Raw genomic sequence first — 246,096 nt, 5'->3', positions numbered from 1 at the left:
ATGTTTAACTATTTTTCTTCGGTAATTTGGAGTCAGGGTCCCTCCCAGTTCTTCGCTGTCACCGGAATTATTCCGTTCAACCCTCCCAAGGCTCCTGCCAAGAAGGCCTAGGAAGTAGAATCGCCTTCATTTTCAGGATGAGGAAGCTGAGGTTTAGGGTTTAAAATAATTTTTCTGAGGTCAGTGGCAAGTGGCATAGTGGAAATAGAATGTGGGTCTCCTGCGTGTATCTATAGCAAGTGGCGTCCTCACTGCATGGCCTGCAGAAATCCCACCCGACACAGCCGGGCCGGGTTGGCCTTCCTAGATAGAAAGATGGTGCCATTAAAATCAAACAGAGGGTACCATGACTAATAGATACCATAGGTACCATGATAGGGGTCTGGAAGACCCCAAGTAAGCACTTGGCACTTAGTTTAGACACTTTTTGCCTAAAAAGTCCAGCCGGTCTACTAGCTGAGTGCCTGACCTTCTGTAACTTACCGGGAAGAAGGGCTGTGCTTCCCAGGCAGGTCCCAGGGAAGTGCTTGCAAAGCAGAAGGAAAGCTCCAGACTCTTCTGCCCTAGCCTATGATAAATAATTTCTGAGCCCATCTTGTCTGGGTTGTCTGCCCTTCTCAGGCTTGTTCACAGATAAACCTCTCTCCGACTTTGCGTTCTGGTGCAACTGAGAGCTCTGGGGCGAATGGCTCTCCAGCTTTTCTGACAGCTCCTCTTCTCCCAGTCCTGAACCCCCCACCTGTTAAAAGGCATTGGCTCATCTGTGAATTTCCCTAACTACTTCTTCAGATTCTGAAACCTGAGAGTGAAATTTCAGACTAACACCCAGCCACCCCAACAACTCGCTAGAGCTTGCCTTCTGTCCCAACTTCCCTGTGCTATCCACAACTCATACATTAAGCTCTGCAGATTAGTGCATTCTAAACACAGGAAACAACGAAGCCATTAGACCTCTTCCCATATTCTCGAATAGCCTAATGTGCCTCTGAATATAACACAACTTTGGAAATGTATTCTGCGCCAGCATCATGCCAGGATGGGGAAGAGGAAGGAAGTCAAGGCTTCCCTTTAAGAAAAGGTTTTTCTTAGAAAGCAGTGCACCCCTCTCCCCTAGGTTACTGAAGTCTGGTTCATCCTGTTGGAAATTTTAAATTTGGTTAAAATGACCTGTGTTTGCTGGAGTAAAACTCAAGTGGTTTCTGAATTGTACTAAAAACTTCACTAACCTTTGTTAGTGGGGAACTTTTGGTTGGTCCAACTAGGCCATAAAACCTATTTCCTATTGCATCCTCTTCAGGAACCAGGGCTATTCAGAGATGAAACACTGTCTGTGTGTGTGTGTGTGAGAGAGAGAGAGAGAGACAGACAGACAGACAGACAGAGTCTCTCTTCAATGCCAATGCTGGGGTGCAGTGACTTGAACACAGTTCACTTCAGTCTCAACGTCCTGGGCTCAAGCAATCGTCCTGCCTCAGTTTTTTGAGTAGCTGGAACTACAGATATAAGCTGCTACACCCTGCTAATTTTTTCATTTTAGTTTTTGTAGACTGGGGTCTCCTGTTACCCAAGAGGGTCTTGAACTCCTGGGCTCAAGCAGTCCTCCTGCCTTGGCCTCCCAAAGTGTTGGGATTACAGATATGAGCCATTGTGCCTAGCCCAAACCACTTTCAAACTCAATCGAATTTGCAGTTTGAGACTTTAGCTCATGCCCAGAATTCATGGGTGTCATAAAACACAACACTTAATTAGCACATCACAAACTGTCACTTCATTTTTTCTATTACCCTTAGCATTTGTACCCAGGTTGACTTCATTCAGTCATCTGTTGGGGAGCTTCATGGTTCTTGGAGTCAGGCAGACCTGGGTTTGAGTCCCATCTGGGATACTTTCTACTGTGCAACTTTAGAAAATCAGTGAACCTGTTTCCTCATCTGGAAAATGGGGTTAATAATACATACTCCATGGGAGTCTTGCAAGGATTAAATGGTATATGTTGGGTACTTTGAAGAAGAGTTATTATTACACAGGCAGTCAATAAATGATATTTAAATACAGATAACCCTTCCTCAAAAGAACACCTTAACACAAGAGATCTTGATGGATCATTGTTATCAAATGAATATAAAATTAAATCTAAACAGGACTGATAATGCTTCTAAATAGTACCTCTGCTTATGGTGAAGATGATTCCTAGAGTGTATGTTAGGGTCTTCCCAAGTTGGTGTAGGGAGGGGAACAAAGAAGAAATCAATTTACCCCAAATACAAGGTATAGCTTGTCATGCAATAAGGATGACATTCCAAGTGACATTTATTTCAAATGGCTGAATATGCTATATTGTTTTGCATTAAGCCACTCAATATGTGGCCCCGAATCTCTCATGATTAAATCTGAGCAAAGATATAAGATACAAAAGTTATTATTAAGGATGTCCATTTGAAGTAGAAAACCAGGGCAAAACATTTTTAAGTGCAAAAACTTACTTTAAAAATATGTCACAAGTCTATCAGGAGCTGGAATGGAAACAACTCCTTTAAATGGGAGCTTGGAGAAAATGTCATTTTTATGAAGCATAATCACTAAGTAAGCTATAGTACTTTTCCATATAGCTTATGATATTCTTACATAAAACAATTTAAGCTTGATCTGTGGCTGATAATGAAGGTTGCTGGAAGTCACTAGAGTAATTAAAATAATTATCTAACTTTGGAGCGTCTGCATATCCTCTCAGTGTTTATTTTCATTTAATCTCTCTAATTATTTGTGTAGCAAAGTGAGCATTGCTTCATCTGTACTAATGAAGCCTTAGATTGCTGGCATCAGCCATTGCATTTCAGCATTCAGTTGTTGTTCTCAAATAAACAAAGGTAAAAAAAATCCCATTTGGGGAGTTAACAAAAAACATATCATATAATCAGTAAACATTTACATTTTGCCTTGATGAGTAATATACAACTGTAACTTCAGCAGCAGAAAGATTACAGTATGGTTGGTGCACTGTACAGAACTGATCCCATTTGACATTTGAGCCTGGGGTTCTGCTAGCGTGACTAAATCAATCTTCAAGTAAGCATTTGGGGACATCTTTGATATTCTTAGTCAAGTAGGAAAAGGGTTGTTTAAAAACTATACAAAATTAAGTATTTATAAATATATAATATTGTAGTTATGCAAATTAGGTTTTGAAGAGAATCAGAACTCTTAGTAATAATGTAATGTGAAAGTATTGATAATCAATGTCCACGTGCATGTGAACATAAATACCTTCTATTAAAATATCAGACACAATTATGTGAAAGAATGATATCAAAATAAATCTAATAGCCCCAAATTCTAGGGATACATGACAGTTTCATTGATAACTGTCAGAAAAATGACATCTAAACTACAAATTAAATGGCTCATTTGTTTTTTTTATGCATCTGGATCCTCTACAAATATCACTTTTTGCCTAGAATTGTTCTAAATTATAATATTTCCTTAGCATTTTAGACATTTGCAGCTATTATGTACAAAATGTGACATTAGAGGTAGTTCAGTAAAATCCCATTTTTATAGGATGGGTTAGGAACAAGGTTTTTCAGTAAAAGTGATCTTCTAGAAAAGTAGAAATTGGCAATTTACCTTAACAATTCCATTGAAAACTAATTCCATTCAGTGTGAATAAGAGCTGATGATATAACATACCAGTGTTCCCTCCTTTCCTTTTATTAATGGATTAGAATGCACAAAAACCCAATAAAATGTGCATAAAGACATACTGGCATTCTTTCTTTTTTCCCCTCACTATCTTAAAAATTGGCATTTACATTAAAATAGTAATTTGTTAGACATGAATTTTATTGTAAAACTACATAACCTACCTTTCCGGTTGTTATGAAAATCAAAGTAGATAACATAGATGAATGTAGTTTTAGACACTGTAGTTTATAACTGTAAGGGAATCTCCCTCTATCTTACAGGAGGGGGATGCAAAACAACATTGGCCATGGGTTGTAATTGTCGAAACTAGGAAAGGAAGATCTGGGGTTCCTTATATTATTGGGCCTATTTTTGCATATGTTTTAACATTTCCATGATAAAAAATTAAAATATGTAAAATAGGTTATGTTCTACCACTTGTTTGCCAAGATAATACTGCTTCCAACTGCTCTTGTTTTAAGAACTACATCAAGGGCCTGATTTGTGCAAAATATTGGTTGAATGTGTCCCCTCAAAATTCATCCATCAAAGTCCTAATCCCCAGTACCTCAGAATGTGACCTTATTTGGAAACAGGGTCATTGCAGATGTAAGCAGCTGAGGTGAGTTAATACTGGAGTAGGGTAGAGCCCTAATTCAATGTGAATGGTGTTCTTATTAAAAGGGGATGTTTAGACACAGGGGCTTGAACACAGGGAGAACACCATATGAAGATTGGAGCTATATTGCCACCAGTCAAGGAATGCCAAAGCTTTCCAAAAAACCACCAGAAGCTAGGAGAGGGACATGGAACAGATACTTCCCTGGTGCATTTGAAGTGAGTGTAGTCCTGCTGACAACTTAATTTTTGAACCTTAGGCCTCCAGAATAGTGAGACATAAATTTCTGCTGTTTAAGCCACCCAGTTTGTGGAACTTTCTTACAGCAACTGTAGCAAACTAATACAGATAGGAAGTGATGGTGGTAGTGCAATTATAATCTGATAGGAAATCATGCATAATGACAGGATGAAACCAACAGGTGTGTGTGTGCATGCACATGCGCAGGAACAAAGGAATAGGTGAAGAGCACTCAGTACAGAACTCATCAGCTGCCTCAAGGCTTCAAAGTGAAACATTGATTGGTGGGATTTCAAATCCAGACTCTATGGTATGATTGATGGTAAGCAGTACTTGAGAGGCCTAGGCAGACAAGAGGCCTAGGAGGAGACTAAAGAGAAGGCTTAGTAAGTGAATACTGTCTTCCATAACTGACATAACTTTCTGCCACGGGAAAACCTCCTGTGCCAGTAAATACTAGTTGAATCATCTAACTCCACTCTATGGCTTTTTTTTTTTTTTTTTTTTTTTTTTTTTGAGACGGAGTCTGGCTCTGTCACCCAGGCTGGAGTGCAGTGGCGCGATCTCGGCTCACTGCAAGCTCCGCCTCCCGGGTTTACGCCATTCTCCTGGCTCAGCCTCCCGAGTAGCTGGGACTACAGGCGCCCGCCACCTCGCCCGGCTAGTTTTTTGTATTTTTTAGTAGAGACGGGGTTTCACCGTGTTAGCCAGGATGGTCTCGATCTCCTGACCTCGTGATCCGCCCGTCTCGGCCTCCCAAAGTGCTGGGATTACAGGCTTGAGCCACCGCGCCCGGCCCACTCTATGGCTTTTAAAGCCAATGTAGTGCCATTTGGGGTTTTGCCCAGATGTGTCACCCCCAACAGATTGGTGCTGGCTACCATAGGCCATATTGGTGGCCGTGGGCTCAGTCATCTCTGCAGCCAGATCAGAAACTGCTGTCACTGTGCCTTTCCTCCACAAGAAGATAGTAGAAGCATTTATAGTCACTTGCTCATGAAGTAATTTTACTATTTTAGATGAAATTTAAAAATTAATGCAGCTTTTCATCACATCTATCTGTAATTCACTTAAGGATATATCTTAATCAAGGACGCAACCCCTGGGGAGGGTGTGATGGCTTACATCTGTAATTCCAGCACTTTGGGAGGCCAAAGTGGGAGTATCTCTTGAGGCCAGGAGTTTGACACCAGCCTAGGCAAATAGGAAGACCCTCTCTCTACAAAACAAAACAAAACAAAAAACTAGCTGGGTGTGTTGGGGCATGCCTGTAGTCTCAGCTACCTGAGGGGCTGAGACAGGAGGATCACTTGAGCCCAGGAGTTTGAGTCTATACTGAACTATGATGGCACCACTGCACTTTAGCCTGGGTGACAGAGACCCTGTCTCAAAACAATTTTTCTATATGAAGATTGGTGAGGGTACAAATTTTAAAAATAAGCTTTAGCAAAAGCAGGGTCTGCATCTAAACTATCTATGTTTACTTAAATAAAGATATTCTTTCCAAATGGCTGTTGGTTTAGTTGGATGCCTTTTCTTGGATATATTGAGGACAAATATTGGGAGCAAACAATATGAATATGGGGAGTGGGTACAAGATAAAGGCCATAGAAAGTTCCAGTTACTGACTAGCTCTTGGGCAAGTCTCAGGTCTCTGGTCCTCAGTTTTCTTGTATGTAAAATGAATGAGTTTAGGTGGTTTCTTGGTAAAGTCCATAGGAAATATACTTTGAATATTTTTCCAGTTCTGTTTATGGGTTTGCATGACACTATTAATATCATATTGTGTTACCAAATCTTATAACCAGTTGCATATTATCTAGTAGCTGTAGACGTAATTAAAGATTTGTGTATCTTCATAAACAAGAAAGTATCTCCTGTCCACTCTCTCAAAAGTAAATCTAGTTCTTGTAGGTAAACACATGTTATATGAGCAACCTACCTCCAAAATATAATAAAATAATAGAACATTGTCAATATTTGAAGTTTATTTTTTCTAAATGTGGTAGTTCAGTGGCTTGAAATTTTTTATTATTATTTTCATAACAGATGCATTTATGAGCCTGCAGGTAGACCACTGAAATGACTACATTTATTAGTTTCTGCTTCTTGAGTGCCAAGTTAAGTATGACTTGGCTCAGGCATATATTTGGTGTTCTGTGTGAAATATAAATCTCTTAAAGTTAAGAGGGGGATTGTTCCTTTATTCCTCTATCAGTTTATAGTCCCTGCCTAAGAATTTAACCACAAAAAGAGAAGGGTGGGATGCTTAATTTTATGTGTCAGCTTGACTGGGTTAAGGGATGCCCAGAAAAGGAGCCCATTAAGAAAGTTTGGTTCTGAAGCAGAAATAGCACAAGGGCTGAAAAATTGAGTCCATTATTTTTCAAGAAAAGTTCTTGGAATTCTACTCAAATAAAATGCAATTAAGCTAGCAAAATCATCATTCCCAAACTATAGTATAATTGCTAATAGTCACATTATAGCTAACCAAAAACAAAAGCCCTCAAATTTCAGATGAAATTCATAGTCTAATATAATGTCCAGCAGCTAGGTCTCAGGGTGTCACTCTATATGGTCTGGTAGGCCTTGATTACTTAGAAAGTGGTAGTGATAAAACAGAAACCTAAGTGTGCAAACACTGTCCACCTGGCATAGTTATTACAGTCTTTAGAAGTTACTTGAAATCTAGGTCAGTCTTGTCAAGAGAGTGGCAACATGGTAGCTGGGGAAAAGAGTTGCACTGAAATCAGGAGACCTGAGTCCATATCTTAGGTAACCACTCACTGGTTACCTATCTGAACTTGTTTCTTCACCTGTCAAATAAATATAATGCTCCTATAACTAAGAGACACTGTATATGAATGATCATGAACCAGGGTCTGTTCAATGCACTAAACATACTTTAAAATACAATAACCCTGAAAAGTAGGTAGAGTAAGAAACTTTTCTAAGGTCACACAGCCAGTGAAATATAAGAGACAGAATTTAATCCACTCCTATTTCTTTATTCCAAAGTCAGCATTCTTGCAACTATAACTGTCTTCCACAAATGTGAAAGAGTCGAATACATAATAGATCTGTAAACATAAGTGACTTCAGCATTTAAAGTTGTTGTAATTAAATGAGTTGATACATATACAATCCTTAGAACAATAATGTATTAGTGCATTGTCATGCTGCTATGAGGAAATACATGAGACCGGGTAATTTATAAAGGAAAGAGGTTTAATTGACTCACATTTATGCATGGCTGGGCAGGCCTCAGGAAATTTAACAATCAGGACAGGACGGGAAGCAAACACGTCCTTCTTCACATGGTGGCAGGAGAGAGAAGTGCAGAGTGAAGCAGGGAAAAGTGCCTTATAAAACCATCAGATCTTGTGAGAACTCACTCACTATCATGAGAACAGCATGGGGGAACTGCCCCCATGATCTAGTCATCTCCCGTGAGGTCCCTCCCCCAACTCATGGGGATTACAATTCAGATTACAATTCAAGATGAGATTTTGGGTGGGGACACAGCCAAACTCTATCAAATAATATAGTAAGTATTCAGTAAGCTTTGGCTGCTGCTATTATTATTATTATTATTATTGTGTAGGATCCACTTTTGGCCTCTGAATATGCAGTGAATCAGTGACAATCAGAATAGGACTGATTGCTTGCATTTTTAAAAATTAGTAATCAAGTGGTCATTGTAATGTAAAAGTATAAATTAGTGGCAATGAGGCCTGGATTTGGGGTAAGAAGATCAAGGTCCCATTTCTGGCCCCTCCTATTTTGTCTCTCATAACAATAAGAACTTGTGGGGGTGGTTCATAGAGTTAACTTCTACAGTGTTTGAGTGAAATTCTATCTACAATAGGCATAGCTCTGTAAAAGTGTTAGTCAGTATTTAGAGAAGGTAATCTTTACTGAGGCTAAGGATTTATTGGTACTCCATGTTTCCTCTTTGTTGCTGCCAGCATCAGACTTGCTGTAATTGGAGAAGAAAGGGGTATTTACTGGACCATCTGTAATTGATGTACTGTGGGATACAAACTGTGGGTTCAAAGGAATGGCTTTCTTTTTTCTTTCTTTTTAACAAGGGCAATTGACTCTCAAGAGGGGACAAAGTCTCTAATAATATAAATTTTTAGAAAATTAATTTAGTGAATTATTTGATATACATGGCGTTCTTCAAATAATGCTTGCACTTGCTAAGGGCTACTTGTGTTAGCTGGTATTATTACTGGTATTTTTAGAGAAATTGACTAGGAGTGGCAAACTGTACTAGCCAGCTCTGCCTACTTGAAAGGGTTGTTACGAGGCTCATACTTGTTAATGTACAGACAAAGGGTCGCTCCTTGACCAAACTTTAGACAGGCTCCTCTGAGCCCTCTTTTCAACTAGGCCTCATCCTTGGACCCTATTCTCAAGTCTGCCTCACCCAGTTTAGCAAGAATCTTGCTAAATCACTTGAGAGAGAATTTCTCCCATATCTGATCACTCCCAATATCTCATCAAATTCCTCATTCCCCGCCTTAGATATCTGATGGCCTTGGCTTGCCTTCTGCAATAATCTTAGGTCGGTTTAGTAAGAATCCTTCTACCCTTGATGTTTCCTCTTCATAATTTTTCATCCACTGACTTCCTGCCCTGTTCCATAGCTGTAAATCCTCACTTTTCCATGCTGTATTTGGCATTGAGCCCAGTTCTTTATAGATGTCTCTCTTCCCCTATTGCAATAGTTTCTAAATAATATCTGTTTTTACCATTTTAACTATTGTCCAGCTCTAGTTCTTTTTTGACAGCAAGCAACCTTACATTTTTGACACAAGTAATACAAACTATACCTTTTTTTTTTTACAGTTTCACAGTTACAGACAAAGATATTTGCGTTATATGACAGGAGGCTGAATGGCAGAAATACAGTTGGGGATGGTGATAGGGCAAAAGGTTAAGAGAGAAGGAATGAGATGCTTTAATTTTATGTGTCAAGTTGACTGGGTTAAGGGATGCCCAGATAACTGGTAAAACATTATTTCTGGATGTGTCTTCAAGAGTATTTCTGGAAAAGATTAGATTTGAATCAGTACAGCGAGGAAAGAAGATCTGCCCTCACCAATATGGACAGACATTATCCAATCCATTGAGGGTCCAAACAGAGCAAAAAGGTAGAGAAAGGGTAAATTCTCTCTCTTGCTTTCTCTGTTTGAGCTAGGACATCCATTTCCCCCTGCCCTTGGACATCCTGGTTCTAGGACCTTTGGACTCTAGGATTTATGCAATGCTTCCCATCCTCCAATTCCCCCAACCAGGCCTTTGACCTCAGACTGGGTGTTACGCCATCAGCTCCCCTAGTTCTCAGGCCTTCAGACTCAGAAAGAATTATACCACCTGCTTTCCTGGTTCTCCAGCTTGCAGATGGCATATCTTGGGACTTCATGGCCTCCATTATAATATAAGCCAATTCCCATAATAAATCTCTTCTCTCTCTCTTTCTCCATCCATCCATCCATCCTAATGGTTCTTTGTCTCTGGAGAACCTCACCTAATACAAGGAACTAAAGCTTTGCTGTCCAGTAGGGTAGCCAGTAGTCAGCCACACGTGGTTGTTGATCACTTGCAATGTTGTAACTAGTTTAAACTGTGATGTGCTATAAGTGTGAAATGCAGGCAGGATTTTAAAGTCTTATATAAAGACTCTAAAATACCTCATTGTTAATTTTATATTGATATATTGAAATAATATTTTGGATGTATTGGAGTAAATAAAATGTATTATTAAAATTAATTTTACCTGTGTCTTTACTTTTCAATCTGACTACTAGAAAATGTAAAATTCACACATGGCTTGCATTGTAGTGCTGTATTAGTCCATTTTCACACTGTTATAAAGAACTGCCCCAGACTGGGAAATTTATAAAGGAGAGGTTTAATTGACTCACATTTCAGCATGACTAGGGAGGCCTCAAGAAACTTACAATTATGGTGGAAGGCAAACGGTAAGCAAGGCCCCTTCTTCACAAGGCAGCAGGAAGAAGAATGAATGTGGAAGGAACTACCAAACACTTACAAAACCATCAGATCTCATGAGAACTCACTCACTATCACGAGAACAGCATGGGGAAATGGCCCCCATGATTCAATTACCTCCACTTGGTCTCTCCTTTGACACCTGGGGATTATGGGGCTTACAATTCAAGATGAGATTTTGGGGATACAGCCAAACCATATCAACTGCTATTGGACAGCACTGGGATAGAGAAATGAAGTAGAAATGGAGCATGAAGGGATGTTAGGGAAAGAGACTATAGTCACAGACACTCATGGATGTAAATGGACCCACAGGACATCACACAGAACTTTGCCTTGAGGACTGCATGACTGTGCTGCTTTTTATACCCAGAGTAAAGCTATAAATAAAAATGCTCTCATGGCATTTGCTCAGCCTGCTGGGAGCCAGATGAAATGAAATGAAGTGATATTGTCACATCTGGCCCATAGTTCACAACTTCCTAGTAATTCCAGATTAACAATTAGAAATTGATTGCCTTGTTAAACTTTCCACCCCCCCATGCCACTTTGAGGACACCGTGAATGAATTATACCTACTCAAAATAGACACTTTCGCATAAGGACCCTCTATGATTCTGTTTTCCTGTCCCCAACCCATCACAGTGATGGCACATTAGTGTGCCCACCTATGTGCCTTTAGTAGGCACTACATAAATGTCTTGTGAATGAATGAATGAATATTTGGAAACATTCAAATAATTAACTCAACCACCATATAGAATATTCTATAAGTATTACAAATAAAAGTCTAAAGGCTAAGCCCATGAATGACCCAACTTCACAGGCACGGGCTGACAGATTGCTGCTGCCTTGGTTCTCAGGCTTCACAAAAGTGGAGATCTATTTGTTGAAGTGGATAGGACCTTCCTTGACAGACCCAAGCACACACCGGAGGCCAATCTCTGTTGCCAGGGTGAAGTTTTGCCAGTATTAAGCCAGGTACCATAAAAGCCTGACTCCTGCCTGCCTTTCAGATTCCCAAGGGAAGGACACACACACAGGAAACAAAAGCAGGACAAAACACATAAGTATTAAAACCTGGGTAACCGCTGATATTCCAGAGCTGGGCTCTAACAAATAGCTAGATTACAATTTTTGAAAAGGGGCCCTCACCTGAATCATGTAAAGCAGGGACCTTGAGGAGAAGCGTAGCTTAAGGGAGAGGCAGGGAGTAAAGGAGACTAAGCCGGCTGCATTCCAAGAAAGTCCTGTGCACACTTACCCATGTGGCTGCCTGGCCCTGAAGGGAGAGCGAGGAGCTGGCTTGCTGGACCAGAAGCCAGCTCCCACCAGGCCAGATGCCCCTCTGAAAGCTGGAAGCAGGATGAAAAGAGCAGAGGAGGCAGAGTCTCTGTGGGACTAGTAATCGTATTCCCAACGATGTGTTGGTCTCTGACCAATCAGACCAGCAACCGCTCCTCCAGAATAGGCAGAACTAAGAAGGGAAGGCCCAGAGTGGAGCGGGTATAGACGAATTGTCTGAAATGTCCCTATGTTTTTGGATGGGCCTGAGGCAAAACACAGCAAAAGAGATGTTGTATGTCTCCCCTGATGCACTCAGTAAAAGGGTCTGGATCAAGGCCTGGGTGTTAGGAGCCAGGACTCTGAAAGACAACTCCACTCAAGACTTTATTAGGGTCCCCTGTTACCTAATCACTCATCTCAAATGGATTTCTTTTTTTCCCCCCTAGTTTCATTTCTTCTTGTATTTCCTTTTGCCCTGATCTCCACTTCTTTTTACTTGTTTCATTATAAATGTACTCTGATATACATCAGAATCTGTCACAGCTTCATAATGGAGGCCGATTATTTATAATTTTTTCTATTTCTAATAAAAACAGCTATTATTTATTCCATAGTTACTATGTGTCAGTCCTTTAATGTGCTAAGCCCTTCAAATGTGTTATATCATTGAATCCTCACAACAGTATGGCCAGGTTGTCACTTCATTTTACAGATTAAGAAACTAAGGCTAGAGAGATCATTTAACTAATGAGTGGTGGAGCCACAATATAAGCACAGGCCTACCTAAATCTTGCACACATTTTTAAGCTCTAGCTGTTTGGCCTCACTTAATGTGCCTGTATCTCTCCAGTTTAAATTTCCTGCTTCCGATCTGTCTTAGTCTGTTTTGTGTTGCTATAAAGGAATACCTGAGGCTAATTGATAAGGAAAAGAGGTTTATTTAGTTGGTGGTTCTGTAGGCTGTATAAGAAGTAGTGTACTGGCATCTTCTCAGCTTCTGGGATGGCTTCTGTGCTGCATCACGTCATGGCAGAGAAGATCAGATGGGAAGCAGGCATGTGTCAAGAGGTACTAAACCCAAGGGATGTCCTGGCTTTGTAACAACCTATTCTCTCCGGAACTAATTCCTATCTCCAAGAACCGATCCAGTCTTTCAAGAGCCAGAACCCACTCACAACAACCCCTTTATGAGGCATCTGCCCTCCATGACAAAAACACCTCCCACTAGGCCCTACCTCCCAATACCACCACACTGGAGATTAAATTTCAACACGAGATTAGGTGGAGACAAATGAACCAATCCAAACCATTGTACTGTCTTTTACTTATTTTTTTTAAAGTTTATTTTTTTGATTTTCTTTCCTTTTATTTGTTCTCAATACCTTGTTTTATTCTTCTGTTAAATTTATCCCCTCCCCTTATTATCTTATTTAAAAATTTTCCTCCCTATTCTCATACCCTTCAGTTTTTAAGTAGCCTTTAATGGTCAGTCATATAAATACAAATGTGGTGACAGTGGTAGAGTTGTACCACCCTCTTCCCCTAATTCTGGCAGTAGCTCTCTCATTCTACTGATGGCGGTGGTTCTCAAACTTGAGCACATATCAGAATCACCTGGCTGGAGGGCTTGCTAAAATGCAGAAACTGGGCCCTACCTCCAGGGTTTCTCATTCGGCCAGTCTGGGTAGGGCCTGGGAGTTTGGATTTCTAACCAATTTCCACTGATGCTGATGCCGCTAGTCCAGAGACCACAGTTCCAGAAGCATTGTTCTATGGCATTCCTACCACATTCAAAGTAGGTTCTCCAAAATGCCTCCACTAACTCTCAGGAGACCCAGAGATATAAATCTCCATCTGGATGGGTTTTTGTTCTCAGGGAACTATGATAGTTCCTAAAAGTCACCTGGATTCTATATTTTAAAACCTCAGTGCCTGATACCTAGTCACTGAAGTTTGGGCAAATTGTGTTAATAATGTCATCAGCCAGAATGCAAGGTCACGTGGCCAAGTGAGAGGTCATTCCTCCACGCACAGCCTCTAGTCTGTACTTGGTAACTAATCACGTGATTTTGAGTCCGGATAGATTTGGAAGATGGGTTTGGATGGCCAGTTCAAGTACTACAGAGGTGTTCCTGACTCCTAGCATCATTTTAACAGTGGCCTGATTCCAGATTGGTCACATCCTTCAGTGACAGGGTTGTAATAGATGATCTTGGTATGTGGCTTCCTCAGTTTCTTCTCCTCATGAAGGTCAAGGAGAAATTGGCTTGAATGAGTGTTAAATCTGCGTAACTGGCTCAGTTCTACCTGGCTGGGAGCTTTTCTTAACTAACCAGAACTTAGACTTGGTCCCTCAGACCTTCTTAGAACAGTAGGGTATAAAGCAAAGAAAAGGCAAGCCTAACACTTGTGCCTGGGCCTTTCCCAGGAAAATCAATGAAACATTGGGAACTGGTCTTCTGCAATCGTTTGTCAGCCTCTGGAAGGTGATTAGAGCACCTAAAATCTCCTCAAGACCCGAGACCAAATCTCTAATGTAGACATTTTTCTTCCAGTAGGTAGGTGGTTCCCTTCACAAGACCCTCCCTCCCTATCATGGGCTCCGTCTGGCTGCCTGCTGTTTAACCTGATTGTTTAAACCTCCCACTCAGCCTCAGAAAGTCCCATCAATTCTGATTGAAGAACTGTTCACATGTGTTCATTGTCCTACCCCATTTCATTTTCCCTGTAATTCTCAATAATCACTATTTGCTAGCTCAAGAGCCAGCAATATTATTCAATAGCTCATGGACTTCCCTGTTATTGTGATATTAGAAGGAGCACAGGCCACAAAACTGTCCTCACTGTGACTCCAATTGCAAATCTGGGGGTCCAAGACAGTCCCTGGGTTCAAAAACTTGGTAGAAGGACTCACAGAACTCATTGAAAGCTGTTGACATGGCTTGGCTGTGTCCCCACCTAAATCTCATCTTGAATTCCCACTTGTTGTGGGAGGGACCTGGTGGGAGGTAATTGAATCATGGGGGCTGGTCTTTTCATGTGTTGTTCTCATGATTGTTAATAAGTCACACAAGATCTTATGGTTTTAAAAAGAAGAGTTCTCCTGCATAACCTCATTTTTTTGCCTGCTGCCATCCATGTAAGATGTGACTTGCTGCTCCTTGCCTTCTGCCATGATTGTGAGGCCTCCCCAGCAATGTGGAACTCTAAGTCCATTAAACCTTTTTCTTTTGTAAATTGCCCAGTCTTGGGTATGTCTTTATCAGCAGCATGAGAATGGACTAATACAACTGTTATAGTCACTGTTCATTATTAGAACTAATGGATACGAACAAAATCAACCAAAACAATAAGCTCATAGAACAGAGTTCAGAAAAGTTTCAAACATGTAGCTTACAATTGTCTTTACCCTGTGAAGGCATGACAGTGTTATTTTGCCAGTGTTGCTCTGTGGCAATACACAGGGAGTACTGCCACCCAGGGAAGCTCAGCCAAGCCTGGCTGACCACTCACATGGCTGACCTCAGTCTCCAGCCCCTTGAGAGGTCAAGCTGATACCATCCAAAAAGCCCCTGCCTACATCACGTTGTTGTAGTGACTCAAATCCCCCATATAAACAAAAACACTTTTAAAAATCAGGAAGGACATTCCAGGGCTTTAGAGATTACTTATAGGGGCCAAGGGTAAAAGCTAGACCCTCTTTGGACAAGGCAAAAATCCTTACTACACAGTTACCAATGATTTAATCTTGGTCATGGTATGCCACTAAAAGCAACAGGCATTTGGAGTGGCAAGTCACAAGGTTGGAATTCCAATTCATCCCATCCCAGTTTCCCTAAGAAGAAGCCAAGTCTACCTTAATCTAGGCTCTGAACTTAACCAGCAACTTAAAGTACTGCACTTCATATAACTTCTCAAGGAGTATAAATTCAAACTTCCTATGAGTCAAAAGTTCTTCTGAGAGATGGGATGTTTATGAAGTATAGCCAGATAGATGTGGAGTTCATATGTGCCATAAGGCAAGTTAGGCCACCTCTGGAGGCATTGCCTGGGCCAGGGTCTGATAAAAGCATGCATCTGTTTCAGTCACATAAGTACATGTATTATAAAATATATGTGAAGAGATAGTCCCTACTATTTTGTTATTAATCTTCAGGATCTGTGCAACTAGACATTGTCAGCTACTTAGAACAAATGAACACTCTTATGTGTTATGTACAATAGAAAATGAACTCAACATCATGTCACCGGAAGTGCTGTTACCACAACCTGCTCACTTGGGAAGATGCATCACAGACTGAGGTTCTGACTAATTGGAACACCAGGGAATTCAACCAATTGGAACTCCACATGCTCCATTTACTCCCTGGTCATCACACATATGCCAGTCTCAGAATTCAGTAACTAAAGGACAGTGGTAATTAATTTAGCACTACATAAGCAATAAGGGTCAACTAAAAAGATGAATTGCTGGTGGTTATGACAACTAAGAAAAAAAAGTTTATATGCATCCCTAAAACCAATACTTGGGAGAGAACATGATAAGCGCAAAATATACTAAGTTTTTTTCTTTTTTTTTTAAAAAAGCCCACATTTGGAAGACTGAAAATTCCTCACATAGGGCTCAAAGCCTCACTGACTTGTAAAACATTAAAAAAAAAAAAAAAGGATGTGGGATCCATTCCAATATGGCTGAATAGGAATGGCTCTGGTCTGCAGCTCCCAGCATGATCAATGCTGAAGATGGATTTCTGCATTTCCAACTAAAGTACCTGGTTCATCTCAGTGGGACTGGTTGGACAGTGGGTGCAGCCCACGGAGGGCAAACCGAAGCAGGGTAGGGCATTGCCTCACCTGGGAAGTGCAAGGGGTCGGGGGATTTCACTTTCCTAGCCAAGGAAAGCCATGAGTGACTGCACCTGGAAAAATGGGACATTCTAGCCCAAATACTGCACTTTCCCCACAGTCTTAGCAACTGGCAGACCAGGAGATTCTCTCCCATGCCTGGCTCAGTGGGTCCCATGCCCACAGAGCCTTGCTCACTGCTAGTGCAGCAGTCTGAGATCGACCTGCAAGGCAGCAGCCTGGCAGGGGAAGGGGCATCTGCCATTGCTGAGGCTTGAGTAGGCAATAAAGTGGCCGAGAAGCTTGAACTGGGTGGAGCCCATCACAGCTCAGCAAGGCCTACTGCCTCTATAGACTCCACCTCTGTGGGCAGGGCATAGCTGAACAAAAGGCAGCAGAAACTTCTGCAGACTGACAGGTCTGAAGAGAGCAGTGGTTCTCCCAGCATGGCGTTTGAGCTCTAAGAATGGAAAGATTGCCTCCTCAAGTGGTCCCTGACCCCTGTGTAGCCTAACTGGGAGACACCCCCTAGTAGGGGCCAACAGATACCTCATACAGGTGGGTGACCCCCTGAGACGAGGCTTCCAGAGGAAGGACCAGGCAGCAACATTTGCTGTTTTGCAACATTTGCTGTTCTGCAGTCTCCACTGGTGATACCCAGGCAAACAGGGTCTGGAGTGGACCTCTAGCAAACTCCAACAGACCTGCAGTGGAGAGACCTGATGGTTAGAAGGAAAACTAACAAACAGAAAGGAATAGCATCAACATCAACAAAAAGGACATCCACACCAAAACACCATCTGTAGGTCACCAACATCAAAGACCAAAGGTAGGTAAAACCACAAAGATGGGGAGAAACCAGAGCAGAAAGGCTGAAAATTTTAAAAACTAGAGCACCTCTTCTCTTCCAAAGGATCGCATCTCCTTGCCAGCAACAGAACAAAGCTGGACAGAGAATGATTTTGATGAGTTGACAGAACTAGGCTTCAGAAGGTAGGTAATAACAAACTTCTCTGAGCTACAGGAGCAAGTTCTAACCCACTGCAAGGAAGTTAAAAACCTTGAACAAAGGTTAGATGAATGGCTAACTAGAATAAACAGTGTAGAGAAGACCTTAAATGAACTGATGGAGCTGAAAACCATGACATGAGAACTTTGTGACGCATGCACAAGCTTCAATAGCTGATTTGATCAAGTGGAAGGAAGGATATCAGTGATTGAAGATCAAATTAATGAAATAAAGTGAGAAGACAAGTTTAGAGAAAAAAGAGCAGAAAGAAATGAAAAAAAACCTACAAGAAATATGAGACTATGTGAAAAGACCAAATCAACGTTTGATTGGTGTACCTGAAAGGGATGGGGAGAATGGAATCAAGTTGGAAAATACTCTTCAGGATATTATTCAGGACAACTTCCCCAATGTAGTAAGGCAGGCCAACATTCAAATTCAGGAAATATAGAGAACACCACAAAGATACTCCTCGAGAAGAGCAATCCCAAGACACATAATTGTCAGTTTCACCAAGGTTGAAATGAGGGAAAAAATGTTAAGGGCCACCAGAGAGAAAGCTCAGGTTACCCACAAAGGGAAGCCCATCAGACTAACAGCGGATCTCTCAGCAGAAACCTTACAAGCCAAAAGTTCATATGGAACCAAAAAAGAGCCCGCATAGCCAAGACAATCCTAAGACAAAAGAACAAAGCTGGAGGCGTCACGCTACCTGACTTCAAACTGTACTACAAGGCTACAGTAACCAAAACAGCATGGTACTGGTAACAAAACAGATACATAGACCAATGGAACAGAACAGAGGCCTCAGAAATAACACCACACATCTACAACCATCTGATCTTTGACAAACCTGAGAAAAACAAAAAATGGGGAAAGGATTCCCTATTTCATAAATGGTGCTGGGAAAACTGGCTAGCCATATGTGGAAAGCTAAAACTGGATCCCTTCCTTACACCTTATACAAAAATTAATTCAAGATGGATTAAAGATTTAAATGTTACACTATAAAAACCCCAGAAGAAAACCTACGCAATACCATTCAGGAGGTAGTCATGGGCAGGGACTTCATGATTAAAACACCAAAAGCAATGGCAACAATAGCCAAAATTGACAAATGGGATCTAATTGAACTAAAAAGCTTCTGCATGGCAAAAGAAACTACCATCAGTGTGAACAGGCAACCTACAGAATGGGAGAAAATTTTTGCAATCTACCCATCTGACAAAGGGCTGATATCCAGCATCTACAAAGAACTTAAATTTATAAGAAAAAAACAAATAACTTCATCAAAAAGTGGGTAAACGATATGAACAGACTCTTCTCAAAAGAAGACATTCATGCAGCCAACAGACAAACGAAAAAATGCTCATGATCACTGGTCATCAGATAAATGCAAATCAAAACCATGAAGACATACCATCTCATGGCAATTAGAATGGCGATCATTAAAAAGTCAGGAAACAACCGATACTGGAGAGGATGTGGAGAAATAGGAACACTTTTACACTGTTGGTGGGAGTGTAAATTAGTTCAACCATTGTGGAAGACAGTGTGGCGATTCCTTAAGGATCTAGAACTAGAAATACCATTTGACCCAGCGATCCCGTCACTGAGTATATACCCAAAGGATTATAAATCTTTCTACTATAAAGACACATGCACACATATGTTTACTGTGGCACTATTCACAAGAGTAAACACTTGGAACCAACCCAAATGTCCACCAATGATAGACAGGATTAAGAAAATGTGGCACATATACACCATGGAATACCATGCAGCCAGAAAAAAGGATGAGTTCATATTCTTTGCAGGGACATGGATGAAGCTGGAAACCATCATTCTCAGCAAAATAGCACAAGAATAGAAAACCAAACAGCGCATGTTCTCACTCCTAGGTGGGAACTGAACAATGAGATCACTTGGACACAGAGCGGGAAACATCACACACTGGGGCTCTTTGGGGGCTGGGGGGCTGGGGCAGGGATAGCATTAGGAGAAATACTTAATGTAAATGACGAGTCGATGGCTGCAGCAAACCAACATGGCACATGTATACCTGTGTAACAAACCTGCACGTTGTGCACAGGTACCCTAGAACTTAAAGTATAATTAAAAAATAATAAGGATATGATTAGGGTAAAATTTTCAAATAGCAATAAAGAGTAGGAAGTAAAAGTTTCCTGTTGTATTACTCTTTTTCTGCCTCCCTTAGCCCGCAGTACCACCCCTCTGTAATAATCACTATTAATGGTGTCTTTGAGCTATGTCTAAGAGTGCATCTTCTGCCTACCACAACCTATCTTTGCAGCAGGACAGAGCATCAAAGAGACATAAATGTGAACTGCATTTATGCTTCCTTCCGGTATTTGTTCTGGCCACTTGCCCTTTGCCCTGATGCAATCAGCCTCCCTATAGAGTCATTATAAGGTGAGACCCAGGAAACCAAGACCATGTTGTTGTACAAATATAGTTGAGAACCTTGTTCATTATTTCATGGCATTTTCTCAATGAAAACCTATAAAAGAAATTTGTCTGTAGTCTCTCAGAACTGGGAATGGCTGAGCATCTCCAGATTTGTTTTACTCTTAGGGACTATTGCAGTTGCTATGGTTACATAATATAATAAATTATCCTAAAACTTAGTGCATAAAATGATTATATATTTTGCTCATTACTTGTGCAGGTCAGGAATTCCAACAGGAAACTGTGGGTTGGCCTGTTCTGGCTCCACAACGTCTGGTGTCTCTACTGGAAGATTCAAAGGCTGGAGGAAGGAATCTTCAATATGTTCTTTCCCTCATGTGTTTGATGCTGGCTTTGCTGAGCCCTTAGCTGGGGCTGTCAGCTGGAACACTCACATGTGGCTTCTCCATGTGTTCCAGGATCCTCACACGTAGTGGCTGGATTCCAAGCATGAGAACCTCCAGAGAGGAGAGGAGAGGAGAGGAGACGAGAGGAGGGGAGGGGAGGGGAAGGAATTAGAAGCTGTATCATCTTTTATGGCCTGGCTGTGGAGGAGAGGAGAGGAGAGGAGAGGAGGGGAGGGGAGGGGAGGGGAGGGGAAGGGAAGGGAAGGGAGGGGAGGGGAGAAGAGGGGAACTAATTAGAAGCTGTATCATCTTTTATGGTCTGGCTGTGGAGGAGAGGAGAGGAGGGGAGGGGAGGGGAGGGGAAGGGAGAGAAGGGGAACTAATTAGAAGCTGTATCATCTTTTATGGCCTAGCTGTGGATATCACATAATATCACTTCTATTGCTTTCTACTTGTCGAGGCAACCCAAGTCATTTCCTAGGTTCAAGAGGAAGGGAAATAGATTCTACCTCTTGATTGGGAGTAGCAAGATTCTGGAGGAGCATGAGGGACTGAAAATATTGCTGTGTCCATTTTTGGGAAATATGATTGGCCACAGGACTCTCTGACACATCATCCACTCTATATACTAACTACTTAGAAGCACTACAGGCAAACGTATGGCCTGCTCAACTGACAGTATGAGACTTCATGCCGTGTATTGCATACACAAACCTCACTCTGGCTTCATATTACTTTCCTTTGTTTATTTTCTCTGCTTCATTTTCCCCATCAATTTCTACCTTATCTTGCAATATTTTATGCATCTTTCAAAATCACTATAAATAATTTTCAGGAAAAATTCAGATATAAATGAACAAAAATGGAACCACAGAAAAAAATTTTGTCTGAGTACCAAATTAATTTCAACAAGAAGAACAATAACATGACATTCAGGAATGAAATCTCTACAAATACCCTCTCATAATCAAATCTTAATCTTGTCCAAATTTATGTTCACTTAGAATGGAAACCAGAAGAGTAATTCATCTTTTCAAGTCAATTTTTTGATCCCTACAATGACATAGTTTTGACCTATCATACTGGAAAATATACTAAATAAGTTAATTCACTTCATAATTATGTAGTTTGGAAATATGAATCTCAAATATTTCTGCTATACTTATTTCGTCTATGTAAAATGTTTTGTATTGGGCCATTTAAAAATAATATACTTTTTTTCTGAAGAAATAGGCAAGAATTTATTAAGATTCTTGGTTTAACTTTTTACAAAAAAGATAATACTATTTAATTTCTCATTGAAACAATTTTGTAGTCTTCCAGTCTTTTTCACTAAAGATGATATATTATATAATTCTTTGATGTAATAATTAACATTTTATTTGACACACCTATATTAGAGATTCCTTATCTATGAAGAGCCATGAGTTTTATTAAATATGCCATCTACCATATCAGATTTATTATAATCAAATTTCATTTTGTTTTATTTGTTTACTGCAGTACTTCTGGGCTGCAAAACCAATTTAGTCCTCTGTATATAAATGTATTATTTCATGAGAAAGTAGCTACTATGACTATTAAACACAAAATTTACCATAATACAGACTGCAATTGCCAATTTAACCACACCTAAATGAAGAAGCTAAAATGTCATTGTTCTGTAAAAGGGATTAATTTAACAGCTTTGTGATTTTTTTCTCAGGGACATTCACCAAGGTAACTAAAAATTCACAGAAATGAAATTCTGCAATTGGTAAGTTAATGTTCTTTAAAACTATGAATATATATATATGAAACATTGAGTCTTTCGTGGCCTTACTATAAGACTTACAATTAATTATTTAAGATTTTGCTGATATTTTGGGGTAAGTTTTAAGACCATTGGTTAAGTCTTTTACAAAAACAGAATGGCAATCACATGGTTATCTAATAAACATCATGACATATTAGGTCGCTGTTCTCTTGACAAACTGCTACAATTTGAATGTTTGTGTACCTCCAATATTCATGTTGAAACTTAATAATCCCCATTGTGGTGATATTCAGAGGTGGGGACTTTTGGGAAGTGGTTAAGTCATGAGAGCTCCAATCTCATGAATAGGATCAAAGTCCTGATAAAAGAGGCTTCAGAGAGCATCTGGCTTTTCCATCTTTTCTGCCATGTAAGGACACAGAGTTCATCCCTTTTTGCCTTCTTCCGCCACGTGAAGATGCAGCAAAAAGCTGCCATCTTGGAAGCAGAGAGCAGTCCTCACCAGACTCCAAATCTGCCAGTGCCTTGTTCTTGGACTTCCTAGCCTCCAGAACTGTGAGAAACACATTTTTGTTCTTTATAAATTACTTAGTCTCAGACACTTTATTAAAGCAGCACAAATAGACTAAGACACACACCTTTCATTTTCCTCCCTTGTTAAGAGTTTGCTTCTGCTGCCTTGAAATGCCTTCCTCCATCTCCACCCTGGCCCCACTGTTGGAGTCCTATCCAAATTTCAACATCAAGATCTGACATCAACAATTGCAAAATCCTTTCTACTTTCTCCAAGGTGGAATCTCTCCTTAACTTTGCACTTTGCTGATAGTATTCATTAGCATATCTTGCCTTAGCGTTTTATGTGTATTTCTCATTATCCTACAGCTTCCTTCCAACTTTCTCCTATTCTATGAGGTCTTAGTGGGAAGAGTTAAAGAAAAGAAAATTCATACCACTCGTTAAAGATGTTGAGGCCGACTTTATTCAAGTGGCAGACTTTATTCACTTTATTTAGTGATCCCTATACCACAAGGTATAGGGACCACTGCAATGGGGTCGGTCTTGCAGTAGGAGAGGAAGCTTGAACTGAATTCTGAATACAGCATGGGCAAGTGAAAATTTATAGCCAAGGAGCAGGGTGGGGGGTCAATGGATTTAAAATTAATAAAAGGATATATAAGGGGTAGAAGGGATTCTGGTTAAACTGACCTAACAGGATTCTTGATGAAGACAGGCCAGGGTAATCAGATATCACCCAGGGAATGATGGAGGATGAAGAACCCAATCAAGTATCAAAGATGATCAGATATTTAGCATGGAGGGTTCTTGATAAACTGACTTAGCAGGGTTCTTTGCCAAAACTAAATTTGATAAGGAAGTGCACAGACGGGCCTAGGAGAAGGTTCAGAAACCTGGCTAAAGCTTGGTCAAACAAAGAATCTTTGTTAGAAGTGGCATATCTTGTGCATTTTTGCCTTCCCCACAGTACCTAGGACAGGGATATGCACATAGAAGATGCTAAAAAATGTTAACTGAAGTGAATTATAAAGCAAGGTGTGAGTATGAAGCTGACTTAATATGTAACCCAGACCATTATGAGATGATAATTATTATATTCTGTGAGACCACTCTTACTTGCTGGATATGTGTATGTGATGTTGGCTCTGGTTTGTAAATATTTTTCTTTCTTCTGTCATATTGAACTGAATTTGCTCCATTATAATGTAATACCTTACATCTCAATAGCAATTCCTCTCCCCTCCCTCACAATATAGAAAAAAGCAAAAATTGACTCAGTATAACCAGACATGTTTGACAGGCACTCTTCAACCTAGAGAGAATAAATACTTCACAATATTCTCCCATCCAACATAATTCACATTCTCCTTCAATTTTCTAAACAAATTACCAAGGATTTTATTTCAATTGAAAAGAAAACTTATAATGGAAGCCATTTCACCATCACGTCAACCACAAAAATTCTCAAACCTGAACTAGACTCACACAATTTGTGGTCTAGCAGAACTTAGATACTATGTCTTAATTTCCTAATTTTTCAGAGGAGGAAACTGAGGCCTAGGGAGATTTAGAGGATTGTTGAAGGTCACCCTGCTCATTAATGGCAGAGCTTGTGGAACTCAACTCCCCTACCTTCTATAGTAATTCTCATTCCATTGAATCTAGAATCTACCTTTTACTTCTCCTGGAGTATAAATGATCCAAATGAAGTTTGAGTACAAATCTGATCACTGGCTTTTCATGAAGATTTCTGCTGTATGTCAATTCATGTCGTTTCTTTAGTGTCTTATCCCATTTATTCCATTGTCCTTAAATACCTGATTCAAAGATAGTATAACATGTGTTTTCAGTTTTTTAGATGTGAAAGGTTTCCAAAATCTCCGTGTTTCAGACATGGTAAAATGTATAAGTGTATTAGTCCATTTTCACACTGCTATAAAGAAGTACCTGAGACTGGGTAATTTATGAAGAAAAGCAGTTTAAGTGACTCACAGTTCTGCAGGCTATATAGGAAGCATGGCTGGGACACCTCAGGAAACTTACAACCATGGCGGAAGGCAAAGGGGAAGCAAGCATTTCTTCACATGGAGGAGCACGAGAGACAGCCAAGGGGGAAGTGCCCCACAACTTTAAACAACTGAAACTAGTGAGAACTTCCTCACTATCACAAGAACAGCAAGGGGGAAATTCACCCCCATGATCCAATCACCTCCCAGCAGACACCTCCCCCAACACTGGAGATTATAATTCAGCATGAGATTTGGGTGGAGACATGGAGGCAAACCATATCAATAAGTAATAAACTCTTATTGAGTTTTACTTGCACTTGCCTTGAGACTTTGTCTCAACACAACAAACACACACACACAGACTGAACCTAAGATTTTTTTCCTCTAAGTCTAAGTGAGGATCACAACACCTGCATCTTATGAAAGACCAATATCCATTATTCGGCCATCAACACCCTCTTTTTTGATATAGGTGATCACAATTTGAGGGCAAATGCAGAAACTCTGCAGTAGCAAGTTCAGTCTAGGTGAAGTACTCTCTTCATTTCTGAATGTCTTCTGTTATGATTTACAAAGTACCTGGTATATATTCCAAAGCCATTATATGACAGATAGCATTTAGGTTGCATTTTAAGCCTTATAACAGTCATACTTATTTGTTATCTTTAAATGCTCTCATCTGGTCCACAGCAGTGATGACCTTAGGGAGTGAATAGAGAAAGTGTTGCCCAAAGACTGCACTTCTGCTTTCAATGACTGCCATTCTACTCCCCTTGTTCTCTGGCTTCTTTGACTACATACATTTCCTCCCTCCTATTGCCTTGCACCATTTAGGTTCGCAAGTGAATTTTAGACTGTCTGCCAGAATCTAACCTGTTACTTTCTTAGGAAACCCCTTCTGGTATCCACACCAGGGCCTTGCCCCAGCCTCCAGAGCCCCTGATCCTTCTTATCAGGTAAGGAAATCTAAACATTTATGATATTCTTAGTAAAACTAAAAATTAAGTAAGCTGATTTGCCCACATGGATATTATTTTTTAAAATTATTTTCACTTTGTGCTAGCTAGAATTCTGCTGGCTAGGTTTTTTTGTGGGGGGAGGGGCCTCTTTCTAGACTATATGGAAAACAGATAAAATATAATGGACAATGAGGATATTTCAGTGACAGACTGATATGGTTTGGCTGTGTCCCCACCCAAATCTCTTCTTGAATTTTAGCTCCCACAACTCCCATGTATTGTGGGAGGGACCTGGTGGGAGGTAATTAAACCATGGGGGTGGTTCTTTCCCGTGCTATTCTTGTGATAGCGAATAAGTCTCCTGAGATCTGATAGTTTTATTTTATTTTTTGAGATGGAGTTTCTCTCTTGTCACCCAGGCTGGAGTGCAGTGGCACGATCTCAGCTCACTGCAACCTCTGCCTCTCAGGTTCAAGTGATTCTCCTGCCTTCGCCTCCCAAGTAGCTGGGATTACAAGCATGTGCCACTACACCCAGCTAAATGTGTATTTTTAGCAGATGGGGTTTCACCATATTGACCAGGCTGGTCTTGAACTCCTGACCTCATGTGATCCACCCGCCTTGGCCTCCCAAAGTGCTGGGATTATAGGTGTGAGCCACCATGCCCAGTCAATCTGATGGCTTTATAAAGGGGAGTTTCCCTGCATAAGCTCTCTTCTCTTGCCTGTCACCATGTGAGACATGCCTTTCACCTTCCACTATGATTGTGAGGCCTCCCCAGCCATGGGGAACTGTGAATCCATTAAACGTCTTTCTTTTGTAAATTGCCTAGTCTAGGATTTGTCTTTATCAGCAGTGTGAAAACAGACTAACACACAGACTAAGGGTCAACGGTATCTGGGGACAAAGTAATGTGATTATGCCTCTTCCCTTTGCAGTCTAGTTGGCCAAGACTAGTAGCTTTGTGGATCTGCACAGAATGGCTTCTGGAGATACTGCCCACTTCACTCTACCTCTGGCATTTTATGATCTGTAAAGGTTGTTGGAAAATTGTTTGGTTTTCCTGTTGGAATTTTGGTTTTAGGTAATATTAATAGGCTCTTACTCCCTTGAGCACAATGGCTCTTTTGATTTTCTGTGAAATGAAGAATTACACAGTAAATGCTTGGCAGCTAAAAGGATTAAAGACAAAAATAATAGTTTATACTGGTAAAGAATTCTATATCATGCATTGTTGTGTTAACCTCACTCCAGGTCTCAGCTTAACTTTCCTACATCTATTAATCTATGTCTCAGATTTCTAACCTATTTTAAACTAATTCTATCTGGTTGTATTGCTTGAATTTTTTAAGCATCAAATCATTTCTTGTACAAGGTAGGTTATGCAAAAATACATTTCAGAAAGTAGCACTATAATATATTTTGACACTTGAGAACCATAAGAAGTACTTTAAAGAAGAAATAAGCGTATGGTAAAAGTTTGACTAATCTTAATTTGGTAAAGAGGCAATTCTGGATAAGCAAACTGTATGTTCAAGTCACAGTTAATCAGAAGGCAATTATGGTTTAACTATTGTTAAGAATTTTCCAGAAGTTTATTGCTGCTGTTATACCCTAGTGAGTAGAATATACTGAATATACTTGATTTTTTTCTTAGGAGACTAAGGCTCTCACATGGCTAAGGAATAACATTGTGAACATCAATTTGGATTGGAACGTAATTGGAGATATAAAGGGTTTTTAGAGATGAGTTTAAATTTACATTGACCCAGGACAGATTTTTAAGGTGATTAAAAAAGTTAAATCTCTCAGTTTGTTTTTCAGTCATTCATTTTCCTCATTGGGGCTTATAGCAAACAAAATCCTCCTAATCACTTCCTCACAAAAAAATACAAATATTTTATTAAATATTTATCCTTGGGGTCACTTTGCTGATTTATTTAATTAATTAGTTTGATTGAGACGCTATTATTTACAGCTTTGGGGCTGTGGCAGTACAATTAGGGATGAGATCATTATTTCCTAAAGTGGAAAGAAAACTTGGAACAACTCACTCATATTCAATTTGTCTTTGAAAATTCAGTAAAATACTGTTTGGGAATTTTTAAATTAAGCAAATCAGATATTTTAGGAGAAATAATACATTACAATTGTGTGAAAGAGGATTAAAAAAAAGAATATTGTTTGCCAATGTATGGGATAATTAGGGTCTAGTGAGAATATTTAACCCCCAGGAGAGAAAGAAATTTCAACCAAATGACTGGATGGAGACAGAAAAGTCATGCCCCATCTATCTGGAGATTGGATATCTGGCATTTTTAATGATTCCTTGGACAGCTACATACTCAAAATAAGAGGAGTCCTCTTTGGGTAGTGAGGAAATCCTGTAGGATGAAATTGGAACCTGCCTTAGGGTACACCTTGAATTATGTAAAACTTGATTTAACAAGTTTACTTATTTGGTTTCTCTGGTGATCTTTGGTACTTCCTAGGTTTCAGAAGGCAGGGAATTAGATGTAATGAGGGAGAGAGAGAGATAGAGACAGAGTACAGATAGAGAGAGACTGATGGACATGAATGCATGTGTTGTATTGAGTGTGCACTCATGAGTGTGGGCATGTGAGGAGGATGTGGTATTGGGAGGTTTTGTTGAGAAGCCAGTATATTGGGAAATGACAGCCTTTGGAACAGAGAAAATTGCAAAATCCTCAATTACATAAATATAGGCAGTTAGGAAAATTCATTTACTTATTTTATTAGCACTGAAGGTCATTACTGAGAATCAAAATACAATATACCAAAATCAAGGCCGATATTGATAACATAAGACACTAAATAAAAGTTAAATCATCATACTCCCTTTAAAAAGTCAGAGAAATACATTTTAGACAGATTTCTTTGTAGAATAAGGGTGTCTGTATGTGCCCGTGTGTGTGCTTAATTTTTATCACCTTAGGTACAATCTTTGTTTTCCTGAAATTTTATTTCCTCCACTATAACATTCCTAATGATAATAAATACACAGGATTTATGTATTTGCCAAGATAAATGATACATATCTTGTAGGGGTATTTTTTTTCCTGCCTTTATGGAAAAGATAAGTAGACTACATCTAAGGCAAGGTCTTTAAAAAGAATGTTTACTATTGTTTTAATGTTTAAGGAAGAAAAAAATGCAGGAAAAAATATGCCTTAGTATTCTATAAATTCTAGTTAACTACCTTTGAATATGTCTGTGTTTGCAACAAATCATATCCAACCATGCCAAAAGCTTTTTTCCTCAGCTTCCCTCCAAAAGGTGTTACAATGTTTATGTCATGCATAGACAGTAAACCAAGTAATCACTAAAAACTCACTGATGCCTGGCACAATTTTATCTTTTATTTTAAACATTTGCCTTGAATTGAAGAAATTGATGTCATCTCTGGAGAACATTTCTTTTCACTCATTTCCAGGTGTGCCATTTGAAGGGCCTCCATGGGGATTAACAGCATAGACTTGAGTTGGGCTGGTGAGTAATGCACATTTAATCAGACTGCACTCTGTACCCCAAAGCCTCTGCCTTTGTTAAAGTTCTCTGTTCTGCCTGATAAACACGTTATGCCCTACTTCCTTCTATAAAAGCTAATCCTCTACTAAATCTGTTTGATATCTTCCTTTACATAATGAAATATCAGTGATGGCAGAGGAAAGAAAGGGTTCTCCCTCTTTCTTTACCTATTGAAAACAACCTGAGGATGAAGGTATGGTGGCAACTCAGAAAGGCTAACGGTGGGAAGGACGGAAGTTAGCAGTGTCTGCTCATATATAGGGCATGGTTTTTGACCGTTTGCATTTTTCTTATGATGAACATTATTCAGATCACTAGGAATTGCTTTAGGTTTTCCTTTTAGCTAATTCAGTTAAAAGGGTATAAATAATGTTTTATGAGCCATATAAGATAAATGGAAACCAAGAAAGGATTGCTGTGAAAAGAATAAATGAAATCTAAATATATATATATATTTAGATATATATATATATATATATATGGTTGGATATGATTTGTTGCAAACACAGACATATTCAAAGGTAGTTAACTAGAATTTATAGAATGCTAAGACATATTTTTCATGCAAATCTAACTATATATATATATATAGTGTGTATATATATATACACACACATACACCAAAGTCCCCATGAATATGGCATTTCTGAAATATGAGGTATGATTGCAAAGTCATCTAATTCATTAAAAATATATAGTGTCAGAATTCATACCTCCTGATATGGTTTGGCTCTGTGTCCCCACCCAAATGTCATCTCAAAGTGCAATCCCCATGTGGTGAGGGAGGTACCCCGATTCATGGAGGTGGTTTCCCCCACGCCGTTTGCATGATAGGGAGGAAGTTCTCGTGAGATCTGATGATTTTTTTTTTTTTTTTTTTTTTTTGAGACGGAGTCTCGCTCTGTCGCCCAGGCTGGAGTGCAGTGGCCAGATCTCAGCTCACTGCAAGCTCCGCCTCCCGGGTTCCCGCCATTCTCCTGCCTCAGCCTCCCGAGTAGCTGGGACCACAGGCGCCGCCACCTCGCCCGGCTAATTTTTTGTGTTTTTAGTAGAGACGGGGTTTCGCCGTGTTAGCCAGGATGGTCTCGATCTCCTGACCTTGTGATCCGCCCGTCTCGGCCTCCCAAAGTGCTGGGATTACAGGCTTGAGCCACCGCGCCCGGCCGAGATCTGATGATTTTAAAAGTGGCAGTTTCCTCTGTTCACTCTTTCTCTCTCCTGCCGTCTTGTGAAGAAGGTGCTTGCTTCTCCTTCACCTCCCACCATGATTGTAAGTTTCCTGAGGCCTTCTCAGCCATGTGGAACTGTGAGTTATTAAATCTCTTTTCTTTATATTACCCAATTTCAGGTATTCTTTATAGCAGTGTGAAAAGAGACTAATACAGAAGGTAGGGTACCAGCAGTGGGGCACTGCTATGAAAATAACCTGAAAATGGGTAAGTGACTTTGGAACTGGGTAATAGGCAGAGGTTGGAACAGTTTGGAAGGCTCGGAAGATGACAGGAAGATGTGGGAAACTTTGGAACTTCCTAGAGACTTGCAGAATGGTTTTGTCCAAAATGCCAATAGTGGTATGGACAATGAAGTCCAGGCTGAGGTGTTCTCAGATGGAGATGAGGAACTTATTGGCAGTGGAGCTAAGGTCACTCTTGCTATGCTTTAGCAAAGAGACTGGTGGCATTTTGTCCCTGCCCTAGAGATCTGTGGAACTTTGAACTTGAGCGGTATGATTTAGAGTATCTGGCAGAAGAAATTTCTAAGCAGCAAAGCATTTAAGATGTGACCTGACTTTTTCTGAAAGTATACAGTTGTATGCATTCACAAAGAGATGGTATGAAACTGGAACTTATGTTTAAAAGGGAAGCAGAGTATGAAACTTTGACAAATTTGCGTTCTGACCATGTGGTAGAAAAGACAAACCCATTTTCTGGGGAGAAATTCAAGCCAGCTAAAGAAATCTGCAGAAGTAACAAGGAGCCAAATGTTAATCATCAAAACAATGGAGAAAATGTCTCCAGGGCATTTTAGAGAGCTTCAGGGCAGTGCCTTCCATCACCGGCCCTGAGGCCTAGGAGGGAAAAATGATTTCATGGGCTGGGCCTAGGCCACTCCCTCCACACCTTGGACATAGTGCCCTGCTTCCCAGCTGCTTCAGCTCCAGAGGTGGCTAAAAGGGGCCAAGGTACAGCTTGGGCCATTGCTTCAGAGAGTGCAAGCCCCAGGACTTGGCAGTGTCCATGTGGTGTTGGGTGTGCAAAAAACAAGAGTTGAGGTTTGGGAACCTCCACCTTGATTTCAGAGGATGTATGGAAACACTTAGAGTCCAGGCAGCAGTCTGCTGCAGGGGTGGAGCTCTCATGGAGAATCTCTACTAGGGTAATGCAGAGGGGAAATATGCGGTTGGAGCCCCCATACAGAGTGCCCACTGGGGCACTGCCTAGCCAAGCTGTGAGAAGAGGGCTACCGTCCTCCAGACCCCAGAATGGTAGATCCACCAACAGCTTGCACTGTGTGCCTAGAAAAGCTGCAAGTACTCACCGCGAGCCAGTGAAAGCAGCTGTGGGGGTGTGCCCTGCATAGTCACAGGGGTGGAACTGCTCAAGGACTTGGGAGCCCACTTCTTGTATCAGCTTGCCCTGGAAGTGAGACATGGAGTCAAAGGAGATTATTTTGAGGCTTTAAGATTTTATGAGGGACTTGCCAGGTTTTGGACTTGCATGAGACCTGTCGCCCCTTTGTTTTGGCCAATTTCTCCCATTTGGAATGGGAATATTTACCCAATGCCTATAACCCCATTGTATATTGGAAATAGCTAACTTGTTTTTTTATTTTACAGGCTCCTAGGTGGAAGGGATTTGCCTTGTCTCAGATGAGACTTTGGACTTGGACTTTTGGGTTAATGCTGTAATGAGTTAAGACTTTGGGGGACTGTTGTGAAGACATGATTGTGTTTTGGAATGTGAGAAGGACATGAGATTTGGGAGGCGCAGGGGTGGAATGATATGGTTTGACTTTGTGTCTCCACCCAAATCTCATCTTGAATTGATCCTCACATGTTGAGGGAGGGACCTAGTGGGAGCTGATTGGATCACGCGGGTGGTTTCCTCCATGCTGTTCTCATGATAGTGAGGGAGTTCTCACGAGATCTGATGGTTTTGAAAGCAGCAGTTTCCCCTGTGCTTGCTCTCTCTCTCTCCTGCTGCCTTAGAAGGTGTTTGATCCTCCTTTGCCTTCCACTATGATTGTAAGTTTCCTGAGGCATCCCCAGCCATGTGGAATGGTGAGTCAATTAAACTTCTTTTCCTTACAAATTGCCCAGTCTCAGGTATTCTTTATAACAGTGTGAAAATGGACTAATACACCTCCAAAATGAACTTGGTTACTTCCAGAGTGTGGCAATATGGTTAAAAGAATACTGACTTTTAAACCCAAATGAGTTAAGCCATTTTGCTTGCTTCATTACTCACTACCAAACTACCATACCTTCCTGGGCCTCGTTTGCTCAATTACTGTATTAAATGGTAGTAATAATGCCTATTTCTCAGAGGAGCATGAGGGCTAAATGAAAATGCACTAACTTGCACTGTCTTGTATTCAACAAATATTAGGACCCTATACTCCTTCCACATAAGAATAGAATGGCTCGGCTGGGCACGGTGGCTCACGCCTGTAATCCCAGCACTTTGGGAGGCCGAGGCGGGTGGATCATGAGGTCAGGAGATCAAGGCCATTCTGGCTAACATGGTGAAACCCCGTCTCTACTAAAACTACAAAAAATTAGCCAGGCATGGTGGCAGGTGCCGGTAGTCCCAGCTACTTGGGAGGCTGAGGCAGGAGAATGGCGTGAACTCAGGAGGCGGAAGTTGCAGTGAGCTGAGATTGCGCCATTGCCCTCCAGCCTGGTGACAGAGTCAGACTCCATCTCCAAAAAAAAAAAAAAAAAACAAAAAACAATGGCTGAAATGGCTGAAAATACTGGATGATGAGAGCAAGAGACTGAGGATTCTGTATGAGAGAATTTTTTCTAACTCTCAAGGGGCTACATCACATTTATTTCAATTAAATAATGATATTGAACACTTAGCACTTGCCGAGTACACTCCTCTTGAATATCAAATTTTTATTTTTAAAGGTGGAATTGAATTTTAGTTATTTCTGAGAGTACTCAAAGTCAATTCTTGCGCATATAGTTAATAATCAAACTTGGGCAAATCTTTTTTAGTAAGTAAAATTTTTTTTTTAGTCACACACATGCACACACAAGTATATATGCACCGTCTGACCACAATGAGACAAATTTGTTTGCCTTTCAAATTTTTTCTAAAGGCATTTCCAAAAATATTCTGAGCGTCAGCAGCATGACCTATCCTCTCCATGATGCCTACTTTGAAGGGTCTAACATTCAATTGCATACATACAATTTTTTTGTGGAGAAAAAATCAATCTTATGCCTCCTGTTACACCTATAGCTTACCTTTGTTACCAAAACACCAGGGGTTTGGTCTAGGAGTGCTCACAACACAGAAAGCCAATCACTGACTCAACAAGTATTGCCAGGGAAGAAGGCTTTAATAAGGTGCTGCTGCTGAGGAGATGGAGATCAGTCTCAAATCCATCTCCCTGACTGACTAAAATTGGGGTTTGTCTAGCAGGGAAGAAAGTAACCATGTGTGGGAAAACAGGAATTAGAGCAGGGTAAGAAGGGAAGATGGTCAAGAGGAGGCAGGTGGTTGCTTAGGCAATTATGGGTGAGGGGTCTGGCATCTCAGATGCAGTGATCTGGTGAGTTTCAGTTCCTTGATATTATCTGGAAAGGCTGATGGTTGGTTTTCTGAGAAAGGAATTCAAATAAGACAATTGTACCTTTCTCAAGTTTTAAGACTGGGAGGATCAATTTTTATGTTTATTCAGAAAAACCATATACATCAAAACCATTAGGCTGGTTTTACCTTGAAGATAACTTTGAGTTCACATTTATGATGCCACAGATGACTCAAGGGCCACAGTCACTGTAATGTGGGCTTGTCATAGCTAGTTAGCCTTCATTTTTGAAATCACATTACAGTTGAAAAATTGGGGATGATGTTATAATATAGTATAAATAAGAAATGAATTAATCTTTCTGCTTTGACATAAAAGTGAGAGATCAAATTGTATCAGAATTTTATTTCATTTTTCCTGTGGCTGCCGTATTTCTATGTAAGAAGAGAGTCATTAAGTCCAGTGAACTCTCAAGGAGAGGGGAATTAAGCTCTACTGCTTGAAGGGAAAAGTATACAAATTTTTTAAATGTATTTTTAATTACTACAGGTAGTGGCAGTGGGGTCAGGAGCTGGCCAACTTTTTCTTAGTTCCCTAATGGAAAGTTGAGGGTGGATCTCTGTGTTTCTGTAACCTGAAATTCCAAGGTCATAGGTGGACTGGTGGTGGTATTTCTAGAGACTGGCCTACAGAGTCGAGGATGAACTCCTGTATTCTTCATATTGCTCAAGCTGGCCTCAAATTCCTGGCCTCAAGGGTTCCTCCTCCCTCAGCCTCCTGAGCAGCTGGGACAACAAGCATGGGCCACCCACTGCACCTAGCACTGTTTTATTTTTGAGAAGGGTTACTAAGAAAGAATTTGAATGAGAAAGAAGCAGCTCACATAGCTCTAGGCTGTCCACTGATGTTATAAAGTGCTTTCATTTCCAGAGACACACCTTCTTGCATTCTCTCTGAATGCTCCTTTTAAAATATTATACCATTGCCCTCCACAGTCTAGCTGCTAATTTCTACCCTTAAACACAAAATTGCCAGTTAATCAAGTTAAATCCTTGGTCACAGAGAAGCTGCTTTATCTTAGTGTTTGACTGAAAATATATCTGCATTTCAATAATACAGCATGTCACATTGAATAAAAATAGCACTTTTAAAAATGCCTTCTTCAAAGTAGTAGGTTGTCTAGCAGTCTAGTTTTTAGCAGTGAAACTTAGGATGACTTACTTGGCAGTGGCTTCCGGAGAGCAGTTTCTTAGTGGGTTAAACGAAGATAAGAATATCTTCCTGACCTATCTCAAAAGTTTAATATGGGGCTCATAATAGATAATAAATGAGTTAAATATAAAATGCTACGAAATTTGCAAATGGTGAGTTGGAAATAGCTTTAGATGTCCAAACTCTCCATTTTAAACATAGAAAGTGACACCCAGAAAAGTGTCAAGAAAAACAGGGACAAGTGCCAGGAATTTCCTGAACTGGCTGCATTGATGAATGCCAACACAACTTTCATATTTTCACTTTTCCAGCTGGAAGTAGCTGAGAGACATGAAGAACCAGTAATTATGTGAGTCTTCCTAGTTCATACACAGATATTCTACAAAGTTATTATTGTTAAATTCACTTACAAAAAATAGAATAGTCTTTAATTAAAAAATAAAGCCCATAATAAAATAATATTGCCATAGTTTTCTTACCTTTAGTGTCTTCATGCAATACCTGCAGTGTTCTTTGATTCATTTTTTGAGCCCATCCTTGAAATTTCTTTTTAATTCTCATTGTACTTCTTAAACCATTATGTTGCTTTAACCATAGCAACATGGCCTGGTGGAATGTAGACATTGTTACCTTCTCTTGATATATAACATTTTCTAATACAGATTTCATAGATTTGGAATAGTTGAACTTTTCTGCTAAGTTACATCTTTACCTTGACTCTACTCCTTAGTTTTGGTTGCTCATTCCTGAGAGTACTTCAGTTATGTAACATTTTTCTCTGACATGGAAATCAGCAAACAGGCATGCTATGGCCAAAGGTAAAGCATCACAATAATGAAGAAGCTTACGTAAAGGGAAAATTGATGAATGCAGCAGCATGTATTTGTGATGAAATCAAAGGCACATTCAAGGCTGCCTAGCAATCTAACCTGATTAACTGTTTTCCAAATCCTAATATAGTACAAAGTAATTGACAATGACAGGGATTGGGGGGAAGTCAGATGCAAAATTGAGTATATCACTGTCAGATGGTTAACAAAACAAATTGCCCAATGTCTTCTAAGTTTCTATATTTCTAGAACTTGTTTCTGAAACCAAACTTATTTTCACAGACAATAGAACAGTTTAGTGTCTAGACAGTGGGAAAACATTAACTAAGTTGTTAATAAGAGCAGATAAAACATCATCTTTTTTTGCCATCTGTAAAGATGCAAGGCCTGTTTTCTGTTATTTTGTACACTACACCTTCTAAGTCAGATCCCAAACTCACAGATTATTCTGGGATTGTATGAAATCCCTACCTTTTATTTATTTAAATAAAATGATATTGAAGTTAGTGAATACAATAGCTAATAAAAGCTAGTATTTATTAGGTGCCATGGATATAAGACATTCTTTTTATTTTGTTATAATTTCTAATTCTCATAACACATGTATTCAGTAGGAATTGTTGTCTCCATTTTATGAGAAAACTGAAGTCCACAGTTGTTGAGTACTTTGCCTAAAGTCACATAAGTAGTGAGGATTCTGGCTCAGACTAGTCGGACCCTAAATCCCATGCTATTTCCCCTCTTCTATGACTCCTTTTTATTCTTTTTAACCTCCATAGATTTGTGAGGAGATAGCACAGCATGCAACATTTAAAAACTTTTTTTCCCAATATTATACCAATACAGTCATAAAATTAACACAGCAGTATAAAGCCAGTGAATTTCATTATTTACAGCAGAGGCAGTAAAGAGAAGGTGGGATTTAGATTCAAATGACCTGGCCCTGCCATCTATCAGCCATGAAGCTTTAGCCAAATCACTTAATTCCACTGAACTTCACTTTTGGTAATCTTTAAAAATAGTGTGTTATCAAAGGGTTTTGTGGCCATTAAATGAAGTACTATTAACCAAGGAGTTTTTGCAAATTTTTATTAAGAAGAAGACTATTTAGTGAGTCTGTTTGTGAGAGTGAATTATCAATAAGATTGATTATGTCATTTGGGAGGTTCAGAGATGTTTCTGGCTAAGACCAAATGAGATGGCTGAATACTCACGGTCATAATGTACCCTTCTGTTTTCACTCTCAAGACAGAGATACACTATTGTTCTTTCTAACATCTTTAGCAATTTTATTAGTGTCTCCTGTAGAGTCCAGTAATCGTTCACTGAGGGAAAGGGAATCAAACAACGAAGTTATGCTTGTTGCTGCCCAAATCAACAGGAAGAGCCTGGTTACATGCTGAGACATCACGCAAACCACTGCTGTGAAGAGGAGTGGACTGGGGCTGCACAGGTGGCAGAAGAGAGGCCCTGGAGAGACACTTAGAATCAAGACTTGGAGACTGCTGGCAAGATGGCTGAATAGGAACAGCTCTGGTCTGCAGGTCCCAGCTAGATCGACGCAGAAGGTTTGTGATTTCTGCATTTCCAACTAAGGTACCCAATTCATCTCACTGGGACTGGTTGGACAGCGGGTGCAGCCCATGGAGGGTGAGCCGAAGTAGGGTGGGGCATTGCTTCACCTGGGAAGCGCAAAGGGTGGGGGAATTTTCTCCCCTACCTAAGGGAAGCCATGAGGGACTGAGCCTGAGGAACTCCAGCACAGATACTGCGCTTATCCCACAGTCTTCACAACCCACAAACCGGGAGATTCCCCGCAGTGCCTACCCCACCAGGTCCCTGAGTTTCAGGCACAAAACTGGGTTGCCATTTGGGCAGACACCAAACTAGCTGCAGGAATTCTTTTTTTCCATACCCAGTGGTGCTTGGATCACCAGCGAGACAGAACTGTTCACTCCCCTGGAAAGGGGTGTTGAAGCCAGGGAGCCAAGTGGTCTGGCTCGGCAGGTCCCACTCCCATGGAGCCCAGCAAACTAAAATCCACTGGCTTGAAATTCTTGCTGCCAGCACAGCCGCAGTCTGAGACTGATCTGGGATGCTCGAGGTTGGTCGGGGAAGGGATGTCCACCACTGTTGAGGCTTGAGTAGGCAGTTTTAGGCTCACGGTGTAAACAAAGCAGCCAGGAAGTTCAAACTGGGCGGAGCCCACTACAGCTCGGCAAGGCTGATTTGGTCAGACTGCAGGACTTCTCTTCTCTGAGCAGGGCATCTCTGAAAAAAAGGCAGCAGCCCCAGTCAGGGACTTATAGATAAAACCCCCATCTCCCTGGGACAGAGCACCTGGGGAAAGGGGAGGCTGTGGGTGCAGCTTCAGCAGACTCAAACATCCCTGCCTGACAGCTCTGAGAGAGCAGTGGACCTCCCAGCACAGCGTTTGAGCTCTGCTAAGGGTCAGACTGCCTCATCAAGTGGGCCCCTGACCCCCGTGTATCCTGACTGGGAGACACCTCGCAGTAGGGGCCGACAGACACCTCATACAGTTCTGGCTGGCATCTGGAAGGTGCTCCTCTGGGACGAAGCTTCCAGAGGAAAGATTAGGCAGCAGTCTTTGCTGTTCTGCAGCCTCCACTGGTGATACCCAGGCAAACAGGGTCGGGAGTGGACCTCCAGCAAACTCCAGCAGACTGGCAGCAGAGGGAACTGACTGTCGGATGGAAAACTAACAAACAGAAAGGAATAGCACGTCCACTCAAAGACCCCATCCGAAGGTCACCAACATCAAAGAGCAAAGGTAGATTAATCCACAAAGATGGGGAGAAACCAGAGCAAAAAGGCTGAAAATTCCAAAAACCAGAATGAGTTTGATGGATTGACAGAAATAGGCTTCAGAAGGTCGGTAATAACAAAATTCTCCAAGCTAAAGGAGCATGTTCTAACCCAATACAAGGAAGCAAAGAACTTTGAAAAAAGGTTAGATGAATTGCTAACTAGAATAACCAGTGTAGAGAAGAACATAAATGACCTGATGGAGCTGAAAAACACAGCATGAGAACTTTGTGAAGCATACACAAGTTTCAATAGCCAAATCAATCAAGTGAAAGAAAGGATATCAGTGATTGAAGATCAACTTAATGAAATAAAGAGAGAAGACAAGATTAGAGAAAAAGGAATAAAAAGGAATGAACAAAGCCTCCAAGAAATATGGGACTATGTGAAAAGACCAAATCTACATTTGATTGGTGTACCTGAAAGTGATGAGGAGAATGGAACCAAGTTGGAAAACACTCTTCAGGATATTATCCAGGAGAACTTCCTCAACCTAGCAAAACAGGCCAACATTCAAATTCAGGAAATACAGAAAACACCACAAAAATACTCCTTGAGAAGAGCAACTCCAAAACACATAATTGTCAGATTCATCAAGGTTTAAATGAAGGAAAAAATATTAAGGGCAACCAGAGAGAAAGCTCAGGTTACCCACAAAGGGAAGCCCATCAGACTAACAGTGGATCTCTCTGCAGAAACCTTACAAGCCAGAAGAGAGTGGGGGCCAATATTCAACATTCTTAAAGCAAAGAATTTTCAACCCAGAATTTCATATCCAGCCAAACTAGGCTTCATAAGCAAAGGAGAAATAAAATCCTTTACAGACAAGCAAATGCTGAGAGATTTTGTCACTACCAGTCCTGCCTTACAAGAGCTCCTGAAGGAAGCACTAAACATGGAAAGGAACAACTGGTACCAACCATTGCAAAAACATACCAAATTGTAAAGAATATCGACACTATGAAGAAACTGCATCAACTAATGGGCAAAACAAAAACAACCAGCTAGCTTCATAATGACAGGATTAAATTAACATATAACAATATTAACCTTAAATGTAAATGGGCTAAATGCCCCAATTAAAAGACACAGACTGACAAATTGGATAAAGAGTCAAGACCCATCACTGTGCTGTACTCAGGAGACCCGTCTCATGTGCAAAGACACATATAGGCTCAAAATAAAGGGATGGAGGAAAATTTACCAAGCAAATGGAAAGAAAAAAAAAAAAAAAAAAAAAAAAAGAGCAGGAGTTGTAATCCTAATCTCTGGTAAAAGCAGACTTTAAACCAACAAAGATCAAAAGGGACAAAGAAGGACATTACATAATGGTAAAGGGATCAATGCAGCAAGAAGAGCTATCTTAAATATATATGCACCCAATACAGGGGCACCCAGATCCATAAAGCAAGTTCTTAGAGACCTGCAAAGAGACTTAGATTCCTACACAATAATAGTGGGAGACTTTAACACCCCACTGTCAATATTAGACAGATCAATGAAACAGAAAATTAACAAGGATATTCAGGACTTGAACTCAGCTCTGGGCCAAGCAGACCTAATAGACATCTACAGAACTTTCCACCCCAAATCAACAGAATATACATTCTTTTCAGCACCTCATCATACTTATTCTAAAGTTGACCACATAATTGGAAGTAAAAAATTCCTCAGCAATTACAAAATAATGGAAATTTTAACAAAGAGTCCCTCAGACCACGGTGCAATCTAATTAGAACTCAGGATTAAGAAACTGCACGACTACATGGAAACTGAACAATCTGCTCCTGAATGACCACTGGGTAAATAACAAAATGAAGGCTGAAATAAAGATGTTCTTTGAAACCAATGAGGACAAAGATACAACATACCGGAATCTCTGGGATACATTTAAAGCACTGTGTAGAGGGAAATTTATAGCACTAAATGCCCACAAGAGAAAGCAGGAAAGACCTAAAATTGACACTCTAACATCACAATTAAAAGAACTAGAGAAGCAACAGCATACAAATTCAAAATCTAGCAGAAGACAAGAAATAACTAAGATCAGAGCAGAACTGAAGAGGATAGAGACACAAAAAACCCTTAAAAAAATCAATGAATTCAGGAGCTGGTTTTTTTAAAAGATCAACAGAATGGATAGACCACTAGCCAGACTAATAAAGAGGAAAGGAGAGAAGAATCAAATAGGTGCAATAAAAAATGATATAGGGGATGCCACCACTGATCCCACAGAAATACAAACTACCATCAGAGAATACTATAAACCCTTCTATGCAAATAAACTAGACAATTTAGAAGAAATGAATAAATTCCTGGACACATACATCCTCCCAAGTCTAAACCAGAAGGAAGTCGAATCCCTGCATAAATCAATAAAAAGTTCTGAAACTGAGGCAGTAATTAATAGCCTACCAACCAAAAAAAGTCCAGGACCAGACGGATGCACAGACAAATACTACCAGAGGTACAAAGAAGAGCTGGTACCATTACTTCTGAAACTACTCCAATCAATAGAAAAAAGAGGGAATCCTCCCTAACTCATTTTATGAGGCCAGCATCATCCTGATACCAAAACCTGGCAGAGACACAACAAAAAAAGAAAACTTCTGGCCAATATCTCTGATGAGTATCGATGCAAAAATTCTTAATAAAATACTGGCAAACCAAATCCAGCAGCACATCAAAAAGCTTATCCACCATGATCAAGTCAGCTTTATATCTGGGATGCAAGGCTGATTCAACATATGCAAATTGATAAATGTAATCCATCACATAAACAGAACCAATGACAAAAACCACATGATTATCTCAATAGATGCAGAAAAGGCCTTCAACAAAATTCAACACCCCTTCATGCTAAAAGTTCTCAATAAACTAGGCATTGATGGAATATATCTCAAAATGATAAGAGCTATTTATGACAAACCCACAGCCAATATCATACTGAATGCATAAAAACTGGAAGCATTCCCTTTGAAAACTGGCACAAGACAAGGATGCCCTCTCTCACCACTCCTATTCAACATAGTGTTGGAAGTTCTGGCCAGGGCAGTCAGGCAAGAGAAATAAATAAAGGGTATTCAAATAGAAAGAGAGGAAGTCAAATTGTCTCTCTTTGCAGATGATATGATTATATATTTAGAAAACCCCATCATCTCAGCCCCAAATCTACTTAAGCTGGTAAGCAACTTCAGCAAAGTCTCAGATACAAAATCAATGTGCAAAAATCACAAGCGTTTCTATCCACCAAGAACAGACAAACAGAGAGCCAAATCATGAGTCAGCTCCCATTCACAATTACTACCAAGAGAATAAAATACCTAGGAATCCAACTTACAAGGGATATGAAGGACCTCTTCAGGGAGAACTACAAATAACTGCTCAAGGAAATAAGAGAGGACACAAACAAATGGAAAAACATTCCATGCTCATGGATAGGAAGAATCAATATCGTGAAAATGGCCATAATACCCAAAGTAATTTATAGATTCAATGCTGTCCCCATCAAGTTACCACTGACTTTCTTCACAGAATTGGAAAAAACTACTTTAAACTTCATATGGAGCCAAAAAAGAGACCGCATAGCCAAGACAATCCTAAGCCAAAGGAACAAAGCTGGAGTCATCACACTACCTGACTTCAAACTATACTACAAGGCTGCAGTAATCACAACAGTATGTTACTGGTACCAAAACAGCATAGTACTGGTACCAAAACAGATATATAGACCAATGTAACAGAACAGAAGCCTCGGAAATAGCACCACACATCTACAACCATCTGATCATTGACAAAAGTGACACAAGCAAGCAATGGCAAAAAGATTCCCTATTTAATAAATGGTGTTGGCGAAGCTGGCTAACCATATGCAGAAAAGTGAAACTGGACCCCTTCCTTACACCTTATACAAAAATCAACTCAAGATGGATCAAAGACTTAAATGTAAAACCTACGATCATAAAAATCCTAGAAGAGAACCTGGGCAATGCCATTCAGGACATAGGCATGGGCAAAGACTTCATGTCTAAAACACCAAAAGCAATGGCAACAAAAGCCAAAATTGACAAATGGGATCTAATTAAACTAAAGAGCACAGCAAAAGAAACTATCATCAGAGTGAACAGGCAACCTACAGAATGGGAGAATATTTTCTGCAATCTATTCATCCAACAAATGGGCTAACATCCAGAATCTACAGAGAACTTAAACAAATATACAAGAAAAAAACAACCCCATCGAAAAGTGGGCAAAAGATATGAACAGACACTTCTCAAAAGAAGACAGTTATGCAGCCAACAGACATACGAAAAAATGCTCATCATCACTGGTCATTAGAGAAATGCAAATCAAACCACAATGAGATACCATGTCATGCCAGTTAGAATGGCAATCATTAAAAAGCCAGGAAACAACAGATCCTGGAGAGGATGTGGAGAAATAGGAATGCTTTTACATTATTAGTGGGAGTGTAAATTAGTTCAAACATGGTAGAAGACAGTGTGGCAATTCCTCAAAGATCTAGAACTAGAAATACCATTTAACCCAGCAATCCCCTTTGTGGGTATATACCCAAAGGATTATAAATCATTCTACTATAAAGACACGTGCACACATGTGTTTATTACGGCACTATTCACAATAGCAAAGACTTGGAACCAACCCAAATGTCCATCAATAATAGACTGGATAAAGAAACTGTGGCAAATATACACCATGGAATACTATGCAGCCATAAAAAAGGATGAGTTCATGTCATTTGCAGGGACATGGATGAAGCTGGAAACCATCATTCTCTGCAAACTATCATAAGAACGGAAAACCAAACACTGCATTTTCTCATTCATAAGTGGGAGTTGAATAATGAGAACACATGGACGTAAGAGATGGGAACATCACACACTGGGTTCTGTCATGGGGTGGGGGGGCTAGGGGAGGGATAACATTAGGAGAAATACCTAATGTAGGTGACGGGTTGATGGGTGCAGCAAACCACCATGCCAGCAAACCACTATGTGACAAAACTGCACCTTCTGCACATGTTCCCCAGAACTTAAAGTATTAAAAAAAAAAAAAAAAAAAAAGAGAGAATCAAGGCTTGACCAACATGACAATGTTGCTCATTGACGGAATGCTGGACAGCCCAGCAGGTAACATAAATGAAGATGTGCTTCTGGGGTCAAGGCAGCTGGAAGAACATGAATTCAGAGGGGACCTTGCAAAAGTTCCTAAATAACCAACCAGCCCAAAGCAAGGTCTTCTAGGTGCCCATAATGGAGTATCATGCTCAAACAATAGCTTTCTGACAGCAATTTATTCATACTCTCATCTGTTTTATCATTTTCAAAGACTGTTTTGGGGATGAAGAATAAAAAAATTAGGTGGTATGATCAAAGCCTTTTTTTTAAAAAATAAATTTTATTGCATATTTAAGGTACACAGCATGATGTTATGGGACACATATAGATATTAAAAAGTTTACTACAGTGAAGCAAATTAACACATCCATAATAACACATATTTACTTCTTTTTTTTTTGCTTTTGTAGCAAGAGCAGCTGAAATCTACTCATTTAGCATGACTCCCATACGGTTCTTATCACCTATCATTTTCACATGGTATATTAGATCTTTAGACCTGTTTATCCTTCATACTTGCTATTTGTATCCTCTAATCTATGTTTCTCCATTTCCCCTTCCCCTCACCTTTGGTAAATACTGTTTTGTTATCTATCTCTGTATATTTGTTTTTTTAAAAAAATATTCCACATGTAAGTGAGATCATGCAATATTTTTCTTTCTGTATCTGGCTTGTTTCACTCAGCAGAATGTCCTCCAGGCTCATCCATGCTGTGGTAAATGGCAAGATCTTGTTTCTTTATAGGGTTGAATAATATTCCATTGCATATATGTGGCATAGTTTCTTTATCCACTCATCTGTAGATGGACACTTAAGTTTTTTCCATATCTTGGATATTGCGAATAATGCTGCAATAAACATGGGAGTGCTGATGTTTTTTGGAAGTTTGTTGTTTCATTTCCTTTGGGTATATGCCAGAAGAGGAATTGCTGAGACATATGGTAGTTCCATTTTTAACTTTTTGGGGAACCTCCATACTGTTTTCCATAATGGCTGTACCAGTCTCCCTTCCCACTAACAGTGTGCAAGTACCTTTTCTCTATAACCTTGCCAACATTTATCTTTTGACTTTTTGATAATTGCCATCCTGAGGGGTGTGAAGTGGTTTATTATAGAGATTTTGAGTTGCATTTCCCTCATGATTAATAATGTTGAACACCTTTCCATATACCAGTTGGTCATTTTTAAGTTTTTTAAAAAGAAATGTTTATTCAGGTATTTTGCCCATTTTAAATTGGGTGTTTTTCCACTATTGAGTTGTATGGATTCTTTACAAATTTTGGATACTAACTTCTTATCAGATATATGGTTTGCAAATATATTTTCCCAAACCATAGGCTGCATTTCATTTTGTTGATTGTTTCCTTTGCTATGCAGAAGCTTTTAGTTTGATATAATCCCATTTATTTATTTTTGCTTTTTGGCCTAAGGTTTTGGAGTGATAGCCACAAAATCATTGCCAAGACTGATGTTCAGATTTCTACCTATATTCTCTTATAGAAGTTTTATAGTTTCAGGTCTTTTATTTAGGTATTTTATCTACTTTGAGTTGATTTTTAGGTATGGTGTAAGATAAGGGTTCAATTTCATTCTTTTGCATTGTGGAAATTCAGTTTTCCTAGCCCCAATTAATGAAAAGACTATCCTTTCTGCATTGTACTGTCATTGAACCCTTGGCAAAAAATTAGTTGATCATATGTGTTTGGATTTATTACTGGGCTCTCAATTTTGTTCCACTGGCCTATATGTCTGTTTTTAATGCCAGTACCATATTGTTTTGGTTACTGTAGCTTTGCAATATGATTTTAAATCAGAAAATGTGAGGCCTTCAACTTTATTTTTCTTTCTCAGATTTTTTTTTGACTATTTGGGATCTTTATGGGTGTACATTGTCTTAGTCTGTTTTGTGTGGCTTTAATAGAATACTACAGACTGGGTAATTTATAGGGAACAAAAATTTATTTCTTACAGTTATGGAGGCTGGAAAGCCCAAAGTCAAGAGGCCTCCAGCTGGCAAGGGCCTTCTTGCTGTGTCATCCCATGGGAGGAAGGTGGAAAAGCAAGAGAACACTTGTGAGAGAGAGCAAGAAGGGCCCAAACTCACATTTATAGCAAAGCCACTCTACAGATAACTAACTCACTCTCAAAATAATAACATTAATTAATTCATGAGGGCAGAGTCCTTGTAACCTAATCACTTCTTATTAGGTCCAACTTCCTAACACTGTTGCATTGGGGATTAAGTTTCCAACACATTAACTCCAGGGAACATATTCAAACCATAGCGCATATTAATTTTAGTTTTTTTTCTATTTCGAGGAAGAATGCCATTGGGATTTTAATATAGATTTCACTTAATCTGTATATTGCTTTGGGTAGTATGAACATTTAAAAAATACCAATTCTTCCAATCTGTAAGCATTGATGTATTTTTGGATCTTCTTCAATTTTTTTCATGAATGTTTTATAGTTTTCAGTGTATAGATCTTTCACCTCTTTGGTTAAGTTTCTTCCTAGATATTTTATTTTTTTGATGCTAACATAAAAGGGATTTTTTTCCTTGATGTCTTTTTCAGTTATGTCATTATTTGTGTATAAAAATATTATGGATCTTTGTATGGATCTTTAATTAGTTCATATAGGTTTTTTTTGGAATTTTTTTTTAATGGATAGGATTGTGTCACCTGTCACTTGAGATAATTTTGGTTCTTCCTTTCCAATTTGGATGCTTTTTCTTTTTCTTGTCTGATTTCTCTTGCTAGTACTTCAAGTACCATGTTGAATAGAAGTGTCTTGTACCAAATCTTAGTGAAAAAGCTTTCTATTTTCTCCCATTGATTACAATGTGAGTTTTTCGTAGATGGCCTTTATTATGTTCAAAATCTTTCCTTTTATACCTAAACTCTTGAGAGTTTTTATCAAGAAAGAATTTGTGGACTTTGTTGAATGCTTCTTCCATGTTAATTGAGATGACCATGTAGATTTATCTTTCATTTGGTAAATGTGATGTATCACATTGGTTGATTTGCATATCTTAAACCAGACTCACATGCCAGAGATAAATCCCACTTGGCCATTGATATGGTTTGGCTGTGTCCTCACCCAAAACCTCATCTTGAATTGTAATCCCCATAATCCCAATAATCCCCATGTGTCAATTGCAGGACCAGGTGGAGGTAATTGGTAGTTTCCCCCATCCTGTTCTTGTGATAGTGAGTGAGTCTCAGATGATCTGATGGTTTGATAAGCATCTGGTATTTTCCTTGCTTGCACTCATTCTGTCCTGCCACCCTGTGGAGAAGGTGCCTGCTTCTCCTTTGCCTTCTACCATAATTGTAAGTTTCCTGAGGCCTCCACAGCCAATTAAGCCTCTTTCCTTTATAAATTATCTAGTCTCAGGATTTCTTCACATCAATGTGAGAACGAACTAATACAGCCATTATGTATAATCTCTTTGATGTGTTGTTGGATTCAGTTTGCCAATATTTTATTGAGGATTTTTGCATCAATGTTAATCAGAGAAATTGGCCTGTAGTTTTCTTTTCTGGTGAAATCTGTATCTGGCTTAAGTAGCAAGGTAATACTGGCCTCCTAAATTGTGGTTGGAAGTATTCCCTCTAGTTATATTTTTGGGAAGGATATTGTTGGTATTAATTCTTTTGTGAATGCTTGCTAGAATTTAGCTGTGAAGCCATTTGGTCTTAGGCTTCTCTTTACTGGGAGATTTTTGATTACTTCTTCAATTTCTTTTACTTGCTTTTAGTCTGTTCAGGCTTTCTTTTTCTTCTTGGTTCAATCTTGGTAGATTATATTTTCTAGGAATTTATCCAATTCCTTTGGGTTAACCAAATTATTGGAATAAAATTGTTCATAATAGTCACTATGATTATTTTTTATTTTTGAGGCATCTGCTGTAATTTATTTTCATTTTTGATTTTATTTGTTTGAGTATTCTTTCTTATTTTCTTACACTAGCTAAGAGTTTTTCAGTTTTTTAAATTTTTTTCAAAAACTAACTCAGTTTTACTTATTGTTTCTGTGATTATTTTGTTCTCTGATTTATTTCTGTCCTAGTTTTTATTACTTCCTTCTTTCTGCTAATTTTTGATTTAGTTTTTTAAAAGCTGTTTGAGATGTAATAGTAGACAAATTTGTTTGAAATCATTCTTCTTTTATATGTAGGCATTTATTGCTGTAAACTTACCTCTTAGAACCGCTTTTGCTGCATCCCATAGATTTTGGTACACTGTGTTTCCATTATTATTTGTATCAAAATATTTTAAATTTTCCCTTTTGATCTCTTTGACCAATTGGTAGTTCTGACCATGTTATTTATTGTCCGCATATTTGTAAATTTTCCAAGATTCTTCCTGTTATTGTTTTCTAGTTTTACACCACTATAGTCCAAAATGATGCTAGGTATGATTTCAATCTTCTTAAATTTGTTGACTTATTTTTTTTGCTTAACATATAGCATATCCTAGAGAATGTTTCATGTGCACTGGTGCAAAATGTGGATTCTGCTGTTGTTGGATGGCAAGTTTTGTATATGTCTGGTATGTCCATTTGGTCAAAAGTGCAAATTAAGTACAGTATTTTCTTATTAATTTTCCGTCTGGTTGATCTACCCATTGTTAAAAATGGGGCACTGAAGTCCCCTATTATTATTGCATTGCTAGTTATCTGTCTCTCCCTTCATGTTCATTAATATTTGCTTTGTGTATTTAGATGCTCCGATGTTGGATGCATATAAATTTCCAGTGATTCTCTTCTCCTGGTTGACTCCTTCATCATGTAATAATGACCTTGTTTGTCTCTTGTGACAGTTTTTACTTGAAGTTTATTTTATGAGTGTAGCCACTTCTACTCTCTTCTGGTTATCATTTGCATGAAATGTCTTCTTCCACTCTTTTACTTTCAGCCTATGTGTTTCCTTAAAGTTAACTTTCCTCTTCTAAGTAGCATATAGTTGGATCTTATTTTTATAAAATCTATGTAGCCAGTCTGTGTCTTTTGACTGGAGAATTTAGTTCATTTACATTCAAGGTTATTACTAGTAGGTAAAGAATTACTATTGCCATTTTGTTATTTTTCTTTTTTTTTTTTTTTTTTTTGAGACAGAGTCTGGCTCTGTTGCCCAGGCTGGAGTGCAGTGGCCGGATCTCAGCTCACTGCAAGCTCCACCTCCCAGGTTCACGCCATTCTCCTGCCTCAGCCTCCCGAGTAGCTGGGACTACAGGCGCCTGCCACCTCGCCTGGCTAGTTTTTCTTTTGTATTTTTTAGTAGAGACAGGGTTTCACCGTGTTAGCCAGGATGGTCTCGATCTCCTGACCTAGTGATCTGCCCATCTCGGCCTCCCAAAGTGCTGGGATTACAGGTGTGAGCCACCACGCCCAGCCTTTTTTTTTTTTTTTTTTTTTAAAGTTCCTTTGTTTCTTTATTCTTTCCTTGTTTACCTTCGTGATTTGAATTTTTTTTGGTAATGCTAAGCTTTGATTCCTTTGTCTTTAGTTTTTGTATATTTGCTGTAGTGTTTTTCTGTTTTGTGGTTATTATGAGGCTTACCTAAAACACCTTATTGTTATAATCTACTATTTTAAGCTGATGAAAACTTAACTTCTGTTGCATTCAAAAACTGGAATTTTACCCTCCACCCTATTTATATTTTTGATGTCATAATTTATATCTCTTTATATTCTGTAGTCTTTAACAACTTATTGTAGCTTTAGTTATTTGTGAACATTTTTATGTTGCATGAAATGCAACATAAATTATATGTTACATAAATTATTATGTTGCATAAAATGCAACATAAATTATATGCAACATAATTTATACTAGAGATATGTATGATTTACACACCACAGTTACAGGATTGGAGTTCTTCCACTAAGCCTAGATCTATTGCTCCAGGGCACATCCCAGCAGCTTAGGCCCATGAGGCTGGGATGTAGCTGTGGTTCTGACCCTGGGGGGCAAGCTATACCACTGGCATGGCTCTGGGGAAGAAGGCATGCTCTGGAGGCTCAGGCCCCAAGAATCAGGGCATAGTTGCAATTTGGGACTCACAACCAATAGGGCACTTTGGCAGCTTGGGACCCAAGGGATGAGGTAGCACACAGAGTCACAGAATTGTGACTTTGGACCCTGAGATAGTGGGATATGGCAGTAGCCCAGGCTCTGTGAGGCCAGGGGCAGCAGCAGTAAGGACCCAGAAATGGCAAGATGCTGCTGTGGCTTTGTCCCAGAAGATGGGTAGGAGTGTAATGATTCTACTGCCTGGAGATTGGGGTGCCTCGGTAGCTTGGCCTGAGTCAGGGCTAGTTCAGTTCCAGGTAGGCAGGGAACTGTGATGGCTTGGCCTGGAAGGCAGGGTGATCCAGCTCAGTCAAGGCTCTGATTCCCCAGGATGCAAGGCACTGTATCTACTCAGTCCCAGAAATTTCAGCTACCAGGTTCAGTGGAGCCTCTGCATCCCTGATGGTAGAGTGCAGGATGAGCTGGGGTGCTGGGAGGTGCAACTGCTCTCTTGTGCAGAAGACCTGAGGTCCCTGTGGGGTGGGCTACTGCATCTGCTCTGGGGCCAGGGTCACGACTCTTCCCGTGTTCAGGAGGCCACAGGACTGGATGCTGCCTCAGCTGTGGCTCTGGGGGTGTGACTGCTCTGAGAGTTCAAAGTTCTGGATCTCTGGCTGCGGGGTATCACTTCAGTTTGGCCCTCGGGAGAGGGAATATCAGCAACTGAGAAGGCGGGATGAAGCGGCTTTGTGGTAGCTTGGTCCTGGGGGTTGGATGTAGCAGCAACTCTGCTCAGAGATACTGGGCTCCTGGGTAGATGTGGGGCAGGGGTGGCTGAGCGTCTTGGGATGGAGGTATACAATGGCTACTCACCCTGGAGCAGAGCTCACTCTAGCATTGGCTTCTGTTCCACAGTGGTGCAGAGAAGCAGCAGTACAGGCTAGTGGGGGCACACAGTATAGGCTCCTTCTCTAAGGTTAGCTCAGCATACTGACTCCAGGGAACTGTCTCAGCTGGGCTCAGAACCTGTGAGGACTGTAGGAGTCTCCAGCAGCGAAGACTGCAGGTAGCCGAGATGGTGATGGGGGCGCTGGGATCCTCTTGCTCACCTTTTCCCTGCAGGGAAAAGTCCCTCCTGGTTCCAAGCTCATCTCAACTGTGGGGATGGGGTGGTGGAGGAAGGTATTTTCTTCCATTCTCTGTGTGGCCATCTTGGGTTTCTGTGCTCTATAGGATTCCTGCTGGATTTTTGCTATTCCCTAATGCTCTCTTTTAGCTATTTTAGTCAAAATGTAGTTATTTATTCATTGTTTTGTTCTGTTTTTTTGTGTGTGGAAGAGTGCTAGGAGCTTCTAGTTGGCCATCTTGCTGATGTCCTAATTTGTATGTCCTAATTCCATAAAGACTCTAAAGTCTTTATGGAATTCCAAATTTTTATGAATCCAAAGACAGCGTAAACATAAAACAGGTTTATTTCAACTATAGACACAAAGCACACATTTTTGTTGTGCATTCCTTGACTAAGGCCTTTAACCATAAGCTAGGTGTACCAGACTAGATCACTACTGACAGTCCCTCACCTTCCTAAACTGCGCTTAGTGACAGCTGCTGACAAACCTGAGGAATAGGGAAACCAACGATTACACAGCCCCAAAGAAACATGGTATACAACCGAACCTCCACAATTTCACCATCTTTTTCTTCTCCTTCTATCTATCTGTCTGTCTGTCTCTGTCCCCTTCTCTTTCTTTCTCTGTTTTACACACACACACACACACACACACACACAAACACACACACACACACACACACACACACACACACACTTCCTCCTCCCTCCCGTTCTTTGCTGATGTGTGTGGGAGGGGGGCTGAATCAGGAGCAGGGAGGCTGGTCCCTGGCGTGGCCTTTTTCTGGGCCACCTCTTGCTGCCCCCCAGGTGCTCAGTTCTCTTCTCCGGTGCCTTGTTCAATCCCCTTTGCTCTTTCTTCTTCATTTTTTTTTTCCTGATGTGTAAACATCCTGGGAAATTTGCATATTTGGCTGTAGTCGGGAGATCTTGGACAGGGTTTAGTGACTGTGTTGGAACCATTTGCTTTTCTCTCACTAATCCCATGGACAGGAGATGGGGGAGTGAGGGCGGATGGAATCTCACCACTGCCCCCTGAGAGGGAGTAACTGAATCAATAGCACTGTCGCTGTTTCCATCTGTCAGGGTGACATGCCAACTGGCTAATGCTGAATTATTGATACTCCTTCCCAAAGAGAGTTAACCAAACAATTCAAAATCAGTGAAAAGGGGGTGGTCAATTGCAAATGAGGTTAAGTCCATTTTATCACAAGGACAGGAAGCTGACGGCTGCCTCCAAGCCAAATCTGCTTGATTTCTGTTATCGCTGAGAGAGGTCTTCAGGGCCAGAAAGGGAAAGAACACGATAGAACAACAAAATTAGCTTTTTCACAAAAGAGGATTCAGATCACTTTCCAAATGAGCCATATTTACTAGCTAGCTCCCCTATCCCTCCAGCAGTAGAACTGGTATAGAAATAACCAGAAGGGAAGTTCTTTCACAGTAAAAATAAAATAAAATAAAGTAAAATAAAATAAAATAAAATAAAATAAAAAAGCCAAGGTTTCCTTGAAAAACTGGATTCCTCCATGAATTTGACCTTCCATCTCGACAGAAAGGTGATTGCTGGAAACACAAAAGCTCACTGGCTAAGTTCCTACTCTGATGTCTCTACTGGGTGTTAGGATCCGTAGAGCAATTAATGAACCTGAGATATGACAACCCACTGATTTTACTGAGCAGTGTCTTGGGAGATCACAAAGCATTCTCTTATGTATTCAGTGTCATAAATTCTACCCTTTAGGGAGCACATTAATTGTTATGCACTGAGTAAACAGCTGCTTTATATTGTACACAGAGGTGCCAGGAGGTGCTTGCCCTGAAATTGTGTATGCCCCAGGCTGCCAGGTGTAATAAATAAATGGGCAAGTTGTGAATTTCCATTCATTTGGATGGACTTTTTATTAAAGTGCCTGCCAAGACACTTGCACAGACCAGAATGTTTAAAGAATTAATGTTCATAGATTTTAAACATTCCACAGCATTTCACCTGTCTACAGTTTTCAATCTTTCTCCAAGCCCAGTGAACTGTTACAAACACAGGTCTGTAGCACCATCTAGTGGACAGGAAGCGGGGGTAGTGTGCAGACAACTGACTATAAAATTTGAAAGCCAAATTTCGGGTATGGCCCAACCTTCTTGTTCATGGTAGGGTATCCCAGTCATATTCTGAGCAGAATGAAACATGAGTTGGATGGCAGGAACGGGTGCTACAATTTGGCTGAGCCATCCATTATTGGGGAGGAAGATGGGGTGGAGGCTGCAACCAGATGGAGCAGTGCATTGATCTATGCACTTTGATCAGTGGAGAAATCAGTTATTAATCAACAAAGAACTATTGATTTCCCAGCACAGTTGCAGCCAGAAAACAGTGTATCAGCTGTTACTATTAACAACCAGTGTGTTGGGAAGTTAACCACTAGCAACTCTGCCCTTGGCTTCAGTAAACAGATCATTAAATGATGGGAAGAACCTGAACTCTCCAGAGGGATGGCTAGAGGAGACTGAGGAATTTTAAACAAAACATGAAACTGATTTGCATTTTGTAGTTCCAAATGGAGCTAGTCATTAGACTCCTTTTAGACAAAAATAATGTGAAAACTGTATATTTATACTATGTGCGTTCTTTGGCTTAACTAAAAATTGAGTTATTGGGACCAAGAAAAAATCAATAATCAACAAATATTATCAACAGTCTACCTCGTACCAGGCACTCTTCTAGGGGAAACAGACATTAAATCCTTGCCTTTGTATTAATATTTAGTAGTTGGCGTCATGTGACATAGACATTATGGTGCTGCCACTAAGTCGAACCAAAGTTTCTCTAATTTTGTATAAACACACTTTAGAGTTACACTAAAATATCATTATGGCATGAGATCTATTTCTCAAAAGAGAAACAATAACCAAATGTATTCAGTTTAGCCATTAACTTTTTTCTCTTATTTCACTTTAATGGGATTAACCTTATTGATAATGCTAAATATTTACCTGGACCTTCAACAAGGGGTGTGTGTGTGTGTGTGTGTGTGTGTGTGTGTGTGTGTGTGAGAGAGAGAGAGAGAGAGAGAGAGAGAGAGAGAAATTGTCCTATAACCAACCTGGAAGCAATTTCAGATGAATGACTATAAAGTCCTTCAGGCACCTGGACTAAGGCTGGTTCCTAAAAGCTTGCTCCGCAGGGTCCATCGTCAAAGGAGGAAAAACTAGTGTTGGAGGCTGCCTGCCATGCTAGATTGATTACTGGGATTTCACGCTCTGTTCTGTGGGTACAAGAACCATCCAACTCTGGAAAGGGTTGATATCTGTGGAGAATCTGGCAAGTTAGGGAAGTGACATGAGGAAAAACTATAGTTTAAAAAATTATAATGTTATGGATAGTACTGTAAAAAGCCAGGAGTGTGATAATGTTTTTCAATTTTAGGTAAAAAATTTATTTAAAAAATTTCCCACCTTTAGTGAGATATAGTTGACAAATAAAACTTGCATATATTTACAATGTACAATGTAATGTTCTGAAATATGTATATGTTGTGAAATGATTAATCAAGCTAATTAACATATATATTATCTCACAGAGTTATTTTTTGTGGTGAGAACATTTAAGATAATCTCTCTTAGCAGTTTTCAAGCATATAATATTTTTAAAACTGTATGTTATTATTTATAGTCACCATGCTGTACAATAGATCTCCAGAATTTATTCATCCCAATTGAAATTTTATATTCTTTGACCAATGTCTCCCCATCACAGCCCCTTCCCCAACTTGTTTATTTCTTATTTGATTTGCAAAGTGACTGATAGACTTCTATGTTTCGGACATTGAAATAACTAAGATGGGTAAGACAAGCTTCCTGCATATGAGATACTTCTTCTCAAGTAATGGAGAAGAAACTTGGGTAATTACCATTAGTATGAAGAGAAATAGCTGATAAATAGTCTTTAGAGCCGTAGTTCTCAAACTCACACATACATTAGAATCACCTGGAGGGTGTGTTAAACTACTGATTGCTGTGCCCACGCCCAGAGGTTTGGCTTCAGTAGGTCTTCGGTGGGTTCTCAGAATTTGCATTTCTGACAGGCTCCAGGTGATACTGATACTGTTTGTCTACCACTATTTTAGAGGGAGGTGGTGGTGGGTAGGGAAGGCTTCAAGGAGGAGTGACATCTCTGCTAGGACTGGTAATAAATATTAAGAGTTTGGTAATGGAGAGGGGACATGAGCATGCCAGGCAAAGAACAGCGTGAGAAGATACATCAGGGAATGAGTGAGTCATGCAGGGACACTAAAGTTCCAGACACACAGGGAAGAGCAGGGAGATGAGGCCCACGTTGCAGACCAGGGCAGTTCTCAAGGGCCTTGAGTGCTGGGTTAAGAGTCAGGACACTGCCCCATAAACAATATGGAACCATTAGAGGTTTTTCAGAAGAGTGACATGATCAGATTTGTTTCCTAGACAGAAAATTGTCTTCCATTTGAAGAGAGGAGAACCAGAGGCAGGAAAAGCAATTAGGAAGCTGTTTCAATGGTCGAGGTGATAGACATTAGGGGCTTTAACTGAGACCATGGAGGTATGAATGAACATGTAGAAACAAATGAGAAAGAGATTTAGGAGGTAGGATCAATTGTAATTAGGGACAGAGAAAGAAGAACTGAGGTCCATGATGTAATGCTGGGATGCCTGAGTGGGAAGTCTTAGTATAAGTTGAGATACTATAAAATAAAAAGTCATTTTTGGAGGAAAATGGTTAATTTGATTTTGGAAAGAATAAGCTTGAAGTGTTGTTAAAAAAAAAGAAAAGAAAAGAAAAATGGGGACTGGTTGGCAGCACCTGTGTTAAGCCAGGATGGAACTAACGAATTGATGAGGGAATGAAAGTTTATATTCATCCTTTAAATGTTAAACCATGAAAAGATGGACTCACATTTTTTTTCTTATTATTTCAACATAGCCAATTGAAATTGGGAGTTCATGTAATCAGGGCTACATAAAAAATTATTCTATCCACTACTCATACACATCCTATGTATAATGTGCTTAAAACACGATTACAGGAATGAAACAAGGACGCTTGAAATAGCAAGATTAGACTTTAAGTACATATTAAGTGAGTGATGTGGATGAGCGAGATTATTTCCAGTTAAAACATTCAGAGAAAGCTTCAACGTCTTCTTTCCCTTCTTTGTTACCTACCTCTTTTCTCTGACACTCATCAATCAGGTATCTTTACCCCCTTGTTCATGCCCTTTGGCTAGCAGAAGGGCTGAGCAGAATATATCATAGAAACATAATGAAGATGTGTTAAGAGGCACAGGAGATTCTCAATGGCAGGGAGTTAGAGGGCAGGTCAGAGACAGCAGTGTATCTCAATTTTAACGTGCACGGAATCACCTGGAAATCTAGTTAAAATGCAGATTCTGATTTGCTAGTGGGGCCTGAGATTCTGCATTTCGATCAAGCTCTCAAGTGATGCCTCCGTGCTGCTAGTCTGTGGACCATACGGAGTAGCAAGGTGCTCGGGCAATTTTGGCCCACATGGTTGAAACTATTGGCTGTGGAGTTAGACAGATTCGAGACAGAACCTTGCCCCTGTCAGTTATTAGGTGGGTAACCTTGGGCAGGTTATTAAACCTCAATCTAAGTTTTATCTTCTGTAATAATAATACCTTACTTATGGAGTTGATAACGTCAATGTTCTTTCTGACACCCATGGTATCCTTGAAGGATGACTTTTATGCTCCGAAGAGATTTTCAGGGGCTATCTTTGTCTTAAAAATTAATATTCAATTTAAATAAAGTTACAAATTCAAAAGTTTAAGAGCTCAGTCAAGCAGATGCCAGTGTTTGAGTCTTAGCTCTCCTTACTGTGACTTTGGGCCAGGGACTTATCCTAGTATACATCAACTCACTTAACCTTCACCACAACTCTGTAGAGGTGCCTTTATTACTTCCAGCTGAGGTCTCAGTTGCCACTGCTGTAAACTGGGAATACTAATGGAGTAGTTGTGAGGAACAAATGAGTTAATGTGTAAAAAGCATTTATAAAAGGCTTGGCACATAAAAAGCTTTATGTTCAACTCACAAATCTTAGCTTTCTGTTTATAAATCTAGCAAATTTTAACAATTATTTTTAAAGTAACATTTACAACTGAATTAATTTTTCTTACATACCTTAAATTGTATTTCTACAGTTGGTGTTCTTTATTTTCTTCAAGAAATCCAGTTGTCTGAAAAGCAGATCATATAAAGAACTTAACCCTTATAAATATGAAACTTTAAACTTACAATATGGGGAGCTTAAAGTAGTGACACAGCAATGGGAGTGACAGATATGGTCCGCTCTGGGGTACAGACAGTAAAGGGGTACGTGATCTGTAGAGAATTTAAAAACAATAATAAAATCAATTAAGTGTTGTTGGTCTGCCTTTTATTATCATCATGTACTGACATACTATCCATAACAGTGACAAAATACTCCTCATACTGGAATGGACCACTTCTATAGTCTGCGCCTCTTGGTACACCCAGGGTAATCTTAAATGCTCTTTAATGTTCCAACACTGCTTAAAATGTTGGCCAAATTCTCTTTTACTTTTACATTAAAAATAACAATCTAAGGCCAAGCATAGTGGCTTGTGTCTGTAATCTCAGTGCTTTGGGAGAGGCCAAGGTGGGAGGAATGCCTGAGGCCAAGAGTGTAGACCAGCCTGAGCAACATAGCAAGAGCCCCCCACAGCTACTCAGGTGGCTGAGGTGAGAAGGTTACTTTGAGCCCGGGAGTTTGAAGCTGCAGTGAGCTATGACTGTGCCACTGCACTACAGCCTGAGTGACAGAGCAAGATCCTCTCTTTAAACAACAACAACAACAACAACAACAATAACACAACAAATGCAAAACAAATCCAAGTTGTCTCTAGGCTTATCTATAATTACTCTAACATGTCTTTAAATATTATCAGTAATTAAAATCAAATATTCACTAATGTTTTCCCCTAAACATAGCTTAACATATTAATACTATAGGTTTGATTTATATGACCATCTATACCTTTAATTGTAAATTTTTCCAGAGGTTTGCAATGTTAACTCAGTAACGGAACACCTGTCATAGAAGCAGAACAGTGTCATGTGTTAAGAGAATAGATTATTGGAGCAGACTGCCTGGTTTTGAAGATTAGCCCCACCACTTGCTAGCAGTGTAGCCCTTAGCTGGTTATATAACCACTCAGTGTCTCAATTTTCTCATGAGGGCATATAATAACAAGTAGCTACCTTATAAGATGACTAAATAAATTATGATACCAAACTACTTAGCATATGTTAGAAATTGATTGAACACATCAATTTTGATTCCATTTTATTGGTATGTTTGCCTATTTTTGGACTAATGTCATGCTATCTGGATTATGGTACCTTTATATGAAGTCTTGAATTCAAATCAGGTAACACGAGTTCTCCAATATTCTTTTTAAAGGTTGTTTTAGCTATCCTTTACTAGTGAAACTTTCTGGGCCTGAAACTTACTTTGTGGGGAGGTCTTAAATTTTAAATTCAATTTATTTTACAAATATAGGCTGTTCATTAAATTATTATGTAATAAATTTTGGTGATTTTTTAGCATAAAGTTATTTATAACTTTAATCTCCTTATCATTTAAAAATATGTTGTTTCTGTCTCTTCATACTATTCCAGAAAAGTGAAGAGGAGGGAATACTTTCAAACTTATTTTACAAAGTCAGCAATACCTTGATTCCAAAACCAGACAAAGACACAACAATAAAAGAGAGTTACAGGCCAATATCCTTGATTAACATAGATACAAAAATTCTCAATAAGATACTAGGAAACCGAATTCCATAGTACATGGAGAAGATCATTCAATATGATCAGGTGAGATTCATCCCAGTGATACAAGAAAGGTTTAACATACACAAAATCAATACATGTGATACACTACATTAGTGGAAAGATAAAAACCATGGTCATCTCAATAAATACTTTAAAAGCATTTGATGAAATTAGACATCTTTTCATGATAAAAACTCTGAACAAACTAGGTATAGAAGGTATGTATGTCAACATAATAAAGGTCATATATGACAAACCTACAGCTAACATCATACTAAATGGAGAAAAGTTGAAAGATTTTCCTCTAAGATCTGGAGCAAGACAAGAACACCCACTTTTACTACTTTTATTCAATATAGTACTGGAAATCCTAGCCAGAGCAACTGAGCAAGAGAAAGACATTAGAAGGAAGTAAAAGTATCCCTATTTGCAGACAACATGATCTTATGTAGAGAAAACCCTAAAGACTTCATAAAAAAGCTGTTAGAATTAATGAATGAATTCAGTAAAGTTGCAAGATATAGAATCAACATACACAAATCAGTAGCATTTCTTTTTTTTGGTTTTTATTATTTTATTTTATTTTTATTTTTTATTTATTATTATTATACTTTAAGTTCTAGGGTACATGTGCATAACGTGCAGGTTTGTTACATATGTATACTTGTGCCATGTTGGTGTGCTGCATCCATCAACTCGTCAGCACCCATCAACTCGTCATTTACATCAGGTATAACTCCCAATGCAATCCCTTCCCCCTCCCCCCTCCCCATGATAGGCCCCGGTGTGTGATGTTCCCCTTCCCGAGTCCAAGTGATCTCATTGTTCAGTTCCCACCTATGAGTGAGAACATGCGGTGTTTGGTTTTCTGTTCTTGTGATAGTTTGCTAAGAATGATGGTTTCCAGCTGCATCCATGTCCCTACAAAGGACACAAACTCATCCTTTTTGATGGCTGCATAGTATTCCATGGTGTATATGTGCCACATTTTCTTAATCCAGTCTGTCACTGATGGACATTTGGGTTGATTCCAAGTCTTTGCTATTGTGAATAGTGCCGCAATCAGTAGCATTTCTATGTGCCAGTTTTGAACTACCTAAAAAAGAAATCAAGAAAATGATTTCATTTACAACAGCTACAAAACAGGTACCTCAGAATAAACTTAACCAGGGAAGTGAAAGAGTTCTATGTTGAAAACTATAAAACACCAATGAAAGAAACTGAAGAGAAAACAAGTAAGTGGAAAGATATCCCATGTCCATGGACTGGAAGAATTAATATTGTTAAAATGCCCATATTACTGAAAGTGATCTACAGGTTAATGCAATCACTATCAAAATACCAATGAAATTCTTCACAGAAATAGAAAAAGTGATCCTAAAATTTGTATAGAATTGCAAAAGACACCAAACAGCCTAAGCTGTCCTAAGCAAAAAGAACAAAGCTGGAGGCATCACACTAACCTGATTTCAAAATATACCACAGAGCTATAGTAACCAAACCAGCATAGCATTGGCATAAAATCAGACATATAGACCAATGAAACAGAATACAGAACCCAGAAACAAATTTATGCACCTACAGCCAGCTGATCTTTGACAGAGATGCCAGGAGCACACACTGGGGAAAGGACAGTCTCTTCAATAATGGTGCTGGGAAAATTGGATATTCATATGCAGAAGAATGAGACTAGACCCCTACCTCTCACCATATCAAAACATCAACTCAAAATGAATTGTTGACTTCATATAAAACCCAAAATTCATGAAACTACTGGAAGAAAACAGAAAAAATACTTCATGACATTGGGCTGGGCAAGGATTTAAAAAATAAGACTGAAAAAGCATGGGGTGCAGTGTACACTGCTAGGGTGATGGGTGCACTAAAATCTCAGAAATCACACCTAAAGAACTTATCCCTGTAATCAAACACCACCTGTTCCCCAAAAACTATTGAAATAAAAAAGCACAAGCAACAAAAGCAAAAATGGACAAATAAATTACACAAAACTGAAAAGCTTCTGCACAGCAAAGAAAACAATCAACAGACTGAAGGGACAACCTATAGAATGGGAGGAAACATTTGCAAACAATATATTTGTCAAGGAGTTTATATCTAGAATATTTAAGGAATGCAACTCAATAAGGCAAATAATCTGATTAAAAATGGGCAAAAGACTTTGATAAACATTTCTCAAAACAAGATATACAAATGGTTAATAGGTACATAAAAATATACTCAACATTACTAAAAATCAGGCAAATACAAATCGAAGCCACAATAAGATACCACCTCACTCCAGTTAGAATGGCTACTATAAAAAGACAAAAACATGTTGGCAAGGATGTGGATAAAAAGGAACACACACTGTTGCCACCAACACTAGTATTGTAAACTAGTACAGACATTATGGAAACAGTATGTAGGTTCTTCAAAAAATTAAAAAGAGAACTACCATATGATCCACCAATCCCACTACTGGATATATATCCAAAGGAAATGAAATCAGTATGTTGAAGAGATGTCTGCACTCCAATGTTCACTGCAACACTATAATAGCCAAGATATGGAATCAATCTAAGTGTGCTTCAGTTAATGAATGCATAAAGAAAACGTGAGATAAACACACACACACACACACACACATGCACACACACACACTGGAAGAGTCTTCAGTGATAAAAAAAGAATGAGATTCCATCATTTGCAACAAAAGGATGAACCAGGGAAATGTCATGTTAAGTGAAATAAACCAGACACAGAAAGTTAAATACTGCATGATCTTACTCATATGTGGAATCTTAAAACTAATGTTGATATCATAGAAGCAGAGAGTAGAACAGTGGTTACCAGAGACTGGGGAAGAGTAGGGAGAGGGGAGAAAGAAGGGAGAATGGGAAGAGATTGGTTAATAGGTGTAAAATACAATTAGATAGGAGGAATTAGTTCTTGTGTTCGATTGCACAGTAGGTGACTACAGTTAACTGTAAAGTATTGAATACTAAAAATTAGCTAGACAAGAAGCTTTTGAATGTTTCCACTACAAATAAATGATAAATACAGGGGGTGACAGATACTAATTACTCTGGTTGGATAATTATAAAACATATATATGTACTGAAACATCAAATTGTACCCCAAATATATGTACAATTACCATGAGTCAATTAAAAATATGTTGTTTCTGTAGATAGGCCTCACCTTTCATTCTGGGTATTGTATTTTGTATTATCATACTGGATAATTTGTATTTTCTTTCTTTTTTTCTTCATTGACCTTGCTAAACATATATAAATTTTGTTAACCTTTCAAAATAACTAAATTTTTGCTTTGTTAATTTTCTCTATTACTTGTCTATTTTCTATTTGATGAGTTAATGCCTGTTTTATCTTTATTATTTTCTTCTTTCTATTTGCTTTGGTTTTAATGTGCTTTCTTTTGTTTTTCTACATTCTGAAGGTAGAAGTTTAGATCTTGACATTTAGACATTTTGTGTTTAATAGAAGCAAATGAAGCTATAAATTTCCCTCTAAGCACTGCCTTAGCTGCATCCCACACACTTTTATATACGATTTTCATTTTTACTCAGTTCAAAATATTTTCTAATTTATCTCATGATTTCTTTTATCTATGGTTTATTTCACAGTGTGTCATTTAATTTCTTGTGATTTTTCTTTCCATGGGCTCTTTTCCCCCTCTGGAAACCTTCCTATACCCCTCTGCCTATTGCACTTTCAGTTTCTTTCACATTTATTTAAGCAGAGAAGGACTAGGCTGAAGCTTTGAGGATAATTCTAAAGCTGATTATTCATCTTAGTTGAAGAATTTTTGACTGAGAAGTTGCTGTGTGCTCAACACTGTGATGTATTTAATCAATAGCTTCTGGGACTAGCCTCACAGCTGGAGGTGGAAGGGATGTTTCTGCTATCTTTAGTGTAAAGCATTTCTAAAACTCTAAGGCTTCAGGCACTTGAATCATGCTCTAGGAAAGAATTTCTGTGGTTCAAATTGTTGAGATACTACTTTCCAACACTTTAAAAATGTTATGGTGATACATATTCTAATGTTCCTAATGTTTTGAGGGACTTAGGCTTTACCTTCCTGCCCACAATGGGGAGAAATTCTGATACGCGTTTAAGATGAAATGGAGTCCCCGAGGATCCACTGTGACTGGTTACACTAGAGAGGTGAGCTTCTGGAGGTAGTGCCAGGTTGTGTGCCCAGGGAAAGGGGCCATAGAATAAGTTATTCAACCTGCCTATCATCTGGACCATTTGATAAAGTCCAGGAAACATTATTTAAGGGTGGGAACCTATGGTGGTAAAGGTCTGGAGGACTTGTCTAGAGGATTCTCCAATAAATATCTCCAATCAATATTCCAGCAGGATAAAAGCAGAATCTGGCTGAATAGGAGTATGTGGGTTATTTCCATCATCTCTCCTTCTAACATGACTAATATAGAGCAACTTACCAAGCACTTGGAATAACAGCTAATAATAGTAGCTAACATTTATTGAGCACTTTCTATGAATCAGGCACTATACTCAATCTTTCATGTCTTATTTAAATCACACAAAGCTGCTAAGCTAGATATTATTATCACTAGCCCCTTTACACTTAACGAACTAAGTGAATTAACCCAGGTCACTTACAAGGACATTTTCTTCATACATGTTTGCACCCAATACAGCTTATGAAAAATATGGAGTCTTTCCTTTCCATCCCAGGCATCTGGGCACTTTCTATAATAGAGCCAACTTTGTTTTTGGGGCAACTGGAAGTCAAACATATTTTGGAAAGTTCTCAATAGAATAGGCATCACAATGACTGAAATATTTTCTTCCAATTGTGTGGTCTCGATTATATGGCAAAGCAAATGATGCAGAAAAACCCAGGACATTTTTGACAAGCTTCACATTGACAATGGGAGCAAGCAGCACTTCCAAATCCCATTTGTTTCTCCACTGAATACTAATCCCAGGGTTTATCAGTTTGAATGTATTCCCTGAAGAATAACTCCAGACTTAAGAATTCATTCTTAATTCTTTAGGGGAAATTTCCATATCCCACATTAATAATCATAAGAATTCAGTAGCAATGTCACCAGGAGTGCTCAGAGGACTGCTCTATTCTCCACAAAGAGACAGTTTGATAATAAACTGATACACAGAACCTTGAAAAATCAAAATTTACAGCATAATACCTGTCATTCAGACATATTTTCAATGTGATGGCTCTAATAATTTTCCTTCTAAGCATTTATTACATTAAATAGACCAAAAAAAAAAAAAAAAACCAAACACTGAGGAGAGAGAACCAGCTATGCTCATCCAGATTTTCTCGTTTACTAGTAAACTCCTGGGTGCAGGGCTGGCTTTGTGGATGTGCATTTGCACTGGGCCTATGCTCAGAAGGGCCCTGCACTTGCTTCAATGCCCAGCTGCCATCCTCATGAAATTGTTAACAATTTTATCTGTGAACTTGTTTTTGTTTTTGGAAATTATGTCTGATGGAACAACGAAGCATGTGAGTGAGCAGAGATATGCACAATAAGCATACCCACCATTCCTCAGTATCTGTTTTCATGCACTGTTTGTGAGGCCCCGTGACTATAGGATTCTGGTAGACCCACAAGACATGAGAATTTTTGTTTTCTCAAAGGAATACGAGATATGGCTAACTGGAAACGACCACAGCCCCAAAAGTCATGTTTTTCATTTAAACCAGAACTTGCTTAAAGTACAAAAAGAAGACAATGACATTCTAAGACATACACGAATGGCCAAGGAACCCAATCATATCCTTTTTCATTCATGTCACTTCTCTGCATTAGCCAACCACTTACATAAAATTCATGACATAAAGGAAGAGAAAGACAGGGCAACCCACAGTTCCTTTTCCTTTCAGTTATTTATTCAGAACTGTGGGTAGAATGTATGCATATTGAGAAGTAAAATAAAACAGTTGAGTTTGTGTGGAATTTTCACTGGTCTGATAAGAACAAAATACATATGCATGTATGAACTACAAAATATAAATTGTGTAATTTCAGTGATTTTGCATATGAGCTAAATGATTTTATATTTGCATTTAAAACTAACAGCACATAAAGATGAATAGTAAAACTTATGCTAATGATTTTAAGTTTAAATTTTCTTTGCTTAGAATGACACTACATAGCAAATATAAAACACCATGAAGAGTTGAGAGACTGCAGGAGGAACATGTCTTATGTTTTATAGTACCTTTAATGACACATTTTCTCTTCTTTTTTGAACAAGGGGCTTTGCATTTGTATTTTGCACTAGGCCTCACAAATTACGTAGCTGACTCAGCTTAGAGAGTCATATCTCTGCAGCCTTTGAGCAATGCCCCTATTCTGCTCCTTCACCTTCCTTTCCAGCTGGCCATTCCAGTTTTCTCCACCTGCTTGTCCCCAGCTATCTGTAGGTGGAGATAAGCCTCCGCCTTATCCTGGAAGCATATGAAAGCTTACAATGAAGACAAAGTATTGCCTTGGTATCAAGAACTTGTCTTACACATTTGTCTATACACTGTCTTAATTACTCTAGTCTAACTAGTTTAGTTCCATGGTAAGTCTTCATATTTTGTGGAACCAATTTCTCCACCTTATTCTTTTTTTTAGGGATTTGTTATTCTATATAACTCGAGAGCTTGTCAAATCTTAAAAAAATTATGTTTGGATTTTGATTGGAATTGTAGTTAGCCTATAAATCATTTGGGGAAAAATTGGCATCTTTAAGACACTGAATCTTGGCATCCAATAACACATATGTGTGTGTACATATGTTTTTTTCTTTGTTGCTTTAAAATAAAATTTTAGAATTTTCTTTATAATGGGCTTTCACATATTTAGACTTCTCTGCAGGTAATTTATGTTTTTGTTGCTATTGAAAATAGCATCTTTAGAAAACATTTCTAACTAATTGTGACTGGTGAATAGAAAAGTAATTGACTTCTTTAAAATTTTTTTTTCTGTAGGTTATTGGGGTACAGGTGGTGTTTGCTCAAATAAGTAAGTTCTTTAGTGGTGATTTGTGAGATTTTGGTACACCCATCACCCGAGCAGTGTACACTGCACCCTATTTATAGTCTTTTATCCCATGCTCTCTTCTCACCCTTCCCCACAAGTCCCCAAAGTCCAGTGTATCCTTCTTATGCCTTTGCATCCTCATAGTGTAGCTCCCACATATCAGTGAGAACACACGATGTTTGGTTCTCCATTCCTGAGTTACTTCACTTAGAATAATAGGCTCCAATCTCATCCAGGTTGCTGTGAATGCTGTTAATTCATTCGTTTTTATGGCTGAGTAGTATTCCATCATATATATATGTGTGTGTGTGTGTATATATATATATATATATATATATATATATATATATATATCTCAGTTTCTTTATCCACTTGTTGATTGATGGGCATTTGGGTTGGTTCCACAATTTTGCAATTGTGAATGGTGCTGCTATAAACATGCATGTGCAAGCATCTTTTTCGTATAATGACTTCTTCTCGTCTGGGTAGATACCCAGTAGTGGGATTGCTGGATCAAATGGTAGTTCTACTTTTAGCTCTTTAAGGAATCTCCACCCATTTTCCATAATGGCTGTACTAGTTTACATTTCCACCAGCAGTGTAGAAGTGTTCTCTGATCACTGCATCCATGCCAACATCTACTGTTTTTTTTTGATTTTTTGGTTATGGCCATTCTTGCAGGAGTAAGGTGATATCACACTGTGGTTCTGATTTACATTTCCTTGATCATTAGTGATGTTGAGCAGTTTTTCATGTTTGTTGGCCATTTGTATATCTTCTTTTGATAATTGTCTATTCATGTCCTTAGCCCACTTTTTGGTAGGATTGTTTGTTTTTATCTTGCTGATTTGTTTGAGTTTGTTGTAGATTCTGGATATTAGTCCTTTGTCAGATGTATAGATTGTGAAGATTTTCTCCCACTCTGTGGGTTGTGTGTTTACTCTGCAAACTGTTCCTTTTGCTGTGCAAAAGCTCTTTAGTTTAACTAAGTACCAGCTCTTTATCTTTGTTTTTATTGCATTGCTTTTGAGTTCTTAGTCATGAAATCCTTGCTGAAGCCAATGTCTAGAAGAGTTTTTCCAATGTTATCTTCCAGAAATTTTATAGTTTCAGACTTAGATTTAAGTCCTTAATCCATCTTGGATTGATTTTTGTATAAGGTGAGAGATGAGGATCCGGTTTCATTCTCCTACATGTGGATAGGCAATTATCCCAGCACCACTTGTTGAAAAGGGTGTTCTTTCCCCACTTTATGTTTTTGTTTGCTTTGTTGAAGATCAGTTGGCTGTAAGTATTTGGGTTTACTTCTGGGTTCTCTATTCTGTTCCATTGGTCTATGTGCCTATATTTATACCAGAACCACGCTGTTTTGGCGACTATGGCCTTATAGTATAGTTTGAAATCAGGCAGTGCAATGCCTCCAGATTTGTTCTTTTTGCTTAGTCTTGCTTTGGCTATGCAGGCTCTTTTATTGTTCCATATGAATTTTAGAATTCTTTTTTCTAATTCTGTGAATAATGATGGTTGTATTTTGTTGGGGATTGCGTTGAATTTATAGATTGCTTTTGGCAGTATGGTCATTTCCATAATATCGATTCTACCCATCCAAGATCATGGGATGTGTTTGCATTTGTTTGTGTCATCTAAGATTTCTTTTTTCTTTTCTTTTCTTTCTTTTTTTTTTTTTTTTTTGAGATGGAGTCTCACTCTGTCTCCCAGGCTGGAGTGCAGTGGTGCAATCTTGGCTCACTGCAAGCTCTGCCTACCAGGTTCATGCCATTCTCCTGCCTCAGCCTCCTGAGTAGCTAGGACTACAGGCACCCACCACCATACCTGGCTAATTTTTTTGCATTTTTAGTAGAGATGGGGTTTCACCGTGTTAGCCAGGATGATCTTGATCTCCTGACCTTGTGATCTGCCTGCCTTGGCCTCCCAAAGTGCTGGGATTACATGTGATTTCTTTCAGCAGCGTTTTGTAGTTTTCCTTGTAGAGGTCTTTTGCATCTTTGGTAAGGTATATTCCTAAGTATTTTATTTTATTTTTTTTTGCAGCTGTTATAAAAGGCGTTGAGTTCTTGATTTAATTTTCCACTCAGTCGCTGTTGGTATATAGGAGACCTACTGATTTGTGTACATTAACCTTGTATCCGGAAACTGCTGAATTCTTTTATCAGTTCTAGAAGCTTTCTGGAGGAGTCTTTTGGGGTTTCAAGGTAAACAATCATATGGTCAGCAGACAGTGACAGTTTAAATTTCTCTTTACTGATTTAGATGCCCTTTATTTCTTTCTCTTGTCTGATTGCTCTGGCTAGGACTTCCAGTACTATGTTGAAGAGAAGTGGTGAGAGCAGGCATCCTTATCTTGTTCCAGTTCTAGGAGGGAATGTTTTCAATTTTTCCCCATTCAGTATTATGTTGGTTGTTGTTTTGTCACAGATGGCTTTTATTACATTGAGGTATGCCCCTTGTATGCTGATTTTTCTGAGAGTTTTAATTATAAAGTCGTGCTAGATTTTGTCAAATGCTTTTTCTGCATCTATTGAGATGATAATATGATCTTTGTTTTTAATTCTGTTTATGTGGTGTATCACATTTATTGACCTGTGTATGTTAAACCATCCCTGCATCCCTGGTATAAAACCCACTTCATCATGGTGATTATCTTTTTGATTTGTTGTTCAATTCTGTTAGCTAGTATTTTGTTAAGGATTTTTGCATCTACGTTCATCAAGGATATCGGTCTTTAGTTTTCTTTTTTGGTTATGTCCTTTCTGGTTTTGGTAATAGGGTGATGCTAGCTTCATGGAGTGAATTAGGGAGGGTTCCCTCTTTCTTTATCTTGTGGAATAGTGTCAATAGGATTGGTACCAATTCTTCTTTGAATGTCTGGTAGAAGTTTGCTGTGAATCCATCTGGTCCTGGACTTTTTTTGTTGGTAAGTTTAAAATGACCATTTCAATCTCACTGCTTGTTATTGGTCTGTTCAGGGTATCTAATTATTCCTGATTTATGCTAGGAGGGTTTTATTTTTCCAGGAATTTATCCATCTCTCCTAGGTTTTCAAGTTTATGTGTGTAAATGTGTTCACTGTAGCCTTGAATGATCTTTTGTATTTCAGTGGTGTCAGTTGTAATGTCTCCCATTTCATTTCTTATTGAGGTTATTTGGATTTTATCTCTTCTCTTTTTGGGTAATATTGCTAATGGTCTATCAATTTTATTTGTCTTTTCAAAGAACCAGCTTTTTATTTAATTTATCTTTTGTATTTTTTTGTTTTAATTTCATTTAGTTCTGTTCTGATCTTGGTTATTTCCTTTCTTCTGCTGGGTTTGTATTTGGTTTTGTTCTTGTTTCTCTAGTTCCTTGAGATGTGACCTTAGAATATCAGTTTGTGCTCTTTCAGTCTTTTTGATGTAGGTGTTTAGGGACGTGAACTTTCCTCTTAGCATCACCTTTGTTGTATCCCAGAGGTTTTGATAGGTTGTGTCACTATTGTTGTTCAGTTCAAAGAATTTTTAATTTCCATCTTGATTTTGTTTTTGACCCAATGATCATTCAGAAACAGTTTAGTTAATTTCCATGTGTTTGCATGGTTTTGAAGGTTCCTTTTAGAGTCGATTTCCAGTTTTATTCCACTGTGATCTGAGAGAGTGCTTGATATAATTTCAGTTTTCTTAAATTTATTGAGGCTCATTTTGTGGCCTATCATATGGTTTATCTTGGAGAAAATTCCATGTGCTATTGAATAGAATGTGTATTCTGCAGTTGTTGGATGGAATGTTCTGTATATATCTGTTAAGTCCATTTGTTCCAAGGTATAGTTTAAATCCATTGTTTCTTTGTTTACGTTCTGCTTGATGATCTGTCTAGTGCTGTCAGTGGAGTATTGAAGTCCCCCACTATTATGGTGTTGCTGTCTATCTCATTTCTTAGGTCTATTAGTAATTGTTTTATAAATTTGGGAGCTCTAGTGTTAGGTGCATATATGTTTAGGATTGTGATATTTTCCTGTTGGACAAGGCCTTTTACCATTATATAACATCCCTCTTTGTCTCTTTTAACTGCTGTTGCTTTAAAGTTTGTTTTGTCTGATATAAGAATAGCTACCCCTGCTAGCTTTTGGTGTCCATTTGCATGAAATGCCTTTTTCCACCCCTTTACTGTCAGTTTATGTAAGTCCTTATGTCTAGGTCTCTAGCAGGGCCAGGGAAGTGTTCCTCGATTATTCCTTCAAATGTGTTTTCCAAACTATAACATTTCTCTTCTTCCCCAGGAACACTGATTATTCTTAGGTTTTGTCGTTTAACATAATCTCAGACTTCTTGGAGGCTTTGTTCATATTTTCTTATTCTTTTTTCTTTGTCTTTGTTGTATTGGGTTAATTCAAAGACCTTGTCTTTGAGCTCTGAGTTTCTTTCTTCCACTTGTTCAGTTCTATTGCTGAGACTTTCCAGAGCATTTTGCATTTCTATAAGTGTGTCCAAAGTTTCCTGAAGTTTTGACTGTTTTTTCTTATACTACCTCTTTCCTTGAATATTTCTCCCTTGAATATTTCTCCTCTTTTTTATACTATCTCTTTCCTTGAATATTTCTCCCTTGACTTCTTATATTATTTTGTGGATTTTGTTGCATTGGGCTTTGCCTTTCTCTGGTGCCTCCCTGATTAGCTTAATAACTAACCTCCTGAATTATTTTTCAGGTAAATCAGGGATTTCTTCTTGGGTTGGATCCATTTCTGGTGAGCTAGTGTGATTTTTTGGGGGTGTTAAAGAGCCTTGTTTTGTCATATTACCAGAGTTGGTTTTCTGGTTTCTTCTCATTTAGATAGGCTCTGTCAGAGGGAAGACCTAGGGCTCAAGGCTGTTGTTAAGATTCTTTTGTCCAATGTGTTGTTTCCTTGATGTAGCACTATCCCACTTTTCCTAGGGATGTGGCTTCCTGAGAGCTAAGCTGTAGCAATTCTTTCTCTTCTAGGTCTAGCCATCCAGCAAGTCTACCAGGCTCTGGGCTGGTACCTGGGGTTGTTTGCACAAGTCCTGTGATGTGAACCGTCTGCTGGTCTCTCAGCCGTGGATACCAGCACCTGTTCCATTGGAGGTGGCAGGGGGATGAAATGGACTCTGTGAGGGTTCTTAGTGTTGGTGGTTTAATGCTCTATTTTTGTGCTGGTTGGCCTCCTGCCAGGAGGTGGCGCTTTCCAGAGCATTAGTATGGAGAGGAGCCGGTGGTGGCCAGAGCCCTAGAACTCCCAAGAGTATATGCCCTTTGTCTTCAGCTACGAGGGTGGGTAGGGAAGGCCCATCAGGTTGGGGCAGGGCTAGGTGTGTCTGAGCCCAGACTCTCCTTGGGTGGGTCCTGCGGCTGCTGTGAGGGATGGGGATGAGATTCCCAGGTCAATGGAGTTGTGTACCTAGGAGGATTATGGCTGCTTTTGCTGAGTCATGCAGGTTGTCAGGAAGTGGGGGAAAGCAGGCAGTCACAGGCCTCACCCAGCTCCCATGCAAACTGAAGAGCTGGTCTTACTCCCATGGTGCCACCCACAACAGCCCAAGTCTGTTTCTAGGCAGTGGGAAAGCAGGGCTGAGAACTTGCCCCAGGCAACCTGCCTCCCAGCTGCAAAAGAAAAGGGCTTTAGTTCTTCCCCTGCCTGTGGAATCTGCATGCCAGATTCGTTCCCTTCCTCTGAGTTCTGGCGGGAGGCTTCTCACCAGTTCAAATTGTTACAGAGTTCAGCTGGAGACTTCCTTCTCCCTGTGACGTTTTCCCTGCACCTCTGGCTGCCCTCCCGAAGGATCCCTGTGGTTCCATGCAGGAATGGCCTCCTCAGAGACCCAGCAAACTCCCAGGGCCTTTCCCACTCCTTCCTCTATCCCTTTGTTTCACTCGGCTCTCTAAATTGACTCAGCATCAGGTAAAGTCGGAATCTTCTCCTGTAAATTAGACCTTTGGTTTCCCCAGTTGGGGGTGGGTGTTCAGGGCAGAGGAACTCCCTTTCCCACTTCAGGAGTTTGGTCCTGTATGAGCAGTCCGCTTCCTTCAAAGGGTCTGTGGGTGCTCTCTGGATTCCTGATTTATTCCTGCAGTTGTTCTGGAGCTAAAATTCATGATGCAAGCCTCTGCATGCTGCTCTGTCCATCAGAGTAGGAGCTGCAATCTAGTTCTGCCTCCTGTCTGCCATGATGATGCCTTGCAGTTGACTTCTTAATAGTGGTTTAGTACCAGGAAAGAGTGCTACATTCTTCTATGTAGAGAATTGTACCATTTTCGAATAATGACAGAATTGTTTCTTCCTTTACAATTCTAATATCTCTAGTAAATGTTGGAAAAAAATGGTGATAGTGGCCATCCTTATCTTGTTCTCAGTCATAAAGAGAATTCTTTCAACATTCCAGGACAAATTTTCCTTTGTGCTAAGTAGGGTCTAGTTAAGTTTCTACCACTCTCTCATATAAACCTTTCTGTTATTCCATACAAAGGATTGTTGAATTCACCCTCAGAGAGTGCCACTTAATTTTAGAGAACTGCTCCATTCAGCATCTTCTAGCACCCATCTTGAGCTTTACCACATGTGACTGCTTTTCCTTTAATACTAAAGTTTGGGATAATATACACCTCTTAGTTTCATTAAAGATAGAGTTGACATTTATGTCTCTCATACTCCTTAATTACTTTTCTTTTTGAGAGAGAGTCTGGCTCTGTCACTCAAGCTGGAGTGCAGTGGTGTGATCTTGGCTCATTGCAACCTCTGCCTTCCAGGTTCAAATGATTCTTGTGCCTCACCCTCCTGAGTAGCTGTGATTACAGGTGCGCACCACTGTGCATGGCTAATTTTTGTATTTTTAGTAGAGATGGGGTTTTGCCATGTTGGCCAGGCTGGTCTTGAACTCCTGACCTCAAGTGATCCACCCACCTTGGCCTCCCAAAGTGCTGGGATTATAGGCGTGAGTCACCATGCCTGGCCTCCTTATTGCTTTTCAATTATATTTGAGAGAAGGGAAAACTGCTATCTCTACTTGGCCATTTAAAAACTTTCCTAGGTGCCTCTTGCTTTGTCATTGGGATGGTCTAATCTTGGGACTATATCCTACTCCATCCCACCTTCTAGGCTTATCTTCATTGTTCTGGGTCAGGAAATCATATTCCCAGCCTCTTTCCACCTGGGTTGCTGACACTGACTGCTGGCTGGGGCTATGAAGAATGCCTCTGGGTATTAATCAGTGATGATGGATAAAACCTTGCCCTTTAGAAGAAAAGAAAATGTGTCAGTACTTTTAGTCATTCTCAAGAAACCTAATTAGATACTATAATATTCTTAGGAGATTTGAAAGCTCTGTATTTTTATATCTAGCAGTAGAAGAGCTTGCAGCTTTTTCCTGGAGAAATATTCAATCAGTTTTCAACTCCTAGCTCACTTCGTCTAGAGATTCACCACTCCAGTAATTTCCTGCACTCAGTATCACATCCTAGTTGCAAAACTCATAATGGGCTCTCTAGGATTTTCTTATGTGAATGCATATCAATGATTTCCTAAACTGGGATGAACACTATCAAGACCACATTTATATTTCTTCTATATGTAGCCACATTCTAACTATTTAAAAAAATTTTTTTTAAATTTATTTATTATTATTATACTTTAAGTTGTAGGGTACCTGTGCGTAACGTGCAGGTTTGTTACATATGTATACTTGTGCCATGTTGGTGTGCTGCACCCATCAACTCGTCATTTACATCAGGTATAACTCCCAATGCAATCCCTCCCCCCTCCCCCCTCCCCATGATAGGCCCCGGTGTGTGATGTTCCCCTTCCTGAGTCCAAGTGATCTCATTGTTCAGTTCCCACCTATGAGTGAGAACATGCGGTGTTTGGTTTTCTGTTCTTGTGATAGTTTGCTAAGAATGATGGTTTCCAGCTGCATCCATGTCCCTACAAAGGACACAAACTCATCCTTTTTGATGGCTGCATAGTATTCCATGGTGTATATGTGCCACATTTTCTTAATCCAATCTGTCACTGATGGACATTTGGGTTGATTCCAAGTCTTTGCTACTGTGAATAGTGCTGCAATAAACATATGTGTGCATGTGTCTTTATAGCAGCATAATTTATAATCCTTTGGGTATATACCCAGTAATGGGATGGCTGGGTCATATGGTACATCTAGTTCTAGATCTTTGAGGAATCGCCATACTGTTTTCCATAATGGTTGAACTAGTTTACAATCCCACCAACAGTGTAAAAGTGTTCCTATTTCTCCACATCCTCTCCAGCACCTGTTGTTTCCTGACTTTTTAATGATCGCCATTCTAACTGGTGTGAGATGGTATCTCATTGTGTTTTGATTTGCATTTCTCTGATGGCCAGTGATGATGAGCATTTTTTCAAGTGTCTGTTGGCTGTATGAATGTCTTGTTTTGAGAAATGTCTGTTCATATCCTTTGCCCACTTTTTGATGGGGTTGTTTGTTTTTTTCTTGTAAATTTGTTTGAGTTCTTTGTAGGTTCTGGATGTCAGCCCTTTGTCAGATGAGTAGATTGCAAAAATTTTCTCCCATTCTGTAGGTTGCCTGTTCACTCTGATGGTAGTTTCTTTTGCTGTGCAGAAGCTCTTTAGTTTAATGAGATCCCATTTGTCAATTTTGGCTTTTGCTGCCGTTGCTTTTGGTGTTTTAGACATGAAGTCTTTGCCCATGCCTATGTCCTGAATGGTACTACCTAGGTTTTCCTCTAGGATTTTTATGGTATTAGGTCTAACATTTAAGTCTCTAATCCATCTTGAATTAATTTTCGTATAAGGAGTAAGGAAAGGATCCAGTTTCAGCTTTCTACTTATGGCTAGCCAAATTTCCCAGCACCATTTATTAAATAGGGAATCCTTTCCCCATTTCTTGTTTCTCTCAGGTTTGTCAAAGATCAGATGGCTGTAGATGTGTGGTATTATTTCTGAGGACTCTGTTCTGTTCCATTGGTCTATATCTCTGTTTTGGTACCAGTAGCATGCTGTTTTGGTTACTGTAGCCTTGTAGTATAGTTTGAAGTCAGGTAGCGTGATGCCTCCAGCTTTGTTCTTTTGGCTTAGGATTGTCTTGGAGATGCGGGCTCTTTTTTGGTTCCATATGAACTTTAAAGCAGTTTTTTCCAATTCTGTGAAGAAACTCATTGGTAGCTTGATGGGGATGGCATTGAATCTATAAATTACCTTGGGCAGTATGGCCATTTTCACGATATTGATTCTTCCTATCCATGAGCATGGTATGTTCTTCCATTTGTTTGTGTCCTCTTTGATTTCACTGAGCAGTGGTTTGTAGTTCTCCTTGAAGAGGTCCTTTACATCCCTTGTAAGTTGGATTCCTAGGTATTTTATTCTCTTTGAAGCAATTGTGAATGGAAGTTCATTCCTGATTTGGCTCTCTGTTTGTCTGTTACTGGTGTATAAGAATGCTTGTGATTTTTGCACATTAATTTTGTATCCTGAGACTTTGCTGAAGTTGCTTATCAGCTTAAGGAGATTTTGGGCTGAGACAATGGGGTTTTCTAAATATACAATCATGTCATCTGCAAAGAGGGACAATTTGACTTCTTCTTTTCCTAACTGAATACCCTTGATTTCTTTCTCTTGCCTAATTGCCCTAGCCAGAACTTCCAACACTATGTTGAATAGGAGTGGTGAGAGAGGGCATCCCTGTCTTGTGCCAGTTTTCAAAGGGAATTTTTCCAGTGTTTGGCCATTCAGTATGATATTGGCTGTGGGTTTGTCATAAATAGCTCTTATTATTTTGAGGTACGTTCTATCAATACCGAATTTATTGAGCGTTTTTAGCATGAAGGGCTGTTGAATTTTGTCAAAAGCCTTTTCTGCATCTATTGAGATAATCATGTGGTTCTTGTCTTTGGTTCTGTTTATATGCTGGATTATGTTTATTGATTTGCGAATGTTGAACCAGCCTTGCATCCCAGGGATGAAGCCCACATGATCATGGTGGATAAGCTTTTTGATGTGTTGCTGAATCCGGTTTGCCAGTATTTTATTGAAGATTTTTGCATCGATGTTCATCAGGGATATTGGTCTAAAATTCTCTTTTTTTGTTGTGTCTCTGCCAGGCTTTGGTATCAGGATGATGTTGGCCTCATAAAATGAGTTCTGGAGGATTCCCTCTTCTTCTATTGATTGGAATAGTTTCAGAAAGAATGGTACCAACTCCTCCTTGTACCTCTGGTAGAATTCAGCTGTGACTCCATCTGGTCCTGGACTTTTTTTGGTTGGTAGGCTATTAATTATTGCCTCAATTTCAGAGCCTGCTATTGGTCTATTCAGGGATTCAACTTCTTCCTGGTTTAGTCTTGGAAGAGTGTAAGTATCCAGGAAATTATCCATTTCTTCTAGATTTTCCAGTTTATTTGCGTAGAGGTGTTTATAGTATTCTCTGATGGTAGTTTGTATTTCTGTGGGGTCGGTGGTGATATCCCCTTTATCATTTTTTATTGCGTCGATTTGATTCTTCTCTCTTTTCTTCTTTATTAGTCTTGCTAGCGGTCTGTCAATTTTGTTGATCTTTTCAAAAAACCAACTCCTGGATTCATTGATTTTTTGGAGGGTTTTTTGTGTCTCTATCTCCTTCAGTTCTGCTCTGATCTTAGTTATTTCTTGCCTTCTGCTAGCTTTTGAATGTGTTTGCTCTTGCTTCTCTAGTTCTTTTAATTGCGATGTTAGAGTGTCAATTTTAGATCTTTCCTGCTTTCTCTTGTGGGCATTTAGTGCTATAAATTTCCCTCTACACACTGCTTTAAATGTGTCCCAGAGATTCTGGTATGTTGTATCTTTGTTCTCATTGGTTTCAAAGAACATCTTTATTTCTGCCTTCATTTCATTATGTGCCCAGTAGTCATTCAGGAGCAGGTTGTTCAGTTTCCATGTAGTTGAGTGGTTTTGATTGAGTTTCTTAGTCCTGAGTTCTAGTTTGATTGCACTGTGGTCTGAGAGACAGTTTGTTATAATTTCTGTTCTTGTACATTTGCTGAGGAGTGCTTTACTTCCAATTACGTGGTCGATTTTGGAGTAAGTATGATGTGGTGCAGAGAAGAATGTGTATTTTGTTGATTTGGGGTGGAGAGTTCTATAGATGTCTATTAGGTCTGCTTGCTGCAGAGATGAGTTCAATTCCTGGATATCCTTGTTAACTTTCTGTCTCGTTGATCTGTCTAATGTTGACAGTGGAGTGTTGAAGTCTCCCATTATTAATGTTTGGGAGTCTAAGTCTCTTTGTAAGTCTCTAAGGACTTGCTTTATGAATCTGGGTGCTCCTGTATTGGGTGCATATATATTTAGGATAGTTAGCTCTTCCTGTTGAATTGATCCCTTTACCATTATGTAATGGCCTTCTTTGTCTCTTTTGATCTTTGATGGTTTAAAGTCTGTTTTATCAGAGACTAGTATTGCAACCCCCGCTTTTTTTTGTTCTCCATTTGCTTGGTAAATCTTCCTCCATCCCTTTATTTTGAGCCTATGTATGTCTCTGTGTGTGAGATGGGTCTCCTGAATACAGGAGACTGATGGGTCTTGACTCTTTATCCAGTTTGCCAGTCTGTGTCTTTTAATTGGAGCATTTAGTCCATTTACATTTAAGGTTAATATTGTTATGTGTGAACTTGATCCTGCCATTATGATATTATCTGGTTATTTTGCTCGTTAGTTGATGCAGTTTCTTCCTAGCCTCGATGGTCTTTACATTTTGGCATGTTTTTGCAATGGCTGGTACCGGTTGTTCCTTTCCATGTTTAGTGCTTCCTTCAGGGTCTCTTGTAAGGCAGGCCTAGTGGTGACAAAATCTCTAAGCATTTGCTTATCTGTAAAGGATTTTATTTCTCCTTCACTTATGAAACTTAGTTTGGCTGGATATGAAATTCTGGGTTTAAAATTCTTTTCTCTAAGAATGTTGAATATTGGCCCCCACTCTCTTCTGGCTTGGAGAGTTTCTGCCGAGAGATCCGCTGTTAGTCTGATGGGCTTCCCTTTGTGGGTAACCCGACCTTTCTCTCTGGCTGCCCTTAAGATTTTTTCCTTCATTTCAACTTTGGTGAATCTGGCAATTATGTGTCTTGGAGTTGCTCTTCTCGAGGAGTATCTTTGTGGCGTTCTCTGTATTTCCTGGATTTGAATGTTGGCCTGCCCTACTAGGTTGGGGAAGTTCTCCTGGATGATATCCTGAAGAGTGTTTTCCAACTTGGTTCCATTTTCCCCCTCACTTTCAGGCACCCCAATCAGACGTAGATTTGGTCTTTTTACATAATCCCATACTTCTTGCAGGCTTTGTTCATTTCTTTTTCTTCTTTTTTCTTTTGGTTTCTCTTCTCGCTTCATTTCATTCATTTGATCCTCAATCGCAGATACTCTTTCTTCCAGTTGATCGAGTCGGTTACTGAAGCTTGTGCATTTGTCACGTATTTCTCGTGTCATGGTTTTCATCTCTTTCATTTCGTTTATGACCTTCTCTGCATTAATTACTCTAGCCATCAATTCTTCCACTTTTTTTTCAAGATTTTTAGTTTCTTTGCGCTGGGTACGTAATTCCTCCTTTAGCTCTGAGAAATTTGATGGACTGAAGCCTTCTTCTCTCATCTCGTCAAAGTCATTCTCCGTCCAGCTTTGATCCGTTGCTGGCGATGAGCTGCGCTCCTTTGCCGGGGGAGATGCGCTCTTATTTTTTGAATTTCCAGCTTTTCTGCCCTGCTTTTTCCCCATCTTTGTGGTTTTATCTGCCTCTGGTCTTTGATGATGGTGATGTACTGATGGGGTTTTGGTGTAGGTGTCCTTCCTGTTTGATAGTTTTCCTTCTAACAGTCAGGACCCTCAGCTGTAGGTCTGTTGGAGATTGCTTGAGGTCCACTCCAGACCCTGTTTGCCTGGGTATCAGCAGCAGAGGCTGCAGAAGATAGAATATTTCTGAACAGCGAGTGTACCTGTCTGATTCTTGCTTTGGAAGCTTCCTCTCAGGGGTGTACTCCACCCTGTGAGGTGTGGGGTGTCAGACTGCCCCTAGTGGGGGATGTCTCCCAGTTAGGCTACTCAGGGGTCAGGGACCCACTTGAGCAGGGAGTCTGTCCCTTCTCAGATCTCAACCTCCGTGTTGGGAGATCCACTGCTCTCTTCAAAGCTGTCAGACAGAGTCGTTTGCGTCTGCAGAGGTTTGGGCTGTGTTTGTTATTGTTTACTGTGCCCTGTCCCCAGAGGTGGAGTCTACAGAGACAGGCAGGTTTCCTTGAGCTGTTGTGAGCTCCAACCAGTTCGAGCTTCCCAGCAGCTTTGTTTACCTACTTAAGCCTCAGCAATGGCGGGCGCCCCTCCCCCAGCCTCGCTGCTGCCTTGCCGGTAGATCACAGACTGCTGTGCTAGCAATGAGGGAGGCTCCGTGGGTGTGGGACCCTCCCGGCCAGGTGTGAGATATGATCTCCTGGTGTGCCTGTTTGCTTAAAGCGCAGTATTGGGGTGGGAGTTACCCGATTTTCCAGGTGTTGTGTGTCTCAGTTCCCCTGGCTAGGAAAAGGGCTTCCCTTCCCCCTTGCGCTTCCCAGGTGAGGCAATGCCTTGCCCTGCTTCAGCTCTCGCTGGTCAGGCTGCAGCAGCTGACCAGCACCAATCGTCCGGCACTCCCCAGTGAGATGAACCCAGTACCTCAGTTGAAAATGCAGAAATCACCGGTCTTCTGTGTCGCTCGCGCTGGGAGTTGGAGACTGGAGCTGTTCCTATTCGGCCATCTTCTTAAAATTTTTTTAAACGAAGTGTTGCTCAGCTGTAGCTGTCAGCTCAGTGCTGTGGGCAGGACACTGACCATGCTGACAAGGCCTGTTTATATACACACATACCTCAAAGACTGACCTTTCCTTTCTGTGCATTTGTTGTGTCATGTTTGAGAGGAGAACGAGAGGGAAAAGAACACAGGATATGTCTCTCATGCTGATGAGTGGTGTAATGTAGTGCTGATGAGCATAGGCTTTGGGTCAGATTGCCTGGATTCAAGCCCTGACATTGGCACCTACTAAAGGTGTGATTTTGAGCAACTTCTTAATTGCTGCATGCCTTGGTTTCTTCTGTAAAAAGAGGATGAAGATGACAATAATAGACCTCATAAGGTTTTTTCAAGGAGTAAAGCAGATAATATATATAAAGTGTCTGGCAAATAGTAGTTACTATATACACATTGTTAATGTTATGTTGGTTTGAATCCCATCTTCTTAATGAAATGCTAATGAGGAGAGTCCAGTTTTAATACAGAGACTCAAGAGGAGGATGAATGTGTGAGAGAAGTTTGCAGGTGCCATCACACAGCTGTAAGCTAGGGCATCTCACTCGGCTGACCCGTTGCACACAGGGGCCGCAGTTAGAATTCGTCTCTCTCTGCCAGCCTGCCTCTGAAGGCTCAGGAAACCACTACATCAATTAAAAATGTGGCTGCTTCTGCAGCTGCTCCTGTGATTGCTATAGCTCTTGCCATTTACAAAGCACTTTCATACATTTTTCTCTTTGCCTTTTTATTTCTTTACTTGTTTATTTTTAATTTTTGTGGGTACATAGTACATGTATATATTTATGGCATACATGAGATGTTTTGATCCAGCAATGCAATGTGAAATAAGCACATCATGGAGAATGGGGTATTCATCTCCTCAAGAATTTATCCTTTGAGTTATAATCCAGTTATACTCTTAGTTATTTGAAATGTATAATTAAGTTTTATTGACTATAGTCACTCTATTGTGTTATTGAATTGTAGGTTTTATTCATTCTATCTTTTTTGTACTCATTAACCCTTCCCACCTCCTCTCTATCCCCCCACTACCCTTCCCCACCTTTGGTAACCATCCTTCTACTCTCTATGTCCATGAGTTCAATTGTTTGATTTTTAGATCCCATAAATAAGTGAGAACATGTGAAGCTTGTCTTCTGTGCCTGGCTTATTTCACTTAACATAATGAGTGAGTGATGTAGTTGCATTGCACAGAGAGTCCGGTGATTTGGTTCACAGGTAGCCTAGGAAACTACACTTGTTAGGGACTAGGGATGAAGAAAAGAGACAATGTCATTGTTCCCATGGAGTTCACAGACTAGTGTGAGAAATGAACAAGTAAATAATTCAACTCCACGCAATGTGATGAGACGGTTACATTCATCTGGAGAACATGCCTGGTCTCAATCCTGTCTCTTGTATGTTGTCGCTTGTACGTAGTTGGATACGAATTCACATATTTGTCTTTCATACAATCTCTAGGAGATTTGTCTAATTCTGTGCTTATGAAGGTCCTGTATTAGACTAGTGCAGATTTAAATTATATAAAATCCCTATAAACTTAACACAGGCCTGTATGTGCTACATGTGAAAGTTTGCACCTTTATATATGTCCTTTCTTTTTCTTTACCTACCGTGAACAGTATGAAGTATTTCCTCACAGTCATCTCATGTGATAAATACGTGACCATATGTTTGATCAGTGACTTACGACTTATTGAGTGCTTTTGCTTACTTGTATTACTTGATTCTCATAATACTTTGGAGAGGTAGGTAGAAGAATTATTACCCGTTTTACAGAGATGAGACCAAAGTTTAGGGAAGTTTTGGCTTGAATATTATCACCCTGGTCAGTGGCAGAATGGGAAGTAACCCTCATCCTCTGACTCCCAGTCCATGGTACTGCACAAACAAATAAATCAGCACACTTAGGGCAACGCTGAAGAGACTGGGAAATGCCTAATCTGGACAGGGCTTCTGCAACATAAACAGGGGAATCCAGTCATCTCCTCTTAGCAGTATTGATCAATGACCTGTTCTGCCTAGTCCTGGAAGCTGTGTTTTGAATATTAATGATGACGAGCAAACAAATTACAGGGCAGAGAGCAGCGAATACACCCGGCCCGTTAGGCATGAGTAAATTGACCACTTCTAAAAACTGTTTATAGGCCTCAGAGGGAAACATACACATGGATAAAAGGAGACCAGATTCAGCAGCTTAAAACCTTAGAAATCCATCAGGAAAACTTACCTCAACAGAGACTGTAGCTTCTGTCAGAAAGAGATTAAATCTTAGTGTTTGCTTCTATCATTTTCTTAGCAGTTGTGAATTCTCTTTCATAAAGTAATAATTATTATTTGTGTGTATTTTCCAGAAAGGAAGAAATTCTTTCCTTGCTCTGTATGATCATTTTTTATCTGGACATCTTGGACATTCATGAGCACTAGAGATAGTTAAAGCAAGGTTCAGTGAATCGATTAGCAACACACAGTTCCCTAATGGATAGATTAGTTTGGGTAGTTAAAGATATTGTCCCAGAGTAAATGTCCATATAGCAGCAAAAGCCCTATTTGAATATTCACATTACTGGCTGGGCCATTGGAAATCAAGAGTGCATGATTCACTGGCTTTGAGGGTGGCTTCATAGTGTATAAAGTAGCTTTGTGAAAATCAATAGAGTGACTACAATTACCAAGTGCATTACTTCAAAGATATTAAGAGCCATAAATCAAACATGTCAGCTGAGGAATAATGATGATGTTATGTACAAACAAGAACCTGTGATATCAGCTCAGGAAGTGTCCAGAATCCTATTCTACGACTCCTGAAGAACTGAAAATAAGTGGTTGCTCTTTGTTTTTAGAATCATCCTTAAATCAGTTTGTCACAAGTCTTACAAAGCAAAACATACAATTTTGTAATCACTGACAGACAGTTGGAAGGGAGAAGAAATCCAATCATGCTGAAAGATTTGGCTGGAATTGTCTCCACTCAACTAGCAGAGATTGGCTTGGCCAGGACTGCATTTGTCAATGCTCTGCACTCCCGTGCAGCACAATAGAGCTGAGGATGTTCCAGAACTGCTAAACACCAAAGTGCCCAGCATGCTAATTAATTTGAACTTTAGAACATTAGAGTTGGGGAATCTGCAGAAAACATCTCCTGGACTGGCTCACATGATGCTGGCAACTCTTTTACAAGCCCAAGTGATTCCCGCATGTTTAGGCACATGAATCCTTCTCTCCCAAAGTAGCCCATTCCATTCTGAGGCCAGTTTTGACTGGTAGATCAGTTTCATTTGAGCCACATGGCATCGTCTCAAGGACTGGAAGATTGCCTTCCTATAGGCAGCACCCAAATCTTCTCCAAGGTAAACGTGGTTAGTTTCTCCAGCTATTCCTTATCTTTCATTTTATTCCAGCCCCTTGCTTTTCTGTTTAGGCTTCACCAGACATGCTGCAGTATCCATTCCCTTCCTGAATGGTGGTGCACACACATGGAATATCGTGGCCAGCCTGACCAGTGCATGGAATGGGGGACCAACACCTTCCTCATTCCTGATATTTCATTTTCTATGAATAATGAACACCTCTAGCTCCTAAACACTACAGATGATTTGTATTGATGAAATATACTAATTTATTCATGCACTATTTACTGAGCACTCACTATATGTCAGGTGCTGTGCTAGGTGCTGGGGATATATACATCTGCCTACAGGGATCCTATAGTGTCACAGGAAAGAGTACTATACATATGAAGAAATAGAAAATAGCATGAAAAAGGCCATGGCAGAGAAAAGTGTAGGGTGCTGTAGTCCGAAGAGGGTACCTAAAGCAGCCAGGGGTTGTGGTGGTGCTGGCGGTACTGGAGGAAGACTTGGAGGCTGGGTGGAGGCCTCTGGGAAGATGTGGAGCTGGGCCTGGCTCCTAAAGGGTGATAGGAGTAAGCCAGGGGAGGTTGGGGAGAACATTCCAGGCAGGGAGATTAGTAAGTGCCAAGATTCAGGGGCAAGAGAGAAAAATGAATACCTGTGGGACCTCAAGCATTTTAGTGTTACTGGTGGGGAGTGCTAAGAGATGAAAGAAGTGACTTAAGAGGAATATAATGGAGTCATGCAAGGGGTTTGGATTTTATTCTTAGCACAATGGGAAATCACTAGAGACTCTTTCTATTCTAAGCAGGTGTGAAAAGCCTCTAGAGAGGCCAAAATGGAAAGCTCCCAGACCCCTGTGCTGGCACAGCAGGGAACACAAATCCCAGAACCTGCACATTGGACCTGGTGACATGGCTTCCCGAGGAGCTTCCTCACACAACTTTAAGTGGTAATATAAATTGTTTTGGGTGCTGACCTCATTGGACACAGGAAAGGCAACCAGCCCATGGTTATTTGGTCCTCTGGCCCTCTTCCCTCCACATGAGTGGTTGACACCACAAAACTTCTGGTATACCTCCATGAGTGAAAAGGAAGGACGTAGGAATGTGCCCATGACATCCAATTGGCATTGCATATATCTCTTGCACTCTTGTTTGGATGCATCAAAGTAAAAACAACTTCAAACTCAATCTAAGTCCTCATTCATGCCCATCTATGACCCTGGACTTGACTCAATAGTGTGGCCTAATCCAGAAGAAAAGTGACAGATCTGATTTCCTGGATTAGAGATTGAATTTACAGTGGTGTCTATCTATGAGAGTGTGTGATATGATTCAGCAGCAATTGGTGGCCCAGGTGTGGCAGGGAAGAAAGTCAACACTTTTCTGGTCAGGGAGCAGAGGAACACCAGGGAGGCAAGGAGGCTGAGAATACTCATGACTGTGCTTGGCATAAAAAAATGGCTCCCTAAAAATATGTTCACTTCCTAATTCCTGAAACTTGTGACTATTACTTATATAGCAAAGGAATAAATGTTACTTTGTTTGGCAAAAGGTATGATTAAGTTAAGGAACTTAAAAGGAGATGCTTATCCTGGATTATCCAGGAGGGCTGTAAGGTTCATCACATGTATGCTTATAAGAGGGAGGCTTATACCCATGGGCAGAAGAGAAGGGGATGTGATGATGGTATATTAGTCTGTTCTTGCGCTGCTATAAAGAAATGCCTGAGGGGCCAGGTGTGGTGGCTCGTGCCTGTAATCCCAGCACTTTGAGAGACTGAGGGGGGCAAATCACTTGAGCCCAGTAGTTCAAGACCAGCCTGGACAACACGGTGAGACCCTGTCTCTGCAAAAAATATATATATATTAGCTGGGTGTGGTGGTGCATGCCTGTGGTCTCAGCCACTATGGGGGCTGAAGTGAGAGGATCATGTGAGTCTGGGAGGCCGAGGTTGCAGTGAGTCAAGATTGTGCCACTGCACTCCAGCTTGGGTGACAAAGTAAGACTTTGTCTCAAAGAAAATAAAAAAGGAAAGAAATACTGGAGAATGGGCAATTTCTAAAGAAAAGAAGTTTAATTGGCTTATGGTTCCACAGGCTGTATAGGAAGCACGATGCTGGTATCTGCTTGGCTTCTGGGGAGGCCACAGGAAACTTACAATCGTGCAGGAGGGCGACGGGGAAGCAACACATCACATGGCTGGAGTAGCAGCAAGAGATAGTAGGTGAGAGGTGCCACAGACTTTTAAACAATCAGATTTCATGAGAACTCACTCTCACAAGAACAGCACCAAGGCGATGTTGCTAAACCATTCGTGAGAAACCATTTCCATGATCTAGTCACCTCCCACCAGGCCCCACCTCCAACATTGGGGATTACAATTCAACATGAGATTTGGGCAGGGACACGGATCCAAACTGTAGCAGATGGAGATGGAGATCAGAGTGATATGGCTATAAGTCAAGGAAGTCTTGGAACCTATCTGTTCCATGCCTGTCTCCTCTGGAAACTATTTAGGAGAGAGCCATGGAAGAGATTCTCTCCCACGGCCTCTGGAGAGAGTGTGGCCCTGCTGACATCTTGATTTCTGACTTCTGCCTCCAGAATTGTGAGAGAAGCAGCGTGCAGTGGTTCATGCTTGTAATCCCAGCACTTTGGGAGGCCAAAGTTGAAGGATCACTTGAGTTCAGGAGTTTGAGACCAGTCTGGGCAACACAGAGAGACCCCATCTCTACTACAAATAAGAAAAATTAGCTGAGTGTGGCGGCATACACCTGTATTCTCAGCTACTTGGGAGGCTGAGGTAGGAGGATCGCTTGAGCTCAGGAGGTCGAGGTTACAGTGAGCCATGATCATGCCACTGCAACAGAGCAAGACCCTGTCTCAAAAAATAAATAAATAAATAAATAAATAAATAAATAAAAGAACTGTGAGATAATCAATTTCAGTTAAGTTACCAGGTTTGCAGTAATTTGTTGCAGCAGCCACAAGAAACTGATACAGTGAGAGAGTTGGTAAAGGGTGGGTCATAGGACCAGGGTTAGATAGGGAAAAGCATGGATAAGGAAGCATTGCTGTAATAGAGGAATTGGAGGTATTTATGTGGTACTGGGAATAAGAGGGAAAAGAACGAGAAATTCTCTTGAAAATTCTATGGATGGAGAGATGGTTGTGGTTAGAAAGAGTTTGAAATTCAGAGTGGAGCCATACTGCACAGTGGTGATACCCCATGTGGCTCTCTTAACTAAGCATGCTCTGAAGTGGAGCTGAGGAGAGGGAGGAACTGAGAAACTAGGATCTGGGTGGGTCATCCACATGAACATTGCAACCACCCAGGATAATGGCAGCACTTGTAGCAAGGGGAAAGATTGTGAATCAGCTGCCAAAGTCCTCAAGGAATCGGGAGGAAGTGAAGGAAGATAAAGCAGCGGGTGCGGGGTGGGTGGGGGTGGTCTTAAAGGGAGGATGGAGAGGGTTCAGGATGGTAGAGCCAGAAAGCAGGAGCCTGAAAGGAACCTGCATAAAATTTTATTCAAAACGGATGAATCATGGTTGGGAGAAACACTGGAGCAAAAAAAAAAATCCCCACCCTATCATCTGAACCCAAGGCACATGCGATGTTGGCAAGTGAGCAGCTTGTACTCAAGGAATCTCCTGGGGCAGGGTGATTACTTCCTTGGGAAAAATCCAGGCACTTCCTGAAAAATCCAGGAAATAAAGAGCACTTTCATTAAGTGATTGAGGATGGAGGAGTATTGGTTAACATGTAATGTGATATACAAGTTAATGTAATGCACAGCAGCACTTAAAAACTCTGACCAGCTCATGTTAAGCTTGATGATGTAGTGATAACACTGCAGTTTCTGGATGTCGCATGTGTGCCCAGGTGGTAGGAGTGCTGCAGCATGGCTACTATTATCCGGCTCCTGGGCTTCCTGGAGAAAGATGAGCTGTATGGCTCCCTCAGTGATTTTAGTAATGGGCTAATTGTAGTTAGATTGTAAATATTAAATTTTAGAAACCTTCAATAACTGATTTACCAAGTTACTGTTAAGTAATTTTAGGGGTATATAAAAATGAAGGTCTGTGGAATTGCTTGTCAGTTTCTTGTCTGTTAGAATTAAAGCAAGGACCTGCAGTAGGGAAACAATTTGAAGACTCTCAGGAGGTCTTTTGTAATTCACAAGAATTCTCCAGACTGATATTCTCTCATTAATTTTCATTCTGTTGCTTTGCCAGTTAATGAGTTACAAGTCACAAAATTGTATTTTGCCTATTCCTCATTTCTCCATCTTGTCCACAAATATGTCATGAGAGATTTGGTTAAGGTTTCCCTAGGCACTGCCGGCTTAAGCCAATGTATTAGTAACAACTAATATTTATTAAGCACTTTACACAGATAATTCTCAATTAATCTTCTGAACGCCCCTATTAGGAAGGTAGTTTGACTATCTCCATCTTATGGATGAATAAAACTTGTGCACATCAGAACTAATAAGCAGAGGAGCAGGGATTCAGTCCCAGGCAGAAGGACTCCAGAAACCTGTAGCCCATGCTGCTGAATAGCTAAGTTAATAGCTGATAGTTAAGTTAACAGGTTTGTCCACAAATCTAAGGGAGTAAAAATGAGTCTGTGGGTCTTCACAACACTGACAGAAAAAAAGGCGCTCTGTTCTCTTAAGCTCAAGGGCACCCAATTTGAGCTTCATGAGCCAGTGCTGATTGCTCCATTGTCTGCAGCTTGGCTCAGCAGCTGCATAGCTCCCTGGGCTGTGGTGGCTCCTGCAGTCTCTGCCTGTGCTTTTTCTCTCCCTGCAGTGTGGTTGGCATCCTGATCCTTGTGTGCCCCAAGGCCAGGGCACTGGTACTGACACCCCCATTCTGCAAGACTCCTGTAGCACCTCCTCTGAGCTGGGAGTGGGGCACCCTCCTGGGTTCACATGGTCTCTTCTTCACAGAGGGAGTTGCTGTTATGTTCCTTTCCTCCAGGGCTAAGGTTTGTCTTGCCTTCCCTGCCACTTCCACTTCTAGTTGCCAGCAGAGGTGTCAGAGTCCTGGTATTGGGAAGTGGTTGACTCGCGGGTTGGTAAAAAGAATTTACCAAGAGCAGAATCGGCTTGAAAAGGAAAGTTACTAGAAAGGAAGAATGCTGCAAGAGGGTGCAGTAGAGTGCTTCTACAAGAGGACTGAATACACCGCAGTGGATTTTTCCTTAGTGGTATTTATGGACCTTAAGGCAGGAGCTTAGGGTTGTAAAATGAGTTTCAGCCTGACATTCCAGAGATGTATAGAAATTTTAGTTACTTTTAATAAAAGTTGAAAGAGGCCTGGAACCACATGCCGACTTTAGAAACTAGGCAAGTTTAATTACTTCTAAATTCCAAGATAAGGAGTTTTGTCTCCAGATGATCTGTCTGATGGTCACCAGGTGGTCTTGGCTCGCCTTACTAGTGTCCCTTTTGTCCCTGACTTTCTCAGTTTCTATTTCTCTTTGCTCTTTACCCCACACTTAGATTCATCCGTCCTCTCTCTGGGGACCCTTGTAATTATACAGATACAAGATTTGTTCTATATATTCTTTCCTTATCAGTCTAGTAACCTAATTTGCACCAGACATATGGCCAACCAGTTTACACTTATTCTTATTATGACTCCGTACTACTTCCTAGCCATTCGGACTTCCTTTCCTAAGCCTTCCCAAATCATTTATTTACAGTTTATAGGATAAATGGCTGCAGTTTATAGGATTTCCAGTTTTGACAAAATTAAATCAATATTTACCTATTTTCAGGCCTCCAGCCAGGGTGTGAATCAAGGACTTCACCTGCAGGTGTTGCCCACTTTCTGGGATGTCATTCATTAAGGTCCAAGACTTAACCCTCTCTAGAGAAGGTAGTGTTACAGGTAGTTAGGCATGAATGGGGCAGGAGAGGGCTCTCTCCCTCACCCACTAGAAATATCAGGCGGTGGTTGGGCAATTATTGCATTGCCTCTCTACAAATGATAATTCAGCAGCACCAGGGAGAGGCCATTTCCTGATGGTCTACGTCTGTTAACCTCAAAATGTTAATTGAATGCAGTCCCAGGGAGAAGCAACTTCCTGGGCATCCTGTTAAGAGACAAAAATGGTGAAGTATAATCTTCTGGGGGCACACTCCACTGAAAAAGGGAAGAAAGCTTCAGATGGGGATACGTATAGCTCCCTAAACACATGGCGTGTGCTCAATTCCAGAGGGTAAAGAAAACACTGGGCATGCAGAAAGCCCACCTTAGAGAAAGAAATGTGAACCCCCCACATTTGAGACAGGTCTCAGTGAATTTAGAGTTTATTTTGGCAAGGTTGAGGACGCATGCCCGTGACAGCCTCAGGAGGTCCTGATGACATGTGCCCACGGTGGTCAGCACACAGTTTGGTTTTATCCATTTTAGGGGGGCGTGAGACATCAATCAACATATGTAAGATGAATATTGGTTCCTTCTGGAAAGACGGGACAATTTGAAGTGGGAAGGGGGCTTCCAGGTTGTAGGTAGATAAGAGACAAATAGTTGCATTATTTTGAGTTTCTGATTAGCCTCTTCAGAGGAGACAATCAGATATGCATTTATCTCAGTGAGCAGAGGGTGACTTTGAATAGAATGGGAGGCAGATGTGTCCGAAGCAATTCCCAGCTTGACATTTCTCTTTAGCTTAGTGATCTGGGGAGCCCAAGATATTTTCCTTTCACAGAGGTGAGCTTATAGAAGTCCTAGGATTATGGCTAAATGGGACACTTGACCTTCTCTCTTTAACTTTCATGTGCCTGCATGGGCCAAGTGCACCTTCCTGTTTTTCATATTCTAAGGCCTTTTACAATCAACTCAATCCTGCTCTGAAACTTGCCTTGGTCTCTTTTTCTGCTTTATGCCTTTCAGTCAAATTCTTTCTCCTGAGGAGGCAAGGGCTGAAATTGCTGTGGCCCCAAACAGATGCGCTGCCAATAACTTGGGGTAACTCAGATCTCTTCCACTGGTAGGAGTAGAAGTTATTTGACAATCTTCTCACCTACCCCAAGTTCCCAATCCATCTTAACAATGTGTATTCTCTCCTTGTTGGGTCTGAAGACCATTCTTCTTGACAGATTAGACTACAGTAGAATGAGCGTGGAGAGCTAGGAGTCTGATAATCCAGCAGCACTACTTTCGCACTTGAGACAGATCATTTGCACGTAACCCCTGGAGGCTACCTAAATTAATTATTTTAGTTTTCAGCTGAGGTAATTTATAATACAGAACTATTATCCAGTTTTCCTGGTCCCTAGTCTGCATACTTGTCATTTTTAAATTGTGTTTTGCTAACATGTTCTCAAACTGAATAAATGTAGATCAACCACATTAGATATATTTGGTACTTGAGATCTTTAAAGTGTTTTCTAGTTCTTTTGTATTTAAAAAGCTTTTTTGGGGATACTATATTAGCTATACCAGGGAACGTGGTCCCATTGTTTGAGCTTATAAGGTAAATTGATGGGCTAGCCCTTACTTTGGTCTGAATGTTTGTCCTCCATATTCATGTGTTAAAATCATAACCCCCCAAGCTGATGGTATTGAAAGGTGGAGTGTGTTGGGAGGTGACTAGGTCATGAGGGCAGCGTCCACTTGAATAGGATCAGTGCCCTTAAAAAAGAGGCCCAAGAGAGCTAGTGAAACCACATGAAGACACCGGGAAAGGCAGCAGCTATGAGAAAGTGAGACCTCACCAGACACTGGATCTGACAGCACCTTCATCTTGGACTTCTCAGCCTCCAGAACTGTTGTTTATAATATAAATTTCTGTTGTTTATAAGCCATCCAGACTGTAGTATTTTATTACAGCAGCCCCAAAAGACTAATATGAACCCCTAAACTCCATTCTTTACAATTCAGCTTGAAATTAAAAACATAGATACATACAGATATAATATTGTCTTAGTTTATTCTAAAATCATGTACCTTAAAAACGGGGTCATCCACAAAACACTCATATAAGCAGATGGGAGTGGCAACGGCTCTTCAGTTGGTGTGCCTTGGGATTGATATAAAACATGAATAGCACTGTGGGAGGCTAAGGCAGGAGGACTGCTTGAGCAAATAAGAACATTGTCAAATCTACCTTTTCTTTGCGATTAATGGGTGAAAGTTCCATTATAGCAATTCTTATTCATCAATATTTATTGGCTCTTCAAATAATGTAAGAGAATAATTGATTAGATTTAAACATAAGCTAAAGATGATTTGACTTTGGATTGCTGTGGCAGACGGAATTTTAATATGGTCCCTATGATCTCCAGCTCTGGGTGTTACTCCTGTGATTATGTTACCTTACCTGGCAGAAAGGATTTTTCAGATGCAATTCAGGGTACCAGCCAGTTGACCTTAAGATAGATTATCTGTGTGGGCCTGACCTAATCCCATGAGCTCTTTAAAAGCAGAAACTTTCCTCTGGCAGGCTGCAGAAGAGGAAGTCAGAGAGATTTGAAGGATGAAAGGAATTTGGTGTGAGGATATTCTCTGTTGATGAGATGGAGGGAGTCACGTGGCTGGCGAGGACCTGAGAGCAGCCTCTAGGGGCTGACAACCAGCAAGACAATGAGGAACTCAGTCCTGCAACCACAATGAAATGAATCCTGCCGATGACCTGAGGGAGCTGAGAAGAGATCTTTGGCTAGTCATGGCTGTAGATGAGAACATGGATAGCTGACATCCTTTTTTTTTTTTTTTTTTTTTTTTTTTTTTTTTTTTTTAGACAGGGTTTTGTTCTATTACCCAGGTTGGAGTGCAGTGGCACAATCATGGCTCACTGTAAGCTCTGGTCTCTCAAACTCAAGCCATCTTCCTGCCTCAACGTGCAGAGTAGCTGAGACCATAGGTGTGCGCCACCACACCCAGCTAATTTTTTAGTTTTAGTAGAGATGAGGTCTCACTAGGTTGCCCAGGCTGGTCTTGAACTCCTGGGCTCAAGCAATCTTTCCACCTTGGCCTCCCACATTGCTGGGATTACAGGCATGAGCCACCACCTCCAGCCTAGCAGGCGTCTTGATTTCAGCCTTATGAGACCCTGAGCAGGGGACCCAGCTAAAATGTGCCAGACCATTGACCCCTGGAAATAGTGAGATCATAAATTTGTGTTGTTGTAAGTTACTAAGTTTGTGGTTAAGTTGTGTGTTGTAAGTTACTAAGTTTGGTACCTATCAATAGGAAATGAACACAATAGTGTTCTAGGATTTTCCCTAAAATTAATTGAGTTTTGCTTTAGTTCTCTGAGCCCACTAGATAGATAAGGTGTCCTTAAAGTGTGATTCAGTGACTGTAGAAAGCGAACTTGGGATTTGAAGTTGAGGTGAAAAACCTGTAACAAACTCTGTCACTGTTGGAAGAGGACAGTGATTATCTGCATAGCAGATAATGTCAACTGGACATTGGAATCTGGACTCTACCACCTTGCTACTTGTGGGGACATTGGTTAAGTTACTTAAGTACTCTTCAAAAGTGGGTTACAAATTTTTACCTTGTATACTTGGTGTGCAGTTTTAGTGAAATGCCAAGTGCTTAGCATAGTGCTTGATACAATTCATATCTAATAAATAGTTACAATTGTTATTGTTTTAATATAAAATGGAAAGGCTGTGAGGATGTTAAAGGACAACTGACACTAAAAAGGAGAAAAAAAGCAAAGCATGTACAGAGGAAAATGCATCTAAATGTAAGCTTTTGCTGTGGGTCACACAGCCATCACAGGTATTCAGCAGCTGGATTTTATTCACAGGAAAGCCTTCGCAAAGCCTGCTGTTATAGCAAGTGGCCTTTTTTTTTTTTTTGGTAGTGAAATAGATTGCATCCCCAGGTTGTGTGTCAGTCACCCAAGGCCTATTCAGAATCTGTTCCTGTTTGAAATTTAATGCTCTGTCTATCTCCCTGAACTCGAGGCCACTCAAGAGTGAAGCTGGAACTCCACATGATCAAAAAGTGGAGTGCATAGAAGAAAAGGAAAATGAGTCACATGATGTGTCTTTCAAACCTGATTTCTCTGGCAGTCCTTCAGGGCTGGGAAGAATGAATGCTCAATTTTGCAAGGCTTTGGGTGTCCTCACTAACAGTGAAAACAGTCTATATATTTATATGGGACTTCAGAAATGCAAAACGAAGGAGAAGAAACAAAGACTTGTTTACTTATAAATTTTCTTGCCCTAAATTTAATCGGCCCAATATATTCTACCGTGTGAAACATTAAAACAGGTAAAAACATGGTAAGTTAAATCCATTAATACTTTATGTGTATGTATTTCTAAATATAATTTGGTTATGAAATAGAGAGGTTTGAATGAGATTTAGTAAGTTTAGTGTTAAATTTCAAATATAGTGTGTAGTGTGTGTGTGTGTGTGTGTGTGTGTGTGTGTGTGTGCTTTTCCTAAAAACTCTTTATGGTGTTCAATTATCCTTTTCTGGTCTTCAGAGACATTCACTTTGCTTCAAGGGTATCTATACTATGGGGCATATCCACAGGGATATTAAGTCTTTTTTTTCCTCTAACATCAACAAACCTAGAAAACTGTAACTGTAAAATTTTCATCTTATACAAGATATTTTATTACTTGGTGTTCTCTTTAAATAACAAACTAACAAAAGACATTAAGAACTGAGTAACCCTCAAGGTCTAGTTCTTTTTTATCTCTCCATATTTTTTTCTTATTTATTTATTTCAACTTTCATTTTAGATTCAGTGGGTACATGTGCAGGTGTGTTACCTGAATATATTGCGTGGTCCTGAGGTTTGAGGTATGAATGATCCCGTCACCCAGGTGCTGAGCAGAGTACCCAGTAGTTACTTTTTGAACCCTCTCTTCCACCCCAAGTAGTCCCCAGTGTCTACTGTTGGCATCTTTATGAAGGTCTAGTTCTTATCTTATTATTTTTGTATCTTCCCATGGCATCATCTAGGGTCAGACACATGGTTGTGGCCAATAAATATTTGTGGAAGGCGTAACATATTTTAGATTCTATTCCCTGAGAAGCAGACTGGCCTGGTGGTGGAAGAACTGGACGGAGTGTCAAAGCCTGACTGCCACCATCATGTAGCCTTGGCAGAGTCACTTTCCCTCTGGGCTGTTGTTTTCTTGTGTGAAAAACAAGATGGTTGATCTGTTCCCTTTCAGCTCTGACATACACGATTCTAACAAAGCAAGGAGAATTCACGGAGGTGGGACAACAATGCTTTCTATGAATATGCGAGAGGATAAGTAGCTATACAACAAGACAGGCTTTGGGTGTGTTTGTGTGTAGAGAGTGCTTTCAGTCGGATTCTCAACATTTTTGACAAATTCTGCTTCAGAGATGTCAGAGATTTATTGAAAGCAATCCATTTTTAAATGTCCCTTTTATTCTTGAAAGGGCAATCTATTGTCCATCAGCAATCACTTTACAGGCTGTGGCATATAGGGCACCTATATTTCCATAAGTGTGTGTGTGTGTGTTTGCATGTGTTCTATCTCTATTAGTGTTGTTAAAATGATCGCTGAGGGAATAATTGCAATCAAACTTCTACGGCAATAATTCATTCACAGAGCATGACTTTTGTGTTTTGTGTCTGAAAAGGAGTGATGTGGGAGAGTGGAAAGGACTCCTATTTCCAGCTACTTTTGTCCTTAGGTATAAAGCATAACAGGTTTCAAGAACAAAGGAGAAATGTGAAGGGTGAGAGTAAAAGGAATGACTCTTTGAAAACTAATGGCAAGTGATAAAAATAAGTTACTAAAAGACAGAGCATCTTTTGAAACAGAGCAAGCTTTGATTCTGACAGCGCTGGCTCTTGCTAGAAAAGCCACAGAGAAATGAGAACCTTGACTATTTCAGCCCTCAGACACCTACCCCAGAAAATCCTGCTGGAACCAATTACCAGGCATTTTAGAAACTTCTGCTATAGGCTCTGCCAAAGATGCCATCTGCTTAGACATACCTATGTAACACTGACCTATTGGTTTTCTGACCTGCACAGGTTCTGGTAGGAGGCAGCTGCCTAATATAGTCTACTTGCCCCATGCCCTGAGTTTGTCTTGCAGTGAGATGGTTTAGATAGCTAATGGGATAGACAGACTGCAGTGCATCCTGCAAATGAGGTCACGCAGGCTGCCAGCCCTCCAGTCTCTCTTGGGTAATGAGCCGCTGGGAAATGCATTGAATGGATCCACCTTTAAGGAAGACACAAACAAATACATCATTTATTTACCACGGTGGCTTATACCTGACCATGGAGAAAAGCTATCAAAATGAAATATTATAAAACATGATTCTGTGAAACAGAACTGCAATTTTCATGTTATTTGGAATCAGATCACTGGAAAGACAGCTTAAGTTGCTTCTTAGACAAATGGTCTGAATGCAAAAGGGATTTAGACTCTTGGACGCTCCAATCTCAGATCCTTCCTCCACTGCACACATTGATGATTTTAGAGCTTTGTGTTTGCTGAGGAAGATGAGAATGACTCCTTTGAGAAATTCTGAAGCAGGGAAGAGTGGTGAAAAGTACTTTGGGGAAGGAAGCAGGAGACTTGGGTGGGCCTCCTGATCTAGTCACAGCCCAGTTATCTACAGTCAGTTTCTTAACCTCTGTGCATCTCAGAATACTTATTTCCAAAACAAAGGTGGGAGTACATTTTCTGTCCACCTCATAGAGTTTTGAAAATTGAAAAGATATATATAAAAGTCTTTGAACATTCTTTCCTACAGCACTTTAAAGTACAAGGCAAGCATGGAATATTGTTAATACTATAAAGTCATTTGGGTATTTTACATTTTTGTATTGCTCAGTGAAAGATTCTTCCTAGAAATAATATCTAGACTCTAATATCAGCACTCAGAGAGAAAGTGTTGGCATTAATGAAAACTCCGATGAAACAAAGCCATTTAGTTCTTACTCCAAACTTTCAGATGGCTGAGGCTCATGCTCTCTTGAGCACCTGTGTGGGGCATTCACTGTATTCAGTGCTGCTCAGGGGACATTTAATGCTTTTCCTTCAAATGTCCGCATTTTGGACATTGACTTTGGAAACATAGCTGGCAAGCGTTCTATTAAATCCCAGCCAGTAAGTTAATAGAAACATACTCTAGGCTTTTTAGGATTTCCTGGTATTATAATAATTGTCCTTTATTTGCAGTCTGATCTCATAAAGCATATTTTCTTTTTCAAAACTACCCACCCAGTTTCCAAAACCTAATCTGGAGTGTCACAAATGTGCATTTCAAATAGAGATTTTTGGAGGGAGTAGGATAAAATATGTAGTATTATATCTTAACACATTTTTAAGCCATGAAACATTTGCAAAATGCTTAGATCCCTGTGAACTAAATTAAATTTTCCCATGTGCTTAATTCACGAACTAAATGTAGAAATTCTGACTTGGAACACTGAGTGAAATAAAAGTACCAGGCTTGGTTTGAGAACATTAACACTTGAGTGATAGAAAACAAAAACTACAACTGTTTCAGAAGAACTGCATCATCTTTGAAGATAATTTTCTTGAAACCAGGATTTTAATTTTTCTTACCAATAATTGAAAATGTCTTACCTTATGACAATAGAAAATAAGCATATGTAATTTCAAAGCCACGTGCTTGAACATATGAGAAAAAAAGTTGTTTGTGTTTTATTACAGATTCTTAGGTTGGGTGTAATCAACATTTGTTTTATTGACACTTTAGAAGTTTAATTGCTTGCTATAGTCACTCTCCAAAGAATAAGCAATTGACTCTCTGTATTATTAAGATAGCTAAGCTACACCCCAGCTTTGTCATCTTTTCTTGCCAATATGCTTAATAACATTTCTCCCGAAAGGAACATTTGCATACTCTTGGTGTGTAAAATACAGGAATTGGCTTATAAAGCTATAATTGAGGGAAAATATTGCTTTGCCCACCTCCTTTGGAAGGCCCCCATTTGAATGTAAGTTGCATTATTCTCCAGAATTATCCCCCAATCGCCCTCTGTGCCATCTGGAAAGTAGGAAGCCCTGCTTTCCAATATGTGCACTGATGAATGTCGATTCTTGGAAATTATCAGAGTCTCAGATAATTACAGGAGTCCTCTCTTGGCCCCTTTGTTCATTTGAAAAGCAGAGCTTAGTGGTAACTTCCAGGGCCCAAGTGGCTCCCAACATCTCACAGGCACACGCTCCCTAGCGCTAGGCCACACCAAAGAAGGACAAAGTCGCCCATAGAGGCGTAAAATGAGAAATCAGAGTATGATTTCTCATTTTACAAGTTTATAGGTTATGTATTAGTAAGATCTTCTTACTAATAAGATCTTCTTACTAATAAGATCTTCTTTTAGGTCTCCTGTTAATGTTTAGGCCACCTACATATTTAAGAAGATAAGAGATCTAGGTTTAGAACCACAGAGCTGGAGGGAAGCTTGGAGATTATGAAGTCCAACACCTTATTTTAAACAAGGTAACCGAGGCCCAAATAAATTAGATGGCTGCTCAAGGCCACAGAGAAGACATCTAGCGTGGGCTCTTTTTTTGTTTTCTCCATATAGTTAACATTTCCTATCTTGGGGACCTGATTCACAAGATTCCACAAAAGAGGGAGGATATTCTATTTAAAACCCATCAGCGAGCCAAACAACCTCCCAACCTAGCTGAAACTCCTTGTTTATGTGTGAATGGGAGCATAATACGTGTGTTTCCACGGTTTTCTTTCTGCTTACAGAGACTGGAGGTGGGAATATGGGGAGGAAGTGACTATGCCTCAGAATTTTTTTTTTTTTTTTTTTTTTTGAGACAGGATCTTGCTCTGTCACTGAGGCTGGAGTGCAATGGTGCGATCTCGGCTCACTGTGGCCTCTGCCTCCTGGGTTCAAGTGATTCTCCTGCCTCAGCCTCCCAAGTAGCTGAGACCACAGGCCTGTGGTACCATGCCCGGCTCCTTTTTGTATTTTTAGTGGAGACGAGGTTTCATCATGTTGGCCAGGCTGGTCTCGAACTTCTGACCTCAAGTGATCCACCCACCTTGGTCTCCCAAAATGCTGGGATTACAGGCATGAGTCACTGCACCTGGCCTGCCTCAGAATTTGTATGTGCATCATCAGCATCATGTAGGGCATGAAATTCTCTACCAAGAGCCTTTATTATAACTTGAGGATCAATGAACAATATGTAAGTATAGATAACCAGCAGGTTAAGTTTCCAAATGATTTTGAGATCCTGTTTTGCAACTTCTATTTATAGCTTCCGTTCATGTATTAGAACATTGCTATACCATTCCTAACACTGCTATACAGCTTTGCATTTATATAGCTCAACTGGATCTTATTACTTACTCTTCATAAATAGGAACTCATAATTGGCAACAGATTAGCACTTATGGTAACTATAGCAATAATTCAATAAAATCAGTAGAAAATATGCATCTATACATTTTAAAAGGTGAAAGTAAGAGTTGGTGTTCAAATCACCTATTATGCTGTCATTGTAATGTCACTGTTTTCCATGTTTGCACATCTTGGGTTGCGCCCTGGAACAAAACAAAATAACCCAGAATTTGTTTCTTTGGAGTGTATTCTTTTTTCGCTCTCTTTGTACCTCAAATGATCAGAAAATAACCAATCGACCTTTCTCAGGGAATAACTTTTTAAAGATGTGTTAGTGTCCCATAGAAGTACCATGATGCTAACAACCTACCCTTCTTTTACACCTCTCTTTCGCATACAAATAATGTAACATTATGTAAGTTGCTTTGAATACTGGTGCTTATTTTCCAAGTGCATCTAGTTCCTGTAAGCCGGCACCAGCTCATTTATTTTGTAGCCTTTCTTTTTCTAATGCTAACAATAAGACTAATAATAAATTTGAATAATAAAATATTTTGGAAGACCCCAGAGAAATCACTTTAGACTGGAGTAAAGGTAACTGCTTAATTGCTAGTCTTAAAATAAGGTCCCTACTGTGGCTAAATTGTGAATAAACAGATTGCATACGTACCTTGGTTTTCAAAAATCAGCTTTAATTAGTTTTTTTTTTTTTTTGCAAAAACTATAATACTCTGACCAACTTCCTAAGAAATTATGTTGTTGGGTTAAAGACACATACATATCCAGTTAGAAAGTCTTGCAATAGGTATTTTAAAAAAATACACTATATATGCAAAACCATTCTAATTGCCATGAACACTTTTGTGAATACCACTAAGAACTTTCATTATTGAAGTGCCTCGACAGATTCATATTTATAAATAATTCATATACTCTCTCCCTCTCTCTCTGTTCATGTGTGCATGTGCCCGTTTGTGTGTGTGTATACATGTATACAACATTTTTTTTTCTATTGCAGGAGCCTATATGGAGAGGATAATTTGATCTGATATATTCTTATTGCACAGTGATTAATTTATGAAGAAATCAGTAAACCAAAAATAGTCTGTCTTGAACAGCTGTCTGAACAGATGGAAGAAATATGAGAGAATGCTATGCTGGTGCTTGTGGGGCTGAAGGGAAGGAGAAAGAATAGGGAAGAGAGATAGTCCCACCTTGGAAGAAATTTATATCTTTTTCTAGTAGGCATTCTGCGATTCTCTCCTTACTGCCTCCTGTTTCCCCAAAGCAAACAACTGTTTTAACCCCTCTTTCCTCTCTTCTTGGATTAGAATGTTTATTATGATAAAGCTGTATTTTTCAACTGTAGGTATAAAAGCACATCACAGTAATTTAAAGCTATATAAGACATGCTTATTTAAGACTTAGAAAGAAGGTTTTGGGTGCTGGTTGCTCCCTTATCTTCATAGTTTCTTTGTCTTCATTTAAAGAAGAAATGTTGTTTCATGCTCTAGAGATGTCAGTGAAGGGGATGAGGTGGTGATACTGTGTATAAGGCATTATTGTACATTTCCAGCTTCTTGGTGAAATTGACTATGACAGGGTTGAAATTCTCAGGATGCTTAGAATTTCATCTGACATAGACTTAATCCACAAGATGAAAACAAAGGTGGCTTCTGGGTGGAAAGGAAGTGAAGATGAACGATAAATCACATTTAGGTTCAATAATTATGATGGAGAATAAATTCACTTGCAAGGTTTGGATTTATCTAAACTACTTGAAAATTTTGACCATCAGCTATTAGAAAGTACTATAGCTAGTCAGTTCCCCCAGTTTTGGATCTTAACCTTTCATATGACAATGTATTGTGATAAGTGGGATTTGCAAGAAATGTGCTTCTACGTCTGGCTTATTGTATATTCGTTACTTTTAAATAATTGGTGAAATGTACTTCTACCCCTCAATTGAAACACAGTAAATATATTCCACATTTGAAATGGAAGGGCTCACACAAGTTCTAAGAAAACAAATCCTGGATCATTTCTAAAAGGTGATAACAACAACATTATGTGATCATTATAGTCATTTGTAAATATAAGTATGATAAATGCAACAGCAGCCTGCCTGAACTTAGGACTCTTGGATTTTATTAATGAGGCAAGTGGTTCACTGCAGCACTTAGAAGAATGTAGGCTCTGCTTGGTTGTGACCTCTTAATTGATTGGCAAACCTAAACAAAGTTAATCTACATAATATCTTCTTACATAATTATTTCATTTTATTTTATTTTTGAGATGGAATTTCATTCTGTGGTCCAGGCTGGAGTGCAGTGGCATGATCTTGGCTCACTGCAACCTCTGCCTGCCTGGTTCAAGCGATTCTTCTGCCTCAGCCTCCCGAGTAACTAGGATTACAGGCATGCACCACTACACTTGGCTAATTTTTGTAGTTTTAGTAGAGACAGGGTTTCACCATGATGACCAGGCTGGTCTTGAACTCCTGACCTCAGGTGATCCACCCGCCTCAGCCTCCCAAAGTGTGGGATTACAGGTGTGAGCCACCGCTCCCGGCTTTTTACATAATAATTTTAAAACCACTTACTTGCTTCTCATATTAAGTCACTGATTATTGACTTCAACATATAACAGGATGTGGAATCATTTAAATGATTTTCCATTAGGTATCATTAGCAACATATGGAGTGCTTGAATTCATCCAGAAACATTATTCTCTAAAGAGGATCTTGATGCCATAGCTGCCAGAGTACACTTCCAAATGATATTCAGACTTGTTTTTTTGCGATGTGTTTGTCACTTTATCTATTCACATGAGTGCATCATTTTTCTTTGTATTACTGTAGTAATTTCATGTACTAGTTTGGCTCAAGCTTTGTTGTAACTAGCATGTAATAATATAACTTACAGAACATTATAACACAGTAAAAATTGTAGACATTGCACTTGAGAATCATTAAAATGAATGGAAAGTATGAGTCTAGATTTTGTGTATTTTGGAAGGCCCTAGAAAGAAAAGTGTTCTATTTTTTTCATAGTCAGAAAGCCAAATCAATTCCTAACCTACACATTAGAATCTGCAGTGCTAAAACTCCGGAATACTGACGGTGCTGAGAACAAGGACCACAGCATGTATTCACAGATGAGAATGGGGAGGCTGAGTGTCTTGTCCTCAAGCAAGTGGATACTTTCTGTCCCCCTGGGTCCAAAATATGAAGTTGTCCTCGGTCTTGTTTTAGGTTATTCCATTCAATCTCTGTGTGCTGAGGCAAGTGGATGAAAAGATGATGGGTTAAGTCCTTGCTTGGAATCATCACTATTCTTGTACTTCCATTCCAAACTTGAGCAATGAGGACCTCACGAGAATGGAAGAAGCCATATTGCATTGGGAAAATTAAATGGTTTTACTTTAATGGGATGTTACAACTGCAAATTGTATTGTTTTATTCAGTTGGCAAATGCTTTGCGCACTGTGAAAACAAGAAGGGTGTATAGACACCTTAATTAGAACCGTGTATCCCTTCATTACTGAAGGTCATGCCAGCTCTCAGCTCTGGGTTGGCCTTAGACCCTGCTCTGCCACAGGAAGTGCTTACTGTGGCTCCGAGGCGAGGCTCTTCTGAGTGCTCTGTGCCAATTCAGTCCTCACAGCAGTCTTAGGAGGATGTGCTGCTGTGATCCCTGTTACACATACGGGAAAACTGAGGCACACAGGAGTAATGTCCTTGCCAAAAGCCACGTTGCTAGCAAGAATTGAAGCCAGGTTTGGACCCAGGCTGTCAGGCTCCAGAGTTCAGATTCTTAATTCCTTACTACACTGTGCAGTCTCTCATGTAACTTAACAGTTAGTCCCATAAGATTAAAACAAACAATAAAGGCTTTCCACGTGAAACATGAGAGAGAATTGATGTCAAATCCACTCCGATACTAAAATTGTAAGGTTAATAAGAAGCATTTAGAATGGTACAGAATCTTCTGAGAAATGCCACAGTCCCTGTCCCCAGTCACATTCTCTACAGATGACCCTCTCCTGTTCCTGTGATGGCCCCCAGACATGGTCTTTTCAGATACTCAGTGTGTCCAACTTAAATCTCCAACCTTTCATCTTAAAACAGTTCTCATCATGAAGAAATAGGCAGTGGTTTCTAAGGGGCTTCGTGTTCCAGCTCCAGTTACATTTTTAATTTTAATTAAAAAAATTCAAGTGGTAATTCAAGTAGGCCAAAAAGCAAAAGCTTTGGAACAATATGTGTCTTTTTTCTCCTCCTATTTTTGCCCCTCTGCCAAGTTCACATCCTCTCTTGCCCAATCACTGGGGTTAGTTGCAATATATTTTCTTTCAGAGCTTTTTATGCACATCCAAGCAACTGATTGATTGTTACTGTATGTCAATTTTAAAAATAAAAAGTAGCAAATAAAAAGACTACTACATTTTGCTTTTTTCACTTACAGTAAATATTGAGTAGTTCTTTCCATGTTAGTATACATAAACTTTCCTTCTTAAAATTATACTATGTATCTCGTTTGTTTGTTTGTAGAGACATCACCCAGGCTGGAGTGCAGTGGTGCAATCATAACTTCCTGTGACCTCAAACTCCAGGGCTCAAGTGAGCTTCCACCTCAGCCTCCTGAGTAGTTGAAATTACAGGCCTTAGCCAGCATGTCTGGGTAAAAATTATATCATCTGTCTCTCTGTCTAGCTATACATTCATACAGCTTCCCAGTATTCTATTGTATGGAAATACAGTACCTTAATTTCTTTATTTGACATTTGCATTGCTTCTAACTTTTGTGTTACAAATAATAGTGAATGAATAATCTTGCACATCTATCATTTTGAAGGTGTACAAATACATCTGTAGGATAAATTCCAAAAGTGAAGTTGCTGGGTCAAACACATATGCATTTTAAGTTTTGACAGATATTGCCAAATTGATACTGCATAGGACCAAAAGTATCTTTTTTCTGTTTTTTTCCTGCCCATTTTTTGCTCATGGCTGAGGTCCCTATTACAAAAGACAGATTAACAAGAGAAAAGCGTACAAATTCATTTAATAAGTTTCAGGAGATACCAGAGCTTTCATAAAGATATGAAGACCCAAAGAAGGTAGACCTGAGTATCTTTATGCTAGGCTTGATGAAGAATGAACAGTTGTGGAGAAATATGATAAGGTAAAAAATAATATGATCTATTGATAATAAAGTGGGGAAATGTAGAAAGGCCTTTCCGTTCCTTTGTCTTTGGAGAAAAGGATGTTTCTTTCCTGTGGGTAGAGGGATGGCACCTCTCATATGAGGGTCTTGTGACCTGCTTTAGGGGAGAGGGGTGGGGGAAAGGTCAGAGTGACCTCCCTGCATCTGCTGTTTTATCAAACTCATTCAGCTTAAAATATTCAACACCAAGATGGCATATTTTGGGATGGCATGTCCAGAAAATTATTACTCTTCATGGAGAATGTACAAATTTGCATGTCCATTCACCTCTGATGCATGAGTGACTGTTTCCCCACCTCTCACCATACAGGGTATATTACTAAACATTTATGTTTTTGCCAGTATCTTAAATAAAAATTGATATATCAATTTAGGTTGCTCATCTTTTCGGGTTAACAGCTATTTGCATTTCCTTTTTTGTGAACAGTCTGTTCAGATTTGTTGCTTATTTTTCCATTAGATTGATTTTTTTTTCTCTTCTCAGTTTGTGGGAACTCTTTGTATGTTAGCAAGATTAGCTTTGTGTATTATATAAGTGGCAAATACTTTTCTCAATGTGTTTGTCTTTGGACTTTGCTTACTATTATTTTGCTACATAATACAGATATGTTATTTCTGTATGTGTAAAATTAATCAATCTTTTATTTCATGGCACTATGGACTTATTTTAATGTAAAGCTTAAAAATGTGTAAAAAAGTACCTGTGCAGAATACACATAAAAATCATGGAGCTTAACCTGCTTCAATACATGATATATTTTCCCCAAAGAAATTGATTTCTGCACAGTGTGTGACTTGAAACTGCCAAGAAGGTTAATGCCCTAGGCCCTGGCTACAAAGTAGAATTTAAGCCTGTGGAGTTATATAGCTGCAGGATATTCATCATGGATTTTTTGGAAGGTGCCCCCTTTTCCCTGGGAGCCACTCTGCATTCTGGCTAAGCTGTCAGCCAAATGTTCATTTTGGGGAGCAAGAATTGTAGGAGAAAAAAATAATAGGCATCTTTGAGAGGAATCTGCCAGCAGAAATTGAATTGTATTTTCTTTAACCTTTGTGAGAGATTTCAAGTAGACAAGTTTTATTATTGAGAATCCGGGATTTCTCTCCAGATAATAATAACAAGTATAAAAAATACTTTACACACATTTAAAATTTAATTCTCACAATAACTTTATGAGGTAAGTTCATTAGAATCTTCATTCTGTAAACAATATGAGACTTGGAAATGTTCAGTAATTTACCCAAGGTCATACAGCTAGCGAGGAACAAAGTTGAGAGTAAAAATCAAATCTCATCTCATTCCTAAAACCATGCTCTAAACGACAATCTTAGCTACCTCTTTAGTTATAAAAGGTCCAGCCTAGTTTTGCAAGACCCAGTTGCTTTCAACTGGGCACATCATTTAGCTTTGAGAAGAAAGCATAAATATTACTGGATCCTCCAGTGATAACAAAATTCCCTGAGGTTTCTTTTTTTTTCTTCACTGGTTTTCAAATAGTAATAAAAATAGTTGCTGTGGAAGAATCATATCCAAATCTCAGTCACTGTGAGCTGCTTGAGATCAGCTGCATCTTTATTCATCTTTGTGTCCCAACACCTAGCGCAATGCCTGGCATATGTAGCCAATAATGCCTGCAGAATGCATATATAAAAGAATAAATCCTCTCCTTATTACCTTCCTACTTTTCTAACTGACTTGGTTTTTAATTTTATTTGCCACCAGGAAATACATTTACATATTTCAAAATTCAAGGCACAAAGGGGGATGCAGTGAAAAGTCCAGCCCCCGCCCCGCTGCTTCTTCTAGCTACCCAGATCTTGTCTCCTTAGGTAATCATATTATTGGTTTCTTGTGTATTCTTCGAACATATTTAAGCAAAAATCAATATATATTCCATTAAACACAATTTAGTTATTTAAAAACACATATACATTTATTAAAAAGTTGCAAAGCTTGTTAATAAAAATATGAATCATGTTGAGAAGTAAAAAGGGAAAGAAAACTCTAGTATTGAAACAATCCATTGGGAACATTTTAGGAGTATTTTCTTCCATCTCATGGAATTACGAGGTACCCTTTGATTACTCTTTTCACTGCTGTTCCCTAACTCGAAGTCAAACTTAGATGTTAACAAGGAATGACTAAACATCACACCCCAGCAAGGTTTCAACCGGGTTGCTTTTAAATTTGGCCACTGCAGGAGAGGGAGCATCTTCTGGTGAGATGCAGGGCAACTAGGAAACAGTGACTTCTAGGGCCTGAAGAGAACACAGATGACACTGCTAAGGATTTTGCAGCAGACATCTTGAGTGGCTCTTTTTGCAGAATCTATTAGCATCTGCAGATATTAAGTCTGGAGGAGGTAAATTGAAGCAGTTTGATGCAGATACTGAGAACACCATATAGTTAGCCTGTCAGTTTTCCATATCATGTATGTATGTATGTATGTATGCATGTATGTATTTATTTATTCGTATAGAGACAAGGTTTCACTCTATTGCCTAGGCTGGACTTGAGCTCCTGGGCTCAAATGATCCTTCCGCCTCAGCCTCCTGAGTAGCTGGGACTGCAGGCACAGGCCAACATACCTAGCTTAGCTTGTCAGTTTTGATAAAAGAAAATTCTGAGTCTAGGCAGAAGTGCATTTGTCAGTGGGGATACATGCTGGTGTGGAATGGAGAGGTGGGTCAGGGGTGAAGTTTGCACAATGACAGAAGCAGAGAATGTGGACAAAAATGGCATCTTTGACTTGTTTTTTTTTCAAGCTAAGGGATACTTTGAGCTATGGGCTTTAGTAGTACTCTAACAAAGAGATTGGTACTTTACACTCTACGTAAATATGTTGGAGTACTAGGTGCAATTACTGCGTGTGTGTCTGTATTTTGTGAATGTGTGTGTCTGTGTATATTTATATCCCTACATACAGACTTTTTAGTACACTTAATATTTTCCTTTACAAATAAGGTTCAAGAAATTCTCAACTCATAATTTTGTTTTAAAGATCTGGATTAAAAACCCATTCATATGTGGTTCAGAAAAGGGTCTGATCATGGGAATTTAAACACAATTGTGGCAGCGTGGGCCCAAAGTGGACAGAGCAGGTAAGCACTATCCCGTATAAATTGGTGACTGAAGACAGTAGAGCACTGTCTGGGAGTGACACAAACCACACAGGCATTTATTCTCCAAGGTTTTGTCTGGTAAGTTTTCTTTCTTAACTTTCAGCTTCAATGAATTGAGACTAATATGTTCAGCAAAAGGAGTTAAGACATTCTCCTTATTGGAAGTCAAGTGTAGAAAATACCCATGAAGTAAATTCACAAGAAGACTGTTACAGAGTAATTGCTTTCAATCTCCTAACCCTTACCCTGCTCCCCTTGGTGCCTCTGTCTGCCACATTAACTCATTAGCAAAGTGGTAAAGGCTGGGACGCCAGGACCTTACAAAGGCCCCAGCACACTGAAAGTGCATGATAAATATTTGTTGAGTGAACATTTTATACATTTGCATTTTTAAAGAAATAGGACAGTGAAGATGAAATACAGTCATCTCTCCAGTGACCTGACATAAATAATGGTCTTTCTAGTTCGTCGTCACCACCCTTCATTACTGGTCCTTTGGTCCTTTGAAATGCTGTCTTTTGGGGCTTCTGGCTTACCATTTTCAATTACTTCAAACTGTTCTAATTACCTCTGGCAGATTAGTATTTATAAGGAATAGATTTAATCACATTACCACCTGCATAAAAAGGTACTGTTTACCTTGGCATTCAAGTCTTCTCTGTCTCCATTGGTTCCGTTTTCCCACGGTATGCCAGATTCATATATTATAGTGGAATTAGGCTGGACATCTCTCCATTTCTCAAGTACATCTCACACTTTCCTACATCCATACCTGCTGCTCTTTGTACATGCCTAGTGAAATGCCATAGTCTCTACCATATGAAATCTATCAACCTGTTTATGATATCTCTCATCATGACTATCACTCTCCCCATCATGTGATCTCTTCCTCTTCTGCCTGATATTACAACTTCTTATATACTCATTTCATTCTTCCATGCTTTCTTTAAATTGTTACTTTTATTTTAAATTAATGCATAATAATTATACATATTTATGGGGTAAAATGTGATGTTTCAATACATGTACACATTGTATAATAATCAAATCAGGGTAATTAGCATATCCATCACCTCAAACATTTATCATTTCTTCATAGTGGGAACATTAAATACTCTCTTCTAGCTATTTTGAGATCTACAATCCTTTTTGTTGGCTATAGTCATCCTACTGTATAAGAGGACACCAGAACTTATTTCTTGTATCTAATTATAACTTTGTACCAGCTGACCAACTTGTCCTCATTCCGTTCTCCCCACTACCCTCCCCAGTCTCTGGTAACCATTGTTTGCTACATCTATAAGATCAACATTTTTAGATTCTGTATATGAATGAATTCTGTATATGAATATGTGGTACATTCTTTCTGTGTCTGGCTTATATCACTTAACATAAAGTCCTCCAGGTTCATCTATTTTGTCATAAATGACAGGATTTCATTCTTTTTTTATGGCTGAATAATATTCCATTCTTTTTTATGGCTGAATAGTATTCCATTGTGTATATATACCCCATTTTCTTGTTCTATTTATCCAATCTAAATTGGATATTTAGATTGATTCCATATCTTGGCTATTATGAATAGTGCAGCAATATACACATGAGAGTGCAAATATCTTCTTGATGTAGTGATTTATATACTCAGTAGTGGGATTGCTGAATCGTATGGTAGTTCTATTTAAAAACTTTTAAGGACTCTCCATACTGTTTTCCAGTATGCTGTACTAATTTATATCCCCATCAATAATGTGTAAAAGTTTCCTTTTTTCCCTGTATCCTCTCCAACACTGGTTATCTTTTGTCTCCTTGATAATATCTATTTTAACTGAAGCGAGGTGATATATCATTGTGGTTTTTACTTGCATTTCCCTGATTATTAGTGATGGTTAGCATTTTTCTATATATCTGTCAGCCATTAATATATCTTTTGAGAATTTTCTATTACAATCTTTTGCCCATTTTTGATCAGATTATTTATTTATTCGCTGATGAGTTGTTGGAGCTCCAACTCAGTCTTTTGTCAGATGAATAGTTTACAAATATTTCCTCCTTTTCTGAGTTTTTTCTTCACTTTGTTGATTATTTTCTTCGCTGTGTAGAACATTTTAGTTTGATGTAATCTCATTTGTCTATTTTTGCTTTAGTTGCCTGTGCTTTTAAGGTCTTGTTAAAAAAAGTTCTTGCCTAATTCAATGTTATGAAGCATTTCCCCTACATTTACTTGAAATAATTTCATAATTTCAGGTCTTACACTTAAGTCTTTCATCTATTTTGCTCTGATTTTTGTATATGGTGAAAGATAAGGGTCCAGATTTATTCTTCTGTATGTGGACATCCAATTTTCCCATTACCATTTACTGAAGAGACTATTCTTTCTCCAAGGTGTGTTCTTGGCATCTTTGTCAATTAGTTGGCTGTAGATGCATGGACATATTTCTGAGCTCTCTATTCTCTTCCATTGGTGTATGTGTCCATTTTTATGCCAACACTATGCTCTTTTGGATACTGCAACTATCCAGTATGTTTTGAAGTCTAGAAGTGTCACACTTCTAGCTTTGTTTTTGTTTTTTGTTTTGCTCAAAATTGTCTTGGCTATTTGGCATCTTTTGTCATTTCATAGAAATTTTAGGATGGTTTTGTCTATTTTTGTGAAGAATGTTATTGGTATTTTGACAGAGATTGCATTAAATCTGTAGAATACTTTGGGTCGAATGGACATTTTAACAATATTAGTTCTTCTAATTTATGAACAGGGAATACCTGTCTACTTATTGTGTCCTCTTTAATTTCTTTCATCAATGTTTTATAGATTTCAGTATAGAGATCTTTCTCCTCCTTGGTTAAATTTATTCCTAGGTTTATAATTTTTTTGGTAGCTCTTGTAAATGGAATTGTTTTCTAGATTTATTTTTCAGATAATTTACTATTAACATGTAGAAACACTACTGACTTTTGTATACTGATTTCTTATCCTGTAGCTTTACTGAATTTGGGTAAAAACTAGTTCTAACAGCTTTTTGGTGGAGTCTTTAGGGTTTTATTTGTATATAAGATTATGTCATCTGCAAACAGGAATAATTTGACTTCCTCCTTTCTGTTTCTTTCTCTTATCTAATTGCTCTGTCCAGGTTTTCTAATACTTGGTTAAATATAAGCAGTGAAAGTAGTCATTCTTATCTTGTTCCACATCTTAGAGGAAAAGCTTTCAATTCTCCCCCCCTTAGTATGCTGGTAGGTATGTGTTTGTCATATGTGGCTTTTGTTATGTTGAATGTATTAGTCAATTCTCATACTGTATAAAGAAATATCTGAGACTGGGTGATTTTTGAAGAAAAGAAGTTTAATTGGCTCACACTTCTGCAGGCTGAATAGGACATATAGCAGCTTCTACTTCTTGGGAGGCCTCGAGAAACCTAAAATTATGGCAGAAGATGAAGGGGAAGCAGGCACATCTTATGTGGTGGAGCAGAAGCAAGAACTAGGGGCTGGGAAGAGGTGCTACACACTTTTAAACAGCCAGATTTCATGAGAACTCTGTCAGAAGACAGCACCAAGGGGATGGTTCTAAATTATTCCTTAGGGATCCACCCCCATGATCCAATCACCTCTGACCAGGCCCCAACTCCAACACTGGCTATTGCAATTCAACATGAGATTTGGATGGGGACACAGATCCAAACAATATCATTGAGGTATGTACCTTGTATATCAAATTTGTTAAAGGTTGTTTATTTTGCATGGATGTGAAATTTTGTCAAATGCATTTCCTATGTCTGTTGAAATTATCATATGTTTTTGTTCTTCTTTCTGTTAATATGACAAATCACATTTATTGATTTGTGTGTGCTAAACCATCCCTGCATCCCTGTGATGACTCTCACTTGATCATAATTAATGATCTTTTAAATGTACGGTTGAATTTGGTTTGCTAGTATTTTGTTGAGGAATTTGCATCTATGTTCATCAAAGATATTGGCCTGTAGTTCTCTTTTTTGTTGTGTCCTTCTGTGGTTTTGGTATTAGGAAATACTGGCCTCATAGAATGAATATTAACTTTCCTTCAATTTTTTGTGAATACTTTGAGAAGTATTGGAATTTGTTTTTCTTTAAATGTTTGGTAGAATTCAGCAGTAAAGCCATCAGGTTCTGAGGTAGTGTTTTTTGTTTTTTGTTTTTGTTTTTCTTGTATTTTTTTTTTTAGAGATAAATTTCATTACTGATATTTCCTCACTTGTTATTGGCCTGTTCAGACTTTCTTTTTCTTCATAAGTCAATCTTAGTAGATTGTATGTGTCCAGGAATTTATTTTTTTCTGGACTATCAAATTTTGACATAATTATTCATAATTGTCTCATATGAGCCTTTGTATTTCTCTCGTATCGGTTGTTATGTCTCTTTTCTCATCTCTGGTTTTGAGTATTCTCTCTCTTGTCTTAGTTTAATAAGATTTGTTTGTTTTGTGTATCTTTTCAAAAAACCAACTTTTCATTTCATTGGTCTTTTGCATTGTTTCTGTAGTCTTTATTTCATTTATTTCTGCTCTGATTTTTATTATATCTTTCCTTCTACCAATTTTGGGTTTAGTTTGTCCTTATTTTTTTTAGTCTGTTGAGGAGCAATGTTAGGTTATTAGAAATCTTTCTATTTCTGAGGTAGCCATTTGTTACTATGAACTCCTAGAACTGCTTCTGTTGAATTCCATAGGTCTTGGTATGTTGTGTTTCCATTCTTGTTTCTCTCCAGAAATTTTTAAATTTTCCTTGTAATTTTTTCATTGACCCATTGGTTATTCAAATTTCCATGTATTTTTAAAATTTCTAAAGTTCTTTTTGTTATTGATTTCTAGCTTTACACCATTGAGTTCAGAAAAGATACTTGATATAATCTCTATCTTCTTAAATTTGTTAAGATTTGTTTTGTTGTCCCACATATGCTCTATCCTGGAGAGTGTTCCATGCGCAGTTGAGAAGAATGTGTGTTCTGCAGCTGTTAAATGGAATATTCGGTAAATGTCTGTTAGGTCTGTTTGGTCTAGTGTGCAGTTTAGGTATGATGTTTCTTTGCTGATTTTCTGTTTAAATGATTTGTCCATTGTTAAGAGTGTCTCTCCACTCTTGAATTACTGGACTATAGGGACTGAGCTTTGCTCATATTTCTGTCTTCTACTACAGTTATCTCCAACTTCCTTGGGGATAAGAATAATGTGGAGCCCTTGTTACCTGGAAATTCTGATTCAGGAATTTAGATTGGACCTCAGTTTTTTTTTAAACAAATGTTCTGGGTAATTCTGAATATTCTAAAAGATGGGAAAAAACTCCACAGCGCACAGCAGAGTACCTTACACATATGAGTGCTCAATAAATACAGTTCACTGTGCAAGAATCAGCAGTGGGGCAGAGGAGCCAGTAGCCATGTATGTATTTTAAAAACATACATTTATACTTGATTTTGAACACCCAACAATATTGTAGGAATAGTTTAATGAGACCCTCAAAAAATTATAATTTTGATGTGGGCACAATGATTCAATTTTGGGCAAACAATCTTTTTACTGTGCAGGATAAGGGCACAGTCATAGAAAAGTGAGTATATACAATGCATCTTATTTTAAATTTTTAATCATTAAGAAATATTCAAAGAAAATTGTGTTGTTTCCTTGTATGATTAACAGTAGCAATGGAAATAAACAAATTGTCCACTTTCTAAAGAGAATTTTTGAGTTCTCATCATTAGCCCATGGTATATCTAACTACTCTATTTAATATGTGTAGCTTGAAAAGCAGAAGCAATTTTACCATCCAAAATATGACTTCATGCTATGTAGGAAAGAAGTGAAGAAAGTTGAGAAAGAAGACCCATTGGACACATTTTCATTTAGCTTTGATCCTTCAGATTTCTCTTCATTCTTTGCACAGCCACCTGACCTTTTCTTTTCTTCAGATATATTTTCTTTACAGCAGGAGTCTGCACATTGCCTTCTGTTCTTCTGTGCTTTCGCTTCCACTTGCCCCTACCAACTGCTCAGGTTTACCCTGTAATTCAATTCAAATTATTGTAACTGTTGACATGTTATTTTTTTGTTCGTTTGGGATGACCTTTCACACCAGTTTCCTTTCTAGGTTATGGGAAGACTTTAGATTTGTTACCTATTATCTTTGTGGTCCAAACATCTTGACCAAGGTACCAGGTCATGTGGCTTAGAACAGCCCCTACCTATGAATGAAGTGACCAAGGGCCATTGTCCTCAGTGAAAATCAGTGGGTGGGAACAATTAGAATGGTATAGAGGTGAGGCTCATGCTGAAGCTTGGCTACTCTGGGATTTCTTTCTACTGTATTTCATTCTTTCTTTAATTATAAATGATAATTCAGAGGTCATTTTCTTGGCATATATGTTTTTCTATTATATATATGTACATGTATATACACATATGTATATACATGTAACCTACTATTACATATTTTTTTTTCCTGAAACTCCATATAAATACTTTAAGTACTTACAATTATTAACTGAAAATAATGTTAAGTAAATAATAATTTATCAGGCCCATGTGTACATAGAGACAAGCAGAGCTAACATCTAAGAAGTATTCTAAATTTTGTTGTTGCTTTTCTTTTCCTTATTCCTTCCGGATCTTACCCCATTATTGGCAAGACCCTCTCACATTATTGTTTGCAAGTCTAAAGCACAAGAATTAGTGGAGTGTCAGTAAATGCATTTGAGCTAAGTGCTTCAGAGAAGAGATGATTATGAGACAAGGAAGGTAGAAGCATGAGACTATTAGTTGGCAACAGCAGCTTGGCTGTGGTGGTAAAGGGATCACATCCTCTGCCAACCTCCATCTTCTAGAAATCTGGTTGCACCTGGCCTAAACCCAATTCTGCAGACTTTGTGAGGCCTGCCTGAGAGCCTCCTCAGGGTTTTGGCTTAGCTTCTTGTGATTCTCTGTTAAGCCTTTTCACTCCTACAGCATCTACAGAAGCAGCCTCAGGCTTGGCCACGCTAGTCTGGTACAAAGATAAGTCATTTTTTCAGGTTTTTTGTTTTTCTTTTTTGAGACGGAGTCTCGCTCTGTCACCCAGGCTGGAGTGTGGTGGCGTGATCTCGGCTCACTGCAGCCTCCGCCTCCTGGGTTCAAGCAATTCTTTGCCTCAGCCTTCCGAGTAGCTGGGATTACAGGCGCCCACCACCATGCCTGGCTAATTTTTTGTATTTTTTTTTAGTAAGGACAGGGTTTCACCATCTTGACCAGGCTGGTCTTGAACTCCTGACCTCATGATTCACCCTCCTTGGCCTCCCAAAGTGCTGTGATTACAGGTGTGGGCCACCGCGCCCGGCCTCAGTTGTTTTTTGAAGAAATTCTCAGCAGAGACATTTTCTCTGATTTACAAAATTGTGTAACTTTTAGTAACTCTTCTGAGAATTTTGCAGCCTATTAATGGGGGTTGAATCAGAGCGTATTCAGCTCTTCATCGTCTCCCTGACTCTCTCCTTCCCTCCTGACTTTGGTGCACTGAGACCTTTCTCCCCTGGTCTTACATGTGCTCTTCACATCTCTTAGTCTGTTTGTGCTGCTGTAACAGAACACGTGAGACTGGGTAATTTATAATAAGCAGAAATTTATTTTCTCACAGTTCTGGAGGCTGGGAAATCTCAGAGGGGTCTTCTTGCTGTTTCGTTCCATGGCAGAAGGCAGAAGGACAAGAAAGGATGAGAGAGAAATGGGCCCAACTCATCCTTTTATGAGGAACTTACTCCCATAGTAACAGACCCACTCCCATGATAATGACATTAATCCCATTCATCCATATAATCCACTCCCATCGGGGCAGAGCCCTCACGGCCTAATTGCCTCTTAAAAGTCCCAGTTCTTAACATGGTTACAATGGCAATTACATTTCAACATGAGTTTGGGAGGAGACAAACATTTAAACCATACCATTGCATTTGGGGTCTATCAGAGTGTCTCCTGGAATAAATGGATGGTTTCACATTAGAGGTGGGATTTGAGATAAGTTTCAACCTTCAATGATTAATCAAATTTTCTCTTCCTACCAAGTCATTTTTAATTGATATTAAATGATGGCATGAGCAAATGTTTTACAGGAATGAGACAATGTAAAAGAATATTGAAGTTAGAGTAAAATGAGCAAATGAGAACAGGCAAGCTTCAGCGACTCAAACTATTAAGTTAAATATATAGTTATGAAAAAAGATCGATATTAAGCATATTGGGATGAAGGGATGTATTTTTTTCACATCATTTTATCATTCTTTCAATTAATTTCTCATACTAACTTTGCTCCTTTCTCATCTTTTCAATCTCTACCAAACTTCTTTCCTCATTTCCTTTTTGAAATTGGGAGGTTTCTTGCCTAGATAACAATCTAAATTTGGTAAATCAAATAATTTCCATATTGTAATATAGTAAACTTTTTATATTTTTGGGATGATAGTGAATGAATACAAACTTTGAAATGGTGCTCTTATAATTCAGGTATTTAGGAAGATTTTTTTTTCTAGAACTGTAAGTTGAACAGAACTGGTAACAGATGGCTCAGCATCAGTGAAAGGTATTAAATGCTTCTTTAATTGGTATTAAATACCTCCTTGTTCTGCAGGAAGCAGAGGAGAAAGAAGATTCACAAACACTGAGATGACTTGATTATTTGAGCATAGCCGTGGTGCATTTTTGTTTATCAAGATAGCATATGTTATTCTCATCATTAAATGTCCACTAAATTGTGTTGAAACCTGAAAGAAGATTAGAAGCGAAAACCTGGGAGTGTGTAGAAAATACACATGCGTGGAAAAACCGACTCAGCTTGGTTTTCTGGTCCTAGCTCTGCCACAGCTGGGGTGACCTTTGCTAAAACAGTAAACTAGTCTCTGGGTGCTCAGGGTTTTACATCTGTAAGTTGGTAAAATCCCTGCCTCCCTATCTCAGGGGGGCAAATAAGAACTTGGGATGGTCAAATACTATGAATTCTTTAGCAGATAAAATATATGTTTTCCCTTAAAATATGACCATTGTGGGTAAACACAGTTCTGAAAAGTTGTAATAGAATGGCAAATTCAGTAGCATCAGTAGCACAAACAGCACAAATAATTCTGTTGCTACAATATAATACGGAAGGACATAGACTTTGGGTTTTAGTCATAAAATGTTCAAAATGACTTTATGGCCATGGATCTGAGATAAAACAAAAATTTTATTTTATTTTACAAATTTCCATATGCAACACTGAAACACAAAAATTTTATAAATAAAATATACCAGACTTTCAGATTGTTGGTGTTAGTTTTTCTCTTTGGCTTACTTTTCAGTTATTTCCTTACTCAATATTTCCTTTTCAGTATGTCATTTTCCTAGGCTACAAGCTCTCAAGGTCTTCTTTTTCCCCTTCAGGGAAAAAGTTCCTATAGGATCTAAGGGCAATTGACAATGAGGGATTACAGATTCGATGGTTGGAAATAAACTAGGATTTGTTTCTTATAGCCTTGGTAAAACCAAAATCTCAGATTAAATATAGTGTCACTATTATAATTGTACTAAAAGGTCTAGTAGATTTTTTATACCCTCTGAGTATCCAAATAAAGCCAGAATTTAAAAAAATCAGATATAATATGTTTTCTGGGAGGAAATTCTCAACAAAGACATTTCCATTTAAGTATAATTAACATTAATTTGTGGAAAAGTAAATGGCAAAATGATTAATTTATTTTTATTGACTGTATTTCGACTCTTTAAAAATGATTACTAAGACATAGAATTTGCTTTTATTAAAGAAGAATAGATGTAATCTGTCTTTATTATTTAAAACTGTGCTTGATAGTGCATCGGGAAATAAACAATATGTCATTGACCAGATGCTGGCAGCAAAACAGTATTTCTTCAAGTCTACAAATATTAAACCACAGATTTGAAAATGCTCTGGAAAATTATTTTCTCATAAAAATCATGCAAAGGAATAAATTAGCATCTTATTTAAATGCAAACCAAAGAGTTTTAATAACACCTGCCAAGGTGCAGGATTTCAAAGGGAAGCGTGACTTAGGGTTTATTATTTTGTTCCGTAGAAACCCATCTTGAGTTGCTATCTATCACAATTCAATTGGACACATTCTTTCAATTGAATCAAGTAAAATAGGAGGTACATAGGATTGTCTATAAGACCTACTCAAAAGCAGTTAAATAATTCTTTTTTAGATCGTATAGGAAGATAATGAAATGTTCTCACCAAAATAAAAATGAACAATTGGGCTGTAGCCCAACTTTGGTCCTTTGTTATCTAACTCTTTAGAATGAGGATAATGTACGCTCTGCAGAGCCCTTCAGTTTCTATATAAGTATACATAAAAAATACGCCATCAAATCGCAGAACAACAGATGAAGTAGGGTGTAGAAAAACTTTAAGCCAAAATCATTAAGCCCAAATTGCCTTATATTTACATGAGTATACCAATTATTTATTAAGTGAGTATTTTGTTTAGATTCTAGTTCTAAAAAGCTGAGACAAACGGGGCTTAATATAGCAATTGTGAGACATGGAATTTAGGACATTCAGGTGCATTTATTTTTTCTGATGATTATTTTTACTGAAGTTTAAAAATGTAAATAAATATGAGCAAGACTCTTCATAAATAAAGTACACCAGGAACACATTATCTCTTACAGAAGATAAAACATTTGCCTGCAGCACTGTCATAAACTCAAGAAATACCAGAAAATCACTTTGCCATTTCTGCAACGTACTTGTAAGGAACATACACATATCCTCTTTATGTGAGATCTCACCTGATATAATAACTACTTATCATTTGTGTTTCTATGATACTTGCTTGAGAAGCCACAGACTAAATGTGTTTTAGCATTCATAGGTAGAATTTCTCAGAATCATCGGAAGAATAAGAATAGGATACTAAAGCTTAAAGAAGTCTTAGGGATTATCTAGGGCAACACTCTTCTCCCCTATTCTTGTTCCTCAGATATTCTTTTTTTTTTTTTTAATGATCACACTGAGGATCAAATGGATTAAAGAGATTAAGTGACTTTCTCAAGATTATAGAGGTTGTCAGAGCAGAGCTGAAACTAGAACCAAGGTCTTTTCATTCTTTTTGTTACAACTCTCTGCTTCAGTAATGTAGGTCAAGAGTACAGGGCAGTACTCTCAGCAGATTTTCTGCGTGACTTGTCCATGTTCATTTATACCATTCCCCAGAGAGTGCAAAGCCATTTCTAGAGAAGTTGCATTTTCTTTTTACACAGAGTGCAGTTCAGATGTCAGAAGTCATGTGAGATCATCTTGGAGTGAGTCAGCTCTGCAGACCTCCAAAGCCTTACTCCTTTCTTCTCTCCTTAATTGGTGCTTCTCTCACTACTTGTAGAAAGGAATAGTTATTACTATTATTGTTATTTTTTAAAAAATTTCCAATGTTCTTGCCACATGCATGAGTTCTACAACACTTGAGCCCATCTATATCTGTTTAGGGAGAGGAGGCTCTGCCTCATGCACTTGGATATTGCAACAGTATCAACTTGCTATAAAAATCTAAATATTTATCTCAATTTCAATATTTTATGAGTTGGTGAAAGGTAACAAATTGCTTGCACACCAACCCTGGACCATGAACCATACTTTGAGTAGTGCAGGTTTAAGAAACCCACTTGTGAATAAGATGCCTCCAAGTAACACAGCAGAAATCCCAACATTTTCTGTTCCCCTCAGTTCCTCTCTAACCTACCCCTCAACCCCCACCATGCTAGTGAATGACATTAATTTCTCCCTGAAAAAAGAAGGAGTTGTAGAGACCTGCTCCCTCTTTCCTCTCCCTAACCCTGTGTTATCTGGATAAACTATATAAACCTCCTTCCTCAGCTTCAAAGAAGAAAATGTCCTTCTTTAGGTCCAGTTTAGTAGGATGGTTAAGAGCACTTTCTCTGGAGCCAGGCTGCCTAGACTTAAGTCCTGAATTTTAACTTACGAGCAAGAAAATTCAGCTAATAATCTGCTTTAGATTCTTCATCTTTAAAGGACTTAAAATAGCATTCTGTGTGTAGTAAGTAATTGATAAATGTTAGCTATTATAATTATCCAAGACTAACCTTGCCATTTAAGCTATGGGGCTGCTACCCTCTGTATTCCTCAGGGATCCATTGCCACTAATAATACCTCTTATCCCTGGTAACTTCTTGCTATGGCTATGATCTTATGCTGCTTATATTTATATTTAATGATTCCTCGTCTTTTAAAGCTACCCTTCTAGAAAAGAGAATCTAGACTTCGTGCCTGTATTCTCACTTACTCTTTTTTTTCTCCTACTCATTTACTTATATAATTTGGTGGGTTAAGAGAGTTCCAGTGTAACTGTAAGGGAACTTGCTGGCACCTACACTAGATTAGGAGGGCAAGGAAGACTCCCTGGAGGAAGTGACATATAAGTCAAGGATGAGTGGGAGTTAGCCAGGCTAAGAAGTAGTCTTCCAGGTTGATGAAACAGTATGCAGCCTTTGAATGACTGAAAGTCAATTCAGTGCAGTTAAGAAGATATGGAGGAAACTGTGAGTGGAGAAGCCAAAGAATGTAAGAGATGGGACTAGAAAGGCAGGTAGGAGTCTGTATGACAAATTATGACAAAAATTGTACTTTAACCTGAGGATGCTAGGAAGACAGATACTGGGAGTGCCAGCACAAATGTCCATTTAAAAAAGATCACCCTTGTTCAAGAAGGAGTGCTATGGAAAGTTTTGAAGTCAGTGAGATAATCCAATTTCCCTTTTAGAAAGACCCCTGGATTAGAATGAGCAAAGGAGAGTATAAAAGTATAGGGACCCAGGAGGACATTGATAGGTTTTATGGGAAAGTGTCAAGATATTATTAGTAAGATTGTGGTTCTAGAAGATCAGTGTTCTAGAAGGAGGGGTAAAGGTCAGGAATTGGGGAGCCAGAGGAGGCTGGGGATCAAGATGAGATTGCAGCTAAAAACAGACCTACCATATGATCCAGCAATCCCACTGCTGAGTATATATCCAAAAGAAAGGATATCAATATATTGAAGAGATATCTGCACTCCCAGGTTTGTTGCATCACTGTTCATAAAAGGTGAGATTGGAAAGCAACTTAAGTATCCATCAACAGATGATGGATAAAGAATATTTGGTACATATACACAATGGGGTACTACTCAGTCATAAAAATAATGTGATCTTGTTGTTTGCAGCAACATGGATAGAAGTAGAGATCATTATGTTAAGTGAAATGAGCCAGGCAGAGAAAGACAAACATCACAAGTGAGATTTAAAAATCAAACCAATTGAACTCATGGAAATAGAGAGTTAGAAAGATGGTTATCCGAGACTGGGAATGGTAGTGGGAGGGTAGGGTTGGGGGAAAGTGGGGATGGCTAATGTGTACAAAAAAGCCCAGAGAGAATGAATAAGACCTACTATCTGATAGCACAACAGGGTGACCATAGACAATAATAACTTAATTTTACTTTCTGAAATAATGAAAAGAGTATAATTGGATTGTTTGTAACACAAAGGATAAATGCTTTAGGGGATGGGTACTCCATTGTCCATGATGTGATTATTATGCATTGCATACATGCCTGTATCAAAACATCTCATGTGCCCCACAATTATATAAGCCTACTATGTACCGACAAAAATTAAAAATAAATATACTTATTTTCCAATTAAAATAAAGATGAGATTGCAGATTTCTGGTAGTACTGCCATGTCCTCAGAGCATGGCATTTGCCAGCATTCTAGCCAGCTACTGAAACTGGATGTTGGCTTCAAGATACTGATTTTACCATCTGAGGAGCTCCCAGTTCTGCTGTTCAGGGTAGCCTAGGAGAAGTCAGGGAAGACCCTGGAGGAAGACCCTAACTCCAGAAAGGTTGCAACTCCAGAGCCTTATGGGGTGGAGCCTCACGGTGACCCCTCTGGGATGGGGATGGGGGATCATTTGTGATAAATTCTCAACAGCTTCACTATAATGGAGAGGTGCACACCATTGATATCTTCAGCCCCACTCTAAAGGTTATTGGGGTCATTTCTTTTTTTACTTCCTGCAAAGTCAAAGAGATATAACTGACCCACTGTGTGAGGAGTGCTCTGATAGGTTTTTAGAGTGATTAGATACCTAACTAGCTTCGTATAACCAAAGATGAATATCAGAGCTACAAATACCTTTTGGAAAAGAAGAAGATGATGTGTGAGTAGGAAAAGCAGAATTAATGAATTGGGTTCAGAAAGTGAATCTGATTCAGGAACTGGAGGAAGTGAAAATAAGCTAAAAAAATGTCAGGACATTTTGAGAAGTTCAGGTAGAAACTGAAAAGATGAACCCAGAGGAAAACAAATATGGGAAATTTAAACCATAACAGTTGGAACCGGATGCTGGGCTGCAGAATGAAGAAAACCAGCTGCCTTAGGCACAGATCTTGCTAAACATGCTCAAGAAAACTAACATTTTTAGTGAGAAGTTTGGCTTATGGCATGATAGCCTCTTGGGCATCACCAGTATCTTCAGCCCCAGTGACCCAGTGGGCTGGAAGGAGATTAATGGTATGTGGAGGCAGACAGCTTTGGTGCTCAGATCCTGTCCAATAATATGGGACTGACATTTCTGGGGCATTGACTTGTTCCCTGTGGAAATCAATCCTATTTTTGAAGTCTTTGATGGGAACTGCCCCGAACTACTATGGAGACTCAAAACTTTTCTTGGATGTACATTTTAGTGTATAATGGAGGCTTTCCTGGATGAGTTTGAGAAAGATGAACTTGGTCATTGTCTACCCTACACAATCAATGAGGACAGAGGAATGACTGATAAGCAAAGAAGAAGAGATGGGTCCTATTCCGAAAGAACCCTGTTAAGATCATTTGTTGCTTTTAATTGCTTCTTATATCCCTGATCTCTTATTGGAATCATTCTCATAGTTCCCAAAAAACATCTTTTTGTATTTTATTTAGTGCAGATCTGCTGATGACAAGTTTTTTGTTTTTGTTTTTCTGAAAACATCAAATATTTTTCTAGTACATAGTATTACAGGTTTGCCATTATTTATTTTTAGCATTTAAATACATTATTTCATTTCCTTTAGACTTCCATTTCCAGTTCTAATATTAAATACTAAACTTTCAGTCTGTTTGTGGCTTTTTTTTTTTTTGAAGATAATCAGTCCTTTCCCTCAGCCACTCGTTAGTATTTTTTCTCTTTGTCTTGCAGTTTTATTATGATGTAGTGAAAATTCTTTTTTGCTTGTCCTGCTCAGAGTTTGTAGTACTTCTTGAGTCTCTGGCTTCATGTTTTTAATCACTTTTAGAACATTCTCTTAGTCATCAACTTTTCAGATACTGCTTTTTACCTACTGTGTCTTCTCTACTAATAGGATTCTATTTACATGCATACTAGAACTTCTTACTATATCCTTTATGTCTCTTCCCTCTTTTCTGTATCTTTCATCTTTTTTGAGTTTCCATGGTTTATTCTGAATAATTTCTTCTTTTTCAGTTCACTATTTTCTCAACTATTTAATCTGCTAAATTTATTCATTGAAATCTTTATTTTGGTTTTTATATTTTGCAGGTTAGAATTCCCATTTTGTTCTTTGTTTTATAGTTTACAGTACTCCAAAAATTTCTTACTTTTGCCTTTTATCCCCTTCAACCTAAAAGTTTAGTTAGTTTAAAGCCTGTGTTTGATAACAAAAATACATGGAGCCTCTGTGGTATAAACAATGTCTCCCTTTTTTTGAAGTGTTTATATCATGTTGCTTAATTATCTTATGTACCTTGTTATTTAAAAAAGTTTTTTAATTAAAAAATTTATTGAAGTAAAATATTCAAGTAGAAAAGTGCACATATAAGTGTATAGCATGATAAATTTCCATGAGTTAAATCTATGTAGCCTTCATTTATATCAAGAAACATATCATTACCAATATCCCAAAAAGCCCTCTTTAAACCTTTCTAGAAACTATCTCTTCCTTCTCTCCCCTTCTGCCTATCCAATGATAACCATTATTCTGTCATCCACATGCTATAGATGAGTTTTTGTTTGGTTTTGGGGCTTTGTTTTAGTGAAATAATAAAGTATGTATTTTTATGTGTTTTGCTTTTTCTCATTTAACATTATCTTTGTGAGCATCATTCATACCACTTCATGTAGTAGCTGTGGTTTGTTCATTCCCACTACTATGTTGTATTCCATTATGTGACTCCTTCACAGTTTATTTAGCATTATCTTGTTTATAGTTTTCAATTTGGTACTTTAACATTCAGGGAGGTTAACATTCTTATACACACCTTTTGGTGAACATGCCTAGTTATTTTTGATTGAATGCTAGTCACTATTTTAGCAAAAACTGTGAGAAAATTTGACACTTAGGGTGACGTTATCTTTCACTAGAGAAAACTGACATATTCTTCTCCCTAGAACAACCTCAACCTAAGACTGTGATGGTTTTAAGCAGAGTTGCAGTTGCTGTAAGGATCTATGTTTGGTTCACTTTTGTTCTGAGGGTAGCAGCCTTTGTAGGGGGGGTCTTAACTCAAAGCTAGCTCCACCCACACACACTTCAACCCTTGTCCCCCATCTTCTCAATGACTGGAAAAGCTCTACTCAGGCTCTTAACTTCTTGGTCCCACATCTCTAGAAGCGGCAAGTGCCCCTAGGAGAAAAGTGGTTCCATATATTGACCTTACTTCTCTGAGATCTGTCTTCCCCAACATACTCACCCAATGATACTTCACTATCTTGTTTATGCTTTGATGCCATCAAGAAGAGTTTTAGTATACTTTGTTCAGCTTTTCTAGTTGTGTTCATCAGAAGAGTGGGTCTAAATTTCTGGTCACTCCATTGACTCTGCAGTCTATTTGTTTCTTTTTCTCTACCCAAACTGCTCTTGCCAAGGTTACTAATAATCTTTCATCTTTATTTTTATAGTAGACAGTTTTAAGTCCTTGCCTGATTTGATCTCTTGTGTGCCTAATCCCATAGATCTCTCCTCCATTCTAAACCTTTTTTTTTTTTGCCTTTCATTCCTCAGCATTTTGATTGCCAGCTCCTTCTCTAGCTACCTTATCTGAACTTTCTCTTTAAATGCCTACCCTTAAATAGTTTGCTGTTTAAAATCTCAACCTTATATACTTTCTGTGGATGAGTCATGTTTATGACTTCAACTGCCACCCATATGCTGATGTCTTCAAGATCCTTATTCTTGAACTTGAGAGGATTGTTTCTTCCTACTTCTTATATATCTCCACTGAATGCCCTATGGAATTTCGAACTAAACATGTCTGAAATAGAACTGGTCATTTCCTCCAACGTTTCTAATTATATTATTCATTTCAGGAAATGGCTCCACTATCTCCTTAGTTGTATAAACTTGGGAGTCATCTTAAACTCCTTTTTTCTTCTCATTTCCCTTAGTCAGTCAGGCTCCAATTCTATAGAATCTAGTCCTAAATATACACACTACTTTATATTTTAAAAATACTTGGGCTCAAATATCTGTTTGACTCTAAGAGTCAGAAAACAATAAAACAAATGAGAAGATACTTGGGAGCTATTTAGCTTTTAAGTTTGGGACTTTGTGAGAGTTCTATACACATGGATGGCTCACATGATACTAAATCTCTCAGAATGCTGCTCTCTAACCTCTAGTCAAAGGATGGGACACTTCCTGTGTCCTCCTTCCCACATATTCTATTCAAATAATATCCATCTCTTAGTCATACGTTATTATTACTGTCCACCCCACTTGAGTCAGTGACTCAATGCTGTGTATATTTAAAGCATGAAGATAGCAATTTATACAAACCTTGTAGGTCCATGTGTAGAAAGTAGCCTGTATATTGATGAAGTCTCCTCCTGTTTTTCTTTTTCCTTTCCTAAGTTCTTGTATTGTTTGTACCACAGAATTCAGCATAAATTACATGTTGCTATATTTTGCTCTCTAATTGTTTGCAATGCATTAACTCTGTATCCATAACTTGACAGTTAGCTTCCTGGGAGCAAGCCTGGTGTTTCCCACTCCTTTGTGTTCCTTGGTGCCTAGCATGGGGCTGGGCTGCAGCAGATGCCTGATAACCATTTGTTGTTTGACAGAATTAGCTAGAGTGAGATAACTTAAACTCATTCAAAACCTTTGGGACTGTTCATTCTGATTCGTAAAAGAAGAAACAAACTCCTGCTCAAATGGAAATTGCCTTCTCTGCTGTTCTAAATAAGTACCAAAAAACAAGTATTATGTAGTTTTTGTCTTTGGGAATTTGTAAATGGTGATAGAGGACAATCACACGTGAGAATAATTACTGCTGTAAAATCAGTGACTTCCAGTATATTCATGCTTATAAAGTGTCTCACAGCTTCCAATTGCTTTCATATTCATTACAAAAGTGGTTATGTCCAGGGTGACATCATCAGTCAAACATGTAGGGACATGATTACTTCTAAAAGTTTTTTTAGGGTCTAGATGCGATATATAATATACACTGTTGATTACCACAATGTGAAAGAAATGAAACATCCACTAGAAATGGATTCTTTAAAGGGACTCCTATGAGGGGAATAACACATTGTGTGGATTTGTGTTAGGCCCATGGGCCACCTGGTGCCAAGGGAAAAATTCTGGACCAGGAATCAGAACTCCCAGGTCACATTTCACTTCTACCACCTGCTATTATGATTTTGAGTAAATCACTTACTATGGCTGCATATTAGTTTTCTCCTCAATAGAACAGGACTATAAATACCATCCCTGGCAAATTCATAACCGTATATCATCTAGTATAACACACATAAAAGAATTTCAAAATGAGGTAAGCACTGTAGCAATGCAAAGGAGTCATTATTGGGAGGCTGTGAATCAGCAGCAGAATCATGCTTGCGAGGAAGAACCCTGCAGCCAAGTGGCTGGCTGTCAACTCCAACTCTGCTACTTACCAGCTGGGCAACCCTAGGCAACCCTCTCATTTCCTCATCTGTAAAATGGGGTTCTAATGACAGTACCTACCTCACAGAATTGTTGTGAAGATGAAGTAAGTTAGTACATATAAAGCATTCATATTACCTGACACAGAGTGAGAGCTACATTGTCATTAGCTATTATTATTCTTGCTGATTGTATGCATGATCTAGAAAACAGACAGTTTGAGATGTTCTTAGTGTGTTGAAAAACCCTTGGCAAAGAAACAAAATAATCTATTTAAGCAATTTGTTTTCTAATCTATAGGTTACATTTTTTTGATTTAGGCAAAGTTCCTGTCCTCATGAACTTATATTAATAGGATGGGAAGAGACAATTAGTAACCAAATAAGTAAATCCACTTATTTGTTTAGTTAGGAAATGACTAAAATTTTGGAAGGTGCTATGAATTTGGAAGCTGCTATGAATGTAATAGTGTGTTGAGGCTGCTGTAGTCATGCGGTCAGGGAAGGCTGCTTTGAAGATGAGATGCTCATACTAAGATCAGCTGGAAAGAGCTTGTCATTATAAGAGTGTGGGAAGAGAACGCTGAGGCAAAATCTTGGAGAGGGTCAGACATGCAGACTTGGGAACAGAGACGAGACATGTCAGAGATGTAGCATTAGTGAGAGAAGGCATTTTACAAGGCTGGGGGGTGGTTAGTTCACATGAGGCTTTTAGGCCATGGCAGTGAGTTAGATTACATTCTATAAATTCCAAGAAACGATTGAAGTGTTTTGTTCAGGAAAGGGATCAAAGAAAGCAATATAGAATGTTTAATTTTATATGCCAAAGACCTTTTTCAGAATTAAAAGCAAGTTTAAATGAGGAACAATGGTTTTGTAATACATTATTTTGCTCAATTAGCAGATATGGATGGCTTTAGACTAGTTTCCAAAATAAACTTAACTGATTGAGATTAGGATGTTTATTTTTTATTTTTTTGGCAGATCCAGTGCTGGCTGAGAGATTAGGATGTTAGCTAGCAGTAATATTTCAGACTGGCATGCAAGGTTAAGAGGACATTTTGCTTTGGGGATCAACACCTTTTATATCCATATTATTGCTCTAGGCCGAGATCACCATATTGTTTCTGTGATCACAGGAAAACATTTGATTTCACTGTCAGTTCCACCCTCTCCAGGGTGATTGTGTGGCCTCCAGGGAAGAGTAATAACTTCTTATTTATCAGACTTCTAAGGGAAGGATTGCTTTTGGTTGTGAATATCAGAAGCCAGACTAATATAGCCTTAAGCACATATGGATTTATTTACTTATTTTTTGCTTCATTCAGCATAGTTCAGAGTAGGCAAGTGGTTCAGAGGTTCAAGTTATAACAAAGTCAACCTCTCTGGAATTCTCTTGGTCTACCCCTCATGGTCCCTGGATGGCTGCTGCAGTGTCTATCAACGCATGTAGAATTCAGGCATGAAGAAAAGAATTGTATATGCATCAGGAAATCAGAGACTTTCCAGACAGTCACAGAACTCTTCTGTTCATACCTCATTGGCTTGAACTGTGTCACAGAGCTGTATGTATTTTTTTCATCAGCAAGGTAGTCTGAGAAGATGGATTTTTTTTTTTACCACCTGTAGTCAAAGAAGAAAAGGAAAATAAGGTTGAAATGGATTTGTTTGAGCCACCCTATGTTACTTTTTCGTGGCAGATTTCTTTTGGAACTTTAGTTCCCCCTCACAGTGACAAGAACTACAGCAGATAGCAAATGGCTGCAAACTCTTGGCATGAGAAATTACACCTACGAATGGCTATCTTGGGAGAGCTAAATAAATTTCCCAGCTGACTGTGAAATCCGAAAGTGAAGGTAAACATCTGTATCAGATAGTAAATAAAATTTTAGGACTGACTAACTTCCATAATTGATCCCAGATTTTGGCGATTAGCGTCACACATATAGCCATCTATTTAAATGATCTTTGTACTTGAGAGGGCGAGATACTTGGCTTCACTTAGCTGTATAATAAAGCATCCTGACGCATAAGCACAGTTGCTTCTGAGTGAGTCGTGCTCTTTGGCTAAAGCTCAGCTCGTGTATTTTCATGCAACTTTAGAGTATTGTCCCTGTGATTTATTCTTGAATGGAAAAGGGGATGCAGACTCTCAGATTTTATAGTATCTGAAAATGCCTTTATAGGGGAAAAGAAAAGCAGTTAAGTGGCCGGAAGAACTATAACAATAGTAAATCCTAGACAATGTCTTCATAGAACAATGAAAGTGATTTGTCAGGAAGCTGATAAACTGAATTAATTTTTAAAAATCAGACTTGATTAGTCAGTGAGTGCAGAAAAAGCGTATATTTGAGGAGTTACATGAACTCTACCACTTCCTGTGCCCTCTTGGCAAGTTTCCTCAAGTGTAAAACAAGGAAAATAACAGGGAATGGGGAGCTGTAATGGACATTTGCATTTGGCAACATAGCAGCCAAATATCCTTTGGATTCTGTGAGATTCCCGAGATAGGTGGGAGATACGGCCTCTTTACCCTAGCAAATGGAAAAATATGTCTTCCTTTCATCTTGTGGAAGCAAGCTGGGAGCTGCCTAGAACTCCAGGCAGCAAATAGATTTTGCTGAAAACCACCTCTAATTGCTTCCTAAGGTCACAAACAGTTCTTTAGGGAGAGGCCTAAAGAGGCAGCTGGCCGTGATGTTTGGAGGGGTTGAGGCATAGTCTAGAGTGGACTTGTGTTGGTGTCCACTGTCCAGTGCTGGCTATCTAAGGAGATGGTTTTGGTGGCAGGGTTTTGGCTATGCCTTTCCCAACTTTTTCCTATTTGATGCTGGTTCTCTGGGCTTCCTATAGATTTTCCAAAATTCCCACTTACTGTCTTAGTACCAGAGTGAGTTTCTGGTGTTTGTAACAGGGAGCTTTGCAGGGACAGGATGGGAGTAGTGGACATGGAGAGGCACCAGCCATATCCTCCTTCAAGGAAGGACTTGTGGCTCTGCTGCCTGTTCTTTTTCAGGGTTTGCCTCAGCAGCAGAGAGATACTTGTGCTGGATGGTTGCCAAATCTCAACTTCATTTTATACTATGCCCTGTTCATATACCCTTAAGTATTTAAAAATTCATCCCTTTGGGATGTTCATTTTTACAAGCATTTAGAAATGCAGCTTGGGAATCTTTACTCTCTCCATTAAAAGGCTCCTTCGGGGTGTGCCTCGATTGGCTGGGTTAACTAGTGGCAACAAATAGTGATTCTTTAGAGCAGTTTTAACTGCTAGAAAGCTCATCCTTGCTGCATGTAAAGCTGTTATTTCTTCAGGCAATAACTAGCACAGTTCTTGAAAGTATCAAATACGATATTATGTCCCCCTCTAGAGTAGCCCTTGCTAGTGAGAATATATCCTGTTTATTTTTACTAAATTTGGATGAAAACTAATTTTTGTGCATTTTTGATATTCAATACGTATTTGATGATTACTTCAATCTCAATGTTATGGGAGAAGGGAAAGTAGCATTACTGAGTGCCTCCAATACACCTGGACTGTGCCAGGCATTTTCATAACTCTTCCCTTAATCCTCTCAGCAACTCTGAAACTTCTGTAGCACTATCTTCACTTTATAGAAAAGGGACTCTATAAATTTGAGATTCAGATTATCTACAAGTCTGAGCTACAGATTATTTAAAAAAACAAAATTAGCTCAAGGTCACCCAGCTGAGACATAGTGGCAAAGGGATGCCACACAGTCTTGTCTAATTCTAAGACTCATGTATTTTTATTCATCTGATCATTAAATATTCAATGATTGCCTAATCCATAGTGGGAATAGGGGAAAATAATGAGTAAGTGTCTCTTTCCTGAAAGAGCTTATTGACTAGAAGAGGAGAGAGACTCAAAACCATATATATATATATATATATATATAGAGAGAGAGAGAGAGAGAGAGAGAGAGAGAGAGAGAGAGAGGATAGATAGATAGATACAGATGCAGGCGCACACACACACACACACACACACAATACAGGAGTGATTGTGCTACTTGGTGGAAATCTACCCTGGTATTCTGGGAAGTCTCCACCCAAATCCACTAAATTGGGCCCCAGACCCATGATACAGAGGTGTTGTAATACAAGTGAGCAATGATACATATCTGTAGTAATACAGGTGGGTAATGATACAGGTGTGGAATGTACAGATGTGTAGTGATATAGGTATGAAAAGATATAGATGCATAGTGATACATATATGGAATGGTACAGATGTGTAGTGATATAGGTGTATAGTGATACATATGTGGAATGTACAGATGTGTAGTGATACAGGTGTGGAATGATACAGATGTGTAGTAATACAGGTGTGGGATGTCACAGATGTGTAGTGATACAGATATGGAATGATACAGATATGTAGTAATACAAGTGTGGGATGATACAGATGTGTAGCGATACAGGCGTGGGATGATACAGATGTGTAGTGATACAGGTGTGGAATTATACCGATATGTAGTGATACAGGTGTAGAATGGTACAGATGTGTAATGATACAGGCGTAGAAGATAGAGATGTGTAAGGGTACATATTTTAAACGTTTTACTTTTGTCAGAAGTGAATGGAGCTAATTGGCGCAACTATTACTTCTTTATGAAGAATAAAACTGGGCCCCTATGTAGTTTATATATCTTCAACAAAGAGAGAGAATTATACAGTGCCTTGAGAGTCTTTGTACAAAGTTTCTTGTAGGTGGAGAATTTTGCTAAAATTTGATATTAATGGATAGATAGAAAAATAGATAAGGGAGAAGTTTACTCATTAATTTTCCAAAAGACAATCTCTCTTCTGATCAAGGTGCATGAGAGACAGTCACTGGGTTGTGCTTGCAGAGGCTATAAGCCAAGTGTTTCTGTCTTGTCCCAGTGCTGGAGCCCAAGGTCTTTGGGAAGGTCAAGGACTCCAACCTTCAGACAATGTGTGCCAGTGTGTATGGGTCATGGTTAACATTTTAATTATAGGGGAAACAAAAACTAACACTTAAGTGAGCTCTGGTCACTTGGTGCCTTGTGTTTTCGTTTTTATTTTGATGTTATAAGGAATGCTGGCCTTGCCTTGATTTAGCAGATTGTGAAACAGAAGCCACAAAACTTTTCTGAGCACGAGTTCTTCCATCCTGTTCTGTTAATCTCACATAGTTGTTGAGACTATCAATGGAAAGGCCTTACGTGAGGGAGTTTGGAGTTTTGTGTACTAGCAAGTGGGAGTTTTGTGTACTAGCAAGTGTTACACAAATGAAGGCCAGATTTATAGTACCTGTAGAGAAGATCTCTGTGTGTGGAAAGGAGTAAGAGCAGGGAAGTAAATCATGAAGGAAACTCACAGAGGAGCAAGTAGAGAATTCATCTCCCCCTGTGCAGGGCTGAGTGGAAAGGGCCCGTGGTCACTTCTGTTGCATATTCCTCCTTTTGGTCAGGGGAGGCAGATGCATGAAGCTAGATGTGAGTCCGGATTTATAGCTTATCTAATTTTGTTTTTATGGCTGATGCTCTAACAAATCCAGACTCAGGAAGTAAATCCTACTCATCACTCAGGACTCTGATCAGCTACACACATCAAGCCATGATATTATTTTTTTGCCATTTCCCCATAATTTAAAAAATATCACTTTGTATTGACACACCCTTTGGTATATTTCTATTCTCTCTCTGTAGGTTTAAGTATATTTCAAAATGTCTATTTCAAAGCAGGGATGTAAAACTATTCTTTAGGTAGATGGTGAGGCTTTCTTGAATGGCTGTGGTCCGTATGCTGCTGTTTTCTCTTGAATAAAAATAGAGCAAAAAATGGGTCATCTTAGTTCAGATTTTGCTTTTGGTACATTTCTGAAGTCTCTCTATGAAAAAAAAAATCACCAATTCATAGCTGAAACGGGCCTCAAAGATCATGTAATTAAATGGCCTCATTTTACAGATGAAGTGGCCCATAAATGTGAAATGATTTGTTTCAGTAATTACCGGCTGGGACAGAACTAGAGCCCAAGTGATACGGGAGAGGGGCAGGGAAGTGCTGGGTAGAGAAGGGCTGGGTCCCTGGCAAAGGCTCCACCCTTGGGCCTGTGCCCACGGACCTAAGTGAGGACAAGCACTCCTGTTTCATGATCCGATTTTTCCAGTACACTAGGGCAAGAACCCCGGGATACAGAAAGCCTGCTGTCCTTGAGATAAGGCAAAGGGTCTAATTGAGCTGTTTAACACAAGCCACTTACAGACAGCAAAGCTGAAAGAGCACACTGTAACACACACCCACTGGGGCTTTGGGACCTGGAAACACTCAACCCTAGATGCTGCCATGGGGTCGGAGCCCAAAACCACCCCCCATGACCTGCCCATCTGCATGCTTCCCCTAGGGGTTTGAGCAGTAGAGCACCAAAGAAGCGAGCCATACCACCATCGCACAGCCGGTGAGGGGAATGAGGGAAAACACCTCTCATTTCACAAGGTTTGCTTGCTCTGAACTCAGTGCTTTCTGGATCACACTGTGATTGACTTAGGAAGAGGGCCCAAGCATCTCTTTCTAGGTCACATCTGTTTCTACCTTAGAATATAATTTTCCCTCCCTGTGTAGCAGTGAGAAAGAGAAGAAATTCTTCAAAGCTTAATAGAAACTGATATTCCTTCTGCCAGAGATGTTTTTTAACATGTATAGATTTATGATTCTATGCTTGTTTCTGAATTTAAAATCAGCTTATTTAAATAAGGTATACTTGTTATTTTTACCTGTAGTCCTTCCATAAATTTTCTTTGCAATCATATTTTTATTTGGTATGGACATTTCTTTCTTTCTTTTTTTTCTTCAAAAGATATCACTAACATTGCTTATTTTTCTTAGTCTCCTACGACCTCATCCCAGTGTTTGGTAGCTTTATTTTTTTAAGTGCTCTTTCTTCTCCTGAATAACATTTCCTCCAGAGTCAGATTTTCTGATCGTTTACCTTGGGTTTTCTTTTTAATGTTGATGCTCATGTTGATGCCAGAAGAACCTCTTCACTTACGTATCACACTTGCTTTGTGACAGTAGGTGAGTTTTACCATAGGCTGGACATTGCTCTGGGTACACTGTGCATACATGGATCACGAGGTAGGGCAGGGTGTGTCTGCTGATAAGCACTAGCTGGTAGGAAGCTAGCTGAACTTCCAATCCCACACCTTAAGCCTTAAGCTTTCCCAGATGGTTAATTCAGTTTCTTTAGAAATCATCCCTGTATCTTGACTAGGAGTAAAATGCCCTACTGTGCTTAGTGCTGGGGTAGCGACGAGAGATAAAGGGTGAGGATTAGGGCAGGGAATCTGAAGTGCACTGTCATTCTCGTAAAGACTTCCAGTGAACTCACCCTCACCCCATTTCCATTCCATCTCTTGCCCTGTTTTGCAGCAATAGAGAACTAATACATATTCAAAAGCTTCTATGTGATCTAGAAGCAAATTAAAGAGTTGTGAGTGATAGAGTGAGTAACTGAGATGTAAAAAAAACTTCAGGCTAGTTTAGAGTGTAGTTACTAGGTAGGACCCTAACTACAATCATGAAACATGAGATTTGCAGGTATAGGCCAAGGAATAAGTAGATTTGGATTGTTGAAAAGCAGAAAAGTTTCCTACTGTTGAAGACAGGAAAGTTTCAAATCATTATAAATGGAAACGTGAAGATGAGAGCATGATAACTTATTACACAGAGGCCTGGGTTAAATAAAAATTAGATTGGGGTCAAAAAAATATTACATGGCCATACTGAAAAGCATAGCCTTAATCTCTGGAGCTGTACGAAACATAGGGCTCACTTAGTCAGAACCTTTTTTTGCACAGAGAGAAAGATGAGACATAAAGAGGTTAGTGATGTGAACCTTTAAGCCATATCTTAATCCCACCAAGCCCATTATACTGTAAATGTAGACAGCCTGGAATCATTTTACAACATCTCTGCTCTGGTCTTCCTCATTACACATTTGATTCATTTCCAAGGACGAAAGTGTAAATGTGCTTTCAGGATGCTGACTGTTCAATAATTTATGTAAGGCTGTAAACACATTTCAGCACATTTAGGAAACAGATTTTTCTTATTTTTTTTTTTCTATAGTGCAGTCTCTAAACAATTTCTGGTCATTTCAAATCCCTTGTAAGCAATGGTGGTGTCATTTCCATCTTTTATGACATTCAGAAAATCTATCCTAAAATGTACTTCTTACCATGTTATCATGTTCTAAGAATTACCTTTCCACCATTTTTGTCCATATTGCAAATTCTGCCAAAATGATTTCCTTTTGCTAGCCAGAGATCTTAATATCATCATTTCTTTTATAAAATATTAGGTCATTCACCAGTACTAATGTCATCTATCTCCTCTTTGTCAGGTTTACGCATCTCTTATATACATAGCTCTTTGATATCTTAAATACTTCCTGCCACCATTTCCTTATTTTAAACTATGTCTCTGTAATACCTGGGATATGGCACATTTTTTCTTTTAGAGAGATACCTCACATAAGTCAATCTTAATATGTACTTCTAGCAATGGTTAATATAATAGACATTGCATTTCAGAGTTTCCTTTTCTCCTCTTAACTCAGCTTGACTTTTCTTTTTTGCATTTGCCTGTAGATACACTCCTGGTATCTAGTTTCTATTTTTTTGGTATTTCTACTTTTTATGCCATTAATAAAATAAAGTCAATATAATTATTTCCTAGATTAATCACAGGATTTTAAGGCTAGGGGAACCATCAAGGTAACACATCAGAAGCTTTTATTTCATTCATAATATCTATCAAATATTTATACCAACTGTGTTTAAACAGTCATCTCTCAAGTTTGTTTCTGAGATAGGGAGATATCTCATGCAACTTAATTTTTAGAAGATTTTTCCTCACACTGGGCCAAATCTGGTACCAAATTTCCTGCTTGCTTTTTCCTCCCTTCCTTTCCTTGATATTTAACAACCAAGGATACTATTTGCATGTTTCCTTTTTCTTTCCATTCATGTAAAGGGCTCCTTTATCATTAAAAAAATTCATCTCTTTTAGTGGGTATGTTTTTAAATTTGCATCATTAAACATTATAACATGTTATTTTTCTAACTAATTAAGGATGTTATAAAACCAACATCATATAAAACACACACAATTTAAGTCTTCTATTTCTTAAAAAAAAAAAGTGATTGTATGGTGAGAATGAACTAAGGTTTGTGACAGAAGGACAGAAGAGCCTCACAGAAATGGCTTATTTCCTAGACATTGTGCAGCAGTCCCCTTATCCTTGGGGGACATGTTTCAAGGTTCCCAGTGGATGCCTGAAACCAAGAATAGAACCAAACTTGATTATAGTCAACTGAAACATGTTTCTGTTTGTACCTCCCACCTATAGATTTAGTGCCTTTTCCATCTTAACTAAGCACTGAGCATACACTGTGGTCGCAGCTTTTCTGTTTCAGTTGAGCTGCAAAACTAGCATAAAAGTCATATTCCGTCTTCACAATTTCACAGATAGAGGGTTTGTCCTTACCATAGATCTTAGCAACCTTAGAAGACATTTTATTTTCTTAAGTCAAGAACTTTCACCTTTTCACTTAAAGGAAGCACTTTATGGCTTGCATGTAGCATATCTGAATTGCCGGCACACTCCTCTGGATCTCTGGGGCCATCATTAAGTAAAATCATGGTTCCTTGAACACAAACACTTGATACCTTGGCAGTTGATCTGATAACTGAGTCAGATACTATGTGATAACAGGCAAGGAGAATGTACCACGTGGATGCACTGGACCAAGGGATGATCCACCTCCTGGTGGAATGGAGCAGGATAGAGTGAGATTTCGTCACACTACTCAGAACGGCACACAATTTCAACTTATGCATTATTTCTGGAATTTTCCACTTAGTATTTTCAAATAGTGGTTGACTGCAGGTAACTGAAGTTGCACAAAGTGAAACCACAGATAAGGGGAGACTACAGTATTAGTTTTTATTGCTGACATAACAAATTACCACAAACGTAGTGACTTAAGCAACAAAAATGTATTACCTTACGGTTCTGTAGGTCAGAAGGCCATGGCGGGTCTCAGTGGACTAAAATAAAGGTGTAAGCAGGGTTGTGTCCTTTCCATAGTCCCGGGATAGGATCTGTTTTCTTGCCCTTTCCAGCTTCTGGAGTCTGCCTCCATTCCTTGGCTGGTGTCCTTTCTTCCCTCCATCTTCAAAGCAGTGTGGCATGTGAAGCCCTTCTCACGTGGTGTTACTCCGACCTCCCTTGTGCTTCCCTTCTATATTTTTAAGGACCTTTGTTATTAGAATTCCCCACCTGGATAATTCCAGGCTAATCTTCCTATCTCAACTTTAATCACACCTGCAAAGTCCCTTTTGCCAAGTAACCTATTTACATATTCTGGGGATTAGGACATGGATATCTTTGGGGCCATTCTTCTGCCTATTACAGACATTATATCTGCAAGTTTGGGGGTTGCCACCCATAGACTTAGAGTGTCTCATGCTGCTTGTTGAACCAGTAGCTATTGTATGCTTACTGTTTAAAAAACGATTCTGTTAAATATTTTGAGAGCTGTAAAGAGAAATTGAGATTACGTTATGTAAGCCATCTCCATCTGGTACAGATCTGGTACACCTTCTCCAGTGTCTTCAATAATGCTGCAATAATAATGTTTTCTCCGTCTCTCTCCTGCACTGCTTGGCCCTCCACTTTTGAACTTGGATGAAGCACCACACTGTAGTGAATGAGATCTAGCAGTCACCAGGGAGCTGAATAGAATCTGAGCACTCACAGATGGGGCTGATTCATGCAACCTCAAATGCAGGAAGTTAGTCTCCAATGGGGTAAACCTTGCTCAAAGGGAAGAGGGAGATGGCAGTTGGCTATTAGTTCCCCTTCTTTTGTCTGTCATGTGGACTACTGTAAGGTGCCCTTCCTCCTTACAACATTCTGGAGAAGTTCTGCTGCTGAGTGAACACACCTGCTGAGCAACTTCTGCGTTTCTCCATGGCTAGTTGTGAAGCAATAGCTAACACAGTAACACTTTGCATTACATTTTCCTTTGCTTCCCTTTCCTTTATCCTCACTGCCCTGGGCTTGCACTTCCCAAATAAGTTGTTAGCAATTTAATCTTTGCCTTAAGCTTTGTTTTCTAGAAGACCAGAGCTAAGACACCATCTAATCAGGCCTTCTCCAAATATCAGGGAATAAATGAGACAAATGTTTCTAAACTCATAAATGCTTTTGCTGTTAAAAACCCTTAAAATGTTGGTGGTTAGTGTTAAACATAAACTATAAGAGATAGAGACACACAATGAGGAAAGGTTTTAAAAGAAACACTATAAGCTTACCTTCTTGTTCACGGTTTTTGGTGTTGCTCTTGTGTTAAGCTTCATCTGTTAAAGATGGGAGATTGCTCTGTGGAAAGTGAGGAAACTACTGGTCAGGGAGAATTAACCAGTGTACGATACACCAAAATTTGGACTTTTTGCCTAGTATTAAATAAACAGCTTTCATAAGGGCTTCCTTACATAACCTGCCCCAGTATCTAGTACATATATATGCCTCATTTTACTAGTTGGCCATCAGCTCATATTTACAGTCTCCTTACAACTAGGTTGTAAGGGCTTGTGGGCAGGTTCTCTTTTAGCCTTTTTGATTTTCCCACAGGGTCCAGCAGAGAGAGTGCCTTTTATACAGTAAGCACTTGATAATGGTTTATTTACTATTGGAAATGGCTGGCAAAGATTATATACAGTAAATACTAAATCTAACTGAGAAATCCTTAGTATTTTTTCTGTTTCTACAGTCACCAGAGAATGCAGTCAACACTACAAAGATATTCTCTGCACCTGATGTTGACATATTCCTATTTAGTTCTGAAGGTCTCCTGGACATGACCAAATGGGGGATCATTGCATATAACTTCATATCCAGATGAATATTCTGGTGCATGTTTAGGAGTACCTGCACCTAGTGGAGAACAAGAGCAGAAGAGCCATATGGGTTGCCTGAGGGACGGTGGATATCCTTTGTCCTGTCTTACATTATACAAATCCTTCCAGAGGACTTACTCCTTTAGCTTTACAAAAATCGGCCCCCTTGTGCAAAGAACCAAGGAGGATATGTATTTGCCATTTTTATTTCTCAGAAATAGCAATTCAAATTATATTAATCTTAGGTGATATTTACCTTGGTTAAAGTATGCATTTTAATGCAGACAATTTTCTTCTAGGCAAAGTGGGATTGATACATAGTTTTAAAAATAGTTGGATCAGCCTATGGTGCACATCAAGCTATAAAAATAGAAGCCAGGTCTATGCTTGACAGATTCCAAAGATAGTCTTTGGTATGATTAGCTAATATGATACTGCAGATCTCTTAAATATTAATGAACCACTAATGCCAATTTGAGAAACTGCACAAAGAACATGGGAGCCTTTTAATATTATCGCCCAGGCAGAAGTAAGATTTACATTTGGGATTTTTGCAACAATTAGATAAATAATTATGAATAAGCATATGTTAACATACATCTAATTTACAGTATCTAGCATTGTATGTATGCCGCAAGAAGAAAGATAGATGATTCTTACAAATCCAGTTCCTTTCCCTGAACTTGTTCCTTGGTCAATAGATGGGAAATGCATCTATCTATACTATGAGGCATCCACCAACGTCTATGGATCAAGTGACCAGTGGTGAAACCACTCACTCTCTGCATTGAAACAGAAATATCCCCCTAAACCATGTGGCAGTATAATTTATTCAGATTATAATGTGTATTCACTGTTGATGAAGAGTCAGAAAGAATGAGATTTATGTATGATTGATGTTCATTTCATTTCTCCCTTACTACCACCTTCGTACATACATCAGAGTTGTTTGTAGGCCTACATGAGATATTTAAAGACATCTTCTCATTGATTTTGAAGAAGTCAAAATTATTCAAGTTTCTGCTAGGAGTCCCTGAGGAGGGATAGAAAGGAGCAAGGCCACAAGGTAGGTCAGGTGCTTTCTAAGCAGCTCTGCTATCTGCTCCATCATAACATCATTCTGTATTATAATGTCATATTTATTTGTCTCAGTTTCCCATTGGACTAAAATTGCTCAATTGTTGAATAAATGAATAAATATTGATAGAGATTCTTCCTGCAAGAATTTTTAGTTTCAAAAACTTGTTTGTTTTCATTATGATAACATAGAAAAAGGAAAATTACATGAGCTTTTGTTGCCAATGTTCAGAAGTGGTAGGTAGATATATTGAGAACTTTCAGGAAAAGGGAAATATTCATCTAAAAATATTTATGTGGTAGCACTGCGAGTGAGTCCCTATAGCAAATAAAATATTAAAATTTAGTTGGGGACTTACTTTGGTTCATGTGCCCTGCTATACAACATTTGACTGGCTCTGAACACATTGGAGTACTCCCATGGACAAATGGGATCATGTCAAGTTAAAAAGCTTCTGCACAGTGAGGGGAACAGTCAACGAAATGAAGTGACACCCACAAAATAGGAGAACGTGTTTGCAAACTAGCCATCTGACACGGGATTAGTAACCAGAATATATAAGGATCTCAGACAACCCTATAGGAAAACATCTAACAATTCAATTAAAAACTGGGCAAAAGATCTGAATAGACATTTCTCAAAAGAAGACATACAAATAGCAAACAGGTATACGAAAAGGTGCTCAACACCATTGATCATCAGAGAATGCAAATCAAAGCTACAGTGAGATATCATCTCACCCCAGTCAAAATGGCTTTTATCCAAAACACAGGCTATGACGAACGTTGGTGAGAATGTAGAGAAAAGGGAATCCTTGTACACTGTTGGTGGGAATTAGCACAACCACGATGAAGACCAGTTCGGAGATTCCTCAAAAAACTAAAAATAGAGCTACCATATGATCCAGCAATTCCACTGCTGGGTATATACCCAAAAGAAAGGAAGTCAGTATATCAGAGATATCTGCACTCCTAAGTTTATTGCAGAACTATTCACAGTAGCCAAGATTTGGAAGCAACCTAAGTATCCATGAGTGGATAGATGAACAGATAACATGGATAAAGAAAAAGTGGTACATATACACAACACAGTACTATTCAGCCATTAAAAAGGAATGGGATCCTGTCATTTGCAGCAACATGGATGAACTGGAGGCCATTAAGTGGAATAAAACAGGCATAGAAACACAAATTTCTCACGTTCTTACTTATTTGTGGGAGATAAAAATTAAAACAATTGAACTCATGGAGATAGAGAGTAGAAGGATGGTTACCAGAAGCTGGGAAGGGTAGTAGGGGTGGGATATGGGGAAAAATGGGGATGGTAAAGGGGTACAAAAATAGTTAGAAAAAATGAATAAGATTTAATATTTGATAGCATAACAGGAGAACTATAGTTAAAAATAATTTAATTGTACATTAAAAATAACTAAGAGTATAATTGGGTTGTTTGTAACATAAATAATAAATGCCTGAGGTGATGTATGTGCCATTTGCCCTGATGTGATTATGACACACTTCAAGCCTATATCAAAATATCTCATGTAACCCATAAATATATACAACTACTATGTATTCACAAAAATTAAAAATTCAAAAAGGATACTTCCAATATTTTACTTACTTTTTCCTGATTATAAATATAACATTTACCAGTTTAAAGAAAGTTAAAATATATGAAAATGTATCAAAAAATCATCATAATCTCACCATGAGATAATTATGTTTATTTTCTGTTCCTTTAGATTTTTTCAGTGTTATATATGAGCATATGTGTGTATGCACACACGTATATATTTTTTAATTGGTGATTTTTAAAATTTCAATCGTTTTTGGGGGTACAGGTGGGTATTTGGTTACACGGATAAGTTCTTTTGTGGTGATTTCTGACATTTTAGTGCACCTGCCACCTGAGCAGCGTACACTGTAGCCAATATGTACTCTTTTACCCCTCCTCTCCTCCCAACCATCCCCTCAGAGTCCCCAAAGTCTGCTATATCATTCTTATGCCTTTATGCCCTCATAGCTTAGTTCCCGCTTATAAGTGAGAACATATAATATTTGGCTTTCCATTCCTGAGTTACTTCATTTAGAATAATGGCCTGCAGCTTCATCCAAGTTGCTGTAAAAGACATTATTTCATTCCTTTGTATGGCTGAGTAGTATTCCATGGTGTGTAAATGCCACACTTTCTTTATCCACTCCTTGGTTTGTGAGCACTTCGGTTGGTTCCACATCTTTGCAATTGTGAATTGTGCTGCTACAAACATGCATGTGCCTGTGTCTTTTTCATATAACGATTTCTTTTCCTTTGGGTAGATACCCAGTAGTGGGATTCCTGGATCAAATTGTAGTTGTACTTTTAGTTCTTTAAGGAATTTCCGTACTGTTTTCCATAGTGTTTGTACTAATTTACATTTCCACCAGCAATGTAAAAGTGTTCGCTTTTTACCACATCTATGCCAACATCTATTGTTTTTTGACTCTTTATCTATGGCCATTCTTGCAGGAGTAATGTGGTATCTCATTGTGGTTTTAATTTTCATGTCCTTGATGATTAGTGATGTTAAGCATTTTTTCATGTGTTTCTTGGCTGTTTGTGTATCTTCTGTGGAGAAATTTCTACTCATGTCCCTTGCCCACTTTTTGATGGGGTTGTTTTTTTCTGATGCTGATTCGTTTGAGTTCCTTGTAGATTCTGGACCCTAGTCCTTTGTTGGATGCATAGTTTGGGAATATTTTCTCCCATTCTGTGGGTTGTCTGTTTACTCTGCTGATTATTATTATTATTTACTCCGCAGAGGTTTTTTAGTTTAATTAGATCCAATTAATTTTTGTTTTTGTTGCATTTGCTTTTGGGGTCTCAGTAGTTAATTCATTGCCTAAGCCAATGTCCAGAAGAGTTTTTCTGATGTTAGCTTCTAAGATTTTTATGATTTTAGGTCTTAGATTTAAGTCCTTGATCCATCTTGAGTTGATTTTTTGTATAAGGTCAGGGATGCGGACCCAGTTTTATTCTTTTATATGTGGCTTGCCACAGCACCATTTATTGAATAGGGTGTCCTTTTCCCACTTTATCTTTTGTATGCTTTGTTGAAATCAGTTGGCTATAAGTATTTGGCTTTATTTCTAATTCTCTGTTCTGTTCCATTGGCCTATGTGCCTATTTTTATATCAGCACCATGCCATACTATATGGTATTAGTACTATAGCTTTGTAGTATAATTGAAGTTGGGTAATATGATGGTACTCACTGCCTGATTTTACAGTGCTAGGTAACTGTAGTCTTGTAGTATAATTTCAAGTTGGGTAATGTGAGAAGATACTTGATATAATTTCGATTTTCTTAAATTTATTGAGACTTGTTTTGTGGCCTATCATATGGTCTATCTTGGAGAATATAGTACTAGGTAACAATAGCCTCATAGTATAATTTGAAGTTGGGTAAGGTGGTGCTTCCAGATTTGTTCTTTTTGCTTAGTATTGTTTGGCTATGTGGGCTCTTTTTTGATTCCATATGAATTTTAGGATTTTTTTTCTAGCTCTGTGAAGAATGATGATAGTATTTTGATGAGAATTGCATTAAATCTGTAGATTGCTTTGACAGTATGGTCATTTTTACAATATTGATTCTTCTCATTCATAAGCATGGAATGTATTTGTGTAGTTTCGAGAGTTCCTTTTGGGGGTGACTTCCAGTTTTATTCTACTGTTGTCTGAGAAGATACTTGATATAATTTTGATTTTCTTAAATTTATTAGACTTGTTTTGTGGCCTATCATATGGTCTATCTTGGAGAATGTTCTATGTGCTGACAAGAAGAATGTATATTCTGTACTGGTTGGGAAGAATGTTCTATAAATATGTGTTAAGTCCATTTGTTTTAGGGTACAGTTTAAGTCCATTGGTTCTTTGTTGACTTTCTGTCTTGATGATCACTACAGTGCTGTTAAATGAGTATTGAAGTCTCCTACTATTATTGTGTTGCTGTCTATATCATTTCTTAGGTCTAGTAGTAATTGTTTTATAAATCTGGGAGCTCCAGTGTTAGGTGCATATACATTTAGGATTATAACATCTTCTTGTTGGACTAATTCTTTCAACATCATATAATGTCCTTCTTTATCTTTTTGTTTTTTAATTCTTATTGCTTTAAAGTCTGTTTTGTCTGATATAAGGATAGCTACTCTTAATCACTTTTGGTTTCCATTTCCTTGGAGTACACTTTTCACTCTTTGCCTTAAATTTATGTGAGTCCTTATGTATTAGGGCAGTCTCTTGAAGACAGCAGGTATTTTGTTGGTGGCTTTTATCCATTCTGCCATTCTGTATCTTTTAAGTGGAGCATTTAAGCCATTAACATGCAATGTTAATGTTGAGATGTGGGGTGCCATTATATTCATCATATTAGTTGTTACCTATATATATATATATATTTTAATTGTATTATTGTTTTATAGTCCCTGTGAGATTTATGCTTTAAGGAGGCTTTATTTCAGTGCATATTGAGCTTTTGTTTCAAGATTTAGAACTCCTTTAGCTTTTCTTTCAGTTCTAGTTTGGTAGTGTCAATCAATTCCTTCAGCCTTTTTTTGTCTGAAAAAGACTTTATCTCTTTTTCATTTGTGAAGTTTAGTTTTGCTGGATACAAAATTCTTGGCTGACAGTTAGTTCATTTAAGGAAACTAAAGATAGGACCCCAGTCCCTTCTGGCTTGTAAGGTTTCTGCTGAGAAATCTGCTGTTAGTCTGATGAGTTTTCCTTTAAAAGTTACCTGATTCTTTTGTCTCATAGCTCTTAAAATTATTTCCTTCGTGCGGACTTTACATAGCCTGATGACTATGTGCCTTGGTGATAATCTTTTTGCAATGAATTTCCCAGGAGCTCTTTGTACTTCTTGTATTTGAATATCTAGATATCTAGCAAGGCCAGGGATATTTTCCTCAATTATTTCCTCAAATAAGTTTTCCAAACCTTTAGATTTCTCTTTTCCCTCAGGAACACCAATTATCCTTAGGTTTGGTCATTTTACATAATCCCATATTTCTTGGAAACTTTGTTCATTTCTTTTTTTTTCTTTATATCTTTTTCAGATTGGGTTAATTCAATAGTCTTGTTTTTGAACTCTGAAATTATTTCTTCTACTTGTTCTAGCATATTGTTGAAAGTTTCCACTGCATTCCCTAAGTGTGTCTTTCATTTCCAGAAGTTCTGATTGGTTTTTGTTTATGATATGTATCTCTCTGGAAAAGTTTTCATTCATATTCTGGATTAAAAAAATGTCTTTATGTTGTTTTTCACCTTTCTCTGGTATCTCTTTGAGTAGCTTGATAATCACCCTTCTGAATTCTTTATCTGGTATTTCAAAGATTTCATCTCAGTTTGGATCCATTGCTGGGGAGCTAGTGTGATCTTTTGGGGGTGTTATAGAACCCTGTTTTGTCATATTACCAGTATTACTTTTCTGGTTTCTCCATTTGGATAGACTATTTCTTCAAAATGTTCTTGAATTTATTTTTGATTTGACTGTGTTTAAGTTTTTTTCCCTCTTAAGGATCTGACTTTAATGTTAATAGTTTATTATAGCTGAATTTGATTATTGGTGCTTGTAGGGGTGAAGACTCTGTATGAGTTCCTTAGTTATAAAGAATCTTTGTGTGCTGGCTTTCCCAGATGCTGGTGGTAGTAGTTGTGCATTTGGTGTGTGGACAAGTTTACTGTCTCCTATAGGGTTGGAATAACAGGGATCTATTGAAGCTTATCTCATTCTCATGTGGTGTACGCTTTATTTATTTATTCAGTTTTCCCCCAGTATTTTATTTACTGAGTAGATGGTTAAGGCTTTAGGCCAGTAGGGAGGTATCCCTAGTTTGGCACCAGCTGTAGCTAAAGCAGTTGGGTAGATGTAATACCCAATGGTGGGCAGAGGTCCCAGCCTTGATGAAGATGGCTGGGGAAACTCTCAATTAGATGTGCTGATGATTTATCAGAGTGAGGGGTGGAAGCCACCTCAAATCTCCTGCCAGGCCAGCAAGAAAGCTATCTACCTCTGTGCTTTACTCCTGTCCCAGTGTTCTGGCTATTCAGACCAGACAGGCATATCTTTTCATCTGTAGGAATGTCGATGTTGTAAGTAGGGAGGAACTGTGATTCTGCCTCTTGTGCAAGCCTGAATCTGGAGAGTACTCCTCCTGTGGGGCTTCAGTCATCCTGAATTATTCTAAGAAGGTCGTCTATAGGTGCGTCCATGCTATATTCCCATGGGAGAAGCCCCAGCTGCATCTGCAGTGATGTATTGGGGAAACAAGGACCCTTTATCCAAGACCCTTCGTGATCACAGAGGCTGTCTACCTGTTGGAGTCTAGGTGAAGACTTTCTCTACTGCACCCAACACTGCAATTGCATCTCTGCTGTAAGAAACTTCCCACCAGCAGAAAGATCTAGGACTCAGGGCCTGCTGTTCAGATTGTTTTGTTTCACGGGGTGTTGCCTTAATGTGGTGATTTCTCCCTTCCTCTACAAGGGAGACTTCCTGAGAGCCAGACTGTAGTGTCTGTTATTGCTCTTCTGGGTCTAGCTACCCAGTGGAGCTACCAGACTCTGGGCTGGTGCTGAGGAATGTCTGCAAGGGATCCAGTGAGGGACCTGACTTCAAGTCACCCATCACACACATATTTTTACTAAAGTATCGTTTTACTTTACATATTGCTTTCTGACCTACTTTTTTTCTCTTAACCTATTGTGATCATCTTTCCTTGTGAATAAATAAGGCTTTTGCACACCATAATTTGCAATGATTGAATAGACATGGATGTATAGCATACCCCAATTATTATAAATGTATGACTTCATACACATCTTAAATATCTTTGTATATTTGTCTAAATACTGTCTTTAAATAATTATAAAGAATATATAAATAGTAACAATTAAAATATTAACATTATTTAGTAATTAAAATAATAAAAATTATCTTAAAATATATTTGCATATGTGGCCTTTTGCTCATAAGGATATATGCTCTGTTTTGATATATATTGCTACATAGAAAAACTGGGCCAATGTATACTCATCCCCTTCATGGATTATATAAACTTACCCACTTCCTTGCATCATTAACTGTGTTTTTTTTTTTGCATCTTTTCCAATGGATAAGTAAAAAATTGTAACTCTTGGTTTAATTATTTGCATTTTTTAACTTACTTGTGAAGTTGAACTTCTTTCCTCAAGTTTTTTGGCCACTTATATTCCTCTTATTTTGTGAATTGTCATTGTGTGTCCTATGACCTAAGCCTCTTAAACTTATTATTATTTTATTAAATTGTGAAATATGTTACAAATATGAAAGAATGGATCAAAATGTAAATATGATTTAAAAGTTACTATAAAGTGAACACACATGTAATGACAACATGGTTTGAAGAAATAGGACTCTGCCAGTTCCTAGGGGCTCCCTGTTCCCCTCCTGATGTTGCAACTCCTCTCCTCCCAGAAGTAACCCAGGAGTAACTGCTAACATGACTTTCATGATCATCACTATCTTGCTCTTTTTTATGGTGGTACCACTTCTGTGGACATTCCCAAACAAAAGAGGCATGTTTGCCTGCTTTTGAACTGTAGATGGGTGAAATACAACCTCATACTTTCTCTTCTGGCTAGCTTGTTCTGCTCAATATTGTATCTTGGTTCATTGGTGGAAAGCCTGTGAAGGACAAAAGGGAGACCTCTTTAACAGGTTTGAGTACTCCTCATTGGCTTAGCAAAGCCTTCCTTGGAACTGCAGTCTCTGATTCTTTCTACTCCATCCTTCCTCCCTGCTCGTTATAAGGTCTGACCTGCATCATGATCTGAAGGCTCTTCCTACCAGTATTAATTTCCCAGGGAAGCTGTAACAAGTTACCACGCAGTTGGTGACTTCAAACAACAGAAATGTATTCCCTGGCAGTTTTGGAGGCCAGTTTAAATCAAGGTGTCAGCAAAGCTGTGCTTCCTCCAGAGGCTCGATGGGAGAATCTTCCCTTACCACATCCAGCTTCTGGTGGCTCCAAGAATTCCTTGGCTTGTACCACTCCAGTCTCTGCCCCTATCTTCACGCGGCCTTCTCCTGTTTCTCTCTCCCAAAACTTTCTCTGCCTTTCTGTTATAAGTCATTATTATTGGATTTAGGGCTCATCTGGATAATGTTGGATGATGTCATCTGAAGATCCCTAACTTTATTACTTCTGCAAAGACTCTTTTTTTCTCAAATATGGCCACATTCCCAGGTTCTGGGATATGGACTTATTTTTTTGGTGGCCATTAGTCAAGCGACCACTCGATCACCTTCTCTGGATCTCCCACTTTATTCTTCACATGTGGGGCCCCCAATAAATGTGTTGCATGTCTAATCCTATCTTAGCACCTGCTTCTTGAAGGACTTGAACCAACCACAAATCATTGAGCTAAAAAGCTAGTCCTGCCATTAAGAATGCCACTGCCTGTGTGGTTCCTCTGAGACATAGCCTCAGCTTGTGATGCAGGTCAGAGCCCTGTGAAGAAGAGGAAGCCCTGGATTGGGTAGCAAGAATCGCACACAGAGCAGCAGTTCTGGGAAAGATCTGGCCAGGCCAGCAGGGAATCCTTGAGCCCATTAGAAGAGTGCTGAGTCTGACAGGCAGAGCCTGCTGTAGTTCACCTACTATGCTCCACCATTAGCAGGGAGAAGCAGGCTGAGGCATGTGGACCCAGGCAGGAGTGTGGCAGCCCCTGGGGCTGTCAACTCACTGTGCTCTTTGCTGCAGCACATCTGAGAAGCTCCTTTTCATGGCCAGTACCATCCACCCCTTGTACTGAACAGATATACTTTTTCCACCCAGGTTTGGGAATAGAACCTCGATGATTCAGTGGGTCTGTCTTTCTGAGGAGAAACTTAAAAGAGGCAATGCTATTGTCTGAATGTTCATATGTTGAAACCTAACCTCCAGTGTGGTATTAGGGGGTGGAGCCTTTGGCAGGGCAAAGCCCTCATGACCCAATCACCTCCTAAAGGCCTCATCTCCTAATGGGATTAGTGTCCTTATAAAAGAAGCCTGAGAGAGCTGCCTTGCCCCTTCCACCACTGAGAACACAGCTAGAAGTCGCCATCTATGAATCAAGAAATGGGTCTTCACCAGATACTGAATCTGCTGAGATCTTGACTTTGGCCTTCTCAGTTTCCAGAACTGTGAGAAATAAATTTTAAGTCACTCAGTTGATTTTGTTTGTTTGTTTGTTTGTTGCTTTTTGTTATAGCAGCCCAAGCAGACTAAGACAGGCAGGTTACTCTCTTAAGAACAAACTAAGTCCCTGTCACTGTAGTTGGTCTCAGGGCCACATGTGTTCCTCTTCCTCCCCCTCCTCCACTCTCTACTCTAAATTCCCATCACCCTCAGCTGTCACCTCAGCAGGTGGTGGTGGTTTGCCTTTGGAAGGTGTGATTCAAACCTTCATTGCTGCAGGGTCGAAACCCTCGGTAATCACACCCTTGCTCTGGGGCTGTTGCGCATGTGCATCCATAGTACAGTGGAGTGGGGAGAAGTGCCCTTCTGTTCCTAAACCCAGGTGTTCTTCCTGTGGGGAGAGTGCCATTTGGAACTTTCTAATTTAATGTGTACACTGTATCATAAAGGATGGCACCCTACCTTTCAGAGTGCTGTCTCTGAGCTGGCACTTCAGCGTTGCCCTCCCAAAGCCATTCCCAACCTCTACGAGGCTGGCTCCTTCTGCACGGACACTGTGGGACATAACCAGTGGTCAGGGCACAACTTCCATATCTCGTGGTGAGGGAAGTGATAGAGTGTGCAGTAGCCTCCATTTACTCTTTTTCCAGATCCATTTTCTCTTCTGTGCCTTGCTCTATTTCCCAGAAGGTGAAGCCTTTGGGATAGCATCAGTAGGTTGGATTCAGGCAATGGGGGTGAGGCAGGTGGCTGGGAGGAAGAACCATGAAATTGAAGGGAAGGTGGATAAAAAGTTTCAGATTTTTTTCTTCTGCCAGTCTTCCCTGCTTTGGTCCAACAGTTACACACAGCTGTGCCCCTCCATGTGCTTTCGTAGCTACCATTCTCACTAGACTCCAGATTCACTCTTTCCTCGGGGTGGTAATAGCTTCCCTCCACATCTCCCTTAAGCTTGCCCCGGTTAGATACTAGTCTGTGTGGATCTCAAGCCTACAGATTAGGCCCCAGATAGTGGTGCTGGATGAGGTTTTGAGGACAGGTGAAGGAAAACCATACAGGGGGTAGGTTTCCAGCCCTGGGAGGGTGAATGCCAGCCCTTCCAGGATAGAAGGGGTCCCTGGTAGCCAACTTGCCACCAAGTGGTCAGTTGGTCTCTTTGAGGAAGAAACCATATTGTGGGCTCAATATTGGTCTCTCTTCCTAGCAGGTTAGACATGCAGAGGCAGCAATAGCCAGATTGGCTTTAGTAAGTAGAAGTCTATGCTGTTGGGTCCACATCTTTCTACCAGTTTGACCACTGTGACCTCTCCATTCATGCCATTCTGGAGTGGATGATGAAAAAGGCTGGCTAATGGCAGCTAGCTGGATCTGTTCGCTTTCTGGGTTATTTCCCACCGCTGCTGTGGTGGATGATCTCTAGTGGGTGTTAACGTGTGACACAAAGTCTTCACACTTTGTGCCCACTGCCATATGGCCCTCCCTGTGTCTCTTCCCCAGGCCACCTTGTCTGGGGAATGGAGCAAATAAGGTCCTTTTGGATTAGCAAATGTAGTATCCTTGTATTATACAAAGTTGAATAGTTCATGAAACTATTACAAATATAACATAGGTTGTAAGTTTGAATAAAGTTGTGATTACTTAAGATTTAGAAACCTTATATTATTTATTCTTTGAAAGCAATGTGAACCTTACGTCAAAGGAAAAGTGATGCCAAAAGAGAGAGGAAAAGAGATTGAGAGGGTTTTCCTGGGTGATTACTAACCCTGAGTCCTCATTCTAGCCAGATACTGCCAACACAGGCACAGAAGTGAACAAGACAAGCCAGCGAATAGAACCATGAAAGGTGTGTGAAGCCAGGGATGATATGACCTGGATTGGAGGCAAAGAGCTCTCAGTAGTACCTGCCAAATGAAAGCAAGAAGGATTAGCCTACTGTTTTAAAATTTTCTCTTCCCACCAGCTAGAATGGGAGCCTTCTGGGCTTTTGGAGAAAGAACGCTTCTGGTTTGAGGAATGTGCTATAAGGGACCCTGCTAAGGGCCTTAAGAAAAGGCGCTGATGGAGCAAACAGCCTGCTTACAGTTGAGATTTGAATTTCAAATGCGGGAACTTCTGAAAGAAAAACAGTCTCAGTGCAACATAAATTGCTTCCAAACACTCAAAAACACAGCAGAAAGGGCAACAGAAAACCACATGAGGCAAAATAATTTTGATAAACTGTTATGAAATCTGTTTTCTTTTTCTGCACCCCTCTCCTCCCAACCCCCAAGTAACCAGAAGCAGCAGAAAATTAATTGAAACTGTGCAGGAAGTTCCAAGAAACTCTGAGGTGGGAGGTATATTTGAAAACTAGGTGCTCTGACTGAATCAACAGTCTCCTTTAGGGAAATATCCCCCAGAGAGAAGGAGAAATTCCTGACTGAGTGTGAAGACAGCCAGTCCATTTGTATATATTTAACTTGTAAAGATGGAAGCTGTGTGTACTGTTAGCCAGCTTTTAGGCCACTCCTGAAGGCCCGATAAGGTGCATGCATAGCAATTAATCGTCATGTGCTTTGTCATCAAGTAATCTGTGATAGATTTCAGACGTCTCAACTGAAAGAAACTTCATTTTCTGCCTGGAGAAGGAACTTGTGAAAGCATCCACCACTGTGTGGCAGGGGTGTGAGAGGTGCCAGCTATTTATACAGCACGTGCCCAGAAACCATCTGAAGGTTAGTTCTTTTCACAGAAAGGAAAATACAAATTTGTGAACCGTATCCGAAGGCCGAGTAAGATGACTTGGAGGTCAGGTTTCAGAATGAATTTGTACTATACAGGCAGATCGCTATTTTTCCATGCCCGTTCGTGTGTGTGTGTGTGCGCGCGCGCGTGTGTGTGCGTGTGAGTGTAATGTGTCCCTACTGGTGACCCAGTCAAGGAGCAAATGTTGAATTCCTGCATTTCAGGTTGCGGACACATTATTCTACCAGTGGGAAATAAGGCTCTCGCAGTCCTATTATGGGAAGCCAAATTGCTTCATCCCCAGAAGCCAGAAGCTTTCACCAGCTAGCAGTGGGGAGCCCACACAAAGCTGTAATTTGCAATCTGAATCTAATTTCAAACCTCATCTAAAAAAAAGAAAATTAATATATCTAAGAAACTCCCTACCTGCTAGCTAGCTTCCTCCCAAATTCCTTAGAATTTATCAGTAATTGATTTCTTGAAGAAAATTAGTCAGTTTATTCATTGTCTCAAATATTCTTTTATTTTGTATATACTAACTATGGTTAAAGCGGGTGAAGACCTACCTATTAAGAAATGATTCATCACATTATCCAAAGGAAGGAGTATCTTTAGAATATTACCAGCTTAAGAAAACAGCTTTATCTTCTAATAAAAGTGAAAAATTTACGTGAATTCAGCCTTAAAATAGGAAAGCGCTCTACTCAATGAGATTGAATTTAGGGGCTGTCACTCCCAAAGGTGGAGAGAAAGATGTGCAGGAGAAAGGTCACACACATCTAAGTTTGGCTCTGCACCCACAGCCGCCCCTTTCTAAAGCCAAATTAATGAGCGGGCTAGTGTCTCCAGTTTCCTGACCATAACAAGCTTGCGGTGGAGGGAAGAAACAGAGCAAGGGAAATTCATTACTGAGAAATGTCCTCCCATCACTTGAAACGTGAGCCGTAACCAAGAAAAAGTAAGGATATTATTAGACAAGCACACACACCACCCTGCAGTCATGAAAGCTGGAAAAGAAGGTACAGGGTTAGCCTTCTCAAAAGAAAGTTGCAAACAATACCAAAATACTTTCTCTTCAACACCTCCACTTTCTATTTGATTTCTGGAGCTCTTAACAAATGATGAGAATTGGCTGAGTTGTGTTTTTCCTGCCTCTTGCTTCTTCCTCTGCTGAAAGTAAAAGCTAAAAATGCTGAGAAATGATTACAAGTTGGACAGAAGGGAAAGAATTCAGTCTGGGTAATTTGCCAGCTGTTAGTTCTGGATAACACAAAGCCTGAAGGACACTTACCATGGTGGAGGTTTCGTGGGGCATGAAGCTTATATAATTTCAGGGGCTCTCTTTAAGAAGAGGAAGACCCATTTATGAAATCAATATTAGGTACGAAAGTATACAGTTATTCTGAATGAGAAATCACAAGGAAACACACATACTAAAAAGCTGAGAAATAACTCTTCATCCGGGATTTGTCATTTCTCATCTCAATTAGTGCGCTAATTCTTTCCTGTTTTTTGTTTTGTTTTGTTTTTGTTTTTGTTTTAAGACAGAGTGTCGCTCTGTCGCCCAGGCTGGAGTGCAGTGGTGCGATCTCAGCTCACTGCAAGCTCTGCCTCCTGGGGTTCAAGTGATTCTCCTGCCTCAGCCTCCTTAGTAGCTGGGATTACAGGCATGCACCACCATGCCTGGCTAATTTTTGTGTTTTTAGTAGAGACGGGATATCATCATGTTGGCCAGGCTGGTCTCGAACTCCTGACCTTAGGTGATCTGCTCACCTCAGCCTCCCAAAGGGCTGGGATTACAGGTCTAAGCCACCACACCTGGCCTCCTGGTTCTTTTCTATTCTTAACACCACTGGAGAGACTGTTGTCAGAACCAGCTACCTTATTTACAGGGCCCAGTGTAAAATGAAACTGTGGGTCCCCTTGTTCAAAAAGTATTAAGAATTTCAAGATGGCGACAGCGGAACATTAAACTAAGCTTGGGTCCCTTCTAAGTGTGGGGCCCTTTGCAACTGCGTAGGTTGCACACTCAAGGAGCTGGACCTATCAGTGTAATAAAATACAGAAAAGTAATGTAAATAATATATTTTTATGAACTGATGGACTCACCTCTTTGACTTGTCTTACTTTTTTTCTACGTATTTTTTGACAACTATTTATATGATGACTACTTTGTAATATCTTTTTCAATACCCTGGAAAGATAATTCAGTCTTTCTTTTTAGCATGCTGATTAAAATTTCTTTCTTTCTTTTCTTTCTTTCTTTCTTTCTTTCTTTCTTTCTTTCTTTCTTTCTTTCTTTCTTTCTTTCTTTCTTTCTTTCTTTCTTTCTTTCTTTCTTTTTCTTCCTCTCTCTCTTTCCTTCCTTCTTTCCTTCCTTCCTTCCTTCCTTCTTTCTCTTTCTTTCTCCTTCCTTCCTTCCTTCCTTCCTTCCTTCCTTCCTTCCTTCCTTCCTTCCTTCTTTTTCCTTCCTTCTTTCCCTCCTTCCTTCCTTTCTTCCTTTCTCTCTCTCTTTTTTTTTTTTTTTTTTTTTTTTTTACCATTGACAGATTAGAAAAGTTTGTTTCAGCATCACAATTCATTATTTTCATGTCACATACGCTTTTAGGATTGTTAAGTTTGGGAAAACCACTGTCAAGCTTCTTTCTTCCAGTGTGAACCACAAGATTTGTTTTACAGACAGGCCTGGTACCACCTGCATGCTTCTGGAGCCAGGCTCTCCAAGATGGGTCTGCAATGTGGTACGACCTCTGGCCTGGCTTTCTGTTGTGTCGTTAGGGGAGTTGGCACAAGAGTGGGTGATGGGAGGATTTCTTGAGGCCATTCTTTCACCAGAATAGTTAGCAATAACTTGGAAGTGATATCTCAAACTAAATGATTCTCAAATTAAGTTTCTCTTTGCTGGATTCCAAAAATGCCCATGGCCCCAACACCAATAGACAGGTGGGAAAGTGTGATTGGATTTGGATTGAATGGTGTCTCAAAGTCATGGTGGAAAGAGTGCTTATAGTTGATTACTGTGAAAATAGTTCCTTTTGCAAATTTTATAATATGTGACATGGAAAGGGCCCATGCAAACTTAACCCTCATTGCAGCCCCTTTAAATCTACTTCTGATAATAAAACACATCACATTGACACCTGGCACTCTACTCACTTGGAGCGAAGTATTATGCCAACCACAAAGTAGAGTCATAGAGCTGGCTCTAATACAAGCTGGGCAAATGGTGGCCATTTTCTTTGTGAGAGGACAAGTGAGTTCTGAATTCCACATCACAAAGGCTGCAGGCTGCCCTTCTGTGTTTTCAGTGCATGTTTCCACTTAGGTAACAAAGCAGACAGCAATGGCATGATGGACAATGACACTTACTGCAGATGAAAATGGATGAAAAGAGACTACTCTCTTATTTGAAGTAAAGGTCACTTCCGAACAGATCACTTGGCATGTACTCCTAGAAAAGTGCTTGCGCATTTAAAATAAAGAGTATTTTCTAGAAATCAAAGTCTTGTTTTGAAAAGAAATATTTTACTTACTCCTCTATAGGGCTGGAATTACAACAACCATGGATTGTATGCAGAAAATGAGTTAATTTTGCAATGCACACTTCATGTCATCTAGACACCAGGTTCCCAGCATGTCGTCGAGCTTGAGAGTTGGTGAGGTTCTCAGACATAGGTTTTACAATGCGCATTGGACAGGCAAGACAATAGGCTAAAAATAAAAGGGAAGAGACCATAATGATATGCAACAGTGTTGGGTGTGTCTTAGAGTCAACTTGCAATTTTTCGTGCCAGAGAGAGGAGCAGCAACATGGAAAATTGAAAGTTGGATTATCTGTCCAGCTAGTCAAGACTATACCCTTACTCTTTGTGGGGTAAATCCTGTGGCCTCTTCTTCACACTCATCCTTCTTGATCTCTCAGCCATCTTGGAGACTACTGAACTCTTCTTCTTGAACTCCTTTCTTTCTTTGACCTTGTCCTCTCCACACTCACCTTCACCTGCTCTTATGGTGAGGTTTCTATTCCCTCCTCCACCCTCTGCTCTCCTCTATATTTTCTCCTTGGCTCTTTCACCCTCCCTCGACCTCACTGAGCTTTCCTGTGGAGTCTCTCACCCTCATTCACAATGCCTTCCCTGTCTAGTCTCACTTGACTGATTCACTGGCTTGTAAAACCTCCACATGCCCATGATCTTCCTTCTGTGTTGTCACCCCAATCCTCCTCATCCTTCATTTCGAAGATTTGGCATAATCTCTGACTCTCCCAGCCTCTTCCTCTGAAATCCCTTTCATCTGCCCTGTTCTTTCCATCTCCGGTAGTGTTATTTTGGTTTATACTCTCATCACTGCTTCACTGATTAAAATAACCTAAATATTTTCCTGGCTTCATCCTCCCTTCTTTTAATGTGTTCTAAGTATTTTCTCTAAGTATAATTAAAATATTACACTCTACTGCTCAAACACCTCCCATAGCTTCTCATTGCTATTCTTCATAAAGTACAAAATTCCTTAGTACAACGTTTGGGGCTTTCTGTAATCTGACTCCAACACATCTTTCCAGCATTATATCATACAACTCTTCCTCCCTCGCCCTTTGATTTAATGGAGGAGGAATAAAAGGGCAACGTACAACACAGAGCCTTTATGTGGATAATTGAGGCCCGACCAAACTTTATATTTCCCCCAGAGCACCAACAAATGTTTTGATGAGAGATTTAATGAGAAAGGACATGTAGCTAGGTTAATGGCTAAGGAAATGAACAGAGGGACTGGGCCAATAATGAGCACAGATGCTCTTAAATAGACCAAGCTGGAGACACAGGCTGTCCTCACCCGTGGAACGTGTGTGAAGTCTGTGAAAAAGCAGCTCTTCAGTTAGTGAAGGCAGAATTTGCAAATGTCCCTGAGCACCATTCCTGGAACACCAAAATCTTCTAAAAATTATTATTAGTGGACTGACAGTTTCTGCCTTTCTTTATGAAAAAGGCAGGGAGATGCTCCAGACCGCCGACCCTGACATGCTTCCCCTCGGTCTCCTATTATCTCTTTATTTGTGCTGATATTTTCTGTCATCTCTTGCATATAGCTAATTTTAGGGCAGTTTTCCCCACATTACCTTTTCTCAGAAGAAGCTCCTATCATTTGGGGACAGAAAGGAAGTGAAGAAAATGCATTAGGCAAAATGAAGGCTAGAATATTAAGAAAAAGTGGCATTGTGATAAAACTCAGACAAAAATTATTTTTCTGTTAAATCTTTAGAAGAAAAGGTATGATAAGGAAATATATATTCTGATTCTTAAACATCCAAGTTCTATTTTGGTTCACCTTGATCTACTTATATCAATTACAAATTTGTAATGAGGCTTACTTCTAACACACATATATGTTGAGCTCATACCTCATTTCCCGATCCTACCACACACACATACACACACACAAATATATACACAATCACACCATGTTTGAAGAAATAAGATAAATGAAACCAGCATTTAAAGCTCATTCAAAATCTACTTATACATATTTTTAACTGAAAATGAACATTCGTAGTTTAGATATACTTGCTTTGAGTATGATTATAAGCAAAAGCAATGTAAGAAATGTAAAAATAAACACAGAGTTTTAAAGTAAGGAGACAATGTTTGGTGTAGTTTGGCTTTATTAAATGCCAAAGGTTTTCTCACTTTGAAAAACCATATATATGCTTTAAAAATTAAAACATACTGTAATTAATCAAATTCAAATAAAGGTCAATGAAAAATTTACAGGCTTAATCACTTAAACATATTACAATACTTTCAAAATTAAGAATACCAAGTAATGCATAATTATCTAGTCTTTTGACCAAGGAAAATTAGTTTATCAACATTAATTAAGTCTCCAACTGACACTAAAAGTAAATTAAGAATATTACTAAATTGATTTTGCAAGTGACTAAACTGAGACAGAGAAATATCAAGTGAATTTCCCAGGGTTATACTCAAGTCCATAGAAATTGGAACCTGTGGATTTTAATTTATTTTTGTATGGTTCTAATGATTATTAAAGTATGTCTTCTTCCAAGCATAACAGTTAATGACATTAGTTACATAAAAAATCTTTACAAGATCTCTCTTTTGAGAATCATGTTTCTTCTAATTAACTCTTACAAAAGATTTAAGAAGAGCAAAAATTAATACATTTCTCATGCAAAGTAGCAAAAATATATGTTTTAAAAATTATTTGTATACATAAAATAAAAATAGTTTTTGTTGTAAGAATAGAAAATACTGATTGGAGGCTGGGTGCAGTGTCTCACGCTTATAATCCTAGCACATTGGGAGGCCTAGGCGGTTGGATTGCCTGAGCTAAGGAGTTTGAGACCAGCCTAGGCAACATGGTGAAACCTTGTTTTTACTAAAATACAAAAAATTAGCCAGGTGTAGTGGTGTGCGCCTGTAGTCTCAGCTACTCCGGAGGCTGAGGCAGGAGAATTGCTTGAACCAGGGAGGCGAAAGTTGCAGTGAGCTGAGATTACGCCACTGCCCTCCAGCCTGGGTGACAGAGCAAGACTCCATCTCAAAAAAAAAAAAAAAAAAAAAGAAAATACTGATTGGTATGAAAATAACTGAAATTTAAGACAAATATCAGGGAAAACCGTGACCTATTTTTTAATGATTTCCTCAACCCCCAAACATCATCAGTTCATGTTTTTCATCCTGGTTTTGAGTTCACTTATGTTTTCTGGTCAATTGAAGATTTCTTTTCATCTAAGCTATATGATATTATTGTGATACTATTTTTTATCCAGAATTTTGAAATCTACATTAGCATAGTCTGCATGTTGCAAGAGGTTCCCTAATTTTTCCATATTTTTTTGCTTTGTGCTTGGAAAGGAGAAATAAGCTCTAGCCCTTTTTCTTTACGTTCAGGAATGAAGGCTGATGATGCCTGTCTTAGCCGGAAGTTGAGTCCACACTCTCAGAGCCTATTAGGAGGAAGGTGAAAAGATGTGGGAACCGGCAAAGACTCTGAAACAGAAAAGGGGAGAAGAACTGGACCAGGGAACTAAGGGAACCAGGAAAGTGCTGATATTCCCTCAAGCCTAAGCCCATCAGACCATCCAGGCAAAATGCTTCTCTGAATGGACACGTAGCTATGCACTGGCTATCAATATTGCTTAGTAATCATCAGAAAGTATATGCCAAGGGAAGTTAAATATATCGGTTCATCTCTGATGTCTAAAATATTTAAACTTTCAAATTCGCATGGTTCAGTTCACAAATGCAGAAAATTTCAGGGTGAATTAGTCTTCTGTCTTTTTACAAAGATAAGTTTGTCTTTAAACTTCAGAAAGCTTATCTTTAAACTTCTAAATACTGTTTAGCAGAATTGGAAATCTTTGAATATTTAAATGCTTTTACTTTGGCATGTAGATCTATGACAAAAAAGATTCCATCCTTTTGATGGGTAACATTAATAATGCTGTTTCTGCAATATGTAAATCTATGCTATCTGTGAATTATGTCTCTCTTTGATGTACTTTCTCAAAACAAGATTATTTATCATAATAAATATTTTATTACACAAAACAAGAGGCATTTTTACAATGTCTACTTTTCTCATTTGGTTTAACCCTGTTTTATAATGTGATTGGCATATTAAAAACAGGGACTTAGCATGATTTTGGCTCAAGGAAGAGACCAGGACCATGGCATAATTTTGCACAGAGGTCAAGAGAGCACCTTGAGGCTAAAATATTTTTCTCCCTCCGGGATAGGTACAGCATAATATACCACTGAATCTAGCAAATTCAATCTGCCAGGAAGTCAGATCATTAACAAATAAAACAAGACAAGCCACTAGGACTTCGTTTGCCTTCTTCTGTTTGATCTCCCTGGAAACCAGAAGACAGCCTTTGTTCACTCTCTCATTTCAGATCAAGTCCCATTGGGTACACATTTTGATAATACCCCGAAACTTACCTCGTGCTCCTTAAGTGCAGTTCCAATGATATATTTGTGAGATTAATGTCTAACTGCACCACTAGATTAAAAGATCCGTTAGGGCAGAGATGGTGTCTGTTTTGCCTTCAGATGTAACTCTAGCATCCAGCCCAGTGCCAACCTCTTAGGAAGTACAGAGTAAATATATATTTTTTGATTGAACATGTAAACATAAATATATGAACATATTATATAATTACAGATTGGCTGTGCCATACTATGCAATAATTCTTGGAGAAAATTTCTGATGATCATTAGAACTGGCACAAATATAAGAAGTACAAGTTTCAGGATAAAATCTTGTTGACTTTAATGTCAACTTACAGTTGATTTGAGATCCTGTCTGGGAAACAATTTGGCAAGAGTAATGATTGTCAACTTTCACTTCCTGTTATGAATTAATTGGATTCTTTTTATGTTGTGCTTTATTTCTTTTCCTCTGCCTTCTAAATTTGATTACTTGATTTTTTTCTAAAGGTAACTATGTAATGAGTTCAGGCAAATACCATTTTAAAATTACTACTTTTTGGTAAATAAATATCGAAACAAATTCCGGGAAAAAAACTATTCTATATATTTTTTGATTTATATATGAAACTTTTTTCCTTTTAACATCCAAAACATAACACATGCTATTTACAGTTCTGCATTTAACAATTCAACCTCTGCATATAATTTTCTTTAAGAGCTATTTGCAATTTCTTCTTGTCAACAAAACTACGACATGTAATTGGCAGAAGTCCGCCTGATGAAACATGGTTTAATTTAACACATGCCCCTGAGAATATTTTCATTGGCATTTAGATATGAACCTGGGATTTATTGTGGCTATTATCACCTTATCACTGTCAATAAGTACATATACAATCATTTCAAAGTATTTTCAAACGAGTTTCAAAACTGGTTACATTTAAAGAGAAATGTGGGAGCTTTAATGAAATAAATTAACAGTGTCAGGTTATAATACACTGGGCAGATGAAAATAACAGACACTGCAACTGATGGAAGTTGCATGGGAGAGTTTTGGCCCAAGGATTTAGTTAAGTTGATTATCTAAGATGAGAAAGAAGAAGTAGAAACAAGAAGAAGAAGGAGGAGTAGAAACAATAAAAAATTTGAAAGCTGATACTTCAATCTGTAATACAGGCTGGATGCTTACCTGAGATGAGCAAACTTCACTCTCCTTTGGTTCTCAGAAATATGTTATTCTATAAGTCAAGATGCAAAGGAGTTTAATTAACTTAAAATTAAATATTTAAAAATTATTCATGCTTGTTACATGGAGGGGATGCAATATATATTTCTCGAATGAAATTATGTCATGTAGGAAGTAAAGTTACTCCTGGTTGCAATCTTTTTTCTGTTTATACCAACACCACTAAATCACTTTCCGGAGGAAGGGTCAAGCACCTTTATTTTGGGGTCTTCGTTGTAGTTAGCCATTTCAAAGGCTGGGACTAAGCAGCAGAAGGGGTCACTGCAGGCTGCCATACTTGGCAGCTTTGTCACATAGCTTATCACCTTGAGAATTTGCTTGGTGTATCTTGAAAAGAGCCATGGTTTATGGAAACTCAAAGTTTACCATAATTTCATTGTTAAAGTTGTATAAGATGGAGTGTGGTGTCTGGGACCTGCATAAACTTGTTGCACAAATGAAGGATTACTATTTGGGTTCCTGTGGGACTGGCTAAGCTGCTCCCAAATCTTTGGGTACAGAATAGCCTTGGTCTCAGAGATACAGCTCTCTTTAGGGTTGCCCTTAGGCCAAGAAAGGACAAGAGAGTTTGGAATGTGACAACTGTGGGTTACAGGGATATTCCTTAAGTAGGGAGTTTTATTTTTTTTAAAAATGTACGTGTTTTAGAAAGAGGCAGTTTTATGATTTCTCTCTAAAAAAGAATGAAAGACTAAAGAATGATACCTAGGCTGGATGTGGTGGCTCATGCCTGTAATCCCAGCACTTGGGGAGGCTGAGGCAGGTGGATCACCTGAGGTCAGGAGTTTGAGACCGGTTTGGCCAACATGGTGAAACCCCATCGCTACTAAACATATGAAAATTAGCCGGGCATGGTAGCACATGCCTGTAATCCCAGCTGCTCAAGAGGCTGAGGTGGGAGAATCTCTTGAACCCGGCGTGGGGAGGTGGGGGTTGGGGGTGGGGACAGACATTGCAGTGAGCTGAGATCGTGCCACTTCACTCAAGCCTGGGTGACAGAGTGAAACTCCATCTCAAAAAACAAACAAACAAACAAAAGAATGATACCTATCCCACAAGGATGGCTGACGATAATGTAGTATATTTTGGAAGTGCTTTGAAAAGTGTCCAAGGTACAAGATGTCTAGTTGAAATATTTATTATTATTAATAGCTAATATTTTAATGAACAACAGAGTTTTTTAAAAAATAGGTTTTAAAAGGAAAACATACCTCTACTGTAATGTTTTGTGAGTCGGAATGAAAATATAATTCCTGGATTAGGTCCTTTGATTTTGTAAATGAGAAAAATACTGAAAATGATATTATGCTGCAAAGTGATGTATATTATGCCAAAGAGAAATTACTGGGGAACAGAAGTTCCACATTGCATCCACAAAACCATTTTGTTCTAGTCAAATAGCTGGACTTTAATTCATTTGCAGATCTTGAACTAGAGGTGTGTTTATTATGCAATTAATCAAGAGTGGCAGGGTTTCTAGAAGTTCACTTGAAGTGTCTTAAATTTTATTAAGGCAAATATATTGGATGGTTATGTGCGGGCAGTTTGTTAGTTGCAGAGGATTGAAAGACGAATATGACATTGTTTTTGTTTGAGAGCAGTAATTCACTGAATAAAAAGCTCATACAAAGAGAAGATGGTGCCTGGTGAGTAATTACACTGTGTAAACCACATCTTTGTTTTTTCTATAATACATATATAATTTTAAATTCTAAAAGAGGAACGAACACTTCTATACAAAGACAATCTTTTTCCTTCTAGGGCAAAACATTCCTAATCCTGGAACTACAATAGATTTAAAAGAAGAAATGGGCAAGGGCCCCAGAAAAACCATGTCATGGGAGGGAGGGACAGAGTAGGAAGTAGGGATGTGCAACTTAAGATATATACATATATTTCAATAGTTTTTGGGAAACAGACAGTTTTTGGTTACATGGAAAAGTTCTTTGGTGGTGATTTCTGAGACTTTGGTGCACTTGTCACCCAAGCAGTGTACACTATGTCCAATGCGCAGTCTTTTATCCCTTACCCCACTCCCACCCTTCCCCCCAAATCCCCCAAATCAAAAAGCATTTGATTTTGTCAATTGCTTTTTTTGGCATCTATTGAGATGATCATATGAATTTTATTTTTAATTCAGTTTATGTGATGTATCACAGGTATTGACTTGCATATGTTAAACCATCCCTGCACCCCTGGGATGAAACCCACTAGATCCTGATGTATTATCTTTTTGATATGCTGTTAGATTCAGTTAGCTAGTATATCGTTGAGGATTTTTGCATCTGTGTTCATCAGGGATATTTCTTTCTTTTTTTTTTTTTGTTATGTCCTTTCCTGGTTTTGGTATTAGGGTGATACTGGCTTCATAGAGTGAGTTAGGGAGGATTCCCTCTTTCTCTATCTTTTGGAATATTTTCAGTAGGATTGGTAAAAATCTTCTTTAAAGGTCTGGTAGAATTCAGTTGTGAATCCATTAGATCCTGGACCTTTTTTTGTTGGCATTTTTAAAAATACTGCTTCAATCTTGCTAGTTGTTATTGGTCTGTTCAGAGTTTCTATTTCTTCCTGATTTAATGTCGGAGAGTTGTTTATTTCCAGGATTTTTTCCATCTCGTCTAAATGTTCTAGTTGTGCATGTAAAAGTATTTATAGTAGCCTTGAATGATCATTTGTATTTCTGTGGTATCAGTTGTAAAAGCTCCCATTTTGTTTCTTATTGAGCTTATTTATATCTTCTCCCTTCTTTTCTTGGTTAATCTTGCTAATGGTCTATTAATTTTGTTTATCTTTTCAAAGAACCAGCTTTTTGTTTCATTTATCTTTTATATTATTTTTATTTCAATTTCATTTAGTTCTGCTCTGATCTTTGTTATTTCTTTTCTTCTGCTGGGTTTGGGTTGGGTTTGTTTTGTTTCTCTGGTTTCTTGAGGTGTGAGCTCAGGTTGTCTATTTGTGCTCTTTCAGACTTTTTGATGTAGGTATTTAATGCTATGAACTTTCCTCTTAACACCGCTTTTGCTGTATCCCAGAGGTTTTGATTGGTTGTGTCGCTATTATAATTCAGTTCAAAGAATTTTTAAATTTCCGTCTTGATTTCATTGTTAACCCAAAGATCATTCAAGAGCAGGTTATTTAATTTTCATGTATTTGTATAGTTTTGAGGGTTTCTTTTGGAGTAGATTTCCAGTTTTATTCCTCTGTGGGCTGAGATGATACTTGATATGATTTTTAGTTTCTTGAATTTATTGAGACTTGTTTTGTGGTTATCATATGGTCTATCTTGGAGAATGTTCCATGTACTGATGAAAAAAATGTATATTCTGCAGATGTTGGGTAGAATGTTCTATAAATATCTGTTAAGTCCGTTTGTTACAGGGTACAGTTTAAGTCTATTGTTTCTTTTTCAACTTTCTGTCTTGATGACCTCTCTAAGGTTGTCAGTGGAGTACTGAAGTCCCCCACTATTATTGTGTTGCTGTCTATTGCATTTCTTAGGTCTAGTAGTCATCGTTTTATGAATTTGGGAGCTCCAGTGTTAGGTGCATATGTATTTAGGATTGTGATATTTCCTTATTAGACTAATTCCTTTATCATTATATAATGTTCTTCTTTGTCTTTTTAAACTCTTGTTGCTTTAAAGTCTGTCTTCTCTGATATAAGAATAGCTACCCTTGCTCACTTTCAGTTTCCATTTGTGTGGAATATCTTTTTCCACTCCTTTGCCTTAAGTTTATGTGAGTCCTTACGTGTTAGGTAAATCTCTTGAAGACATCAGTTACTTGGTTGGTTAATTTTATCCATTCTTCCAATCTGTATCTTTCACTGGACCATTTAGGTCATTTACATTCAATGTTAGTAATGAGAGGTGAGGTACTGTTCTATTCATAATGTTAGCTGTAGCCCAAATACTTTTTTTCATTGTGTTATTGTTATATAGGCCCTGTGAGATTTATGCTTTAAGGATGCTCTATTTTTGATGTATTTCGAGGTTTTGCTTCAGAATTTAGAACTCTATTGAACATTTTGTGTAGTTCTGGTTTGGTAGTGGCAAATTGTCTCAGCATTTGTTTGTCTGAAAAAGACTTTATTTCTCTTTCATTTATGAAGCTTAGTTTTGCTAGATACAAAATTCTTGGCTAACAGTTATTTTGTATAAGGGGGCTAAAGATAGGACCCCAATCCCTTCTGCCTTGTAAGGTTTTGGCTGAGAAATCAGCTGTTAATCTCATAGGTTTTCCTTTATAGGTCACGTGATGCTTTTATCCCAGAGACCTCAAGATTTTTCTCCTTCATCTTGACTTTAGATAACTTGATGACTGTGTGCCTAGGTGAAGATGTTTTTGTGATGAATTTCCTGGGTGTTTTTTGAGCTTCTTGTATTTGGATGTCTAGATCTCTTAGCAAGGCCAGATAGCTTTTCCTCAATTATTCCTTCAAATAACTTTTCCAAACTTTTAGATTTTTCTTCTGCCTAAGTAGCACCAATTATTCTTAGGTCTGGTCATTTAACAATCCCAAATTTCTTGGAGGCTTTGTTCATTTTTAAAAAAAATTCTGTTTTCTTTGTCTTTGCCTGATTGGGATAATTTGAAAGCCTTGTCTTTGAGCTCTGAAATCCTTTCTTCTACTTGTTGCAGTCTATTGTTGAAACTCTCCACTACATTTTGTATTTCCCCAAGTGTGTCTTTCATTTCCAGAAACTGTGCTTGTTTTTTCTTTATGATATCTATTTATCTGGAAAATTTTTCATTCATATCTGAAATAGTTTTTTTTTTAAATTTCTGTATGTTGTTTTTCACCTTTCTCTGGTATCTTCTCAAGTAGCTTCTACCTTGTGAATCCTTTATCTGGCAATTCAGAGATCCCTTCTTGGTTTGGATCCATTGTCAGGGAGCTAGTGTAATATTTTGGAGGTGTTATAGAACCCTGTTTTGTCATGTTATCAGAGTTACTTTTCTGTTTCCTTCTCATTTTGGTAGACTATTTCTTCAAATTGTTCTTGAATTTATATTTGATTTGACTGCATTTTTTAAAATTTAAATTTCTCTTGTTCTTCTCTCTCTCTCTTTTTTTTTTTTGAGACTGAGTTTTGCTCTTGTTGCTTGGGCTGGAGTGCAATGGCACGATCTCGGCTCACTGCAACCTCCACCTTCCGGGTTGAAGCGATTCTCCTGCCTCAGCGTCCTGAGTAGCTGGGATTACAGGCATGCACCACCACGCCTGGCTAGTTTTGTATTTTTAGTAAATACAGGGTTTCTCCATGTTAGTCAGGCTGGTCACGAACTCCCGACCTCAGGTGATCTGCCCACCTCAGCCTCACAAAGTGCTGGGATTACAGGCGTGAGCTACTGTGCCCGGCCTTCTTCTCCCTCTTAAGGATCAGATCATAGTGTTTATTTTAGCCTAATTTGGTTCTTGGTGCTTGTAGGGGAGAAGACTTGGTATAAGTTCATTAGTTATAGAGAGTCTTTGTGTGCTGTTTTTCTCTGATGCTGGTATATTTTTGGTGTGTCGGTGAGTTGCCTGTCTCTGATGGAGTTGAAATGGCAGGGATCTCTTGAAGCTTACCTTATTCTTTCATGGTGTATAGTTTATTTATTTAATTTTTATCCATTGTTTCATTTACTGAGTTGATGATTCAGGCTTAAGGCTAATAGGGGAGGTATCCCTGGGCATGCACTGGTTTTGGCTAAGACTCGTGAGTAAGATGTAATACCCAAGAGTGGGCTGAGGTTCCAGCCTCGATGAGGGTGACTGAGGGAACTCTCAATTAGATGTGTTAAGGTTTTATCAGGGTGAAGAGTGGGAGCTACCTGCACTCTCCTGCCAGGTCAGCAAGAAAGCTATTCACCTCACAGCCTCACTTCTGTCCTAATGTTTCAGCTATTCAGATAGGCATCTGTTTTTATCTCCAGGGAATGTTGATGTTCCAAGTAGGGAGGAATTGTGACTCTGCTTCTTATGCAGGCCTGAATCATGTGGGTACTCCTCCTGGGGGCTGCACTCTCCCTGGATTGTTCCAGAAAGGCTGTCTACAGTGCCTCCATATTGCACTCCTGTGAGGGAAGCCCCAGCTTTGTCTGCATTGGAGTGCCAAGGGGGAACCAAGACCCCTTCTCCAAGGTCTTTCATGATCAGAGGCTGTATTCTTGTTGGGCTAGAGGTGCAGACTTTCCCTAGTGTGCCCAGCCCTGCAATTGTGTCTCTGTTGTGAGAAACTACCCACCAGCAGAAAGATCTGGAACTTAAGGTCTATTGTTCAAATTCTTTTGTCCCATGGGGTGATACCTTGATGTCGTGTTCTCTCCTTTCCCATAGGGATGAGGTTTCCTGGGAGCTGGGTTGCAGTGATTGTTATTGCTTTTCTGGCTCTAGCCACCCAGGGGAGCTACCAGCCTCTGGGTTAGTGCTGGGGAATGTCTGCAAAGCGTCCTGTGATGTGATCAGTCTTCAGGTCTCCCAGCCGCGGATACCAGCACCTTCTCTGGTAGAGGTGGTAGGCGAGTGATGTAGACTCTGTGAGAATCCTTGGCTGTAGATAGGTTTAGTGTGCTGGCTTTCTTGAGTGCTGGTTGTGCTAGCAGTGAAGTTGCTGTGTGGATACATTCAGGACCTCTGGTTAGCCAGGATGTTACAAGCAGTGGAATTAGGTATTGTTTTCTTCTTCTTGGGATTAGGGTTATTCTGACATGAGTTGCTGTAATGGCCTGAGTTTGTTGGCCTCCAGCCAGGAGGTGGCACTTTTAAGGAAACACCAGCTGCAGTGTAAGTAGAGGGATTTGAGCTAGAGAAATACCATCAGGTGGGGGCAGGGTTAGGTGGGTCTGAGGTCAAACTCTTCTTGGGCAGAGCTTGCCGTGGCCACTGTGGAGGATGAAGGTGTGGTTCTGAGGGCAATGGGGTTATGTTTTAGAAGGGAGCATGGCTGCCTCTATTTAGCAGTGTTGTTTGCCAGGGAAGTGCGAGGTAGCCAGTAGCAAAAGGCCTCATCTTCCTCCCACACAGCTGGCAAGGCCGTCTTGCTCTTGCAGTGCCCTGCTAACAGTGAAACCTGTGTGCAGAACTCACACTTGCACCAGGCCAGGAGCTTCCTCCCTGAGAAAGTAAGCATGGCTTTCAGGCCACAGCCCCTGCCCATCTGTTCACAATGGCAGCAGCTCTTGTGCCTGTATCTGCAGCTGTTCTTGTTTGTCCCCCAGATTCTGCTCAAGGAAGTTCATGCCCAGTAGAGAGTATCACAAAATTCATCTGGCAGCTTTATTCACCCTTTATTTATTTAAAGCTGATTATCATCAGTTTTATTCACTGCTGAACTTTATTCATCAGTCAGCGTTCCCTAATTCTGCTGACTGCCTTCCCCAAGGGACCCTGTGAGATACAGTCAGGTATGACTTCCCTGGGCTCACGCTGGAGACTGGGAGTGACTAAAAGGGTCTTCTCACTGCTGCTTCTCCTTTTACATTTTGCGCAGCTCCCTAAATCCATTCCAGCTCTAGGTAGGGTTAAATCCTTCCCCCATGATCTGAGTTTTCAGATTCCCCAGTGGGGATGTGTGTTTGGAGGCAGGTTATTCCCCCCTCACACTTTGGGAACTTTGGGAACTCACAGTTTTTCTTCTGTCTCACTGAGTTTTCTATGACATGCCATTTCTTTCAAAGGATCTGTAAATTCTTTTGGTTTTCCTGGTATGTTCCTGTAGTTCTTGGAACAAAAGTTCACAGTGTAAATCTCCACACACTGTTCTGACCATCCAAGTGGGAGACGCATGTTATCCCTGCCTACTATCTGCCGTCTTCCTGCAGCCTCTTGGGATGTGCAACTTTGAGATGTTTTTGTAGGCACAGCTGTGTTCAAACACTTTGAGGGCTGTCAGGAGAAGTGAATTAGTCTTATTCTGTTGTTCAGAGGTCACAGTTGTGAGTTTAGTAGTAAACACCTCCATATCATGATGGGATTTCCAAGTAGTTCTTACAGTTTCCAACTCTGGTACAGGCTTTCTCCTGTCCCAGGAATTCATGCAGAAGCTGAGTACTCACATTTCAAGATAGATATAGATAGATGGATAGATGGGTAGATTTCCAAACCAGTAAGAAGGGATACTGGATAAGCTCTAAGATCCCTTCCTCTTCTAATAGTTTGTCATTCCAGACCTTTGGATTAGCATGAGAATTGTGTGTCATGAAGCTGAAGTGCCATTGAGGAGCCGTCTGAGTGTGAAAGAAGTTCATACATGGCAGCGAGTATTAATTTAGTTTTCACAGCAACCCTATTTCCCTGGGATTTTCACAAAATTAGATAAATCAAAGCAATTAAATAATAGTATCTTTTGTTAAGTGAAGCCATTAAAACACTTATCACAGACCCAAAAGGTTAAAATTCATATCTGGTTTCTAATTTAAGAGAAAAGATTTCTTAGAAAATGGGGATGACTAGGTAGTAACACATTCTTTTATAAATGAAAATCAAATCACCATAGCAGCAAGCACATAAACATCACAGGAGGTCCTCGGGAAGCTGTGATGAAATGAATTACTATAGCCTAGTGCATGATACCATCAGGAAACATAATGTTAAATAGTTTTCATCAATTAGAGATTTCAAGATATTTTAAAGGGGCCGCAAATAGTATAAGGTTTTCCAGCTATAAAATCAATTTTTGAATCTAGGTAAGCAGTCAGAACACCAATATTTTGTGCAAAATTAAAATTTCATACTTGTGGTTTTAAGAAGCCTCTAATAAAGGGGTGAGCTCAACAATATTATACTCCTAGTAAATGAAACTAATAGGAGTGAAGGATGAGAGGAGTCCTAAATGAGGTACTTTTTCCTCATATACATTATAATCAGATTCTCTCTCGTCTGTGTCATTGCCCATGCCAGCCCATTGCACAGCGCTCAGTGGGGTCTCTGAAAGGGGAAGTTAATATTAAATGAAAACATTTGCTCTCTCTATACTTATGGCTTTCACTTAGTCTCTTGGGAACATATAAATTCTTTCTAGATCTTGTAATAGGCTTATCCACCAGTCTATGCTCAGCCCACTTCAATTCTTTTAATCACTTGACTTGGAGGTGCATTGACACAAAGGCAGATGATTCAGTGCCAAATGCACCTTCCTCTCAGCCCACAACCAGATAATAAACAAAATTAGCTGTGTCTGGTAAGTGAGTCTATTTGAAAATGAAGTAAATAGCTCTGTTACTTCCATGGCTTGTGTGAATTAAACACTCAATTGGATGGGATGCACATCTCAGTTTGTTTTTGGTGACTCAGGAATCACTCTGGGATTTTCGAGCTGGGGGGAACCATAAAGATCATACAGACCAGTGCTTCATAAACCTGGCTCAGTTTCAGAGTTTCTGAAGGAGTTTTTAACAAATTCATATTACCGGCCAGGTATGGTGGCTCACACCTGTAATCCCAGCACTTTGGGAGGCCAAGGCGGGTGGATCACCGGAGGTCAGGAGTTCTAGACCAGCCTGGCCAACATGGTGAAACCCCCTCTGTTAAAAACACAAAAATTAGCTGGACATAGTGGCAGGTGCCTATAATCCCAGCTACTCGGGAGGCTGAGACAGGAGAATCACTTGAATCCAGGAGGCAGTGGAGGTTGCAGTCAGCTGAGATAGTACCACTACACTCCAGCCTGGGCAACAAAGAGCAAAACTCTGTCCAAAAAAAAAAAAAAAAAAAAAATCATATTACCTTACTGAGCTCACCCCAGATCTAGCAAAGTAGAGTCTCTAGGCTTGGGTCTGGCAATTTCCTCTGGTGATTCTGATTTGGGGAACAGAGATCTGGCCTTATATTTTTATAGAGGTCTGGAGAAACTGGGCATCATGTGTCGTGAATAGATTTAGGGTTATTGAATTAAATGACTTGCCCAGGGGCTGGATAATGACAGAGCTAGGGTCAGAACCCATACATCCCTGATTCCATTTTTCTTTTCTCACCACCACCCACTGATATGGCCAACATCATTAAAAAGGATGTAATTTGTACCCATTTGCAAGTAAAAAGTGCTCAGAAGTACTTATATCAGAATATTACATGCCCATCTCAGAATATCACACCACACATACACACACACATACACACACACACACACACACACACACACACACATACACACACAGAGCCCAGATCTTTGGGCTTCCTTACTGCATTTGACATACCTTTCTTCAGTTCTGTCTTTTGACATTTTAATCATCTTCCCGACAGAGTTTCCTGAGTTGGTCTTCTCTTTGGCTGTTTCACTGTCTTTCAGGGCTTCTGAAGTCTGTTTACTTGCTTTCACTCGTTTTCTATCAAAACTGTTCCTCGTGGGAGGGCTGGTTCTAACATTGTTTCCTCACCTTTCATTTTGTTCCTTCTTTTAGTTGAATGAGACTGCCATTGTATAGACTTTTGATAGCAAGGTTGTTTTGTCTATTTTTTTCCATTTACCTCTGGTGGACACGTGAACAGTCACATTTACTGTGGGAGTGGACATAACTGTGGTCATCCTATGACCTACGTACGTTCTTAACTGCTGTTGCTGAGTCAGTGGGTGAGAGCTCTGTGGTGGGGGAAGGAAGCCTAGTGGGGCCAGGTGATTGTAAACGCTGGTGATTAATTGGGTTGCAGCAGGGACATATTTGTGGAAGAACAGCTAAATGGTGGTAGTCTATATTTGAAATGAAGGGTTATTGACTCTGCAACTACATACTCTCTAGTCACTGTATTTACAGTGAATTCTAACAGCATATCTATTGCTGGTACTGCCCAGTAATGAAAGATTCTGTTTTCAAAAAACAGTTGTAAGTATTCTATTTTTATGCTTAGTAATGTGACAATTTTATGGTACCTTAAAGATAACTTCCTTTTAGGCTTTGAAAGTAGACTAACAACAGACGGATGAAACACTTGCATTAAAATAATGAATAAAGATACACGGAAGTCATTTAATAATAAAAGACTTATACATGATTTTATATTCATAGCAAATTGCCAGTTACAATCTCTTAGGTATAAAAGATTCCTATGTCTGCTTCTTATCTCTGTTCCATTTGGTTAATTATAACTTCCCTTTGAGTTCATTCATTCATTTATTTAATCATTCAATAGTACTTATTAAGCACAAAGTATCAGGTGCCATTTTAGGTTGCAATCCCCAAGGGGCTCCTGGTCTAGTGGGGGGACTGTCATGTAGACAGGCTGTGATAAAAGTCCTAACAGAGGCCAACAGCCTGGTTTGTAGCCTTGTGCACTTTTTGTTAAGCTCATATAACTGTGTATTTTGGTTTTTTATTTTAAAAAAAATTATTATTATTATTTTTTGATGGGAACCACAAAGACTGCCTTCTTTCCCTCTCATTCTTCCTAAGGAAGAGAACAATTGTCAATGGTAAAGGGCAGTTGCAGCCAAGCAACACCAAGGGCTGGCTTCACACTCCGGAGAGAGCACACTGTGTTTCCTCCTAGTGGTTTCTGGTGCTCTACACATTCAGAGAAACCTCTAGTAATGAATTAAAGAAAGGATCCCTGAAAGTATAGTATTGGTCTTTGATTTTTAATAAATGAGATGCTGTCATACACTAGTTTTCTTAGCATTAATGTGTAGAAACTCCTCTCGATTAAGAGTAAGGCATACTTCACTCTTTTTGATGAACTACATATTAATCCTTGGTGGGGATAGGACTTAATTTACTCAACCTTTCCCCTAATTTGGGTATTTGGTTTGTTTCTAGTTGTTTTGCCGTCGTGAACAATTCTCAACACCATATCCTCGTATCCATACTCTCATGCTTCTGTGCTCATGCCACTTAGATCTTCTTTGAGAGTCCCTACTGCAGTGAGCATAGTTGATTGACAGCCTCTAGCTCTTAGCTCTTTAGGTTCATCACTATGACATTCATTACGAGGCCATTCATAACGAGGATTTGTAATCCCTGGTCAACGACTGAGTGTGTCTCATTCTTTCCCAATGCAGGACTCCTCTAATGAGCAGTCTGCTTGGGCACTCCTTATCAGCACAGCCGAAATGTTCTCAGAGTTGTGCTGCAGTCTCAGGCTCTTCTTACCCAATCCTTCCTTCCCTTTCTCCTTGCACAGGTATCAGATCTGGATCACAGTCCATAGAGTTTCCACTTACTCCTGCTCCCTCTGCCATTACTCTTCACAGGCACTTTCTCCAATAAATCTTTTGCATGTTAATCTTGATTTGGCATCCACTTTTCAGAGGACTTGAACTAGCACATTGAGCTTTTATTTCCATGCATATTTTTGCTTTTAACGGATGTTTCCAGATTGATTTCCAAAGAGGCAATACAAATTTACATTATCATCAGCAGTGCACAGATACCCTTTTCTCTGACTCCCCATCAGTGATTGATAAGATCAACTTTTGAATTTTTGCCAGTCTGATAGGTTTAAAGTGAATCACACTATTAGTGTATTTTAGAATTCTTTTCTTTTTTATTTTTGCCTTTAAGGTATTCTTTTCTGTGAATTGTTTATTCGTATCCTTTGCATTTTGGGTCATTTTATTCTTATCAACTTTTTTTTTCTTTTTTTAAGATGGAGTCTCCCTCTGTCACCCAGGCTGGAGTGCAGTGGCGCAATCTTGGCTCACTGCAACCTCCGCCTCCCAGGTTTAAGCGATTCTCCTGCCTCAGCCTCCTGAGTAGCTGGGACTACAGGCACGTGCTACCATGCCTGGCTAATTCTTTTGTGTTTTTAGTAGAGATGGGGTTTCACTGTGTCAGTCAGGATGGTCTCAATCTCCTGACCTCGTGATCCACCCGCCTTGGCCTCCCAAAGTGCTCAGATTAAAGGCATGAGGCACCGCATCTGGTCCTCTTATCAACTTTAATCCCTGTTTAGGTATTACATGTGAAGAAGAATGCTAAATTAGAAGTTTTGACTAGGGCACTGAGTTATCACAAAATGACACACCTTGTATGAATGGCCAGAGCAAGAAGAACATTTTCAAAACGACATTAAAAAGTTAGTTTTGCAACCCATAGTTCTCTCAGTTAAGCTGAGAATATAAAGGATATTGGAGGAGAAAATGTTTTCAAAAGAGCTGTGAGATCTTCCCTTCACCTTGGGTCGTAAAAGGTCTTAAGTGGGCCTACCTGAAAAACAGGTGTCATTTGTGGTTAGAGAAAGGTACTAGTATGTAACTCATGTGTGAAAAATTATAAGGCAGAGACTGGTTGGATGCCCTGACAGAAACAGAGAAAAAGAGAGAGAGAATGTTTGTTTGCCTTAGGAGGTCTGCAGTCCCAGGGCTGTCAAAACAAGAAATATGTGAGTGTTTCTAATGGACCTGATAAAGGTCCCAAAGGGAGAGATAGCTGGCCCAGAGCTGTTTTAAATCCTTGCTGGAGGTGTTGCAGGTGTTCCTGGACACCAGAAGACAGTCTGAATTGATTGGGCCATAAGAAAACTAGATCTGATGGTGCAACTGGAGGAAAATGCATCCCTCATGTTCAAGAATATACAGTAAAATATTCCTTGTAGGTGCCTCTAAAGGACTTGTGAAATACCCAATATCTTCCACACCTATCTTTTGTATATTGATTTTTAAATTAATTTTAAAATTTTGAGAAATTATAAGTTTACTTGCAGTTGCAAGAAATAATAGAGATTTCTTATATACTGTTAGCTTCCCCTGATGCTGACATCTTGTAAAACTATAGTACAATATCAGAACCAGCATATTGACATCGATGCAATCAAGGTGCAGAGTATTTCCTTTACCATGAGGATTCCTAGTGTAGCCCTTTGTAGCCACACCCCCTTCCCTCCTGCCCACCACTCCCTTCTTTACTCCTGGCAGCCATTAATTTGTTCTCCATTTCTGTAATTGTGTCATTTCAAGAATGTCATGTAAATGGAATCAAATAGTATGTAATCTTTTGAAATTGACTTTTTTTTTCTCAGCATAATTCTCTGGACATTTATCTAGGTGGTCGTGTTTATCAATGATCATTACTTTTTATTGCTTTGTAGTGTTCCATGTGGGTGTACCACAGTTTGTTTAACCAACCCTATTGAAGGACATCTGGACTGTTTCTAGTGTTTGGCTTTTAATGAATAGAGCTGCTATAAAGTTTCATGCACAGGTTTTTATGTTAACATGTTTTCATTTCTTTGTGATAAAGGCCCAGGAGTGCCACTGCTGGGTCATATGGTCATATAACTATATGTTTAGTTTTTTTTTTTTTTTTTTTTAAAGAAACTGTTTTCCAGAATGGCTGTATTATATATCTCCACCAGGAATATACAAATGATATAATTTCTCTGCATCCTTGCCAGCATTTGGTGTTATCATCATTTTTTGTTTGGTTATTCTGATAGGTGTATAGTGATATCTGATGGTGATTTTCTCTAATGATAACCTTATTAGGTTTTCCCCAACTAGGTTTTTCCTAATGACCAACGACATAACAACTTTTCATGTATTTATTTTCCATTTCTACCACCTTTTTGTGGAAATGTCTCTTTATGTCTTTTACCCATACTCAAATTGGATTTTTATTTTACTGTTGAGTTTGAGAGTTTTAATATATGCTAGATATTAGTCCTTGGTCAGATGTGTAGTTTGCAAACGCTTTCTACTGCTCTGAACTTGTTGTTTTGTTCTCTTTAACAGCTCTTTCACAGACCAAAAATTTTTACTTTTGATGAATTTTATCAATTTTTCTTTTATAGATTGTGCTTTTGGTGTCAAATGTAACAACTCCTTGCCTAGCCCTAAATCCAGGAGATTTTCTCCTATTTTTTTTTTTTTTTTTTTGAGATGGAGTCTCACTCTGTCACCCAGGCTGGAGTGCAGTGGCGTGATCTCGGTTCACTACAACCTCCTCCTCCTGGGTTCAAGCAATTCTCCTGCCTCAGCCTCCCAAGCAGCTGGGACTACAGGCATGCGCGACCATGCCCGGCTAATTTTTTTGTATTTTTAGTGGTGCAGGGTGAGCCACTGTGCCCAGCCTCTATTTTCTTTTCTAAAAGTCTTAAAGTTTTATGTTTTACATATAAACCCATGATCCATTTTGAGTTAATTTTCATGTAAGATGTGAGAATTAGGTTGAGTTTTTTTTTTTTTTTTTTTTCCTGTGAATATCCAGTTGTTCCAGCACTGTTTGTTGAAAAAGGCTACCCTTTCTCTCTTGAATTGCTGTGGAACCTTTGTCAAAAATCAGTGGGACATATTTGTGTGGATTTATTTCTGAGTTCTTTATTGTATTTCATTGATCTATGTGTCTATCTCTTTGCAAATACAACACAGTCTTGATATCTGTGGCTATATAGTAAATATGGTAGATTGATTCTTCCCACTTTATTCTTCCTTCTCAAAATTTAAAACGCTATTCTAGTTCTTTTGCGTTTCTATATAAATTTTAGAACAATCTTATCTATATCTAGAGAAGATCTTGCTGGGACTTCAGTTGGAATAATGTTAAACTTGTATAAATTTGAGAAGAATTGACCTACTTACTAAGTCTTTCTTTATTTAAAAATTTTTTTTATTATACTTCAAGTTCTAGAATACATGTGCACAACGTGCAGATTAGTTACATATGTACATATGTGCCATGTTGGTGTGCTACACCCATCAACTCATCATTTACATTAGTTGTATCTCCTAATGCTATCCCTCCCCCGTCCCCCCACTCCATGACAGGCCCCAGTGTGTGATGTTCCCCTTCCTGTGTCCAAGTGATCTCATTGTTCAATTCCCATCTATGAGTGAGAACATGCGGTGTTTGGTTTTCTGTCCTTGCGATAGTTTGCTCAGAATGATGGCTTCCAGCTGCATCCATGTCCCTACAAAGGACATGAACTCATCCTTTTGTATGGCTGCATAGTATTCCATGGTATATATGTGCCACATTTTCTTAATCCAGTCTACCATTGATGGACATTTGGGTTGGTTCCAAGTCTTTGCTATTGTGAATAGTGCCACAATAAACATACATGTGCATGTGTCTTTATAGCAGCATGATTTATAATCCTTTAGGTATATACCCAATAATGGGATGGCTGGGTCAAATGGTATTTCTAGTTCTAGATCCTTGAGGAATCGCCATACTGTTTCCCACAATGGTTGAACTAGTTTACAGTCCCACCAACAGTGTAAAGGGTTCCTATTTCTCCACATCCTCTCCAGCACCTGTTGTTTCCTGACTTTTTAATGATTGCCATTCTAATTGGTGTGAGATGGTATCTCATTGTGGTTTTGATTGGCGTTTCTCTGATGGCCAGTGATGACGAGCATTTTTTTCATGTGTCTGTTGGCTGCATAAATGTCTTCTTTTGAGAATGTCTGTTCATATCCTTTGTTCACTTTTTGATGGGGTTGTTTGTTTTTTTTTCTTGCAAATTTGTTTGAGTTCTTTGTAGATTCTGGATGTTAGCCCTTTGTCAGATGAGTAGATTGCAAAAACTTTTTCCCATTCTGTAGGTTGCCTTTTCACTCTGATGGTAGTTTCTTTTGCTGTGCAGAAGTTCTTTAATTTAATTAGATCCCATTTGTCAATTTTGGCTTTTGTTGCCATTGCTTTTGGTGTTTTAGACATGAAGTCCTTGCCCATGCCTACGTCCTGAATGCTATTGCCTAAGTTTTCTTCTAGGGTTTTTATGGTTTTAGGTCTAACATTTAAGTCTTTAATCTATCTTGAATTAATTTTTGTATAAAGTGTAAGGAAGGGATCCAGTTTCAGCTTTCTACATATGGCTAACCAGTTTTCCCTGCACCATTTATTGAATAGGGAATCCTTTCCCCATTTCTTGTTTTTGTCATGTTTGTCAAAGATCAGATGGTTGTAGATGTGCAGTATTATTTCTGAGGGCTCTGTTCTGTTCCATTGGTCTATATCTCTGTTTTGTTACCAGTACCATGCTGTTTTGGTTACTGTAGCCTTGTAGTATAGTTTGAAGTCAGATAGTGTGATGCCTCCAGCTTTGTTCTTTTGGCTAAGTCTTTCAATTTATAAACGTGGTGTATCTATTTATATAGATTGCTAAAGATTTCTTTCATCAGCACTGTGTACATCAGCATTTCAGCTTACATTTCCTGGGCATGTTGTGTTAGATTTATACCAAAGTATTTCAGTTTTTTGAGTGATCATAAATGGTATTCCACTTTAAATTTTGCTTTCCATCAGTTCATTGCTAGTGTGTAGAAATATAGTTAATTTTCATAAGAGTATCTTGTATCATGTAATCTTGCTGAATTCATTTATAAATTCTAAGAGTTTTAAATTCTCAGATTTTCTATGTAAAGAATCATGCCATTTGAAAACAGGGACAATTTTATTCTGTTCTTTCTGGTATGCATGACTTTTATTTCACTGTTTTGCTCTACTGCACTGGCTAGAACTTATAGCATTATGTTGAAAAGTGTTGAGAGTAGAATCCTTGCTTTGATCCTAATCTTATAGGGAAGGTGTTCAGTCTGTTACCACTTAGAATAATGTTAGCTTTTAATAAAGTTGGGAAAGATCCCTTCTTTTTCTCTGGAAATGGTAAACATCTGAGTAAATGCAAAAGAGTTTTTGCATTTCTGCTTTTTGCTTCTTAACTACTTTATAAATCATATAACTTTTTAAAGTAAAAATTAGAATACTGACTTTTGGGGTTTATAATGCATGTAGGTGTATTTCATTTAGTAACTTAATGTCATTACTAGGAATATGTTAAATTGATCTACATGATTGCAAGATTTCTATATTTTATAAGAAGTAACAAAATATTAACTGTAAGTGAAATGTGAAAAGTTAATAAAGTATAATAAAATGGCAGACCAAACCTAAACATATCAATAATTATACTAAATGTTAATTGACTAATCACATCAATTAAAAGGCAGAGATTTTTGGAACAAATAAAAAAGATGCAATTATATGGTATCTATAATGGGTATATTTAAATGTAAAGACACAGGCTGAAAGTAAATGGATGGAAAAAAACCATGAAAACAGTAAGCATTAGGTGGTTAGCGTGGCTATATTAATATCAGATAAATCTTTGGATTTCAAGACAGAGCATTACTAAAGATAAAGAAGGACATTTTTATATAATTAAAAGATTAATGAATTAGGAAGACATAACAATTTTAAATGTGTATAAGCTTACTAATATAGCTTCAAAGTGTATAAAGCCAAAATGTACAGAATTAAAAGAGAAACAGATAAATCTACATCATGACTGAAGAGCTCTCTCTCTCCCCCAACAGATAATAGAATCACTAGACAAAAAAAATTACTAAGGTCATAGAGAATGTGAAAAATATTATCTACCACAACTGAATACTTTTCATATAACACTATATCTAATAAAGGAGGAATACACATTATTTTCAAGAGTATATTTTATATGATTTCATTTATACAATATTGTTGAAATGACAAAATTACAGAAATGAAGAACAGATTAGTGGTTGTCAAGGAGGGAGTGTGGGCAAGTGGGTGTGATATAAAAGGTCAACATGAGGGATTCTTGTGGTGAAGGAAATATTCTGCATCTTGATAGTACCAATGTCAATATTCTGGTTGTGATTTTGTACTATAGTTTTTATAAGATGTTAGCATTGGGGGAAACTAAGTAAAGTGTGTAGGTGACTTCTCTTTTTTTTCTTTCAACTGCATGTTAATCTATAATTATTTCAAAATGAGAAGCTTAATTAAAAATCAATATACTCACACTAGTAATCCTAACTACTCAGGAGTCTAAGATGGGAGGATCACTTGAGCCCAGAAGTTCGAGGCTGCAGTGAGCTATGATTGTGCCACTGCACTCTATCCTTGGGGACAGAGTGATACCCCATCTCTTAAAAAAATTATCAAGGAGGAGGAGGAGCAAGATGGCCAAATATAACCCTCCAGCAATCATCCCCCACTACAGGAACACCAAACCAAACAGCTATCCACACAACACCTTCATAAGAACCAAAAATCAGGTGAGCGATCACAGTACCTGGTTTTAACATCATATCAAGGAAAGGGGCACTAAAGAGGGTAGGAAAGACAGTCTTGAATTGCCTATGCCACCCCTCTTTCACTCCCTGGCAGCACAGCATGGCATGGAGAGAGAATCTGTGTGTTTTCTGGGAGACAGAACAAAGTGATTGTGAGACTTTGCATTAGAAGTCAGTATTATCCTATTACAGCAGAAAACAACACAGGGCAGAATTTGGCTGGCACTCATGGAAGGAGCACTTAAACTAGCCATAGCCAGAAAAGAATCATCGATCCCAGTGGTCAAAACCTGATTTTTCGTTAGCCCCATTGCCGTGGACTAAAAGCACTCTGGGGTCCTAATAAACTTGAAATCAGTCTAGACCGTAAAGACTGTGCAAGTCCTGGTGCTGTGCTGGGCTCACAGCCAGTGGAGTTGGAGTGCACATCACCCAGTAAGACACCCTCTGGGGTGACCAAGGGAGTGCTTGTGTTACCCCTCCCCCAACTCCAGAGAGTGCAGCTCACAGCTCCAGGAAGAAAGGGAAGAGTAAAGAGGACTTTGTCTTGCAACTTGGATACTAGCTCAGCCACAGTAAAATCAAGCACTAAGCAGAGTCCTGAAGCCCCCATTCCAGGCCATACCTCTCGGACAATATTTCTATAGCCACCCTGGGCCAGAAGGGAACCCACTGCCCTGAAGGAAAGGACTTAGTCCTAGCAAAATTCACCACCTGCTGACTAAAGAGCCTTTGGGTCTTGAATAAACATCAATGGTAGCAGTCACCATGGGCCTTAGGCAAGATCTAGTATTGTATTGGCTTCAGGTGTGACCCAGCGAATTCCCAGCTGTAGTGGCCACAGCCTTCATGACAAAATCCTCAAAAACCTGGGTATAGAAGGAATGTACCTCAACATAATAAAAGCCACATATGATAGATCCACAGTTAGTATCATACTGAATGGGGAAAAACGGAAAGCATTTCCTCTAAGATCTGTAACAAGACAAGGATGCCCACTTTCACCACTGTTATTCAACATGGTACTGATAGTCCTAGCTAGAGCAATCAGACAAGAGAACGAAATAAAGGGCATCCAAATGGTAAAGGAAGAATTCAAATTATCCTTGTTTTCAGATGATATGATCTCATATTTGGAAAAACCTAAAGATCCCACCAAAAAACTATTATAACTTATAAATATATTCAGTAAAGTTGCAGGATACAAAATCTGCATATAAAAATCAATAAAATTGCTATATGCAACAGTGAATAATCTGAAAAAGAAATCAAGAAAATAATCCCATTTACAATAGCTATGAATAAAATACCTAAGAATAAACTTAACCAAAGAAGTGAAAGATCTCTACAATGGAAACTAGAAAACTTCGATAAAAGAAATTGATGAGAACACATAAAAATGGAAAGATAGTTCATGTTCATAGATTGGAGGAATCACTATTGTTAAGATGTCCATATCATCCAAAGGAAACTACAGATTCACTGTAATCTCTACCAAAATACCAATGACATTCTTCACAGAAATAGAGAAAATAATCCCAAAATTAATATGAAACCACAGAAGACCCAGAATAGCCAAAGTCATCCTAAGCAAAAAGAACAAAACTGGAGGAATCACATTACCTGACTTCAAATTATATTATGAAGCTGTAGTAATCAAAACAGCATGGTACTGGCATAAAAAAAAAAAAAAAGACACATAGACCAATGGAACAGAATAGAGAAACCAGAAACAAATCCATACATCTACAGGGAACTCATTTTCAACAAAGGTTTCAAGAACATACAATGGGGAAAAGACAGTCTCTTATATAAATGATGCTGAGAAAACTGGATATCTATACAGAATAATGAAACTAGACTCCTATCTCTTGCCATATACAAAAGGAAAATTTAGACTTAAATCTAAGACCTTAAGCCATGAAACTACTACAAGAAAGCATTGGGGAAACTCTCCAGGAAATTGGTCTGGGCAAAGATTTCTTGAGTAATACCCCAAAAACACAGGCAACCAAAACAAAAATGGGTAAACAGGATCACATAAAGTTAATAAGCTTCTGCATAGCAAGGGAAACAATCAACAAAGTGAAGTGACTACCCATAGAATAGGAGAAAATATATGTGAACTACTCATCTGACAATGGATTAATAACCAGAATATATAAGGAGCTCAAACAACTTAATAGAAAAAAATCTAATCATCCAAATAGAAATGTACAAAAGATCTGATTAGACATTTTTTGAAAGAAGATGTGCAAATGACAAACAGCTATATGAAAAGGTGCTCAACATCACTCATCATCAGAGAAATGTAAATCAAAACTACAATGAGCTATCATCTCACCCCATTTAAAATGGCTTTTATCCAAAGACAGGCAATAATGAATGAGTGCTGGCAGGGATGTGGAGAAAGGGGAACCCTCATACACTGTTAGTAGAAATGTAAATTTTGTAGCTACTGTGGAGAAGAGTTTGGAGGTTTCTCAAAAAACTAAAAATAGAGCTACTGTATGATCCAATGCTCCCACTGCTAGGTTTATACCCCAAAGAAAGGACATCAGTATATTTAAGAGATATCTGCATTGCCATGTTTATTGAAGCACTATTCACAATAGCCAGGATTTGGAAGCAACCTAAGTATCCATCAACAGATGGATGGATAAAGAATATATGGTACATACACACAATGGAGTACTATTCAGTCATAAAAAAGAATGTGATCCTGTCATTTGCCACAACATGGATGGACCTGGAGTTCATTATGTTGAATGAAATAAGCCAGGCATAGAAAGACAAACTTCACATGTTCTTACTTATCTGTGGGAGCTAAAAATTAAAACAATTGAGCTCATGGAGGTTAAGAATAGAAGGATAGTTACCAGCGGCTGAGAAGTGTAGTGTGGGTGGGTGTATGGGGATGGTTTATGGGCACTAAAATATAGTTAGATACAATAAATAAGATCTAGCATTTGATAGGACAGCAAGGTGACTACCATTAGTAATAATTTGTTGTACATTTTAGAATAACTGAGGGAGTACAATTCAAATGTTTATAACACAAAGAAATGATGAATGCTTGAGGTAATGGATACTCCGTTTACCCTGATGTGATTATTACATATTGTATGCATGTCTGTATCAAAATATCTCATGCATCCCATAAATATATACATCTACTATGTACCCATAAAAATTAAAAATTAAAAAAATTATCAAATAAACATAAAATAGGGAGATTATTCTGAATTATCTGAGTGACCCAACTTAAGTATGTGCTCCTTAAAAGCAGAGAACTCTACCTGGCTAGAAGCAGAAGAGAGACTTCCTCAGAAGTGGGAGTCAGAGAGATCAAAGAGTGTGTGGGACTTGTTCTATCATTGCTGAGTTTGAAAGGGTTCATGTGGGAAGACGTGTGTGAGTAGCCTCTAGAAGCTGAGAGCCACTCCCAGCTGATGACAAGCAAGGAAATAGGAATTTCAGTTCTTCAATTGCATGGAACTGAATTCTGCCAACTTAAATTATCCTAGAAAGAGAGCCTTCCCAAGAGCATCCTGAAGAAACAGCTCTGCTGACAACTTAATTTAATCTTGTGAGATTCTAAGGAGAAAACACAGGTGAGCTTGGTACCTGGACTCCAATCACAGAAACTATGAGATAATAAATGGGTGTTTTTAAGCTTCTAAATTTGTGGAAATTGCCATATACAATCTGTATTCTCATTGAGGGAATTTATCACATTTTTCCAACATGATGTGATAATTTGGGACTTTATTTTTGGATTTTATATTCCAGTATTAAATGTATGCCAAAGAATGGGGAAATAAATCAATATACAAAAGAGCATATGCTGACCATTAAAACAAGCCTCAACACATTTTAAAAAACAGATAGCCATTTTCACAGCCTTAGCCATTGTTTGGTTTGGGCTCTAACAAGTCCAACGAAACCAGGGACTGAAGAGGTCACCCGGTACAGTCCAGCAGCTCTACAGAGAAGCGATTGGACTGCTTATTCACATAGATCCTAAATCCTGTTTCTCTTCACTGGGCAGAATCTCTGACAGGGGTCTCTAGTCACTCCTGCCAGTGTTTTCTGGCTGACGGAGGTTTTCAAACCTCCCTGGGATGAATCTCCCAGAGGGAGTGATGGGTTACCATCTTTGCTGTTTAGCAGCCTTCACTGTTAATCCCTTTAGGTACTGGAAAATCCAGTGTGACTGGGGACTGGAGTGGACCCCCAGCATACTGCAGCAGCCCTATGGAAAAGTCGCCAGACTCTTTGTTTTGTGGGTCCCTGATCCCATATCTCCTCACTGGGTGGGTCCTCTAGGCCTGGGTCTCTAGGCACCCTCTGTTGGGGCTATTGAGCCGGTAGCAACTTTACCAGCAGAAGGGATGGGTTGCCAACTTTGCTGTCTCACAATCCTTGTCCTTGCTGTCTCCAGGCTCTAGAGAGTTTGTGGACAATGGGGACAGGTCTGGATCCCCAGCACAGAGCAACCACTGCACAGAAAAGTGGCTAGACTGTTCTCTATGCAGATCTCAGTCCATACTTCTCACTAGGCAGGCCCACCCAACCTGGGACTCCAGCACAACACCCTGCCTCTGCCTGATCACCACAGTCAGAGGCAGTCCAGCATTTCTCCAAGGAGGAAATCACAGAGTCAACCCACAACCCCGCTGTTATTTCAGTTGCAGTGGTATTGCCCTAACAGCCCTTGGGCTGGGGAAGGAACAAAGGGCCAAGTCATTACACTGGCACCTCCAGCACACCATATATATCCCCATATGGAGAGGAGTCCAGTCTCCCTTTCCTGGGAACCCCCAACACTCCCCCCAACTCTTTACTAGGCAGGGTTCCTGGCTCATAACCACAGAACAGTCACTCCACCCACAGCTAAGCATATCCACTGGTAATGGCTTGGAGTTTCCCTGGGAGGAAGCTCTCAGAGGAATCTAACAGCCCCTCTGCCATGGCCACAGCAGCAGTTCTGTCCTTGCTGCCCTCATTCTGGGGAAGAAACAAAGAGCCTGAAGACTACACCTGAGTTACAGCACACCACAGTCACGATATAGAGAGGAGACAAGTATTTCCTCCCAGTGAGCCCTTGACCCCCTGCTCCTCAACAAACGGAGTCCCAAGCTCATGCTAACAGTGCAGCCATGCCACCCCACTGGCTGAGCACTTTCAGTAACATCAGCTCTGGCTTTCTCAAAGGTAGAGCCCCGGGGCAACAGAAAGCCTCTTTGCCACTGCCTCTGCAGTGGTACTACACCTGCTACCCTCAGACTAACAAAGTAACAAAGAACCTCAATGCCTTATCCATATCTCCAACAAGCTGCAGTTAACCTAAAAAGATGCCAGTCTGTCTCTCAAGGGTCCCAGCCACCCCCCTTGCTTGTTACTAGGCAAAGAACCCCCAGCTTGTGCCCACAGCTCAGATTCCCCATCTCAGGCTGCACTGAGAAATTGCTGACCTGCATCTCTCTGCAGTAGAGCCCACATAAAATGCACAGAGTGGTAAGCTGGATAAAAAAAGCAAGACTGAATGGTATGCTGTCTTCAAGAGACCCATCTCACAGGTAATGATACCCATAGGCTCAGAATAAAGGGATGGAGAAAAATCTACTAAGCAAATGGAAATTAAAAAAAAAGCAGGAGTTGCAACCCTAATTTCAGACAAAACAGACTTTAAACCAACAAAGATACAAAAAGACAAAAAAGAGTATTACATAATGTTTAAGGGTTCAATTCAGCAAGAAGAACTAACTATTCTAAATATATACGCACCCAACACAGAAGCACCCAGATATATAAAGCAAGTTCTTAGAGGCCTACAAAGAGATGTACACTCCCAGACAATAATAGTGGGAGATGTCAACACTCCACTGACAGTAGTAGACAGATCATTGAGACAGAAAATTAACAAAGATATTCAGGACCTGAATTCAACATTGGACCAAATGAATCTGATAGACCTCTACAGAACTCTCCACACCAAAACAACAAATATACATTCTTCTCATTGCCACATGGTGCATACCCTTAAAATGACCACATAATTAGACATAAAAACAATGCTCAGCAAATGCAAAATAACCAAAATCATACCAAACACACTCTTAGACCACAGTGCAATAAAAATAAAAGTCAAGATGAAGAAAATCACTGAAAATCATGAAATTATGTGGAAAATAAACAACATGTTCCTGGGTGACTTTTGGGTAAATAATTAAATTAAGGCAGAAACCAAGAAGTTCTTTAAAACTAATGAAACAAAGATACCAGACCTCTGGGACATAGCTAAGGCAGTGTTAAGAGGGAAACAAAGATAAGAAAATCTGTGGGGCAGAGCTAAGGCAACGTTAAGAGGGAAATTCGTAACATTAAATGCCCTCATTAAAAGTTTGAAAGATAAATTAACAATCTAACATCACAACTAAAAGAATTAGAGAATCAAAAATAAATCAACCCCAAAGCTAGCGGAAGACAAGAAATAATTAAAATCAGAACTGTACTGAAGGAAAGAGAGACACAAAAAATCAATTCAAAATGTTAAAAATTTCAGGGGTTTGTTTTTTGAAAACATTAATTAGATAAGCCTCTAGCTGGACTAATAAAGAAGAAAAGAGAGAAGATCCAAATAAACACAATTAGAAGTGACAAAGGGGATGTTACCACTGAGTTGAAACAGTGCACACAAACTAGAAATCTAGAAGAGGTGGGTACATTCCTGAACACATACGCCCTCCCAAGAATGGACCATGAAGAGACGGATTCCATGAACAGACCAATAACAAGCTCTGATATTGAATCAGTAATAAATAGCCTACCAACCAAAAAAAAAAAAAAAAAAAAAAAAAAGGCCAGGACCAGATGGATTCATAGTTGAAATCTACCAGATGTATGAAGAAGAACTGGTACCATTCCACCTGAAACTATTCCAAATAATTGAGGAGGAGGGACTTCTCCCTAACTCATTTTATGAGGCCAGCATCTTCCTGATACTAAAACCTGGCAAAGACAAAACAATAAAAGAAAAATTCAGGCCAATATCTTCTATGAACATTGATGCAAAAATCTTCAACAAAATACTTGTTAACCAAATCCAGCAGCACATTAAAAACCTAATCCATCATGATCAAGTAGGCTTAATCTTTGAAATGCAAGGTTGGTTCAACATATACAAATCAATAAATGTGATTCATCACATAAACAAAACTAAAGACAAAAATAACATGATTATCTCAATAGATGCAGAAAAGGCTTTCAACGAAATTCAACATCCTTCATATTAAAAACTCTCAATAAACCAGGTGTTGAAGGAACATACCTCAAAATAATAAGAGCCATCTATGACAAACTCACAACCAACATCATACTGAACATACAAAAACTGGAAGCATTCTCCTTGAAAACCAACACAAGACAAGCATGCCTTCTCTCACCAATCCTATTCAACATAGTATTGGAAGTTCTGGCAAAGGCAATCAGGCAAGATTGCCTCCAACTAGGAAAACAGGAGGTCAAACTACCCGTTTACAGAAGGCATGATTCTATATCTAGAAAACCCCAGCAGTGAGGTTTTCATTTAAGCCCAAAAGCTCCTTCAGTTGATAAACAACTTCAGCAAAGTTTCAGAGTGCAAAATCCACGTACAAAAATTATTAGCATTTGTATACACAAATAACAGCCAAGCCAAAAGTCAAATCAGGAATATGATTCCACTCACAATTGCTACAAAAAGAATAAAATACCTAGGAATACAGCTAACCAGGGAAAGGAAAGATCTTTACAGTGAGAATTACAAAACACTTCTTAAAGAAATCAGAGATAACACAAACAAATGTAAAAATATTCCATGATCTTAGAGAGGAAGAATCAATAAATTGTAAATTGCCAAAAGCAATTTACAGATTCAGTGCTATTCCTTTCAAACTAATGATGACATTCTTCACAGAACTATAAAAAAACTATTTTAAAATTCATATGGAATTAAAAAAGAGCCTGAATAGCCAAGTCAATCCTGAGCAAAAAGAACAAAGCTGGAGGTATCATGTTACCCAACTTCAAACTATACTACAGGGCTATGGTATACAAAACAGCATGGTGTTGGCACAAAAACAGACACATAGACAAATGGAAGGGAATAGAGAGACCAGAAATAAGGCCACATACCTACAACCACCTGATCTTTGACAAAGCTGATGAAAACAAGTAATGGGGAAAAGACTCCCTTTCCAATAAACAGCATTGGGATAACTGGCTAGCCACATGCAAAAGATTAATTGGACCCATTCCTGAAACTGTATACATAAATCCAACTCAAGATGGATTAAAGACTTAAATGTAAAACCCAAAACTATACAAACCCTGGAAGATAACCCAGGCATACCATTCTGGACATAGGATTGGGTGAAGATTTCATGATGAAGACACCAAAAGCAATTAATTACAACAGAAGCAAAAATTGACAAATGGTATCTAATTAAACTTAAGTTCTTCTGCAAAGCAAAAGAAACTATCAACAGAGTAAACAGACCACCTACAAAATGGGAGAAAATATTTTCAAACTATGCACCTGACAAAGGTCTAATATTGAGCATCTATAAGTAACTTAAGTTTACAAGCAAGAAACAACCCCATAAAAAAGTGGGCAGAGGAATATGAACAGACTTTTCCAAAGAAGACATACATGCAGCCAAGAAGCAAATGAAAAAAGCTCAGCATCACTGATCATTAGAGAAATGCAAATCAAAGCCACAATGAAATCCCATCTCACACAAGTCAGAATGAGTATTTCAAAGCCAAAAAAAAAAAAAAGAAAGAAAAAAGAAAAAAGAAAAAAATAACGGATTCTGGTGAGGTTGTGGAGAAAAGGGAACACTTTTACACTGTTGCTGGGAATACAAATAGGTTTGACCATTGTGGAAAGCAGTGTGGCAATTCCTCAGAGTTAAAAACAGAAATACCATTCAACCCAGAAGTCCCATTACTGGGTGTACACCCAAAGGAATATAAATCATTCTACCATAGAGACACATGAACACGAATGTTCACTGCAGTACTATTCACAATAGGAAAGACATAGAATCAACCTAAACGCCCATCAATGATAGATTAGATAAAGAAAATGTGGTACACGTACACCATGGAACACTCGGCAGCCATAAAAAAGAATGAGATCATGCCCTTTGCAGGAACATGGATGGAGCTGGAGGCCATTGTCCTTAGCAAACTCAACGCAGGAAGAGAAAATCAAATACCATATGTTCTGTCTTATAAATGGGAACTAAATGATGAGAATACATGGACACAAAGAGGGGAACAACAGACACTGGGGCCTACTTGATGGTGTAGGGTGAAAGGAGGGAGAGATTCGGGAAAAATAATAATTGGGTACTAGGCTTAGTACATGGTAACTGGGTGATGAAGTAATGTGTACCACAAACCCCTGTGACCTGAATTTACCTGTAGAACAAACCTGCACATGTACACCTGAAATAAAAGTTGAAAAAAAAGAAAATTGCAGAGTAGATTTTAAATGTTCTCACCACAAAAGAAAAGCATGTGAGGTAATAGATACCTTAATTAGCTTACTTTAGCCATTGCACAGTGTATACATATATCAAAATGTCATGTTGTACATTCTAATTATGTAGTTATTTGTCAATTAAAAAAATTAACTAATTTTAAAAAATTACGGGCAGGGTGCAGTGGCTCACACCTATAATCCCAGCACTTTGGGAGGCCAAAGCAGGCGGATCGCCTCAGGTCAGGAGTTTGAGACCAGCCTGGCAACATGGCGAAACCCCATCTCTAAAAATACAAAAATTAGCCGGGCGTGCTGGAGGTGCCTGTAGCCCAAGCTACTCAGGGGAGGCTGAAGCAGGAGAACTGCTTGAGCCTGGGAGGCAGAGGTTGCAGTTTGTATAACAAGTCTTCAGAAATCCTTTCCACTCTCTTTATTAATCCACTCATGGTGAGATTAGTCTTTGTTTTAAACTGGGACATGTAAAAGATGTGATGTTCCTGAAGTTCTATGGCATTACCATGCACAGCTCACTTGATACATAATGGTAACATCAACAATAAAAAAGCTAACATTTATTAAGTTTAGTACTACGTTGAGATAGTGCCACTGCACTCCAGCTCTTAACATTCCTTTCAGGCCAGAAAAAAAGGATAGCCTGTTGTGACAGCACCATTTATTACCTTAACTCCTACTTCTCCAATTATTTGAAATACCATCTTTATCACATATAAGATTCTCATATATTTGGAGATCTATTTCTGGAGTTTCTGTCTTGTTTCACTGATCGATATGTCTAGTTCTCTGTCAGCACTGATTCGTTCCAGTCTGTTTTGATTTCAGACTACCCTTATGCTCCCTCACTATTCTTCTTTTGCGTTTTCCTAATTGTTCTTTGGTATTTAATTTTTCATATAGACCTTGAGATTACACCCTAGTTCTGTTGCTTTACCCATGACCCTCAAAACCCTGTTGGGATTCCAATTGGAAATCATTCCATTTATAAATAAATTTTAGGGGAACAAACATCCATGTTATATGACAATGAAGAACATGGCTTGTCTTTTCATTTATTTGGATGTTGTTTATAATAACATTTTATGGTTTTCTTCATCTAGGGCTTTTATTGTTTTATTTATTTTACAGTTTTTGTTGCTACCGTGAATAGCATTGCCTTCCATTTGTATCTCTCGTTTTTATTTTACTAATATGGAGAACACCTACTACTTTTAGTCTACCCACTTTACCTAATTTTATTATTTTCATTTTTTTAAACTATTGAATTTTATGTTTTCTCAGTCTACACTCATATCACTGGCAAAAGAAATCCAATACTTACATATATAATATATATTATATATCATTTATAAATGTTTTGGTGGTAATGGATTTACCCAAATCAATACATTATTGAATAATAATGACAATAATAGCATCACTGTCTCTTGATTATTGATTTTAATTAATTTATTTTAATTAATTTTAATTTTAATGGGTTCAGTATTACACAGTTTTGAATGATATTCACTGCTGGTAATTAGTAAATGGTGTTTGCATATTTTACTTCTGCTTTCATATAACAATTTTACTTAGTTTTTAAATAAATAGCTGCTGAATTTTACCAAAGATAACTTTTCTGCATCTATGACACATTTGTCCTTTAATTCGTTAGTGTAAGTGATAATGTTGATAGTGTCCTGATATTGAGTCACCTTAGTATTCTGGAAATAAGCTCGATGAATGGGAATTTCTCACTATTTTTTCTTTTCTTCCTCATCCTTTTCTATCCTGAGATCTGTGTCCTGATACATTTGCTTCTTGGTTAGCATCATTCTTAGAGGTTTTTCTTCAGATATATGGGTGATCTCAAAAACTAGCAAGTGCACAATTATCTTTCGGTCATTCTAATAGGGCAACGTTGTCTCACAGGAAAAGACTGTGTATGGAACCTTTGGGGCATACAGTTTTCGTTCTCTTTTTGTTCTGCCATGATCTAACTTCCAATTTTGCATGAGGAGATTAATACCAGTCTGATTTTACCTTTTAAAATACTTAGTTCTTTCTCTCTGAAAGCTTGTAAGAAAGTATTTTTCATTCATTTAAAAATATTCATTGAGTGCTTACTATGTGGAAGGCATTACTCTGGGCTCAGCTGTAAATGAAAAAGTGGTCTCAGCCATGTTCTTACTTTCAAATTTACCCTATTTTAGGCTGTTTGGGCATGTGTGGGACCTGATGATCCCTTATAATCTGAAGACCAATTTCTCCCTTCAGCGCAGTGACTTTTTTCCTATTATCTTCTATTTTTTAATAATTTAATTTTTTTTTTTTGGCCGGGCGCGGTGGCTCAAGCCTGTAATCCCAGCACTTTGGGAGGCCGAGATGGGCGGATCACGAGGTCAGGAGATCGAGACCATCCTGGCTAACACGTTGAAACCCCGTCTTTACTAAAAAAATACAAAAAACTAGCCGGGCGACGTGGCGAGCGCCTGTAGTCCCAGCTACTCGGGAGGCTGAGGCAGGAGAATGGCGTAAACCCGGGAAGCGGAGCTTGCAGTGAGCTGAGATCCGGCCACTGCACTCCAGCCTGGGCGACAGAGCCAGACTCCGTCTCAAAAAAAAAAAAAAAAAAAAAAAAAAAATTAATTTTTACCTCTCTTCTAGCTTAAATGTCTTCTTTCATTAATGTTATTTGCATTTTTGGTCTCCTATATTTATCTTACAAGTTGTTTGTGTTTTCCCTTATTATTTCTGTATTTTTATATGTTTGCTTTGAGCTGTGAGATATTTCTTCTGCTTGATTTTCAGTTCACTAACTTGTTTCTACATAGGAACCCTCTTCTCCTTAAATTCTCCCCTTGAATATTTTAATCTTGAATGTTTTAATCTTTTGCTTTTTTCTTTTCTTTTGTTTTGACGGGGGGTTACATAAATGTGTTGGCTAGTTATCATTAGGAGTCATCCTTTTTAGGGAAAATTCTGAGACACTTTTTCTCCTCTCTGACTTCCGGGCTCCCTTACATGTGTTGTTATTTTCCCTTGTCTGCTCAATGGGCCTCCGGTCCAGTTGCTAGGATACCTTAAGCGGGGAGAAGCCCCAGAGCTGCGAAGACTGATGGTCTCTTCACCTATGGGTTGGTACAGGAGTTCCAGGTAGGTTTTAGTCTATTGCACTGTGAGAAAGCCCCTGCAGTTAGGACTTCCAGCCCCTGGGGCCAGAAAGGAGACAGCCAACTGGCTTGTCTCCCCTCCAACTCCTCAGGAGCGGGCACACTTACATGAGCTATGTAGGCCTTGAAGCACGGAGAGAGATAGAAACTTCTGTGGGCCAAGCTCCCCTCAGGCTTCTTGCTCTGATATCTTTTCCTGGAAGGTACATGGACTTGGCCTTCCTCACCTACAGGCCTTAGCAGCTGCTAGGTTTAGAAGAGAAAAATGGGTTAGAATAGGGAGGTGGTAGAAGTTAAAAAATGTCATCTTTCCGGAATCCTATCCTTTTTGCCACAAATGTAACTCTGTCTATTAAAGAGTTATGGTGAATCTTCAGAATTGATTCTTTCTCTGCCAGTCTTGAATCAGAGCAAACTACTTAATGTGCATAAGAAAGACATGAGGTTTGTGGAACAGTGAAAAGATTGGCCTACTCTTCCTCTTATTGGAAATATCTACCTGTTTTTCAGGACTCAGTTTGTACAATAAGTCTTCAGAAATCCTTTCCACTCTCTTTTATTAACCCACTCATGGTGAGATTAGTCTTTGTTTTAAACTGGGACATGTAAAAGATGTGATGCTTCCTGAAGTTCTGTAGCATTTACTGTGCACAACTCACTTGACACATAATGGTAACATCAACAGTAAAAAAGCTAACATTTATTAGTTTCGTACTATGTTAACATTTTTATATATGTCACTCATCCTATGAGTAAGATAGTATTGTTTTTTTTTTAACATACATTTTTATTTACCTTTAAAGATGTCTAGTTTCCCTTATTAAGTTGTAGTTTCCTTTTGGGCAGTTCTTAATTTCTTTATATCTCCAGTACCTATTTCCATGAACAAAATAGATACTTAATAAATGTTGCTTTCATAATGGTAATAATAACCAGACAATCGGTAAGTATCCTTTTATCCTGTAGTAATTACAGAGTGTCCTCAATCCTCCAGTTTGCTGGGGTGAAATAGCCAGGAAGATGGGGACATAACCTGTACTTTTGAGGACTTTATAGTTTTGATGAGAACAGAAATTAAATCTTGGAAGAGCAAGAAGATACTAAATCTCCTAATCTCTTCTCTTACCCTTCAATAAAGGCGAACTATTTTGGAGTCGTTCCTATAAATAAAAGGACAATTATAGAACCTCAGCTATGGAAGAAAGGAGATCTTTTCTACTTAGAAACGAACTATCGTTTTAAAACTCATCAACGCCACAAAAATACCAACAATGAAGAAGTAAAGAACTAAACACTTTTTACATGTTTTAAAAGCTGAGTCTTTATTTTTATTAAATGGCAATGTGTAGGCCTTGAAAATGAAAATGCAATTCATGATATAGGAATTTTTAAAAGGTCTTATAAAGTACATGGATAGTAATGTGATGATTTGTAATTCAGAATATTTGACTAATTTCCTAAACAACACCATCTTGGACACATACCAGCACAACATCAGGGATTAAAAATGTACTAGTTGAGTAGGTCCTTGTAAAAACTGTATATCTCCAACATATACATGTAAAATCCATAAAGAAGCCACCTTGATACGGCGTTATACTTGCTGTTTGTTACTAGTAAGCCCTATATCTGCTTTTCCTGTCCTCCCAGGGCAGCAAGTTTGAAAACTTCATTTTTAAGACTCATCTGCCCACTGGGTTTTGATTATGAACTGCTAGAAGGAGGTGCGCCTGAGAACAGAAGGCGAAAGGAAGGCAGCAGCCCCTTTGCTTCTGCAGCAGTGTGAGTGCATGTGCAGTCCCTGCACCGTGCAGCACTGATGGTGGCTCCCTCAGATCAGTGAGTCTGTGACTCTCGAGCCCAGCAAAGTCAGAGTGTGGCAAGCATTAGGTCCCTGCTCCACCTCAGTGCCCATTCTGCCATGGGGGCTCTGGCAGATTCAGAAAGAGGAAGAATTCCTGGGCCCTGGGTACAGCCACCATCCTGTTTTCTTCATTTAGCCCTTTCAGCATGTTTGCAACCAATTCCCTGTTAAAATTTTACTTCAATGCTTTTGTTACCACTCAGTTGGAAATAACCAGAAAGCGTTCTATTTTCCTAGCTGGAAACTAACATATTCAGTCTGAGACTTTTAGATAAGGGGCTTGGTTATAATGAGATTGACTGTGTTAGGAAAACAGAAGATTTTTCGTAAATTTGGCAAACAGAGCTGTGGGTCTTCTAAGTCATACTTGTTTAAGAATTCCTCTAGGAGCAGATTCTTTTTACTCTGGCCCAGTTTAAGGTAAACCTGTTCCATGGAAGCAGAGTTTTGCAGTTTCTTCATGTTTTGCAATTTTGCAGTTTCTTCACGTTGTTTGTACCTCTTCTTTCTGCTCCCTTTTCCCCATTTGGTAACTGCTCTGACTCCCATGGAGGCTGACTTGCTGACAACTTGCACCCTGGCAAATTAACACAATAGCGGAAAACGTTGTCATCGGTCATTTAGATTAATGATATAGCAACGACTTTCAATGCATGGTTATCTCCACTAGGCATTTTCTTTTGAAGCATTTAATTTCTAATTTGGGATCAATATCCTATACTCATTAAAGACGTTTTAGGCATCAGTAAGATATTTCTTGTCCTGTGCATACGACAGTGGATGCTCTGGTACTACAATATTAGTAGAACCAGCTTTGAGGTCCACTCTGAGTGGTTATCAGCAGTGAAACTATTTTTGTGTGGGTAGCCTCCTGATGCCTCAGGGAAGACTGGAAAGGTGCTCATGTTGTCCTTTTCTTAATCATTCCTTCATTCAATCATTTATTCCAAACAAACACTTATTGATCATCATATGTAGCAGGTGCCATGCTAGGCACTGTGGAGACAGCCCTGGTTAAAACAGAGCAAATGACACAGCATATGAGTCCAGGGCTCAGCTGCTCTGCCACTTGGAGCTTTGGAAACATGAGAAAGTTATTTTGAGCCTCAGTTTCCTCATCTACAGTATGGGGGAAATCATGGTATGGACTGCAGCTAGTTGTGCCTGGTTCTCCCCACACACATTTCCCCAAACTACTAAAGACAGAGCTTTTTATGTCCCTTTATTCCCTACTTTTCCTCAATATAGAACATCACAGAAGGCCCTGAATTTTATGCAATTCCTTCCTTTCTCTTCCTTGGATCCAGAGTTTCCAGATGCTTCTTTGTATTTTTCAGATAGAGTTTTCTGAGTTTCCAGTACTTGGTTGAAAAAAAATTAGATAGGACAAAAATTATTCATAAGGAAAATGATCCTATTGAAGATTGCATGCTTTCCTTGACTGCTAATATCTGTATTTCCATACTTGGTATAAAGACAACTTAGAGTTGGAGAGATAGAGATCATTGAGTTACTTAATTAAATATAATAAATCTGATGTTTTAACACTAGGTGGGATGATTAATTCTGTATTCCTGAACCTAGCCTCATTTGGAACATACCCCTGGGGCTCTTTATTCTTACATTTATAAATTAAGAATTCAATGAGTCTAATATTTTGCTGATAATGGGAATATAATACATTAAGTCTTGCTTGCTTTAAACAGTTATTTTTCTTGATAGCAATTAGGATGGGAAAAAGAATGTCCTTTTTCATGGTCTACATTTTCAGACTACAAACTATATTTATAGTTTGGCTTAGTGATGATAGCAATACAATTATTAAAGCAATATGAATGTAAACTCTCTAGAAATTTTAAAACAATTATAAAAATAAAAAGATGAATAAAAACTGAAATGAAAAAATATGGTAAAGGAGGACAATGAGCATTTTTTCAAGATATGTATGAGAGGATTTAGATGTAAGGATAAAGAAGAAAAGTCTTGCATTGTCATATCTGGAAAGATATTCTGTGTTACTTTGACTTTTATGCCATCCAGAGCCTTCAATGTCTTCCTCTTTTTTTTTTTTTTTTATACTTTAAGTTCTGGGATACATGTGCAGAACATGCAGATTTGTTGTTTTTAAGATCCAGCCCAAAGCAAGTCATTCAAGAGCTGCCACAAGCAGACTCCAGCCTTTCTCTCTAAACCACCTGACCCAGGTGCTTTAGAAATATTAACTCAGTCTGTATAAAATGTCTGTGGAGTAGGTCCCATTATCATCTGTATTTTTCAGGTGAGGAAACTGAGGTACATGCAGGTTAAGTAACTTGCTGGCAATCATCAGCAAGTAAGTGGTGAGCCAAGATTCGGGAGGATGCTTTGCTCATGTGTAATTACTGAAAAGTCTCTTCTCTAGTCTGGTCTGAATCTCAGCCCTTCCTGTCTTTAGGAAATGTAAATGTACTGATTGAGTCCCATCTGTTGAGAATAACAGTGGGATTAATATCCATAGACTCTTCTTTGTGTGTGAGAGACAGGACAACACAGCTCCCTGTTCTGTACCTTTCATCTCTGACTGGCATTCCCTTTCTCCTTCCCTAGAGAGCACTTTGGACAGAATCCTGCAAGGGCCTCCTCAGTTAGGCCCAACCAATCCCAAGACTGTGTGTAGGTGACAGTCCACTGCCATTTTGCTAAGAAATTGCTCTTCCTGTGGTAGTTTCTAAACCTCACAAATAAGCAGTACAGATGTCTTTCCTCGACTGATGTTTGATTAGTCCCTTTTCTTTTCCTCTGTGGTAGTTCTTTACCTCTGATAGAATTCCTCTAGAATTGTACCACCTCTTAGATAAAATAGACATCTTGAACGTGGAATCTGAGCTTCCTAATGTTTCCCTAACATCCTTTATGGGAGAAGCACATATAACCTTGCAGATCTGTTGAATAGAATATATGTAACGCCCAGCGTTGAATTTCAAGAGCCATGAATGGAGTAGAATTTGTTTACAACTTTTCATGTGCTTCACAACGTATAGAATATGCAGTTATCTTGAAAGTGTTTGTTTAGTTTTTACTTTTGGTTAGGATTTTCTTAAATCAAAAGTGTTAGATCTTAGCAAGAGTGTTTGGAGCCATTCTGACAAAAAGGGTGTGACTAGGAAGACTCTTTCCACTTGTTACTATGTGTGTATGTAGGGGGAGGGAATTCATTTCATAGTTTTCCTTTGTTACTTAAAATTATAATTTTTATATGAAATTTAATTTTATACAAGAAAAATTCTCAGTAGTAATAGGCATACCGATTAAAAAATTGCATCTAACCCTTTAATCCATTGCCTCTTACACTTTATTATGCCCATGAATCCCCTGGGATCTTGCTAAAATTCAGATGTGGAGTCAGTGGGTCCAGCCTGAAGCCTGAGAGTGTGCATTCTAACAAGCTCCCAGGTGATGCTGAGGCTGCTGTCCTTCAGATCTATACCTTGAATAATAAGGAGAAGCCATACACGAGCCAGCTAATGCTTTACTTTCTTTCTTTCTTCCCATCTGTCTTTTTTTAAAAAAAAAATCCCAGCACTATGACAGCATTTGTGCTTTTCCCCCAGCCCATCTAGAGTGGGCTTTGCATAGATAATAATAGTTTGCCTTCCTAAGTGTGGTGTGAGGATTCAGTGATATAAACCCTTGCTACTCAAACTATGATCTCTAAACCACCACCACCAACAGCAGCCACCTGGCAGCTTGTTAGAAATGCAGAAGCTCAGGCCCCACCCAAGACCTATTGATTCATCTGCAAGTTTTTTTTTTTTTTTTTTTTGAGACAGAGTCTCGCTCTGTCGCCCCGGCTGGAGTGCAGTGGTGCGATCTTGGCTCACTGCAACCTCTGCCTCGTGGGTTTAAGCGATTCTCTTGCGTCAGCCACTGGGGTTGCTGGGATTATAGGCGTGCACCACCACACTCAGTTAATTTTTGTATTTCACCTTGTTGGCCAGGTTGGTCTTAAACTCCTGGCCTCAAATGATCCACCTGCCATGGCCTCTTAAAGTTCTGGGATGACAGGCGTGTGCTACCGCGCCTGACCTCATCTGCATTTTGATAAGATGCCTCAGTGACTTGTGTGTACATTAAAATTTCAGAAACATTGATGTAATCCAGATGGAGTAACTGGTGCATAGAAAGTGCTCAATAGATTCTAACCGTTACCCTTTGAGTTCTTAAAACCATATGATTATTTATATTCTAATTTGCATTTGAGAAGATTAACACTATTTGTAAAGAAAAGGACTAGGGTTGTAACCTAGATCTTTTGATTCCAAAACCTGTGCCCTTAATACTGCATAACCTTTTCCCCGAAGTGAATTTCTTGAATAGTGAGGGCCTTGGTGGCTCTCACCTCTCCTTTCAACTCCCCTTAATCAGGCACCTTACTTTTGAAAGTCCAGCAATGCTCATGGCGGTGCTCCGAACAGGGTTCCCTTGCTGAACACCATGTCGTTTTCCCCAGTCAGAGCACTACCTGTTACTTGCTCGGCAATCGTATTCCTGCAGGTTGCAGCAAAGGCTAGTCATGTTCATCCCTCCAGAGGAGTTTTCTGCCTTATGCAGGGTTTTCTGAATGTAATCCTTTTGTTCAGAGGAAGTACTCCTCAGGAGCAAATGCTACACTTTGCAAGGTGGGAGGGGGTGTGTTTTAGCATGGAAATGGGAGTGGGGTGGGGTGGTGTGTGTGTGTGTGTGTGTGTGTGTATGTATATGGGTATGTGTGTATGTTTGTCTGTAGAGATTTCTGCTCGCATCCCTGAATCCCAACTCTTGACAGACACCCGATCCATTTACATGAACAGCTATATTACGGAGACCATTTGCCCCATTCTGATTATGCCACTTAAGAATTTAAATAGGATTTCTGTTTCTGACTTCGCTTTCAAGTTTTAAGAAACAAGCTAATAGACTGTAGCCTTACTGTGATAGATTTAGCTGTGTCTCTTTCTCTTAATTGCTTCATATTTAAACTTGAGGTGCTTTTCAGTTTGCTCTTGTTTCTCACCTCACAGGCACTGACTGATTTAGTTTCTTTTAGCATATTTTCTAATAGGAATTGATTGGGTTTGCTGATTCTCATTAGGACTGTTTTGAGTTGGACAGCTTCATTTAAAATTGAAGATTTTGTGTACAATTTTTGTTTATCCCCTGGTTTTGTCTCTTGGATTAAGACCACTCCCCAGAAAATGAAGTCAAAAGTCTAGAAGAAAGCAAGTTAGGTCTCTAATAGTTTTCCATTCTTCTTTTGTTAATTTTTGTTATCTACACTTTGACTTATCCGTTTAGGGTTTCTAAATGTGTCTTTGTGTTGGGGATACTATAATATTGTAGAAGAAGATAACACTTTTTCAGGCTTATTTGGACAGGTATGAAGTAAATGAAAAAAATTTGCTATGCCATCCTAGATCAACTTGGAAAGACATTTCTTTAGGACTAAAATGTGATGGTGGAGAAAGCCTGCCATTGGTAAATGTGAGACTCAGGCAAATCTCGTAGGTCACATCTAACTATTCTGGTTCCAGTGATATTTGCAAACAAGAATTTACTAGGCCAGCATAATGAAGAAATGCTTCTCTCCTTTGTACCTGTTTTCCTATATACATACAATACACACAATGCTTTGCCTTTAATGCAAATCATTTTAAGACAGTATGAATTTGGAAATTTCTAATGACATAGAATATTGCAGCTGTCACATAGTACAAGATGAAAAATAATAGTCTATCAAGTGGCACCAATTTTTTTTTATGAATTTCCTTTTCATTCCTAGTTTGTTGATGGTTTTTTTTTTTTAATTATACTTTAAGTTCTAGGGTACATGTGCACAACACGCAGGTTTGTTACATATGTATACATGTGCCATGTTGGTGTGCTGCACCTGTTAACTCGTCATTTACATTAGGTATATCTCCTAATGCTATCCCTCTCCCGCCGCACCCCACGACAGGCCCTGGTGTGTGATGTTCCCCACCCTGTGTCCAAGTGATCTCATTGTTCAATTCCCACCTATGAGTAAGAACATGGAGTGTTTTGTTTTCTGTCCTTGCAATAGTTTGCTCAGAATGATGGCTTCCAGCTGCATCCATGTCCCTACAAAGGACATGAACTCATCCTTTTTTATGGCTGCATAGTAGTCCATGGTGTATATGTGCCACCTTTTCTTAATCTAGTCTATCATTAATGGACATTTGGGTTGGTTCCAAGTCTTTGCTATTGTGAATAGTGCCACAATAAATGTATGTGTGTATGTGTCTTTATAGTAGCATGATTTATAATCCATTGGGTGTACACTCAGCAATGGCATGGCTGGGTCAAATGGTATTTCTAGTTTTAGATCCTTGAGGAATCGCCACACTGTCTTCCATAATGGTTTAACTAGTTTAGTCCCACCAACAGTGTAAAAGTGTTCCTATTTCTCCACATCCTCTCCAACACCTGTTGTTTCCTGACTTTTTAATGATCGCCATTCTAACTGGTGTGAGATGGTATCTCATTGTGGTTTTGATTTGCGTTTCTCTGATGGCCAGTGATGACGAGCATTTTTTCATGTGTCTATTGGCTGCATAACTGTCTTCTTTTGAGACGTATCTGTTCATATCCTTTGCCCACTTTTTGACAGGGTTGTTTGTTTTTTTCTTGTAAATTTGTTTGAGTTCTTTGTAGATTCTGGATATTAGCCCTTTGTCAGATGGGTAGATTGTAAAAATTTTCTCCCATTCTGTAGGTTGCCTGTTCACTCTGATGATAGTTTCTTTGCTGTGCAGAAGCTGTTTAGTTTAATTAGATCCCGTTTGTCAATTTTGGCTTTCGTTGCCATTGGTTTTGGGGTTTTAGACATGTAGATGTCTATTAGGTCCACTTGAAGTGGCACCAATCTTAAACAGTGTCTATACATATGTTCTGTGTGTGTATGTGCATGTGTGTGTGTGTATTTGTGGCAGGATGAATTTCAGTCCATCAGCTCAGGTGGGTAAGTACTGTGACTTTCTATTCTATAACTCAACTTAGTTTTTGATTTTGAGCTCCTAGTTTGTTAAGAGTGGGCAGAATGTTAGCTGTCTCTTGAAGTTCCATCCCCACATGACCATCTTGGTGTGGTTCCATAATTCCAAGACCCTACTCTGTTTCAATAAATTGAAGTAGGGGGAGGGAGAATGGTTGCTGGCCTCCATATTGCCATTGAGGTGTTTAGAGTTCTGGTGCCCATGGTCCCTCACGTCCCACTTTTTGCTGTGTGGTGTCATTTTTAGGGCATAGACATCCTTCCCCGGCCTGTCTATGGTCCCGCCTTCCCAGGGATACAATACAGCTGACCTCTCTGGGATATGACCATCTGACTATCTCTTTGGTTCTTGGGAATCCTGCTCTTTTTTTTCTACTCCTTCCAACCTTGAGGAATCCTCTCTTGGTCTTAGAGAAGTCCATCTTCCTTCATATGTATGCCTGCTCAGTCCTCTCCTTTTAGGTTTTTGGGAACTAAAGCTGGGTTTTCTGCTGGAGAGGTCATTTCTGCCCTCCCCTGAGGCACTCAACAAGGACCTAAATGGGGAGGGAACAGTGGGAAGAGGCAGATACAGAAAAGACTTTTTTCAATAGAAGGATAACACCTCAAAGTATCATCTCTGTACATATCCTAGGATTTAATCATGTATATTTCTTTGTGTCAGGACATTCCAGAACACTGTGCTGTTGGCTTTTCCTTTAAGTTGCAGAGTCTGCAAGTGACATGAAACCAACAAGTTGTTCATCCATTCTCCCTAGCAAATAGGCTATTTGGTATAAGAGACACAAATTGTTCAGTGAAATTACCTTTCTCTTACAAGTTTCTAAGGACAATTAATTTTAGGTGGCTGGCAAATATAATGTGAAAAGAAGTGGATTGTTAAGTAGCTATGTGAGGTCAGCTTTTCTCTCCCTCCTAATAAGGCACTTAAAATCTTACCTTCTCAGTATATTGCTTGATTATTGTGAATTATGTTTGCAGTGTGACAAATATTTTTAAAAAAACAAAGGATTTTCATGGAGGGAAATCAACTCAGAAATAAATGAATGGGTGTGAAATCCTTTCATTGCTACAATAATAGGATAATTTATGTAATACCTCAAGCATCCAAATCTTTTAATAGCTTTTTTGAAATATAAAAGACTGAAAAAAATCAGTTATGCCTGTTCCCGCCCTCACTGAGTGTTTATTTGAAAAACTTCTTGTTCAGTTAATGCTCTCTTGAAAAATAATAGCAGCCTTGTCTTGAATGAAAAGAATTGAATTCTTATGGTTTTCTTCTCAGAAATTTCTATAGTAGTTGTGGGGAAAACGTTTTCCCATTAATAAGGTTTATCCTTTTTTTCTTTCAGTATTCTGATAATAGCTTATGGTGCCATATCCCACTTCAAATTTTTAGCACTTGTTCAAATCTCATGCCTAAATTTTTTATCAGATTTCATTTTTCTCTATTAGATTAACCACTTCCCAGGCCCACACCACCTCACCTATAGATGTCTATGGTAAAGTAATGATTCTCAAACTATCCGTAATGAAGGAACAAGTTTCCAAATTCACACTTTCAATTCTTGTACTAATCTCACAGACTGAAAACAAGCAGCTGGCAGATTGGCCACTTTGTTTACAGCTCTGCAGGCTGTACAGGAAGCATGGGGCAGGCATCTGCTTCTGGGGAGACCTTATGGCAGAAGGCAAAGCAGAAGCAGATGTGTCACATGGCAAAGACAAGTGCAGGCGGGGCAGGGCATATACTTTTCAATGACCAGATCGCTCAAGAAGTCACTCACTATCTTGAGCACAGTACCAAGAGGATAGTACTAAATCAGTTGTGAGAAATCTGCTCCCAAGATCCAATCACCTCCCACCAGGTGCCACCAACAACACTGAGACTACAATTCAACTTGAGATTTGGGTGGGGACAGCATCCAAACTATATCACTATCTTTAACACTCTCTTGTGCCATTCTAGATATCTTCCTAAAATACTTCTGCTTCCTACAATGAAATCCCTGCTCACCATGCCGGGGCCTAAGACCCTGCAAAATCTGGCAACACTGCCTGTGTCCTAGTCACACATCTTAGCCTTCTCTATCATTCTTTCTCTTTCCTGAAAAGCAATTCCTGAGTACCCAACCAGAAATAACCTTTGTCCCTTACACCTGGCTGCATTGATTTCTAGATTTCCTGATTGCCAATAACACATTGAAATACAAACTGCTCTCTAATTGTCTTATGTTTTAAATGGATTGCTTATTTTAATTAATGAGTAACTTGTGGATTTGGTGGGCAAAAACCATGGAATGTTCCCAGTCAAGGGAAGAGTGAAGCAGGGAGCAGGCCACCATGTCTACAAGGGTTGAGGTGGAGGTGGCATAAGGAGAGACAGGAATTCTTAACCTTGGGTCTTTAGAGAGATCATCTGGGGAGTGTGTCCCCGATCTGAAGAGGTTTTGTTTGTGTGTGTGTGTGTGTGTGTGTGCGCGCACACACACACGCAGAGGACAGTATGTATATAGGAGAGTACTACAACTTCTGAATATCTATTTTTAATTGAGTTTTTATTGAGATAATTATAGATTCACATCTAGTTGTAAGCAATAATACACGGAGCTCCCATATATCCTTCATGCAGTTTCCACCATTGGTAGCATCTGTCAGTGCTATAGTCCAATAACACAAGCAGATTATTGACATTGAATCAACCCACCTGTCTTATTCAAGTTTCCCCAGTTTTTTGTATACTCATGTTGATGCACGTGTGTGTTTAGTTCTATTCAAGTTTATCAAATGTGAAGACTCTTGTACTAACCATCAGAGTCACAGTACACAACAGCTCCATCACCAAAAGCACCTGTCCTGTCTCCTTTTTATAACCACACTCACTCCATTCCTCCAGCCCTGCCCTGATCCTAACCCTTGGCAACAGCTCATCTCTCCTCCATTTCTAAATTTCTGTCATTTCAAAAATATTACATAAATGGAAGCCTACAGTATGTAACTTTTGGAGATTGGCTTTAAAAAAATAACTCAACATTACTCTCTGGAGATTCATCTTAGTGGCTACATGTATTAATAGTTCCTTTTTATTGCTAAGTAAGTATCCCATGGTATAGATGTATTAATTTGTTTAACCATTCACCTATTGAAGGACATCTGGGCCGATCCACTTTTAGGCTATGACAAATAAAGCTTTTATGAACATTCACATACAGGTTTGTATGTGAACAGAAGTTTTTATTTCTCTGAAATAAATGCCCAAGAGTTCAATTGCTGGTTCATATGGTAGTTGCATGTTTTACATAAACCTTAAAACTCATTATGTAAAATTGCTTCCCAACTCCACACTTCTGTATTATGATATAAAGTTTGGTTGCTGGAGCAGTTATGACTCTGATAATAATCCCTGAATTCAACCTTTTTACTTTTAAAAGTTTTTTTTGTCTTCTTCAAAATAATCTTAACACATGTGTATCATATTATACTTTCAGTAAAAATATAAGCTTAGTGGAATTTTATAGGAAATTGAGACATGGAGGAATTAAATAACTTGGGTCATATAGAGAATTAATATCATGGTCTGAAGCAAATCCCAAGACCCTTAAAGTAGAGTTTTAAAGCTATATTTGGTGACACATTAATGGGACATGAAATCAACTATGTCAGTCACAACCAGAATGTTTCTACAAAGATATAGACCAGACTAGAATCCAAAATATCATTGCGCATTGCAAATAGTATATATTATATAATTTTTGTTGCATTTTTATGTATATGTGTGCATATCCAATTACCTGAAATTGGATGATGGTTAGAAGTGCTGGAAAACTCTGTTCTTACAGCTTAGCTCTTTTCATTGAAATTCCCAGATAAGTATCTTGTAATTTCCCTGTGCCTAAAAAGGTCTTATAATACTCAAACTAGAATAGAGATACAATTTATAATTCTTAATTAATATCAGAATAAATGTGAGTTAGAAAGAGATCTTCTCTTATCAGAAACTTATTAAAATGCTATTTGTTGCTTTATGGAACTTTACTTTCTTTGTCACTTAAAACACACTTCTTACACAAATCCCTCCAGATTATAGAAAAAAGGGAATACTAGCCAACTCATTTGATAAAATTAGCTTAACTTTGATAACTGAAATGGCTTGGCTGTGTCCACACCCAAATCTCATCTTGAATTGTAGCTCTCATAATCCCCACGGTGGGAGGTAACTGAATCATGGGAGTTGTTTTTTTCCTGTGCTGTTCTCATGATAGTGAATAAGTCTCATGACATCTGATGGTTTACAAAGGGCAGATCCCCTGCGCATGCTCTCTTGCCTGCCACTATGTAAGACATACCTTTGCTCCTCCTTTACCTTCTGCCATGATTTTGAGGCCTCTCCAGCCATGTGGAACTGTGTGTCCATTAAACCTCTTTTTCTTTATAAATTACCCAGTCTCAAGTATTTCTTCAGAGCAGTATGAAATGGACTAACACAATAACAAAACATTACAAGGGTAGTACAAGCAGCTAGATGTTAGAGGACTTCCCCAAGGTTACACATTTAGAAAGTGTTAGGGCCAACACCCAACTCCAAACTTTCAGACACCCAATAATATGGTTTTCCTGAAATTATATTCTGACTCTTGGTGGGGTATTTTCAAAGCAGCATATTATGGTTAGGTTGATTTTGTTATAAACAGACTGGATATGCCAGCACTTTCACATAAGGGTTATTTAACTGGCAACCAAGAAGACTAGGGAAGCCAGACTGACTGTCTACAAATACTGGGCAGGGCTATCAGGCGGGAAAGGGAGAAGATTGTTTCTGCCTTACACCAAAGGCAGAATTAAGATCTAAGTTTGTTAATTAGAAGTAAGGAAACTGCTTCACCAGAAAAAAAAAAAAAAAGACAATTCTAAGAAAGCTGTCCAGGGATGAAAGAACTGCCTAACACAGTCTTAGACTAATCAAATGAAGTATTCATTAACCCATGAGAAAACCATGTATTCTGGCTGCTGGAGACAATTCTTTCATTGGACCAAATGTTCTTTAAGGTATTTTCTAAATCCGAGTTCCTAGGAATCAACTGATAAATGACTTTTCCCCCATTAGTCATTTATCTCTGCACATTCTGCCCACATACCACATTTCCTTGCAATCTGTTTAGAGTTGAAGAGATTATTTCTAATTGAAACCTTTACTACCATGATTTTATTTCAAGTAGACATAATTTATCAAACACTGAGCTTAAGAAATAAGCATTTTTTTCTCATAGCATTTTGAGTTGGGTCATAAACTAATTACTTCATATTGTGGAGTGGATTAGAATGGAATGGAATGGAATGTGAAATTCAGTATTAGCAATATAAAATAGAGCCTGTTTGATCATAATCCTCAAGAAGTAGGTAGGGACAGGTATTACTCAATTGGAAATTGCAATAGAGAGGAAAAGTGATTTGCCCAGTCATGGGGCTGATTACATAGCTAATATATGGTTACACAACTAATGAGTCCTGGACCTGTTAATGTTCTTTGGTGACTCCTTGAACAAATATTAAACTTTCCACAAGAGACTACACCCAAACAGAAACTACTGACTTCTAGTGAGGGCATTTTCAAGAGGTTCTAATCCAAACAAAAGTTATTTATTATTTATCTGATAAAACTCACTTCTACTTTGCTTGCTAATATGCTACTGAAATGTTAAAAAAAATAAAAGATGCTCTCTTCTTTTCATAGTGTTTCTTTTGGAAAAAAAGAGGTTGCTTTATATATAGACACTTCTATTCTGAAAGCAAAGCATTCTAAACCATATGATTTTACCCCACGGACTTAAATTTTAAACTTCTCTGCATAACATATTGAAGCCTGTGCCAAGTGCTATCTGGAAAAACGTGAGTATAATTAAGACAATCAAGTGATTCAGTCTCTACCTTTTTACATTGTAGTGTCAGCTAGGAACAACATGTATGTTTCTTCTTCCACGTACTTTCCATTTTATCCTGTTGTATTTGACATCAAATGTCTGTCTGCTGCACCAGAGAAAAGAGGGGATGTTGGCTCCAATGTATGACAGGTGTCACTCATAACAGTAACAATAGGGGATTTGGTTAGGTTTTCATTTGTAAAATTCTAGAGACTTGATTTAAAAAGATATAGGAAGGAGCAATGAGGGGAGTTGGCAATGTGAGAACAAAAGCGATTACTGTGCTTAAAGGAAATATGTAATAGAGAAGGTTGACCAGGTTGTGAAGAAAACTATATTTTCCTCCCTAGGGCTTCTTGTCTTTGTAACTTGCTGAATCACCCCTTGGACATTTAAAAATGTTCGCGCGTCAAGAGGAAGATGACAGGTAAGGAAGCCAACCTGAAAATCAACCTTTGCCTCTGCGGCTTGAGCTTGTTTTCCTAGTAAATTACCTCTGCTGCTGATGGCATCGCAGATCTGGGAATTTTCGCATTCCTCCTAATCCTAGAGAGCATACTAAAGATTTTTTAGAAATTGTTCTTTGTGGCTCCAGACTGCAAGAGGTGTAAGAAGTCCCACATGTTGCCAGCAACCCTAAGAAGCTATTTAGACCGATTCCAATTGACATAATTTATCAAAAACTGAACTTAAAGGATTAGTACCGAGAGGACTGGCAGAAGCCTTTTGCTGTTAGATTTGCAACAATTGTCTGCACTAGAACTATAAGGAGGAGAGCCAGTTCTGTGTGTTTCGGTAGAGAGGTAGCTTAGCTTCTTGGCCTTTTTCTCCCCCTAGACAAAGTTAGAGCAGCAATTTTTGTGTCTTATTCCTTAGATAGAGGAATTTCGGTGATTAAAGAGGAAGCAAAAGATGTTAAAACTTCCAATTTAATTTGATTTGATTTCTTTTGAGACAGGAACTCGCTCTGTCACCCAAGTTGCAGTGCAGTGGCATGATCTTGGCTCACTGCATCCTCAACCTCCCAGGCTCAAGTAATCCTTAGCTTCCTGAGTAGCTGAAACATGGGCATGTACCACCATGCCCAGCTAATTTTTGTGTTTTTTATAGAGAGAAGGTTTCACCATGTTTCTCAGGCTGGTCTCAAACTCCTGGGCTCAAGCGATCTGCCTGCCTTGGCCTCTCAAAGTGCTGTGATTACAAGTGTGAGCCACCAGTTGGCCTCATCTAATTTAAAGATATTTTTTGGACAAACAAGATGACTGATCAGAAGCAGCTGTGGTCTGCAGCAGTCATAGAGAGGAATGAAAAGGGATCAGTGAATTCAGCACCTGCAACTGAAATATCCAGGTTCTCACATTGGGACTGACTAAGCAAACAACTTGACCCACACAGAACCAAGGAAAGCAGGAGTGGGGTTGGTGGAGGTTGGCCCACCTGGTAGCCACACAGAGCCAAATGAACCCCCACCCCCAGCCAAGGGAAGCGGTGAGTGATTGTGTGACCCGCCTGGGAAACCACACATCTCCCACAGACCTTTGTGACCCATGGATCCGGAGATGACGTCATGAGCCCACATCACCAGGGCCTTGGATCTGATACACAGACTTGTGTGGAGTCTCTGCAGAGCAGTCACTCAGGCACACGTGGAGACCCAGGAGTTTTACATACTCTGGCCCCAGGAATATGTAAAGCTCTGCACATCCTGCACATATATCTCTGAACTTAAAATAGAAGTTGAAGAAAATAAAATAAAATAAAATATTTTTGACCATTTTTGTAGTCTTTTTTTATTTTATTCTTTTACCTATTTACTATATGCTTTAATTAAATTGTCGTTTTTTGACAATTATAGATTCACCTGCAGTTGTAAGAAATAATACAAGATATTATACAATGATAATACCTTGCCAAACTATGGGACAATATTATACCCAGGATATTGACATTGATGCAACTAATATATAGAACATTTCCATCATCACAAGGTTCCCTCATGTTACCTTTTTATAGCCACAACCAGTTCCCTACCATGTCCTCCTGGCTTTGACTCCTGGAAATCAATATTTTTGTCACTTTCAAGAATGCTACATAAATGGAATCATATATTCCATAACATGTGAGATTGACCTTTTCACTTCATAATTTGCTGGAAATTCATCCAGGTTGCTGTGTATCAGTAGTTCATTCCTTTTCACTGCCAAGGAGTATTGCATGAATGGATATACCACAGTTTTTTTTAACCATTCACCTGTTGCTGAATATCTGGACTGATTCCAGGTTTGGTTATCACAAATAAATATGCTAATAACATATATGTACAGGTTTTTGTATAAACATAAGGTTGTATCTTTTCTCTTTTTTTATTTGTCAGTTTTGCTACAGATTTGTCAATTTTATTGATCTTTTCAAGGAACAAGCTCGTTGATTTATTTACATTTTCTAATGGTTTTCTGTTTTACTTCAGTGATTCCTGCTCTTATCTTTATTACCTTCTTCCTTCTGCTTGCCTTGGGTTTATTTTGTTTTCTGTTTATCTAGGTTTTTGAGGTGGGACCTTACATGTTTTTTTTCTTGTCCATTCTATGTATTCAGAGCTATTAATTTCCCTTTCTTCACTGTTTTAGTCATGTCCAACAAATTTTGAAGTATTTTATGTTTATTTTCATTCAGTCAATGTATATTTTTTAAAAAATTCCTTGAGACATCTTCTTTGACATACAGCCTATTTAAAAATGTATTGTTGGGTTTCCAAGTGTTTGGAGATTTTCTTATTTTTTTGTTATTAATTTCTAGGTTGATTATGTTGTGGTTGGAGAACACACTGTATAAGTTTCAATATTATTATTTTAAATTTTTTAAGGTATTTTTATGACCCAGATATTGTCTACTTTGTATATGTTCTGTGGAAACTTGAAAGTAATGTGTATTCAGTTGTTGGTGGGTGGAATATTCTATAAATACCAATTAGGTTGTGTTGGATGCTAATGTTGAGTTCTTTTATGTTCTTGCTGATTTCTATCTAATTGTCTTATTAAGTGTTGAGAGCTGTGTTGGAGTCTTCTACTATAATTGAGGATTGTACATTTCTCCTTTAGTTCTATCAGTTTTTGCTTCACATTTTTTTTTAGCTTTTTTGTTTGGCATACAGATATTTAAGATTTTTATGTCTTTTGGTGGATTTAAATTTGCTCTGCTAATCTCTATTCTAATTTATGTATTTAGGCCATTTATATTTCCTATCATTTTTCATTAATTAGGACTTAAGTTTGTCATCTTATTTTTTGTTTTCTATTTGTTTTCTCTGCTCTTAACTTTTCTACTTTCTTTTTTACACCTTCCTATGGGATATTTGAACATTACTTATAATTCCATTTTGATGTTTCTGTAGAGCTTTTGAGCATATCTTTTTATATAACTTTTTTAGTGGTTGCTCTAAGTATTACATTTTATGTACAGAATTGTCACTGTCTATTGGTGTCATAATTTTACCAGTTTAAATGAAATATAGAAAATTACTTCCTTTTATGTCCTTTTACCCCACTCTATTTATAATTGTTTTAAATGTTTTCTATATATACATTTAGAATGACACCATATATTATTTTTTGTGAAATATAACTTTTAAAAACTTAGGAGAAAGAAAGTCAATAGTATTTATCCATATTTTTTGCCAACTGTGTTCTTTCTTCCTTTCTGATATTTCAAGTTTCCTTCTTTTACTGTCTTCTTTCTGTTCAGTGAATTAAAAAAAAATTTTTTTTTTTTGAGATGGTATCTTGCTCTGTCACCCAGGCTGGAGTGCAGTGGCGCAGTCTCAGCTCCCTGCAATCTCTGCCTCCTGGGTTCAAAGGATTCTCGTACCTCAGTCTCCTGAGTAGCTGGGACTACAGGCATGTGCCACCACACCTGGCTAATTTTTGTATTTTTAGTAGAGATGGGGTTTTGCCATGTTGGCCAGACTGGTCTCGAACTCTTGACCTCAGGTGATCTACCCACCTCGGCCTCGCAAAATGCTGGGATTATAGGCATGAACCACCGTGCCCATCCACAGTGAATTTTAATTAGCTTTTCATATGGGGTAGGTCTGCTGGCAACAGATTTTCTTAATTTTTCTTCATTTCCTTCATTTAAGAATGTCTTGATTTTCTCTCCATTACTGAAGTATGTTTTTGCTAGTTAGGATTCTCAGTTGACAGTTCCTTTCAGCAATCGAAAAAACATTGTGCTACTTTCTTCTGGCTTCTATGATTTCTCATAAGAAATCTGCTGTCATTCTACTTGTTTCTCCCATATAAGTAAGATGTAATTTTTCCTCTTTAATACTACTCCAGTAGGGAAAGGGAGGGATGCTTATTTGTTAATAACATGTAGAAATAAAAGTCCAGGTTTCCCTCTCAGTTTCCTTTGACAGCAATAGTGAAGCTTCTCATTACCGCTAGGAGTGAGTGGTAGTTCTGGCTCCTCACATGATCTCCACTAACACCACAGTGGCTGTGGCCCCATCACCACTGTGACAGTGAAAAAATCTTAATTCTCCACTAGGCCTATTCTGACACCATTTCAGTGGGGATTCAGGATGGCATCTTGATACTGCTGGGTGAGGATAGAAGTCTAAGATGATATGTGGTTTCCACTAGTACCATGGGTAAGGAAATTATCGGCTAATGGGGATGAAAGCCTGTTTCCATACTAGGTCATCTCTAACATCACTCTGGAAGGAGTGTTTGGAGCACTCATAAAAGCACTGGAAGGTAGAAGTCTAGGTTCCCTACTTGTCCTTTGTTGGTGTGGTTGGGTATGAGGCCACACTGTTTTCCTATGGTGTTTGGCAGGGATACGGTAGTGATCATCTAGAAGTTTTCTGTCTTGATAGGTTGCTCCTTTACTGGTCTATTGGCTACAGAAAGCAAACTTTTGTTGAAACTTTTTTCTTCTCTGTACCCACTGGTGTTTTTGGGTTGCTGGATTCGTTAGCTCAAAGCCTGGAATAAATGAAGCAAAAAAAACCACATGGGGCTTATTGTTTCTTGGGTCCTGTGATTTTTAGCTGGTTTGCTTTCTTTTCTCTACCTTTTATAGGCTTCTTATGTTTGTTTTATAACGGCTTGGGGTTTTAGTTGTGCTTTGTGAAAATAATAAGGAAAAGTACGTCCTACTCTGTCTTCCTGGAAGTAGAAGTCCATTCTTTCATGTTTTCTTTAAAAAAGTTGCTTACATAATTATTTTTATAATATTTTTCTTATAATTATTGTATATGAAATTCTTGGAGACCTGAATCTTTTTTTTTCCTTGCTGCCTTTCATTCATGCTTATTTGTTTCCTTATGTTCAGCTATTCTGATTTGAGCCCACAACTGGTCTATCCAAACCTGCGCTGATTCTAAGACTTATATTGAAGATATTTTTCTTTTTTGAAAATTTACTTTTGCTTCTGCTAGATGCCAGAATATGCTACCGTTTACCATCTTCACTGGGTCTGAAATTTAATTCAGTTTAATTCAGCCTCAGGTTCAGCTTGTCCTTATTGCCTCTGTGTCAAGGCTTAGTCTCTTGAGTGTCGTGCTGATATCAGCCTCTTTCTTTAGGGCATCCCTGCCTTCCTTTCTCCTAGGAGTGTGTGTGTGTGTGTGCACGCACGAGCATGTGCTTATGACTCAGTGCTCAGGTTTTAGCTCATGGTATTTTTTAGAAGTGGAGGACTCCCTTGAAGACTGTTCTTACTTTCTATTAGCCTAGACATTTAATAAAATTATTTTCTAGCTTTGTAGAAAGAGAGTTGTGCTGCCAGAAGCTGAAACTATTTCTTTTTATTCCCTATTTTCAAACATTTGAAAAAAAAAAACATGAAAACTCACTCAAATCAACTCTGAAATTCCATTGAGAACATCTCATAACATTAGACCTACTTTTCCCAAACTATACTCTGTGGAAATGTAATATCCTGTGATATAAATAGTAGTAGGATTTTCCTCAAAGAAAGGTTCCATGGTAAAAAAGAAATTGGGGAAATCACACATAATATATCTGCTGCCCTTAAAAATACATCGTGCATATTATCATGTAAAGGCTCTGAGAATTTTTGCAGTAAATAAAGTTTTAAAATAGTGATTAACTCTGCATTTTCCAAACTTATTTGCATGTGGAAGCCTAACCTTCTTTATTTATTTGTTTCCTTTATTTATAGAAGTATCTGTTCACATCTCACAGGATATTCAAGCTGTATGGAACAGTTTGGTTAATGCTGAATTAAAGTCTCTGTTAAAAAGCCTTGCACTTGCAGTTAGAGGATATTCGTTCTAGTCCTGACTTTGTCAAGCTGTGGGACACTGGACTGGTGCAGAACCTGTTTAAATCCATTTCTTTCTTCATTAAGAGGTTGAAAGAAATTATTTCTAGGGCATTTTACAGCTTCATTGTGCTCTTCTCTTAATCAATAGAGTCACCAATGCCTCCTCTTGTAGTAGAAGAATGAGAGCCTTGGAATAGTATCAGAAATGTGTGCTGCTGCTTTTCCAGGCTTACAATGCTCCTTACCACCCCAGCATTCCCTTCTCATGCTTTCCATTGCAGGGGACGTGCCTTTCATGGAGTTTCCAGAGCCACCACTCATTTGTACCCAGGTTACGTATTTCTCGTTAGAGCTAGTTTCTGTTTTTCCAATCACTATCACAACCAACTAGGCCAGTAATGTAACTTCAAGGAGAGGAACCCATTAATGATTGTGCCTTCTCAGCCTGTGTTAATTAAGATGAACAGATTGACCTTGAATGACAGTTATTAGTTTAGCTGCAGTTCTATTTCCCCAGATTTATTGGCTCAAAGTGAAAAGAGCACTGAATCTTGAGACTGTAATTGAGGACCAGTTCCATGATCTTGGGTCACCATTTTAGCCTATCTGAGACACGCATTCTTTCTCTTTGCTAAAACAGCAGCAATGTTAATTGTTTCGCCTATGTTAAAGGGCTCTTGTGTGGATCCAGGGTGATAAATAGGATACTGCTCTGTGTACTACAAAAATTTAGCAAGTGGAATGTGTTTGCTAAATAATGCATTAAAATGATAAATAATAATAAATATAATGAGTTTTATGGTTGAGGTTATTTCTAGTTTATAGAACAGTAGGCTGAAACAATAACTAGAGAGGCATACACTGAGGCTATTTATGAAATAAAAACATTTCAGGAGACAATAAAATTTAAATATTTGATCCCAGAAATTATCCTTGCCTTCCCTCTCCTGTTGTCTTTTTATGTAAGAAGAAAAAACCTGAATCTAATCTGAAAAAAGAGTCATGGGCCTTTCTAGGTAAATAAAGATTAAAGAAAACATGGGGCCAATTTAGGTTAAGACGAACCTGTATGTCCAAGTTTATTTTCAGTCAAAAATCCCCTCAGTCTTATTCAACTCAGAAAAATGAAAATTGATGACCTAAAAGTGAAAACTGTGTATCTTCCTACTTAGTCTCATAAGTTATTCAGTTTTAATTCCTTTTAGAATTCATGTAATCCTTGCCAATGAATTAATGAATAATATTCTTCTGAATGTATTCCTTTGAGAATGGATTTTGTGTGTGTGTATAGCTTATTAAATCCTTGTTAATATCTATGATTTTACCATATTAATGATAGCTTCCAACTAATGCCCTTGAAATGTGGAGGAAAAGTTACAAGATTATTACCTCAATATTCAATAACCTTTTCTGTAAATCGCCACACTACAGCATTCTTCCTCATGAAAATAATGAGTGATATGATCCACTCCATCAGGCTGTTAGAAACTCGGCTTGGTAGGCAAAGGCACCTTTGAAATTCTCACAATTGTCACTGCATTCTGACAGTCTCTCCATTTTAAGAAATGGGACTAAAGTAAAATAAAGAGAAACTACCCTAAAAGGACTAGGTGACAGCCTGGAGCATTTCACATTGCTGTGGTGTGGAATGATAGTTGAAAGTCTCTGATTAATGGCGCTGCCTGATAAAAGCTGGAGGAGACTGTACCTGTTTGCTGGCAGCTCAGCGTTGCTGCAGGGCAGGGTATAAAACATCAGGATAAGGATGGGCGTCTCCTCTCCCCATCCCATGACCCATTTCCACCCTGGGCTCTCAGGTATTTTGCCTTAATATTTCAGATTCTTTGAGAATAGTATTTAAGTATCAAATATTTGATCTGGAAGAGTCATGCTAAAAAATAGCTAAGAAACATCTTACCTCTGCCTAAAATACCCATTTCCTTGCTTTGTCTGCCTAATTCTGACTTAACCTTCTGGATCTTGGCTTAGATCTATTCACTTGCACTGAAAAGCATTTCTATTTCTAAGTCCTATGGCCTGAGTCAGGTGTCCCCTTTTCTGTGCTCCTAAGGCACCTTGTCACCCTGCATAGCACTGAAACAAGCTACTGATAAGTTCCCTGTTTACTTGATCCCGCCCAATGCTACACAAGCACACCCAGCACTGCCTATAGAACATGCTGCAATAATGAAAATGCTCTAATCTGTGCTGTCTACTATGGCAGCCACTAGTCACATGTGGCTATTAAGCACTTAAAATATGGCTAGTATGACCAAAAACTAAATTTTAAATTTTATTTACTTTAAATTATATTCAATTAAATTGTTTTAGTTTAGTTTATTATAAATTTTATCTTAAGTGTAAATTATAAATAATTAAATTATTTATTAAAATTCCTTAAATTTCAATTAAAATAACCACGTGGTAGTTTGGGGCTACCATATTTGACAGCACAGAAATAGGCTGGAAGCTTCTTGAGAGCTGGAATTACATCTTACTTACCTTCATAGTTCCAGCACCATAGGACAGGATCTACCACTTTCTACACACTCAGTAAATACTTGTTGACAACTGAAAGAATGCTAGTGTCCTAACCTTATTTCACACTCATTACATTGTGTTTGATGCCTGAGACTCAGAGGCCTAATATCTAGAGTTTTAATTTTGGCTCCATCACTTAGCATTTATGTCAAGAATGACTTAGCCTCTCTGTGCCTCAGTTCCTTGGCTATAAAATGGGTTATTAATAGTACCTACCTCATAGGGTTGTAAAGAATATTAAATGAAATAATATATTGATCATGAATCCATTAATGTAATAAATATGTTTATTAGCATTGAGTGGAATGGTTGGCAGATAGTAAGTTCCACTATACACTAGTGGTATAGTCTGGAAATTTGTTCCCTTCCAAATGTCACGTTGAAATGTGGTCCCCAGTGTTGGGGTGGGGGCCTACTGGGAGGTGTTTTGGTCATGCAGGTGGATCCCTCATGAATGAGTTGGTGCCTTCCTCACGGTAATGAATGAGAGTTCTTGCTCTATTTGTTCATGTGAGAGCTGGTTGTTAAAAGAGGCTGGCATCTCCTCCTCTCTCACCATGGGATATATTTGTTCCCCCTTTGCCTTCTTCCATGAGTGAAAGCTTCCTGAAGCTTCATCCGAAGCCCAGCAGATGCTGGTGCCATGCTTGCACAGCCCGCATAACCACGAGCCAAATAAACTTCTTTTTTTCATAAATTATCCAATCTTGGGTATTCCTTTATAGCCACACAAAATAGACTAACAGCTAGTTATTGTTACATTGATTTTTTGTTGTTGTCTTTTATTGAGAGGATGAGTGAGAGAGAGAAAGAGAAGGAAGAAAATGGGAGAAAAAGCACCACTCAGAAAGTGTTGAATTTTGTGCAAGAACACTTAAACTAAATACTTCAGGGATCTTTATGCATACATTATTTTATTTGAGGTTTGAACCATCAAAAAGATTGCTACTCCGATGTGTCCCATATGGAAGGGACTACCGTGCATGGTCGAGATAGCACAATAAACAATGGCGATGAAACAGAATAATTTCAGAATACAGATGGAGTGACTATTTTTAAGACAAAAACTTTCCCATCATTTAAACATAAGTTAAATTTAATGTAATGGTAGCAAAATGTATCTTATAAAGAATGTCAGTGAGAATGCTGACACGAACGACTTTATCCAAGAGCAACCTTCCAGGGCTGTCACTCTGAACTGGCATGGTTGGCAACCAGGGTGTCTGTCCTCCACACTGACTAAATAAATCACATTTTTTCCTTTCCTGATTTGACATCTTTTTCATTACATAGCTGATGAGTGAAATTTTTAAATGTCTTAACTATGAAAGCGATTTCTTCTTTTACATTCTGATTGTTATGTTGATTTATTGTTATGTCTATCTCCATTCAGGAAAGGGGAATCGGCTATTGGTTTCTGATAACTCAGGCTACACCCTCCCCATTTGGCAGGGAACTGTAGGGCATTATTATCTACATTTTAGGATAAGAGAACGAAAGCTTAGAGAAATGCTATTTGCCCAAAGCCATATGGTCAGTAAATAATAGAATTGGAAGTAGCTCCTGAGTTTTGTGACTTCTAGTTCAATGTACTTTCCAGTGAATTTTGAATCTAGAAGATACTGGAAGAAATGAAAGAAAGGAAGGAATAGAAGGAAGAATATCTACGAGCAGGCTTTACTTATTTCAGTGGAATTTAGCCTTTTGTTAATCACAGTTAGAATCTGATGTAAACCACTGATTCTCCCTCCCTGAAAAAATAGACCCATTTTTTTTTCTGACAATTTTGTGTAGTACTAGTCCTGGATTCACGGATGGATCCTTATTTAAAACTGGTTAGCGTAGAAAGAACTTAGTTTCATTTTAAGGAATTATAAATAATATCTCAAAATTACTGCGTGCATAGTAATTGGTGTTCTGAAACGTCTGTTGGAATAGGGCACATTCTTACAGAATGAGAATAAATTCTGAACAGGTTTTATAATCCTCTATTATCAAAAAACAGAAATTATAAGTTGTGTAGCTTTTCTTACCTTCATGTCTGATATGGGCAAAATTATAAGCTATGAAATTAGTATGTATTTTTTCTTTTAGAAATAATAAAACATTATAATATGTTCATCTCTACCAATAACCTTTAAGGTCAGATAATGTTACCAATTATTATCAAAGTGTATATATATCAAAGGCATTTGCTTCATAGGAATTAACACAGTCTAAGTCCAAGAAGTAAAAATGGAAGATGTATTAGCTACTTGGTGCTTCCAAGTTTATGCAATTATCTAGAAAAAAAGCAAGGCAAGGAAACATTTGAGGTGTTTTTAATAACACTTGTATTTTAAGAATTGAACTATGTTGCTAAAAGGAATAAAGAAATCGTGTTAGGTAACCAGAGATCTCTTTAAACATGGATATTAATGTTAAACATGCAATCCACTAATCGCAAGTTGCTGGGGGGACAATATAAACACTTAAAGTGACTTCATGAAAGTTTTATTTCTGGTTTAAGAACTCATTTTTACTTATCACTGGGAAAACCTGAAACCACTGGTCAGAACAGTAACTTTAAGATGTGTAAGTAGGCCCGGCGCGGTGGCTCAAGCCTGTAATCCCAGCACTTTGGGAGGCCGAGACGGGCGGATCACGAGGTCAGGAGATCGAGACCATCCTGGCTAACCCGGTGAAACCCTGTCTCTACTAAAAAGTACAAAAAACCAGCCGGGCGAGGTGGCGGGCGCCTGTAGTCCCAGCTACTCGGGAGGCTGAGGCAGGAGAATGGCGTAAACCCGGGGGGCGGAGCTTGTAGTGAGCTGAGATCTGGCCACTGCACTCCAGCCTGGGCGACAGAGCGAGACTCCGTCTCAAAAAAAAAAAAAAAAAAAAAAAGATGTGTAAGTATAGAATGAAATACATATAGGAAAGTCATGGTAAAGAAATGTGTCTTCAATATCTTTTCAGAAGATACAGTAACCATGTATTTATTTCATATTCTCCAAAATATGTAGGAAATGGCTCCAGGACAATTTGGGCAAAATTCATCTTATCTGTCATTGGTGGTGCTTTCTATTCATTTTAAATATACTGTTAGGGCCTTAGGAAGAATTTCACTTTCATTAATAAAGTCAGGCTATCTTTCCTAGAGGGACAAACTATTTTTATGCTGAGGGGGAAAGAAAACAATCATAAATGCTCTCACACTGATACATTCCTGTTACAATGTACTGCAGCACCAATGTCATCCTTAGAAACAAAATCTATAACTGGAGCTGTCCTTTAGCTTTAAAGAAGGCTATACTCTGGCAACCACTGATCCAATTCAATTCTCTTTTTTATAGCCTGATTTGATCCGAAGCAAACACCTCCAAAGTATACTCACAAAACAGATGGACTCACATGTGAAAATTGTCTGGTAGAGCTTTTATTGTGTGGTTTTATTCCTGCAAAAGAATAGGGGGAAATCATCTCTTGTTTCACTAGTTTTTCTTAGAGCCGAATATAGTCAATGCAATTACCAGTTCAGTTAAACAGCTGTTTGTTGAGCACTTTTTAATATGACAGACCCTGTGCTTGGTACTGAGAATAAGGTCGATAAGACCCAATATCTGCCCTGAAGGGCAAGAGCTAATTCACAAGGAGATGGTTTTAATACAGTATTAGTCAATGCTTTGAGAGATGTCGCTACAGAGGATAGGGAATGCCGGAAGGCACCTAGCCCAGCCTGGAGAGATAGGAATGCTTAGTCATTCCAAGAAAGGAATGCAGTTGGGTGGGTGAGGGTGTTACAAGCATAATGGCTAGCATGAGCAAAGGTATAGGACTAGGAACAATATCACATGTTTGGGAGTTGCTGGAATTAGAAGGAGACACGTGGGCAGAGAGACAAGCAGGGTCCACATTGCCCATCCCAGGGAGGACCTTATATCCTCCCCAGGTATAGTAATATCCATGACTTTATCTTTTTATTCCATGTTTTTAGCTGTTTATAAGAAAGACACCTGTGGGCGAGTCTGAGACAGAGTTAGAGATTAGTCAACTCTACAAATTATCAACATGTAGACAGAAACTGTAAAATGAATGTGACCACTCAAGGAGGTCACATTGAAAGAGAGGGTCTGAAGCAAACCCTGGAGAACCATAACATTTAAGAGTCAATGAAAAAGGATGAGAATGAAAGATAAAAATCTAGGGGACAACAGGACAATACCATGCCATAGAAATTGTGAGAGCACAGAGACGTCCAGTGAGATTAAAACCAGAAATTGTATCTAATAATTAGGAGATAATAGTGGGTTAGTTTAAGTTAAGTGGGTTAGTGGGAACAAAGGACATAATGCAATAAACTGAGACATGAATGGCATGATGTGTAGTCAACACTTAGAAGAGACTTGGATGAGAATGAATGGTCTGTTTTAGGCAAGTTGCTTGTTTTCTCTGAAGGAGAATCCTGACTACATTTAAAGACTGACTACATTTAAAGGTTTAAGTGGAAATAAAGGGGAGTGAGGGAATATTGCTGGAGCCAATTTTATGTGAAGTCAAAAGAAAGTGTGATAATGATTCTATTTTGATGAGTAGTCTTTCAACCAGAGAAGGAGCACATCTTCCTTTGTGAATGAATAGAGTGAAGCAGGGGATGTTAGGGCAACTTTAAAAATCATTTAGGTAGTGCTTGCTTTGGCAGCACATATGCTAACATTGGAATAATACAGAAAAGATTAGTTTGGCCCCTGCACAAGAATGACATGCAAACTCATGAAGTATTCCATATTTTTTCCTAATTAAAAGGCACAGAGAGATAAGTTAGATACAGAAGCAAAACTCAATGGATGCTGTCTTCAAGATACCCATCTCACATCCAATGACATCCACAGGCTCAAAGTAAAGGGATGCAGAAAAATCTACCAAAGAAATGAAAAGCAGAAAAAAGCAAGGGTTGCTATTCTAATTTCAGACAAAACATACTTTAAACCAACAAAGATAAAAAAAAAAAAAAGACAAAGAAGTACATTACATAATGATAAAGGGTTCAATTCAACAAGAAGAACTAACTATCCTAAAAATATGTGAACCCAACACAGGAGCACCCAGATTCATAAAGGAAGTTCTTAGAGACCTATGAGGAGATGTAGATAACCACACAACAATAGTGGGAGACTTCAACATCTCACTGATAGTATTAGACACATCATCAGTAAAGAAAACTAACAAGGATATTCAGGACATGAACTCGACACTTGATCAAATGGACCTAACAGACCTCTACAGAACTCTCTACCACAAATCAACAGAATGTACATTCTTTTTGTCTGCACATGGCATATACTCTAAAATTGACCACAATTGGTCATAAAACAATTCTCAGCAAATTCAAAAAACCAAATTCATACCAAACAATTCTTGGATCATGGCACAATAAAAATAAAAATAAATACTAAGAAAATCACTCAAAACCATACAATGACATGGAAATTAAACAACCTGCTTTTGAATGACTTTTGGGTAAACAAAGAAATTAAGGCAGAAATTGAGAAATTATTTGAAGTGAATAAGCACAAAGATACAACATATCAGAATCTCTGGGACACAGCTAAAGCAGTGTTAAGAGGGAAGTTTATAGTGCTAAACGCCCACATCAAAAAGTTAGAAAGATCTTAAATTAACAATCTAATATCACACCTAGAGGAACCAACCCCAAAGTTAGCAGAAGAAAAGAAATAACCAAAATCAGAGCTGGACTGAAGGAAATTGAGATGTGAAAACCATACAAAAGATGTTTAACAAATCCAAGAATTTGTTCTTTGGAAGAATAAATAAAAGTTCTAGTTAGACTAGTAAAGAAAAAATGAGAGAAGATTCAAATAAACACAGTCAGAAATGACAATGGGTATGTTAGCACTGACCCCACAGAAATACAAAAAATAAAAATAAAAAATCTCAGAAACTACAATGAACACCTCTATGCACACAAATTAGAAAACCTAGAAGAAATGGACAATTTCCTGGAAACATACAACCTCCCAAGATTGAATTAGAAAGAAATGGGATCCTTGAACAGACCAATAATGACTTCTGAAATTGAGTCAGTAATAAAAAGCCTACCAACCAGAAAAAGCCTAGGACCGAAAAGATTCACAGCCCAATTCTACCAGATGTATAACAGCGAGCTGGTACCATTACTACTGAAACTGTTCCAAAAAATTGAGGAGGAGGGCCTCCTCTCTCACTCATTCTATGAGACCAGCATCATCCTGATATCAAAACCTGGCAGAGACCCAACAACAAAGAAAACTTCAGGCCAATAACCTCGATGAACATAGATGCAAATATCCTCTACAAAATAGTAGCAAATTGAATCCGGCAGCACCTGAAACAGCTAATCCACCACAATCAAGTAGGCTTTATCCCTGGGATGCAAGGTTGGTCCAACATATGCAAATCAATAAATGTGATTCATCACATAAACAGAACAAAAAACAAAAACCACATGATCATCTCAATTGATGTTGAAAGACTTTATAAAATTCAACATCCCTTCCTGTTAAAAACCTTCAACAAACTAGACACTGAAGGAACTTACTTCAAAAAGAAGAACCACCTATGACAACCCCATAGCCAACATTATACTGAATGAGCAAAAGCTGGAAACATACCCCTTGAAAACTGGAACAAGGTAAAGATGCCTTTTCTGTCTACTCCTATTCACCATAGTACTGGAAGTCCTAGCCAGAACAGTCAGGCAAGAGAAGGAAACAAAAGGCATCCAAATAGGAAAACAGAAGGTCAGACTATCCCTGTTTGCAGACGATATGATTCTATACCTAGAAAACCCCATAGTCTCAGCCCCAAAGCTCCTTGATTTGATAAACAACTTCAGCAAAATTTCAGTATACAAAATTAGTGTACAAAAATCAGTAGCATTCCTATACACCAACAATATTCAAACTGAGAGCCAAATCAAGAACACAATTTCATTCACAATAGCCACAAAAAGAATAAAATACTTAGGAATAGAGTTAACCAGGGAGGTGAAAAATTTCTACAATGAGAATTACAAAACACTGCTCAAAGAAATCAAAGATGACACAAACAAATGGAAAACAATCCATGCTCTTGGAGAGAAAGAATTGATATGTTAAAATTCCCATACAGCGCAAAGCAATTACAGATTCAATGCTAATCCTATCAAACTACCAATGACATTCTCCACAGAACTATAAAAAAACTATTTTAAAATGCATATTGAATGAAAAAAGAGCCTGAATAGCCAGTGCAATCCTAAGCAAAAAGAACAAAGCTTGAGGCATCACATTACCTGACTTCAAACGACAGTACAAGCCTACAGTAGCCAAAACAGCATGTTAGTGGTATAAAAACAGATACATAGACCAATGGAACAGAACAGAGAGCACAGGATTAATGCCACACAACTACAGCCATCTGATCTCAACAAAGTAAACAAAAACAAGCAATAGGGGAAGGATTCCCTTTCAATAAATGGTGCTAGGATAATTGTCTAGCCATGTGCAGAAGATTGAAGCTGGACCTCTTCCTTACACTATATACAAGTCAACTCAAGATGGATTAAAGTCTTAAATGTAAAGCCCAAAACTATTAAAACCCTGGAAGATAACCTAGGAAATACCATTCTGGACATAAGACCTAGAAAATATTTCAAGACAAAGACACCAAAAACAATTGCAACAAAACAAAAAAATTGACAAATGGTACCTAAGTAAACTAAAGAGCTTCTACACAGCAAAAAAGAAACCATCAGCAAAATAAAAAGGCAACCCACAGAATGGGAGAACATATTTGCAAACTGTATATCTGACAAACATCTAATACTCAGCATCTATAAGGAACTTAAACAAATTCACAGGCAAAAAACAAGCCCATTAAAAAGTGGGCAAAGGATATGAACAGACCTTTCAAAAGCAGACATATATGCAGTCAACAAGCATATGAAAAAATGCCCAACATCACTGATCATTAGAGAAATGCAAATCAAAACGAGATACAAGCTCATATCAGTCATAATGGCTATTAATGAAAAGTCATAAAATAACAGATGCTGGCAAGGTTGTGGAGAAAAGGGAATGCACATATACTGCTGGTGGGAGTGTAAATTAGTGCAGCCACTGTGGGAAGCAGTTTGGTGATTTCTCAAAGAACTCAAACTAGAATTACCATTGGACCCAGCAATCCCATTACTGGCTTTATGCCCAAAGGAATATAAATCATTCTTCCATAAAGACACACGCACGTGAATGTTCCCTGCAGCACTATTCATAATAGCAAAGACATTGAGTCAAGCTAAATTCCCATCAATAGTAGAGTGGATAAAGAAAATATGGCACATATATACCATGGAATACTACACAACCATAAAAAAGAATGAAATCATGAGAATGAGAATGAGATCAGGTCCTTTGCAGCAACATGGATGGAGCTGGAGGCTATTATCTTAAATGAACAAACACAGGAACAGAAAACCAAATAGCATATTCTTACTTACAAGTAGGAGCTAAACATTGAGTATATGTGGATACAAAGAATGGAACAACAGACACCAAGGCCTACTTGAGGGTGGAGGTTGGGAGGAGGATGAGGAGTGAAAAAGTACCTATGGAGGAGTACTATTCTTATTACCTGGGTTATGAAATAATCTGTCTACCAAACCCCCACAACATGCAATGTACATATAGAATAAACTATACATGTACCCATTAAGCTAAAATAAAAGTGTAAAAAGTGTATATTTGGAAAATAGTAAGAATGCAACAATAAAAGTAGTACAAATTTAAAAATAAATAACTAAAATCTTTGCTGATGGCAACAATAAACATTTAAGTAATCTTTTCATGAGCAGATAATAATGTTCCCATGTTCAAATTTGGAAGGTATATACGATTATACAGTGACTTTTTTTTTTATCTTTGCTTCTCATTCATCTGTTACCTTGTGAGAAATAGTTTATTAAGCACTTACAATATGTAGGTATTGTTTCCATGCTGGAAACATGTTCTCCATGCTGGAGATAACAGCAGTCAAAAAAAATAGAGGACGTTTCTCCTGATGTGGCTCTTTTATTGTTGTGTGTGCTGATAGAGAAAAAGAGAAAGGAAGAGATTGATAATAAATGAATAAAACAAACAGATGAGCAATATATACATATTAAAGCTATTTGAAGAAAAAGAAAGTAGGCAATAGTTGTGGGCAGGTAGGCAGCTACTGTATTAATGTAGGACAATCAAGGAGGGCTCTCTGAGAAGTGGGTTCTGCAGAGGCCTGAAGGGAGTATGGGAGTAGGCTTGAGGTTAACTGATGGGAAAGTGTCTCAGACAGTGGAAGCTATAAATAAAAAGTCCCTGAAGCAGGAACATCCTGGAGTGTTTGAGGAACAACAAGAGTCTGTGTGGAGTTAAGGAAGGAAGTGGGAGAGACAGACAAGTGGCAGTCATAGAAGAAACCAGAAGCAACGTCTGGTGTAGCTTTGTGGGCTTCAGATTGTTCTCTATTTTGAGTGTTCTGCTTGAAAATAGATTATAGTGCTGATGCAAAACACTGGGGGTCTCGTTAAAATGCATATTCTGATTCAAGAGTTTGCAGGTGGGACTTGAGATTCTGTGTTTCCAAGCTCCCAGGTGACGTGGTTGTAGCTGGTCTGTAGACCATACTTCGAGAGCGCTGGACTAGAACCAATAATGAGGACATCCACTCTGCTCCAGACCCTCTAGGGGTGTGAGAAAACAAATAGCAACTTTGTGACATTTGAATGCAAAGCGAGGTGGCAGGTTTCAGTCAAAGTAAGTGGTTGGAGGAGCATTTTGAAGAGAGGTTGAAGATCCAGCAATTTTGCTGATACATGGCTGAGTTTCCAAGGTTGCGGTGAAAGTTTTTAGGGTGGGTCAGTGTGTGGGATTAGGTCAGATGAGTGGATGTACAGAATTTTATGAAAAAGGTACAAAAATAATGAATGTGACCCAACACCTTGAGCTGTTCATACTGACTGAGATAAAAAAGGGTGTGAGGAAAGGTGGCATACTCCTGACATTCTCTTAGGGGAAGACATACTATCAGTTTCAATGTTAGCCCCCTTCATAAGATTACTATCTTTGGTAGACTGTTGTAGTGAGCTGAAAGTGGCGTGTGTCAGCAATTGGGAGTCTTTCCAGGATCAGGAGGTGGTCTGGGGGTCTCCTTTGCAGTTCCTGTAATAGCAAGGTCCAGGCCTGGGGAGATACAATGCTATCTGGAATGGACAGAGCTCTGCATTCCTCCATGGCCACCTGGTTCCCTTTCTCAAAGCAATGTACTAGTCTCCTACGTATTCTTTCAGAGCTATTTTAATGCAGACAAAAGACTCAATGCAGATTAGAACATTTCAACACTAGAATTAACAAGGTGAACTTAATGGACATAAAGTTAATACTACACCCAAAGCTGCAGAGTACACATTTCACTTTTTTCAAGGGCCCATGGACCATTTATACAAATTGATTCGTACTGGACCATGAGGCAAGTCTCAACAAATTCCAAAGGTTTGGCACCGTAGGAATTACATTCTCTGACAAAATTACAATCATTCTAGAATTCAATAGCAAAGAGATAACTAGAAAAAAAGTCAATATATTTGAAAATTAAGAAACTATTCTAGGCTGGGCACAGTGGCACACACCTATAATCCCGGCACTTTGGGAGGCCAAGGAAGGACGATCACTTGAGGCCAGTTTGAGATCAGCCAGGGCAACAAAGCAAGACTCCATTTCTAAAAAAATTAAATAATTAGCCAGGCATGGTGGTATGCATCTGTGGTCCAACTCAGCTACTCAGGAGATTGAGGCTGGAGGATTGCTTGAACCCAGGAGTTCAAGGCTGCAGTGAGCCATGATTGTGCCACTGCACCCCAGCTTAGGTAACAGAGAAAGACTTTCTTTAAAAAAAGAAAGAAAGAAAGAAACTGTTCTAAGTAATTCATGAGTTAAAAATATACCATAACAGATCAAAATATTTAGAATTAAAAGAAAAAATTATTTTATTATAACTTGTTGGATGCAGGTAAGGCAATACTCAGAGAAAAGATTTTAATCTTAAACACTTGCATTAGATAAGAAGAAAAGACAGGAAAATTAATCATCTATATTCAAAAGTTAAGAAAGAAAACAAAATTAACCCAGAAAATGTAGAAAGATGAAAAGAATAAAGAATATGAATTTAATGAAATAGAATACCAACATGCAATAGAGAGGCCCAGCAAAGCCAAAAGTTGATAATTTGAAAAGAATACATTTGATAAACTACTGATGAATTCAAGACATTTTTTAAAAAGAAGGTAAAAATAGAAAGAGGGATATATCTATAGAAGCAGCAAAACTGGGCCGGGTGCAGTGGCTCACGCCTGTAATCCCAACACTTGGGAAGGCCGAGGCAGGAGGATCACCTGAGGCTGAAAGTTTGAGATCAGCCTGACCAACATGGAGAAACCCCGTCTCTACTAAAAATACAACAGATTAGCCAGGCATGGTGGCGCATGCCTGTAATTCCAGCTACTCGGGTGACTGAGGCAGGAGAAGCGCTTGAACCTGGGAGGCCGAGGTTGCAGTGAGCCGGGATCATGCCATTGCACTCCAGCCTGGGCAACAAGAGCAAAACTCCGCCTCAAAAAATGTACTCAAGAAGAAATAGAAAATATTAATATTCTTATTCCCCTCAAATTAATTGATTCAGTTGCTAAAAATTATCATACTCAAAATATACAGGCACAAATTGTTTTACCAAAATATTCCAGCAAATATTCTAAGAATGAATAATTCCAATCTTACACAAACTATTCCAGAGGACAGAAAAAGAGAGGACACTTGACAAATCATCATAAGACTTGAGCATAATCTTTATACCAAACCAAGGACAGTTTGAGAAAGGAAAATCTAATTTATGAATTTAGAAAAAAAAATCTAAGCAAACGTTAGCAAAATGAGTCCTACAATGTATAAATAGGTCGGGGAGGGCAGGAGGGGAATATACCTCAGGAGGAAAGTAAAAGAAAATGAGGGCTGGGCGTGGTGGCTCACGCCTGTAATCCCAGCACTTTGGGAGGCTGAAGAGGGCGGATTAGGAAGTCAAGAGATCAAGACCATCCTGGCCAACATGGCGAAACCCCGTCTCTACTGAAAATACAAAAATTAGCTGGGCATGGTGGTGGGTACCTATAATCCCAGCTGCTCAGGAAGCTGAGGCAGGAGAATCACTTGAACAAGGGAGGCAGAGGTTGCAGTGAGCGGAGATTATGCCACTGCACTCCAGCCTGTGAGACAGAGCTAGACTCTGTCTCAAAAAAAAATAATTTAAAAAAAGAAGAGGAAGGAGCACCACCAGAAGCACAGAAGGAGGAGCTGGCTATCAGGAAAGTTGGTGGATTGATACCAAGAATTAACTTCACCTCCTTTACAAATTTTTTCTTTTGAGACAGGGTCTGGCTCTGTTGCCCAGGCTGTAGTGTAGTGTAGTGTAGTGTAGTGTAGTGTAGTGTAGTGTAGTGTAGTGTAGCTCATAATTTGGGATTTGTGGGGATACGTGGCCCCTAGTTTTGTGGGGTTGTCTGTGCCCCATAATTATTTTGTAATTTTAGTTGCTCTGTGTGTTCTACGAGGGAATTTGGGAGAAGCCACTGCCAACTTCACCTGATCTCAGAGCAGAACTTTCTAATTTCCCAGCTCAATATACCTTGTACATAGGAAAGTTTTAATAACTATTTGAAAATGAGGTATCATTTTCTTCAGGCACTTTGTAACGTTAGAGCAAGGAGCATCAAAACTGTAAAGGACACCTGTTATCCCAGCACTTTGGGAGGCTGAGGTGGGTGGATCACTTGAGGTCAGGAGTTCGAGACCAGCCTGGTCAACATGGTGAAACCCCAACTCTACTAAACATACAAAAATTAGCTGGACAAAGCAATCACCAATAGCTACAAGATTTACTTGGTGTCAGCATCTGTCCAAGAGGAAGCAATGGGATATCTGACAAACTTGACTTCGAGGAAGTCAACAAGCATTTATCTGGAAAACTCAGTGATCCAAATTGAAAGTGTCTGTGGTAAGACTAAGGAGCTTGAATGTTCTGAGCTCCCCTCACTCTCAAAGGTACCCAACAAAGGTCCCTCCAAGACAAAGCTATGATCCAAACTGAGAATAAATTGTTAAGAGAATCTGAGCTGAGCAGGTCAGGGACAGTAGAGACCAAGGAAATATAAGGTCCAGATAAAAGTGGTAAGGGAGAATAGAACCAGAAAATCTTAGAATTTAAATCTTCATATCATTGGACACTTTATAAAAACAACCAGAAGAGGGTGGTCTAGAGACATTAAATGTAAAAAACCCAAAATGAGTATAAGCCAAGCTTCCTTTCTAAAACTTCAGAAAACCTAATTTGGTGTAAAAATGAGCATCAGAAAAGAGTGAGCTAAAATCACATTCAAATTTATTATAGGGCAGGGAGAAAAAAAGAGTAGAATTTCTATAAATAATAAAGGCATGCCAGAAAGATGCTCTCACAAAAAGGAAAGCTATAATATTTTTAAAACAGCTAACAGATAGATCTGAAAGATAAACCAGAATAAAAAACCTTAGAAATAAAGGGGTAGGAATCAATAAAGAATTAGACATAAAATTAAACATTCAGTTCAGAAATTGTCTAACTAGAAGTATAATACAAGAGCAAATAGACTCAACTGGTGATGACTTACAATAAATAGAAAATGAAGGAAATTTTTAAAGATCAAAAAAAAAAAAAAAAAAAAAGAAGGTGTCAGGGACTGAGGTGGGAGAGACGGAAATGGAGAGTCATTGTTTGATGGGTATAAATTTCAGTTTTGCGAGATACGAAGAGTTCTGGAGATGGATGGTGGTGCTGACTGCACAACAATGTCAATGTGCTTAATGCCACTGACTGTACACTTAAAAATGGTTACCATGGTAAATTTTATGTTATGTGTGTTTTGTCACAATTAAAAAGTGAAAGGAATGACAAAGAAAATGAAGGAAGAGATGAAAAGTATTAGTAAGAACGTGATCAATTCAGAAGACAGTCAAAGAAGATCTGACGTATCTATATAAAAATTAGGAATCCATGAATGAAAAATCAAAACAAGTTAGAAGAAGCACTTAATTATAATGCACCAAAACTTTCATCAAATGAAAAATTTGATGTTACATATTGAGAGAGCACATTGTATACCTGGAAAAATTGACCTGGAACAAATATCTTGAGCCATAGACCAAGTAACTTATGAAGGAAAGAAAAATGAATTGTTATCAGGCTTTTCAATAACAATTTCTCATACCGGAAGAGAACAGAGTAACACATTTAAAATGTCGAAGGGAAAGAAACAGTAAGCCAAGGATTTTATATTCAACCAAACTGTCTTTTAAGTATAAAGGGGGCAAACTGCCACCCAGAAGTCAGAACTGAAAAATGCTGCTTCTGTGAATCCTTCCTTGGGTATACAGTAGCTTCAGACAACCAAAATTACTAGAGAAATATTGACATAAAGATGGATGGTGGGCATTGCGTATATATTTACATGAAGAACAAAGGAAGAACATAAGAATAGAGTGTGGTAATGGCTCTATGCTCTGACAATATAGATACAGCATAATTATAAAAAACAAGGAGAGACTGAGAATACCACATAAAAACATTTGAAACAGTTTTTCAGTAATTATACTGGTAGTAGTTTTGATAGTGTTATTTTGAGAATGATTTGTGCGACATGGACAAAACATTCAATCATCCCCATTGTTCTTATTCTTGCAAGCCAGGATTCTTTTTTTTTTTTTTTTTGAGATGGAGTCTCTGTCTCTGTCACCCAGGCTGGAGTGCAGTGGCGCCATCTCCGTTCACTGCAAGTTCCGCCTCCCGGGTTCACACCATTCTTCCACCTCAGCGACCCGAGTACCTGGGACTACAGGCGCCCGCCACCACGCCCAGCTAATTGTTTGTATTTTTAGTAGAGACAGGTTTCACCGTGTTAACCAGGATGGTCTCGATCTGCTGACCTTGTGATCCGCTCGCCTTGGCTTCCCAAAGTGCTGGGATTACAGTAACCCAGGATTCTTGCTGCAGACAAAAAGAGATTTGAACATTAAGGTAGAAGAGTTTAAGTAACATTGAAATTTGAATTCGAATTTTCAGTGTGAACACATGAGGTATTTTATCTTTAAATAAATGAATAATGAATGATATTTACATATACATTTGTATATATTAAATAATCATTGTCGTATAATTATAATTGTTTATATATTTTACTATGCATATAATTATATAGAATTATCAATAGATATAATAGACTAAGTTCTGATAGAGAGGTACATTCTATAAGAAAGAATAATAGTTATAATGATAAAGACATGATTATTATTAAAGGAATAGGAAATTGTACCATAATAAAAATACATATATTTAATCTCTATCCCCAGTTCCTGACACAGAGCTCCCAAAACCCTTATAATTTCCTGAGTAATCAGGGAGCTAGGTTCATCTTTGTTCTAATAGTTTGTCTTTGACCTGGTTCCTGACACAGAACTTTTAAGCCTTTGGAATTTCCTGGGTGCTAGGAGAATCTTTTGTTCTAATATTTGTTCTTTGACCTGGTTCCTAATGCAGAGCTCCCAAGACTTTTGTAATTTCCTGAGTGACAGCAGCACCTGATACAGAACTCCTGAATCCTCTGGAATGTCCTGGATGATGGGAGTTCTAATAAGGGGACTCTTGGTGGCCTCCTGAATGGGAGCTGGTCACCAGAAAGTCTAAGTCATGATTAAAAGTCTGGAACTTTCAGCCTCGCCCTTCATCCTCCCAGAAGGCAAGAGAGGCTGAAGCCTGAATTAATAATCAATCATGCCTATATAATGAAGCCTTCATAAACTTTCCTGAAGCATGGAGTTTGGGGAGCTTCTAGATTGCTGACGTGGAGGGTGGCATGCTCCAAGAGGTCGTAGAAGCTTCCTGCCTTTTCCTGCATACCTTGACCTCTGCATCTCTTCCATCTAGCTGTTTATCTGTATTACTTGTAATATCCTTTATAATGCGCCGGTAAACATAAAGTGCACCCCTGAGTTACATGAGCCTCTGTAGCAAATGCTCAAGCCTGAGGAGGTAGCAGTGGTTACTTCCAATTTATAGCCAGTCAGTCAGAAGTTCCAGAGGCCCACATGTAATTAGCATCTGCAGTGGGGGCAGTCTTTGGGACTGAACCCTTAACCTGGGAATTTGACTCTAACTCCAGGTAGACTGTGTCAAATTGAATTGATTTATAGGACACTCAGTTGTGTCCACTGGAGAATCAGTTGTTGTATGGGGAAAAGTTGGTGACCGGAAGTGTTGAGTGTGGGAGTAGGAAAAACAGCTTTTTTAAGTCATATAGAAATACTTTTTGATATAGTGATATACATATAATCATTATACATATATATATACGTATAGATATAATGACAAGCTAGAATATTCATTCTATCCTAGTTTATTCTGTTCTATAGAATATGTGTTATATTCAGCCGGGCACAGTGGCTCATGCCTGTAATCCCAGCACTTTGGGAGGCCGAGGCGGGTGGATCACCTGAGGTCAGGAGTTTGAGACCAGCCTGACCAACATGGAGAAACCCTGTCTCTATTAAAGATACAAAATTAGCCAAGCGTGGTGTCTCATGCCTGTAATCCCGGCTACTTGGGAGGCTGAGGCAGGAGAATCACTTGAACCTGGGAGGTGGAGGTTGCAGTGAGCCGAGATGGCACCACTACACTCCAGTCTGGGCAAGAAGAGTGAAACTGTCTCAAAAAAAAAAAAAAAAATGTGTTATATTCTCTCTCTCTCTCTCTCTCTCTCTCTCCTAGCCTGGTTCATTATGTCTATGATGATTACCTCCTAGCTCTGTCCATTGAAATTACCTAGAAATTATAACTCTCTCTCTATATATAAGTATATATATCATATATAATGATAACCATATGTGTGCATGTGTATACATATATGTGTGTATGTATGTGTGTGTGTGTGTGTATATATATCTATATATCTCCTAGCTTAATCTGTTATATATAGCTCTGTCCATTGTAAAGGCCTGGAAACTATATTGAGCCTAGTATAGGTGAGCATCCCTAGCCCTTGGTTTTTGGTCTTGAATTACTGTTTCACATTAAACGAAACAGGGGAATCTTGGAGAAATGGCTACTTTCAGTGCTGGACAGAAAATGTATAATAAGCCTGGAGTATCATCTTAGCAGATATCAAGGAAGCTATCAAAGACTAGTAGGTTTTGTCAAAAGTTGGAACCAACTTAAAGATAAGGCAATATGAACATCGATAAGGCCAATAACAAAATCCACAAGATTATAATGAATTATAAAACTCCATATAACTTGTTATTTTTTTGTGAACCAACTCTTTATTTTGAAATCTGGCATTCATTCTGCTTTTTCTATATTAAATGTAACATTGGGCAACCAAATAGTAGGTAGGGGGAAGCTTTTCTCTATAAAGGTATCCCAATAAATAAATGGACAAAGAATCATAGAATTGGAATGTCACTGGTATGCAACCCTACTGAGTTAAAGCCCTTGGATAATGAACATCAATGATTGCTGACATCACAAAAAGAGAATTAGATATCATGTACTCCCTAAAGAACAAAACATCCTTTAAACAAATTTTATTAAAAATTTTGAACCTGCATCTGATCGTGCCTCTTGATTTACAGAAAACACAATTTACAAAAGAATACAGAGGACAGAGGAACATATTATACTACACCACGGGAATGCAATAAACTGTTGAAAATTCTGTAGGATAAATGATCCAGTTTCTTGCACAAATAAAATATAGGTGAAAAAGGACAGAGATGAAAGCATAAATTGAGCAATTTAAAAGACATTACAAAATACAGACCTGAGCTATAAGATTTAGGGAAGCACACTGGGGTAATAAAGAAAAGTTAAGAAGTGATTATTGTAGAAGCCAATGGTTATTCTTGGGAGCAGAGGTGGGGGTTGTCATTGGGAAGGGCATGGGGGACTTCTGGGATGCTGACCACATTCTAGTTCTTGACATGACGGTGGTTACAAGGATATTCACTTTATAATAATTAGTTAAGCTATACATTTTAAATACCTTTTCTGCAAATACAAACACAAAAACTTTAAAAGAAAATTGTCCTTTAGGAATTTGTCATCTAGTATGAGGGAAAACATATTATGTAAGAATATTTAAATATCTAATAATACACTATTAGTGTTACATGGTTGGTCTCCAAAATAAGTGAAATAGGAGTTCAGAAGAAAGAAATGTCACTTCCAACTGATGTGGGAAACTTTGATATCCTTTTTTTAAAAGCAAAGGAAAGAACAGTGCATCTCAGCTCCAAACCCACTCTTCCTTGCCTTGCTTTGTAATATTGGAGCTGAAAGCTGCAGACACTTCTCCTTTGCTCTCTGATTTGATGCTAAACTCTGTCAGTAAAAGATAATAAAAAGAGATTGCAAGGTATTAATGGCAAGAAAAAAGGACTTTGCTTGTTTCACTGAGTATGCTTTTTTCCCCTTTACCTTGAACACCGTTATATGTTATTTAGAAATAATACAAAAGAAGAACTCATTAAAAAAAAAACCAAACCGCTCACCCCCGCCAAAATGTTGTCCTGCTGGTTAACCTCTTCCTCCTTAACACTCCCTCTGTGCCCCCACAGGCCCACCCCTAACACTTCCAGGGCCTGAGGCAGGAGTACAAATGCAGCTTACCCACATTTTCATTTTAAATCAAGTAACTGTAACCTCCATTAGGTACAATGGAGATTGAAGTTGCAGGGTTTTTTTTAAATTTTAATTTTAAGTTCTGGGGTACATGTGCGGGATGTACAGGTTTGTTACATAGGTAAACTTGTGCCATGGTGGTTTGCTGCACCCATCAACATATCACCTAGGCATTAAGTCCAGCATGCATTATTTCTGGGCAATAGCAAGTGGACTGGTGAGGAAGGGTGGGGGAGATCCCTGTAATGTTCACTACAGCACAGGCTCCCACAGTTCAGTGCTGGGCGATTCCCAAGTGGCCTCTCCATCAAGTTTCTTCATTCTCACAGCAGTCATACGTGTATCTCTGTGTAGCCATGCCTTCTCCTCAGAAGTCTGAGTATTTCTAAGTCTCCCAGGGCCCTTTCCTCTAAATTTCCACATCGCTTTCTAATTCACTTTCCCTTGGCCTTCAGGATAGTAACTGCTTTCTGGAGTTGCTACCTTTGAATATCTTAGCATTTTCTTTTATACCTTTTAGTGCTTAACTATCTTTACCTAGTTAACAGTTCTTTTTTTTTTTTTTTTTTTTTTGAGACAAAGTCTTGCTCTGTTGCCAGGCTGGAGTGCAGTGGCGCGATCTCGGCTCACTGCAACCTCCGTCTCCCAGGTTCAAGTGATCCCCCTGCCTCACCCTCCCCAACAGCTGGGACTACAGGCACCCGCCACCATACCTGGCTAATTTTTTGTATTTTAGTAGAGACGGGGTTTCACCATGTTTGCCAGGATGGTCTTGATCTCCTGACCTCATGATCTGCCCACCTCGGTCTCCCAAAGTGCTGGGATTACAGGCATGAGCCACCGTGCCCAGCCGACAATTCTTTATATTAAATTTTACCAGCTCAAATTACTGGTGTTTTCTGTCTGCAGACCAAACCTTATACTAATGTAACATTTGTATCTGAGACTACAGAAGACAAACACACATTTACGTAGATAGTGGTGAGCTGTTGAAGGTTGCTGAGGAAGAAAATGATGCTCTCTTTCAATTTTTATTTCTAAAATTAGAAATTGACAAATTATAATTGCATATATTTAAAAACTGATGTTCTTAAAATATTGTATCAGAAAGTTAAATGTGGCTGACTTGTTTCAAAGAGGGAAAACCAGGAGGTTTCAGACATGCCAGTGAGAGGTAATAAGCTTGATTGAGGGTTGGCAGAGGAGACGGAAAGGAGAGGGTGATCTGAGGAATTCTAAGCAGGAATTAACGGGATTTAGGACTGCTCAGAGACAGAAGCAAAGGAGATGCTGATCATTTCAAGCCATATAATTTCAACTATCAGGAATGTTGATCATTTTAAGCCAAGGATACTGATAAGGAGAAGGAGCTGGTACTGGGAGCAAGATGGTGATTCAAGTCTTAGACATTTTGAGTTTTAAATGACAATGATGTATCTGGGTGAAAATTTTCTGGGAAGCAGTTAGTATAAAGGTCTAAAGTTCTAGGAGAGGCCATTGTCCTAGCTATTATTATTCTTAACTTTAAGCGTAATTATTCGTTTACTCTTTGAGGCACATTCAGTGAATGTCTGCTATGTTCTGGGTGTTGGGATTTAGAGTTGACTGCAAACATACGTGGTCTTTGCCTCAGAGAGCACATATTTCAGTTGGAGGACTCTAGGCAAACACCTCTGGAAGATGCCCTATAAATCACTCTAGTATCCTCCTCCAACACCTGACACTGAGGTCCTGAGGGCCTAATTGGCTGTCGAAAGCTTTTCAAATTTAGTAACAAAGTGAGAAATTGAATTCAGCTATTCTGATACACAGCTAATACTTTCTTTTTACCAGACCAGGCTGCCTGTCTAGATACAGAAGGCAGGTAATGCACTCCTTCCTACTCTCACTCATTGAAATATGATCTCAGCTCTTTATTGAAGTGACTGCTGCAACAGTTGAGGTGCTTCTCTTTCTGTAGGGAATTTTACTTTTAACAAACATCAAAACCTTACTCTCAAGGATGAAGTTATGGTGGTGGAAATTCAGACACCGGCCAATCAAGTTTAAGTCTGATAGTAATGTTCCCTTCCTGATATGCCTGAAGTAGTACCAGGTAAGAGTGATTTGCTTCTTCTAAGGGTCAGGCATCCCCTTTTGCCTGGTCACTGAGCATTCTCTTGGGTTCAAACCAAATAAATGCAAATTAGTCAAATGGAGACATGCCTAAGGCATGGGGATGAATTTCAATTCCAGCTCTCCTTTCACTCATGGAGGGCTAACATGTTGCTGAAAAAGATAACGAAAGGCACCTAGTGTGTTTGTGGTTATCTGGGCAACTAAGTGCTTTCTTATTTTTTTCAGACATTGAAACTGTAATGAAAGGGAATAGAAAATGTATTTCTATTTTCTACGGAAAATAGAACATTTGAGGGAGAAAACGTGTTTGAAGGAGACAGCCCCAGTACTCTTTTTTTTTTTGGTTGTTCGAGAAGAATAGATGTTGAAATCAGATAACCTGGTGCAAACCTTCACCCCACTATCTACCAGCTTTGTGTCCTTGGGAAAGTCACTTAGCTTTCTGTGACTTTGTTTTCTCATTAGCGAAACACACGTATGTAACACTAACTACATTTCACAGTTGTTGTTAATATATCTGAAGTGCTTAGAACAGTGTCCGACTCCCTCGTAAACTCTATATATTGTTAATATGATTAATATTGATTAGTTTATTATATCCCACATACATGACTTATTTAACTATTCCTGATGTTCGTTTTCTGGGCTCCTAGGCTAGTGGCTGCAGAAGAGATAGTCCTACCCTCAAGGAATTGCACTTTATTTGGAAAGACAAGATTTAAGGATTTGAGGAGATAGCCGGCAATAAGCATAAGTAAAAATGCCAACTGCATAACCAAGTCAATCCTTGCTGTGGGAGGGGGTGGGCTTTATTGCTGGACAAGATTACCCAGGACCAGGTTAATTAGAAAACAGGTGTGTAGGTGTGTGGATGTGGGAGGGGCGGGGACAGAAAGTAGAGAGAAAGTGGACAGTGAGGAGGAAGATGTGGGCTAGGCATTTCTGCACCAGCAGCATTTTGATAAAGAAAAGAGGAGGTCAGTGGGGAAGGAAGGGATGAGGTGAACAAGTGAAAGGAAGTGAAAAACATATGTGACAGACATTGCACAAGAGGGTGAATCTCTGAATCTCTTTTGATAACAATAACTGCACTCCCAGGCCTACATAGCAGGTGGAGTGATGGGACCATGGTACTGAAATAGCAAAACCAGGGGCAGGGCTGGCTTTGAGAGGACAACACATTTGACGCCTTCCAAGATTTGGTTGTTGGGAAGATTGGATGAGACACTACATGTAAATCATCTAGCACAGTGCCTGGCACAGAGTCAGTGCTCAATGTACGCTAACTACTATTATCTGTGCACTCTAGAAGTTTCATTGCAGTAATTTAAGTGCAATGCTAAAAGATGCCAGCCATGAATGAATATGGAAATGTGCATATTATATTTTCTGACTTTTGTTTGTACACTTGGGTCCTTTTTCCTTAAGCAAACAAAAAATATTTTTATAGTGGCAAGATTTAACTTGAATTGTCACCATGATTTTAGCTGTGATAAGAAAAACTGGGATAATAAAATAGTCAGACCCTAGGCAAGGACTTCCAAGAGGCCTTAGGGAAGCAAATTAGCCAATATTCTGTCACTTTTCTCTCTGATTACAAGTCTCCCTTAGAGTTGGCTTTTTTTTTTTTTCCGACCTAGAATAAAGGAAATGGAAATCTTGACAGCCTTTGGTTCAGAAACAGTTGATGGTATTGTTAGAACAAGCACATTCATTATGCGCTCTAAAGCTTGCCTAGAGTGCTAATGGCATTTATAGAGCCATGTGGGTGAATCGCCTGAGGGGGCTTGGTTGTATTAGAATCCTGTGTACACAATGCAATGCATTTAATTTGTAAAAAATAGATTTAATAATTTATTGACTTTTGTCTTCTTTCTAGACCCTCTATTCTCCTTTCCATTTTACTTAAAAACGCATTTATTTAAATGCTGCATGAGCGTTGTAAAGCAAACATTGAAACTGAAATTTTATACCACCGACTCCATAAAATTACAAAGTATAGTGGAGGAGATGAGGTGTAAAGGAGCAGGCAATTAATGCTATTTGTTTTAAGAGTTTTCACTGAGAGCCGGTATCTTTTTAAAAAAGTTGTGTGTTTGTCGTTTTTCACTGTCAAAGTGAGCTAAGAATCTAGGCTGGACTAGAGCTGAGAGGTGGCTCGGTGACGGTTTAGTGCAACCCACACTTCACAGATGAGGACACTGAGGGGTCATGTAATTTGTTCAAGACCACAGCAGGGCCCACGATCAGGACCAGAGCCTGAATCCTGCTGCCGGCTTGCCTGTGGCCTCCCGTCTTCCTCATCTCATGCTGATGCCTCTGAAGAGTCGTCACTGATAACTGGGTGATATGGTTAGGCTTTGCGTCCCCACACAAATCTCCTCTGGAATTGTAATCCCCATATTCCCCATAATCCCCACGTGTCGAGAGACAGACCAGGTGGAGGTGATTGAACCACAGGGGTGGTTTCTCCCATGCTGTTCTCGTGATAGTGAGTGAGTTCTCAGGCCATCTGATGGTTTCACAAGGAGCTTGTCCCCCTTTGCTAGGCACTTCTTCCTGCTGCCTTGTGAAGAAGGTGCCTTGCTTCCCCTTCCCCTTCCACCATGATTGTAAGTTTCCTGAGGCCTCCCCAGTCATGATGAACTGTCAGCCAATGAAACCTCTTTCCTTTATAAATTACCCATAAGTCTTGGGCAGTTGTTTATAGCAGTATGAAAATGGACTAATACACTGAGCTAAGATCATTTAAAGCATTAAAGGATTTCAGAATTGGAAGGGGCTTTTGGGAACATCAGCCTCCAGGCTTTGGGTAAAGCTCAGGAGTTTGCCCAAGGTCATGGATAAGGGTAAAAGAGGAGGGCCTGGATCTAGCTCCCATGACGATTGCATTTCTTTAAGCCACTCCAAATCCACGGACTAATAATTTGCAGAGTGCTCATCAAATAAAAGGCAATAGGGCCCATCTTCACTAAGATCTGTGTTTCATGCTTCCACTCACCCCCATTTTCTGAGCCTAGAGTTCCTCTCTGCAGGCAGGAGGGACCGGGCAGGTGGTCTGCCCGCTCACTGAGCTGCAACATGCACGATTTTGGTGATTCTGGATACGGTGCGTGGATGAATTCCCTAGATTCCTTCCATAAACTTTTTGCTGCAACCAGACTAATTATTTCTCTTTCAAACAACCCATGACATTTACTGCCTCTGTGCCTTTGCAAAACCTTTTTTTAAAACATTTTTTTGCCTCATCTTAATTTATTTAATTATGCTCCCTTTGATATAATATAAGTGCCAAGGGAGCAGAGACCTGTCTTTCTTACTACTGTAGTCCTTCGCTTATAGGAGTGCCTGGTCCATAGTAGACACTCAATAAATGTTTGCTAAAAGAAAATAGAAATTATTATAGGTGCTGCTTAGTTCCCATCTTCTGTAGACTTATTAAACCACAACTAGGGATCTTTGATTCTTACAGACAGGTTCAATGAATCTCATCTTGGGCCTTTTGCTCAATTCTGACCCAGAGGAAAGAGATGTCAAGGTTCTTGCCAGGATATGACTTGGAATCAAGTCAATTTTGCTGCTACTTGGTCTCTGTCTTTGGACCTTAGCACTGGACTTTGGTTTTCCTCTTTCCAGAGTACATCTGATTCTGATGACAAATTCAGCACCCTTTCCTACCAGGTGACAGGTTGGTGTACCTTGTTTAACTTAATGTTAAAAAGGTCATGCCATAGCTTCTGGATATTAGCTCTTTTGTGGCTAACCTTCCTTCTGGCAGCTGCCACTGACCCACCCCACAGTGCCTGCTGTACTCTGGGGATGGGATCCCCCAGGCCTCCCTGTATGATCTGTACCCTGCTCTGTATGGGAGTCACTCTCTTGGTATCCTGGCATATCAGCGTATATTAAAATATTTGTCTTGCCAGGCCTGTTATCCAGAGTTCTCTCCATAAACGCTGGTGTCCTGGAGGATGCTGTCTGCTCAACTTGTTGGTGTTCCTTTCCTGGTGCTGTGTTTCTTTAGTCATCCTTGCCAACTGGAGTTGAAGTGGCAAAGCTAGCCACCATCCTGGATGGCCTCTGCAGCGTTTCATCATAAATTCCAGTTAGCAGAGTCCACTGGCTACACTGATCTTTCTCCCTGAGCTTTTGTATTGGTGCCTTTCCCAGTCATTTTCATGTTCAGGGAAGGGTGGTGGTTTCCTCATCTACAACGTGGTTAAGAGCTAGTGTTCCAGTGTCAGATTGCCTGAACACCAGGTATGTGAACTAGGCAAGTTACTTACCTCCAAGCCTCATTTTTTTCACTTGCAAAGTAGAAGAGTAACACAGGCCATAATAGTATGTTGTCTCATATGATGATGTTGAGGACTGAATGAGGAGTAAATGTAGCCAGTAAATTCTCTGTGAGATCCAGAGTTAGTGGGCTCTCCTGCCTGCTTCAAGTCTCCAAACTGTTCCAACCTATGAGCTCCCATATGCTTTTACTCCACATCACTCATCCTGGATTCAAAGGTACAGTTAATTACACACCACATAATGAGGTTTAAATCAGTGATGGACCTCTCATGTGATGGTGTTCTGATAAAATTATAATACTGTATTTTTACATATTTTTTCTATGTTTACACAAATACTTACTATTATGTTACAATTGCCTACAGTATTCAGTACAGTCACATGCTGTGCAGGTTTGTAGCCTGCAAGCAATAGACTATCTCACATAGCCTAGGTGTGGAGGAGGCTATACCATCTAGGTTTGTGTAAGTACACCATGATGTTCTCACAAGGATGAAATTGCCTAATGAAGCATTTCTCAATACATGTTCCTATCATTACGTGACACATGAATGTACTATATTGCAATGGCACTTTCAATTGTTAGATCCAAGTCTTGCATCTCCAGCTATCTTGTCAGTTCCTTCAGGTAAAAATATATGTCTGGTGCCATCTTATATCATTCAGGCCAAGCCCAGAGCCCTGCATATACTATATAAACAACAAACACGTTTTTTTTTTATTGTTGGTATAAATAATGATATCAGTTATTCTAAAAATAAGACAGCATGACTCCACAAACCTTAATGAGCTTGCTAATCCTGAAGTACATTTGCTTTGTTGATAGTGTATTGGCAAGGACAAACGCCAAGTCAGACAGAGACACTTATTAACCATCCTGGGGATTCTGCGGGTGGCAGCTGTCCTGGGACAATGTTCCTTGTTAATGATGTTCTTAGACTCACTCACAGCAGTGGTGAGAAATAACAGTGATCAAACCTGCTTTTTGATTAGCTTAGGAAAAAGATGATATCTGGGACTTAGCCAGTTGGAGACTAAGAGATTCACTCCATGATATTTTATAATACTGCTTTACTTGTAATGGCAGGCTCTATTCCTCACTGGATAGTTTCATATTTACCCATTTGATTGATGATTTTCCTGAAACGATATACTTTTGACTTTGCCTACTATCAACCATGATATAATGAAAGCTGCCACAAGGATCATCACTAAGTTCAACCTTCTTGGAGAAAGGAATTTAGTACCATTAACTTGACAGATGAGAATATTTTTTTAAAAAGAGCATATTTGGGTTCTGAGTTTAAAAGCAACTGGCATTTGTGCTCTGGCAATATAACATATCTGCAATGAAAGAATTATAGGAGAGGTGAGATTCAAACAAGTGGAGTTATTGTGGTGTGGTGTTAGTCTGTTTTGAGTTGCTATAAAGGAATACTTGACACTGGGTAATTTATAAAGAAAGAAGATTGTTTTGGCTTATGATTTTGATGGTTGGAGAGATCCTGACTGGGCATCTGTATCAGGTGAGGGCCTCAGGCTGCTTCCACTCATGACAGAAGGCAAAGGAGAACAGGCGCGTGCAGAGATCACATGGTGAGAGAGGAAGCAAGAGAGTGGGGAAGGAGATGCCTGGCTCATTTTTTAACAAATGTTTTTCTCAGGAACTAAACGAGTGAGAACTCACTCACTCATGAGAGGAGGCATTGATCTTTTCATGAAGGATCTGCCCCTATGACCCAGATACCTCCCACTGGGTCCCACCTGCAACACTGGGGATTAATTTCATCAGGAAATTTGGTGAGGGGTAAGCAAACCATATCCAAATGATAGCAGGGATATGTCAGGATTAAGACTGGAGGCTGCAGGTAAAGGTTGTGAAGACTTGGAGAAAGGGAAACTGGATTCCAGTTCTTCACTTTCCTAAAATGCAAAGGTGGTATTATAATAGTCCCATAGTCTCTTTCTATGAACTGGGGGAGAAAATCTATTTCCCCTTCAGGTCACCCTCAGAGAGTTGTTGTAAAAATCACATGTAATAATGTTTGCTAAAGATCCTTATAAGCATAAAAGCACTGAATAAGTGCAAGGTGAACAAGATGTTTTTGTTGACTACAGTCCCCTGGACCTGTTGGTGTTCCCAGTGCTTGATACAGTGACCTGGACAGAACAGGCAATGGGGCGCAGGATGCATGGTTCTGGTAGCTGCCATTATTTAACTAGAGATCCGCTGATCTGAAGGAGGGCAGGACATCCTTACGCGGTAAGCTGTACTTTCCCTTTAGACTGGATTTGCAAATTCTGAAATAGGGACATAGAGGCCTTTGTTTCTGATCTTAGGAAAAGGGTCTGGAGGAAACATGATCACATATCTCAGGGTCTTTCCCTTTCTCTCTAAGAGAAGAAATCTTTAGACACATCGAGAAACAGATTTTTTTTTTTTTTAATGGGTCAGTCTTATTTTGAAAGGAGAGGATTGAGAAGAATGGACTTAAAATGACAAAAGGGATATTGTTTGGCAAAGAGGAGAGAAAGTGATTTTTCCAGAGGAAAGAAAAATGTGACAGTGAGAGAGCTGAAGGGTTTTATGTCTGCTTGAGGGTTGGCGGTAACCCAGTCCATTACCAGCAGAGGCCTGGGTAGACTTCTGGATATTTTTAAGAAAAAGAGAGGTAATTACCTTTCTGAGGTGACTTAAGGGCATTTCTTTTCAAGGCCTCTTCAATTTCTTTGTTGAGTCTATAAAGTTTGTGAGGGAAAATAGAAATGTATACTCACTTCAAGAATAATGTGGCAAGCTATCTTTTACAGTGAATTCTTGCCGTTTAGGGCTTTGTATTTTTTTAGTACAGAGACCTCTAAGAAATGAGGAGAAATAATGAAATTTGAAAGCAAGATATCATGAAAGCACATATTAGTGACTAATTTGTTAAGTATGTAATACAGTTTCCCATTAGGTTGATTGTCTTAAGTGTTAACTCCCAGAAAAGCAGCACCCACATGCTGTCTCTAAAGGGAACAGGAAAGATGAAAAACTGAAAGCCGAATATAGATGATTTTGAAAAGTGATCCATTGTCCAAATTCCCAGAGGCTCAGAAAAAAGTGACCAATATCAGATTGTCCACTTTTCTTCGAGAGAATAACAAAGTAGTAGAGGAATAGAAATAATATATAACAGCAAATGACTCAAACATTAAAATTGCCTCAAGAGACTATAGGTAATAAAATTGAACTGTATTTGAGATTCCTGCTAAATGAGTGGATTTTAGTTACTCTTGCCACAAAAACAAAGAAAAAGAAATGAGTAACTATGTGAGGTGATGGATGTATTAATTTGCTTCACTATAATAACTTTTAAACTATGTACATGTATCTCATAACATCATGATGTGTATCTTAAATATACAATTTAATTTTTGAAAAACAAAACAATAACAATCCCTCCACCTCCCCAGAAAAGCCTAAGGGAGTCTCCAAAGAAGCTACCTTAGGGAGAGATTCCTATAAAACTGTTTTCAGAAAAATTCATCTTTTTAACAGTGTTAATAACATTAAGGCTTTAAGAACTACTTTCTGTCTATTAAATTCTGGGGGAAAACACTTATCCAGAGGCAAGAAACAGCTCATGCTAGATGATCCATTAATCCCTGAACTAGGCCTATAAATGAAATGGTTTATAGAGAAAAGAATTAAAGAATTTACAATCTTTGTCAAAAACTCAAAATAACTCCCGTTATTTCTCTGTTTCAAATAAAGATTCATAGGCAGATCCAAAGAGTAATGATTTTTAAATTAAAAAGCTTTATGAGCTTTTCAAGAGAGGAATAAAGCTAGAGGGTCACACTCTTTCTCTGAGGGGGAAAAAATGGATAGTGTGGGAAGGACTGTAAAAGCAGTCCTTAAAGTGTGAGGGATGTTAGAGAAAATCTAAATTGATTCACCCTCTCAATGTATACATGAGAGAAAGGGGTCCCTCAAGAACTGGGTGTTTGGTGAAAGGTCACAGCTAGTTGGTGAAAACCTGGGTCTAGAATCATGCTTTAAAATTTCCTGTCCAGGTTTCTCTTCTCTACTATAATCCTTTACTTAAAAAAGTAATAGAATCATAAATTAACTCAGGTCGGAAAGAGGCCTTATAACTCATCTAAATTTGGAAGTAACCTTTTTGTTGAAGTACAGCACACATACTGAAAAGTGCATAAGTCATAAGTGTACCACTTGATGAAATCTCTCAAATTGAACACATCCACATATCAAGAAAGAGAGTGTCACCAACATTCCAGAAGATCCCTTGTGCTCCCTTCTGGTCACTGCCCGTTCCGTGCCCCGGGATCAAATATTTTTATGCCCAGTTCAGGAATGAATAAACAGAGGTCCATGCTGGATAAATGATTTTTAAAAGTAAATTATTAGTGAGAACACAAAACATGGTGTTGAGAAGCATACTTTAGTATTTTTCCACTACTTAAACTAATCCACGAAATTAACTAATTAACTATTTGGAATTACTTAAATTCCGTCTAACTCAACAATATGAAGCCCAGCGCAATGTAAAACAGCTGTGAGTCCCCAAAGTGTTTTGTGGAATGAATTAATGAAATTATTCCTGCCAAGCAGTTGTCTGACTTGTTGTTATATATTTATGCTTCAAATATTTATGCATTGACTGGATGCAATATGTTTCTTGTCCTTTATTAGATATTAATAATAAGTCGTGAAGTTTCCTGCTGTCCCATACATGATCTCTGTGTTCTTTGTATGATTTTCTTGTTCTCATTACATCATGTTGTTGATTCCAGGCTGTCTATGAGTGGTTGTGAGTGAGGCACTATGAAGCTGTATGCATGGGTGGTGTTTCCCTTTGCAGGAATTTTTTTTCTAAGGGGATTAGATGTGAACCACCTACTCACTGGATGACCTCCACTATTCATATTTGAAGAACTTTTCTCTGGGGTTAATTTATTTTGCTAGAAAATAACCCTTCAAATGCCTGAGGGAACATGGAGACTACAAGTATTTTGGAAGCAATGTGGGAGGAGTTGTGGGGCCCAGTCATCATGCAGACTAAATCTTGTTTTTATTTCCATACCTCATTCCCATTCTCCTTTAAGGATGACTAAAAGTCAAAGTCGTTTTTCTGTCATCACCACCCAATTCTATACAATGCTAGTGATAAAATATTCTTCTCCCATCAAATCTTGTTAGTCTGGTTTTCAACAATTGTTGTGGTTACTGCTAATTTTTTGACTTTATTGTAACATAAAAGTCACCTAGTTTGATGAATGTTGGCAATTGTACACAGTTTGATGAATTTTGGTAATTGGATTCAAGATATAAAACAGTTCCGTCACCCTGAAAAGTTTTCTTGTGCCTCTTTGCAGTTGATCTTCTGCCCCAACTTCTAGACCCAGGCAACTACCAATCTGCTTTCTCTCACTGTGCTTTTACCTTTTCTAGAATTCCATATAATGAAATCAAATTGTATGTAGTTTTTTGTGTT

At 38.8% G+C, this 246,096-nt stretch overlaps 2 long non-coding RNA genes and 2 other non-coding genes across 6 annotated transcripts; 2 read left to right on the top strand and 2 right to left on the bottom strand.

Annotated features, from left to right (window-relative positions):
• Positions 1–20,356: 20,356 nt before the first annotated feature.
• LOC139363374 (uncharacterized) lies at positions 20,357–36,060 on the bottom strand. 2 transcript variants are annotated; one of them, XR_011623631.1, is made up of 4 exons: positions 35,993–36,060; positions 35,760–35,886; positions 31,846–31,943; positions 20,357–20,716 (listed from the first exon to the last, which is right to left on the bottom strand). It is a non-coding gene; the product is annotated as an uncharacterized lncRNA (long non-coding RNA). The 2 variants fall into 2 exon arrangements; XR_011623630.1 differs by having other exon boundaries at positions 35,760–36,049.
• On the top strand, positions 22,223–208,617 carry LOC105479477 (uncharacterized). Of its 2 annotated transcripts, XR_011623629.1 has the most exons (10): positions 22,604–22,829; positions 22,937–23,064; positions 25,688–25,755; positions 29,213–29,268; positions 35,592–35,629; positions 37,492–37,678; positions 103,162–103,291; positions 206,359–206,513; positions 206,896–206,972; positions 207,656–208,617. It is a non-coding gene; the product is annotated as an uncharacterized lncRNA (long non-coding RNA). The 2 variants fall into 2 exon arrangements; XR_985922.2 differs by lacking the exons at positions 22,604–22,829; positions 22,937–23,064 and adding an exon at positions 22,223–22,274 and having other exon boundaries at positions 207,656–208,334.
• On the bottom strand, positions 171,391–171,603 carry LOC112426303 (small nucleolar RNA U3). The gene has a single exon (XR_003017576.1). It is a non-coding gene; the product is annotated as a small nucleolar RNA U3 (small nucleolar RNA).
• An 11,425-nt stretch (positions 208,618–220,042) lies between the features above and the next one.
• Positions 220,043–220,149, top strand: LOC112426290 (U6 spliceosomal RNA). The gene has a single exon (XR_003017567.1). It is a non-coding gene; the product is annotated as a U6 spliceosomal RNA (small nuclear RNA).
• Positions 220,150–246,096: the final 25,947 nt, after the last annotated feature.

The sequence above is a fragment of the Macaca nemestrina genome, chromosome 5 (assembly GCF_043159975.1).
Source record: "Macaca nemestrina isolate mMacNem1 chromosome 5, mMacNem.hap1, whole genome shotgun sequence".
Classification (NCBI taxonomy): Eukaryota; Metazoa; Chordata; class Mammalia; order Primates; family Cercopithecidae; genus Macaca; species Macaca nemestrina.
The sequence above is the reverse complement of the archived record's forward strand: the minus strand, read 5'-3'. Positions and strand labels throughout refer to the sequence as shown.